The 288,358-nt window shown below is 42.0% G+C and overlaps 5 protein-coding genes and 1 long non-coding RNA gene across 7 annotated transcripts; 3 read left to right on the forward strand and 3 right to left on the reverse strand.

Annotated features, from left to right (window-relative positions):
- Positions 1-21,701: 21,701 nt before the first annotated feature.
- LOC142197487 (uncharacterized) lies at positions 21,702-52,596 on the reverse strand. Its single transcript, XM_075267787.1, has 4 exons — positions 52,469-52,596; positions 42,060-42,536; positions 31,725-32,189; positions 21,702-24,116 (listed from the first exon to the last, which is right to left on the reverse strand). Exons 2-4 carry the CDS (start codon positions 42,513-42,515, stop codon positions 23,574-23,576), a joined length of 1,464 nt encoding a protein of 487 aa, XP_075123888.1. The 5' UTR covers positions 42,516-42,536; positions 52,469-52,596; the 3' UTR covers positions 21,702-23,573.
- Positions 52,597-52,744: 148 nt separating this feature from the next.
- On the forward strand, positions 52,745-148,870 carry NUP133 (nucleoporin 133). Its single transcript, XM_075267767.1, has 26 exons — positions 52,745-53,021; positions 54,698-54,816; positions 59,288-59,391; positions 62,475-62,573; positions 65,000-65,131; positions 72,081-72,251; positions 73,565-73,717; positions 77,499-77,569; positions 84,235-84,382; positions 84,784-84,931; positions 88,143-88,300; positions 89,017-89,108; positions 92,063-92,226; positions 93,740-93,834; positions 95,752-95,976; positions 97,000-97,122; positions 97,338-97,434; positions 97,552-97,794; positions 107,401-107,534; positions 107,845-108,003; positions 109,402-109,537; positions 124,666-124,784; positions 138,465-138,545; positions 143,157-143,221; positions 146,890-146,978; positions 148,467-148,870. Exons 1-26 carry the CDS (start codon positions 52,864-52,866, stop codon positions 148,601-148,603), a joined length of 3,420 nt encoding a protein of 1,139 aa, XP_075123868.1. The 5' UTR covers positions 52,745-52,863; the 3' UTR covers positions 148,604-148,870.
- LOC142197510 (uncharacterized) lies at positions 88,233-149,521 on the reverse strand. 2 transcript variants are annotated; one of them, XR_012715320.1, is made up of 4 exons: positions 149,104-149,521; positions 148,491-148,561; positions 93,209-93,262; positions 88,233-88,289 (listed from the first exon to the last, which is right to left on the reverse strand). It is a non-coding gene; the product is annotated as an uncharacterized LOC142197510 (long non-coding RNA). The 2 variants fall into 2 exon arrangements; XR_012715319.1 differs by lacking the exons at positions 88,233-88,289; positions 93,209-93,262 and adding exons at positions 145,195-145,924; positions 146,253-146,360.
- A 13,790-nt stretch (positions 149,522-163,311) lies between these two features.
- On the forward strand, positions 163,312-167,755 carry LOC142197497 (actin, alpha cardiac muscle 2). The gene is made up of 7 exons (XM_075267798.1): positions 163,312-163,471; positions 164,753-164,893; positions 165,178-165,502; positions 165,993-166,154; positions 166,652-166,843; positions 166,929-167,110; positions 167,353-167,755. Exons 2-7 carry the CDS (start codon positions 164,765-164,767, stop codon positions 167,494-167,496), a joined length of 1,134 nt encoding a protein of 377 aa, XP_075123899.1. The 5' UTR covers positions 163,312-163,471; positions 164,753-164,764; the 3' UTR covers positions 167,497-167,755.
- A 51,802-nt stretch (positions 167,756-219,557) lies between these two features.
- On the forward strand, positions 219,558-237,660 carry CCSAP (centriole, cilia and spindle associated protein). The gene is made up of 3 exons (XM_075267818.1): positions 219,558-219,898; positions 225,114-225,358; positions 237,436-237,660. The coding sequence occupies exons 1-3, from the start codon at positions 219,574-219,576 to the stop codon at positions 237,613-237,615; spliced, it is 750 nt and encodes a 249-aa protein (XP_075123919.1). The 5' UTR covers positions 219,558-219,573; the 3' UTR covers positions 237,616-237,660.
- Positions 237,661-244,905: 7,245 nt separating this feature from the next.
- RAB4A (RAB4A, member RAS oncogene family) lies at positions 244,906-282,869 on the reverse strand. The gene is made up of 8 exons (XM_075267808.1): positions 282,608-282,869; positions 265,235-265,315; positions 260,430-260,544; positions 258,344-258,406; positions 256,729-256,883; positions 253,105-253,200; positions 248,594-248,731; positions 244,906-245,919 (listed from the first exon to the last, which is right to left on the reverse strand). Exons 1-7 carry the CDS (start codon positions 282,636-282,638, stop codon positions 248,616-248,618), a joined length of 657 nt encoding a protein of 218 aa, XP_075123909.1. The 5' UTR covers positions 282,639-282,869; the 3' UTR covers positions 244,906-245,919; positions 248,594-248,615.
- Between the last annotated feature and the right edge of the window lie 5,489 nt (positions 282,870-288,358).

Below are 288,358 nucleotides of genomic sequence, written 5' to 3' on the forward strand. Positions count from 1 at the left end.
TGAAGTCTATTTATAAATAAGGCATTCCCATCACCTCCTGTGATTTATATAAATTTGGTATCCCTGGAGTCATACCAAAACATAGAATACAGGTGATGTCATCTTGGCTGCACAGTGAACGCCATAAAAACAAAGCCCGTACGAAAATCATACAAATGTACTTTTCCTCCAATTCCACACCATTGTGAATTTTTTTCCAGCTCCCCAAACATTGTATAGAATAATAAATGATACCATTATGAAGAACAATTTGTCCCGTGAACATTAAGCCCTCATAAAAAAGTTATTGGGATTTGGATGGTGAGGAGTCAACATCAAGAATCAAAAAATTCCACCAGCAGGAAGGGGTTAAAAGGTACCTGAGTTTAAAGTTGAAATTTGGGCAGCGTCTTGCTGAGAAGTCTGTTCTCCAGCTTTATAAGCCTTCATGCATGATGTTCTATCAGTCTTTCTGCTGAAACACAGTTTATATTTGTCTCTCAGACTGGGTAAGTGTACAGTAAGGAGCAGTCTGCCTCCTTCCCCCATTGCTAATAATGTTCTGCCATTAAAGCTTTCCCTCCGAGCCACAGCCTGTTTTGTCTTAGAGATGTGGATTTTTTTTTGTTTTGCAATCACATTGTACAAGTAGTAGTAGTAGTAATATAGTTACCTGGTCCTAGGTATCACTGAAGATGAACCTTGAAGCCAGCACCAGCACCCCCTCCCCCATCCATAGCACAAGTAACATATTACCTGTGGGGGGGAGACCAAATCACAAGACTGGGGGGTATCAGATCAAGACCTAAGGTCATAACATTGCCAGAACACCCATGTTCATTATCAGTGATCCCCAGGACCAGTAATCCCCAGACAATGTTCAGGCCCCATTTTTCAAAGGTGACATCTTTAAAGGGGCTCTATCAGCAAATTCATGCTGATAGAGCCCCACATATGCGTGCATACCCTTTAAAAAGGCTATTCAGGCACCGTAAATGTTATATTAGACTACCCCCCCAGTTTTAAAATAATACCCTAAAAAAGAATGTTATCTACTTACGCATCGTGCACGATGGGCGGGCATTCAGGGTGCGCTGTCTTCTTCATCCACGCCTCCTCTTCCTGCGATGTCCTCGGGTCCCGTCTTCCTCCGGCGCTCGCGAACTGACATTGATAAAAAAAAAATGGCCTGGGCGCATGCGCAGTAGCCGTAGTAGAAGCCGCATGCTACTGCGCATGTGCCCAGGCCATTTTTTTTTTTTTTATCAATGTCAGTTCGTGAGCGCCGGAGGAGGACGGGACCGAGGACATCGCAGGAAGAGGAGGCGTGGATGAAGAAGACGGCGCACCCTGAATGCCCGCCCAGCGTGCACGATCACACTATTTTTTAGGGTATTGTTTTAAAACTGGGGGGTAGTTTAATATAACATTTACGGTGCCTGAATAGCATATGTGGGGCTCTATCAGCATGATTTTGCTGATAGAGCCCCTTTAACTTCATGTGAGAAACACACATTGTAAATGGAAAATTCACTGCAAATTTCACAAAATTATCAATTTGAAATAGTAAGTTTCAGTTACTAAAATAAACAGGTAGTCCTATTTCACAAATTATTATTATTAACAATTAACATTTACCATATGTCTACATTATGATGGAATCATTTTTTCATTGTTCTTTTCTTTTTCTTGTATATTAATATAGTAGAACATTTTCAATAAAATTTCAAGATTCTGTTTTCAAGGGACCAATTCAGTTGTGTAGTGACTTTGAGAGGCCTCTCATACATCACACTATTTTAAAAAAAAACAAACCAAAAAAAAAAACGGTTCCCCTGAAATTATGGAGAATAAAACCTTTATGTATTCCAAATGAATAAAATCAAACTGAAGGTAAAATTTACAAATGTCTTTTTTTTCCCAAATTTTCTATTTCAAACCAAATATTACACAATATTTATTAAAATTTCGCTGAGGGAGAATAAAAAAATAATAAACTAATAACACCGAAAAAATGTCAAATGTTAAAATTTCCAATTCTTTATTGTGTTATATAGTCTGTCAGGGTCTGGGGCTGCTAGGTGGGGTGGCATAGGCACACAAGTCCATATATTTAGTCCAAAAAAAGGTAGAGTTTTATTTTCACTCCAAAAGAAACAGTGCAGCAACAAAAGAAAACAATACAAAGATAAATACCTGCCAGGCTAGGCTCTAACTCAACATATAAATAGGTTACCTCACCTATAATAGCAGATTCAATAGCCAATTGAATGGTACAAGACACAGCTCCAACAGTGTGACCTTCCTGCTGGCTCTCCAGCCAAGCTCTGCCCAAAGTTTGCTGCTGGAGCTGACCTCTTAAGCCTCATTGATGAGGAGAACTCAGAGCAGCTGGGATGCTGCAGAAACAATCACAGTGTGGACTGGAGGGGGGGTGGGGGTGGAATGACAGGTCCCACTGGCAACCTACCTGCCATTCCTAAAAAATCCAGCTCGATACTGAGCATGTAACAAAATGCTCAGCAGACAAAAGTCTGCTGAGAACAAATCATTCCTGGACTTTCTCTCATCTCGCCCACCTGAGTAGTCTGCGCGAGATGTACACCCCTCCATTATTTTGCCGGTCATCGGCTTACAAGTCCCAGATATGAGATAAAAGATAGATAGCTTCCAATGGTAATTCCCTAATGAAGCGGGTACCAGTGTATGACACTATGGGAGTACTTAGATGGTATAATCAACTAGTGTATCATTAACTCACTAGTCCCTTACATATGATTATTCCGTTTAGACTTCTCCCACAGTCAGTGATCACAATATTTATTACCCTGGTTCTGCAGTTTGTAGAAATATACCGTATGTGGCCCTAATATGTCACTTGACTGGGACTTCAGCCTAAGACTAAAACCCCACGTTGTGGAAACACAGTGGGAAATAACCGCAGTGTTTTATAGTACAAGCAAAGTGAATGAGATTGTGGTTAATCTCATCCACAAATTGCAGGAAAAAAAAGAGCCATGGAAAAATTGCATTTCCAAAAACTAAGCAGGTTAATTTTAGTTGTGACATCACTAGAATTTTTCCTTTATAGCGTAAGAGCAAACAAATGAAAACTCAATGAAAAATGCTGCAGAAAAAAAAGCACTGCTTTTTTCACAGTTTGTTTTACCTGTGATTCGCATAGTGGGGCCTTAGCCTAAAAGTGATAATACTTTGGAAACTAGTCCCCTTAAGGAATTACCGTATGGGTATTTTAGCCATTTTGAATGGACAGGTTTTTCACTGAACTTATTTGAATTGGGTTCTGAGTTTTTTAAAAAAGGACAATTTTCCCAGTTACATGTATTTTTTGATAAATTTTTCCACTTTTTAAGGGAAAAAAGTACACAATTTATCCTGAATACGGCAACACTCCATTTGTGGTCAAATACTGCTGTTTGGGCACATACGAGGGGTCAAAATGGAAGAAGTGTTATTTGTCTTTTAGGCCAAGGCCCCACATCACGGAAATGCATTATGGCACTTTTCACAGAAAGTCTGCAGTTTTCCTCCTATACTTTCTACTTCAATCATAACTATATGGAAACTGCCAGCGTTTCCATAGGTATATTGGACATGCTGTAATTTCCAGAAAACGCAACGGTTTTGGAAATCACAGTATTTCCAATATTCTTCTGCAATGGGATAGGATTGGATTTGATAGACTATAAAACGCCACGGTATTTGCTCCTCATATTTTGGAATGGCTTTCAGGTGCCATTTTGGATTGGCAGAGCCCCAGGCAGTGGTGTAAGTACCGCGGTAGAAGCTGCCACAAGCCTTGGGACATTAAGGTGCTCTTGATGGTTTTTTATGTAATTAGGCCGTGAGCAGGAGTGGGGATTGGTAACTAATGCCCCGGGCCTGAGAACCCCAACAAATACTGCTATTATTATACTCTGAGGTCTTTACAGACCCCCGAGTATAATGATCGGAGGTCCAATGGAGTAGAGACAATACATAAAGCAGTGTTACTCACTCCTCATGGGATCCGCCATGGCTCCCTGCAATCTTCAGGTCTCTTTAGTGACATCCCAAACATCACGTGGCTTAGGCCAGTGTCAATATGTATCGCAACGCCAGCTTGGCCGATGTGACGTCTATACTCAATTTTGAAAACTAAACTTCTTAAGGAATTGATCTATGGGTGTTTTGACCTATTTTAATCCAGAGGTTTTTTACTGAACTTGTGTGAATTGAACCATAAATTTACAGAATGACAGTTTTCCAGTTATGTATAGCCTTCATTCAACTTTTTTCAATTTCTCCTGAGTAAGGCAATACCCCAATAAACCGCTGTTTGGGCACAGGGGAGGGCTCAAAAGGGAAAGACCATGGACTTAACAGCAAGAAAGCATTCCAACAAAGTCATGTATGCAGTGCCCCTGACGTAAAAGTAGAGTGGAGTCCCCCAAGAAGTGACCCCAATTTAAAAACTACACCCCTTAAAGGGGTTGTCCCATCACAAGGATCCTATCTATACTGCTTGTTAATGTGGATGTAAGACTTTTCCTAAATACACTGCTTCAGCAAAACTGCTTTGTCTGTCCACTATCTTACTTTATTCAATTTTTTGTGGACACAGCCCTGACTTAGCTGCTCCTGAGTCAAATGATGTATCTGCTGCTCTGAGGGGGGAGGGAGGAGGGGCTAAGTGCAGGGAGCCAGCCTGTGTATCTAGCTAATCCTGTGTCTACACCATGTGACCTAGGTCCTGCACTCAGATAGAGGAGCTGCTTTCATTTCTTCTGTTCTCCCAGTTATCAGGCTAGCTAATTCAGTTGTGTTCATTATGGCAGAGACAGGCAGTCTCTGTATGTAACACAGAATGGAGTTGCTGCTGCCTGTACTTCATAGTCCAATGTGGGTGGGCGGAGCTACACGTGGATTTGGGGGCGGAGCTAAACGGCAGGTTGCATGTGAAACCCCGCCCACCAAATGATGCAAGAAACCAGGAAGAAAGAAGATTTTACAAGAGTGAAGACTGCTGAGTATGTGAGGTGGGAATACCCCTTTAAGGCGTTCATTTAAGGGGTGTAGTTTTGATCTACAGATGTTCCCAACTTAAACCCCATAAATTGTAAGGCTAGAGCCCCACATTGCGAGTTGCAGCCAAAAAGTGATGTGAGAAAAAACGTGGCAGAAACACATCACGATTTTTTCTACCGCGCTTTTCACAGTCAGTCTGCAGAGTATTACTGCTTTTATTATACTGATATGGAAAACTTCAGCATTTCTGTAGGTATAATTGACATGCTGCAATTTACAAAAATGCAAGTGTATTATAAATCAAAGCATTTTCGCTGCTGATTTTTTTTCTGCAATGTGTGGATGGGATAAGCCAGAATCACATCTACTTTGCAGGTAATAGCCACGTTTAAATTATTGGCGTATATGGGAGATCTCACTTTACCCAGGGCTCCATGGTGCATAAACACTGCAATGAAGCTCTACATGGAGCCCCAGCGTAACCTGGGTTCTCCCATATACAGTCCTATGAAAAAGTTTGGGCACCCCTATTAATCTTAATCATATTTAGTTCTAAATATTTTGGTGTTTGCAACAGCCATTTCAGTTTGATATATCTAATAACTGATGGACACAGTAATATTTCAGGATTGAAATGAGGTTTATTGTACTAACAGAAAATGCGCAATATGCATTAAACCAAAATTTGACCGGTGCAAAAGTATGGTCACCCTTATCATTTTATTGATTTGAATACTCCTAACTACTTTTTACTGACTTACTGAAGCACAAAATTGGTTTTGTAACCTCAGTGAGCTTTGAACTTCATAGCCAGATGTATCCAATCATAAGAAAAGGTATTTAAGGTGGCCAATTGCAAGTTGTTCTACTATTTGAATCTCCTCTGAAGAGTGGCATCATGGGCTACTCAAAACAACTCTCAAATGATCTGAAAACAAAGATTGTTCAACATAGTTGTTCAGCGGAAGGATACAAAAAGCTGTCTCAGAGATTTAACCTGTCAGTTTCCACTGTGAGGAACATAGTAAGGAAATGGAAGACCACAGGGACAGTTCTTGTTAAGCCCAGAAGTGGCAGGCCAAGAAAAATATCAGAAAGGCAGAGAAGAAGAATGGTGAGAACAGTCAAGGACAATCCACAGACCACCTCCAAAGAGCTGCAGCATCATCTTGCTGCAGATGGTGTCACTGTGCATCGGTCAACTATACAGCGCACTTTGCACAAATAGAAGCTGTATGGGAGAGTGATGAGAAAGAAGCCGTTTCTGCACGTACGCCACAAATAGAGTTGCCTGAGGTATGAAAAAGCACATTTGGACAAGGCAGCTTCATTTTGGAAACAAAAATTGAGTTGTTTGGTTATAAAAAAAGGCGTTATGCATGGCGTCCAAAAAGAAACAGCATTCCAAGAAAAACACATGCTACCCACTGTAAAATTTGGTGGAGGTTCCATCATGCTTTGGGGCTGTGTGGCCAATGCCGGCATCGGGAATCTTGTTAAAGTTGAGAGTCGCATGGATTCCACTCAGTATCAGCAGATTCTTGAGAATAATGTTCAAGAATCAGTGACGAAGTTGAAGTTACGCCGGGGATGGATATTTCAGCAAGACAATGATCCAAAACACCGCTCCAAATCCTCAGGCATTCATGCAGAGGAACAATTACAATGTTCTGGAATGGCCATCCCAGTCCCCAGACCTGAATATCATTGAACATCTGTGGGATGATTTGAAGCAGGCTGTCCATGCTCGGCGACCATCTAACTTAACTGAACTTGAATTGTTTGTCCAAAATACCTTTATCCAGGGTCCAGGAACTGATTAAAAGCTACAGGAAGCGACTAGAGGCTGTTATCTTTGCAAAAGGAGGATGTACTAAATATTAATGTCACTTTTCTGTTGAGGTGCCCATACTTTTGCACCGGTCAAATTTTGGTTTAATGCATATTGCGCATTTTCTGTTAGTACAATAAACCTCATTTCAATCCTGAAATATTACTGTGTCCATCAGTTATTAGATATATCAAACTGAAATGGCTGTTGCAAATACCAAAATATTTAGAACTAAAAATGATTAAGATTAATAGGGGTGCCCAAACTTTTTCATAGGACTGTATGCCAATAATTTACATGTGACTATTATCTCCTGCTTGGGCACATGGCTCAGGAAGGAAAATGAACAAGAGATGGGAAGAACCACCACTTGGATTACTGAGGTACAGAATTAGCAGGAACGCTTTCGTGGAGCTGAGTGATATACGCCGAGTCTCTGAGATACTGGTACAGTTGAGAGTTGATACTGCAGGTTGAGCTAAATCAGTTTAGTATATGCAGCTATACACTAGAGATCTTGTCGCGCTCTACCTTACTAAGAATATTATTGGCATTACACGTGCTAATAAACTCCTAGTAAGTTTTCTGCGCTTCTTACAACAGAGATTAGTAATAAGGGCGTGTGTCTAAAAACCTTGACTATACTAAGCCTTTAACTTCAGCACATAAATGCTGTTTCCAAATGGCAGGATATGAATTAAGCCACTTTAATAGATTTCATTTAATGACACCTTTGATGGTGACGGAAGACATTTGCACTTTTATGAATAGTTATGTGCTGTAAGGAGTATCTTTTTAGCTGTTTACAGAAATAGTAACAACTACAGATGAGCGAACAGCGTTCGATCGAATTGGTATTCGATCGAATATCAGGCTGTTCGAGGTATTCGATTCCAATCGAATACCACACGGAAAACACAGTAAAAATTCGTAGCCCCTCCCACCTTCCCTGGCGCTTTTTTTGCACCAATAACTGTGAAGGGGAGGTGGGACAGGAACTAGGACAACGTAGGCATTGAAAAAAATCTGAAAAAAACATTGGCTGCCGAAATCAGGTGACCTCGGATTTATAAGAATAGTCGCCGCTATCTTCGTCTCATTTTGCGGCTTGGAGACATAGGGACAGAGATCTGCTGAGGGCTAGATAGGGATTAGCTTCTGCTAGGCAGGAAAAAACTGAAGAACAACAACAGCTCTTTTCAGAGCTATACTGCAGGAATCGATGTACGCTCAATCCAGATATCCACGGTTTGTACCCCCAAACGCCAAAGTGGGATACACAGCAATTGTCAGGCTATATAGGCTCAACCCAGCTTTCCACGGTGCGTACCCCCAAAACCTAACTGGGAAACACAGCAATTGTCAGGCTATATACGCTCAATCCAGCTATCCACAGTGTGTACCCCCAAAACCTAACTGGGATACACAGCAATTGTCAGGCTATATACGCTCAATCCAGTTTTTAAAGGTGTGTACCCCCCCCCCCCCCCCCAAGCCTAAGTGGAATACACAGCAATTATCAGGCTATATACGCTCAATCCATTTTTTAAAGGTGTGTACCCCCCAAACCTAAGGGGGATACACAGCAATTGGATCTACAAAGACCCTCAAGTATAATGATAGTATTTGTGGGGCCCGCGATGTCACTTACCGATCCCGGCCCAGCCAGGATCGGCAAGTAAATAGGGCCCGTAACGGCCTATTAAAAAACCCCAAAAAACCAAAAAAACGCAGCGGTAGCGGATGTCACCGGGCCCCTAATGGCCCGGGCCCTGTGGCAGCTGCCTCCGCTGCCTCTGCGGTAGTTACGCCCCTGCCAAAGGCATAATGGGAAATGTTCTTTTCATCAGGGTAACTATCTGCAAGCTGGGTTTGGCTCTTACTAAACACAGAGTTTGTATGTTCCCTCCATGTTTGTGAAGATTTTCTTCCAGGTACACCAGTTTCCTCCTACATTCCAAAAATATACTTGGTAAGATCGGGAGCCCAATATAGCGTAAACGCCGCAGCAAAAAAATGCATCCACACATTGCTGAAAAATATCTGCAGCGACATGTTGCAATTTCAAAAACTTCTGTGCTTTTGTAAATGGCAGCATGTCGATTATACCTACAGAAACACTGGCAGTTCCCTATAGGTATAGTAGAAACAGAAAGTCTGCAAAGAGTTCCTCTGCAGACTTTCTGTGATATGCAATGCAGGAAAAAACGCAATGCATTTCCACATCACTTCTTGGCTGCGTGTCACTGCGAGGGACCTTATTCTAAACTGGCTTTGTATAGCATTGACTTGAGCGGGTGTTGAGAATTAGCTTATTTAATCCCAATAAGAAAAATAGCAGTGTTAAAAGTAATTGAAGTTAGACGTAGATTGCAATAAAAAGCAATGAGACTTTTGCATTACACATTGAATACTTTTCCATAAATTGTCCTCTTTGGAGCACATTGTACAAGAAAGCACATTTGTTTTAGTCATACCAAAATTAAAGATAATGATAAAAAAGGAACTAGAAGAATATCCTGCTTTATTACATAGATGATTCAAGCACCTAAAAGTGAGCAGCATCTGTAATTTTCTATAATCTCCGCATTGTTTCAGGAAGCAATATAACAATCTGAACCACGTTTAAATGGCTATTGTCATCTTTTCATTGTGTAATATATATTTTATTGTAAATCTGAAACAATCTCTCATCATTCTTATTTCATATGACTTGTCATTTGGTTCTAGGTGTATGCAATTTACACTGGCTTACATCAGAATAAAGATTTAGCTTAAACATAGTATCATTTTCTGTCAGCAAAGAAAGGTTAGATTTATTTAAAGAGGACCTTTCATCAGATTGGGCACAGGCAGTTCTATATACTGCTAGAAGGCTGACTTTCAGCACACTGTCGGCTTTCCCGATCTGTGCCCCGGGTAAAGCGCTATCGGTCCCGGTACCGTAGCGCTTTACAGTCAGAAGGGCGTTTCTGACACTTAGCCAGGGACGCCCTTCTGCCCAGCAGCGCCTATCGCGCTGTACTGTGTGAGCGGGGAGGAACGCCTCCTCCCTCTGCTCACAGTGCTCATCCATAGACGAGTATTATCAGATAGATGTTCTATCTGCTGGTAACCACATAGTTCTGTCAAACGTAGTTTTAAATTTCATCCATTACTCTGAATAGGAGACCATTTAATACATTGACTTAAAACTCTTACAGATTTCCTTCAACTGGTACAAAGATAAAGTTTGGTGTTACCCCACCCCATCTGAAGTGTTAGGCCGGGGCCTCACGGGCCGGAAACATCGCGGGAAAAATCGCGGTGTTGTACAGTACTTGCAAAGTGGCTGGGATTTATGCAAATCCCATGCCCACTTTGCGGAAAAAATGGGGATACACTGCGATTTCCAAAACCGTTACAGTTTTGAAAATCTCAGCATGTCAATTATATCTACGGGAACGGCAGCGGCTTTCCCATAGATATAATTGTAACAGAAAGTCTGCAGAGGAAAACTCTGTGAACTTTCTGTTCAAAGCGCAGCAGGAAGAACTGCAATGTGTTCACACCACGGTTGTTTCCGCAGCGCTTTAATGTGGTGGTTCCGGCCCGTGGAGCCTTAGCCTTAAACAATGGCCACATATAGTGGACACCAAGTAACCTAGACACCAAGCAACCTAGCAGAGGCATAGCTAAAGACTGAACCCTAGTGCAAAATCTCATCTTGGGCACTTTTGTACAACTAATTTTCATGAGTGTCAGCTCTATCCCATCCAAACATTTTTGCAGCATTTATTATTTCACTTTGCCTCGCTATCTGTGTGCCAGACCGCCATGAAGTCTAGTTCATATGACTGTGAACATAAGCTCCCCATTATTCCCATCCCCTTTTGGTGCCCCCACATATAAATTATATATCATTTTGTGTTGTGGCCTCCTCCCACACAATCATTTTTTGACTATGGGATGTTGACCAATTTTTTTTTTTTTTGTCATTAAAGGGCTAACTTTCTCTTTACTGACAGTGGAAGGTTATACATGATAAATCTTCTTACTCCAGTACAACAGAGAGCAGTAGTTGTAAATTTCTGAATTACAAACTGTCAGCCATCAGAAATGAGATATTAGAAGTCTATCCAGCCCTAGTGTGTTGAGGATGACCTACTGGCCTCTGGGCGCAGCTGCGACCATTGCAACCCCTATATCTATGCCAGTGTGAACATGTGCTTTTACTGCAAATAGGTACATTTTTGCAGAGAAATCTGCAAAGCCGTGCTGTCCGTAACAATTAGTGTTAAAAAATGTTATTAAGGTTTCTTGCCACGTTGTGTCTATATACGCTATCATTCCCTGTTTGCAATTCCCATCCTTGATTGTTGTCACATTTACAAGAAGTCCCTTGCGGCAGCTTACAGAAATCATCTGTGTGCTAAATGTACAAAAGAGTAAACTCTTTCATTGTTTAGCCAAATGGCCTAGATCTTACACATTCTTCTGTCAGACCTTCAAAGTTAAATATGTAAAAGGCTGATGGTAGTGCTAGTGATGGGAACATAATTTCCCAAGCTGAATCTGCCAAAGTCATCCGAGCTAATGTGAATTTTAACTATGTCAAAGCACCACAGTCCATTCAAGACCAAATGTACCAAGGTGAGAGAAGGGTATTTCCTATGCACAGAAAAAAAGGAAATACATTACCAAAGATGGAAAGATCTGGAAAAACATTGTCTTGAGTCTTAAAGAGGTGTTCCAGGCAAAATAAATATTTTTAAAATAGGCTGGGGGAGGTGAAGGAAACTATCATACTCAACTGTCCCCGGTGCTCTGGTGTCCTTTCAGCACGATCTGGTACTTATGCTAGGTTGTCTTCTCAAAGTGAAACTGCCCTTCACTGAGACTGCCAATTGGCCTCAGCGGTCACGTGCAGTGGGAACTTCTGCCAGATAATAACAATGGACTGGCAGGACACACAGGGAGGCACCGGGAATAGGTGAGCATGATTTTTTTTTTTAAACCCTTCTTACCCATTTCAGACTGAAAACATTTGGACAAGGCTCCCACTTCATAGCATCATATCACAGCTGATCCTGTCCCTGCAGCAAGAATAAAAACACAATCTTTGCCTTTTGAAGACGTGAGTAAAAAAACATTATTGGGAAATATCTATTGCCATATTTGTACCCACCATACTAGCAACCCATGCCACAGGGTCACTTGCAATGTGGCTTAACCAACTGGAAAATCACCTCTAAGCAAGCACTTCTAAGAAAGAGATTAACTCCTCTCAATCTGTCTTGAAAAAGCTAACAACTTTCTGGCTGAGGCTTCTCACCGAGAACAGGGGTTCTTTCTAATGCCACTAGAAGATCCATGCGGTACCATTCCTGGAATTAAGATGCTGGTTTCAAAGGTTACCTGTGTTTCATTGTATATGAGGAGAGAAGATTATTTGGTTTGGCCTTAATGGATATCCTAGGCACCAATTCTGAAAAGGGGTTTTCCATCGTAGAAGTTCCTTTCAGCATCAAAGAAGACCTCATCTAAAAAATAAAAGGAAGGAAGAGCAGATAGATTCCAAACTGGAAAGGAAAAGGAAAGAGCTTCCACTTCAATTCTGATCATTCTAGCTGACAGTCTAAACAGTGATGCTAGTCCTACAATAGGAGGCAGACTTACAGTGTGTGACTTCAAGTGGACTATACCAATAAGGCTGAGAAAGATAGATAGTACAACAGCCTTACATCATTCTAATAAAGGGAAGAAACAGTCTAGTCTAGAGAGGGGAGATAGGAGAGTGTAGCTAGTAGGTTAGGCTAACTCAGGTCTATCAGCTACAAGATGAGCTGTATTGCGCTATTCTTTTTTTTTTTTTTTTTGTAGTTTTGTGTGATAAAGACTGCAAAGAGATTTTTTAGATGCACCTCATAGCTACGACTAAGACTTATAAGTGTCAGACCAGGCCTAGCAATACTTTGAAACCTGGACCTCGCAACTTGGGCAATTGTAACTTAGTTGGAGGGAAACAGAATGGAGCACACTTCCAAGTGAGACTGTCAGAACCAGAGTAAAACTGATTTACCTACAGAGAAACATCTTAAAGCTTCTGCTCCATTCCAGTAGCATCCAAAGTTGTTCTTCAAATTTGTGGAAGAGCGTTGTACCAGTCATTTACCTGCTTTAAGGAAAATCACAGTAAACCCAGGATTTCTTTGCACCATATTCAGTTGTTTCATGAGTCTTCCATCCTGCACTACCATCAAGGGCACCACAGGGACGTGCCCCAGGGGAAACTGCTACCACCATCTATACCGCAGCTCCTCCTCCTCCCCACTGCATCAGCCCATAAGGAATGCCAAAGTTTTAGTGGAGCCAACTACAACTACTGTACATGACAACTACTACTCCCATCCTCATTACACTCCTCCACTGGTGTGCTGAAAACTAAGATTTTTTTTCCAGTTTGGGAAAACATCCCCAATTCTCCCTGGATTTTGTCCATCATCCAGTTCAGGTAAAGGCTGGAATTTCTGTTCCCCCCTCTCCAGTCTGAATGCTCTAGAATCAGAAGACTCGCGCCTATAACAGAAATGGCTTCTGAATACGGATTCCTTTCTCTTTGAAGATTTCCAACTTTACTTCCACACTTTTTAATAAAAAAAAAAAAAAAAAAGCCAAATGGATCCTCAAGAGCCATCATAAATGTAAAGGCATTGAACTAGTTCCTAGAATCAGTTCCACCATGAATACTTTTCCAGGTGAACCTTCTTTAATGTTATTGTAACATTTGACCTTCAGGACACCTACTATCACATGCATATAGTGTGACACTTCCAGATTTAGGTGCTTCCTTTTGGACTTTCAACAGCTCCAAGGATAATCATGAAAGATCATGGCAGAGATCTCGGGGACTTCCTCTGTTTGAAAGAACTCCAGGACTCCAATTTGGACAAATTGGGATTTGTATTCCGTTCGGAGGGTCTCCATGTGGACACTCCCTGGATGGAATACAAAAGCATATGTGAACAGGGCATAAGAGAAATTGATTGTATAAACACACTAGAAAAACAGAGACACTGTGGAGCATTTGGAATAACTTTAGGGTTCAGTTAGAATTAGCTTTATATTAGCATTCTAGACTTGGACATTATGGGCGATCTGTAACAAGCTTTCTTGTTCATTTATTCTTGTCATTACTCTTACGTTAGATTCACACCTGCGTTTGGGTTTCCATTCATGGGGTCCGCTTGGGGACACCATGAATGGAAACCTAATATGCTTAAAAAAAGCGGTTACCCATGGAAACCACCACAATTAATGCCAGGTTACCGCCGAAAAAATGCAGAGAGAAAGTCTTGGATTTTTTAAGTAGATTCAGGGGATGGAAACCCTAAATGTAGACTGGGTGTAAGTGTGAACCTAGCCTTACAGAGGCAAGTGTTAATTTGATTTGTAATTATGTCTTTATATTTCTATACCTTCTTTATCCAAAATTCTTTCCACTTCGCCTCCCTTCCTGGCTGATGGGTGCAAATTTGCCTCCAGTATTTGCTGATAACGTGCTGCATTCATCTTTCCTTCAACTTTGATCTACCTCCGTGCTTTACAGTAGGAATGGTGTTCCTTTCATCATAGGCCTTGTTGACACGTCTCTAAATGTAACGTTTATGTTTGTTGCCAAAAAGTTTGTTTTTTGTCTCATCACTCCAAATTACCTTGTTCCAGATGTTTTGGGGCTTGTCTCTGTGCTGTTTGGTGTATTATTGAAGGTGAGCTTCTTTGTGGCATTTGCGCAGTAATGGCTTTCTTCTGGCAACTCGACCATGCAGCCCATTTTTCTTCAAGTGCCTCAGAGTTTTCAGAGTCCTGTATTTCAGCTGATGTTATGTGTGGGTTTTGTCTTTGCATCTCGAATAATTTTCCGGGCAATTGTTGCCGAAACTTTGGTTGGTCTACCTGACCGTGGTTTGGTTTTTACAGAGCCCCTGAGTTTCCATTTGTTAATCACAGTTTGAACAGTGCTGACTGGCATTATCAATTCCTCGGATATCTTTTTGTATCCCTTTCCTGTTTTATAAAGTTCAACTACCTTTTCCCATAGATCCATGGACAACTGTGTCACCTTCTGGTCATGTTATCAGGCCAAAATCACCAGGCATTGTGAACTTAAAAACAAGGTCATTTTGATGTTTTTAGTTGTTATTATGATGAAGTTTGACAGTAAATGGCTTCAACCAACCACTAACCATGAGTGGAGAAAACGTTTTTGTGTTATCATTCATATACTCTAAAAAAAAAGGCAACCCCCTCCCACCAAAAAAAAAAAAAAAATCTGCCGGGGTATGTAAACTTTTTAGCACAACTGTATTTCTCTGTTCTCTGGTAATCTTTTATTTTTTTATTCTTTGATTGTGCTACAATAAATAAACAGGTATACAGCTAGAATAAACAACTATATAAATAATTCATTGCCTAATAGTGTGCTATAAATGTAGCCATATACAATTAGATAAATAGCTGTTCTACAGGCACTGAAAGGAGAAGCGATGACAGTTTAGATGACCATTACTTGCAGAGAGAAGCTGCAGGAAGAGGAACAGCTTCTGTCTGACATATGTCCATAGGGGTATGCTAGCAGCATCCAATGTCTACTGTGGGCACCTTCACCTTCGGGAGACTCAGGGCTGATATCCCCTTCTTTTTGAGACCACACACTTTTGGAGTGAGTCTTGCCCCTATTAATGATGTGAGCACGCAATTTGCTGACCATCTCCCTGTACCCTGTATTGTGATACAAACAACAATTAACAATTAAAATGACGTCACTTACCAAATGACAGTGAGCTTAGTGGATACAGGAACATTTGGGAGTTTTCTGGACATTTCAGGAGAGTTGGCAATGACGCTCAGATATGTGCACTTCAAGGAAATAACATCAGCCAAAAAAAGCTGCTTGTCCTGGAGTTGTCTTGTGGATCTATTACATCAAAAACAGCTCCAAAAACACCTAAATTCTCCCATTTATTTCAATGGAAGTCAGCTACCTTCTTTTTTAGTGCTATTAAAACTAGCTGCAAAAAAAGAGAGGCATCTGGCCTTATATTGAGCTTTACAAACACTTCAAATCCTAAAAAAAAAAAATCAATGGAACATCTCAAAAAACACACCAAAGGGGGGGAAAAAAGCACTGGTATGAACCCACCTATAGGCTGTTGCATATTACATGTCAATTTTGAGGAGAGGAAAACCAAGATAAAGTAGAACGGAGATCCTACAGTCATCGAAGAACAGCTAAAGACAAGGTCTATTAGCAGACAAAACATAGTTGAGGTGACAACCTTGGGGGATCCATTTATTGCACAAAATCTATATCTAAGGAGGAATTATAGTGATAAGTCGCCATCTAGTGGCAAGATTTAGAACTACTAATAATATAGTGATATTATGCTGAAAACTAGCCTTTGCCCGCGACTTCATCTGCGTGTTGTTGGCATCAATGATCCACCTATATTCAGCAAATTGCTGCCGTTGATGGTTTGCCTGCTCTGGCATTTCGGCAGCTCTAAAGCTGTCCTGCTGCTGAACTTGTTCCTCACGCCATGCCTGTGATTGTTCCGGTATCTCAGCAGCTCACTGGGACGCCATATAATGAGCGTGTTGGCGTTGATGATCTGCCTGCTCTGGTGTTTTGGCAGCTGGTCTGCCACTGAACTCGTACCTCGCGCTATGCCCGTGATTGTTCCAGCATCTCAGCAGCTCGCTGGGCAGCCATATAATGAGTGTGTTGTTGTTGTTGATGGTTCGCCTGCTCTGGCGTTTTGGCAGCTATCAAGTTGGCCTACCGCTGAACTTGTTCCTTGCACCGTGCCTGTGATTGTTCTGGCATCTCAGCAGCTCGCTGGGACACATATAATGAGCGTGTTATTGGCGTTGATGATCCTCTCAGGCGTTTCGGCAGCTGTCAAGCTAGATGCCACTGAACTCGTTTCTTGCGCTGTGCCCATGATTGTTCCCACATGTCAGCAGCTCGCTGGGAAGCCATATAATGACCGTGTTGTTTTTGTCAATGATCCGCCTGCTCCGGCATTTCGGCAGCTGTCAAGATGACTGCCACTAAACTTGTTCCTTGCACTGTGCCTGTGATTGTTTCGGGATCTCAGCAGCTCGCTGAGACGCCATATAATAAGAGTGTTGTTGGCGTCGATGATTCCCTCAGCTTCGCTTGAGGAGAACTGTGTAACTTCTGGCTACGTTCATAGCTCTCGTTGTTTTAAAATTTTGCGATAAATTCGATTTTCTTTTTCCCGGCATGTTTAAAATTGGCAAACTGCCAATTTGGATTAAAGGTGTTTTCCATCCAGAGTATCAGCATGTTGCCTGGAGCAGATCAGATAATATGCAATTTTTTTGTAAACAATGGACTCAGAGTTATCTGTGTGTTTACATAGAGATAACAGACCAGGCTTTATCAGCAAACTCCAATTAGCTGATTCTCCTGCTGACAAGAGCAGTTTAATATAGTATATGAACATACATTCATAACAGTTGCAAAGCATGCCATTTACTAGGATAATGGGACAATGGACTGAGGGTTAGCTGTGTGTTTACACAAAGAGATAACAGAGGAGGCTTTATCAGCAACCCGAGATAAGCTGCTATAAGCTTAGTATGTGAACATAAATATATAAAACTTGTGAGGCAATGTCATTTATTGGGATACAAAGTAGCCTATGTGATAATCGAGGTTATAAACTATGTGCCAAATTTCATTCAAATCCAGACAGCCATTTTTGCGTGATTGACTAACAAACATCCAAACTTTCACATTTATAATATTAGTAGGATTATAATATTAGTAGGATAGGATACTAGACAATATATCCCCTCAATAAACAAAAAAAAGAGGGAATAAAAGGAAATTTGGTGGTAAAAACATCATTATATGGACCAATACCATGATAATTTAAGGAGTGTCACTCTATAAGGATCACTAGACAGAGATTTTAAAGGCCTATTGTTTAGATGCCCCTAAAAATCACTCAATTTTGAAAACTGCACCCTACAAATAATTGAAAACATCGTTTGGGAAGTTTAACCCTTTAAGCATTTCATGGGAATTACAACAATATGGAGATGAAATTTAGACATTTAATTTATTTTCAACAATACGTTCATTTTGTCCTAAAATTTACACAAGGGGTTAAAAGAGAAAATGCATCTCACAATTTGTTCCGAGCACGTAAATACATGTGAGTGTAAACTGCTGTTTGGACATAGGGCAGCGTGCCAAAGGAAAGGAGTTGCAACTGGATATTTGATTTTACTGGAATAGTTGAGATATCTTATCTCATTTGAAGAGTCCTTAAAGAGGACCTTTCATCAGATTGGGCACAGGCAGTTCCATATACTGCTGGAAAGCCGACTCACACAGTGTTATAGGCGCTGCTATAGGCACTGCTGTGGAGAAGGACGTTCCTGACTGACTGTCAGAAATGTCCTTCTGACTGTAAAGAGCTATGGTACCGGCACCGATAGCGCTTTACCCGGGGCACAGATCGCTTTCCAGCAGTATATATAACAGTTCTATAACTGCCTGTGCCCAATCTGATGAAAGGTCCTCTTTAAAGTACCAGTACAATAGAAACCCCCCAAATGTTCAAATTTTGGAAACAACACCTCTCAAGGAATTTATCAAGGGGTATAAGTGCACATTTTGACAACACAGCTGTTTTACAGATTTTATTAATATTGGCATGTGAAAATGAAAAAAATACTGAAATGTCACTTTATCCCCAAATTTTTCATTGAAAGTCATCTCAAGATAATTGACATTCACATCTTCATACAGAGGGTCACAATACTTCAAGCCAGAAGAGAGTTCTTTGTCTTCTGGAAGTTTCCAACATACATTGGCTCTTGGCCTTTGCAAGCAGGGCCGCACAGCTGTAATGAGTACATAATGAATACATTATTACACATTTATTCTCTTTGGCCACAATTGTAATTTTCGGCTTTATGTAGATGCAAGCACAGCCTTCTGAGCAGGTAGAGCCTGCTGTGGCCCTTTCTGTGCAGCACATCCAGGAGATCAGCCCAGTCTAGCACACCCAGGTACTTATAAATCTTGACTATCTCAATGCCTGTCCTCTGAGTGTCAACCAGATTCAGAGCACATCTCTGCTTACTAAAGTCCACCACCATCTCCTTGGTCTTCCCAGCATTAATCCTGAGGTGGTTCAAATGGGTTTGTAAAGGTGACAGTCTGTCTGCGGGGAAACCGGTTATTTTATCTGGACACAAAGTCGGACTGACCGCCAGGTTTCGCCAGGGCTGAAGATGGAAACCCGGCGGAATGCACAAACAGGAGAACGAACGCAGGTGTGAACCCGCCCCTTACACTCACTACACAAGTTAGGGCAAGTTCACACAGGGTTTTCTGGTCAGAATTTTGAAAACCTAAAAGATGACCTAAAAGATGGTCAGTTCTTTTTTCCGGGAGCAGTTTCTTCCGGCTCCCAGAAAAAGAAGCAAGATGCTCATTCTTTCTCCTGAAATCACTCCCTCCCGACTAGGCCCATTCATTTGGGCCTAATCCGGAGCAGAGAGCGCGACTGGATGCCGGTGCACTGCATCGGCATTCAGTCGCAGCTACCCGTTTTTTGGTCTAGAACCTGAGGCGGCCTCCTCCTCAGGTGAACCAAAAAACCCCATGTGAACCCCACCTAAAAGAGGTCTTCTTATCTCCGTGTTTCAGCAGCTATGTTTTCACAGGTCTGGCTCTCTGGAAATGCTGTGTAAACAATGGAAGTAATAATTTCACATAGCAGGAAAATAAAGCAGCTTTGCTAAAGCAATATTTTTAGGAAAACTTCAATTTACACAAGCTAGCAGTATAGATAGGATCCTTGAGATGGGAATAACCCTATAATATTTGGAATTGGGAGCATATGGATAGTGCTGCTACACCATTATAAATTTATTTTAGGGACTATATATGGTGCAGCACATACCGTAATTTCTGGATTTAATATTTGTCCTGATTGAGGACAAAGGGACTCCTCACCGTATGGTGTTATGTATTCCTTTTGTTTTTAAGTTACACTTGATAAGCCAATAATGGCATCTTAATAACACAATAAAGCTAAGGCCCCACATAGCAAGACGAGGCAAAAACCACACCAAACAAACAATGCAGAAAAGCCATGGAGCAAATGTATCAGGTTTTGTTCCGCACTGTTTTTCTACCCCTATTATACCTATACGCCAGAATTTCCGTAGGTATAATTGACATGCTGCGATTTTATTACACAAACATTTTTGAAAACGTAGCTTTTCCGCAGAATTTCTTTTTCCTGCAATGTGTGGATGGTTTTAGCCAGAATCACAATCCACTTCACAAGTCCTGTAAAATGCTGAGTTTTGTACCACAACTAAACCACTATATTTTTGGCAACATGGGGCCCAAGGAGAATTATTTGTTTTGCCACTACCTTTCCTCTCCCTTTTGCCTTGAGTTTGCATGTTTCTCTTCGAGTGGTGCACACTTCAGTGGTCATTTTAATATAAATGATTTGGGTATATTGAATTATATAGTGACAGTAGAGTGGCTATGGTTTGCTGCATGCCGTAATCCTTTGTTGTATACTGCTGCTCAAACTGCCACTCCAGCAAGTGCAACACTGCCACTCAATGTGTGCTTTACCTTACAGCCATGAAATGATGGAGGGAGGGAGAGTATAAACAAAGCCTTGCCCTGATGAAGTTGGGGGTGGAAAGTGGTCCAGTGTGGAGGAACTGGAGGAGGCGGATGAGTCCTGACTGGTGTTGAAACCGAGCCTACACCCACAAGGTGATGTCAGTATTAGAAAGCACCTGGCCTTACTGCGTCTCTAAACTGTGGCCGCTGATGCTGAATACATTGGATCCAGTGGGTCATGAAAGCTATGTATTGTGTTGACAGTAGTGTGCACCTTTCCTCACATGGTGATATTAATCAGGGACAGCTTTCCTAGAGAAATAATAGCAGCTAGATAATCACCATTAAGACTGTGTGCATTCAATCAGCTGGCAGCAGAAACTGCACCGCCAGTAACTTGGCCAGGTGAGAGTTCAAGTTGCAGACCAGCTGGATGACTGCACACGGATTGTGATTTACTGGATAAACATTCCTTTATGGATGCTAGACTGACATTGGCGTGGAGAAGAGGCAGATGGAGATGATAATAATAAGACGATGACCATGCCTACAATGCAGTTAATTAGAAGAAGGAATGGAACAGTCTTGTTCACTTGGTACCACCATTTTATTTTGCCAAATGAGCTGGAGATGAAGAAATGTGTGTGAAGAGACCCAGTTCCTACACGTCTGCCTGCACGCCCATGGCTAATTATCTGCTTGCGGATCTTGTACCTTGCCATTGAGTTGTCATTTGGTAATGTACAAAAAAAAAAAAAAAAAAAATCCTATAAGGGAGATGACAGCATGTAGCCAAATCCAGCAGCGGTGGAAACATGTCTGCCAGTGCCATCATCATCCAGGCTTGTCATATACGCTTTCCCAGGCAGGTCTTTTGTATGCTGGGGTTGCATATCAAATGGAATTCTTACTATTGCAGCTAAAATTGACACAGTTGCCAGGCTTATCTGCATTAGAAACATCATCAAATTCAGTAATTTCATAATTTCCCCCACTCTGTTCTGCCTCATGGCATTGGAATTCCTCTATGTGCCTTTAACAGCAAGACTACCAGTATCACAGTCCCTGCCACTACATCAAAAAAAAAAAACAACCCAAAAAAAACGTAGCTGTTCTCATCAAGAAGGAATATCTGTCAGCAAATGCCACTAGAGAATGGGATTATATCAGTGAAGATAAAGGAGAAGACGTGGTTAACAGTACAGAAAGACAGCATGGCAAATTATATGTTACAACAGTAGAAGAGGAGGAAAACACACAGAATCCCAACTCAAGATTTGAGTTTCACTGCATTCAAAATGTTTTTATTCTCAGGAAGTACGATAACACTGCGACCACTGATGGGACAGTCAAGACCAGAAGTAGTGTTGCCATTGCCACCCACTATTAATACTTGTATAAGAGTTTCCTCCTTTTGCCTGTTTTTTTTTCTCCATTCATTTTACTGCATTCTCCTTAACTATAATAGTGATTGGAAAAAAAAAAGATTAACACTGTGTATGCCATTTTCTTACTTTTTTGTAAAACATAAAGAAGGTGAGAAAGAAAACTCATACTCACCTGGCGCTTTGATATCCACAGCCTTTGGTCCGTGCAGCGCACACCATGCCTTTAGTGGCAGAAGTCCTGAGCTGCACGATTGGCCTCCATAGGCACAGGAAAGGTAACAAGGATGTGTGTAAGGCTTGGTTCACACATCAGTATGCCATCCGTCTGTTTGAATTCAGTTTGAGACTAAAAACAGACTGATTCACACACTGATTGTATACTGACACCTTTTTATGCTGATAGCAAATGCTGTCCTTCCCTTAGAGGACAGATAAGGGGATTAAAAGTAGAAAATTGTAAACAGAGTAGAGATAAGGACATTTATTATATGAGATAAGGACATATAATAAATGTCCTTATCGGGGGGGGGGGGGGGGGGGGCACACGGTGGCTCAGTGGTTAGCACTGCAGCCTTGCAGTGCTGGAGTCCTGGTGTTCAAATCCCACCAAGGGCAAAAAACCATCTGCAAGGAGTTTGTATGTTCTCCCCGTGTTTGCATGGATTTCCATCCCATATTCCAAAGACATACTGATAGGGAAAAAATGTACATTGTGAGCTCTATGTGGGGCTCACAATCTACATTTAAAAAAAAAAAATAAATAAATAAATGTCCTTATCTCTACTCTGTTTACAATTTTCTACTTATCTGTCCTCTAGGGGATGGACAGCATTTGCTATCAGCATAAAAAGGTGTCAGTATGGGGGCGTTCACAATACCATCTGTGTCCGACAGGTAGTGTCCGCTCCTAGTGTCCGTTCAAAATCTCTCACGGACATTAGGAGCGGACACTAGCGGACATGTCGGGTTTTTCTGTCCACTTGAAAAGTCGGACATCTTTACATGCGGACAGAGAAGGAAGGGCACGGAGTGCAAAAGAATGCACCCGATGTCCATTTAAATAAATGACAAGTGTCACGGACACAGCTAGTGTCCGCTCCTAATGTCCGTGAGAGATTTTGAAAGGACACTAGGAGCGGACACTACCTGTCGGACACAGACGGTAGTGTGAACGCCCCCTATACAATCAGTATGTGCATCAGTCCGTTTTTTAGTCTCAAACTGAATTCAAATGGCATACTGATGTGTGAACCAAGCATAAGTGGTATACACCACAGCATCAGTAACACGTTTGGTTTTTTTGTTTCACATTTTCCGCCCTCCTTCCTGGGTCTGAAATTCATGGGCAACACCTTTAATGCACAGGTACAAGAATCACAAGTGAAATAAGGCGTTACCACCTGTCTACATCCATTTTTTTTTACCCTAGGATAACTTTGTTCAAAGCAACAGATTTTGTGCAAAACTTCTATAACAATAATTTGGATTATTTCTCTCCGTAAAGAAACTTTATATAAAGCTGTAATAATTATAAAATTTAATATAAAACAGGAAATGCCAATTTTATAATAAAAACAAGTTAAATTATATCCTAAGGAACAACTTTAATTGTAGTGTCCGAATAAAAACACTAAAAAGTGTTGAATGTCATATTGTTACAAAGGTGCACTGGTTATAAATGTTCTTCTTTGTATTGGGAAGGTTCTATACCATGTGAATTAGGCAGTGGAGACATACAAAAAGATTGATTTGCCCTCATCCGTGTAGGACTACAGCTATATTCATGATTAATGGAAACATAATCTTGACGTGGGGAAGTCATTGCCTGAGTATTTTGAATACTATAGTCCACGGAGTTAGAGCAACTTGGTGGTTGACCAGCATAGTGTGGCATCTGAAATAGGGAAATGCTAGATTCTTCTGTGAGTTTTTTCATCATCCCTTTGAACAAAATATCAGTTATGAGAACTTCTGATAAAAGTCTTTGTTTGTCATCCATTTTGCGCAGCTTTGCAGCAACTGTGACACCAAATGCATCAAACTCATCTTCTTTTTGGTTTAAAACAGCTGCAGCTTCAGAAAGCAGTTGTCGGCTTAGATCATCGCTAACAGGCTTTCGTTTTTTCTGGCTTGACATTACAATGGGTGGTTGCTGCTGCTTCTGTTGGTGGTGTTGTACTTCAATGACTTCTTGTGGTGGAGTACGAATGCAAACCTAGAGATTAGGAAAATAAAAATAGTTACAATTGATTGGCAGGGAGTAAGAATAAAAGAGGAAACTTGCCATTATATGGGTTTTCTGGACTGGGGGCAGATTTTGATAGGATAGGTCATTAGTATCAGATTGGTGTAGGTCTGACACGATCAGCTGTTCCAGACAGCCCCCAGACACAGTGAGCAAAACGCACTGCACAATGTATAGCTCTGCTGCTATTCAAGCATTTCATTGACCCGCATATATCGGATTCTGAGGATAGGTCGACAGTATCAAAAATGGTCCCGAGCCTGGAAAACCAGTTTCGTATCAAAGCATACCAAAAGCTTACTGGATAAAATAATCCTAGCTATAAATAGCTATGATCATATTCGCTAATATTATAACTATATAAAAACGCATATCATATTTTAAGTCATATATTTACTTTTACATGCACACATTTTGCTCAAAATCATGCTGTCATTACCCAAATGTAGGATCTTTGCTGCTAATATAACACGCATAATGAGTACAGAAGATATTTTGAGCAGGTCATAAAATTTTACATTAAGTGAATTTTTCTGAAAGACATTCTTATTTTCAATGCTGTATATAACCAAACTGTAAAAATGATTGTTCTATTATTTTGGCTAGTTAGGGAAATAAAACCAAAAAAAAAAAACACAAAACCCAAAAAACCAACAATACAATATCTATCAAAGTTTAGCCCATTTTGACCACCCAATAACTATCTATCAGATAGAGAGAAGTTGTAGGGTGTTAGGACTGGCAATTGTGAAGGCCAGCGCACCATTAGTGAAGTGTTTTTTCCAAAATGGACGATCCGACTTTTCTGATCGAATGTCATTTAGGTATGAACAAACATCCAAATGGAAATGTGGAGTTGCACCAACCTGCTGAAAGAGGTTGTCATACATAGTCTGTTCATTTAACCCCTTCCCACTCAGGACCGTACTATTACATCACAGTGAGCATAAGTTAACGTTCAGTGCCCTGATAGTATGGCACTAATGTTGCGGGCACAGGATCTTTGTCTGCGGCACTTGGCCCAGGACTAGCTGCTGGAGTATCCCCCTGGATGCCATTATCAATAGCGATCACAGGATCCGGGGGCAAGTTCACCCTCGAGGAGTTGCCATGGCAGCCAGAGCAATGTTTTAGTGGTTTAAGTTATGCACTCCTCGATAATGTCGGTATTACCCATTAGTGATGTGCTTGTGGAAATGACAGGTCCCAAATGTTATATCAATCTACAGCACTCTCAATCAATGCGAAAAAAGTGTAAAGTTTATTTAACACATATCCAATAGTTTTCACAAAAACAGTTAGCATAGCAGCATCACAAGTAGTTTGTGGTAGACAAACATGTCCAAACAGACATTTCAGTCCTAAATTGGACCTGTTTCAACAGGACATCCAAGAAAGACAAATGCACCCATATTACTATACCACAATCATATATAAAATCAGAATCATCAATATATACATCATCCATAATTATTTTTATTCATATACAAATCAAACATCAAAAGATATAATAATGGTAATAAAAGTATAGCCCTATTCATTACATAGCTAAATATTTCCTTAGTCATCTAGAATACCAAGATGTTAAATAAAATCCACCTCATTTTAACCCATTAGCTAAATATAACTGGCAGAGGTTCCTATTCCATATCTAGCATAATGATCTTATCTCACCAATATAGGCAATTGCACAAAGGCATTTACCTTATTTCCCACTCAACATATTATTCCTCAAAGCATTCATCCCAATCCCAAAATAAAAACAGGACAAAAAATGCACACAAAAGAATGGTATGATTTGTCACCTACCAGGTCTGCATGATATGATGTAGCCACTGCTGCCAGATATCACAGATGGGCACAGCACATGCTATATAGGTGTGTTAAACAGTCCATTTCTGATGACATCACTCCCACTGAATCAATGGCATGTTCATGTGACCACACCTTGGTCACATGATTAGTCGATAAGAAGCCACCCACAGGGATGGGCTTATGCTAAGACATCATCAGGTAATGACCATGTGATTGAAACGGAGGTCCGATCACATGGTCAGATTATACTAAATGCGCCCACTACTATAGGCTGTGTTACAGTAGCCAGAAATAGCCAGTCCATTTGGGAGTAGCTAATAAGATAGTTACATTTACAAAATAATATAATCACGGTAATGGTCTACACATAAAGAAACATTGGGGGCAACACGGTGGCTCAGTGGTTAGCACTGCAGCGCTGGAGTCCTGGGTTCGAATCCCGTCAGGAACAACATCTGCAAGCAGTTTGTATGTTCTCCCCGTGCTTGCATGGATTTCCTCCCATTCTACTAAGACATACTGAGTCAGGGTTAGGTCTTTACCTTTCTTTGACGAAACATGCATGTCGTGTGACATGCTCATTTTTCTAATTTCATTTTATTATTCTCTATCCGGGGGTTTTCCACTAGGGTGGCCATATATATAGGGATAGGTTCCTGTCAGGTCATGAGTTATTAGGGCCATGGTCCCGAGTTAGGCCCATAGGGTCTGATAGAATCGCATTCTGTCTAGATACTTTGCGGTTTCTGTACCTTCCCTATTTTTCAAGTTGATATGGTTCCCATATATTCTGGTTAAACCCGCACTTGTGGTCTGGTGTGCAACATTACAGGTACCTCCACATTTGCCACATCATCCGATTGGTGAGTTCCTTCGGTTTAATTTTCTGGAGGCCGCCGTGCCTGTGTGGTTTATTGACCCATTTGTATATCTTGCACACTTACCTACATGTGTTATCCTTTCCCTGGGTGTTCTTAGAGTTTTTGATCTTTTAAATAATTAATATTAAAAGCTATGTTTTAGCCTATTTATATATTCTATTCCTCTTGGTGGCCCATGACATACTGATAGAAAAAAAAATGTACGTTGTGATCCCTACATGGGGCTCACAATTTACATTTAAAAAATAAAATAAAGAACTATTAAGAGGAACATTCCATGGGTCACATATTACTCATTTCAATAATGATGAACAGATTAAAACAGTTGTTATTTATCCAAATGTATCCCAACATATGAAAAAAACCTCATGTGACCAAGGTGTGATTACGTGACCATGCCATTGATTCAGTGGGAATGAAGTAATCAGAAATGGATTTTTTTTAACAGACTTATATAGCATGTGCTGCACCGATCTGTGATATCTGCCCGCAATGACTACATCATCTCATACAGACGTGGTAGGTGGCAGAAATCATAATATTCTTTTGTATGCATTTTTTTTTTATCCTGTTTGTTTCTATTTGGGGATTGTGATGAATGCCTTGAGGAATAATATGTGGTGTGGGAAATAAGGTAAATGCCTTTGTGCAGTCACCTATATTGGTGAGAGAAGATCATTATGCTAGATATGGAATAGGAACCTCTGGCCGTTATATGTAGCAAATGGGTTAAAAATGAGGTGAGTTATTTAACGTCTTGGTGTTATCAATAGATGGCTAATGAAATATTTAGCTATATAACGAATAGTGCTATACTTCTATTACCATGTATATTTTCGATATTTAATGCTTCAATTTGATTTCTATATGTATAAAAATGATTATGAATGATGTGTACATTGATGATTCCGATTTTATATTGGATTGTGGTTTGCTAATATGATTGTGTTTGTTTACCTTGGATATCCTGTTGAAAAAAGGTCCAAAGACCGAAATGTCCGTTTGGACATGCTTGTCTACTTCTATTTGTGACGCTTCTATACAAAGTGTTTTTGAGAGAAAGTATTGGATGTGTGTTGAATAAACTTTACACTTTTTTTGCATTCACTGATAGTGCTGTGGATTTATATAACATTTTAGGAGGCCAAGCAACGGCCTCCTGACTGCCTATGCACTTTACACATAGGGAACCTATGTACAATGTGCTGCAGTGTTATGTATTGCAGAACATTGCACTGGGGATCAAAAATCCCAGGTTCAAGAATACAGTAAAAAGTATAATAAAAAATAAAAAAAATTAAGTTTAAAAAAATAAATAAAAAAAGTTCAAGAACCCAACTTTACATTTAAAAAAAAAAAAACACATATCATAAACAAATATAATTAAACAAACATGTTAGGTAACGCTATTTGTTTATAAGTCCCCACTATCCAAAATACAGTTCATTTACCCCATACAGTGATCGTCGTAAAGAAAAAATATATATATATACACCGCAATGCGCAAAATGTATTTTGGTTACCTCGATTTCCACAAAAAATAGCAAAAAAAAAACTGACAGTGAGCTGAATTCAGTGTCATATTTTCAATAGTATGTAGCATGCACAATGTAAGAGGTCATCAAAGGGCCTCAAAGTATGGGAGATACACTAGAGCGAAAAAACACTCGTCAGGCTGTCTAGAATGTCAGACAAATTGTAAATACTTATTACACAGGATTAAACTATAAGATTACTGTTTAGCCCAAAATGCATTTGGCCCAACAAACTACATCAAAGAAAGAAAGAAAGCAAGGGAAACTTTTTTTTTCTACAGAGTCAGTCAGCAGTTCTGACATTTTAAAACCACTGACAAAACTAAACTGCTGATAGAGAAAGCAGTTGATGGGGATGTTCAGGATCTGATAGACTGTATGGACTAGAAGCTCCGTACTGTGTTTGGATCTCCGTACACTGCAGCGGTGGTGCCTGAAACTGCAGCCTAGCTCCCATTCAATTGAAAAGGAGAAGGATTGCTTTCGGCCCTGAACAACCCCTTTAAAAGGGCATTTCTTGCCCCAAATGAACTTTTTATATTGAGGATCTCTGCACAGGATAGATCATCAATATCTTATCTTTGGGAATCCAACACCCAGAACTTGCACAGATCAACTCCAGTGGATGGGGAAAGGAAGAAACCTTCTCCTATTAAAGTAACAGGAATGGTGCTGCAGCTCTGTCCACTGTGAATAAAGGACTCCAGGGAATTGAATTACTTCAATAGGAGCAGCCTGCACATATCATATACTGATGAGCAGATTGGAAAATCCCTTTAATGCATACTTATGATTTTGATACTAGTTGCATAAGTTAGAAATAGAAATTCAATTACTCTATTGCTGCGATTGCAAGGGTTCCGGGTGCATACTCTGCATTGTCCGTGAAACATTTGCAATTGTGGTGTGTGGTAAATTAAAGGGAACCCATCACATGTAAAATGCAGTGCAGTCTGTAAGTTATAGAACAGGATCAGATTGACATCTAGTTTTAGTGTGAACTAAATAACTGTTTCTAACTAAAGAAATAGCAGTAATATAAGAATAAATGACACATTTATAAATCTGCTCCACAAACATGCAGACTAGACTACATTTTCCCTTTAAAATTCCTATTTCTGGCTAATGCATATTCTATGATCATCATTCATATAGATTTTTCACGTTTGGAGTTGTCAAACTGCTGCAATACTCACTTTTTGTTTTCTTTCATTATCTCCCTTATATAAATTTTTACATACAGTTTGCTAAAATATTGTTTTAGTTTTCAATCTATATTATGCCTTACAAAAAAAAAAATAAAGTAAAGGTATAGTGCAATTCCTAAATGGTAATTTTTGCTTATGACATTTAGACACAAATACCCTTGATCACAAAGAAGTTCAGTAATCTAAATAGAAAAATCTTTTAAGTGGGATAACGTATAGAGAAATGTATCTGTATGAGTTTATTTTACCATTATCATCATTGTAGCGTGTTGCGATTCACAAATTAGCATTGAAAAACCTACTATAGGCTGAAGCTCCACATTGTGGAAACACGGCTTTTTTTGTTGCAGATTTTGTCTGTTTTTTTGAGTCAAAGCCAGGAGTGGATTAGGCAGAATGTAGAAGTGTAAGAACTTCCAATATTTTTCCCATTTCCCAAGAGTTTATACCTAGAAGGTGGTATATCAATCTGGAACCTTCGTCTGTCTCACAAGTACAGATTGTTTGCAGTACTGTGTGCCATGCAGATGATATTTTATAAAAGGTGTGTGCAAAACCAAATGTACTCCATTAAAGGGATTGTACCATTAAACTACTTTTTTTTTTTATAATTACCAATTCCTATTTCTGGCTAATGCATATTCTATGATCATCACCCATATAAATATAGATTTTTCATATAGATTAATAAAGGCTATTCGTCTCCAACCTTTAGACGTGGTCTCCGCCGCGCCGTTCCGTAGAAATACCGGTTTTAACCGGTATGCAAATGAGCTCTCCGCAGCAATGAGGGCGGGCCCCAGCGCTGAAAGGCAGATGAGCGCATCCCCATTGCTGCCCGAGAGCTCTTTCCTGCGCCGCCTCCTTATTCTGCAGCAACTCCGCCTCTTCTGGCTTCTCTTGCTCTTGTAGTTCTATACAGGAGCATAGAGAGGCCACCCCAAAATGGCCGCCGGCTGGCTCCTGTGTTGAACTGCAAGAGCAACTACCCAAAAATGGCCGGCGGCCATTTTTGGGTAGCTGCTCTTGCAGTTCAATACAGGAGCCGGCCGGCGGCCATTTTGGGGTAGTCTCTCTTGCAGTTCAATACAGGAGCTGGCCGGCGGCCATTTTGGGGTGGCCTCTCTATGCTCCTGTATCAAACTACAAGAGCAAGAGAAGCCAGAAGAGGCGGAGTTGCTGCAGAAGAAGGAGGCGGCGCAGGAAAGAGCTCTTGGGCAGCAATGGGGACGCGCTCATCAGTTTTCTTAAGGCTATTCCGACGTGTTCATTAGAAAAAAAAGTAGTTTAATGGTAGAATCACTTTTAAGTCAATGGTGCCTGTTGGGATCTGCTGGTATCGGTTTGCAAACAAATCAGAGAAAGCAGTCAATGCTTGGTTATAAACCGAAATGACAGCAACGGTGTAGTAGTTGCCATAGTATATATAAATTAGTGAAAATTTACTAATAATAACATATAACATGTAATAAGTGGAGATTGCTAGACAAGCTTGCTTTTTGTGTTAAAGGGGTTGTCCCATCACAAGGCTCCTCTCTATACTGCTTGTTAATGTGGATGTAAGACTTTTCCTAAATACATTGCTTCAGCAAAACTGCTTTGTTTGTCCACTATCTTACTTTATTCAATTCATTGTTGACACAGCCCTTGACTTATCTGGTCAAAAGTCAAGTGATGTATCTTGCCGCTGGCTTTGCATATGTAACCCTGCCCACCAATGACTCAACAAAGCAGGAAGAAAGAAGATTTTACAGCAGCGAAGACTGGCGAGTATGCGACGTGGGAATACCCCTTTAAAGCAGACACATTGCTGCATCAACTTTTGGTCTGTAGAGATAAGATAAAGCATATGGGATAAACACAAGGCCAATAGTCAACAATAATCTCTTTAAAATGGAAACCGTCATCATTAGACATGTTGGAAGGCGGATAAAAAATGACGGCCAACAACTCTTTCTGGTCTTTTCACTGTAATAATAGACTCCCATGATGCCAGCTCTGATCCAGCCTAAAGAGTGATGGACCATGCATGTAAAAGCTAAACAAATTCAGTTCATCTTGTCTTTGTTCCTCAAAGTACAGTTTGTTCTGGACACAGAATACACTAATGTTCTGTGACAAAATTCAGTAATGTCATACCTGGGCTATGTGTGTGTTTTCCCCAGCACTCTCTAGGCTGTCATCTGTGTTTTCTTCGTCTTGTCGTACATCATATGTCTCTGGATAGTTCGATACAGATTGTGTTTGCTCCTCCTGATCATTTGTAAATTTCAGAAGGTCAAAGTACCACAAGCGTGGTATGTACACGTCATCACCGGATGCACCAGATTTCCTTGAAGACTCCACTTTCTTTAATTCTTTTTTGAACACTGTTCTCAAATTAGCAATCTTATGTTTTACAAGGTCTACAGTCGCTGAGGGACAAACAGTCTTACAAAGATTTACCAGTCTTTCATATGCTTCGGCTTTTTTCTGTCTGTTGGAATAATCAGCGCATTTCACCTTCCACAAGCAAGGAAAAGATCTGTACATTTCAATAAATTCTTTTAAGAAATCAGGGTTCATAAATATTTCTGTAGACATTTTCTTCTTTGCAATAATTACCTATAAAAATACACTATGAATTATAATATTGCCTTCTTTCCAACATTGAAATAACATACTGTATTTTCTGAGATAAGGTAAAAAAGAAGTTTCAGGAGAACGAACAAAAGTGTGATAATTCTAAAGTTAGGTGACAAGTGCAGTTGAGTTATGGGTCTGTACAAGCTCTTATCAAGCTTTCCTATCCTTATGAAAAGATGAGCTTCTATAACACTGAACGGGAAGAGTTATCGTATGGGTGTGATAACACAGAGGACCTTTAACATTTAGCTTTTATTTTAGACTTCTTGAAGGGGTATCATTTACATAAAGCTTACAATTTTAAATTTTTGAAGAAGGGATATGGGGGGAAGGGTTAAAGAAACTGTAATTTTAATATATCATAATATATAATTAATCTGACCTAGAAATTCTTTTTTTTTTTTTAATTTCTGCATCTGTGTAGCAGTATGAAAACTTTTATTTTTGCATTCATGGGTGGTGCTATTGACTAGATTTTAGGGTAAGTTCACACAGCGATTTTTGGTCTGGAACCTGAGGAGAAGGACACCCAGGTTCCGGATCAAAAGCCGGGTACCCGCGACTGAAAGCTGGTGCTCTGCATCAGCATCCGGCTGCGAAATCCACTTTGGATTAGGGAGTGTCTAGTCCAGAGGAGGGAGTGTCTTAAGAATGAGCATCTTGCTTCTCTTTTTCCGGGAGCCATTTCTTGATTTCAATGGGAGCCGTCTTTTTGGTCAGAATTTTGAGGCGGATACGGCCTCAAAATCCTGACCAAAATGTGAACTTACCCTTATCTGTTGAAAAGATGGGGAAAAAAAAAAAAAAGCCAACGATTTTTGCTTCTATTCATTTTCCTTTGTTCACCAAAGAGCATAACATGTTAATTGAATTCTCTTAAATCAGTACAATTATGTCAATAACTAATTGACATACTGTATCTTCTCTGCCGTGGAAACATCTTAACGTGGCCCTGGAGACAGCGCTGCCTCACCAACCACCTATCGGCAGCAGCTCTGTTCCAGCGGCCTCCCACAGATGTCTTTTACTGAGGACCAGTTAAATTACCACTCGAGTCAATACGGTAAATGACTCGACCGTATTGACTCGCTGCAGCGGGCCTCCGCTCCAGTCCCTCCCTCAGCTACATCACACACCGGGTGACGTGGCCACGTTAGCTCAGGCTCGCACCCGGCGTGTATCGATGACGTCTTACTGCGTCTCAGCACAGGCGGCATCATCACGCCCCCTACGCTGAGACACAGGAGCAGCCGCGGGAGGAGATGAGCAGTGGCGGCAGAAGACTAGCAGCGGCGGCAGCGTGAGGTCGGTAAGTATGAGAACTTAAAGAGGACCTTTCACCATGTCCGGGCACAGGCAGTTCTATATACTGCCAGAAAGCTGACAGTGCGCTGAATTCAGCGCACTGTCGGCTTTCCCGATCTGTGCCCGGTGTGAAGAGCTTACGGCCCGGTACCGTAGCTCTTCTATGGTCAGAAGGGTGTTTCTGACCATTAGCCAGAGACGTCCTTCTGCCTCGCAGCGCCAATCGCGCTGTGCTGTGGAGCCGGGAGAAACGCCCCCCCTTCCTCTGCTCACACAGCTCATCCATAGACGAGCATTATCAGGAGCGGGAGGGGGGAGTTCCTCCCCGCTCCACAGTACAGCGCGATTGGCGCCGCGAGGCAGAAGGACGTCTCTGGCTAATGGTCAGAAACGCCCTTCTGACTGTAAAGCGCTATGGTACCGGGACCGATAGCGCTTTACACCGGGCACGGATCGGGAAAGCCGACAGTGCGCTGAATTCAGCGCACTGTCAGCTTTCTGGCAGTATATAGCACTGCCTGTGCCCAGATATGGTGAAAGGTCCTCTTTAATGTTTGTTTTGTAAAAGGCCGCTACCTGCTAAAGTATTCCCAGCAGGTATCGGCCTATTTACCAACCTCCCCGGGCCTGCTCACTGACGACCCCCGCGTCACCTTATACTATAGGCCGCGGAGGCCAGCAGTGAGTAGGCCCGAGACCCAGCCGCGATCCCACTGCCGCTATTATTATGCTCGGGGGGGGGGGGGGGGGGGGGGAGTATAATAATTGGAGTCCCAGGGAAGGTGAGAGAAAATAATAAAACAGTTTTACTCACCTCTCTCCGGGATCCAATGTTAATCCTAGCTGGCTTCAGGCCTATATGGTAATATCCTAGGCGTCACGTGGTCTGGGCCTTAAGGTAGCAGTAGCAGCCTGTAGTCATACAGGCCTAAAGCCTGTGCTAGTAGTAACAGGCTATTACTACTACCACAGGCTTTGGGCCTACATGGTAATATCCCAGACCACGTGACATCTGGGATATTACCATATAGGCCTGAAGCCAGCTAGGATTAACATGACCACAAACAGAATGTCATGCATTTTCCCCCCATGGCTTATATTCGAGTCAATAAGTTTTCCCCATTTTTTGTGGTAAAATTAGGGGGTCGGCTTATATTCGGGTCGACTTATACTCGAATATATATGGTAGCTTTGTATGTTTAGCTAATTTTGTTAACTAAAAATCTGTTTTTAGATACTTGTTTTTGTATTTGTCCATCACCATCTTTAGAGAGTCAACTTTAAAATTTTTACATTGATAGTTAGTTGAGGGGTTATTTTTTGTGGGAGAAATTGTACTTTTAATTAATACCATTTGGCAGTACATACAACTTTTTGTATTGCCTTTAATTGCATTCTTCGTTCGGCAAGCTAAAGAAAGATATTTCTGGCCATTTTTTGATAATGTTCATGGGGTTGGAAAATTGTTTGTATAGCCCTGGTCGTACGAAAAAAACAATACCAAATATGTATTTTCATTTTTTTTAATGCTGGGGAATAATGGAATTTTTGATTTTTATAATATTTTGAACTTTTTTTTAAGTTTAATTTTTATTTTATCCCAGTTGTGAGAACTAGGTTATGCAATCTTATGAACGCGGATATAATAAATAATAATAATGATGATAATATTAATATATTGCAGAGTATTATGGCTGTCTGCATAAGCTGTCAGCCAGGCTATTAGGTCCCTATTCAAGAACTAGGCTGCCATGACACATCTGCACCCCACAAATAACATTGTGGGAGGCAGGCGGATGCAATAACAACAAAAAAAAGCAAAACAAAAAAAAAAAAACACCTCTTAGATGGCACTATTTTGATTGACTGTGGCATCTAAGGCGTTAAACACTTACAATTGGGGTTCTCTCTGACCACTGGTACTGTAGGAGAGTGTCAGCTATGAGTTACACCCATCTTAGTGCTGTATGCGTATGGAAGAACGTGGTAACTACTTTCCATGGGTGTCTGGGTGGGTTAAATATGTGCCATATCCTTATAGGAAGTTATGTTGGAATGCAAAAGATAAATCAACATAACATCCAAAGATTTTTATGGATCCTCAGTACTGATGACAAAAGCCACACATTGTTGGGAACATATACTGAGCTGCTATTTGAATGTCATTTGTAGAAAAAGATAGTGGAAAACATAAAAACTGAGAATCCTTTCCGTACATAATTGACCCAAAACTCCACTGATTTCTCCTTCCCTAACTTGGTAGCTGATGGGGTGGGCCTAAAAGTGTATGGGTCATTACAGCTGTGTGTGTACATGTAGAGCAACACTATATTTGGCCATTATATAAGTTGTACTTTGCATGGTTCAAAATATTAACCTCTGTGGGCTCTAGCTGTAGTTTACAGTGTTCCATGAGTAAAGATTAGCTGTCATACACAATAGCTTGCAAAAGGATTCATACCCTTTGAACTTTTTCACATTTTGTCAGCTTACACTACAAGCTTAAGTGATAGGTCAACACAAAGTATTAGATAATTGTGAAGTGGAAGGAAAATGATACATGGTTATCCATTTTAATCAAAAATCTGCAAAGTGTGACGTGCAAAAGTATTCAGCCCCCCCTATATCCATACATTGTACAGGCATCTTTCGCCGCAGTTACAGCTGCAACTCTTTTGAGGTATGTCTCTACCAGCTTTGCGCATCTAGAGACTGAGATTTTTGCCCATTCTTCTTTGTAAAATAGCTCAAGCTCAGCCAGATTGGATGGAGAGTGTCTGTGAACAGCAATTTTCATGTTTTGCCACGGCAGGGGAATGTTCACACTTGACATGCGGTCTTTGTGGTTGCACACTTGCGTGGATCGTGCAATGAGCTGCATCGCTGATCATTGCTTTAGTGTGTCTTGGCCTCTGGAGGGGTTAAGTGCTGTGTTAGGACTCTATTCAGGTTGTGGGTGGTTCAGAGTTCTGATATCCAATTGGCCTTCTGAATACTCCTGTTTTTGGCTATTTAAACTCCGCTTTGCATGCTGTCAGTTTTAAACTTAAGTTTCCTACGTTAAAGATATGGTCTGTCTGCCTAAAGCTGCTATCTCACCTGTGTCTGAGTCCTGACCTATTCAGACCATTTCTTGCTGCCTATTCATACTATCAGGATATTTGCTAAGTATTGAGCTTATTGATCCAAGCATAGTTGTTTCGGGTGCAGTGAACCCTGGCTTTTTTACTTCTTGGATTTTTTTTGTAGGGTTTTTTTGTGTGTATTACCAAGTTCTGTTTATCCTATCCCTTTGCATAGTTTCAGTTTTCTGTTTCACATTTATTTTCTCCTCTATACTTTGTGTTCCTCATATTCACCGTTAGGGTTTTCAGTTTCCCTTGTAGGCGAGTTATTTCTCCGGCTGTGTTGGCGCCCACTCAGGTTAGTTAGTTGGGCCCACGGCTACTTCTACTGTACAAGGCAGGGATTAGGAGCATCACACACAAGATATTCCAAACATCTCTTACTCTTGATTTTGTTTTTTCTTTTGTGTTTCCTCTTAATTTTTCAGTCAAGTGTATCAGTCAGGGGCCAGTCCATGGTCAGAGATCCCCAGACCATAACACTTCCCTGCCCCTGCTGAAGAAAAGCATTTCCACAGCATGATGTTGCCACCATGTTTCACAGTGGGGGTGGTGTATTCAGGGTGATGAGCAGGGTTACTCTTCCGCCACACATAGCACTTTGCATTTAGGCCAAAAAGTTCAACTTTGGTCTCATCTTACCAGAGCACCTTCTTCCACCTTCCGGTTTGCTGTGTCCCCTATATGGCTTGTGGAAAACTGGAAACAGTACTTCTCATGTCTCTTTCAACTATGGTTTCTTCTTGCCGCTCTTCCATAAGGCCAGATTTGAGGAGTGCATGACTTATAGTTGTCCTGTGGACAGATTTTCCCACCTGAGCTGTGCATTTCTGTAGCTCCTCCAGAGTGACCATGGGCCTCTTGGCTGTTTCCCTGACCAGTGCTCTCCTTACTTGATGTCAATTTAAGTGGACGGCCATGTCTTGGTAAGTTTTCAGTTGTAGAATACTTTTTTCTATTTTTGGATGATGGATTGAACAATGCTACTTGGCATGCTTAAAGGTTGAGATATGTTTTTATAACCTAACCCTGCTTCCTGCTTTAAACTTCTCCACGACTTTATCTCTGACCTGTCTGGTGAGTTCCTTGGTCTTCATAGTTCCATGGTTATCTCTAATAAACCACTGAGGCCTTCACAGAATAGCTGTATTTATACTGAGACTAAATTACACACAGCTGGACATAACTAATTAAGTGACTTCTGAGGGCAATTGATTACACTGTATTTTATTTAGGGGTATCGGAGTACAGGGGGGGCTGAATACTTTTGGATATCACACTACTCAGATGTTTATTTGATTAAAACCATGTATCATTTTCGTTCCACTTCACAATCATGTACTACTTTGGGTTGGTTATCACTTAAAAGGATCCTATCATTGGATACCATTTTCTCGATAACACGTCGAATAGCCTTAAGAAAGGCTATTCGTCTCCTACCTTTAGATGTCTTCTCTGCCCCGCCGTTCGGTACAAATACAGCGTTTCTTCGGTATGTAAATGAGTTCTCTTGGATCACTAGGGGCGGGCACCAGCGCTCAAACAGCACTGGGGCATCCCCAATGCTGCGAAAGAACTCTCCAGTGACGCCTCCATCTTCTTCAGGACCCGCCTTTCTGCACGTCTTCTTCCATCCTGGGTTTTCAATTTTCTAGGCCTCAGGCAGAGCCGACTGCGCATGCCACAAGAAAATGTAAGCGGCCATTTTCTTGTGGCCCGGGCATGCGCAATCGGCTCTGCCCGAGGACTAGAAAATTGAAAACCCATCCACCTGAACGGCGGGGCAAAGAAGACATCTAAAGGTAGGAGACGAATAGCCTTTCTTAAGGCTATTCTGACGTGTTATCAAGAAAAAAAAAAGAATATCCAATAATAGGATCCCTTTAAAATCTCAATAGAATACAGTGGCATGCAAACTTTTGGATGCCCTTGGTCAAAATGACTGATATTGTGAACAGTTAAGCAAGTTGAAAATAAAATGATGTTCAAAAAGTATAACAGTAAAGATAACATTCCCAATGTATTCTTTGAAAAAAAATAAATAAAAATAAAATATTACATTTCCGAAATAAAAAATGAACACGGTCCGATGCAAAACTTTCGGCATCCTGCATGGTTAGTACCTTGCAGGATACCGTATATTAATAAATGTTTTGTCAGTTTGTTGCACATTTACATTAATAGAAATTCAATTTGTGAGAATCTTTACTGTTTTTGACTGAAAATCAGGCTGTGGAAAAATTGAGGATTTAGAATAGGAGTCGGAGTTAGTGCTTTGGTCTACTGACTCCACATCCCTGCTACTAACTACACACAAAGTTAAAAACTTAAAATATATTTACTGTTACTTTACTATAACAATGTATTGCTTGTGCAAAGTATACATTTATGCCATTACTATCCAGAATGTAAGTTTACAGCGGGCCAGTTATACATAAAGTCTTATCTGTTCCATTAAAATGAGTCTACCACTGTCCCCAAGTATATTCAATGGTCACCATTGTGTTAGTGATAACAACATAACTTTGTTATGTATGTCATTTTTGTACATTTGGAGAAACATAATTTTTAAGTCTTATACAAACGAGGCAGTTGATGTATAGGGGTTGGAGCCTTTAGCTCCAAGAGCACTACTCTTGCTGCTCAAGTACAATGGGCCATATCATAGCAGTTTTAAGGATCAATTCATGTGCTGGTGAAAGGAAGAAACGATAGAGGTCTGAGCAGCAAGAGCATTGCTGTCCAGCACTTGGTAGAGCACATAGGAACATGTAATCACATAACTTTGTGGCAGTTCACTAGTTTTGTTTTTTATTCCACAGAAACTGTTTTAGGCCTGGTTCACATCTGCGTTCAGTATTCTGTTCAGGGAATCTGCTTGAGGCCCCACGAACGGAATACCGAAAGCATTAAAAAGCAGTGAGCAATGAAACCACACTCCCCCCTTAGACTATAGTGGGGTCTGTGTGTTTTCCACACGGTGTCTGCACAAGTCATGCGGAACAAAAAGTACTTCAAGCAGTAACTTTTCTCTCTGCATGAATCGTGTGGACACTGCGTGGAAAACAGAGTTAAGAACTGTAATTTCACTGTTCAACAGCTCCTCTGGCATGTACAGTAAGCTCCCTCCTCTGTGAGCTGCACATGCAACGCAGCCATCATCATTACTCTTTGATGCCGGATTTCCTGAGTGTAATTATGATGCATGTGGTACGTACCAACATGTTTCTATGTCCCCTACCTGGATGTCATCTGTTAAGAGGAAAATGTGTACAGCAGAGTTTCAATTAAAATATAGAATTGTCCCATATTGGTAAATGAGATGTGAGAGACGTAGTCCAGGTCAAAGCAGTAAGAGAAAAATTCAGTTACCGTGAATTACCGTATATACTCGAGTATAAGCCAAATTTTTCAGCCCAGTTTTTGGGCTGAAAAAGCCCGCCTCGACTTATACTCGAGTCTATGACCAGCCACAATATCAATGTTTAGAATCTCCCATAAAATAGTGCAAAAAAAAAAAAAAAGTTCTAAATCACTCCTTTCCCTAGAATACATACAAAAGTAGAAAATTACTGTGAAACACAAACACATTAGGTATCCCTGTGTCTGAAAGTGCCCGGGCTACTGAATATAGGGTATCTGCAGTGCTCCTGTTCCATTGGGAAGGGGTTAATAGGAGCACTGCAGATCCCCTATATTCAGCCAGGCTGAATTCCAAGTGGGGGAAAAACCCCAGTCCTCAAGCTCAGGGAAGGGGCAGACAGACAACCAAAACACCCCCTCCCCTTTCCCTTAGCAACTACTGCACCCAAAAACTCCGACCATTTTAATTAACCGGTAGCTGCTGCATTCCCCCCCCTCGGCTTATACTCGAATCAATACGTTTTCCCAGTTTTTAGGGGCCTTGGCTTATATTCGGATCGGCTTATACTCAAGTATATACGGTAAATGGCTTGGTAAATTGTCACTGTTACTGCTTGAACAATTATAGTCCATCAAGATTTTTTGAGTAGAGAATACAGCCAATATGGCTGTACTGTTTGGTTAACACATAACTACCAAACTGGCAATTGCAGTAGTAGTAGATTTACTAACATATATCCATTTTTACGTTTTAGGTTCAAGTATTCCTTTAGAGCTCTCAGACTCCTCTAGGCACAAACACAAATTTTCAATTATTATTTTTTCTTAATTATTTTTTTTTTTGTAATGAGCTTCAAGCACTTTTCCTAGCATTTTCAATTTTTTGGCGACATTTGCTATAAAACTTACAGTACCAACTCTATATAGTTTGTGCAAAATGTTGTAAATGTATGGCATTGTGATGCCGTGTACATAGTGTACTACAACTGACACTCTGCTGCAGCATCTGGAATAGGAAATAACTCTAATCCCAATGATTTAACCTCCAAAAATGCAGTGGTCAATGACAACTAAAGTGTAGGACAGAGTGAAGGCGCTCCTTCTGTCACACTAATGGCACCGCACAAAATGATCATGCTGCGCTACGCAACAATTGCACCCTGGGCCTAATAAACCCTAAACCTACAAATTGTATTAGGCTGGAAGAGCCTATCAGGCTTTCTGTTTTACTCTGACATAGTGTCGTGATTATATTGGTAGAGGTATTAAAGTGTTAGTAAAGAAAAAAAAAAAGAAAAAAATGTTCAGAAACATTTTTTTTTTTTTTAAGTCAAAATACAACTGGCCTCCCCTTTTTCCCACTTCAAAAATGATTTGAAAGACAGAAAAAAAATACAAAGAAAAATGAAAGTACAAAAAATTAAAATACGCATTCGATAACTGTACTGAGAATATAAAAATGTCAGGAAAAATCACTGTATATAGACTTTTCAGTCTAAGGGCCCAAGTATTGGGCTGTGGCAAAAAAACCTAAATCCCTGTAGGAAAAACCACAGCAGCAACACATTGTGGGATTTTCCAGATATGCTTTTTACAGAACGTGAAAGGAAAAGTGTGTAAACTGTCTGCTTCAATTACACCTATATGGAAATCGCCAGCTTTTCTGTAGGTATAATTGACATGGTTCGATTTCCAAAACTGTAATGGTTTTGGAAATCGTAGAGCTTCCACTGCGTGTATGTTTCTGCAATGTGTGGATGGGAGTCGCAAAATCCCATCCACTTTGCAGGGACTGTAAAACGCAGTGTTTTACACCATGTGGGGCCTCAGACCACAAGCCTCTCGCCATGCCATTTTTCAACAAAAAGGCTATAAAAAAATTTAAAATGCTGTAAACAATGCAGCGAAGATATGTAAAGGCAAGTGATACAAAACAGACTGAAACACCGAAAGATATATTTTTTTTTCTTCCACTAATTTTTGTTAAATATGTAGTCCTGCCTCCATGTAACTGAAATTTAATGTAAACAATGAATAAATAAAACCTGAAATTTACCTGGGAGAAGTTTGTACATTCCCCTGCACTTTCTAAGCTGTCATCTGTGTTTTCTTCTTCTTGTTGTACATCGTATACTTCAGGATAGTGATATACAGGTTGTGGTTGCAGTTGAGGCTGAGCCTCTTGATCTATAGTAAATTTCAGAAGATCAAAATACCAGAGCCGCGGTATATACACTTCATCACCAGAGGCTCCAGACTGTATTGAAGACTCCACTTTCTTTAATTCCTTTTTGAACACTGTTCGCAAATTAGCAATCTTATGTTTAACTAGTTCAACAGTTGCTGAAGGACAGACTGACTTACAGAGACTTAGTAGCTTCTCATATGCTTCTGCCTTTTTCTGTCTATTGGAATAATCTGAGGACTTCACTTTCCATAAGCATGGAAGAGAACGGTACATTTCAATGAACTCAATTAGGAAATCTGGGTTCATTAGGCACTCCGTCGACATTTTCTTCTTTGCAATAATCACCTACATTAAAACAAAGAAGAAAAACGTATTTATCAGTTTAAATGAAGATGTAATACTCTGTTCACGTGTGCTGTGGTTTCTGCCATAAACAAAATCCAACACAGTGTGCCATATTTATTGCATGACCAATGAACCACATGTATAACAGAGTGGATTTTTTTGATGCAAAAAAATAACAGTGCAAGAAGTCTCCTAACAATAGCGGGATATTTCATCCCAGCCACCAATTCAAGTTCTTGGCATCTGTTAATAGGATTTTCTCCACCAATTCCAGTACAGTTGGAATTTTCTCACTAGCTCCTACCATTCCCAAGGATGAAAAGCAGTAAATTCCTAATGTGCTATTTAAGCTCTGAAATGTCAGGAGGGCGGTGTCAGACAGGGGGTGTGATTCAGAGCTCTAATCAAAGGCACCCAGTCTCAGAATCACACCCCTTGTCTGCTCCTGCCTGACACCGCCCTCCTGACAGTACTGACACTAAACAGCATATCAGACACTAAAACTAGCAGCAATGATTGCTCGGGAATGGTGAGGACTAGAGAAAAAAAATCAGTGGAGCAGAAGCTATTAAATGATGCAACAATCTAGACTTGTTTGAGGAGGTTGAAAGGTCCTCTTTAAAACCCCACAATTATTCTACATGTCACTGGGGTTTTTTTTTGTAACTCTCTACCAAAGAAAACATAAATAAATAACTAAATAAATAAAGGCATTTACTCAAACCAAACATCAAAGAACTATTCGCTTATCAAAGTCAATAGTTTTTCAAGGTACAACATTCTGTAAAATTAATTCATGATAACTTCATTTTGCATAAACTGTGCTTAACTCTATAACTGCTGGAAGATATTAAGATAACAGGGGGGGGGGGGGCGCTGAGTGCTCGGCAGCAGCTCTGAGCTGTTTATGTCTGAAAAATAACGGAGCTCCTCAGATAGGGGAGGGGGGAGGTGAGAGCTCTTTCTTCAGCTCTTCTACTTATCAGCCGGTTTAACTGAATTTGGCTGAGATAAGGAGTCCGTTACCTCTGTATGTAATGCAAGCTGACTCAAATCCAGCTCTGCTACATCAGCTTCATACTGTAGTAATGCATTTACAACCAATCCCTCATTACTGACTGCAAACATAGCAGAGCAAGTGAAAACCCGCCCACCAATGTGCCGAGAAAACCAGGAAGTGAACAGAGCTCAGAGCCTGCAGGTTGGTGAACAAGGGTTATGGGAATAGCCCTTTAATTCATTGTCTGAAGGATACTATGGCTAGGTTCACATCTGTGCTTGGGGCTCTGTCGTTCAGATGCGTCTGCCCCCACCCACAGATTATAATGGGGGCCTTACATTTTTATACTGAAAACAGCGGCGAGCAAAATCTGCAGTGCAGGACTTTTCTCTCCATTGAGGATTGCCTCGGGCAAAGATAATATCATAATGTGTCCCTAAAACAATATTTTAAGCGAAATGGGGGTCACCCAATGCTATGACGGCAGCCTAAATGAGGTTTAAAGGGAATGTGCTACTAGAAAATGACAAGTTTTACGTTAAACACATTTTTAAAAAAATTTTGCTGAGATTTTTAACAACTTTTCATGTTATCTATTGAAAAATTAAAAAAAAAAAAACCCACACCCAAAATTCTTAAAAAATATATTTAATATAAAAATATGATTTAAGTAAAAGGTTTTTTCTTTTTTTAAACGCTTTCCTTAGAAGCCAAGAATGAGAAGGGGAGACATACTGGTAACCAAGATTTAAAGGGGCTCTATCAGCAAAATTATGCTGTATGAGCCCCACATATGCGTGAATAGCCTTTAAAAATCTTATTTTAAACCCTCCTCCCGTTATATGTAAATCATACCTCCGGAGCGCTACTGAGCAGGCTTTGGCACCATTTTTATCAATGGCAGTTCACGAGCATGCTCAGTTCCCTTAGAAACCTGCGCAGTAGCGCTCTGCAGGGAAGCGCTACTACGCAGGCGCGGGATTTCAAGCAATCCAGCCAGAAGAAAACAAGAATGAAGCCACAGAAGAGACCTGGGACCAGAGGGCGTTGCTGCAAGAAGAAAGAAGAGGTAGGCGTGCCAGAAGATGACGTCGGATTGTGCACGACCGCCCCTGTGCATGCAAAGGTATGATTTACATATATGTTTTTATAGTTTTATTTTAAAACGGGAGCGTGGTTTAAAATAAGATTAGCGGTGCCTAAACAGCATAATTTTGCTGATAGAGCCCCTTTAAAAGGATATCATGCTGACAACTAGAAGTGAGAGAAGAACAATGTTGACCAGGATTTAAAAGGGGAGCCATGCTTGTAAATAGGAATGAGGGTAAAGCCATGCTGGGAACCAAAAATGACGGGGCCCCACCTTGAACTAGATAATATCTAAGGCATTAGCCCCTTAATGCTCTGCGCCTTAAAGGGGTTGTCCCATCACAAGGATCTTATCTACACTGCTTGTTAATGTGGATGTAAGACTTTTCCTAAACTGCTTTGTTTGTCCACTATCTTACTTTTATTCAATTCATTGTTGACACAGCCCTTGACTTATCTGCTCAAAAGTCAAGTGATGTATATGCCTGCTCTCAGGGGGGAGGGAGGAGGGGCTAAGTGCAGGGGAGCGAGCCTGTGTATCTAGCTATTCCTGTGTCTACACCACACGTGACCTAGGTCCTGCACTCAGATGGGGAGAGGAGCTGCTTTCATTTCTGAACGTCTTCTGTTCTCCCAGTTATCACTCTAGCTAATTCAATTGTGCTCATTATGGCAGAGACAGGCAGTCTCTGTATGTAACACAGAATGGAGTTGCTCCTGCCTGTACTTCATAGTCCAATATTGTGCATATAGTGTTTAAGGACCTTTGATGACATCACAGGCCCTTTAGCCGCCCCATAGGATCACGCTATGCGGTGGGCAGAGCTATACGCTAATTTTGGGGCCGAGCTAAACGGCAGGTTGCATGTGAAACCCCGCCCACCAAATGATACAAGAAACCAGGAAGAAAGAAGATTTTACAGCAGTGATGACTGGTGAGTATGCGACGTGGGAATACCCCTTTAATAGTATGTCTTTTGGGATAGGTAAAAGGTGAAAAGACCAAAACACACAAAAAATAAACAAATAATAAAAAGTTTATAAAACCCACCTTTATATTAACCCCTTAGCGACCCATGATGTAGTATTACGTCATGGGCGTACTACGTCATGGGCGCTAGGTACTTAGCGCACCATGAAGTAATACTACGTCATGGTAATTCCGCCCGCTCACTAGCTGAGCGGGCGGAATCGGGTGAGAGCTGTTACCGACAGCTCTCACCCTGTTCCATAACCTCCAGTCGGTGCTTTTACCGATCGGAGGTTCTAACCCTTTGATTGCGATGGTTAAACATGACCAAAGGGTTTTGCGCTTCTCTGACCAAACCCCCCCCCCCCCCCGGCACCCCCAGCGGCGAGATCGGGGGGTGTCGGTATGTCTACTATGAAGCCTGGGATCTGGCTAGTGACCCCAGGCTGCCCTGAGCCCCCCTTACCTCTTTCATCCTTGCCGAGTCTTCTGGAAGTGAGTCTGTGCCGTCTGCACAGCTCACTTCCTGTTATGCCCTGTGAGACACATGCATGCATAATGCAGGATTAGTAATGAAATCATCACTGATCCAAGTGTCCCATAGGGGCATAGTGTTTTAAAAAAATTAAAATTATAAAGCCCCAAAAATTCCCTTCTTTCTATAGAAAATGAATTATAAAAAAACCCCTAAAAATTAATAAAAACAATGCACATTTGGTATCGCTGCATCCGTAACAATCTGTGCAATAAGACAATAATTAATATTTAATGTACAACAATATTTAATGTACACAATGAATGACAGAAAAAAAAATGGAAAAAACCCGCCAGAAGTAGTGATTTTTCGCCATCTCACCTTACAAAATATGCTATAAAAAGTGATCAAAAAGTCATATGTACCCCACAACAGTATTAATAAAAAGCATAAGTTGTCCCACAAAAAATAAGCCGCCAACCAACACTGTCAACCGAAAAATAAAAATGTTACGCCTCTCAGAAAATGGCGATGCAAAAAACATTGATTTATGTCCCCAAATGTGTTTTTGTTCTGCAGAACTAGTAACACATAAAAAAATTATATAAATGAGGTATCGCCGTAATCGTAACGACCCACAGAATAAAGGTCACATGTTATTTATACTGTACGCTGCATGGCGAAAAATTTAAAAGTTAAAACAGAATGCCAGAATTGATTTTTTTTTTTTTTAATCCAGCAAAAAAGAGTTAATAAAATGTATTCAATAAGTTGTAGGCACCCTAAAATGGTGTCATTACAAAATGCATCTTATCCCGCAAACAACAAGCCCTTATATGGCCAGGTCACCAGAAAAATAAAGAAAATATAACATCTAGTAATGCGAGGATAAAAACCAAATTATTAGAATACAATTGGCTGCTGCAGGAAGGGAAAGTATAAGCTGTGCGAGCGGATATTAGCATTAATCATAGGAGCTACTGGGACATAGTAGGGAATTTGGTGTTTGCAATGTTCTCCGCACCACTTATATATTCCCTCTTCACCATCCGCTGTGCAGTCACGTCTGGGATACTAATACTCACTACACCCCCTGATAAATTCTTTGAGGGGTGCAGTTTTCCAAATGGGGTCACTCCTTTGGTGAATCCACTTTTCTGGTACCTTACAGGCTCTACAAACATGACATGGCGTCCAGATACCAAACATCTGAATCTGTACTCAAAAAGCCGCATAGCGCTAATTCCCTTCTGCGCCCTGCTGTGCGCCCAAACTGTAGTTTATGCCACATGTATGACACTGGTGTACCCAGGATAATGTACGTAATGTCATATGTGGGTATAAACTGATATTGGGGCACAGCCAGATACAGAAGGAAAGAAGGGTTATTGGGTTTTTGAATGCCATGACCCTTTTGCAGAGACCCTAAAATTGCCCTTACAAAATGGGGTCACTTCTTGGGGAATTCCAGTTTAATGGCACCTCCAGGGCTCTGTAAAAACAACAAGGCACCCAGAAAGTCCCTCTAAATATGTACCCCAAAAGCTAAGAAGCGCAGTGCACTTTCCTTTCGGAGCCCTGCTGTGTGTCCAAGCAGCAGTTTATACCCACCTCGAGATGGCCCCTTAATAGTTTTAGGCGTGCAAGTCTCTGACAACACAAAGTGGGTGCAATATATTGGGCACCGAAATGGCATATTTCTTTAAAAATTTCAATTTTCAATTTTTGGGAAGCATTTTTAGTCTCAAAATCATAATACCCCTTGATACATTCCTTGACGAATGTAGTTTCTAAAATGGGGTCACTTTTGAGGGGATTCCATTGTATTGATACTTTAGGGGCTCAACAAATGCGACATGGCACCTGAAAACTATTCCAGCAATATCTGCCCTCCAAAAACCAAATAGCGCTCTTTCCATTCTGAGCCCCACCATGTACCCATACAGCTGATTATGGCCGCATATGGGGTATTGCTGTGTTCAGGAGAAATTGTGTAACAATCTGTGGGGGCTTTTAATTCTTTAACTACTTGCAAAAATTTTAAATATGGCGCTAAATGGACGATTTATTGGAAAAAAAGTAATTTTTTTTATTATTACGTCCCAATGTTAATAAAATCTGTGAAACATCTGTGAGGTCAAAATGCTCACTCTACACCTAGATAAATTCTATGAGGGGTGGGGGCCACACGGTGGCTCAGTGGTTAGCACTGCAGCGTTGCAGCGCTGGAGTCCTGGTGTTCAAATCCCGCCCAGGGCAAAAAAAAAAACCAGTTTGTATGTTCTCCCCATGTTTGTATGGATTTCCATCCCATATTCCAAAGACATACTGATAGGGAAAAATGTACATTGTGAGCTCTATGTGGGGCTCACAATCTACATTAGACAAAAAAAAAAAAAAAAATTCTATGAGGGGTGTAGTTTCCAAAATGGGGTCACTTTTAGGCGGTTTCCACGGTATTGGTACTCTAGGGGCTCTGCAAATTCAAAATGGCACCTGAAAACTAATCCAGCAAAATCCAATTTCTCCAAAAGCCAAATAGCACTCTTTCCATTCTGAGCCCCACTATGTTCCCATACAGCAGATTACGGCCACATATGGGGTATTTCCGTGTTCAGGAGAAATTGTTTAACTGTGGGTGACTTTTTCTCCTTTAATCCCTTCTGAAAATGAAAACGTTGGGCATAAAGTGACATTTTAGTCATTTTTCATTTACACACTCCAATGTTAGCAAAATCTGTGAAACGGCTGTAGGGTCAAAATACTCACTATACCCCTTGATCAATTCTGTGAGAGGTGTAGTTTCTAAAATGGGGTCACTTTTGGGGGGGGGGGAGGGTTTCCATTGTTTTGGTATTTTAAGGGCTCTGCAAATGAAACATGGCGCATTAAAACTATTCCAGTAAAATCTGCTGTTCAAACACCCAGTGTCGCTCTTTTCTTCCATGTGCTGCCGTCTGCCCAAAAATCAGTTTACACCCACATGTGGGGTATTTCTGTGAACGGGAGAAATTGCATGATAAACTGTCAGATGCATTTTCTCCTTTAACCCTTTTTGAATGTGTTAATTTTAGGTCTAAATCAGGGGTAGGGAACCTTCGGCTCTCCAGCTGCTGTGAAACTACAACTCCCAGCATGCTCCATTCATTTCCATGGGAGTTCCCAGAACAGCAGAGCCAGTATGCATGCTGGGAGTTGTAGTTTTGCAACAGCTGGAGAGCCGTACGTTCCCTACCCCTGGTCTAAATGAATGTATTAGTGAAAAAAGTTAAATGTCTAAATTTCACCTCCATATTATTTTTATTCGTATGAAATGCTTAAACATCCCAAATGCCGTTTTGAATAATTTTAGGGGTGCAGTTTTGAAAATGGAGTGATTTATGGGGGTTTCTATTATATAGGCCTTTACAATTCCTTTCAGAACTGAAGTGGTCCCTAAAAAAGTAGTTTGGGGAATTTTCTTGGAAATCTGGAAAATCCCTGTTACACTTGTAAGCCTTGTAACGTCTAAAATAAATTAAAAGACAGTCAAAAGATGATGCCAATATAAAGGAGAGATATGGCAGATAATATTTATTCATGTATTTGGGTGGTATGACTATCTGCCTGAAAAGCAGAGAATTTCACATTTTGGAAATTGCAATTTCTCCAAATTTCCTATTTTTTTTTTTTTTTTTATAAATAAATACTAAAATATTGATTAGTGTTTACCACTAACATAAAGTATAATGTGTTACGAGAAAACAATCTCAAAATCACTTGTGTAAGTTAAAGCGTCTCAAAGTTATTGCCATTTAAAGTGACACGTCAGTTTTGAAAAAAAGAGGCCTGGTCCTTAACGTACTTTTGGGCTGTGTCTCTAAGGGGTTAAAAAAAAATATATATAACATAAACAAAAATAAACAAACATGTGAGGTATCCCCAGATGCGTCTAAGTCCCCACTATCCAAAAATAGCGTTATTTATCCTGTATGATGAATGCTGTAAAAAGACTCCGCTTGATATGCAATGGAGGTAGCAGAATCTTTGTTGGTTCAATGAGTGCTAGATGCATAACATTTTTAGTACCTGGATGCAATCAGAGTGGCCTGTCCACAACAACAACAACAAAAAAAAACACAATTGGTTGCTGTCCATCTAGAATCCTTATTTTTAGCACGGAGACAAAATCCTGCAAGTTCTACAAAAAAAAAAAAAAAAAAAAAACGGAAACCAAATGGAAATGGCACAAATTGATACATGCAGATTACTTTTATAACCCATTGAAATCAACGGGTTTTAATCCGGACAGTTCAAAATCAGTTTTTTTAAGATTTCAAAAACTGATTTCAAATGGATTTACCAAACGCAGATGTGAACCAAGACAGAGATTATGCAATTTTAGTAAATGATACAATACCGATGATGCAAACATTTCCCAGTATTGTATTAAAGGCTGTGAGAAAAAACAAAAGCACCTCTGTACCATGCAAATTAGAGCCAATTTAAAAATTTGAGCATTATTTTCAATCTCAGCACCCCAACTGTTTTAATGTCTGAACCAATTTGGCTGTAGACCAATGTACTCAGCCTGGCTGTACTCAGGTTGAAGGTGGAGCAGAAAATCCTGCAGTCTCTACTTCATGAGATATTCTCTTTAGGCAGAGGCCCCATTTTCCAAAAACGCAGCTTTTTTTTGTTGCAGATTTTGCTGTGTTTTATATATGTATGTATATCCTTTATATATAATATAAAGGAATTTCTAGCAAAAAAAAAAAAAAAGTGCATTACAGAGGACCTTTCACCACTTGGGGCACATGTGGTGTAATACATCGCTAGAAAGCCGACAGTACGCTGAACTCAGCGAACTGTCAGCTTTCACGTTCTGTGCCCCGGGTGAAGAGCTATCGGTGCCGGTCAGTCAGGAACGCCCTTCCTCACAGCAGCGCCTATAGCGCTGTACTGCGAGAGCGGTGAGGAACACCTCCCTCTCCTCTATGGACGAGTACTGGGGGAGGCGTTCCTCCCTGCTCTCACAGTACAGTGCTATAGGCGCTGCTGTGAGGAAAGGCGTTCCTGACTGACAGTGAAGAGCTACGGTACCGGCACCAAAAGCTCTTCACCCGGGGCACAGATCGTGAAAGCCGACAGTGCGCTGAATTCACTGTGTGTCCTCGATTTAATTGTTCCACATTACTGGTTTTTCGTTTTTGTCAAAATCCTGGGAATGACTAGTTGCTTTAGGCAACACTAGAATACACACACACACACAAGGCCCAGGAGTTTATGAAGATCCTCTTAAAAGGACTGTGATAAACAAACAGCACATATATAAAATGCAACGTGTTATTCATGTGGTATTTTTTTTTCCGCTGCAGGAGCAAGTTTAGAAATGGCAGATTATCATTGATATAGTTATTATACGTTACATAATATTTTATTGTAACAAATTCTCAGAATTGTAAACAAGGTAACGCTGATATCAAGATGACTTGTACTTCCATCAGACCGGCCAAAGATGGGAGGGTCTTTTCTTATGTGAATGCCAAACTCTTGCCTTCTTCACCCTCCACACTAAACGTCTAGAAGGTTCGGTTTACACAGGACATTTCTAACTATCACGGTTTTTGCTCATTGGTAAACCAAAAACTACCAAACATACCCTCTCCAAAATGGAGGTCTATAAATGCATGTGCACTGTGGCCTGTCATGTTTTACTCCCAGTGCATGCGAGTGTGTCATGCAAAACATTTCAGAAAAAAATAGAACCTGCATGAGCAGAAATAGTGAATAACCTCATAACTGAAGACAGGGAGCGAATATTGCTGAGAAACACAGGTAATACTTGGGTATAATAGAGTTGGACAAAATCAATATAAGGTCACACCGGCTGTAACATGATCTCTGAACCCCACCCCCTCCCTAAAAATGCCAGTGGCAGGGGGTAAGTGGCCATGTAGCAGCTTATGATGGCTCCCATGGCCTCTTAGAAAGACTACAGATGCAGAATCCATTGATCATTGTCTATGATGTAGTGACCATCCTGCCAGGCCCTGGCACCTGCACCAGCTTTTTGCTTATATACAGAGAATCATGGCAATGCTGTAATGCACAGCCCCTGAAGCTCTACCTTTGTGCCTCATGTACAGCACTGGCCTCTACAACTCCCCACACACCACTGCAAGGCAATGGAGAGGACGTAGCTCGGTGTCTATACAACAAGCTGTACCAACATAACCTCACACAAATGCCACCCAAACTTCAGTCACAAGCAAAGTTGCCACTAGTGAGAAGCTTCCCAGCAGCTGCTACCTCGGCTTCCGCCCTCCCTCACCCACGCATATGTCGCTATTATCACGCTATTATTCCCACCAACCCCCATCTTCAAATCTTTTGCTCCATTTTGTTTTCCTTCATACCTCGTACTGGTGATCCTTTTCACAACTAGCCACTCAGCCATGTAACCCCGCCCCCGGCAGTCACGGGTTCTCCAGGTCATGACTGAAGGGGCTGGCTCATGTTCATCTCCAGGAATCGCTTCTTGTACAGTTATGAGGCTGAGCGCCGTTCATTTCCCTCATACACATTGACATAGCAGGAGCACGTAGCACATGATGTAGTGGCGTTGTGTACGTGGGGACGGCGCTTTACAACTCCGAGCCGCTCAGTCAGGACATAACCCCTGGTCTAGCGCGCACATGCACAGCACTCAGTGACCGCCTTCTGGTTACGTCAATGGAAGCGGCCGCTGACGTCATCAGCCTGTTACACGCGCGATATCTTCTCCACACTGTGGCGGGAGCGTTTACAAACCATGTTCCCCTCTCCCAGAGCCCACGCTGTGGCGACAGCCCGGCGACCCCTTGGAGTACGTGTTCCTGCTGGAAGGAAAAGTCTAGGCCCTCCCGGCAGCTCGTCTCCCTCCACAGTGTTTTCACCCTCTGGCCGTAGGGTCACAATCAGTGGCGTTCGGTGAGTGAGACGTCAGGCTGGCACGAGGTGCACCTACCTAATCCACAGGCTGGTCACAGAGCTGGAATCCCCTAGTGATATGCGCTGCTGTGTGTGAAGTATAGGAGGACACAGCTGACTTTTATAGACACTGCAAAGTTAGACTGGACCAGAAATGTCTGAAGCAGTTAGAAAAGCTGGTGCACTTTATATAAGGGCTAGTTCACACGGGGACATGGAGGCTGATTTCGCTTCAAAATCTGCCTCCATAAAATGTAGCCCTATGTGAATCGCTCGCTTTTTTTTTTTTCTGTGAAAAAGAAGCAACATGACCTTTCTTCAGGCGTTTTAACGCCTGAAAAAATGAATTGGAGTCTATGGGGCACTGATTGGTCGCTTATTTTTGCAGTTGCTTTGGCAAAAACAGCGACCGAAACCGCTAGCGTTTTTTTATCATGTACTAATAACTTTAATATTTTTTTGTAGTGCAAAAAAAAAGCTTCAAAAAAGCATCAAAAACAGCGTCCAATGCAAAAAAAAACAGCGTCCAAAAAAAGCGACGCTGAAAAATCAGTGCCAAAATCAGCGAGGCTTTTTTCACACGTGAACTAAGCCTAAGAGGTTGTTGAACAGGATGTGGCTTAATCTGCTGAACTGTGAGCCAGATACTGTAACACAATGTTGTTGGAAACAAAGTCAATCAATAAGTGGTGTAAAAATAGATTAGATGGTTTAAAGAGGCAATTCCATGTCATCGGGCACATGCGGTTTTATACACTGCTAGATAGCTGACCGTGGGCTGAATTCAGCGCTCTGTTGGGTTTGCTGTTATGTGCCCTGGGGCTTCAGATATCAGCGCTGTTACCGATGTCCGGCTGCTGTCAGAAGGGCTTTCCTGACAGTCTAGCTGGGCTATGAGGAATGCCCTCTCCCCACCTGACTGTACTTGTCCTTAGCCCTATCTTGTCAGAGGGGGCATGCCTTACCGCCCAGTCAGGACACTAAGCTGCGACAAACGTTCCCACTTTAGTGGAAGCATGCTACTGTCCAAAATCACAGCATGCTGAAACATTAAGCTTTCACTTCATTGGAATGAAGAGGCCTTGCCCACCCCTATAGCATTACCCCTCCTCCAATAAACGTTACAGTTGGCACAGTTTTGCTTTGCCAAACCTATACTTATCCACCATACCGCTAGAAAGAATAGCTTAATTTGTCACCGAAATCCTTTTCACTTCTCCAGAGTCCATTGACAGCATGCTTTCGACATCTCCATCCAATGGTCCAATGCTTGGTATTTGGCCTTTCTTTGATAGACCCATTCCATGAATCTCCTGATGCAGCTAAATTTATTCACTAGGCTTCTCAGCACCTGACAAGACTGCTCCGTAACTTAGTCTGCTACTTTATGGCTGGATTGGTGTGGCTCATAAACTCTTCCACTTCTTGATATTCACTGATGATCATGATTATCAAGGAAAGAAGACTTTACATGATCTGACTCATGGTAACAGTGGTATTCTATTACAGTACTACTAGATCCAGTCAGCTCTTTAGAACAAGACATTTTTTCACAAGCTTGTATAAAAATAGACTGCAAGGCTAGGTGCTTCATTTTATGTCCATATAATTTAGATATGATGTATCTATTTATCTGTCCATTTATATCAATTGAGATTATAATTTTTCTTTTCCAGTGCCACACCTTCAAGAGTTGTTCTTCACCCATGTGCAGTGGAAACTGTCAACTACAATGTTCAGTTATTTGGTTCTACCCTACCAGTTAAAGTTATGGAAGCCTTGACAAGTTCTCATGGTAATTCATTGCAGTTCTAATTCTTGTTGTTTAGAAACAAGACAAGGGGATTATTTTTTCATCTTTTCATGACGAAGGCCTGCAGTAGCTGAAACCCATAATGTATTTTACACAATGCAATTGATGAAGTGCCCCTTACCCTGGGTTCGCACCAGCGCCTGAACTCCGTTTTCAGGTTTCCGTCTTTTGCATGCAGAAGACGGAAACCTATCATGCCGAGTCCGGCCGGTGAGCGTTTTATGCTCTCCGCGGCTAAACCGTTTTTTTTTAAACCGGACATGGGAGTACTGCATTTCCGACTCTGTGTCCGGTTTTAAAAAAACGGTTTTGCCGCGGAGCGCATAAAACGCTCACCGGCGCACACGGCCGGAGACTTTTCAAGCCCATTCAAATGAATGGGATTGAAACATGCCGGCAGGTTTCCGTCTCCTACCCCTGTTTTGTGCAGGAAACGGAAACCTGCAGAACGGAGTACGGGCGCAGATGTGAACGAGCGCTTACTAAAATAACAATAGGCAAAGTATGTAAATGTGACCGTAGAAGGGATTTTCCGGGTCTTATACTTTCTGGCATCTATCCATAGGATAGGTCACCAAAATAATGTTTGGGGACCAGCACCCAGGATACCCACTGATCAACTTTTTGAAGAGGCCGTGGAATACATGTGGTACAGTCTCTTCCTATGCTTATGACATCACGTTTATCAGTTACATGGCACAGCAGCAGCTCCCATTCAAGTGAATGGTATTGAGCTGCAATGCAAATACAGTCCCTACTATGGTGCTGTTCTTGTTATTCAGCAAAGAGGCCACCCATAAAAATGTCGTGGCATCTTTAACTAGTTGATTTGTGAATCTCCTGTATATCTCAGCCTCATCAGTCCACATATTGATGACCTATCCCATGTTTAGGTCATCAATATATAGGTCCTGAAAAACCTTTTGATGGGTTTGTTTAACATAACAAATATAGTGTCCAGGAGTAGCCTACCAGTTCTGGAGCAATGAACTTTCAAAATGTATAAAGTTGTTTATTTTTTTATTTTTATTTTTTTAAAAAAAACAACAAAACTTTAGTTTGAGGACCTTTCACCACCTCCAACAAGTCCAATTATTTACATCAATTAATAGATTCTGCTCCAGTGATTCTGGCACGGTTGGAGTTTTTTCTCTAGCCCCACCATTCCTGAGCAATCAATTGCTAGTGTTGGTGCCTGATATACTATTTATGCTCTGTACTGTCAGGAGGCCTGTTTCAGGCAGGTTCTGGAAAGAGTTGTAAGTCTAAGTAATCTGGCTCTGGCTGCTTCTAATTGGAGCTTGGAACAATGCCCCCTTCCTGACACTGCCACTCACAGATTTGGATTGACTTTTGGGGCCACACGGTGGCTCAGTGGTTAGCACTGCAGCCTTGTAGCGCTGGAGTCCTGGTGTTCAAATCCTGCCAAGGGCAAAAAACCATCTGCAATGAGTTTGTATGTTCTCCCTGTGTTTGCATGGATTTCCATCCCATATACCAAAGACATACTGATAGGGAAAAATGTACATTGTGAGCTCTATGTGGGGCTCACAATCTACATTTAAGAAAAAAAATAATTTGGATTGTCTTTTGAACACCAGTTCATGTTTGCAGAGCCACTGGGGTGCGAGTAAAGTGGAAAGTCCCTAGGGAGTGACCCTGTTTTTGAAAATTGCACTCCAAGAATTTATCAAGGGGTGTAGTGAGCATTAGTTCCATGCCTTTCTGACGTTATAGAACTTAAATAGCACATCGGGCACCAAAACGACCTGTGCTTCTTGTTCGGGAATTCAGTGGAGCAGTACCTATTAGGAGATGCTAAAAATTTTAATTGGAGATGGTGAAAAGTCCAATTTAAGACGCTACTATGTTCATGATATGCACTGCATATGAACAGTAAACAGCCACACTCCTTAGCCTGCATTTACTGTTCTTCCTATAAATTCAGTGCAATAGCAGTGAATCCATCCAAGGTGTAATGTACACAACTGTACTTTTTAACAGCATTTGCAGCTAAAAATACAAACACATATATATCAATGGACTTGTAGACACAGCCATAGTTGTTGCAGCTGTCTGGGCCAAATCGACGAGCTACAAAATATGGAGCAGGTCCTATATCTGTCTGTATTTGTGGTTCCACAATTAATTTTCAGTGTATAGGTCAGTGAAAACCATGGATGACACGCTGATAGCAGTACGTGTGTCATCATACCATTTTTACTTTAGAAGTCTTATTTCCCTCTTCTTCACTGACACACTGCTGCTAGCGCTAAGCAGCCCCCACTCCATTGTCTCTTTTCAGTGTTGACTACGTAGTGAGCATTTAACAATCTTTTGCACCTACAATAGCTAGGACAATTTTCACAGTTTTGACCTGTACAAATAAAACCTATACTATAAAATAAAATCCTACAGGCCCATATTTTTTTTTTACATGTACCCTATCCATATATTTTGTGACCCTAGACATCTGGCATATTGTCAAAATGCTTCTCAACTCTTTAAGTGTGCTGGCACCTACATGCAATTCTGCAGCAAAGTATAATTTTGAATAAAAAGGAAACAATGCAACAATCAAAATATAGTTGTGGTGTGTGTGTTTTTGTTTTGTTTTTTTGCTGCCTCAGCTCCCACACAAGGAATAAAAAGAGATCAAAAAGTTGTATATATTAGAAAGTGGTATTAGTAAAAACTACAGCTCAAGCACAGCAAGAGCCCCTGTTCAGCTTTGTCAACAAAAAAAAAACTTTAAAAAAAAATAATTATGGATGATGGGAAATGGTACCCTAGACACATTTTTGTTTCCCAAAAAGTAATTTTGTTAGTAAAACTTAAAACCTATATAATATGGTATCCATGAGATTGTCAGTTACTATCAGTCGCTCTCCTAGTATCTGGGGGATGCTGGCATCCTCTGCATTGGTTTAAATGGTGTAACTTCCTGCTGAGCAGCTTCATGTTTACCTCCCACACTAGTTCCCTCTCACTCAGCCTACTCACTCCGTTACACCCTCCTTCCCTGTCTCTCTAGCTAAGTTATCCTGCCCACTACTAGCCCCATCCCCCTAGCTAAGCTATTCCTTCCACTACTAGCTGAGAGGAAGAGGGGAGGACACAGTTCACGGACACAGGAAGGCTGGTAAATATTGATGATGGGAGGGGGGGGGGATATGTGTAATTATAGATTTGATTTTATTTTTTTTGAAGCAAATTAGAAGTTAGGTGGGGGGAAGGCCATTTAGTTAAAGGGTTAAATTTTACTTTAGCCTGGACAACCCTTTTAAGCTGTTCAGAAAGATTGGGTAGCACCAATGGAAGCCAGGAGTTTGCAGAGAACAAGTGCTGTGCAGGAAGTGTGCTTAGCAGTATGTGTAAGCGCTCACCCATACTGCTAACCACGCTTCCTGCCCAGCGCTCGTTCTCTGCAAACTCCCGGCTTCCGGTAGTGCTAAACAGGATTTCAGCGAGGACCAAAAAAGAATGTATTGCAAAATGTATTAATGACACAAATACGGTAGTCAGAAAAGATGAGCTATCAATTTTAAAGCAGAGATGTATAGGGATTTTACTGCTGAGACCCCCGCAAATGAGTTGTTTTTTAGAGCAAGCAACTCTCAGCACTTTTTGTCCCAGGGTCTGCAGTGCTCACTCGTCATACTTTTACTATTGATAGTTATTTTTAGTAATTTATCGGTGCTACAGAATGAGGAGGGGAGGGAAGGATCCTTGAAACTGTGATGGGTGCACAGCTCGTTATCATTACAGTACGGTAATCCGACATCTGCCAAGTAACGAGCTGTGTACTCATCACATGACCATGACTGATTTTTATCCACTAGAAATAACAGAATACACGACTGCAAACAAATGTAGAAAAAAACTTGAGGAATTGACACAAAATATATTGTAAAATTGATAACTTTTTATTATGAAAAATACGAACACTGCTCAGTATTGGTCTGAAAATAGGCAATCCCTTTAAGAACATTATGACCTATTCTTAGGGTAGAACATAAACAGATCAACGTTTGGGGGGGGTTATTCTGTTCTCCATACTATAAACAACATGGAGTCAAAAGCAGTTGACTCTATGCCCTGTGCAGTGGCCGAGCCCTGGTACTGCAACTCATAATTGAAATTGGTCCTGTGTTTGTTTACTATGCGTGCTAGATGCAGCCCTGAATAGCTGATGATCATTGTCGGGGACAGGTAGTGTCCCACCCCCACAATCCGATCTTTAATTTCATGGGCAGTCCATAGAATAAACCATATTAATCCTGGGCAACCCCTTTAATGAATGTACATGTAATACGAGAATTTTCATATCTGTATTCATTTTTTGTGCTATGCTGATGTGCCTGTGTGACTACATTGGTCATACTGCAGTCATTGATTTGTGGATATGTTTTATGTGCATTTCCTGTGAACTTTTTTTTTTTTTTTTTAACAGTTGATACTTCTTTAATGGTGAAAATTCATGAACTTGGATGGGCATGGTTAGTGTGTGACGATCGAATTATAATTTGGAAAATTAGCCAGTCTTCGTCTGCAAAGGTAAGTCATTGTTAGAGACCACGTGGTAAACTACATAACCGAAACCTATGGATGTTTTTTTTCCTATCTACTATTAAGACTGCTGTCTTTGTGTAATTTGTTATTGCTTTAGCAGTATTAGGACTTTTGCCACTAGATTCCACAGTTTAATTTTGGCATACATATAACAGCCTAAAGCTTTTTATCAGTTTGTGAATGCCCTTCTTGTAGATTAGAAATATCTGGAAACCACAACAGTGGCATGCGACAGAACCAGCAAGCGGTAGAGTACAAGCATGGCAAATATAAAATGGAGTGATCAGCAGGATAATCAATATCAAGCTAATGACAGTACCTTGTGGAGCTTCTACTACACTTTCCAATGATGTCTTTATTTTGAATTGCAATTCCATTTTCATGATGATCAGTGTGTTATACTTATCCTATGTCCTACTGCAATCAACTTGCTTCATGCACTACTACTCCCTGCATAACTCACTCTGCTTGGTACTATTGTCTTTATAATTTGTTGGTATGTTGTTAACTTCTCTGTAGTAATTACACTAGCTTTCGTATCTCCAACTGGCCAACATATACCGACCGCCCTCCTTCATCGACCACCTCACCACCTGGCTCACACACTTCCTCTCCACAGACACCCCCACCATCATCATGGGCGATTTCAACATCCCCATTAACACAGACCCCCCCCGCTTCCAGTCTCCTGTCCCTCACCGCCTCCTTTGGTCTCTCCCAATGGTCCTCCTCTGTCACCCACATAAAGGGGGGCACACTAGACCTCATATTTACCGGCCTCTGCTCCATATGCGGCCTCTCTAACTCTCCGTCCACGCTCTCTGACCACAATCTGCTGACATTCTCTACCCTCTCCTCTCCAATAGACCCCCCAACCTCTAAACCAGCACGCCCCCGCAGGAACCTAAACCGTCTTGACATCCGCATGCTCTCAGACTCTCTCCTACCACTCGCTGACATATCCTCACTCCAAGACGCAGATGCCGCTGCTGCCTTCTATAATACCACCATCACCTCAGCCCTTGACTCTGTGGTCCCCTTTGCAACCAATAGAGCCCGACCAATCAATAGGCAACCCTAGAACACCGACCTGACTAAAAAAAACTGAGACATGCCTCGCGGGTTCCAGAACGCCTCTGGAAGAAAAGACACTCCCAGGAAGACTTCCCTAGTTACAAAGAGACAGTTCTTGTATTAAAGAATGCACTCTACTGATATCACACTGATATCTGCACTCTCTCGCAATCCCAAACAACTATTCACCACCGTCAACTCCCCCCTCTGTCCTCCTGTGCTCCCGCCGACATCACTTCTCAGCTAATGACTTCGCCTCTTACTTCAAAACTAAAATCGACATCATCAAAGACAGTCTCACCCTACTCCCCCAACAACCCCTCCACCCAACTACTTGCTGCTCCTCATCCTTGACCTGTTTCTCCACCATCACTGACGAAAAACTCTCCTCCGTAACCTCTAAATTCCACCTCACCTCCTGCGCACTTGACCCGATCCAGTCACATCTCTCTCTGTAGGTGTACCCCAAGGCTCCGTCCTAGGACCCCTCCTGTTCTCCATCTACACCCTTGGCCTGGGCCAACTCATAGAATCTCATGGTTTTCAATACCATTACTATGTCGATGACACCCAAATATACATCTCTGGACCAGACATAACCTCTCTGCTGGCCAGTGTTCCATATTGTTTAACGGCTGTAGCCTCCTTCCTCTCCTCCCGCTTTCTCAAACTCAATATGGAGAAAATGGAGTTCATCATTTTCGCCCCACCTTTATAGCCCCCCCCCCCACTTCACCCATCTGTCAAATTTAATGGAACCACAATTACTCCTGTCCCACGGGCCTGATGCCTTGAGGTAACCCTGGACTCTGACCTATCCTTCAAGCCACACGTTCAAACCCTCAACACTTCCTGCCGCCTCCAACTCAAGAACATTCACCGAATCCGCTCCTTCCTCACCCCTGAAACGACTAAGACACTCGTCCAGGCCCTCATAATCTCCCGCCTAGATTACTGCAACGCCCTTCTCCATGGACTCCCAGCAAACACCCTCGCCCCCCTCCAGTCCACTTTAAACTGCACTGCTCGCTTAATTCACCTCTGCCCCCCGATCTTCCTCGGCTGATCCCCCTCTGCCAGTCCCTCCAATGGCTACCAATAGCCCAGTGAATTGAGTTCAAGCTACTAACACTAACATACAAAGCAATCCACAACCTGTCCCCTTCGTATATCTCTGAACTAATCTTCCGCTACCTGCCTACACGTAATCTCAGATCCTCCAATGACCTCCTACTCCGCTCTACTATCATCCGCTCCTCACACAACTGTCTCCAAGATTTCTCCCGTGCATCCCCCATACTCTGGAACTCCTTACCGAGACACATAAGACTGACCTCCACAATCACAAACTTCAAGAAGGCTCTGAAGACTCACCTGTTCAGGAAGGCCTACAACCACCAATAAAACTATCACCACTCCACCATCTGAACTGTCTCCCCCTCTCCTTCTGTTTCTATCCCTCTTCCCCCATAGATTGTAAACCTTGCGGGCAGGGTCCTCTACCCCACTGTGCCAGTCAGTCATTCTTAGTATTACATCTACCTGTATATTTTGTGTACTGTATGTAAACCCCCAAATGTAAAGCACCATGGAATTAATGGTGCTATATAAATAAACAATAATAATAATAATTTATTAGCTGAAAGGGGTTTTAGGCTAAGGCCCCACATTGCGAGCCACGGCCAACCCATCCAATCAGCATCGCGTTTTATTTCAATAGCCCTTTTCACCCCTTACTTCCACCCATCTGTTTATCTTTATTTTCTTGGGTTGCATCTTCCACTTTGTCACACTTTGCTTGCAGCTAAGGATGATCATCTAAAGTGAAAATTGTAGAAGCAGCCCTACAAGGCATTTGTCATTTGTTTGATATTAAATTTCCTGCTGACAGATTCTCTTTAAATTGTAGGAGGACAAATGCATAACGTTGAATACATGCTTGCTATTTATTTATTTGAAGAATACAAATATTAAATAAAATTATTTATTAACAGTCTATGTCGTGTAAAGAACTCCAGCTCCCTCCTAGTGATTGTCCTTGGTCTGCAGATCTGGTAGACATATCACTGGCTGATGATGCAGCACCTACACAGGTAAGTAATGCTACCAATATTTTTCTGTTCTGTTTCTGTATGTTATACTTATTGGCATTTGTATGTATGCAAATAGCCCATTTAATTTACCACTTGCAAACTCAGAACAAGCAATTAGCAACTGAATTGTCACAGAAGAGAAACTGATGACCCATACATGAGAGAATATGAAAAGCAGTTGTAAACAACTAGCTTCTGCCAGCGACTTCGTCTGCGTGTTGTTGGCTTCGATGATCCGCCTGCTCCGGCATTTCGACTGCTCTAAGAGCTGCTTGACGCCTAGCTTGTTCAATCCTCCTCTTCTCCACTAGAGGAGAAGTGTGTTGACTTTTGAATACCTTCATAGCTCTCGTTTTTTGAGAATTTTGTGACAAATTAGATTTTTGTTTTCCCGGCATGTTTAAAATTCGGAAATTGCCAATTTGGATTAAAGGGGCTTTCCCAGTTCTGTGTCTCAGCACTCTTTCAGCAGTTTCTGCTTTTCATTTCGTTACCCCCCTTCCCTCCTCCCTCTGGCTGAATGGGACACAGAAGATTTATGCAGATCAGATAATATGCAGATGCTAATACAGAATGGACTGACTGTTTACATAGAGAGATAACAGACCAGGCTTTATCAGCAAAGTACAATTAGCTGAATGATTGTCTTGCTGGCAATATTAATATTATATATCCTACTAATATATTAATACTAATATATTAGTAGGATATATAAATTGATAAGTCGTGAAGCCATGTCATTTACCGGGTTAAAAAGTAGCCTATGTGTTAATAGAGGTTACAAACTATCTATCTGCCAAATTTCATCAAAATCTGTTCAGCCATTTTTGCGTGATTAACAAACATCCAAACACACAAATATACACTCACCGGCCACTTTATTAGGTACACCTGTCCAACTGCTCGTTAACACTTAATTTCTAATCAGCCAATCACATGGCGGCAACTCAGTGCATTTAGGCATGTAGACATGGTCAAGACAATCTCCTGCAGTTCAACCCGAGCATCAGTATGGGGAAGAAAGGTGATTTGAGTGCCTTTGAACGTGGCATGGTTGTTGGTGCCAGAAGGGCTGGTCTGAGTATTTCAGAAACTGCTGATCTACTGGGATATTCACGCACAACCATCTCTGGGGTTTACAGAGAATGGTCCGAAAAAGAAAAAACATCCAGTGAGCGGCAGTTCTGTGGGTGGAAATGCGTTGTTGATGCCAGAGGTCAGAGGAGAATGGCCAGACTGGTTCGAACTGATAGAAAGGCAACAGTGACTCAAATAGCCACCCGTTACAACCAAGGTAGCCAGAAGAGCATCTCTGAACGCACAGTACGTCGAACTTTGAGGCAGATGGGCTACAGCAGCAGAAGACCACACCGGGTGCCACGCCTTTCAGCTAAGAACAGGAAACTGAGGCTACAATTTGCACAAGCTCATCGAAATTGGACAATTGAAGATTGGAAAAACGTTGCCTGGTCTGATGAGTCTCGATTTCTGCTGTGAAATTCGGATGGTAGGGTCAGAATTTGGCGTCAACAACATGAAAGCATGGATCCATCCTGCCTTGTATCAACGGTTCAGGCTGGTGGTGGTGGTGTCATGGTGTGGGGAATATTTTCTTGGCACTCTTTGGGCCCCTTGGTACCAATTGAGCATCGTTGCAACGCCAAAGCCTACCTGAATATTGTTGCTGACCATGTCCATCCCTTTATGACCACAATGTACCCAACATCTGATGGCTACTTTCAGCAGGATAATGCGCCATGTCATAAAGCTGGAATCTTCTCAGACTGGTTTCTTGAACATGACAATGAGTTCACTGTACTCCAATGGCCTCCACAGTCACCAGATCTCAATCCAATAGAGCATCTTTGGGATGTGGTGGAACGGGAGATTCGCATCATGGATGTGCAGCCGACAAATCTGCGGCAACTGTGTGATGCCATCATGTCAATATGGACCAAAATCTCTGAGGAATGCTTCCAGCACCTTGTTGAATCTATGCCACGAAGAATTGAGGCAGTTCTGAAGGCAAAAGGGGGTCCAACCCGTTACTAGCATGGTGTACCTAATAAAGTGGCCGGTGAGTGTACAAACTTTCACATTTATAATATTAGTAGGAAGTCTAAGGAAGGGGGGGTGGCAGTGTCTGATGGAGGGGAAAAATCAAATAAACTGTACTTTATATTGGTAATGCCACCCACAACAAGCTCCGATTCCATAAAAACAACTGTTCTGCACTGAGCTGGGCAAGATAATGAAAATAAAGGTTGCTAGTTATGAGGTTCAGTGGAACCATTTTGTTAGCATTCAGACACGCGTAGATACTTTACTGTATTTTTCATAAACTCAATAAATACCTTTTAGTAAATTAAAATTCAACCACTTTTTGTCATGCATGCATATATGTCAAAATCTAATTTGTTGCTTAGTCAGTTGCAGTTATGGTGGCTACACGGGAAGGATCAATCCGTTATTGGCCAAGCCTCACACATGAAGAGTTTTATGTAGAAGCTTATACTGATTTTGGAGATTCTGTTTGCTTATTTGTAACTGCTGTAAAGGTAAGATTCTTTAAAAATATATATATATATATCGGTATATACTGTACATATATTTTCTTGCCAAAAAGCACCTAAAGCTAATTTGACAATGGCAATAAAACTAAAGCTTTATATATATATATATATATATATATATATATATATATATATATATATATAAAAAAAAAAAGGTTTATGTTAATGTTTATTATTGTTGTGCTGTGAGGCCGTGATCCCCCAACCAGTACCTCTGGAATGACGTCTGGTCATGAAAGCCCTTAGTTACGGCAATAAGCATTCTTTACACTATGACACAAATACTGCCCCTATTGAATATGTATTTGAATCTAACAGTGCCAGTTTAGATGGTATAATATAATACCGCTAATATAATTACAGTAAAATATCTGCTAATTTGTGATTTAATCATTTATTTCTCCGAGGCTTTTTCTTTTATGAATGTGACTCGAACCAGTGGTTCTCAACCTGTGGGCGGCGACCCCTTTGGGGGGTTGAACAACCCTTTTACAGGCTTCACCTAAGGCCATCAAAAACACGTTCCAATAGTTTTAGGAACCGAGACACCGCTCCTCTATCCAGGGCTACTATTAGGGGGTGGACAAACTGGGCACACCAATACTGTTTAATCTATGACTGAGCAGGGAGCTAAAAGGTCCCTATTCTGCCATAGAGGACCGCTGTTAGTACACAGGACGTTGCGGCGCAAGTAACAATGACGACACTACATTGCGCCACCTGTGCCACTACTACAGGTAGAGTCTTTGGCTGCTCCGCTTGTCGCAGGAGCACGGTAGGGTGAGTACAAGATTTATTGTTATCTGGTAAGGGAAAGGGATCACCTGCCAACGGGGCAAACTATTGTTTGTAGGGGCTGTAATATTTATAGTTTTGGAACTATTAAATATAAGGAAGCTACTATTTATAATGGAGCAACTATTCTTCATAAGGGGAACGATTATAGAAGAGAAATTATGATATATAAGGGGGGCTATTATAAGGGGGAGACATACATAATGAGAGCTATTATGAGAGGAATTATTACATATAAGGAGCACTAATATATATATATATATATATATATATATATATATATATATATATATATATATATATATATTAGAGAGAGATATAGCTATTATGTGTAAGGGAGGAGCTGTTGTAAATAAGGAGGTGTCTGTTATACATAAATGGGGAACTGTTATTCATAAGGGGGAGAACCACTGCTTTAGACCAACAGTCAAATTTAAATGTAGCTCACAGGTGATAGAAATGAACATGTCTAATGGCCTAACACTTCACAAAGGTAGAGCGTCTGTCTGTTTAATGTTCAGTCATAAAACATTTTTGCTCTGGTTTGCAGCCTTTGTCATCTGAGACAGACTTCGATTTGCAGCAGAAACTTGTTGTGTCTGAAAAATAAAGTTATAGAACTTCTACCATCCTGGAAGTGTGTTCAAGGGTGTATGTGCTCTTGCAGCACAATGCACAGATTTATCATTCCCCTACCCCACCACTTTAGGGGCTTGCAAATTTTTCAACTTCTTTTGTGCAAAAAAACATTTGGAGGTTTTATGCAGATCTCACCCTTTTCTGCAAAGGCTAAACAAGGTTTATTGTAGTTTTCCACTGGTTTTCTGGCAAAAAATGACTGAAATCATAGATTTTAGTCTATGGGCATGGACTGCCGGGAGATGGGCATAATATATGAGGGTACATCCAACAAGAAATTGATTCCAGCCAGGTTACGTGGAAAGATGCAAAAATACTTCTTCTTTATTGTTAAAAAGTTTACAAAATCACAGCAGCATGAAAAACAGGAATGTGGGCGTCAGACTGACGCGTTTCGGATATGTAATCCTTTGTCAAAGTCTGATCACTTACGACTTGAGTCCCCTCTGATATAGTGCTCAACCACACCTCAAATCAATCAACCTGGTATATGCTAACAGGTGATTTACTAACTGCACAATAATACAGAGAGGACTCAAAATATATAAATAGTTAAAAAACACAAAAACAACCAAACATATTTAAAACCAAAAAATAAATATATAGACCACACGATTGTAGAAAAAAGCTATATCTCCATTCACATAATATAGAATATATACGTATGTGTGATCTCATATTACCAGATATAGACAATATTGAAGTTTAAACAAAAAACACAGCAACACATATATACACAATAAATATAAAACAAACTGAGAAAGACTACAAAAAATATACAGACCATCAGGATCACAATACATGCAAAAAAGAATCTCCATTATAAACGAAATGTGTTCCCACGGACCATCCCGGGATGCCCTGAATAAAAATGGAGGCTCCTCCAACTCACACGAATATGAGCATGCGTGAGGATAAATCATGTGATAAGCCTTCTCCTGTTCTATTAGATGGAATATTTCCTTTTAAATATCCGGCTATATTTCCAAAACAGACACATGTAGCACAAGACATTCTTCTTAATATAGAGGAATATGACAGGAACACATGATATCTACGTCCTCACTTCATTGGATGGAGATGTCCAACATTACATGTGATCCGGAATCATTCATTGAATGGAGATGTTCAACATTGTATGTGATCCAGAATCATTCATTGGATGGAGATGTCCAACATTATATGTGATCCGGAATAATTCATTGGATGGAGATGTCCAACATGATATGTAATCCGGAATCACTGTTAAGGTAAGTGCAAAATAAATGTGAGTTTATCACGTGTAATATTGAGAAAATTACACCTTTCAACATGGTATAACTTAAAAATTCTTTTATAATATCACAAACCTATATTGTCAATGCCATCTTGTGTGTGTACACACGGTGCGTGATATTACACACGGTACATGAAGATATTATATAACTATGGTGAAATTGTCCCACAATATAGATTCGTTCAGAGGATTACAATAGATGTTTAATAGATATAAGATATATCATTTCTATTATTCATGCCCAATGGATACCGTGTTCTCAACTTGAGAATCCAATGGACTTCTCTGATTCTTAAAATACGCTCCCAATCACCACCCCTAATTGGGCGCTTCACTTGTTCTATGCCCCAAAATATCAAACTGGACATGTCACTCTTATGTTTTTCTTTAAAGTGTCTCGACACCCCTGTATTTCTAAGGTTATCCGGATTACTTATACTACGTAAGTGTTCAGAAATACGCGTTTTCAAAGGCCTGATGGTACTGCCAATATATTGTACTTTACACTCCTGACATGCAATCATGTATACAACATAACTGCTGTTGCAATCCATATGATCTTTTATTTTATATGAATGATGCATCTCAGCGTCAGAAAACTTTATTTTCGATGTCCACTGGCAAGTGGAACAACGTACATGTCCACATTTGAAAAAACCCACCATATGTAACCAATTTTGGTTACATATGGTGGGTTTTTTCAAATGTGGACATGTACGTTGTTCCACTTGCCAGTGGACATCGAAAATAACAAAGTTTTCTGACGCTGAGATGCATCATTCATATAAAATAAAAGATCATATGGATTGCAACAGCAGTTATGTTGTATACATGATTGCATGTCAGGAGTGTAAAGTACAATATATTGGCAGTACCATCAGGCCTTTGAAAACGCGTATTTCTGAACACTTACGTAGTATAAGTAATCCGGATAACCTTAGAAATACAGGGGTGTCGAGACACTTTAAAGAAAAACATAAGAGTGACATGTCCAGTTTGATATTTTGGGGCATAGAACAAGTGAAGCGCCCAATTAGGGGTGGTGATTGGGAGCGTATTTTAAGAATCAGAGAAGTCCATTGGATTCTCAAGTTGAGAACACGGTATCCATTGGGCATGAATAATAGAAATGATATATCTTATATCTATTAAACATCTATTGTAATCCTCTGAACGAATCTATATTGTGGGACAATTTCACCATAGTTATATAATATCTTCATGTACCGTGTGTAATATCACGCACCGTGTGTACACACACAAGATGGCATTGACAATATAGGTTTGTGATATTATAAAAGAATTTTTAAGTTATACCATGTTGAAAGGTGTAATTTTCTCAATATTACACGTGATAAACTCACATTTATTTTGCACTTACCTTAACAGTGATTCCGGATTACATATCATGTTGGACATCTCCATCCAATGAATTATTCCGGATCACATATAATGTTGGACATCTCCATCCAATGAATGATTCTGGATCACATACAATGTTGAACATCTCCATTCAATGAATGATTCCGGATCACATGTAATGTTGGACATCTCCATCCAATGAAGTGAGGACGTAGATATCATGTGTTCCTGTCATATTCCTCTATATTAAGAAGAATGTCTTGTGCTACATGTGTCTGTTTTGGAAATATAGCCGGATATTTAAAAGGAAATATTCCATCTAATAGAACAGGAGAAGGCTTATCACATGATTTATCCTCACGCATGCTCATATTCGTGTGAGTTGGAGGAGCCTCCATTTTTATTCAGGGCATCCCGGGATGGTCCGTGGGAACACATTTCGTTTATAATGGAGATTCTTTTTTGCATGTATTGTGATCCTGATGGTCTGTATATTTTTTGTAGTCTTTCTCAGTTTGTTTTATATTTATTGTGTATATATGTGTTGCTGTGTTTTTTGTTTAAACTTCAATATTGTCTATATCTGGTAATATGAGATCACACATACGTATATATTCTATATTATGTGAATGGAGATATAGCTTTTTTCTACAATCGTGTGGTCTATATATTTATTTTTTGGTTTTAAATATGTTTGGTTGTTTTTGTGTTTTTTAACTATTTATATATTTTGAGTCCTCTCTGTATTATTGTGCAGTTAGTAAATCACCTGTTAGCATATACCAGGTTGATTGATTTGAGGTGTGGTTGAGCACTATATCAGAGGGGACTCAAGTCGTAAGTGATCAGACTTTGACAAAGGATTACATATCCGAAACGCGTCAGTCTGACGCCCACATTCCTGTTTTTCATGCTGCTGTGATTTTGTAAACTTTTTAACAATAAAGAAGAAGTATTTTTGCATCTTTCCACGTAACCTGGCTGGAATCAATTTCTTGTTGGATGTACTATCGTTTGGCTCCGGACCGAGGGAGCATATTTTTTCCGAGCCGGTCTATAGATCCACGGATCTCAGAGTGGGAAGCGATATATGGGAGAGTGATTTTCACTACAAGTTGGCTGAGTATATTTTCCTTTCCCTTCCTTCCCTTTTTTCTATATAATATATGAGGAGCTGTGTTCCTCATCATAAATAAATTGCATCCTCTAGTGCAGACCTGGGCAAAGCCCGGCCCCCGGGCCATATCCGGCCCTCTGACTGATTCAGTCCGGCCCGCACAGCTTGACTGGGGGGGGGGGGGGGGGTGTCTAGGGGGCGTGTCTTAGTGCCGGCAGGACAGTACAGGAAGATGGAGACAGGTGAGTGTGTGTCATAAGGTACTGGGGAATGTAACATGCAGGGGGGAGTGTGTGTCTGTATGTGTGTTTATATGTGTCTGTCTGTCTATATGTGTTTGTCTGTCTGTATGTGTCTGTGTCTCAGTAACCTAGGGGAAGAGATGGAAGGGGAATGTTATACTAGGGCAGAGATGGCAGATGGAGGGGGGACATGAAACTGGGGGAGTGATGGAGGGGGGACATGAAATGGGGAAAATGAAGGGAGATATGAAACTGAGGGAGACATGGAGGGGTGAACATGAAACTAGGGGTAGATGAAGAGGGCACTTAAACTGGGGGGACATTAAAATGGGGACAACTGGAGGGGGCATTAAACCATGGAGGTAGGTGGAGGGGGACCTGTCTGCCTCTAGTTGCCCCCAGTTTAATGTCATCCTCCAGCTACCCCTACGGTTTAATGTCTGCTTCCAGCTTCCTGATTTTAATGTCCCCCTCTAGTTGCCCCCAGTTTCATGTCCAGCTGTCAATTTATTGCCCCCCTCCAACTACCCCCACTATTTAATGTCCCCCTCCAGCTGCTTCAGTTTCTTGCTCCCTCTAGTCTCCCCCAGTTTAAACTGGGGCACCAGGAGAGGGACTTAATACTGTGGGGCAGTTAGAAGGGAACATTATAATGTAGGGGCATATAATGTACGGGTGACTGTAGGAGGATTATACTTTGTGGGGACACATGGAAAGATGATTGGGAATGGGCAGAGTCAACGTAGAAGTGGGTGGAGCTAAATTTGCCATGGCGCGGCCCTCTAGCATAGTTTCAATTTCTTATGCGGCCCCATGGGAAAATTAATTGCTCACCCCTGCTCTAGTGGCTCATGGGATATTAAGACCAGAGTGGTTTTTGGTAAAGTTAGAGAGCAAACCTACATCTCCACTGAGGTTGCCTTTTTATACCTTGCTTTATAGTCTTCGTGGAATACCTACATAACTGAACAAACTATTTTTTCAGTCTATGTTCTGCTTCTACAGTGAAGGTGCGTCTGTAAGTTTGCCCAGAATTCTGAAATCTATATAAGCCCCTCCCTATTGCAGCCATTCTGGGATTCTGCAGAAACTGCCTTTCTTATGGACGGCATAAAAATGATGGGCCAGCTAATCTAAACTATATAATTCTTAGGTGAAAATACTGTTATGAGCACAGTTCTTTTACACATAAGAATAGGAAATTCATGACTAAAATTGAAAATAATCCACAAGTTTGAAGAAAAATCTTCTCTTATAACTCAGTTTAAAGAGGATTTCCAGCTCTTTTTCATATACTATCCCATCAGAATAGGTCATCAATAGGAAATTAGTGGGGTTTGGCACCCAAGACTCCTATGGGACATTGATTTGAAGACGCCATTGTGCTCACTCAAGTGCCCTGACCTCTTCACTGTTTAAAACGCTTAGCCATGGACAACCCCTTTAATAATAAGTGAATAAATCCTACAAAAATGAAAGCTGTTTTTACATATCTATTTACAGGCTGGCAGTTTTATATTGTCATCTTCAAAGAACCAACATGTTCGGTTAATACCAGATGCCTCTGGAAAAATCTACCAACGATTCTTGCAGCAAGGGCAAGGCATGCTTTCAGGAATTGGCCGTAGAGTTTCCACACTCTTTGGTATTTTATCCCCTTCAGTAGAATCATCAGTAAGTTTTACAGCTTCATCTTTATCTGTTCTTTCATTTTATAAAGCATATGGATAGCAGTTGTCTTAAGCCAGTGTTTTGCCAGGTACTTTGTCGCTGTAGAATACTAGAGAAGACGTATTACATTGTAGATAATGAGAATTTTTTTTTAAATCCGCCCATAAGGCCTCCTGTCAGATAACAAGGTTGTGTTAGAAGCTGACCACTACGAAGCTCATAATGCTATGACATACTTTCTTTATAAATTGAACATCTGGTATAAGTGGTTGTGAAAGGAAAAGGTCTGCATGCTTGTCGCATCAAAAGTGCCAGGATCCTGTGACAATATAGTGTACAAGCAGCATTCTATCTCCAGTCATCAGTCAAAAGTTCAAGCAGTACTTTCGTTTTGATTGTTTGTTTGATTGTTTGATGGACAGGATACTATAACTAACGTACCTAAGTAGATGTAGACATTGTCTTTACCATGAAAGATTACCAAATTGCAAGCTCAGCAGTGAGTTCTCCATCCTGTATCCGATAAAAGGCCTGTGTTCAAGGAAACCTGTTGTGAACAATGGGAGGAATAATCTCACATAACTGGTAAAGGAAGCAGCAATGTATTCAGGAAAACTCTTGTATTTACATAAGACTGCGGTTTAGATCCTTGAGATGGAAATACCCCTTTTAAACAAACCTGTAAAAGTAAGTGCTAAGAATTGTGCTTCTATTTAACTTGTTATAAATAAAAAGCTGTTTGGATCTGATCCATCGGTTCATGTAACACCTTATTTGCTTACTATTTTTGTACACTTAGATTAATGGACAGTTTTAAGGGGTTGTCTGGTTTTTATGAAAAATGAGCCCACAGGCAGGTAACTCTACATTCCTTTGGAATTCCTTACTGCTCTAGAGATGAATCTCTGCTGCTCCTCCATTGGGTGTTGAGGGCTCTTTAGCAGTAATGTCTCTCAGTGGCCATGTGCTGTCCATCACTGACCTGAGCAGCACACCAGTAGAGAACAGCAGAAATAAAAAGTATGAGTGCTCCGCTTCTTACTTTACCGTACCTAGCTGGCAGACTCAATTGTCGTAAAACCAGACAACCTCAAGTTTCCAAATGTCAGAGCCAGAATTGCAGACTACTTTGTTTTACCAATTAGGGATAGCAAGGAATGGTTTGGAGCTGAAAATGATATCAAAATCATAACATTATGTATGAAATTCAAGGTTATGAGTAGCAAAAATCTTTTGAAGCCTATAAATCTCCTGGCTTCCAAGGTGCCATTATAAGCTTTATATATATTTTTTTTTTTTTTTTTTTTTTTTTGCAGCTTCTCGGTGTACTATGGGATAAGGGAGATTGCTTTTACAGTCTTACCAATAACAACATTAATAAATGGGAAATGAATGATGCCTCTGAATTTCATGTTCTAAGTTGGGATGTAAGCCGTGTGCTGAAAGATGATATCTCAGATGCCATATGGGTAAGAATATAGTTTTTTTCCATTAATTGTATATTTACAGGTCAGAGTGTTAAATATATCAGACATGTGAGAGAAATGAGATGTTCCTGTCAATGGTTTCCAGACCTAAAATGTCCATTTAATTTTTGTTACAAGAACAGAAGTAAAAATTGGCCTTAGCCAGTCATTCCGATATTTGACCCTCCATCACCTCCTGAGAGTGGTACTAAAGGATAAAATGCTGTGAGGGTACTATACAGAAAAGGACCTATCCAACCAACTTCTACAGAAGTATCAAATGGATAAAAGGATCCGCGCTTACCAACCGTAGTTCTTGTTGCATTCATTTATTAAAGCCTCACACACAACGTGTTTCGAAACCGGAAGCTGGTTTCTTCTTCAGGTGTACAATGGACAGTATTGCAATACTGTGCAGATCATGGCAGCCCCTTTCTTCTAGTTATTGGTGACTGTCAGAGCACAAGGACTGCCCCTAATGAGTGTTTGACTTGTCAGAAGTTTTCTTACAATAAAATTACTTTCTTTGCCCCAACACTCCTTTAACCACTTCTGAACTGTCCATAGACTATATACATCCAGAAGGTGGTTGTTTAGTTCGGCAAGGACATACCGGTACGTCCAAGCACAACTCAGCAGCTTCATGAAATCGTGCAGCTGCTGAAACGGAGAGACAGCTGTAACTTCAGCTGGAGCTCACAGAGAGAAGGCAGGGAAGGTTTATAATCTCCCCTGCCTTTCTGATTGCTATGTATACAGCACTCAATGAACACTGTGTACAATGCTTTGGGCGCCGCCATGTTACAGCTCCCCTCTGACCTGGCAGACGCGTGATCCACTGGGATCAGCATCTTTGTAAGAGCTGCTGGGTCCTAGAGGACGCAGATCAGCTCGGTTAGTCCTATACTAATGTGCAGGAGGCTGTATTCCGCCTGCAACTGGGGCAAAATGTACAAGGCCCAGTTACAGGGGGAAATCAGCCTCCCCCACAAAAAAATGTGATCAGATGGCCCTAAAGGTCTATTATGATCTTATGGGGACAAAATTTAAAAAAGTTAATAGAAAAGTTAAAAAAATAAATAAATAAAATATGTCAATAAAACGCTTTTAAAGGTTATAGCCCCACCCCCGACGACACCACACAAAATAAAGATTGCCATAACATGAAAGAAAAACTCTTATAAAGTTTTTTTAGTAGTTCTTTGTGTTATTAAATTTAAAAAAAAAAAAGAAGGGAAAAACAGACATGATTTTCGAACAATTTTGTTTATATTTTTCTGGACATAAAATAAATAACACATGCAAAAATAAAAACAACTTAAAAATAAAGCCCTATGTATCACCGAAAAAAGCCCACCGAAATTAGTTGAACACCACATATGGTAAAAATCTTCGAGCCCTCAAAACCGCACATACAAAAAAAACCTAAAATTTGTCTGGTCCTGGACCAGAAATTGGCCCAGTACTGAATACCAGATTAGCTTGATAACTGAAAATTGGTAAAAATTATTAAGATTAAAAAATAAATAATAATTACAGGTCCACACGTAAGTGGTTTAACTATATTAGCAAATATATTTGTTTTTAAAGGGACACTAAACCCTGAAGACATACAAAAACTATATCTTCTTGTCTGTCTGTAGGATTGTTTTCTGCCACCTTCCTATAGCGCCACTGGCTGGAGAAAGGCTAGAAGCATGAGCATGACTTCCCAGGAAGTTTGGGAGGGGCTTAGACATCGTTCATTATAAAACTGTAACAGAGGTCCATTTAAAAATAAGATAAATAATCTCCAGGGCAGGAATTATATCGGGGAAAGGGGAAGATTACAGATTTGTCCTTTTGATCTACTTTGTGCAAATCACCCAGTTTTCTCAGATTCCTGAAAAGTAAAACTGTCTGATTTATTCAGGCAGATATCTCATTCAGCAGCCTTACCTGGTATGCTATCCAGCTTTCCCAGGACAGGACCCGAAAAGCACATCTGATAAGCTGATATAAAAATCTGATATGATATGGCACAATTATGTAGGAAAGAGAGGGATTTATTTAGATAAATGTGATATTCAGTATTCCCTTTCACAGATTCATATTCTATGCTTCCCTGGTTTTTAGAACCTAGAGAGGCAAATCTAACAAGGTTTGGTATGGTTGGCAAGCAGGGTATGCTGTACTATTTAATACATATACATGTAATTTCAGGGCAATAATGAGGTTTGGCATTCAGAATACCTATCCATTGGTTGTTACTTAACTTTCCAAAGCCCCTGAAAAGTATATATGTGTAATATTGAAGGGGAATAGGAAAGGAGGGAATTATCAAAGCTTAATTGCACATATTTGTCATTCAGCAGTTTGGGAAAGTTGTGTGACTATTCCTAGGGAGCTGTACTGGGTTATAATGTTTGTATATGAGTTAGTAAGGTATACCCAGCTAGTGTCACTTTGTGCTAGCACCGTTACCAGCTGGCACTATTGATAGTTCAGCAATTTTTCAAAAAGGCAGTGTTTCCAATCCTAAAGCAATTCAACTTTAAGTGACTCAATGGGCAGAGGACAGAGAGGATAAGCCGTGGGCCTGTACTCTCCGTGCCAATAAAGGTCATTGTAGTTATTAAAAATACCAGAACATGCTAATATACTAATCTTATTTGCTGCATTTAAGGAGTATCGTTCACCACCTATTCCAACTCCAGTGCTTTGCATCTTTCAATAAGCACCACTCCACTGATTCCGGCATAGTTAGAATTCCAGAATCAATGGGGCAACACCTATTGAAGGATGCAATGAGTCCTTTATAATGTCCTTTATAACCAACAGTCAGTAAGTGTTGTTAAACCATAACTAAACTTTTGAACTTTTTGATTTTTTTGGCAGCATTTGTGTCTGGATTGGGAGCAGCTGAATTTAAATATGCCAATCCAGCTGTGTTTTTAACAAATTCCAGTGCTTTTTGTATTATTTCCAAAGAGATCATTGGTTAAAAACACCTCTGTGATTGGCATATATATTTGCAGCTCTAGCTGCTTCCAATCCTGACTGGAATCCTGGAGTCCTATAAAAAAAAATACAAAGCTTCTTCTCTTTTATGTGCCACCAAAACTGAAATTAAAAGGGTTGTCCAAGCGAAAATGGTCAACCCTCTTAACTTTTAAATTAGCCGGGGGCATTGATAAAAAATCATACTACCCTGTCCCAGATTCTCCGTTGTCCACCTGGCGCATTACTGTCCTTCTGCTGAATGGATCTCTTCTGGAGTTCCACTGATTTGGCCATATGACTACTGAGGCCAATCAGCGAATGGCATGCGATGTTACTGCCTGCGACATCAATGGTTTCTTCCTGAGGCCAGTCAGCAGAACTCCTTAAGAGACCCAGGAGAAGTCGCCAGAGCAGAAGAACTGGGCTATCTCTGGCAGATTTAAAAGTTAAAGGGGTTGTCCAATTTCACGTGTCCAATGTGTGATGTTCGTTAAAAAATGAACACTTCCAGTTTTCACTGTCATGTGAATGTAGCTTTACTGTTTAAATTGAAACACCCCCCCCCCCCCTCCTACTCACTCGCACAAACTGCAATAGGAAAAACAAGGCAAAGATTGCAAAATGGACAGAAGTGGATTCCAGCACAGAGGGGAGACAAAATCTGATGATATTAGTTAATAAATATATTACAATGTTTCTTAAGAATGCTGCCCAAAAAAAAAATCTAAAGTTGTTTGGAAAGTTTTTATATGCTGTAAACCGTGCTCAATAAAGACTCTTTAAATCTTATTTATTTTTACAGGGTTCTGATAGTAACTATGAAGAAATAAAAGAAAAAATCAACATTACATATTTGGCTTTAAATCAGAACAGGTGAGGTTAAGTTAACTTTATTTTTTTCCTAATACCTTAACCTTTTGAAGACTTAAAAAAAAAAAAAAAAAACACCTTATGGCCTAAGACCCCATGCAGTGAACCATAAGCAAAAAGCGCTGTGGGAAAAACCACGGAGGAAATGCATTGCGGTTTTTCCCTGAAATGCTTTTCACAGAAAGTCCATAGTTTTCTTATACAGACTTTCTGCTTCAATTATACCTATACAGAAAATGCCAGCATTTCCATTGGTATAGTTGTCATGCTGCGATTTACAAAAAACTTTTTTTGAAATCGCAACATGTCTGATGCGGATATTTTTCTGCAGTGTGTGTATGGAATTATACAGAATGCAGGTACAAAACTGAGATGTTTATATTACATGGGGCCCTTGCCTTAAAGGATTGTCCAGTCTAAAATTTTATTTTTTGTAATGAGGCTTTGAAAGGTGAACCAAGAGAAAAAAAAAAAAAAGAGACCTACTCCGGTGCCTCCCAGCACAGTTTGGTCCTTCAGCTCCGTTGTTGTCTTCCGGTGGAAGTCCTGCCACATGTGATCGCTGAGGCCTATCAGCGGCCTGAAGAAAGGACCCAGGCAAGGAATTCCTTTGCAAGAAGACAACTGAGCCAAAGGATCAGACCACACTGTGAGGACCCTGGAGCACCGGGGACAGGCGACTATGCAATCTTGAGTTTGTTTTTCATGGCACATTATACTTCACGTTAGGGGTGAACTTCGATCAATATTTTTGGCATTTATTTTTTAGGGGGAAAAAAAAAGGAAATTTCTTGAAAATTTTGAAAAATTAACAATTTTTTAAAATGAAAAGATAAAACTGTGAGGGATGAGGTTCTAGCCTGGATAGCTGCAAGCAATTGCTTAGTGACCTGACGTGGCATGAGTAGGGTGAGGTATCAGATCAGTGGCTGGTAGACTGCCTTGCAACTGCTCCCTGGCTAGACCCCTAAGGTGTTCAGAATTCAATCCGTTCTGTTGTCGGTTCATGATGGAAAGGCCACCTCACTTGTGGTACTAAATTGGCGTCTGCCACACAAGTCTCTGAGGTTAGACAGATCTGTGTAGAGGATGCTGCCAGAGGGCGCAATGAGAGTGTTAAATGGCTAATTGTCGCCCACAGTATAGGCCTCCATAGACGTGCACAGCAGTACAACCCCTAGGCGTTATCATAGGGTCAGCACAGAAATTCCTTTCTCTTTGCATTCTGTAGATGTAGTCCCTATAATGCTACAGTAGTTATCACCAGAGGGCTAGCGTAAGCCAATGTCCACAGTGTAAAATAAGTTCAGCCAATAGGTGTCAGAGAGGTCAGCACAGAAACTACCAACGACTGCACGATATCTGAAATGGTCAATGTGTTGCGACCAGATGTTAACAGAGAGCCAGCAGTAGCTAACGTCCACAGTGTAAAGTGGAGAAGCCTGTAGGTGGTGTTGGGGACATTAACCCCTTAGCGACCCTTGACGTAACTGTACGTCATGGGTCGCATGGGGATGTATAGAGCGAGCTCACACGCTGAGCTCGCTCCATACACGGCAGATGCCGGCTGTATAATACAGCCAGGACCTGCCAATAACAGCAGCGGTCGGTGCCCGAGCCGATCGCTGCTGTTAACCCTTTACACACTGCGGTCAAACGCGACCGCAGCGTGTAAACAGCGCAGGCGGCATGGGCGCCGCCATGTTTCCCCGATCGCCGCCCTCCTGAACGTCACATGAGGGCGGTGATCGGTTGCTATGACAGCTGGAAGCCTATTGAAGGCTTCCAGGCTTGTCTCTGCCCGAGATCTATTAGACGATGCCAGAGGCATCGTCTAATAGAAGTGCTGGGATTCTGCTATTCACTGCAGTACTGTAGTATTGCAGTGAATAGTGTGAGCGATCAGACCCCCTAGGTTTCAAGGTACCTAAGGGGTCTGATCATAAATGTAACAGAAGAAAAAAAAAAGTTTTTAAAAGTATTAAAAAAATAAAAAAATATAAAAGTTCAAATCACCCCCCTTTCCCTAGATTAGCTATAAAAGTAATTAAAGAACATTAAACATAAACATATTAGGTATCCCCGCGCTCCAAAATGCCCGAACTATTAGAATATTAAAACATTTATCCCGTACTGCGAACGGCGTAGCGGCAAAAAAAATAAAAACAGCCAAAAAGCGTTTTTTTCAACATTTTGCCTCCTATAAAAAATTTAATAAAAAGTGATCAAACCATCAGATCTTTCCCCAAATGGTATCAATAGAAACGTCATCTTGTCCCGCATAAAAAGACACCACAACCAGCTCCATACATGGAAATATGAAAAAGTTACAGGCGTTAGAACATGATGACACAAAATTTTTTTTCTATTTTGCAAAGTTTATCATTTTTTTAAAAGTATCAAAACATTTCAAATACTATATAAATTTGGTATCACCGCGTTCGTACTGACACGTAGAACACAGGTAACATGTCATTTGTACCAAACAGTGAACGCTGTAAAAATTAAACCCATAAGAAAATGGCGCAAATGCATTTTTTCTCCAATTGCACCTCATTCTGAATTTTTTTCCAGCTTCCCAGTACATTGCACAGCATATTGAATGATGCCATTACAAAGTACAATTTGTCCCGCAAACAATAAGCCATCATGTGACTCTGTGAACTGAAAAATGAAAAAGTTATGGCTCTTGAAATGTGAGGAGGGAAAAACGAAAATGCGAAACCAAAAAATGGCCTGGTCCTTAAGGGGTTAAAGGGTCCTCATAAGAGTATGTTGCAGAGTTCCAAATTAGATAATTAACAGGCCTAGATGGACTGCAGCCATCTTTCTTTTAGCCTGGAGAACTGATTAAAGACACAAGATGGTAGTGTATCAAAAGAGTTCTGACTTTATTATAAGAAAAAGGTAGTTTAAATACATTACAGACAAAGAGCTGGCTTGGCTATTCTAATTAGTATACAACATGATTGGTTATAGAGATATAAGACAAGCCTGGCACATGGCTATTGGCTGAGGCCTGATATGATCTGCATCTCATTATAGCTTTCCACACTGGGATGGACTTTCCCATGAAACAAAGAAGGATTCAAAATACTTATGTGTGAGCTAACATCCCAGACTGTCTATATGTATATATCATGGCAAAAGAGATGACACGTTCCATAGACCCTGTGTCTATACACTCTAAGTGACCTTCATATACCATAAAATATGACAGAGTGCCCAGATATAAGATTAATACTTTTGTTGGTTATGTGTCCATACATCATGTAAAGGAGGTAAGAGATATACAAAGTCAGCTGCATGTTCTCAAAATGAGGCCCTTGAGAGATAAGGATTAGCAACCTATCATTAACGTTCATTATCACATTCCTTAAAGTCTAACAAAGGGCCTCCTTGACTTAAGCAGAAAAAATCAGTTTATATGTGAAAGAGTACAAGATGGCTGCCAAAATACAAAGATGGAGGACTTAACTCTAACAGTGTTATCAGATGGCCAGCTCAAAACTTTCATCCAGTGTGCAATCTCCCAGAGACGATCAATATAGTGCGACCAGAGTAGAGAGGCAGGTGTCAGGAAGATAAATCCCGGAGTGGTATTTGTAAAGCCATGTGGGCAAGATGCCCACCTTGGTTGCATGCACTCAAGGTCCTGGCGGGGGCACAGAAGAACCGGGTGGTCTGAGCAGCCGAAGAACTTTCTTCAGGGAGGTACAGTGACAGGAAAGGTGTCCAGACTCCACCAAGGCACTGAAGGCACAGGATAAATGAAGAATGAGCTCACATGCTTCCGCACAGTACGAGTGTTAGCCACGTTCCCACCCCAATTCCCAAGTATTTAAACTCTTTCACCACCGGCATCCCTTGAGCAGATCCTAACTGCTGCACCCCACCTGATGCATCAGAATCGCTGATTTTGTCCATTTTATAGTGAAACCAGAGAACCACCCTAGGTAGCGTTATTCCGAAAAGCAGTAAATTGGCTGCCTTTAAGGCTACTTTTTCGTCTAGTTACCCATATCTAGTTACCCAATCCTAGTATATCCTCATCCTTTTGAACTAAACAAGCAAGAGGCTGAATCGCCAATGCAAACAGCTGCATTGAGAAAGGGCACTCCTGCCAGTTTCCCCTCACCAGGCTAAACTTCGATAACTCCTCATTTGCCCTTACTCTGACCACTGGGGCCTTATATAGCATTTGCACCGTCTTCAAAGACCAAAGTCCATCCCCTAACTTTTTGTAACACTGACAACAAATATTCCCCACTCAGTACTATCAAATGCTTTGGTGGCATCTGAAGATAAAATGGCAGCATAAAAAACAAGTATCTGATATTTATGGCCATCAACTTAGAAGGTATGAACCCCTGTTGATCACAGGAGTCCTCAGGATAATCGCTTTTTGGATTGTATTCCATCTGGTAGCTCCTGAATAAAGCTCTCCCAGATGTCGAAAAAGTGTTGTCCTGCCCTCCTTACTAATGTATGCACCCACTCAATCTATCTGAAAAAGACTGGTCAACTTCTCTAGAATTCGTTCCACAGTAGAAGGTGGTTGTTGTATCAAGACCTGCAGGATACAGCCACAGCCAGTACACTTATGCACAAAAGGGTCTATCCAGTTGGAGATTCCCCTCTGAGAATTAAAAGGGACAAAGTAGATCCAAGAATTTTAACCATCCCTATGCTGCGGGTGACTGGTATCTGAGTCATTAGAAAAAACTTTTAATATCGCTTTTTTTTTTTTTTCTTTCTCTAAACAAGCTTAAAAATACCAAGACACATTATTTTTACATAAAGGGATTGCATGGTAATAAATTCCTTATGAAAGAAGAAATGTACAAGAAAAGATAAAAAATAGTTTATAGTAAATGAGTTATGCACAGAAAAACACATAATAATAATCGATTTGGGCCTCTGCATACTTTCCCCTCCTTTTCCCATAGGAAATGCAAAATATATATACGGTACTAGGGCAGGTGTAGGCAACCTTTTTTGTACAGCGTGCCAATATATATATATATATATATATATATATATATATATATATATATATATATATAATACACAGTATATATAAATTTAAAGATGAAGTTCTTGGAGTGCCGGGCAATAATTGTAAGGCTGACGACCCCTATACTAAAGTCATATTCCACAAACCGTAACTAAAACGAAGTGCTGCAGTAAGATGCTTCCAGATACTTAGTGTTGACTGCTATATCTCTGGGCGACCTGTACTTTCCCATTAGAAGCAATGAAAGTACATATGCAGATCTCAGTTAGTGGTAAATGTATGTGTCCAGAAGCACTGTGGGGCAGCACCCTTAAGGTGGTGGTATGCTATGTTTCTGGATTCAGTCCTAGGCCACTGATGCTTTCACTTTGATATAAAACTGTGTTCACATATGCGTTTTTGCACGCAAATGTATGCATTTTTATTGGAAAACTGCCTGCGTTTCTTTGTGCAAAAATACACCATCATACAGAATAATGTTCTGTAGCAGCCCATCCACACAATGATATGTCCCATAGAGGCCCACCGACACGGTAAAATGTACCATAGTGGTCCCACCACACGATATAATGTCCCCAAGCGGAAACTAACTTCACCGATCTCTGCAGCACTGAGGCGCATACCGGGAAAGTGTATTGTTAGTATGGAATACTGCACATCTCTGTGGACATGAAATGTCCTCTTTAACATACATTCCCCATTCTAATCTAATGATGTTATTTAATTTAGCTATCAGTTCCTGTTTTTTGGGTGATTGCGCACACATCTATCAAGCCACAATCTGATACCATATTCTCTGCACACCCAGATCATTTCATCTGTACTAGGAGGCCTTACGCTAGGTTCACACCTGCGTTCACCTGTCCGTTCTGAGCTTTCCGTCTTCTTCATGCCAGAAGTCGGAAAGCTCAGACCGGGTCCGGCGGTGAGCGTTTTATGCTCTCCGCCGCGAAACCGGATTTTTTTATCCGGACACAGAGTACTGCATGTCCGACTCTGTGTCCGGATTATAAAACCCGGTTTCGCGGCGGTGAGCATAAAACGCTCACCGCCGCTCACGGCCGGACATCTCTCTCACCCATTCAAATGAATGGGTGAGAGAGAGCCCTGCAGGTTTCCGTCTCCTGCCTCTGTTTTAGGCAGGAAACGGAAACCTGCAGAACGGAGTTCACAACGCTGATGTGAACGAGCCCTTAGTTACATCTAACACCTTCTTAATAAATTGTAGGACCTTTCTCAAAAAATCTCCTACAACAGTGCACTCCCTCATCATATGCATTAAATTGGCATCTTCCATGTGGAGCACCTTGGCCATGTATCTTTATCCAATGCTATACAAAATCTTAGCTCAGGGAGATGGTTTTTGGACAGGATCTTGAGGGAGTGAAGACCAATGCAAATTCTTCTTCAAATTTACACTGTGACCATATCCTCCGTCTCCTAATTTTTGATTCGTTGTTGGAGTGAAGTCCAGTATTGTTGTGAATGTGAGGGAGACTTCTAGCCATAAGAAGTACTGATGTGTTATAAGCACCAATGTGGCATCAATAATTGTAAAGATGATTGTATCAGTATATACATAAAGATCTATCAGAGGTAGAATGTTAGTTTTCTGCCCATTTTAATTATTTCTTTACTTTTTCTAAATCAGCGAAGGTTTAGTCATCTTGGCTGCTGCCTGGCATTCTGGTGATACTCCTTGTATGAGCTATTACACTGTTATAACTGTAAAGGATGAAGGCTACAACTTTTCAGATGAAATTAATGTTGAAGTCACTCAGCTCAATCCTCTGTTTCAGGTGAGTTTCATGAATTACAGGAAAAGGTCTGTAGTGTATTTTAGTGAAATAGGTGAACTTTTTTCTTTTTTTGTCAAACAATGCAAAATCCAATATTCCTCTGTTGATTTTTTATGGATTTGCAAGTGCACCAGGCATGCAGCCTGATTTGACTATGGACAATCATGATACAGACAGAGGCTGAGGTGATATTAGGAGGGAAATCCAGAGGAGACCCAGAGCAGTAATGGCTGTCAGTATGTAAATGTGGCAGATAGGACCCATCCCCAATACACTTGCATTTTGAATTTGTATATTTCTAAAAATCAATGGATGAATATTGGAATTTGATGTGCATGTACATAACCTTTTATGTTGATTTACATTGAGGTTTTGGTTTGTTTGTTTCTTTCCCTCTGCAGTCTGAAGATATGCTGGCTGCTCAACTTGTAATCCCAAACTTTAGTAGCCAAGCCGCTTGCATTTATACCAAGGATATGGTGTTTGCCTGTTCTACAGGTACAAAGAGAGTCACTGTGCCACAGGAGAAAATCTCATTTGAAGCTCAAGGTAGTTTAGCAATTGTTTCCTGCTTTATTAATTTGAAATGTGTTCTGCTTAAAGTGTATGTGTGTGTGTATATACATATATATTTATTTATTTATGTATAAATCTATTTATGTATATATATGTGATATATATATATATATGTATATATATATATGTGATATTTTAACAAAAAAAAACCCAGAAAATAAGTAAACCTTCACTTCAAGCACAAATGAGCAACACAATATACAGCCTTACCTACTTGAGGCACAAATAACAAATTCCTGCTCATCCGAGCAACTAACTGAACATGGGTAATATCCTCACAATTACTACCAGACACACGAAAAACACAAGTACAAATTGGTCTCACTGGACATTGACTCTGGACCTGCATGTGTGCCTCTTGTTGGATTTCTGATGCAGCAAAGGTCTGAATTATGATGGAAAGGCAACACTTGTATTATAAAGCAAATCTCGCAGTATTACACCATTCTTAGTAGGTGATAGGCACAGCTTCCCTCCTTCTCAAACAAGTTTGAATTTAAAATTCTCTCATAAAAGTTAATGGGTTGTTGTACAGTAATTCTGTATTTACCTTCTATTGAGGTTGGTTAAAACCAAAACCAAAAAGTTTATGCTAGGTTCACACTAGCGTTCAGCTTTTTGTTCTTCGGGTCCTCTCGGGGACCTACAGAAGTAGTTCTCAAGCTCTGGTGTGAACCCAGCCTTAGTTTAAACTACATCAGTGCAGCAGTTTAAGTTTCCGTACAGTTTGTAAAATTCATAATGTACAGAAAAGCTTCTGTAGAAAGACTCCTTACATGAATAACTGTTTTTATTTCCATCCAAAACTTGACTTTCCCATGTGTTCCACTATGAAATCCCATGTGTCACTCACCGGTACTTTTTATTCCTATCTCTATATATCACATTAGGGTTATTGTATAGTAACCATATCAATCAGGTTTCACTTTTTTTTTCTACATGTATGAGACTTAGTTTCATCCTTACAATTACCAGAACTTTCTATGTGACACAATCTTATCACAGTTTACTCTTGTGTTTAGACAGACTCCTGTCACACAGTTATAATGTACAAGATGACAGTGCAGCCTCGAGTGTAAAATCTTTTGTTTAGTAAAATATAGAGCGGAACATAACACTGTACCTTGGCTTGCTGAGTCGGTATAGGCTCTAGCTGTGCTGAGGCATTATGAGTTTTATAGCAAAACATAGAGAAAAGAGTGTGGTAAAGACTGGACATGAGTACAATACACATAAAACAGGTGAAATGGAGTGCAGGTGAGTGGTACAGTGATGGGAAGTTGTGTTTCTGGTTGGATGGCCTTCTTTTTTTTTTTTTTTTTTTTTTTTTTTTTTTTGTCTTCTTAAACCCAAAAAACAACATAATAGAACTCTGGAAATCTTAAAGGGACTGTCTGTTCAAATAGCCCATTATTGGACACCCTGTCAGACAACTCTTTATTAATAGAGAGGGAGGGGGGGTCCTATGTTTATAATCTGACTCTTTTTGGCTATTGGGCCCTACAACTAAATTGAACACTTATTACCAGTTTGATAATTAGCCTGATTTCTGGGGTCCTAGCAGGGAACATTTTGTGATCAGTATATTGTGAAGGAACACTTCTATCATGTAGAATATACTTAACTCTGGTGCTATCTGATCTGCTTTGACCAGAAGGGGCTGATAATTTCAGTTTATTTAGGTTTGGCATATGGAATAGTGAATACTCCTACATGGCCTTCCTTTTACTTTTTTTTTTTTTTTGGCGGGGGGGAGGATAGCTGGCTTACATTGGCAAAACACACACAATAAATATAAAACTATGCATACATCTTTATTGCCATAAAGAACAAAAATAATGGACACTGATAAAGACTCCTGATGGGAAATACCTTCCAGAGTACATAGCTATATAAATATATCCAATAAAAGAAAAATCTCTTAACAAATACAATGTTCCTTACATAAATTTAATAAAACGGAATTAAATCTTTTTTTTCTTTTTTTTTTTTTGGGGGGGGGGAGGGGGTTGTTCTATGAGAACAGTTTTCTGCCTCCATTCACTATAATCCCCATTTAAATGTACCCCGGGAACGAATAGAAAATATTTACTGACCACAGGAGAGAAAATGGTGCCATTCAGAAAAAAAAATGGCTGTCCGGTGTGATAGCTATGTCAAGTGATTTCCCTTTTACAATGTTTTATGTTAAAGGTGCTTTCCAGGATTACCTACTAGTGACCTATGCTTAGAATAGGGTGTCAATATCCAGTTGGTGGGAGTCCCAACACCTGGTGCTTCCACAGATTAGCTGCTCACAACAGAGCTTGGGTAAGGGCAGCTTCCGCTTCACAGGCCAGTGGCGTCATATTGATTCATCATATAGCATGACTGCAAGTCACTCATTTTCAAATGAATGGCCCTGAGCTGTATTACCAAACACAACCCCCACACAATGCACTCTGCTTGTATGTGGTGTGGTGGGCAGTGTTTGAGTGGAAGCTTTTTTTTAGCTGATAGTCCAGTGTGTGATCCTACATCAATCAGGTATTGAGACCCTTCCTAAGGATAGATCATCAATGTGTATGTCCTGGATAGCCCCTTTAGCTAAATTATTATTATTATTTTTTTTTTATTCTTTTTTTTTTTTCCTCAAACATGATAATGTTTTTTTTTTAAAAAAAAAACAAAAAAAAAAACATTTTTTAAAAAACAGTTTTCTCAGACTTATATCTTGATGAACCATCCTTGGGATATGTCCTCAACATGTGACTGGTGGGGGTCTGACAACCTGGACCCCCACAGGTTAGCTAGTTGAAGAGGGCACTAAATACCGATGAGCGCTGACTCTTCAATGAATACCAAGCACCGCTCTGTTTGAGACTGATCTGCAGCTATACCAGGTGACTCATGAATGTAACGTCATCGGCACAAGGATGAGGCTGTGGAGTTTTTAAGTTCCAGGACCACTTCATACAGCTCATCAGTGGGGTCCAAGGTGTCAGACCCCCACCCTTCACAAGGATAGTTTTTGTATAAGTCCTGGAAAACCCTTTTAAAAGCAAATCTTCTCTTTTTGTACTAGTTCTAGTCAGTTATATGTATGCTGAAATATGCCGTTATTTTGTATTTGCTGAACAGCATCCCTCAAAACACATTTAAAAATGTTATAGAAATTTTTTTTATCTTCATTATGTCTTGCCAGGGGATCACATTATTGGAGCTGGATCCTGTGCAGATCTGCCAGTCTTTTTTACAAGAAAGAGTGGTCTTCTAGCTGTTGTTCCTCGTGAAGCTTTCTCTGTTTTGCCAGAAGATGTAGAAGATTCTCTGTCCTCTTCATTAGCTGGAGCTAGTAGTCAGGTAAAAAAAAAAAAAAAAAGGGCATATTTAAAGGGATTGTCAAAGAGCACACTTATTTCCTGGACAGGAGAGAAGTATCTAATCACAGGGGGCCCGAACACCAGGTCCCCAGCAATCAGGAAGACGGGATTATGGGGATAACGTCTATCCTTAGGGAGAGACCACCTTCTCAGGTGTGTGGAGACTTATACAGCCATAGTTGCTCCACTGCAAGGGAACATGGGAAGAATATGCAAATCTGTCTCCCAAGATGTAAACAGGGAGACAGTGCCTCTGTTATGCTGGCCTCTAAAGCAAGCACCCTGAACAACATGCCCGACTTCCCAGAAGTCTTCACTGCATGATGTGAAGCTATATATTGCAAAATCAAGAGTTACATACCCATAGTGTCCAACTGCTGGGAAGGTGCCAGTCCCACAACACATTTGGTGCAGCTATTGTCCAGAGGTAGCATTCTGGAAGTATGCAGTTGTGTACAAGCTGTTTGTTTGCTTGTTTGTTATTCTTTTGTTTTTGAATGAACAGATTAAGGGTATGTTCACACGTTGGAAACTAAATTCCGCCATGTGAACTCTAACTCTAACGAACAGTGGAGCTTTTTTCCAGGCGGATTCAGCGTCAAAATCCGCCTACAAAAAAACTCTGTGTGAACATACCCTTATGGATTTCCACCTTTTGCTCATTTATATGTTGTCATTGTTTACTCTATTTTAAAGACTACAGCTATGGAGCCATCAATGAGAGGAGAGACCATACCACATGATGATAAGACCAAACTGTTGAAGTCTGCATTTTTGCAGTTTTGTAGGTAAGAAATGTCTATTTCAACGACAAATTACCAACTAAAATACTTGCCTTCTTCCAACTTGTTCAAAGTTACATCAGAACTGTAAAGTCATCAAAAGTTGCGAACTCCAGCTTCAAAATAAAATTATTATATTATATAGTGATTAGTATTGTACTAGATCCTTAGTGTTTTACATATTTATCATAGGATTCCAATCGCTGTTTGAAAGTAGAGGACCTTACTGCTGCCATTAGTAACTATGCAGGTGTCAGTCTTTGAAAACAATAGGAGTCTGAGTCAGTGGTTTAGCCTACCAACTCCACAGCCCTGGATCTCATCCATGCATTTTACATACTGTTTGAGAAAATTTTTTTCTTTGAGCCAAAGCCTGGAGTAAATCGAGCAGAAAGTCAAAGTATAAGTACTTTATATAAATTTCACATGCCTTTTGCAGCCATTCTTGGCTTTGGCTCAAAAAGCCACAGCAAAATCTTCAACAACAAAAAACAAACAAACTGCATTTCCACAGTTTGGGGGCCTCAGAATGGAAATATAAAGACTTTGCTCCAGAAAGTTGTTAAATTTTGGTTTAATGCATATTGCACATTTTCAGTTAGCATAATAAACCTCACTTCAATCCTGAAATATTACTGTGTCCATCAGTTATTAGATTTATCCAACTGAAATGGCTGTTGCAAACGCCAAAATATTTAGAACTAAAAATTAAGATTAATAGGGGTGCCCAAACTTTTTCATAGGACTGTATCTGTGTGTATATGTAGTGGGAGAATAGGCTCAGTGGTAGCAGCAGCAGACCCAGGCAGTCAGACTCAAAAATTTGGGTTACAACAGGGTTTTACTCTGTATGTATGTTATGAAAAAACCGGCAGAAAATAAATAAGCCTTAACCTCAGGCAAAACAGTATCAAAAACTCATGCACATCTGAGCTACTAACTGAATAGATATATCCTAACTGTACGTGTGGATTGCTTCAGCCACATGGTCAAGATACAGGGTAAAACACAGTGGCAGCAGTTCACGCAGGAGTCTCACCAGTCTTCACAAGTTTTGGACAGAACTCAGCTCCTCCTCTTTCTCCAGGAACTGGTCAAGACAGAGGTCTTGACAACCCATGGCAAAAATTATGGAATCACCAGTCCTTGAGGATGTTCCTTGAGTTGTTTAAGCTTGTAGAGAAAAAAAAAACAGACCACAGCCATGGAAAAAAAAACTAAAGGCATTTCATATGGCAACTTTCTGGCTTTAAGAAACACTAAAAGAAATCATGAAAAATAATTGTGGTAGCCAGTAGCAGTTAGATTTTTAGAACAAGCACAGGGCATAAATTATGGAATCACTCAATTCTGAGGAAAAAAATTATAGAATCATGAAAAACAAGTAAACAAAATAACACTCCAACACATCACTAGTACTTTGTTGCACCACCTCTGGCTTTTATAACTGCAGTCTCTGAGGCATTGACTTCATGAGTGATAAACAGGACTCTTCATCAATCTGGCTCCAGCCTTCTCTCATTGCTGTTGCCAGATCAGCTTTACAGGTTGGAGCCTTGTCATGGACCATTTTCTTTAACTTCCACTACAGATTTTCCATTGCATTGAGATCCGGACTGTTTGCAGGCCATGACATTGACCTTATGTGTCTTTCTTCAAGGAATGTTTTCACAGTTTTTGCTCTATGGCAAGGTGCTTTATCATTTAGAAAAAATATTTCATCATCCCCAAACATCCTTTTGATAGATGGGATGAGAAAAGTGTCCAAAATTTCAATGTAAACCTATGCATTTATTGAAGATTGAATGACAGCCATCTCCCCAGTGCTTTTACCTGACATGCATCCCCATATCATCAATGACTATGTAAATTTGCATGTTTTCTTCAGACAGTCGTCTGCATAAATCTCATTGGACGGCACCAAACAAAAGTTCCAGCATCATCACCTTGCGCAATGTAGATTCGAGATTCATTACTGAATATGACTTTCATCCACAGTCCACGATTTCATAGCCCATTGTAACCTTTTTTTTTCTGTTTAGGTATTAGTGATGGTTTTCTTTTAGCTTTTCTGTATGTAAATCTCATCTTTGAAGAGTCCTGTTTAGCACTCATTAAGTCAATGCTTCAGAGACTGCAAGCAGTTATAAAAGCCAAAGGTGGTGCAACAAAGTCCTAGTGATGTGTTTTGTTTTTTCATGATTCCATCATTTATTCCTCAGAATTGAGTGATGCCATAATTTATCCCCTGTGCTTGTTCTAAAAATCTAACTGTTACTGGCTACCACAAATATTTTTCTTGATTTCTTTTTCATAAAGCCAGAAAGTTGCCATATGAAATACCTTTAGTTTTTTTCCATGGCTGTTATTTTTTTTTTTTTCTACAAGCTTAAACAACTCAAGGAACATCCTCAAGGACTGGTGATTCCATAATTTTTGCCAGGGGTTGAAGGCCTTTAATGAGGCCAAGCTCCCACTTGTGTTTGAAGATTCCTCCCTAGTAGGACAAGAAGTGGTCCTACAGCTGAGGTTTTGTTAGACGTCTGTGTTGTAACCTCACTTACCATGCATAAATGAGGAATCTGGGGGAGATAGAGTGACCCTCCAGAACTTTACCTGTCACGTTCTCACAATATATATACACTATTAGGGCTTTGTGATTATCATCCAAATAAGAATAACAATTAATTGAATATTTTACCTCAATGCATTTTCCCCTTCGGATGTACTTCTTTTTTTTTTTTTTTTTTTTACAAGTCACACCTTGCCACAGAATTTTGGTTTTGGTTATTCACATATCTGCAACCCTGCAATGGCAGTATAAGACAGGATGGCATGGATGCAAAAATAATTGAAATAATCAATATGAGCAAGTTCATATTGATTGATCGGATTTAAATGTAGATTATTTTTTTCAATTAATTGCCCATACCTAAAATAGAGATTTTTTCTTCCCCCAGAAAGGATATAGTTGGGGCACAGTGTATGGTGGACAGCTTGTTCTCAGCTGAATCAGATTTGGAAGATGATAATGAACTAGACCAAGCTGTGACCCAGATAAGCATGGACTTAGTAGATGACTATCCAGCTGCTGACCCTAGATGGGCTGAATCTGTACCAGATGGTAAGAAAAACAGTATATTCACGATCAATAATCTTCTCAGCAATTGATATTAAAGGATTACCACACTCAAACATATGCTTTGCAAAATTATAAACTTTGCAGTTATTTTGTAAAAGGGAACCTGTCAGGTGAATTTGAGAAACTAAAGCTCACACGGGTCCATTATAGATGTGGGCTTTAGTGTCACAAATCTCTCTATTTTTAAAACCATCTGTGCTCGCAATTACAAAATATGAACCTTTATACTTCCCTAGAGATGAGTCAAATTGGTCTCATCTGCCATTTCTAGTGCTCAGTTCTTTACCGGCTTCTCTGCACAAGTGCTGGATGTATGGGGCATGCTTACTGAGGCTGAAGTGTACTCCTTTGACTTCAATGCATCGGTGTAAGGAGTACAGCAGCATGGTGACTATAAAGCGCTTTTATTTTCCTTGTGGGCATGGAAGGCTTTATTACACGGCCTGCCCTGACAGATTACTTTTAATAACCTCTTGTATGTGTCCCAGGAGACTGATCATCTTGAGCACCCTTCAAAAACTGCTAATTCTAGGAGCAGCTTTCCTGCTGGTTAAATAGGATATCACAAGGAAGGAAAATTAAGCATTAGTATTTTACAGCATCACAGCTTTGCTTTGGTGGATGCAATGGTCCTTGGACTATTTAGAAAGAATGGACCCAACACACTAGAATTCACCGCTCATTCCACACAATAGGTGTAGTTGGTTACACTTAATAAATACATTGCATTGAAAAATGGTAGGGGTGGGTTTTCCAAAGAACTGAAAGTCTGTACCAGAGAATGTGGCCTGGGAAGAAGGTAGTCATTCTTCTGGAGTGGTACATGCATTTTTTGTGTTCATACAAAGAACTATACATACAAGAATGGTTAACTTCATTTTTCCAGCCACAATAATGTTTAATTGGAAATAAGGAGCTTTATTTGTGGAACAAATGGCACAAGTGTTTCAGGTTTATAACCTACCCCTCATTCTGATACACCTCCAGTCTGTTTCCATGAATACACATAGAAGAAGCTCTAGAAAGTAAAGAAAGGAATGGATTGGAGATTTTCAATTAAACAGCTTACATTAGCTCACACTGTGAAGTCCCAAAGTGCTTTGTCCATGGGTTTCCAAGATGGAGGCAGCTACCTCCTCTACTGTACCTGCATGAAAAGTACAATACAGGAAACCGCTAGGAGCATTTATGGACATCCTGGTAAACACATCTACAAATTATTGTGATGTAGGTTTTAACAAAGTTACTGCAAAACCTGGCAAAGCGGCTTTAGTTTTCATTTTAGATGCGTGAGTTTTGAAGTATAGCTCTGCTGTTAGTAGTAAAATGAATACTATGTGTTCCAGAACAGTCTAGTGGTGTTTATAATCTCTTTGTAATATCTAAAATAATATCTTTTTATTAATTTGTGTGGTAAACGGGTGAGGATTCACTCATGGGGTAGAAGCTCCATTTTATTATAATGTGTATCTAAAGCTTTATTTATTTTCTACAGAAGCAGCTGGCTTAAGTAATACTTCCCTCATTCTTTTGCATCAGCTGGAAGATAAAATGAAAGCACACTCATTTTTCTTGGATTTTCTTCATCAGGTTTGTGTCTTTCCATGACCATTTGAGTACAATCTACCCGAAAAAGAAAATGACTACTGAGGGTAGGGCTTCTTTATTGAACCCCCATAAAGAGAGGAAACAACCCTAAAGCCCTTTTCATCTAATTTGCATAAGAACAAAACACTGATTTTTATGAAGAGAAGCAGTAATGCAGAATAAGACAGACATACGGTATTTGGAAAGAGTAGAAGCCGCCCTACAAGGCAATGTCATTCCTTTAAACAGCGCAGAATACCTTCACACCAAACAGTTTTTGTTATTTTTTGTCATGTACACTTGAACTGCTGTAAATTATCCATTGCAAATGTTCCCTGCGATCAGGCTGCAAAACCACCTCCCCTTCCATGTTGTGATTGTAAGACTGAGGCACTGGGTGGTTTAGTCAGTGTTCTTCTAGGGGCTTTAAGCATTTAGGGGCTTTAGGAGTTTAGGCTCAGTCACAGTTCGCAACGTATTTGCCAGTCAAAACCTCTAAAGTCAAGCCAGCCAAAGTCCTCTCACCCATATAATGTCTACTAAAGTGTTCCCCGTCATAATAGCCAAAGTTTATTCCTTTAACAATACAGGTCAAATTTGTCAAATTTAGTAGCACCCCACACAGACTGGTGAGCTAGTTGTGCCCAAATGAAAAGCCGCCAAGTGCTTTTAATACTGGAACCTAATTTTACTTTGCTTATTGCTGATAAACAACATCCATAAGAAATGCACACGTAAAAGCTCTCCATAGCCAGTTAGTTCAGTACCCTGGGAACTACCCTCACAAGTTGGTAGACATTACTCCTCTTGCACAGGGTCACACCAAAGAATGTGCCATATAACCCTTTCCATGGTGCAAGAACAAGCCACAAATAAAGTTCATCCTGCACATGTTGCACCAGCAAATGAAAACCACAATATACACACACTTTTTCAATGGTCATATGGCGTACAAAATGCAACTACCAGAAATATAATATAATGATCAAAATTACAGAGAAGATAAATATCAACAACCTATGTTACAGAGAGATTTCCAACCTGTCTTGGGTGGGGACACCATCAGTGTCTACCTACTGTGTAAACCACTTAAAGGATTTGGCCAGTTTTTGACCAATATTGACAAACAAATGTACAATAAAAGATATACAATTGTCCAATAAACTTTCTGTATCAATTCCTCCCAGTTTTCTAGATCTCTGCTTGTTGTCATTCATTCTGTTACTTCTAGAGGATAAAACTCTGACCATGGTCATGTGATTTACGGTCCATGGTCATGTGATGAGCACACAGGTGCCGCTCTTTACAGTCACAGCACAATATGCAGACAGCTGTGCACCTGTGTGCTCATCACATGACCATGGACCGTAAATCACATGACCATGGTCAGCCTTTTATCCATTAGAAGTAACAGAATGAATGACAGCAAGCCGAAATCTAGAAAACCGTGAGGAATTGATACAGAAAGTATATTGGAAAATTGTATATCTTTTTATTGTACATTTAATTGTCAATATTGGTTTGAAAGTGGCCAACCCCTTTAACATTACCAAATTAAGACTCCGTTCACATGTTTTATTACATCCATTTAGCATATCTGTTCAGTGAATGAAAAAATAAGAACTCAAAAACGTACTACACACTGATCTCTAAACGGCTACAGTAAACTGATGTGAATAGGCCATAAGGGTAACTTTCACCTCTTTACACCCCTCCCATAACAGATTGAGAAGGCAAAAGATTATGTTGGTTGAGTTGGTGTCGATAAAGGTTTGTGGTTAGAGACTATTTACTTTTGAATCATTTGTGTTTTTTCCAACTTTTCTTCTCATGACTCTAATCCGTCTGCCTCAAAACAATGAAACCAGTTACTGTTTTCCAACTTAAAAAATGCTGCTGTATTTTTTTATTTTTTTTTAGGTTGGACTATTTGAACGTTTAAGCACTTGTCAAGTAAGAGGATCCACTATGGCAACTCGGCTTTTGCTTTGTGAGCATGCAGAGAAATTATCTGCTGCAATAGTTCTAAAGAACCATCACACTAAGCTTCCAGCACTGGTTAACTCTGCTATACAGCTGGCACTGAACAAGAGGATGTGCCTCGTCCCCCACAATCTTACTGCTGCTGACGTGTACTTTAGAGAGGTATGCTTAACAACGGTCCACATATCATTAACCAGATTTAATATTCAGACACAATTTGATCGACTATACCTTTTAAAAGTGTAATTTTTGTAAGACTTTAGTAAGACTAATTTTCTTGATTTCAAATAGTATAACAATCCAGAAAATACAGCTGTCACTGAACATGGTGCCAATCTGAAAAATAATCTATGTATTTGTTAGTGAAAAGTGTTGGTTTTCTGTGTACTACACTGTCAATGGACATCTTGTGAAATGAACTCAAACGAATTGTGTACTGGAGAGATGAGGAGTATGTCTGGTTACTCATATTAGGGAGTAATAGTTGATTAAGGTTGAAAATAAAAATAAAAACTTTTCAACCTTTAATCCAGTGTTCATACAAAGAAAGGGAAAACCCAATAAGGCTTGATGCTAAATGTGCCATAAGAGCCAGTTCAGATGTTAGAAAATAAAGAGGAATTGAGGCAAACTTGAGTGCTTTCATTAAAGTTAAGGGGAGTGTCAACCATCATTAGTCCCGTCCAGTGCTGCAGTCAAGTTGAAAGTGGAGTGTGCAAACTGTGTCCGTTTACTTTGTGGGACAATGGAAGATTACAGAGGAGGAAACAACTGTTTTTAAAAAAGAATCCCTAAAAAGCAAGACTGGAATTTGTCAAGCCACAAAGCTTCTCTGAGAATCTCCTTTTCATAGATGAGACAAAACTGGAGTTTTTTGGAAAGTCTCACAAGCTCTATGTTCACAGATGCAAAAATGAAGCATACAAAGTAAAACAACATTGTACCTATTGTGAAACATGGAAGAAGCACAAGCCCCCTAAGTTAAGGGTACCATCATTTTTGTCCTGGCAGATTTCATTAGTTAGTTTTTTGGGGGGTTTTGTAACCGGACAGTAATAGGATCTGTCTAGAGTTTTGAAGCTTGGACTGATATATATATTTTTTTTATATTGTGTTTTGCAATAGATCTCATCTTCTGTCTTGCAAGTATTGTATTGCAATTCAAGTATGTCTTTTTCATCTTAGGTATCACAGATGGATGTTATTTTTGAATGCCTTGTCGACAGAGAGGAGACAGATTTACAATCTACAATGATGGATTCTGTTGAATGGGCTAACATAGTTGTTGAAGTGAACACAATATTGAAGGTAAGATTTTGAAGATGTAGTTTATGACCTTGTCTCTTCAAATGCTACCCGGCGAAGTATAGTAAGAGTAGACACGGAATCATAATCTGAAAGATATAGGGTTTTTTGTGTAGATGTTAAATGTATTTAAATATGTATTGTTAGGGCTCCTGAAACTCTTTTGAAGCTCTGTCTTTAGAATCAAAAGTAATTTTTACTGCATTTATACTTTCTAGGACATGTTGCATGCAGCATGTCAGTACAGGCAAAATAAAGCATCTCTCTATAAAAGTGAAAACTCAGAAAAAGAACCAGAATATATACCATGGACAGGTATGTAGACTCATTTACTATAGTTTTGTTTGTGCAAGAACAGCATGTTATTTTTTGGTCTTTCTAAGAATGTATTGATTTAACAGTGTAGTACTCCTTCTCATACTATATCTACAGCTTCTAGTGCTATCCGTGCAGTGATTATGCGGCAGCATAGCATAATTCAGAAGAAGGTCTACCCTCAAGCTGATTCAAGACTACGTAGTGAGCTGATTGAACAGTTGGTGGCGCTCTTAAATTATTTTCTTGATGATTACATCACTCAGTTAAAATCTGTAGATCGACCAACCGATCAAGAAAGATATAGCATTCTGGAAACTGAATATGCACAGAAACGATCCGAACTCTTGTCTCCATTGTGTAAGTAAATATTTATTAACCCCTTATTGACCAACCTGTTTTGGACCTTAAAGGGGCTCTATCACTGGGAAAAGTCATTTTTAACTAATCACATCCTTGCATAGCCTTTAGAAAGTCTATTCCACACCTACCTTTAGTATGTAGATTGTCTCAGTGGTTTCTAAGTAAGTTTGTTTTTATTCATATGCTAATGAGCTTCCAGCCAGCACAGGAAGTTCCCAGCAGCACTCATCTCTTCTATTATTTTCTATGTGTGTGCAAGCAGGAAGTCATCAGCAGCAGCCTGTGAATAGGAAACCATAGCAAAGAGGGTGCACGATGCATCGTGCACCAGTTTAATTAGCATATGAGTAAAAACAGATTTATTCAGAAACCACTGAGGCAATTTACGTACAAAAGGTAGGTGTGGAATAGACTTTCTAAAGCCGATGCAAAGATGTGATTAGTTAAAAATGACTTTTCCCAATGATAGAGCCCCTTTAACCGGTTAAGGACCAGGCCCAAAAGTATGTTAAAGACCAGGCCTTTTTTTTCAAAACTGACATGTGTCACTTTAAATGGCAATAACTTTGAGACGGTTTAACTTACACAAATGATTTTGAGATTGTTTTTTTCGTAACACATTATACTTCATGTTAGTGGTAAATATTAATCAATATTTTTGTATTTATTTATAAAAAAACTAGGAAATTTGATGGAAATTTTGAAAAAATTGCAATTTTCAAAATGTGAAATTCTCTGCTTTTCAGGCAGATAGTCATACCACCCAAATACATGAATAAATATTATCTCCCATATCTCTGCTTTATATCGGCATCATCTTTTGATTGTCTTTTAATTTATTTTGGACGTTACAAGGCTTACAAGTGTAACAGCGATTTTCTAGATTTGCAAGAAAATTCTCCAAACCAATTTTTTAGGGACCGCTTCAGTTCTGTAAGGAATTATAAAGGCCTATATAATAGAAACCCCCATAAATCACCCCATTTTCAAAACTACACCCCTCAAATTATTCAAAACAGCATTTGGGATGTTTGTTAACCCTTTAAGTTTTTCATAAGAATAAACATAATATGGAAGTGAAATTTAGACATTTCATTTTTTTTCATTAATACATTCATTTAGACCTAAAATTAACACATTCACAAAGGGTTAAAGGAGAAAATGCATCTCACATTTTGTTATGCAATTTCTCCCGTACACAGAAATACCCCACATGTGGGCATAAACTGATTTTTGGGTACACAGCAGTGCATGGAAGGGAAGGAGCGACACTGGGTGTGTGAACAGCAGATTTTGCTGGAATAATTTTCAGGCACCATGCCTCATTTGCAGAGACCCTAGAGTACCAAAACAATGGAAACCCTCCAAAAGTGACCCCATTTTAGAATCTACACCCCTCACAGAATTCATCAAGGGGTATAGTCAGCATTTTGACCCTACAGTTATTCCACAGATTTTACTAACATTGGGATGTGTAAATGAAAAATTACTAAAATGTCACTTTATCCCCAAAGTTTTAATTTTCACAAGGGGATAAAGGAGTAAAAGCCCCCCACAGTTTGTTAAAAAATTTCTCCTGAACACGGCAATACCCCATGTGTGGCCATATTCTGCTGTATGGGTACATGGCGGGGCTCAGAATGGAAGGAGCGCTATTTGGCTTTTGGATGGCAGATTTTGCTGGAATAATTTTAGGTGCCATGTCGCATTAGCAGAGCCCCTAGAGAACCAATACAGTGGAAACCCCCTAAAAGTGACCCCATTTTGGAAACTACACCCCCCAAAGAACATATGAAAGGGTATAGTGAGCATTTTGACCCTACAGCTGTTTCACAGATTTTATTAACATTGGGGCATGAAAATGAAAAATTACTTTTTTTCCAATAAACTGTCAATTTAGCCCCAAATTTTTCATTTTCACAAGAGGATAAAGGGGAAAAAGCTCCATAAAGTTCGTTAAACAATTTCTCCTGAACACAGAAATGCCCCATATGTGGCCATAATCTGCTGTATGGGAACATGGTGGGGCTCAGAATGGAAAGAGGGCTATTTTAATTTTGAAGGACAGATTTTGCTGGAATATTTTTCAAGTCCCATGTCGCATTTGCAGAGCCCCTAAAGTATCAATACAGTGGAAACCCCCTATAAGTGACCCCATTTTGGAAACTACACCACTCATAGAATTTATCTAGGGGTAGAGTGAGCATTTTGGCCTCACAGCTGTTTCACAGATTTTATTAACATTGGGGCGTAAAAATGAAAAATTACTTTTTTTTCACAATGTATCGTCCATTTAGCGCCATATTTTTAATTTTGCAAGTAGTTAAAAAATTAAAAGCCCCCCACAGTTTGTTACAAAATTTCTCCTGAACACGGCAATACCCCATATGTGGCCATAATCTGCTGTATGGGTACATGGTGAGGCTCAGAATGGAAAGAGAGGTATTTGGATTTTGGAGGGCAGATGTGGCTGGAATAGTTTTGAGGTGCCATGTCACATTTGCTGAGCCCCTAAAGTACCAATACAATGGAAACCCCTCAAAAGTGACCCCATTTTATAAACTACACCTGTCATGGAATGAATCAAGGGGTATTATCATTTTGTGCCTAAAATGCTTCCAAAAAATGAATGTCCAAAATGAAAATTGAAATTTTGAAAGAAATATGCCATTTCGGTGCCCAATACGTTGCACCCACTTTGTGTTGTCAGAGACCTGCACTCCTAAAACTATTAAGGGGCCATCCCGAGGGGCAAAAATGATATATGTGGGTGTAAACTGCTGCTTGGGCACACAGCAGGGCTCAGAAGGGAAGGAGCACTGCGCTTTTTAGCTTTTGGGGTACAGATTTAGAGGGACTTTCTGGGGGCCATGTTCCTTTTGGAGAGACCTGGAGGTAACTGTAAACCCCATTTTGTAGGGGCAAGTTTAGGGTCTCTGCAAAAGTGTCATGGCATCCAAAAACCAAACCATCTGTGCTCCATAAACCCAATAACCCTTCTGTGTCCGTCTGTGCCCTAATATCAGTTTATACCCACATATGACATTACGTCCGTTATCCCGGGTACACCAGTGTCATACATGTGGCATAAACTGTAGTTTGGGCGCACAGCAGGGCGCAGAAGGGAAGGAGCGCTATTTTGGTTTCTGGAGCACAGTTTGGTTTTTGGACGTCACTTTTGCAAAGCCCCTGAATTGTCAATAAAGTGGAATCCGCAGACATGTCACCCTATTTTGGACACTAGCCCACTGATGGGATTTATCAAGTGGCGTAGCGAGAATTTTTAACCCTTGAGTGTTGCATTTATTTAGTTTCCAGAAATGAAATCGCAACTGATAATGAGAAGTTAAAAATGAAAAATTTCCAGAGATTCGCCATTTCAGTGCCCGATATGTTGTGCCCAACTTATGTCATCAGAGACACTCCAAAAACTGGTAAGCGGGTGGTATCCCGGGCACAACAGCTTTCAGAGCGTTCATCTCTGATACAAGTCAGGCACAATATATTACGCACAGAAATGATGTATTCCTGGAAAAATGGTCATTTTCACCTCTCACAATCAGCTTCGTATTCATTTATGGATAATAAGTTATAGCAAAACTTGGGGGCTAAAAATGCTCTCTGTACCCCTGGATAAATCCTTCAGGGGTGTAGTTTCCAAAATAGGGTCTCATATCAGGGGATTCCACTTTACTGGCGTTTCAGCTGTGCAAAAGTGTCATGGCATCCAAAAACCAAACCGTCTGCGCTCCAAAAACCCAATAACCCTTCTTCCCTTCTGTGTCTGGCTGTGCCCCAATATCAGTTTATACCCACATATGACATTACGTCCGTTATCCCGGGTACACCAGTGTCATACATATGTCATACATGTGGCATAAACTGCAGTTTGGGCGCACAGCAGGGCGCAGAAGGGAAGGAGCGCGATGAGGCTTTTGGAGTACAGATTCAGATGTTTGGTATCTGGACGCCATGTCATGTTTGTAGAGCCTGTAAGGTACCAGAAAAGTGGATTCCCCAAAGGAGTGACCCCATTTTGAAAACTGCACCCCTCAAAGAATTTATCAGGGGGTGTAGTGAGTATTAGTATCCGGACGTGACTGCACGGCGGATGGCGAAGAGGGAATATATAAGCGGTGCGGAGAACATTGCAGACACCAAATTCCCTACTATGTCCCAGTAGCTCCTATGATTGGGGGAGTCACTCTGGGGGTCACTTTGGGGGTCACTTCTGGTGTCTGTTCCCTCATAAGCTGTAAATCTGGGGTGTCCACTGATATTCGCTCACACTGCTTATACATTCCCTTCCTGACGCCGCCAGTTGTATTCTAATAATTTGGCGATTTTGGTTTTTTTTGTCTTCACATTACTAGATGCTATATTTTCTTTATTCTTTTGGTGACGTGGCCATATAAGGGCTTGTTGTTTGCGGGATGTGATGTATTTTGTAATGACACCATTTTTGGGTGCCTACAACATACTGAATACATTTTATTAACTCTTTCTTGCTGGATTTAAAAAAAAAATAAAAAATCAATCCTGGCATTGAGTTGTACCCTTTAAATTTTGCGCCATGCAGCGTACAGTATAAGTAACATGTAGCCTTTATTCTGTGGGTCGGTACGGTTACGGCGATACCTCATTTATAGTATTTTTTTATGCGATACTAATTCTGCAGAACAAAAACACATTTGGGGACATAAATCAGTGATTTTTGCATCGCCATCTTCTGAGAGGCGTAACATTTTTATTTTTCGGTTGACAGTGTTGGTTGAGGACTTATTTTTTGCGGGACAACCTGCGCTTTTTATTGGTACTGTTGTGGGGTGCATATGATTTTTTGATCACTTTTTATAGCATATTTTGTAAGGTGATATGGTGAAAAATCATTACTTCTGGTGGGTTTTTTCCGTTTTTTTTTTCAGCTGTACACCATATACATTAAATATAATTTCAGTTTTATTGTACAGGTTGTTACGGACGCGGCGATACCAAATTTGCATTGTTTTTATTAATTTTTAGTACTTTTTTTATATAATTCATTTTGTATAGAGAAAAAGGGATTTTTGGGCTTTATAACTTTACTTTTTTCATACACTTTATTTTTTTTAACTTTTTTTTTTTTTAACTTTTTCATGTGTCCATTTAGGACACTTCAATCAGTTGATGCTTTCATGAAAGCATCAACTGAATCTGCACAATAGCAGACAGGACACGAGCAGGACACAAGCCTGCTCGTGTCCTGCAAGCTGCAGAGGAAGTGAGCTGCATCGCTCACTTCCTCCATCGGTCGGCAGGATCAACCAGGTATGTGGGGCTCCGGTAGTCTGGGGTCACTGGCCAGACCCCAGACTACCTTCTACTGACATCGGCACCCCCCGATCTCGCCGCGGGGGGTGCCGATCAGCTTCAATCTTCGGCGGATCCCTTTCGATCGCGCCGTGATGTTTCACGGCACGATCGAAAGGGTTAAAACGTTCAGTCGGAACTGAGTCCGACTGAACGTTGTTGAGGGGTGGTTAGGTGTTAGTAACACCTAACCCCTGCCCTCCCCCCGCCCCACCCCCTGCCTAGTGAGTCTCTGAAGACCGGCCGTAAATTTACTATCGGCTGGTCTTAGAGACCAGGACTGCTGGCCGTAAATTTACGGCCAGCGGTCCTTAACCGGTTAATGACCAAGCCAAATTTTGGAAATTTGCCCTGTGTGACTTTATCAGTGAATAATTCTGTAACAGTATATTGCATCCTAGCGATTCTGATATTGTTTTTTCATGACATGTTGTACTTTACTGAGAAGGTAAAATTAGACTGATTTAACTTGTGTAAATTTATTAACCTCTTCCTGCCGATGGCATTTTTTGATTTTCGTTTTTGACTCCCCTCCTTCTAAACCCCATAACTTTTTTTATTTCTCCACTTCCAGAGCCATATGAGGTCTTAATTAGAGTTGAGCGAGTACTGTTTGGATCAGCCGATCCGAACAGCACGCACGCATTGAAATGAATGGAAGCACCTGGTGCTTCCGGTTTGACGGCAGCCGGCCGCTTAACCCCCCGCGTGTCGGCTGCGTGCATTGATTTCAATGCGTGCATGCTGTTCGGATCGGCTAATCCGAACAGTACTCGCTCAACTCTAGTCTTAATCTTTGCGGGACAAATTTTTCTTCATGATGCTACCATTAATTATTCTATATAATGTACTGGGAAGCTGGAAAAAAATTCAGAATAGGGTGGATTTGAAGAAAAAATGCATTTCTGTGACTTTCTTATGGTCTTCGGTTTTACGGCGTTCACTGTGCAGCCAAAATAACATGTCCCCTGTATTCTGTGTTTCGGTACAATTCCGTGGATACCGAATTTATATGGTTTTATTTTACATTTTAACCCCTAAAAAAAAAAATAAATCCAAAACTGTGTTAAAAAAAAATTTTTCTAGCAGTCGCCATATTCTGACAGCTGTAACTTTTTTTATACGTCCGTGTACGGGGACGTATAGGGCGTCTTTTTTTGCGGGGCCGGGTGTACTTTTTAGTTCTATCATTTTTGGGAAATGCTATTGCTTTGATCAATTTTTATCAGAATCAAAACAGTGAAAAAACGGTGGTTTGGCACTTTTGGCTATCTTTCCCGCTACAGCGTTTACCGTACAGGAAAAATATTTTTATAGATTTGTAGAGCGGGCGATTTCGGACACGGGGATACCTAACATTTATGTGTTTCACAGTATTTAACTACTTTATATATGTTCTAGGGAAAGAGGGGTGATTTGAATTTTTAATACTTTTTTTTAAAAAAATGCATTTATTAGACCCCCTAGGGGTTTTGAACACTAATGCAATGCATTACAATGCTAATGCATTGCAAAAAATCATAATTTCTTTTGCAGGCTGCATAGACCAGCCTGCAAAAGAAGGAGACTGCAGACCGGCCAGGGAGCCTTTACAAGGCTCCCGGCTGTCATGGAAACGTGACGTCTGCCCTGGAGCTTGCTCCAGGCGCCGTCGATTAACGGCAAAATGGTGGCGCCCATGCACCGCCGGGAAAATGGCGCCTTTGACCAAGGCGCCCGAGGGGTTAATGCCTCCGATCGGTCCGGGGACCGATCGGAGGCATTAGCGCTGGGTGTCTACTGTGTAAAACAGTAGACACCTGGCGGCTATGGCGGTCGTCCGACTCCCAGGCGGCCACCATAGTTAAACACCCAACATGCGCCGTACTAGTACGGCAGATGTCGGGAAAGGGTTAAAAAAAAAAACAACAACTCGCAAATGCTGAAAATTTTGATAATCTTTAAAAATTTTTCCATTTTCATCTGAGATATCTCACATATACACAATAATACAGGGCATAAAAATTTGTAGTTATATATTTCCAAATGTTCTTTTTGTGTTTCAAGCATATTTGAAATAATTTTAGCATATTTGAGTAATATTTCAGGTATTCTTTGAGGGGTATAGTGAGCATTTTGATCAAATATTGTTTTGCAAGAATTTTTACAAATTAGAAAACAAATTACTTTTTCATTTTCTTCAAATATGTCATTTCAAATGCAGTTTTTTTGCACATAATACATCAAAAAGAAGAAACACGCCCCAAAATATATCATCCCACTTATCCTTAAAAAATGTACACTTTGTGGCCTTAGTCCTATGTACGCACATACAGTAGGGCCCAAGAGGTAGGGAGTGCCGACTGGATTGCAAAACACAAATTTTGCTTGCAGATGAACCGCCGTACCAGGTGCAGCGTAACGGCAAACAATACCAGACATGTAGACATCAGATGTCGAGGGGGGGGGGGGGGAGGGGGTTGGATACTACAAAGAACACAAACAAGAACAAATAGACAGAGAACTCCCGCCAACTGTTGCCTCCCAGGAAGTACGAAAACATGTGGAGGCCAGTCAAGCATAGCATACGTCCAATACTACAGCACTGACCACAATCATGAACCAAAACGCTAATAAAGGGGTGCAAACAAGAACACCATGTAGAAGAGACATTGCAATCAATAAAAAACATGATGAGCACAAAGTAGCCATTATGCTGAGGGAGGGTGGCAGCGGAGAGTCAAGGCGAGCATAATGCACGGGGGAGGGGGGGGGGGTGCAAATCTGGTCGCCAAGTCAAGAAGGCACGTGGAGACGGGAGCAGTCAATGTCCCCTTCAAAATCTGAACAAAGTAACGCCATCATTCCTCTATGAGGGTAGTTTCAGCAGCTGCAGACTCCGGCTGACTCAATAAGGATTTTTTTAGCTTTCAGCGACTTGTGTCGTCCTGAAAGGATGAAGGGAATCCGGAGGGATGGCTGGCAATACGGGAACCTTTATTAACTCATCCTGTACCGGCATCCATGAGGAGATGGGGATCGGGGGAATGTCCAAAACTTCCCATAGGTGGTCTAAGTCCTGCGGCGAGTGAACATTAAAACCCATTGCCATTGTGTAGGATCGAAATCCCGACGGGAAATACCAAGTTATACCTAAGGCCTTTAGCCTTCAGATGATCCAAGAGGGGCTTAAGTACCCAGCATTTTTGGAGAGTGAAAGGTGCCAGGTCTTGATACAGCCTCAGCGTGCACCCCTCATAGGCCAGGTCCGCCTTATCTCTGGCCGCACAGAGAAGATCCATAGCATGTGCGGAGGAAAGGAGGGCACACACCACATCACAAGGCGGGTCCTCGGAGCTGGGTTTCGGGCGAACGGCCCTATGGATCCTCTCCAGAGACATCTTGGAACCTGCATCCTGGCCAAACAGCGAGGCAAAGGCGTCGGCAGAGATGAGGGGCAGCTGCTTCGGCAAGTAGGTCTCCGGCAGGCCTCTAATACGAAGATTGCGGCGACGGGACCGGTTGTCTAAATCCTCCATTGCCAAATAAGTATAATTGAAATGTGCAGCATGGATGTCCAGGCGCTCAGACATGGAGGAGGCTACTTGCAGCACCTCTCCCTGACTGGACTCCAGCGCATCCACTCAGCGGGTAATATTGTTGAATTCTGCAGTTAACTCGCTCAGTACAGGAGCAAGTGCTTGAGAGAGAGCTTGCGAAAGAGTCTTCTTCAAATATCCTTTGGAAATGGGTGCCGAAGAGTTGTCCTGTAGGGAGCTATCCCCGTCAGTCAGGTGTCTCCTCCCTTAGTTGAGCAGCATCTTTGGGCGCCATCTTCCTCGGGGGAGTAGGAGGGCCCAATTCGGGGGGGGGGGCTTCACTGGCTCTGTATGCCCGATCTTGACCCTCGTTCCACGAAAAATGGCTAATTTAAGGCGAATAATCTGGTCCCTATGACGGAGCTCACAAAGCAGGCAGCCATCACACTCCGCCCCCCATACCAACTTACTTTACACATAAAAATGTCAGCTTGTCCACCTACTTGCCTTAAATGTTTCCAGTAGGTAATATCTGGCTTGTACAGGATCCCGTTTGATCTGCTGGAAGCCATATACAAGATGAACGGCCAGATCCTGAACAACTCCTTCAATGTGAAGAAGGATATATGCAAATATATATATATATTTGTGTGCTAATATGCTTATAACACAATTCAAGTGAAAGAAATTTTCAGCTGTATTACATTATATATTGTATTACCCTTTTGTCTTGCAGTGACTCTGGGTCAGTATCAGTGGGCATCTAGTCTTGCTGAGAAATTCTGTGATTTTGATATCTTGGTGCAAATATGTGAAATCACGGACAATCAGAACAGACTTCAGCGATACATGACTCAGTTTGCAGATCAGGTTTGTATGATTTGTGGATTTCTACTTCATTCATGAAGGCCTCCTTTATACATATCCTACACACTTAACCTCTATTATGGCAAATGCCAGCATTTTAAATATGATGCAGACTTGGTGCAACTATGTATTACAAATGCCTGAATTTTGGGCATCTGTACCCATAATGATCAGCTTGCAGTTCTCTTTCTTGTTACTTTAGAAGATTGTTGCTTCCCCAAATGTTTAATTCTGCATATCGGTAGCATATTGGGGCATTGTAAATATAACTTGTTTGTGTTTTATTAAATGTTTTTTATTTTTTAAAATCCAGAATTTTTCAGATTTCTTATTTCGCTGGTATTTGGAAAAAGGAAAACGTGGAAAACTTTTATCACAGCCAGTTTCGCAGCATGGGCAATTGGCTTCTTTCTTGCAAGCACATGAGCATCTTAGCTGGCTACATGAAATCAACAGCCAGGATTTTGAAAAGGTAAATCTGGTGATCTTCCAGACACACTGGCTAAGCTGCTTCATAGGAATTCTATGAAGAGATTCATACTATCCAAAATATGGGCAGCATGACAACAACTCTTCCTCGTTGCAGCCAAAAGTGTTTTAGGCTGGGGGCCCCACATGGCATAAATGCCATGGCAAAAACTTCAGCGTTTTACAGTTCCTTCAAGGTGGATAGAATTCTAGCAAATGCCATCCAAACATTGCAGAAAAATATGTGCAGCAGAAATGCTGCAAGTTTCAAAACCGTGGAGTTTTTGAAAATTTCAGCATGTCATTTATGCCTACGGAAATGCCGGTGGTTTCCCAATAAGTATATTTGAAGCAGAAAGTCTGCAGAAGAACACTCTGCGGACTTTCTGTGAAAGTGCTGTGCGAAAATCATGGACCTTAGGATGTTTTCCCACAGAGTAACGCGCCGCTCATTCTGACACGTAAACATGTCAGAGTGAGCGCTGTAAAACAGAATCCCATTGACTTCAATGTGCAGCGCGCATAAAACAGCACCCATTGAAGTCAATGGGATTCTGTTTTACAGCGCTCACTCTGACATGTTTACGTATCAGAATGAGCGGTGCGTTACTCCGTGGGAACAGAGCCTTAAGGCGAAAAGATTTAGTGAAACCATAGTTTTAGAATGATCTGCAAAGAAGTCTTCTATTTGTAAAAGGAGCGACCTATCAACCAAGCAAAAATGGGCAGGAAGCTGCCTCAGGACACGTCTCCAGAATCCTGACTTTTAAATTGCTGTATGCTTTACTTTGCTTTCTCTTGAACACCATAGCACTTCAGATAAATCCTAGCTGTTTGTTTTGAAGTAACTTATCAAAATCAAGCTGGGAAAAGTGTGAAGTGTTTCGGTGCGGTTCGCTGCCTGCCTTAGCTTGATTGACATGTTTTGCCCTTTCCATTGGGGAGAGACATGTCCATCGAGAAGCAAGAGAGGTATTGATCCTAGTTCATTCTAAAACTATGATTTCACCAAAACACTTAGTTGTATAATGCTGCTGTTTGTAGCAAGGGAGACTGTCCAGTTGTCATGTTGCCGATAATTCAGACTGCATGAATTCTCCTTAAAATATATTTTACTAATATAACTTTCAGTATTGAATGGAAATCCTCTATAATCAGTCTACTTTCCTCTAGTTTGTTTTTATTTCGAATGCGACTAGAGCTGTGGAAACAATGCTATTCCAGAATTGTGTTTCAATGAAGGGCAGATCAAAGGAAATCATGAAGGCATTTAAGTAATGATGCATAGCTGTCGTTCTTATTACTAGTTTAAAGGTTTTCAAACTTTTTTTGTCATTTGATGAAAGCTGTGGTGCGTGACTATTTATTATTTATTAACTCTTATGTATTCCTGCTCACATAGGCACATAGAACACTGCAAACTCTAGCAGATATGGAAACCAGATACTTCTGCAAAAAAAAAACACTGTTGGGCTTGAGTAAATTGGCTGCATTGGCATCTGATTTTCGTGAGGATACACTTCGGGATAAAATTGAAGGTATATCTTTTTAGTTTATTTTTTTTCAATGGTAACCCTTTGCAAAAGAAAAGGCAGTAGAGATGAGCGAGTACTGTTCGGATCAGCCGATCCGAACAACACGCACGCATTGAAATGAATGGACGTAGCCGGGACTCGGGGAGGGGGGGGTTAAGCGACCGGCTGGCGTCAAAGCAGAAGTACCAGGTGCATCCCTTCATTTCAATGCGTGCGTACTGTTTGGATCGGCTGATGACAGTACTCGCTCATCTCTAAAAGGCAGTGTTGATAACCCAAGGACTGTGGGTTGTATGCGACCTGCACTTCCTCTGATTGCCGACCCCACCCTGCCTAGCAGGTACAGCTGATCTCACAAGCAAATGATCAGCTAAGGCTTGGTTCACACATCAGTATATCATCCGTCCCTTTGAATTCAGTTTGACACTTTAAAACAGACTGATGCACATACTGATTGTATACTGACACCTTTTTACGCTGATAGCAAAGGCTGTCTGTTCCCTAGAGGACAGATAAGGGGATTAACCCCTTCCCGACCCATGTGGTACTATTACCACATGGATGTCTAGTGCTTCACGACCGATGTGGTAATAGTACCACATGGATGTAAACAATCCCCGCAGCGCAGTGCGGGCATTCTTGGAGCAGGTGTTAGTTGTATCTGACACCTAACAGCCTGCTCCATCCCCCTCCATCAGACATGAGTGCTGATTTTGGGTTTTAACCCGTTGATTGCGGTGATCAAACATGATCACGGCAAACAACGGGTTGCCCGATCTTGTAGGGATCCCCGGCACCCCCCGCTGCGAGATCGGGGGGTGCTGGTATCCCTACCATGTAGCCAGGGGTCTGATTAGTCACCCCTGGCAGTCCTGAGTCCCACTTACCTTTCTTATCCTGTGCGGGATCTCCTGAAGCTGTGCTGTCCCGTCCGTCTGCACGAGCCGAGCCTCACTTCCTGTTTACAGAGTGATAACGTGCAGGCTCTTACTGCAGCCTGTGACTCACTCTGTAAACAGGATCAGTGATGCAATCTTCACTCATGCAAGTGTCCCATAGGGACACATGAAAAAGTTAAAAAAAAAAAAAAAAAAAGTGGAAAAAAAAAAGTGTTTTGAAACAATTAATAAAGTTATCAAGCCCCAAAAACCCTTTTTTTCTATAGAAAATGAATTATATAAAAAAAAACCTAAAAATTAATAAAAACAATACATATTTGGTATCGCCGTGTCCGTAACAATCTGTACAATAAAACTGAAACAATATTTAATGTACACGGTGAATGACGGAAAAAAAAAAACGGAAAAAACCCGCCGGAAGTAGTGATTTTTCGCCATCTCACCTTACAGAATGTGCTATTAAAAGTGATCAAAAAGTCAAATGCACCTCACAACAGTACCAATAAAAAGCACACATTGTCCCGCAAAAAATAAGCCCCCAACCAACACTGTCAACCAAAAAATAAAAATGTTACGCCTCTCAGAAGATGGCGATGCAAAAAACATTGATTTATGTCTCCAAATGTGTTTTTGTTCTGCAGAATTAGTTACGCATAAAAAAATAATATAAATGAGGTATCGCCGTAACCGTACCGACCCACAGAATAAAGATAATATGTTACTTATACTGTACGCTGCATGGCGAAAAATTTACAAGGTAAAACGCAATACCGGAATTGATTTTTTTTATTTAAATCCAGCAAAAAAAGAGTTAATAAAATGTATTCAGTAAGTTGTAGGCACCCAAAAATGGTGTCATTACAAAATACATCTCATCCCGCAAACAACAAGCCCTTATATGGCTGCGTCACCAGAAAAGTAAAGAAAATATAGCATCTAGTAATGCAAGAATAAAAACCCGCAAAAATCGCCAAATCATTAGAATACAACTGGCGGCGTCAGGAAGGGAATATATAAGCTGTGCGAGCGAATATCAGGGGACACCCCAGATTTAGAGCTTACGAGGGAAAATTTACCAGAAGTGACCCCAAAGTGACCCCCAGAGTGACTCCCCCAATTATAGGAGCTACTGGGACATAGTAGGAAATTCGGTGTTTGCAATGTTCTCCGCACAGCTTATATATTCACTCTTCGCCATCCGCTGTGCAGTCACGTCTGGGATACTAATACTCACTACACCCCCTGATAAATTCTTTGAGGGGTGCAGTTTTCAAACTGGGGTCACACCTTTGGGGAATCCACTTTTCTGGTACCTTACAGGCTCTACAAACATGACATGGCGTCCAGATACCAAACATCTGACTCTGTACTCCAAAAGCCTCATCGCGCTCCTTCCCTTCTGCGCCCTGCTGTGTGCCCAAACTGCATTTTATGCCACATATATGACACATGTATGATACTGGTGTACCCCGGATAATGCACGTAATGTCATATGTGGGTATAAATTGATATTAGGGCACAGCCAGACACAGAAGGGAAGAAGGGTTATTGGGTTTTTGTAGCACAGACTTAGACGGTTTGGGTTTTTTTTTTTTTTTGGATGCCATGACACTTTTGCAGAGACCCTAAAATTGCCCTTACAGAATGGGGTCACTTCTTGGGGAATTCCAGTTCACTGGCACCTCCAGGGCTCTGCAAAAACATCATGGCACCCAGAAAGTCCCTCTAAATCTGTACCCCAAAAGCTAAAAAGCGCAGTGCTCCTTCCCTTCTGAGCCCTGCTATGTGCCCAAGCAGCAGTTTATACCTACATATATAATTTTTTGCCCCTCAGGATGGCCCACTTAATAGTTTTAGGAGTGCAGGTCTCTGACAACACGAAGTGGGTGCAACGTATTGGGCACCGAAATGGCAGATTTCTTAAAAAATTAAAATTTTCATTTTGTACATTAATTTTTGGGAAGCATTTTTAGGCTCAAAATGATAATACCCCTTTATTCATTCCTTGACAGGTGTAGTTTCTAAAATGGGGTCACTTTTGAGGGGTTTCCATTGTATTGGTACTTTAGGGGCTCTGCAAATGCGACATGGCACCAGAAAACTGCCCTCAAAAGCCAAATAGCCCTCTTTCCATTCTGAGCCCCGCCATGTTCCCATACAGCAGATTATGGCCACATATGGGGTATTGCCGTGTTCAGGAGACATTGTGTGACAAACTGGGGGGCTTTTAATTCTCTAACTACTTGTAAAAATTAAAAATATGGCGCTAAATGGACGATTTATTGGAAAAAAGTAATTTTTCATTTTCACATCTCAATGGTAAAAAAAAAATCTGTGAAACACCTGTAGGGTCCAAGTGCTCACTAAACCCCTTGATAAATTCCTTGAGGGGTCTAGTTTTCAAAATGGGGTCATTTGGGGAGGGGGGTTTCCACTGTTCTAGCACTTCAGGGGCTCTCCAAATGCAACATGGTGCCTGAAACAGATTTCAGCTAAATTTGCCCTCTAAAATCCCAATAGCGATCCTTCAGCTCTGGACCTTACAGTGTGCCCATACATCACTTTACATCCACATAAGGGGCATTTCTGTAGTTGGGAGAAAATGCTTGACAATTTTTGGGGTGCATTTTCTCTTTTAACCCCTTGTGGAAATGCAAAATTTGGGGTTAAAGCAACATTTTATAGCAAAAAATGTCACTTTTCCTTTTGTTGGGCCAATTCTGTTACACTCCTGTAGGGTCAAAGTGCTCACTATACCCCTTAGTAAATTCTTTGAGGGGTATAGTTTCCAAAATGGGGTCACATTTGGGGGTTTCCACTGTTTTGGCACCTTGGGAGCTCTGCAAACGGGACATGGTGCCTGAAAAGTATTCTAGCAAAATCTGGCCTACGAAATCCAATTAGCGCTCCATCCGTTGTGAGAGCGATTGTGTGCCCGTACATTAGGGTACCAGCACATACGGGGTATTGTCGTGTTCGGGAGAAATTTTGTAACAAAATGGGGGGTGCAATTTTTCCTTTAACCCCTTGTGAAGATGAAAAATTTGGGGCTACAGTGACATTTTATTATAAAAAAAAGTAATTTTTCATTTTCACATCTCAATGGTAAAAAAATCTGTGAAACACCTGTAGGGTCCAAGGGCTCACTATACCCCTTGATAAATTCCTTGAGGGGTCTAGTTTCCAAAATGGGGTGACATTTTGGGGGTTTCCACTGTTTTGGCACCTTGGGGGCTTTGCAAACGGGACATGGCGCCTGAAAAGTATTGTAGCAAAATCTGGCCTACAAAATCCAATTAGCGCTCCATCCGTTCTGAGAGCGATCGTGTGCCCGTACATTAGGGTACCAGCACATATGGGGTATTATCGTGTTCGGGGGAAATTGTGTAACAAAATGTGGGGTGCAGTTTCTCCTTTAACCCTTAGTAAATGTGTAAATTCTAGGGCTAAATGAATATATTAGTGACAGAAATTGAAAAATGTAAATTTGACCTCCATTTTGTTGTAATTGTTGTGAAATGCTGAAAGGGTTAAGAAACTTTCTAACTGCTGTTTTGGATTCTTTCAAGAGTGCAGTTTTTAGAATGGAGTGATTTTCGGGGGGTTTTATTAGAGAGGCCTTTCAAGTACCCTTCAGAACTGAACTGGTCCCTTGAAAAATGTGTTTTGGAAATTTTCTTGAAAATTTGGAAAATTACTGCTTGACTTGTAAGCCTTATAATATCTGAAAAAAATGAAAGGGTGATTAAAATTTGATTGCTACATAAATCAGAGACATGGTTAATTATGTTTATGAAAAAATTTGGGTAGTATGGATTTCTATTTGAAAGGCTTGCAATTTCAAAGTTTGAAAACTGCATTTTTTTCAAAATTTTCACCAAATTTGCTATTTTTTCATAATGAAAGACAAAACATATTGACAAAAATTTACTACTGACATGAAGTACAATGTGTTACGAAAAAACAATCTCAGAATCACTTGTGTAAGTTAAAGCGTCTCAAAGTTATTGCCATTTAAAGTGACACATGTCAGTTTTGAAAAAAGAGGCCTGGTCCTCAAGTCACTTTTGAGCTGTGTCTCTATAGGGTTAAAAGTAACAATTGTAAACAGAGTAGAGATAAGGACATTTATTATATGACATCATTTGCTATCAGCATAAAAAGGTGTCAGTATACAATCAGTATGTGCATCAGTCTGTTTTAAAGTCTCAAAATGAATTCAAATGGACGGATGGCATACTGATGTGTGAACCAAGCATAAGTTTGCTGAACATCAGTTCTAGCTCCTGCAGAACTAAGGCGGTGCCCCACGTGGCGGAAATATAGCGGAATAAAATTTGTTGTACAATCACAACAATGGGGATGGGAGTCTAGCGAATCGCATCCCCAATTTGCAGAAAAATATGTGCAGCGGACATGCTGCGATATCCAAAATGGTCATGGTTTTGGAAATCACAGCATGTCAATTATACTTATGGAAACTTGGGTCCTTAATAATAATAATAATAATAATAATAATACATTTTACTTATATAGCACCAACAAATTCCGCAAGTATAGACAAAAAGACACATTACAAAGAAATAGTCACGTCACACAATGGGACTGAGGACCCTGCTTGCAAGAGCTTATAAGCACGGGTTGAATGATAGACAGAGATGAGGGAAGAAATGTAGGAAGGTGCAGCATTATGGAGAGCCTTGTAGATGAGCGTGATAAGTTTATATTGCATTCTGTAATGAATAGGCAGCCAATGTAGTGACTGACACAGACCGGAGGCATCGCTGTAGCATCTACACTGATAGATGAGCCTGGCCGCTGCATTCAGAATAGATTGTAGAGGGGGGAGTTTAGTAAGGGGAAAACCGATTAAAAGGAAGTTGCAGTAGTCAAAGCGAGAATGAACCAGAGCAACAAGTGTCTTTAATGTATCTCTGGTAAGAAAAGGGAGTATTCTGGAGATGTTTTTGAGGTCAAGATGACTCTAGCGTGTGTGTGAGTGACTGGATATGGGGGGTGAAGGAAAGGTCTGAGTCAAACACAACCCCGAGGCAGCCTGCTTGCTGCGGCCTGAGACTGCAATGGAAATATCAGGGATAGAGCTATTAGATGGTGGAAACAGTAGTAGTTCAGTCTTTGAGAGATTCAGTTTCAGATAAAGCAAACACATAATATTTGAGACAGCAGAAAGACAGTCATTGGTGTTCTATATTAGTGCAGGGGTAATATCACGAGAAGATGTGTATAATTGTGTATCATCAGCATAGAGCTGATAGCATAAGTAAAATCTGGTGATGGTTAGTCTAATGGGGGCTTTATAGAGAGAGAGAGGAGCAGGGGGTCTAGGAATGAGCCCTGAGAAACCCCCCAACGGCAAGGGGAAGAAACAGCCAGCAAATAATATACTGAATTTCGGTCTGAGAGATAAGAGGAAAACCAGGAGATTGCGGCGTCCTTGAGGCCGACTGAGCGGAGCATAGTGAGGAGGAGTTGATGGTCAACAGTGTCAAATGCTGCTGAGAGATCCAGAAAAATCACCCCCTTTCCCTATATCACATATAAAAATAAAAACTTTTAAAAATGTGTGAACTATTAAAATATAAAGCTATTTATGCCATATGGTAAACACTGTAGCAGGAAAAAAGAAATCAAAATAGCCAAGTGGTAGTTTTTTCATCACTTTAGTAGCTAAATAAACTTGAGTGAAAAGTGATCAAACCATCAGACATTCCCCAGAATAGTATTAGTCAGTGTCTGCTGGAGCTGCAAAAAATGTTTTCTTTGATTTATTGGGCAAAAAGTCTGGCTTCTACAATCAGTCATTTGACTTAAAGTATTTTTCTAGGTATAAACATTGCTAAATAAATAATTTGTGAGTATAAAAACTTTGTACTTTTTAAAACTTTTTACATTTTAAAACCCTTCCCAACATTTGCTGTACTAAGTCAGGTCTTTAAAAATGGCGTATTCTACAGTGAACCTAATGTTCCAAATCACTCTGATCATGGGCATTGCTGCTCAGGATACCTATATCCCAAAGATAGATTTTGGCCTTTGATTGTGCAGGACGTCTCCAATGCGGTGCGATCACGGGAGCTGTTCTGTTTCACTGACCGCCAGGAACCTAATGAAGGTATGTATTATTGTATAATAGCTATTGAGGCTAGCCTATGACCAGCCTCACTAGCTATGTAGCAAATCTCCCATAGGCTTCTATATAGTTGTATGGCGGTCTATTGGATTTGAAATTAAAGGATTGTAGGTTCAAGCCCTCTAGGGAGGGCTAATAAAACAGTTAAAGAAATAATAATGTACAGTTTTTAAAAATATGAAAAACAATGAAAAAAAATTTTCAAATGTATCCCCTTTCCCTAGGTTTGAAATAATAATAATAATAATCAAACAACAAATATAAATGTATGAAACATCCCTGCGTCCTAAGAGGCTTTGTCTACAAACATATAAAAATATTTTTCCCATACGGTGGGAAAAAAAAATCTAAAGAGTCAAAAGGGTTTTTTTCCGTTTCACGTCCTATAAAAACTTAAATAAAAATCAATCAAAACATCAGACATTCTCCAAAATGGTATAACTAAAAGGTACATGTGGCCCCACAAACAATACTGTTTGCATCCCTATACAGCGGCAGATGAAGATGTTATGGGTGTCAGAATATGGCGACGCCAAGAAATAGGTTTTGGATTTATTTTAAGGGGATAAAACCTAAATCCCGGAATCATACTGACCCATAGAATACAGATACGTCATGTTATTTTGCCTGCACGTGAACATCATATAAACAAAGACCATCAGACACGTCACACAAATATAGTTTTGGTCTTTTTTCCAATTCTACTCCATTCTGATTTTTTTTTTTTTTTTTTTTTTTTTTTTTTTTTTACATGCGGGACTTTTTGTCTTTGCAAAAAAAATAAAAACTGTTTCCAGGCGGACACCGCTGCTTTTGCTTTATGACCACATACTGACATCGGCAGTCACATTTAACCCCTTAGCGACCTTTGACGTACTATTACGTCATGGACGCGAGGTACTTCGCGCACCATGAAGTAATAATACGTCATGGTTATAAACAGCCTCCGTGTCTCAAGACACGGAAACTGTAAGAAGGTTGCTGCTGTCCATGACAGCAGACAACTTTCTTTACATGAATCGGGAGATTTAACCCCCTCCCTGCCACGTGGATCGCTGCAATTGGACGATTGCTTCGCAATGTCCAATTGCAGCTTGCCGGCACAGATCCAATGATCTGTGCCGACAGATCGGTACAAAAGTGACAGTGATTGGAGCTACACCTTGCACCAATCCCTGTCGAGTGTTTGGGGGGCGTACAGTGGTGCGACCCCCTCCAGATGTTTTAATTGGTCAATCTGCCAGCATCATGGCAGATTGACCAATCAATGGCGTGCAGGGCAGTGTAAACTTCGGGCACTGCTCTGCTTACATCACTCCCTCTGGGAATTACGAGCAGAGCAGAACCCGTGCTGCCCTGTGAGCGCTGTGCGTGAGATTGCTGCGTTACCGCTGCGTCATACCTCGATCAGACATCAATTCTGCCAGACGTCCTAGGTCCTCTCCCAGCCAGCCCTCTACTGCCCATCTCTCCCCTCTGCCGTCTCCCGCCCCCCCTCCCATCTCCTCTCCACCCTTTCCTGACCGAGGCATCTGAGACTGTCTGGCTCCTCCAGCTTCTGGGTCCTAAACTCTGCATTCTGTGCAGAAAAGAGACTCACCTCCCTCCCCTTTTTGAGAAAGCCCTTTTTGGCATTTCTCCAAATTTTTTTTTTTTTGTTAGGTTTTTTTGCATTTTTGCATTTGTTTTTCCTTTTCTTTTTTTTTTGTTTGTGCACAAGCTTTTTTTTTTTTGTAAAACTCGCCACCGCAAATTGACCAGTAATAAAATATACGTTACTGGTCACATTTGTGATTTTTGGCTCAGTTTTTTTTTCTAGTAGGTAGAAAAGAGAATTTTGTTTGTGCACAAGCTTTTTTTTTTTTTAAAACTCGCCACCGCAAATTGACCAGTAATAAAATATACGTTACTGGTCACATTTGTGATTTTGGGGGCAGTTTTTTTTTCTAGTAGGTAGAAAAGAGAATTTTGTGTGTGCACAAGCTTTTTTTTTTGTAAAACTCGCCACCGCAAATTGACCAGTAATAAAATATACGTTATTGGTCACATTTGTGATTTTTGGCTCAGTTTTTTTTTCAATCTATATATAGCTCCATTTTTGATAGAAGGGAAGGTTTTTTTTGTTTTTTTTTTTTACATAAAATACACGTGTTAAAGCACAACACACACCCCACACTGAAAAAGTTTCAAAGAAATAAAGTTTCAAGAAATAAAGTTTCAAGAAATAAAGTTTTATATACTCAAGTAAAACACCACACACACACAAAAATGTCCCAATCATCCCAAAGAAGGTTTTCAGTAGAAGAGGCGTACGCCATACTGGCCTCTGACACTGATACCGCCAGCGAGGGAGAAGAGGAAAATGCCCCATTCCTTTATTTTTCCTCTTCTTCCTCCTCCTCCTCCTCCTCCTCCAGTGATGAGCAACCCCAAAGGAGGCGCCCCAGAACAATTGCTGAGTTAGTTGCCCCACCTGTAGAGCCCATGTGGACCCCACCCCCAGAAAATTATGAGCCTCAGCTTCCTGACTTTGTTGCCCGGTCAGGAATACAAATTGAGACTGAGGGCTTCAGAGAAAATGACTTTTTCAAAATCTTTTTCTCTGATGAGTTTGTAGATCTTATGGTGGCCCAAACGAATTTGTACGCTGAACAATTTTTGGAACAAAATGCCACCTCTTCCTATGCCAGGCCACAGAACTGGACCCCAGTAAATGCAGCAGAAATGAAGATTTTCTGGGGTCTTATTCTGCATATGGGCATAGTGAAAAAACCTAAAATTCGTCAGTATTGGAGTACAGACGTCTTGCACAACACTCCAATCTATCAAATGGCTATGTCCAGGAAGCGGTTTGAAAGTACCCTAAAGTTCATTCATTATAATGATAATTCCCAGTGCCCGCCCCAAGATGCCCCAAATTTTGACCGCTTATACAAAGTTAGGCCAGTCATTGACCACTTTAGTTCCAAATTTGCAGAGTCCTACATCCCTGATCAGAACATTGCAATTGATGAGTCTCTGATCATTTTCAAAGGGAGGCTAAAATTCTGCCAATACTTGCCCAGTAAGCGGGCACGGTATGGCATTAAAATGTATAAGCTAGTGAGAGCAGTTCAGGATACACTTATAAATTTAGGGTGTATGAAGGAAGGGACACAAGGATTGAGCCCCCAGACTGCCCCCCAATCCTAGGAGTTAGTGGGAAAATTGTGTGGGATTTGATGCACCCACTGCTGGACAAGGGTTATCACCTCTATGTGGATAACTTTTACACCAGCATCCCACTCTTTAGGTCCCTGAGTTCTAGAGGAACTGCAGCTTGTGGGACTGTGCGCAGAAATCAAAGAGGCCTCCCTAGGGCACATATTGAGCAGCGCCTCAGAAAGGGTGAGAGTAGTGCCGTCTGCAATGAGAATATGCTGCTGGTCAAGTATAGGGACAAGAGGGATGTCCTTGTACTGACCACAGCTAATGGCAGCGGCAGCACCTCTGTCCCTCTGCGTGGCACCAGTACCACTGTCTCCAAGCCAGACTGCATCCTGGCATACAATAGGTACATGGGAGGGGTTGATCTATCTGATCAAGTCCTAAAGCCCTACAGTGCCATGTGAAAAACAAGAGTGTGGTACAAAAAACTGGCCGTGCACATGGTTCAGATGGCATTGTATAACTCTTACGTGCTATCACGATGTGCAGGCCACACAGGAACTTTCCTTGAGTTTCAGGAGGCAATTATCAAGTCCCTGATATTTGGGGACCTAGAAGTGCCAGGCCCCAGTACTTCTGAAACTCATGGTTCCCGTATTGTACCAGGGCAACATTTTCCCGGTGAAGTCCCCCAAACTGCTAAAAAAGGGAAAACTCAGAAAAGATGCAGAGTGTGTTACAAAAGAGGAATAAGGAGAGACACCACTTATCAGTGTGACACCTGCCCTGATAAACCTGGCCTGTGCATGAAGGAGTGCTTTAGATTGTACCACACTTCCATGGAATATTAATTTTAGAATTTATTTTCCATGGAATATCGCCTCCTTATACCATCACGTACTCTGCACACAATTACTTTCATCCGGTTATGCAGTAATTTCTGGATAATAAATTATTGCCATACAAGCTGCATCCAAATGTTTGCTATACTTCTTGGTAAATTTTTTAAGAGGTGTAATTTAACACTAACGTCACTGAAGTCAAGGGGTCTAGTTTCCAAAATGGGGTCACATTTTGGGGGTTTCCACTGTTTTGGCACTTCAAGGCCTCTACAAATGTGACATGGTAACTAAAACCAATTTCAGCCAAATCTACCCTCCAACTATTGTTCTATCCCACTGTGTGACCATACATCACTTTACGTCCACATGTGGGGCATTTCTGTAGTTGGGAGAAAATGCTTGACAATTTGTGGGGTGCATTTTCTCTTTTAACCCCTTGTGGAAATGCATAATTTGGGGTTAAAGCTACATTTTATAGCAAAAAAATGTCACTTTTCCTTTTGTTGGGCCAATTCTGTTACACTCCTGTAGGGTCAAAGTGCTCACTATACCCCTTGATAAATTCCTTGAGGGGTCTAGTTTCCAAAATGGGGTCACATTTTGGGGGTTTCCACTGTTTTGGCACCTTGGGGGCTCTGCAAAAGGAACATGGTGCCTGCAATCTATTTTAGCAAAATCTGGCCTACAAAATCCAATTAGCGCTCCATCCGTTCTGAGAGCGACCGTGTGCCCGTACATTAGGGTACCAGCACATATGGGGTATTGCCGTGTTCGGGAGAAATTGCGTAACAAAATGTGGGGTGCAATTTCTCCTTTAACCCCTTGTGAAGATGAAACATTTGGGGCTACAGTGACATTTTATTATAAAAAAAAGTAATTTTTCATTTTCACTTCTCAATGGTAAAAAAATCTGTGAAGCACCTGTAGGGTTCAAGTGCTCACTATACCCCTTGATAAATTCCTTGAGGGGTCTAGTTTCCAAAATGGGGTCATTTTGGGGGGGTTTCTACTGTTCTGGCACTTCAGGGGCTCTCCAAATGCAACATGGTGCCTTGTACAAACTCAAGCTAAATTTGCCCTCCAAAATCCCAATAGCACTCCTTCCGCTCTGGACCTTACAGCGTGCCCATAGATCACTTTACATCCACATGTGGGGCATTCCTGTTTTTGGGAGAAAATGCTTGACAACTTGTGGGGTGCATTTTCTCTTTTAACCCCTTGTGGAAATGCATAATTTGGGGTTAAAGCTACATTTTATAGCAAAAAATATGTCACTTTTTTCCTTTTGTTGGGCCAATTCTGTTACACTCCTGTAGGGTCAAAGTGCTCACTATACCCCTTGATAAATTCCTTGAGGGGTCTAGTTTCCAAAATGGGGTCACATTTTGGGGGTTTCCACTGTTTTGGCACCTTGGGGGCTCTGCAAAAGGAACATGGTGCCTGCAATCTATTTTAGCAAAATCTGGCCTACAAAATCCAATTAGCGCTCCATCCGTTCTGAGAGCGACCGTGTGCCCGTACATTAGGGTACCAGCACATATGGGGTATTGCCGTGTTCGGGAGAAATTGCGTAACAAAATGTGGGGTGCAATTTCTCCTTTAACCCTTAGTAAATGTGTAAATTCTAGGGCTAAATGAATATATTAGTGATAGAAATTGAAAAATGTAAATTTGACCTCCATTTTGTTTTAATTGCTGTGAAATGCTGAAAGGGTTAAGAAACTTTCTAACTGCTGTTTTGGATTCTTTCAGGAGTGCAGTTTTGAGAATGGGGTGACTTATGGGGGTTTTTACAAGAGAGGCCTCTCAAGTTCCCTTCAAAACTGAACTGGTCCCTTGAAAAATGTGTTTTGGAAATTTTCTTGAAAATTTGGAAAATCACTGCTTGACTTGTAAGCCTTATAATATCTGAAAAAAATGAAAGGGTGATTAAAATTTGACTTCTACATAAATCAGAGACATGGTTAATTATATTTATCAAAAAATTTGGGTAGTATGGCTTTCCATTTGAAAGGCTTGCAATTTCAAAGTTTGAAAACTGCACTTTTTTCCAAATTTTCATCAAATTTCCTATTTTTTCATAATCAAAGGCAAAAAATATCGACAAAAATTTTCTACTGACATGAAGTACAATATGTCACAAAAAAACAATCTCAGAATCACTTGTGTAAGTTAAAGCGTCTCAAAGCTATTGCCATTTAAAGTGACACATGTCAGTTTTGAAAAAAGAGGCCTGGTCCTTAAGTCACTTTTGGGCTGTGTCTCTAAGGGGTTAAAGACCTATTCAAATGAATGGATTTTGAAGCTGACTGTCGGCAAGCCATCCCCTGTCCAGTTTCCCTGAGGTTTACGACAGAAACCCCAGGGCAGACAGTGGTGGTAGTGTGAACCCAGCATAAGACTTTAATTACTCTGCTAAATTTTGAGTTGCTTATTTTCAATATTTTTAACTTACAGTTGTCTTCAAACTTAAAGGGGTTGTCCCATCACAAGGATCCTATCTATACTGCTTGTTAATGTGAATGTAAGACTTTTCCTAAATACATTGCTTCAGCAAAATTGCTTTGTTTGGCCACTGCTCCTGAGTCAAGTGATGTGTCTGCCTGCTCTCAGGGGGAGGGAGGAGGGGCTAAGTGCACGGGAGTGAGCCTGGTGGGAGGGGAGGTAGTTTACCCTTTGGGGGGAAGGGGCCGCCAATGCATGGTTAGATGCCGGCACAAGTGAAGTCAGCAACATCTCTATGCTTCTGCCCTGCATGAAGCCAGCAGCGGCAGAAGCGATGCTGTTATTCCGCTCCGGGGTCACATATACAAAGCCAAGCGCGCGAGATGCCGCTGGCCCTGCGTGCACGCTCATACACCAGTCTAGCCTTCACAATGCGAATACAGACCCGACACCCTGTCAGGTCTGTATTTGCTCTGTCAAGGCTAGACTGGTATATGAGCGCGCACGCAGGGCCGGCGGCATCTCGCCGCTTGGCTTTGCATATGTGACCCCGCCCACCAATGACGAGACAAAGCCGGAAGACAGAAGAATTCACAGAAACGAAGACTGGTAAGTATGCGACGTGGGAATACCCCTTTAACCCCTTTGCCAATATCCACTGTAATAGGAAGGAGAATGTTGCCACTTTAATTATCGATCCCGAACTGAAGTCCACGATCAGTCTTCTCTGGTCACAGGCATTTAAAGTCAGTGTGCCCCATGCCACCCCCACCCGAACCCCCATGTCCCTCTGATTGCAGTCCCCCACCCCTCCAGTACAGTACATCTGAGAGCCTTCTGAAGACTCTCTGGCCTGTCATAGGCATATATCTATTGAGGCTTGCCTGTCACAAAATCCATGCTGTGAATTTCCCATAGACTGCATAAGCGTTGTATTGATTTATTTATTTTAAGTAGATTGTGAGCCCCACATAGAACTCACAATGTACAATTTTATTTTTATTTTTTACCCTATCAGTAGGTCTTTGGAGCATGGGAGGAAATCCACGGGGAGAACATACAAACTCCTTGCAGATGTTTTTTGTTTTGTTTTTTTGCCTTTGGCAGGATTCGAACCAAGGACTTCAGGGCTGCAAGACTGCAGTGCTAACCACTGAGCCACCGTGTGGCCCAAGAGTTGTGTTGATGTCTTAGACGCATCTATATTTGGAAGTATCAAAAAATCATTAGTGTCAGAATATTGCAAAAAAAATTTTTGCTGGTTTTCAAAGTTTTTGATTTAAAAAACTATTATCACTGTGATCTTACCTAACTGTAAACACAAAACACAGAAGATGGTTCACATGCAGTTTTTCTCTAATACCACCCCATTTTGAATTATTTTTTTGATTCCCAGTACATGATATGGAATATTAAATGGTACCATTACAAAGTACAATTAAATTAAAAAAATATATATATGTATATGACTTTTGGAAGGCAGCTAGTAAAAAAACAAAAATAAAAAAAATGTCTGAGACAGGATAGAGTTAAATATGGTTATGTTCATGGGAAATCAAGAAACTTTTCCTCTTGTCTATGTTATTAGTTTGCATTATTATGCATCTTATTTGTTATAAATAAATAACAGATTTTTCTTTTCTGTAGAAATTTCAAATCAAGAACGTTTTCTTCTTTACCAAGAGACACTGCCTAAGCAGATTTTGGAGAACAAAAGATGGGAATTGAATGTAATGCCTCTATTATCACCATTAACCTTAATCAAGGTAAGATTTAACTCCACTAGTGTCTTCCGTTATTATTAACATTGATTATAACTAGAGATGAGTGAGTACTGTTCGGATCAGCCGATCCGAACAGCACGCTCGCATAGAAATGAATGGACGTAGCCGGCACGCGGGGGGTTAAGCGGCCGGCCGCCGTCAAAGCGGAAGTACCAGGTGCATCCATTCATTTCTATGGAGCGTGCTGTTCGGATCGGCTGATCCGAACAGTACTCGATCATCTCTAATTATAACAAGTTAAACCCTAGTCACATAATAGGGGATATTTTACTTATGACCGCTGCTTCAGTTCAAATAGGAGATGCCAAACTACCCAGTTGTTGTGATCGTCAGGGGTCTGAGTGTTGTTTCCCCTATGCTCTGGACAAGTGTAAATGTATTTTATCTAGAATACTCTTTTTTTTTTTTTTTTTTTTTTTTTAGGCTGGGGACAGTATTCTGGTTAATCCCATCCACACATTGCAGAAAAAAATCTGTTGCAGTTTTGTAAATCTCTGCATGTCAATGATAACTACACTATTATAAATATAGTGAAAATGGCACTCTGATCTAGTCCCTATCTGAGCACCTCAGGACTACTGTGTTCCAATGTATAAACAGAGAAAAAAAGAGAAAAAGCATAGCACAAGAGAGTATAAAGCATTAATTACACATATTTAACTCTCATAAATAGGCCCAATTGAAAAAAGCATATTTCAACCAGAAACACTATAGAAACAAAAAAAAGAGGGAACCAACTGTCCCACAAAGGTTGAAATATTCAGCATACACATTAGTATAAAATAGTTTTTTTTATTCATGAAAATTCATTTCTAAAAATACATAAATACACAAGATGTATATTATTAACACACAGACACAAATATATTCAGCGCAAACTGGGGCAGCCAACACAAGCGGGTGAAACTACTGGCAAATCCTACCAGGCACCAAACCATATAGGTAACAGCACTAGAATCTCAACATGTATACAGTTATATACATACATATACATAGACCCCTTTTCCCTCTCCTTGAATCATAGAGTCATGCAAGCACATAGTGTGCGATTTCAAGAGGATAAGGGGAAAATGTCACAAAGGGATATAGGTGAAGACAGTGCCGAGCAATTTCATAAACTGGTGGGCGTGTAGTAACAAGTACAAACGAGCATATCGCCCAGCAGTAAAAAGTGCCTAGGGATGGGAAATACATCTCTTACCCATGGCTGACATAGAGTCCAGAGACCCGCTAGTGAGGCTGTAACCAACCCGACGCGCGTTTCGGCACGAATCACCGGCCTTCTTCAACCGCTTGTGTTGGCTGCCCCAGTTTGCGCTGAATATATTTGTGTCTGTGTGTTAATAATATACATCTTGTGTATTTATGTATTTTTAGAAATGAATTTTCATGAATAAAAGATACTATTTTATACTAATGTGTATGCTGAATATTTCAACCTTTGTGGGACAGTTGGTTCCCTCTTTTTGTGTTCCAATGTATAAAGAAAACTCTGACAGTCCCTTTATAGTTTGTGTGAAAGTACTCCATTGTTTGTAATCCAGAAACAAAAACGTTTTGTTCTTGTATCAGACCTTCGTCAGTTTATCAGATGCAGTTAGGAATAAGGAGCAGAATGACGCTGGGTTCACACCAGCGTTCGGTCTCCGTTCCCAGGTTTCCGTCTTCTGCAGACAGAAGACTGAAACCCGTCAGACCATGTCCGGCCGTGAGCGCCAGTGAGCGTTTTGGGCTCTCCGCGATGAAAACGTTTTTTTTAAACCGTACACAAAATCCTGCATGTCCGACTTTGTGTCCGGTTAAAAAAAAAAAAAAAAAAACTGTTTCACCGCGGAGAACTCAAAGCGCTCACGGCCGGAGACTTTTCAAACCCATTTATTTGAATCGGCTTGAAAAATGCCTGCAGGTTTCCGTCTCCTGTCCAGTTTCGGGCAGGAAACGGAAACGTGCATAACGGAGACCCGGGGCGCAGATGTGACTTATACTGCTCCTTATTCCTGGCTGCATTCGATAAAGGTCTGATACAAGAGTGAAACGTTTTTGTTTCTGGATGTAAAATAAACATATTGAAGTGCTTTCACACAAACTATAAAGAGAGTGCAAGAAAACAAAAAAAAAAAAAAGAATTAAAATATAAAGAGTACTGAAGTTTGACCGCCTACGCCGGAAGACAACGCGTGAAGAGGACGTTCCTGAAGAAGATGGAGGCGTCGCTGGAGAGTTCTCTCGCAGCATTGGGGCCACCCCCAGTGCTGTTTAAGCGCTTGGGGCTGCCCCCAGTTCTTCGAGAGAACTCATTTGCAGACCGACGAAAACCGGGATTTCTACGGAACGGCGGCGCGGAGAAGACATCTAAAGGTAGGAGAAGAATAGCCTTTCTTAAGGCTATTCCTACGTGTCAACAAAAAAAAAAAGAGATTTTATTGGTAGAATCCCTTTAAAATGTAACTAAACTTTTGGTCAATTTTTGATTTTTCTGGCAGTATTTGTGTCAACACATTTTGTAATAGACTTGGATGCTTTCTGTGAAATCCCCCATCTTTCCACTCTTTCTCTTGATTCCATATGGAGAGCTGTTTTTGCCTCTCACTGAATGCTACTGTGTACAGGCTGTGTAATGTAGAGAAAATGAGGGTCGGCCATTTCAAACAGTTGGACATCTCTGACGTTATAAAACGTACAAGGGGGCGTGGCCTGGCCATGGAGGAGTGAGGACGTGTGACCGCTCTGCTCCGTCCCTGGCCTCCGACAGAACGCCGAATATCTGCCGACCGGCTCTCCTGTCACTCACCTGAAGATGGGGAAGAACCGCAAGTCTTCCCAGCGCTCCTCTTCTACCCCTCCGGGGGCCTCCGGGATTGCTTCTCTGGCCCGCTTCTCCAGGACGCCGCGGAGTGACGGCTCTGCTGCCGGTCCCAAGATGGCACCCGCGGCTGAAGCTGCCCCACGCGGCCGGGCGGCCGTCTCCCCTTCGCAGTTCCGGGTGGCTTCCGACACTGCGTGCGAGCGGTGCCCCGTCCTCCTGCACCGCTCTGACTGAGGGGAACCTGCGGCTGCCTTCTTCCTCACCTGGTGTGCCGGACCGCATCCCCGCCGGAGACCTGCAGCCACCGCCACGTGCTTCCTGCAGCCCAGTTCCCCTGCACGCCTCACAGGACTCGCCTGAGCAGGTAGGCCGCAACTCCCTCGTGCCTGCTGACGGCGCCTGGCCATCCCTGCCACCTTCTCCTGCGGCCCCCCTATTGTCCCCCTCTCTGGGGCCCATGTCTGTGTCTCCTGTTGGTCTGACCTGGGGGGAGGGCAGGCCCTCGTGGTCTCCTGCTGGGTCCTCTCCTCCCTGGTTGGCCCCGTCCTCCTCCCCGTGTCCTGGTAGGGGGGCCCAGGCCCCAGGTTCTGTTTCCCCTGGTCCTCTTGTGACTGACTGTGGCCCTCCTGGCTCTCGTGGACTGTCGCCCCCCCTTGGTGCTCCTGGGGGAACTGACTCCCCTCCTGCTACCTCCTCACCACCCCTCCTGGCCAGTTCTTTTGATGCAGCTACTCTGTCGGATTCTACTGGATTGCGAAATGTTTCTGACTCTGCTGGGGTTGGCGAGCCCGCTACTTCTGCCTCTGATACTCTTTCCGAACTCCGTCGCCTCAGTGCCCACTTGGCGGCGGTTCCCACTAAGTCTGACATGGAGGCATATGTGGCTCGGTTGGAGCAGTCCTACAAATCGGAACTTTCTGCTGTCCGCTCATCTGTTCAACAGTTGGAGACCAGAGTGGATTCCTTGGAGACGGCCTCCTCCTCACATAACTCCCAGCTTTCTGTCCACGAGGCGACCATTGCTTCTCATACTCAACAGCTGCGGTTCTTGTCTGATGCACTGGATGATCTGGAGAATCGCAATCGGCGTAATAACATTAGAGTGCGTGGGCTTCCTGAATCTGTCGGTCCGCAGCAACTGGACTCTACCCTGCGTTCTATCTTTAATTCTGTTTTGGGGGTCCCCCTGGATTCGCCTATTGAACTTGACCGGGCGCATCGCTCTTTGGGCGTCCGCCCGCCTGACGACGCTAGACCCCGGGATGTTATCTGTAGGGTCCACAGGTACCAGTTGAAGGAGGCGATTATGCGCAAAATACGTGAGGCTCCAAAGGTTGTGTTTCAGGACTCTGAGCTCCAGCTGCTCCCGGATTTGTCCCGCCTCACCCTCGCTAAGCGGAGGGCGCTGAAGCCTCTGTTGGATGTCCTTACCCAGCATCAAGTGCCCTATACATGGGGTTTTCCTTTCCGCCTTCAGGTCCGTCATGGCGGTCGTGTTGTCTCCATGTCCCATCCGGATGAACTCTTCCATTTTGCCTCTTCCTTGGGCCTCCCTTCCGTCCCGGCCCTCTCGTGGCCCCCGTTTCCTGGTGATCTCCTGTCGGCTCCTCTTCTCCGCCCCCAGCGGCGTCCTAGGAGGCGTCGTAAGACCCGTTCTTCCGAGGAGGCAGACCCATCCCAGGATGCTCCTAGTGCTTCTACATGAGAACTTTGTTTCTAGCTAGTGGGCCTGTTTCTGCTGTTTGGACCCCTTTTTTTTTGGGACGTTGGGACTCGCGGGAGGGACTGGGGTATACTGTGCTTATTTTTCTGTGCAGCATTCTAGTGTTCCTCCTGGGTTGGTTCCGTTGTATCTCCCATACTCTTCAGTTGATTTGTTTTTCTTGTTCTGCTTTGTTGGTCGGCATTTTATTTTATTTTGTGTCAGATGTTATTTTTTCTATTTCGGTGTTTTTGCCTGGGGGCCCGGGGGGGGGGAGGGGGTGTCTGCTTCCCCTTTTTTTTTTTTTGGAAAAGCCCGCTTCCCACCGGGGTCTCCACGCTTTGTTAGCGTGGTTTTTGGCAACTTTCTTTCTTTGCCTTCTCCCCACCCTCTCTGTGTGGAGTTCTTTACTCCACCCCACTTAGTTGGTTTCTGTTTTGTTGGTTTTCTTTTTCTTTGTGTGTTTTTTTTCGTCACTATTTTTCCCTTTTCTCCCCTCTCTTCTTTGTGCCTCTGTTGGTCGTTATTTGTTTGTCCTTTCTGTGAGTCCGTCCCTCCACCTTACTTAGCTGGTCTTTGTTTTTCTTGTTTTCCTTTCTTTTGTGTCTCTCTTCAGTTTGTTTTTCTTCTCCTTTCTCTTCTCTTGTTTGTCCCCCTTGATTGTTCTCTGTTTGTCTCCCGGTTGTCTCGTCCCTTTCTTCTCTCTTTTCTTTTCTTTTGGCCATGTCCTCTGTTAACTTTTGCACCCTCAATGTTAGGGGCCTGAATGTCCCTCAAAAGCGTAACCAGATTTTGTATCGGTTGCATAAACAGCGCTCGCATGTCCTTATTTTACAGGAAACCCATTTTAAGAAGGACCACGTCCCGGATATTCGCAGCCGTCACTTCCCTAAGTGGTTCCACAGCGTCAACCCAGCTGCTAAGTCCAAGGGAGTCTCGATTGCTATCCATCGTTCCTTGCAGCATGAGGTTCTGGACACCTGTATCGACCCCGAGGGTAGGTTCCTCTTCTTGAAATTGCGCACGGGAGGTACGGTTCTCACCGTGGCCGGTTGCTACCTCCCGAACCAGGGTCAGTTGGCATACTGTAGGTCCCTTATCCGCAGATTGGCAGACTTCAGTGAGGGGGTTGTGGTTTTGGGTGGTGATTTTAACTTCGTTCTGGATCCTCATGTTGACTCCTCCCCCCCGCGTCCCTTCCACGCTCCCTCGCAATTGCGCCGCTTGTTGTCGGCCCTTCATAATTCACAATTGGTTGATGTCTGGCATATTCTACACCCTCAGGGTCGGGATTATACTTATTTCTCCCCGGCTCATAACTCGCATAGTCGCATTGACTTTTTCTTGATCAGCCACCATGCCCTGTCTTGGTCCCCGGTAGTCCGTATCGACTCGGCTCTTTGGTCGGACCATGCCCCTGTCCATTTGTCCTTGGACATTCCTGGTTTGTCGCGTCGCCCTTTTAACTGGCGCTTGATCGAGGGCCTATTGAAAGACTTCTCCTGTAAGGAGGCTGTCGGGGAGACCATCCGGAATTTTTGGCTTGATCATACTCTTGATCCTACTTCCCTCCCTATGCAATGGGAGGCTCTGAAATGCGTGGTGAGGGGGGTTCTTATCCAGCATGGCGCTCGTCTTAAGAGGGAGCGTGCCATTGGGGTTACTGCCCTTTTGGACCGGATCCACGACCTGGAGCTGTCCCATAAACAGACTGGCTCCCGCTCAACCTTCACAGAACTTATTAATGCTAGGGAGGAACTTCGCACCCTCTTGGACGGGAAATATCTGCGCTTCAGGGACCGCGTTAAAAAACATTATTATGAGTTTGCTGATAAATGTGGCCGTTCGTTGGCTCGTCGTCTCCATCCGCGAGACTCCCCTGCGTATGTTCCGCGTCTGCGTACTGGGTCGGGTGTTCTTGTTCATAATCCCACTGACATTGCCGCGGAGTTCCGCTCGTTTTATTCAAACTTGTACGATATTCGCGGTCATTACGCGGATTTGGATCCATCGGTGCTCAGAGACTAGATCCGTCAGTATGTCTCGGACACTGCTCTTCCCTCCCTTTCTTGTTCTGATGCGGAAGCCCTTGAGACGCCATTCTCGTTAGAGGAAGTCGCCGCGGTAATTCAGTCTACACCTGCGGGTAAAGCGCCGGGACCAGATGGGTTCTCCGCTCGTTTTTATAAGTGTTTCAGCTCTCTCCTTTCCCCGGATCTGGCGCGGGTGTTCAATAGTGTGGGGGGATTCGTCTCCGTTCGCTGCGCAATCTTTGTCTGCTCTGATCACTGTGATTCCTAAGCCTGGTAAGGATCCTGTGTGTCCGGGGAGTTACCGGCCTATTTCCTTAATTAATATTGATGTGAAATTGTATGCGAAATTGTTGGCGAATCGCCTTTCTCCCTTCATGCCCGCTTTGGTTCATAGTGATCAGGTCGGCTTTATCCCGGGTCGGGAAGCGCGTGATAATGTTTGCAAAACTGTCCTTGCCATCTCTGTAGCCCGCTCCTCTAAGGTTCCTCTTTGTTTGCTTTCGATTGATGCCGAAAAGGCGTTCGATCGCATCCATTGGGGATTTCTTCGGGAGACCCTCGCACAGATCGGTATTGGCTCAGGATTTTTGGGCAAGATCTTGGCTCTCTATGGGAACGCGTCGGCGCGGGTTCGGGCGAACGGAGTGATTTCGGATTCCTTCCCGGTCCGTAACGGGACCCGCCAAGGTTGCCCCCTCTCGCCGTTGCTCTTTGCTTTGGTGATGGAGCATCTGGCGGTGGCGCTGCGCCGTTGCCCCGATGTCCACAGTATACAGTTAGGATCCCGTATGGTTAAAGCGGCGCTGTATGCAGACGACCTGCTGCTGTATGTCTCCGAACCGCGGGTATCGTTTCCGGCTGTCTTACGCGAATTTTCCCGTTTTGGTGCCCTTAGTAATTTTAAGGTCAATTTGTCTAAGAGTGAGGCCCTTAATGTCTCGCTTCCCCCTTCCGAGGCTGATTTCTTGGCGCGATCTTTCCCTTTTAGGTGGCAACCTTCCTCCTTCAAATACTTGGGGATCCACATTTCCCCTGATCCTGCCTTCCTGTTCCAACTTAATTATCTTCCACTTTTGGATACCATTGCTACTGATCTACGTTCTTATGGTGTTCGTCTCCCCTCTTGGTTTGGCCGAATTCATGCCCTTAAGATGGATGTCCTCCCCCGGTTCCTGTATTTGTTCCAGGCCCTTCCCATCCCTCTTCCACGCGCTTTTTTAGCTCGGGTACAGTCCTTGTTTGGGAGGTTTGTGTGGGGCTCCTCTCGGAGTAGACTTGGGTTCAGTACTCTTGTCCGGCGTAAGTATAGGGGAGGCGTTGGCCTTCCGGATGTGCGCCTTTACTATCGCGCCTCGGTTCTGCTTCGTCTGTTTGATTGGCAATTCCGTCGCCATGATAAGCAGTGGGTTTCCATCGAATTCGATCTTATATCGTCCTCACTATCCTCTTGGCCATGGATTCCACCGCACTTTCGCCCCAAGTCCCCTGGCCTTTACGTTCTCCCTTCGCATTTCCTGAAAGTGTGGGATCTGGTTTGTTCTTCTGGCCGCTTGGCCCGTGTCCCGGGCCCTTTGACTCCCCTCTTCGACAACCCTATGTTCCCCCCTGGCTGTTCTGTTGATCGGTTCCTCTGTTGGGACAGAGCGGATTGTACTCGTCTTCAGGAGGTGGCGGGTGATTCTCCGCTTCTTCCTTTTGCCCAGCTCTGTAGCTCTCACCCTGACCTGCGCCTCTCGTGGTTGGAGTACGCCCAACTTCAGTCCTTTCTGAAGCAGTTCTCGCTCACCTCTTGCCTCTCTTCTCCATCCTTAGCTTTAGAATCCTATTTTGGGCGACGGACTCCCCCTCCTCGTGCTCTTTCGCTATTGTACGATGTTCTCCTTTCAGATGTCACGGCGGAACTCCCCCCCTACGTCGCCGCCTGGGCTGCCGACCTTCCTGTGAGTCTGTCATCTGCGGATTGGGACAGGTCCTTCTTGCTTTCTCATAAGATGGCCCTCCCGTGTAGCGCTCAGGAGAGGAATTATAAGATTCTGTCCCGGTGGTATAGGTGTCCAGTGCTTCTTCATAGGATTTTTCCTTCTGTTTCGGACTTATGTTGGCGCTGTGGCTCTGCTAGGGGCACTATGTTGCACATTTGGTGGGATTGTGACGTTCTGCGCCCCTTCTGGGACGCGGTGTTTTCTTTGTATTCCAGGGTCAGTGGGCGCTCGGTGGCTGCTTCTCCTCAGCTGGCACTCCTGTCAGTCATCCCTGGCAGGCTGTCGGAGATTAAGAAGGACCTCCTGGGGCACTTTCTCACGGCCGCCAGGACTGTTATTCCAAGACACTGGCGCAGCTCTACCCCTCCCTCCCTGCTTGAGTTCCTCCAGGAGTTCCTTCTTATTCAGCGGATGGAGACCTTGGTGGCGGAAGACTCTCCCGCTTATTCCAAGTTTGAACTTCGATGGCGTCCCTGGGTTATGTTCCAGGAATCGTCTGCCTTCTCTACTGCCTTCGCATGAGTGTATCATGGCCGTCTGTTGTTTTAGTCTCCCCCTTTTTTCCTTGTTTCTTGCGTCTTCTTTGTGGTTTCTTCGTCCTTGTCTTGTGTTTGTTTGATGGTTTCGTGTCCACTTCTTATTCCCTTTTCTTCTTCCTGTTGGGCTGTATTTGGTTTATGTGGAGGGGGGTCTTTTTGGCTTCCCAGCCTGCTGACTTATATGCTCCTTCATTGTTGCTCGACTTATTTCTTTTTGTTCGTTTTGTATTTTATTGAAAAATCTTTAGTAAAACCCGTTTAAGCATAAAACGTACAAACTTGCTTTGGTATTATCTCAGAAGGTCATCCACCAAACAAAGGAATATATATTCACAGAATTATGGTGTCTAGTGACAAAAAAGATATAAAACTTAGCTTTTAATAAGTCTAAAATACATATATTGTGTGTATAGACGTCTAAGAATCAACAGATATATGTGGGAGATCGTGTTGTATCTGTGAGTGTGGCAATGAATGGCTACAGGTGCGTATTCTTAATTAATATTGCTTGAGAGAAGGGGGTGTAAATGTCTATCTCTTCTCTTCACATTATTTTGATACAAAACTACCACTGGTCCCTCGTAAGCAAAAAATCCCTTCTCGCCCTAGTATTTATATTGGGGAAAGAGAATGTCTCCTGCATCTAGTGGCAGAACTGTCTGAATACACTCATATTTTGTCAATGTTCATGCTATTGTCTACTGGGCTAATTCACACAGCACAGGTTGCACTAAAAACCACAAGAGTTTTAGTTTCCATCTGGGATTAATAGATTGTCTGTGTAATGCAGCTATATATTACATAGCCACGCTATCTTCTAAAAACAAGGATAGCCTACAGTACACACACATCTAGAAATGTCATTAGAGATATGCCAGCGGGTACATAAATGGAATATTCCGCTGATGGCATATATCGCTGGAGTATATTAACTGACGATATATTCTTGCTCCTATACTAGCTCTATGCTGGCGGATAAATGAATAGAATGTTCCGCTATTGGCATATACCGCTGGAATATGTTAACTGACAGTCTGTTCTGGCTCCTATACTGGCTCAACGTGTTTCCCCTGAATTGACAGGTTCCGCAGGAGTCTTAATAGGCCTAAAAACCACAGCTGTAAGTCCCTAACTATGATATCAGAAGACCAAAGTAAAAAAACTGCATGTCGGGTTTTTCTGTCCCCTTGAGAAGTCGGACATCTTCACTTGCGGACAGGGAAGGACGGGCACGGAGTGCAAAAGAACGCACCCGATGCCCATTGAAATGAATGACAGGTGTCACGGACACAGCTAGTGTCCGCTCCTAATGTCCGTGACAGATTTTGAGCGGACACTAGGAGCGGACACTACATGTCTGACACCGACGGTAGTGTGAACGCTCCCATAACTGCAATTTCCAGCCGGCTCTGATGGTGAATCGCCCGTACTTGTCAATACTTTGTATCAAAGTAGTGTGAAGAGAGAGGAGATAGAAATATACACCCCTTCTCTCACGCGATCTCAATTAAGAATACGCACCTGTAGCCATTCATTGCCACACTCAGATACAACACGGTCTCCCTCATATATCTGTTGATTCTTAGACGTCTATACACACGATATATGTATTTTAGACTTATTTATTAAAAGCTAGATTTTATATCTTTTTGTCACTAGACTCCATATTCCTGTGAATATATAAACTTGCTTTGGTGTCACATGAAAGAGGAGATTCTCTTCTTCCTCAAGACACTAAGGATGCAGTGCTATCTATATTATTTCCAGAGATATCATTGGTTGAAAACAGTCAGGATTGGGATTTTTATATCCTATATTATACAGCTACAATAGATATCCTAATCTCAACTGTATGTTCAACCAGTAATATCTCTGGAAATAATATGCAATAATGCAACCTTAGTGTCATATGAAAGCATAAAATCTCCTCTTTCATTTGGCACCAAAAGCAAGTTTGTACATTTTAGAATATCCAAGATATAACTGAAGTGTTCCTTTCCTCATTTTCTCTACATGCTACACAGCCCGTACTCCCATACACAGTAACATTCAATGAGAGACAGAAACAGATCTCCATACAGAAGCAAGCGGAGAGAGTTTTAAAAAAAAAAAATAAATGCAGAATTTCACAGAAAGGATCTAAAATTTGTTAACCCCTTCCCGACATGCGCCGTAATAGTACGGCGCATGTCGGGTCTGTAACTATGGCGACCGCCCGGGAGCCGGGCGGCCGCCATAGCCGCCGGGTGTCTACTGCTTTAAGCAGTAGACAACCGGCTCTAATGCCTCCGATCGGTCCCCGGACCGATCGGAGGCATTAACCCCTCCGGCGCCGTGGTCAAAGGCCATCGCGGTCAAAGCCCGGGATCGCCGGCTCCTGGAGGCAGATGGGCTACAGCAGCAGAAGACCACACCGGGTGCCACTCCTTTCAGCTAAGAACAGGAAACTGAGGCTACAATTTGCACAAGCTCATCGAAATTGGACAATTGAAGATTGGAAAAACGTTGCCTGGTCTGATGAGTCTCGATTTCTGCTGCGACATTCGGATGGTAGGGTCAGAATTTGGCGTCAACAACATGAAAGCATGGATCCATCCTGCCTTGTATCAACGGTTCAGGCTGGTGGTGGTGGTGTCATGGTGTGGGGAATATTTTCTTGGCACTCTTTGGGCCCCTTGGTACCAATTGAGCATCGTTGCAACGCCAAAGCCTACCTGAGTATTGTTGCTGACCATGTCCATCCCTTTATGACCACAATGTACCCAACATCTGATGGCTACTTTCAGCAGGATAATGCGCCATGTCATAAAGCTGGAATCATCTCAGACTGGTTTCTTGAACATGACAATGAGTTCACTGTACTCCAATGGCCTCCAAAGTCACCAGATCTCAATCCAATAGAGCATCTTTGGGATGTGGTGGAACGGGAGATTCGCATCATGGATGTGCAGCCGACAAATCTGCGGCAACTGTGTGATGCCATCATGTCAATATGGACCAAAATCTCTGAGGAATGCTTCCAGCACCTTGTTGAATCTATGCCACGAAGAATTGAGGCAGTTCTGAAGGCAAAAGGGGGTCCAACCCGTTACTAGCATGGTGTACCTAATAAAGTGGCTGGTGAGTGTACATGTTAGGTATCCCCGCGTCCGAAATCGCCCGCTCTATAAATCTATAAAAATATTTTTCCTGTTCGGTAAACGCCGTAGCGGGAAAAATAGTCGAAAGTGCCAAACCGCCGTTTTTTCACTGTTTTGATTCTGATAAAAATTTGAATAAAAAGTGATCAAAGCAATAACATTTCCCGAAAATGGTAGAACTAAAAAGTACACCCGGCTCCGCAAAAAAAAAAACGCCCTATGCATCCCCGTACACTTACGTATAAAAAAAGTTACGGCCGTCGGAATATGGCGACTTTTAGAAAAAAAAAATTTTAACACAGTTTTGGAATTTTTTTTAGGGGTCAAAATGTAAATAAAACCATATAAATTTGGTATCCCTGGAACCATACCAAAACACAGAATATAGGGGACATGTCATTTTGGCTGCACAGTGAACGCCGTAAAACCAAAGCCCGTGAGAAAGTCGCAGAAATGCATTTTTTCTTCAAATCCACCCCATTCTGAATTTTTTTCCTGCTTCCCAGTACATTATATAGAATAATTAATGGTAGCATCATGAAGAAAAAATTGTCCCGCAAAAATTAAGACCTCATATGGCTCTGGGAGCGGAGAAATAAAAAAGTTATGGGGTTTAGAAGGAGGGGAGTCAAAAACGAAAATCAAAAAATGCCATCGGCGGGAAGGGGTTAAAGGGATCCTCACTAGATTCTCACTAGCACGTAGGAATAGCCTTAAGAAAGGCTATTCTTCTATCTTTCAATGTCTTCTCCACGCCGCCGTTCGCATTGAAATCACGTTTTTTTTGTCAGTATGCAAATGAGTTCTCTCACAGCACTGGGGGCGTCCCCAGTGCTCAAACAGCACTGTGGCCCGTCCCCAGTGCTGTCAGAGAACTCATTTGCATACTGACAAAACTAGGATTTCTACGGAATGGCGGCGCGGAGAATACATCGAAAGGTAGGAGAAGAATAGCCTTTCTTAAGGCTATTCCTACATGTTGGTGAGAAAAAAAAGAGTTTGAATGATAGGATCCCTTTAATAAAGTATATTACAAAATTTATTAATGAGACAAACACTGCCAGAATTCAAATATTGTCCAAAATCTGAGTTACGCTTTAAAATCGTACTTTAATTTATAGAAATTTTAATTTTGAGGGTTATAAAAAGTTGTATATTTCAAATGGGACTTTAATAGGAGAAGAAACTAACCTTGGTAGCCACAAATCATAGAAGCAGTGCAGAGATGATCATCTTTTTATGGACTTACATAAGCTACTGCTGGCTTTGGTTTCAAAAAATATTCTGAACAGAAAAACAGCACAGTGTACACTTAGTTTTATGTGGATTAAGAGTATGAGATGCATACTTCAGTAAAAATATAATTGCATTACAAACAAAAGGCCAGTTCATAGTATCAGTTACAAGGATTGCAGGCTAAAAATAATATTGTACTTCATGTTTCTGCTTTCATGTCACAGCTATACATAAGTGAGGATAACAGAAGGGCAAATGAATATGATTTCAAGAAAGCGCTTGATCTACTAGAGTATATCAATGAGGTATGATGACCCTTTTTTATTGTTATAAACATGGTTGTTGTCCACTTAATCAACTAAATATTAGATTATATCAATTCTTTGTGCTGATATTGACTGAATGGTTTGTTTGCCTGAATCATCTATTATGATGCCTGTAATTTCTGAAAGATGCTAAAATCCAGTGATTTCCTCCAAAAAACACAGTGAAGTGAGGATGTTACAATTTTAGTTCAAAAAGTTAGCAGAGGCATGCTGCAGACTGTTTGCAATGGAGATGGTAGAATTTGCTGCAAAATCCATGTATTACAATGCTATTTTACAGACTTTTCATGTGACCACTCCAGGGACACTTTCTGATAATCTGACGACATTCCCTTTCACCACTTCCGAAACGTAACGTCGCCATCACTGTTCCCCCTCCCCTATCTCCTGCAATACTTACCAAGCCTTCCTGTGTCCAGGGAACGGGTCCTCCCCCATTTACAGTCTTGGGTAGTGGGCGGAATAGCCTAGCCAGGGAGAGTGGGAGGGGCTATTAATGGGTGGGATCACTAGGCTAAAGAGAGACACGGTGGTAGGGGCTAGTAATTGGTGGGATCGCTAGTCAGTGAGGGTGGGAGGGGTTAGGTGGTTAGTGACACCGAGGATTTTGTAATGGAGTGGGGGCTGAGTGAGAGGGAGTCAGTGCAGCAGCTACACAGGAAGCTGCATTGCAGGAAGCTAACTGCATGTAAACAAACACAGAGGATACAGAAGCAACCAGAGACCCCCAGAAATCACTCCAAACACTGCCAAAGATAGATGGGTGTATTTATAAACCCATCACTAGCACTAACAAATCTTTCTGAAAAACATATTTTCTGCCCAGAAAACCCCTTTAAAATCTAGGCACAGTTCAGCCTTCATTACATAAATATCTACTTTCAATATGTTTAGATTCCCAGGGATAGGTGTGTCAAAGATAGATTAGTCTGACTAGCCCTTCACCGAAACCCATCTAAACATTCTACTAAGTAATGTAATGTCACTACTCCATAGAACTAATATCTATAATCTATGGGGTATCATCTCCTCTTCTCTGTCATTAGTGAGGGCTTCTCAGGAAACACAGTAAAAACTGGAGTTATACCTTTGAATCCTCTTGTATAATGAAGGCATTTGGGTCCATTTAACAATTTGTCCAGAGCCTTCCTGGCGTGTATGTTAGGGTTGTAGGTGGCACTCAGTGTGAAAAGAGTCTTAATTGAAAGAAGTTGCCAGGTTTTTTAGCAATCACAGTTTTATATTAGGGAGGTAAAACTGTATAATTTGCAAAAAAAAGTTATATTGGGTGCTCTGCAGGGCCAGATTAAGGTTACTGGAGGCTTTTAGCTTATTGTTAAAGGGTTTTGTCCACGGCAGACATTTATCCTACTAATATTATAAATGTGAAAGTTTGGATGTCTCTTGCTTAATTACGCAAAAACTGCTAAACGGATTTGGATGAAATTTGGCACATAGTTTGTAGCCTCGATTAACACACAAGCTACTTTTTATCCCGGTAAATGACATGGCTTTGCGACTGTTATGAATTTATGTTCATATACTACGGTATATTAAACTGCTCTTGCCAGCAGTAGCATCATCTAATTGAGGTTTGCTGTTAAAGCCTGGTCTGTTTATCCCTCTATGTAAATATGCAGATAACACGGAGTCCATTGAGTACAAACATTTGCATATTATGTGATCTTCTCCAGTGCTGAGACACTGACATGGGAACTCCTGTAATCCAAATTGACAGTTTGACAATTTTAAACATGCCGTGAAAAAAAAAAAAATCTAAATTGTCGAAAAGTTCTAAAACAACGAGAGCTATGAAGGTAGCCAGAAGTCAACAGAGTTCTCCTCAAGCGGAGCCAACAATACACTCATTTTATGGCGTCCCAGCCAGCTGCTGAGATGCCGAAACAATCAAGGGCATGTCAGGATGGCGCAAGGAACAAGTTCAGCAGTAGAACAGCTTGAGAGCTGCTGAAACACTGGAGCAGGCGGATGATCAACACCAGCAATTTGCTGAATATAGGCGGATCATCGATGCCAACAACACTCAGACGAAGTTTCAGGCAGAGGCTAGTATGCCATAAATGTCCAATAGATGTTGGACCCACTTGTGGGACCTGCAAGTTTCTCTAGTATATCTTTTCCCAGACCCCATCCTGTTTCACCTGGTTTCTGCTGACGGCCAAATCCAGGTGCTGGCAGTGGTTGGGTTTACAGAAACCGCTCAGTAACCTAGATTTGGCTGGCAACAGAACTTAGTAAAGCAGTACAAGTCTACGGGAGTCCATTTCAGAAACAGCTAGCTAAGAGGTGGAGCCCACATCTACTGTCTATTTATGGCATATCCATTTATGCTGCATAGTGAAATAGACAGATACAGGTAGTCCTCGGGTTACGATCTTTCGTGGTTACGACTAGACATGAGCCAAAAAGTAAAGCTCTCTCGTAACAGAAAGCTGCAAGGACTCCCGATGAGCAAGGACGAGCCTGTGGCAAATCAACGCTGGTTCAGCAGCAGGGTCGCCCTTGCTCATTGGAAGAGAGATGGCAGCTTGCTGTTACAAGGGAGCTTACTTTTTCTCATAGGAATGAATTGACCAGCGTTGATTGGCCAGTGTACAGCATACGGCCAATCAATGCTGGTTCTGCCGGAGGCTCGTCTGTGAGGAGGAGGAGTCTAAGATCGGACCACAGCAGTCTCCATTGTGGTCCGATTTTAGACTCCGCCTCCTGGCCAGCTTTGATTGGCTGAATGCTGTACACTGGCCAATGCATTTCTATGAGAAAAAGTAAGTTCCCGCAAGCTGCCAGCTCTCCCTGCACAGTACGTGATTTAGTGTGCAGCGGCTCGGAACTGAGGAAGACTGTACTGTACGGTATATGGTACAGTCTTCCTCGGTTCCTGTGATCCGAGGAATGGATCACATTGATCCATTCCATTTATTGTATGTTTCCGACTTACGGTGAAATTCGGTTTACAACGCCGCGTAAGAATGGATCAACGTCGTAAGTCTAGGACTACCTGTACTAGGTAGAGAAGTACAGTTGATAAATAGGATAGCGAGACTGAAATATCACTATCACTAGGTTCACACCTGCGTTCAGGGTCTCCGTTCTGTGGAGACAGACCGGGTCCGGCCATGAGTGGTGGTGAGCGTTTAATGCTCTCCGCCGCGAAACCGTTTTTTTTTAAAATCCGGACACAGAGTACTACATGTCCGACTCTGTGTCCGGATTATAAAACCCAGTTTCGCGGCGAAGAGCATAAAACACTCACGGCCGGACATCTTTCTCACCCATTCAAATGAATGGGTGAGAGACTCCTGCAGGTTTCCGTCTCCTGCTCTGTTTTATGCAGGAAACGGAAACCTGGAGTACGGAGAGGAGAACGCAGATGTGAGCGAGCCCTATGAGATCTGCTATACAGCAGATAGGTGACAGAAAGATAGGTATAAAGATGGGCAGATGGATAAATAAATAGACAGGGGAGATATAGGGAGGTACGATAAGATAAGGAGATAAGAGCTAGATAGACATATTGGATTGGAGATAGAAATGAAAGTGTCATTGCACTTTTAAAGGGGTTTAACAGGCAAATCTTTTTGTAGAAAGGTCTGTTAGAGCTAGTAAAGGGTTAATAAATACACCCATATACCTTTAGCAGTGTTTGGAGTGATTTCTGGGTGTCTCTGGTTGCTACTGCATCCTCTGCCTTTGTTGTAACTTCCTGCTGTGCAGCTTCTACACTAGTTTCCTCTCTCAGCCCCCTCCCTCAGTCCGTTACATTCCCCCTCCCTGTCTCAATAACTAAACTATCACACACACCACTTGCCCCTCCCCCTTTCTCAGGCTCACTAGCTAAGTTACCCCGCCCATATAGTTGTTTTTTTGTTTTTTTTTTAATTGAAGTAACTTAGAAGTTAGGCGGTAGTTAGGGGGGGTTAGTTTAGGGGTTAATTCTTAGTTTATCCTGGACAAACCCTTTAAATCTATACTGTTGGGACTTGAAGAATGATGAGTTGCTGGGTTTCCTCTGTGAAGGACCTCCCATTTACAGCCGGTGAGCAGGGTACAGGTTTGTACAGATAGTAATAGGAACTTTTTCGCCTGCTTCGTCCTCTGCTCTCCTTGTCTCATTGATCCAAACATGGGGCATTTCTCTGCTGTGCCACCACCAGGATGAAAGCCGTTAACTTTGGGAGCCCTTTTCTCATAGTTTGAGCTCCTCACACATAAGCAGGGGAAACCCTTTTCCCATCATGCTGTTTTAACAATCTGTTAGAAGCCCCTGCTCCTTGTGTGGTGTTGGAGCCCCCTGCTGCGCCCCCCTTCCTCCTTAATCTGGCACTGTTCCCCACACAACCATTAAAATAAAAGTGTTTTCAGCAGGGAGTCATTTGAAACCTGTGTGCTATGCCATGTTGTGAGATTTTATATTTTATTGCTTGCATAATGATGGTGAAATGTGTGAACATAGCTAGACTGTACCTATGGCTTAGTATATTGCTCAGCAATACATTTGTTACAACTCGTCACTTTATGCCACAAATGCGACTATTTTGAGATGAAAATAAACAGTTTTTTTTTCTTAAGGATGAAGAGGTAGATATTGAAGCTTTAAAGCTGGATATTCTTTGCAGAGCATTAAAGCGAGACATGTGAGTATCAAATAACTCCTTTTTTATCACAGCCATGGAGAGCTGTCAGTAAGGACACACAAACTATTCTTGTTCTATCCTTGGCTAGATATTTTAATGAATCCTGCCAGGGTGCTCGCTCCTTCATGGGTCCTTCTGCTACAGTTATGTGCCGGACATGCAAAAGGCTGACTCCAGAGCCTCAACGGAACGTGACACTCTATTCTTTGAATATGGACATAGCAGTCTTTGAAGTATGACTCTCATTAGAAAGATGCATTCATGTAGTGAAGGGAATTCTCTTACAGGTGGCTGTATTGTTCTCTACACCCAGCCGACACATGGAAGTGTGATAGCGGATTCATCCAAGCATAGAAAGAGCTGACAATTAAGTGACTCCTTCTACTGATTATTTTCACACAAAAGTGTATATCAATCTGCTCAGCTCCTTCTGCTCTATAACTTGCCGCCTGCAGATTCCACTGCATTTTCATGTTGATGGGTTCTCTTTGTCAGCACAGAACCTTTGACTTCATTGTATATAATAAAAATAGTTTATTTTGCAGTACTAGTGAAAATATGCCATATGTAGCCCTCCATTTTTATCAAACCTTCTACAAAAACATTAGTTATCTGTTAAGCACTTCTGCCCATATTTTGATCTTTGAAAATCCATATATGCATAAGTGAGCACTAACCATGCTAAGTTAGGCAAAGAGGCAAAGGAACACAAAAGAAGAATATTTTATTGTATAATGACCAAAAATCTTTGACTATTTTATCAAGCAAGGCAAAACTTGTGAAAAGGAAGATTACATAATTGTTAACCCCTTCCTGACACAGGAATTTTTCGGGGGATTTTTTCTGACACCCCGCCTTCCAAACCACATAGTGTTTGTTTATATATATATATATATATATATATATATATATATATATATATATATATAATTTCTGTTCACCAAGTCATATCAGGGCTTAATGTTTGCAGGACTAAGTGTACTTCATAACTGTGCCATTTGGTATTCCATAGGATGTACTGTGCAAAATTCAGAACAGGGTGGTATTGTAGTAAAAACACATTTTTGTGCCTTTCTTATGGGTTTTGTTTCTACAGCATTCACTTTGCAGTCGAAATGTCATGTTACCTGTATTCTATGGGTCAGTACAATTTGGGGGATACCAAATTTGCATTTTCTTGTGAGGCCAGATGTACTTATTATTTATACTAATTTGGACAATGTCTTTATTGCTTTGATTTCTATCCAAAGCGTTCACTGTATTGGAATAATGTTTTTATAAGTTTGTAGGTTGGGCATTTTCAGACACAGGGATACTTAATGTGTTTGCAGTTCACTTTATTTATTTTTTAACTTTTGGATTTGTTTTAGGAAAATGGAAGTGGTATATATATATTTTTTTTAAATTATTTATTTTTTGAACTTTAAATTTGAACTCCAAAATTACATCAGCCCTTAAATCTCATTTTAGGATTGGTGAGCCATGGTGTCTCGGTCATGTTTGACCAAGGTATTACGGACGTTAACAGCCACGAACAGTGTGGTCACTAATTACAGGCATTAGTGCTGAGTCTCTGTTGTATACTAGAGCGGAGAACCATCGGCCATGGCAGCTGCCATATTTGTATATCCCACATCCGCAATATTATTATGGTGGATGTCAGAAAAGGGTTAACAGCATTATAATAGCCTTACATTGAACTGTATCATAGACTTGGCAATAATATCTAGTCATCTTTTATACTGCTTTGTCATGCTTTCAAGGTACATGCTTAATATATAATGCTCACTGCATTCTGGTTGCACAAACAGTTTAGAAAGAAAATATTGTCACTCCAATATGGTGTAATCTCACTTGTGCAACGCTCCTCGTGCCTTGTACCTGTCCGCCGAGAGAACTTTTTTTTTTTTTTTTTATTGCACGGACACAATGTTGGACATGCATGACTTTGTGTCCATGCAAAAAAAAAAAAAAAAAAAAGTTTCACAGTGGAGATGCTGCATACAGACTCCGGTGATTTGCTTTAAAAACCCATTGAAGTGAATGGGTTTTTAAACTGACCGCCGGCAAGCTGTCCCCAAGTAGTTTTTCCAGGGATTTAGGCGAAATAACAGCGGACAGGTACAAGGCGCAAGTGTGAACACCGCATTATAAGTGAGCCTGATGTATTCTATCAACAGTAAGCTATATATAATGATAGGAAGGGAAAAAGACGACCTGAAGGAAGGTACTGTGACACATGAGGTTGTGCAAATAAAACTTCTTGGTAATTCAGTTTTTATAAAAGGTTATGTAGTATTAAAAAAAGCAGGCATCCCACATACATGGTCACTATGGGAATTTGTGATCAGAGTGTCCCCCAAGAGGGACTGACATTCTGTGGTGGTGGCAGTTGGTGCACTGGGGGTGGGACTTCAGCTCTCTGTGAGCACTGCCCAGACCCTTACCAACCTCCTGCCTGTTACCACTTTGCAGTGAGACTAGATCATCAGAGTGCTGTAATGCCAAAAGTGTGCTCCTAGGGCTAGAGGACCAACCCCACCAACTACCTCATTTTCATATACCTTTCAAAATCGTTTATTTCCTAATCTGCAAAAGTGAAATTTATAACAGAGATGTGTTTCTTATCTCTGTAATGTGCTCTGTAACACAGTGGTGGTAATATGCTTGGGGAGGAGGTAGATTCCACGTAACAGGGATGACCTGCCAACAATAAAAATTGAGACCAATTGATATAATACTAGTAATACTCACATTACTATTCCTCTGTTACTCCTTTTCTTATGCATGCAATTCCGCCACCTAGCTCAATATGCTGGTGTGATATGTAACCTCAGCAGCCACTCTTGCCACAGTGGTTATCTGAGTGCCACTGAGGTTATAACAGTGGTCAGTGATTGATGACGATAGTGTCTGTGTTGGTACATCATCACTGGAGATTATAATACATAACCACAGACATAGTCCTAGATAAATGGGATAACGGTAGTGAGTATAAAATTGTATTACTTTGAAAATATAAAATTCTTACAATGGTGTAAATTTTTTGGTGGCTGGAAAACCTCTTTAGGCTAGGTTCACATCTGCGTTCAGGTTTCAGACTATAATGGGGTCCACCAGGTTTCCGTTTGGTTTCTGCCTGAAAATGGCGAAAAATGCGAAGAGACAGATTTAAAGAGGAAACTTCTCAGCATATATACTCAGTGTAAAACCCCCTTTCTTACCATACAGTGGCGAATATTAATAGTCGTGTCCGCTCTTGTGGGGGGTGTTTACCAGTATGCAGTAGTTTCTACCTACCAACAGAGGACAACTAGCTAAAATATTTTTACAGGATCGTGCGCATTTCTGGCCCTGGGGGATGCCCCACAATTTGACAACATATCCTCTGGTAAGATCCTGTTCTCCAGCAGATAAGTTGATTGATGCAAGTCTTACTCCTTGAGCACACTGTCATCACTTTACAGTGGAGAATCTGTATTGTGTCATGATAATAAGTCTGTACATTGTAGTAAATAAAAGTAGGTATGACCCACTGTTTACTGCTAAAGCATTTCAACCCTTAAAACAATGAACCGCTAGATAAAGTTATAAACTGGAAATTGTATAAACATAGCAATTAGTATTTATTCCAAATGACTCTATTAATATACTGTACATGTTTCCAGGTGGTCTGCTTTAGATGGGAAGGATGACCCAATAGATGCAGCTAAAGACTCAATTTTCATTAAAGTCCTTCAAAAGTTACAAAATGAAGGTATGTACTTTTATATATGTATGTGAGAAAATCAACATCGGATTATGTCATGGAATTGTTAATTCTGATATAAAAACGAATTATTCAGAAATAAATTGTCAGACTTACCTTGTGTGTGGAAAGATAATGCATGCCTTTATTTCCAAGATGTGCTCTAGTCATTCACACAAAAATAGCCGATCACTGTGGGGTTTTTATTTTAAATAATGGGTTAGAAGATCCCATTATGCCTGCAAGATCTCACAGTTCTGTACACCACAGTGGGTTATGGGTAAATGCCAGGGACATGATAGCATTCTATTAAATCACAAGTTGGGATTGTGCAAGGAGTTTGCATAAAGTGCATGCATTATGGAACTTTTTTTTTTTTTTTTTTTTTACATTTTTCATTAGTTATTTGCTAAATTGTAGTGATTTTATTACATATAAGTTGTATTAATAATTTCTAGTTAGGACTGGAAATCCACAAGTAAAAAGTAACAATTGATGTTCAATAAAGATGAATTATGTTAAAAACCTACAAATATCTGGAAGAAAAGAAAAGGAGAACACAGCAAAAGAAAGTACATGTGAATGTTATCACAAATATCCGAGTGCTGCCCATGAATATAATAATAAGACATGAGAACTCATTTTATCATATATAGTACAAGTATAAATATCAGTAGTCAAACTAGCACGTAGCTATAGAACTGTGACACAGTAAAAGGCAGACACATTATACCAACCACAATACCACACGGGCAGAATGTAAATTCTGTATTGGAATCCATTAAATAATCTATAGCTTCAACCCCGATAAAGTAACAGGAAACCCACAAATAAAGAACATAATAATAAAAAGTAGTATGCTAACATGTTGTGATGAGTAGTAGCCACCTTATTCATTTTCTGTGTTCCCCTTCTTTTTACATCCAGATATTTGTATGTTTTTAACATAGTTCTTTATTGAACATCCTTACTTTTTACTTGTGGATTTCCTGTTACCGTATTGGAGTTGTAACTATAGATTATTTACAGGATTCCAATATGTTAGCCATCACATTTCAATACAGAATGATTATTATGGCCACAATTTTGTAGGTTGAATAAGATGCTAATGCGACAATTGCAGGAGAATAAACACAATTACATTTCATCAGCAGCTACTAAATTTAAATGTGTGAAATGGCGCGACAACTGTGACAGTATGAGCTGCGTAGCATCCGAATGTATTAGTAGATTTTAGATGTTCTATAGTGTAATAAACCTTTAAGCTGAGGCCCCACATTGTGGAAATGCAGCTTTTTTTTCCTTCGCTGCGGTTTTGGGAGCCAAAACCAGGAATGGATAGAGCGTATAAAAGCTTACTATACATTTCCCATTCATTTTCAAGCCATTCTTGACCTTGGCTCAAAAGAGCGCAGTAAAATCTTCAACAAAAAAAAGCTGCGTTTCCACAACGTGTTCCATCATTCTGTGTAACTTACCGCTGCTGTGTTTCCACAGGTAAAGACCTGAAGAATTACTTACCAGATGTCAATGTGCTGCTTCAGTCCGATGAACTAGAAAGCTTGAAGAGAGATCGGTGTTTTGAGTTTGTCCTGAAAGCAAACTATGAATATTATTTAAAAAAACTTGAGTAACTGATTTATAGATTCAGCAATTTTGTACAATAATTTTTTCTGTGTTTAACAAAAATTTGTCCTCCATAACATTGTTTTGTCTTTTTATAAACTATAATTGTAAGACATTAAACAGGCCGACATTAGTTTTTTATTGAATGATGGGAATAGTGGGGAGACGTCGTGGGGTTGTCTGTTTCATCATGTTTTCTGGACTCGGATTACATTCTTCCTGAAGTGCTTTGTAAACTGGAGATTCCTCCACAGATCATCAATCTGATCTGTATTTCTCCTAGGATACAGAGGAATTTATTTGGTGATGGTCTTGCTGTCAATTATTTTCTATTATACAAAGCCTTCACATACGAGTCCTAGTATTTAACATGCATATATATCCGTAGAGTGTAATTTATTCAGTTTAAGTCAGAACATACAAGCACAAGCAACAGAGATTAGGTAAGGATTAGTCGGGGATTTATAAAACATTGGGTGGGACATTAAACAGAAGTTAAAACACTTGCCTTTTTAATGCAGAAAGAGAAGAAGTGATGTCCGCTTTGACAGTGCTTGCTTCCATTGATACTTCTTCCCTTAGATATGGGCTTGCTTGCATTTTTTTTTTTCCTTTTGCTCTGGCCAAGTGCCTGATAAAACAACTTGATCCAACAGCTGAGAAGGTCACAAGTTAAATTAGTTGACTTGAATCCAGTTTGCAGTTTAAAAAGTCCAAATATTCCTTGCATACCCTCCGCCCCTTTAGTTCTTCACTCAGATATCTCTCTGGGCTGAACATGTTTGGAAGAATACATGTATCGAACTTATTAAGGGAACACAGACTGCAGCCTCCAGGCAGAGCAGTACTGAATTAAACTTGGGCTTCTTCTGTAATGCAGCTGTCATACTAGCAAATGTTCCTCAACAGGTTTCTACCATAAAGACACACAACTAAACTAGAAATGTATTATGTCTGGTATACAGTTGTGTGCTATATGCCACATCATGTATGAACAGAATTCCTTTCCTTTCATACTCTCATGTATCTCAATAGAAAACTTGGGCTGTAATGTTGATGAAGGAACATACAATGGTCACTTTACAAATCTCTGGTGGCATCAATGTACCATATGAAGATGGCAGAAAAGTATATTGGAAAATGTGGCATACTTTAAGTAATATATTGAAAGTATGGGCTAAAAATATTAAATACTGTATTTTTCGGACTATAAGACGCACTTTTTTTACCCAAAATTTTTGGGGAAAAGAAGGATGCGTCTTATAGTCTGAAGGTGGCGCCTGGCATCCGCTGTAATAGAGAGGCGGAAGCCGGCAAGTGATAGACGCCATTACAGGTGCCGGGGCCTGAGACATCGCTGCGCTCCTCTGCCCTGCATGAAGCCAGCAGCGGGAGGAGTGATGCTATTCCGCTCCTCCGTCCCCCCGCCGCTGGCTTCATGCAGGGCAGAGGATCGTAGCGGTGTCTCAGGCCCCGGCGTCTATCCCTCCCCGGCATCCGCCTCTCTAGTACAGCGGATGCCGGGTCAGTATCCGTGGCCCCTTCTCCCCCGGGGCCAGTCCCCACCGGCCCCGTACCTGTAAAGTTGCAGGCCGGCTCCTGCGCGGCGATATCGCAGGAGCCGACCTGTTCGGGTGACAGCCGGGAGCCTAATGAGGCTCCCCGGCCTGTCACGGCTATATTAGTATTGCGGCTGGTCTCTATGACCAGCCGTAATACTAATAGACAGAATGTCCCATAGACGGCAATACACTTGTATTGCCGTCTATGGGACTTGCGATCAAGTGACCGCAGGTTCAAGCCCCCGGGGGGGAATAAAATAGTAAAAAAAAAAAAAAAAAGCTTTAAAAATATGAAATAAATAAAAGTTCTAAATCGCCTCCTGTTTTTTTTTTTTTCAATACAAGGTGATCTAAGCAATAGATATCACCCAAAATGGTATAACTAAAAATTACAGCTGGCCCCGCAAAAAAAACACTCTATGCGTCCCCGTACAGCTGCAGGGTCACCTGTCAATGTGGCCTTGCAGCTGTTGCAAAACTACAACTCCCATATATTAAATATTTTACCAGTTTTTGCTTCAAAATTTTTTTTCCCTATTTTCCTCCTCTAAAACCTAGGTGCGTCTTATAGTCCAGTGCGTCTTATAGTCCGAAAAATACGGTAATCGAAAAGTGATAGGTTACATCATGATATGGATCTTACAAGATGTTAATATAATTACTTCACATTGTTACTATATATAATTTTCTTGTATAAAAGAGGAATTCCAGACATTCGCATTAAAATAAGTTTCTCTTAGTTGGCGATGGAATCGCCAATAACATACATTACTGCATTTTAGTTTTATCAGCATTTTGGAGGTTTTGATGGTACCACAAATACTGGTATTGTATTGTGGGTTCTTGTGATCGGAGATTTGATCGAACATAAACAGTGTTGCTCACCTCTCCTGGGAACCGGTGCGACTCTCCCCTGTGTTTGGGCATTTGTAGTCTTATTACTTGTTCAGGCCAGTCTCGCAACGTCTGTGATGTCATTTAAGTAGCCCGAGAACAGCAGGGAGTCCCGTTGAAACGCGACGTGTTTTTGTTTTTTTACACGTGTAAAAAAAAGTCATTGAAGTCTTTGTAGAATGGGAGGAAATCCACGCAAACACGGGGAGAACATACAAACTCGTTCCAGAAGTATTTCCTGGTGGGATTTGACTCCAGCGCTGCAACGCTGCAGCCTCCGTGTTTTGACTGAGCCACCATGTTTTGTTATGTAGATTTTGAGCCCCATATAGGGATCACAATGTACATTTTTTTTTCCCTCTCAGTATGCCTTTGTAGAATGGGAGGAAATCCACACAAACACAGGGAGAACATACAAACTCCTTTCAGATGTCGTTCCTGGCGGGATTCGAATCCAGGACTCCAGTGCTGCAAGCCACAGTGTTGCCCCAAAGACCACCAGTATTGTCCACATTAAAGGATAACTGTCATCAGTGTGTTCTCCCCTACTTGCATATATTGACTGATTAATAAGTCTCTTTCTGTTTTATATAAGAAGAGACCTGTAAAGCAGAGCAGGGAGAAGCTGCAGAGCTGCCACCTACCAAACTTTTCTTCACATGGTCAACTGGTTTTCTCTGAAAACACTGCAAACATTTCAGAATAACGCACAGTTAGGGAGCCTTCACACGGAGTATGTACGAGTATTACATTGAAAGCAATAGGGGAAAAAAAAAAAAAAGCTTCCCATCGATTTCAATGGGTAGCGCTCATATGCCGGCACCCATTCAAGTCAAGGGGAGCTGGTTTTTACATGCTCATTCTGAACGAGTTTTACGTTCAGAATGAGCAGAGTGTAACTCCGTGTGAAGGCTCACTTGGGGTCCATTCACACGGAGTAAACGGGCGCTCATTTTGGCAAAATGCACGTGTAAAAAAATGCACATGTAAAAATAAGACTCCCATTGACTTCAATGACATTTTCTTTTACACGTGTAAAAAAAAAAAAAAAAAACGTCAAAATACATGTGTAAAATCTCATTGAAGTCAATAGGAGGCTTATTTTTACACGTGTGTTTTGCCAATATGAGTGCGCGTTTACTCCGTGTGAATGGACCCATGTATTGCCTTCAAGTAGCATTTTTAGACTATGTTCAGTTTTTTGGTCAGGAAACTGACTCAAATTCCTCCTCCTAAAAACGCCTCACCATAGGACTGTATGGTGAGGTGTTTTTTGGAGGAGGAATTTGTCAGTTTCCTGAACAAAAGACTCAGCCCATCTCTGCAAGCCAAGACCAGCCCCAGACGCCTTCACAGAAAGTGTATCACAAATAAACGCACTGAAGCGGAAGCCTACACCAGAACCACACACTACTGCGAGGAGCAAAGATTAAAGAATGGTCAGCAATCACAGGGCAGCAGCTAAGGTGGGCAACGACGAACCAAATCACGAGACGAAGACAGATCCGGAAAAAAAAGCCAATAGTCGAAACTTATTGGGAATGCCAGAACCAAATAAGTAATCAAGTAATTTAGCCAGAGGTCAGTATAGATGTAAACAATGCAAGGACAGCAATCAAACTGGAGTACTACAAGTTTTACCAGCAATCCTAGTTTAGCAAGGAGGAGTTATAAGGACCTACTCAGGCACTGATTGAAAAGGCCTAAAGGTCAGGAGAGGAAGTTTCCCAATGTTGTCACAGCAACCTTAAAGATGCAATACCAACCCCTAACAGGAAGCTTCCCCAGGTTGACAGCAACATTCCTGACACTGCCCTTGATTAGGGTAACCGAATGCCTTTTTTCCGACCCTATCCCCCATTACAAAAGTTACATAGTTCTGGGACGACAACTGTAAATTAAAAATAATGTAACTAAAACTAGTAACTGGCTTAGAAGCCATTGAAATGTCAACAGAAATTAAAAAAATAAAAATTACAAATAAGAAGGTAACTAATACAGACAAGACATGACCTCCCTTAGAAGGTGATTTCCATCTTCTAGCTGCTATTTATTTTATTTGTTGGGATCGAAGGACATTGGACAGAAGCTTCTTCATGGTCCTTTACAATATAATCAGACTGGGGAGTAGTTTCAGTAAATCACTCCCCATGAGGTGAAGCTGTCCTCCACACCCTCCCATCCCCACTGACTAGTTAGGGTAAATTTGCATATGCCAATTTAATCCTATAACTTGACTATACTCCTTGAATTGTAGTGACTTGGTCTTTGTGATGATCAATCCTGCCAGTCACACCGAGGTCTCAGCTCCCATTTGGTGTCTTATGCTACAGTATTAATAGCAGTAATTGCGACCCGCTACTCCTATGGGGTGAAGCCATTACACAAAGGTCATGTACATACATAAACACATTCCCGATTTACAACCATAGAAGAATGTAAGGACCCTGCTAGTAGTTTGGGTTTTTTTTATTTTAAACATATGTAAAAAAATATTGTTATTTGATCTTTAATCAAAACTGTATATAGATTTAATGTAATATGAATTCATTAAGGGTTCATGAAAGAATTCCTTTCTTGAATGTAATTGTAACTGGAATACTGGAGATAGGCTGTGTAAAAGGACACATTTTACTGTACAATTTTGATTCAACAAAAATGTAACATATATGAGTTCACGGGGCTTTTGCATTTGGCAAGGGAAAAAAAAAACACCCCAAATTATACCACATAGGTATAACTTTTCAGTTTTTGGTCTTGGACACAGTACAGATTAATCTTAAATGTTTGAAGCAGCGTTGTGATTGAGATTGATTGATGCAGCTGCTGTAGTAGCCTGTGCAGATGGCTGCTCTAATGGTGTGAAACACAAAGTGACAAAGTCTCCTCTCTCTATCAATTAAATCAAAGTTTCCTTCCTAACACAGACATTATACTTCCTTTTTTAATTCTTTATATATTTTTCAATAATAAAAGTGAATAAAAAAAGGAAAAACATGATGACAAAAGGACTAAGGAATAGACATTCATTTACATGGCTTACTTGTATAGTCTCAACGTATTCTGCAGCGATTTACAAACATTGTTGTTGACTTTCCCCATAGGGCTTACAATCTACATTCTATGAGTACATAGAATGTAGTTGGTGATGGTGTGGAAATTGGACAATGTGCCGTTCATGGAAATTGCAGCCAAGGGCATGAGTACAACTCAGGATCCATCCCTGTCAGTGGCGTAACTAGGAATGGCGCCCCCCCCCTCCAAACACCCCGACTGACCGTTCTTTTCCCCCCGCGTTCCTTCAGACACTATTATGCCCCATAGTGACCCCCTGTACACAGTATTATGCCCCATAGTGACCCCTGTACTCAGTATTATGCCCCATAGTGGCCCCTGTACACAGTATTATGCCCCATAGTGGCCCCTGTACACAGTATTATGCCCCATAGTGGCCCCTGTACACAGTATTATGCCCAATAGTGGCTCCTGTATACAGTATTAAACCCTATAGTGGCTCCTGTATACAGAATTATACCCTATAGTGGCCCCTGTAGCACAGTGTTATATACTGTAACAACCCCTTCATCCCTATGCAGCTGCCAGCACAGTACTGTGTGCTGACAGCCTGCCCTGCACACATGGGTTAAACCAGACCTGGGCAATGTGCGGCCCACGGGCCACATCCGGCCCTCTGACTGCTTCTATCCGGCCCGCATAGCTAGTGGTAGGTTTTTGAAGGACCTGTGATGATGTCATCACAGCCTATCACCAGGATAGGCTATGACTCATTAGTGGGCAGAGACACACGGGACTGTGTGCTTTCTGCAAGCTGCCGGCAATGGAGGCTGCTGGATGATAGAGAGAAGAGACAGCATGTGTGAGCAAGAGGGGGGAACTAGGGGCAGATGTAAGGGGGCAGTTAAACTGAATGCACATGGAGGGGGTCATTAAACTAGGGGTCAGATGGAGGAGGATATTAAACCGTGTGGGGTAGCTGGAGGGGGACATGTCTGCCTCTAGTTGCCACCAGTTTAATGTCCTTCTCCAGCTGCCCCAGTTTAATGACCCCTCTAATTTCTGCTGGTTTATAGTGGGGCACCAGGAGAGGGACTTAATACTGTGGGACATTTGGAGGAAAATGTTATAATGTGGGGGTGTATAATGTTAGGGTGACTGCAGGAGGATTTTACTTTGGGGGCACATGGAAAAATTATTGAGAATGGGCGGAGTCAGCAGAGAAGTGGGTGGAGCTAAATTTGCCACGACGTGCATGGCCCTCTAGAACAGTTACAATTTCTCATGTGGCCCTATGGGAAAATTAATTGCCCACCCCTGAGTTAAACTCACCCCAGTCTGCGCTCACTCTCCATAAGTGCTCAGCGCTGCTCACTCCATCCCCCAGCTCTATCTTCTTCCTGCAGGAAGTCTCCGCCCCTCCCCCACTGTCAGGACGCCCGCTGAGACTCTCCACCGCCCCGAACCCGACATCTCAGGTCGCCTCGGGCCTCAAAAAGTAAAATTTATTGTTTATTTATTTTTTTGGCATATTAACTAGTGAGGGGGCCCGGGCCCCCTAAGGTGTCGGGCCATGTGGCAGCTGCTACCACTGCTACCGTGGTAGTTACGCCACTGATCCCTGTATATCTTTGCCCAGACTGATACAGCTGAAAGTTCAAAAGATGAACCCCCAACTCCCCTGTGAAATGCCTTATTAGCAACTATGGACATGAATAATGTGGGGGGGTGAATGTGTCCACCATTTGGTTCATCAGGATGATAGCTCTGGTAGTGTTGGAGGTTGTGAAATGTCCTCTTTAACCCCTTTCATTTAAATATGGCAGCTGCTCAGCTCCTGTATTATACAGCAAAGACCTGGTGATAATGCCCATGATCAGGGGTTAAATGAGAAAATGCATCTCAGATTTTTATGCAATAAATACCCCACATGTGGGTATAAACTGATATTTGAGCACATGGCAGCACGTAGAAGGGAAGGAACAACATTTTTGAAAAGCAGATTTTCCTGACTAGTTTTCAGTTGCCATGTCTCATTTGCAGAGCCCATAGAGTACCAATACAATGGAGACCCTCCAAAAGTTACACCATTTTGTAAAGTTTTCATTTTCACAAGGGGTTATAGAGGTTGTCTTTGCAAAAAAAAAAAATATATATATCATACTCACCGGTCTTCGGTGCTCTGGTATTCTCTCACACGGTTTGGTCTTGCTGCTCCAGTGTCTTGTAGAAGTGAAACTCCTTGCTGGCTGTGACGTCTTGGATTCCTTTCCTTTCACTTAGGTGGACACATGCGACATGAACGTCCACCATAAGACAACAATGGACTGGCAGGACTGGATCGTGCTGGAAGGTATCAGAACATCGGGGAAATATACTGCAATGCACAAATTTGTGTATTTTGGTCACCTTGCTTTACCCAAAAATTGCAATAAAAAGTGATAAAAAAATGATACATACTGAAAATTGGCACCAACATAAACTACAACTTGCCCTGCAAATAAAGAGCCCTTTCATATCTCCGAAGACTAAACAGTAAAATAGTTGTAGTTATTAGAGTATTGGCGGCCCCCAGAAAATTGTTCATTTTTAAAAAAATTATGTTTTATTAGTAAAAGTGGTAAAACATTATAAAACCATTATAGATATGGCATCATCATAATCGTAATGACCTGCTGGACAAAGTTGCCATGTCATTTATAATACAGAGTGAACACCAAAGGAACAAAGTGCAAATAATGACATTATTGTGAGCTTTTCACTTGGATATATATTGATAAAAATTAATCAAAACACTATATGTACTCAAGATGGTGCTAAATAAAAGAACAACATCTCGTATAGCATAAACCTCAAATAGCTATATCAACCAAAAAATAACCAAGTTCTGAATTATGAAGAAGGAAAACATGAAATAAGTCCAAACTACCCTACATCCTTACGGGGATAAAGAGTATGTACTTTTTCCTCACAACTATACATCTGATTGGGTTTGCAGAAATCAATGTACATGTTGCAGTAAAAAAACAAAAAACATTTGCATGCAAAGTAATCAATTTAAGTTGCGTAAAACCAATGGATCCACTGAGGTCAGATCATTTTAGTGCACATTCTTTAAAAAACACAACTATATAACTGTATGTCTCAGCAACTAATCTGAATAAATAAAATCCAGAAAGTTAAAATATATGAAGACTGCATGAAGTCATGGGCCTGAACTGCGTTGATTTGGGGTCTTGAGTTCAAGGAAATTTGGCTTCTTCCCTCCTGCAGTATATTCCTATCAACAGAATACTGAGACTGAAATACCAATAGAGTTTTCTCTGACCATAGTAAGTATGAAATATTTTAGGGATGCAAGAAGAAAAAAAAGTTTTTTAGTATATCTATAAATAAGTAGATTAAACGCCATGAGGCTGATGGGTTCGGTCCAATTTGAACTGGCAACTAGCCCCAGTTTGCAGATTTATCATACTCTATATTTAACATTCATGCTTTCCTTTCAGAACTGTGCTTTATAGTAAGATGAAGTCAAGGAAAAGTAGAACTCGATCTCCTCTATCAGTGATCCCTGGAATTAGCCTAACGATACACAGAACTGCTTTATCTGTTCTCCTGCTTTGTCTGACATTTTTTTTAGTTTAAAGAATAAATGTTTCTTGATTGTAAATACCTTCCTATATATTTCCTGTATATTACAAATGTAATCTTTTTCATCTAAAAACAACAAAACAGAACAAATCATAAAGAGTATTGCAGGTATAAATTAGCAACTATCTTGTAAAATAGTACTGGAAGTTTACTCTACAGTGTGTTCACACTGATGTCATTCTCCAACTTTTACAAGAGCCCTGTCATGTATGACTGATCATTTGTCTCATTATAGATCAGTCAAGTGCTAGAAAGGAGATGATGAGAGAGTATGTTTTACTGGAAAAGACTACTGAGTCCTAGTACTCAGACATGTATGTGAAACCAATTCTTTTTTTTACATCGCCAATCTTGCTCTAAGGGAGCCTTCACACGGAGTTACTCTCCGCTCATTCTGAACGTAAAACTCGTTCAGAATGAGCACGTAAAAAACGGATCCCATTGATTTCTATGGGTGCCGGCATATGCGCGTATCACATTGAAAGCAATAGGTAAAAAAGCCTCCTATTGATTTCAATGGGTAGCGCATGTATGTCGGCACCCATAGAAATCAATGGGATCTGGTTTTTATGCGCTCATTCTGAACGAGTTTTACGTTCAGAATGAGTGGAGCGTAATTCCATGTGAAGGCTCCCTAATGCTGCATTAATGCCAAACATCAAAAAATATATATAGCATTTTAGTGGCATTTATTCTCATAAGCAAAAGCTTGGAGTAACTAAATTAACTTCCAACATTCAACATCACATACCTGCACTCTTAAAGGGGTATTCCCATCTCAAGGATCCTATTTGTTCTGCTATTTTATGTAAAGAGTTTTCTTAAATACATTGTCTACACATCGTTTCCTTGGTCCCCACAGGTCTGACGATGACTCACTGCTCTCTGGGTGGGCTGAGTTCTCTTGCTGTTAGTTGCAGCTCTGTCGTTAGGACAATCAGTTCACCTAATTGTAGTTTGCTGATAAGAACTCAGACATTGCCATCTCTCTATGTAAACACAAAAATAACACTGAGTTTACTGCAAATCCATCCATCTGCAGCCTGTAAGTTTTTTTCCCTCTCCATACCTGTGTAATGTAATATACATTCACTGTGCATATTTGATCTGCATTTATATTAGATTTCTAGTAATCATAATAAATTAGCTCTCATGGTAAAGGTAATCTCTATATCTAGTGAGGTCCTACATAGTCAACATGATAAATAATCTGAAGAAAGGAAGAAAAGAATTCAGCACTTCGGGGTCCAGAGTGGGTTAAGTTAAAACTTCATGTTTATTAGAGGGAGATATACTCCAAATAAAATAAATGACGGATCCAAGTGCAGCAGTTGGTGGCGCTAGTCTACGCGTTTCAGGGATTTTTTTGCTTCCTTTCTTCATATTGTTTGTCTCAGCCAGTGGAGACTATCCATGCAACTCTTTCCAGGATCCCACTCCTGCACCATGTGAGTGACCCTGCTATTTAATCAATTTCTCTTGAAATATACACTATTATGTGAATATAAGGTTGTTTGCATACTCCTTTTTTCTATATGATAAATAATCTCTCATGGTAAAGGCAAGGTCTAGATTTAGTGAGATACTTCAGTGTCCTGTTCATCAAACAGTCAAAGCCTCCCAACCAGCTTGTGGAAGAATACAGGAAATAAGAAGGAAAGGCAGAAGGCAAACTGCTGAGAGAGGGAGATGGGAAAATCCCTTTAAAGGGGCTCTATCAGCAAAATTATGCTGTATGAGCCCCACATATGCCTCAAAAGGCTAGTCAGGCACTGCTAATCTTATCCCCCCCCCCCCCTTTTAAAATAATAGCCTAAAGACGAATATGCAAATTATACTTACCGTGCACGGTGGGTGGTCGTGCACTGTCCAACGTAATCTTGCTATCATGCTTTCTTCTTCTTTCTTCTTCCAGCGACGCCTTCCTGTCCTGGCTCTTCCCCGTCTTGATCTTCTGTTCTTCCGGCGGGTTTGTTTCAAATCCCGCGCGTGCGCAGTAGTGCTCCCTCCGCTACTGTGCACGCTCCGGGGCCATTTTTGTGGTAGTTCTAAGTTCCCCTTAGAACTACGCATGCGCAGTACGCTCGCAAACCTCTTCATTCTGGAAGAACAGAAGATCAAGGCGTGGAAGGACAGAAGGGCGTCACTGGAAGAAGAAAGAAGAGGAAGGCGTGACAGCAAGATGACGTCGGACAGTGCATGACTGCCCACCGTGCATGGGTATCATTTGCATATTTGTTTTTAGGGTATTATTTTAAAAGGGCGGGTTAAAATAAGATTAGCGGTGCCTGAATAGCCTTTTTAAAAGCTATTCAGGCATATGTGGGGCTCATACAGCATAATTTTGCTGATAGAGCCCCATTAAAAGTACCTTATAGATTTATCTAAATGCACACTGCTAGCATGTTCAGAAAATAAAAGACTATTTTCTTAAATTAAGTAGTTGAAAATACAGTATATATTCTCATCCTCATACAGTATATATCCTCATTCTCATCCTCATACAGTATATATCCTCATTCTCATCCTAATACAGTATATATCCTTATCCTCAGAAAAAAAATGGTATCATCATTGTAAATAACATTTCCTTTATTATATACTATAATAATATTATGTAAAAGGTGCAAGAGTGGCAAAAGAGATAAAGTAGTGAAAAGTTATCAAGATACTATCTCAGTTAATATGGTTTACTCATCATCATATAAATGTCAATCATGCAGGAAAAGTATACAACTCTGCTCACTAGTCTGGGAATGTCTGGATTCTCTACTGTAAATCCGTAAGCTATTGAGACCACAGACATGCCATTGCACCTCTCCCCCTTAATGTGTTCACAAAAAATAACTACAAAAAAAATAAGGGAAAGGCAGAAGCTGCAAAGTGTAAAATATAGTGTTACTTACTGATGTGAATCATTGCAGTGGTGCACATAACTCACGTTCTATGGCTTGTGTGACCTTTTAGCCTCCTAGATGATCAAATGAAAATGGCAGGCTATTAGCCAAGGTTTACACTAGTGCTCTTCACCAATGGTTCTTTATAGACTAGAAGCATACATTGGCATTGACTCCTACTAATATATATATATATATATATATATATATATATATATATATATATATATATATATATATATGGGCTCCTCACTACTAGAGATGAGCGAGTAGTATTCGATCGAATACCTTGATGCGCTTAACCCCTTGGTGTTCAGTCGCTTACACGCATTCCTATGGCGGCGAGGTATTCGATCGAATACTACTTGCTCATCTCTACTCATTACCTATAGTTTCATATACAGTAATAAAATAATTTCAAAAGGACGCTATTTTGCAATCCTAGATCAAGGTGCTCAGTCCCTACCTGAACCAACCTTGTCTTGGAGTAAGATACAGCCTTTTACCTACTTTTACCTGGCCAATCCCACAGCAAAACATCCAACATCCGTATCACTACATTAGGAGCAAATATATAAAATCAGTACGTCCAGAGTTTTTTTTCCAGTCCTGCCCCCACTAGTGTAAACAGGACTATGTGCTGCCAACAAATACAAACTGCATGTGGATGAACATTATAAGAGTAAAGGAACATTAGTTGTCAGCCAATGCCTGTACGTTGGTCCATGTAAAAGGATCATAAAGGGGGTTTCTGAGACCTACCTATTGATATGGGACCCCCAGCTGTTTGAACAGGCAGCAGTGCTTACCAGCTCTGTAGTCACTTCCCTGTGTCAATGATGTGATGTTCCTTGGGTATATGGTACAGCAGCAGCTCAGTCCCATTCAAGTGATACTAAATACAGTCCCTATCCAATGTTTGAAGTATGTATCAATACTTGATATTGAGGGACAAAGCTGCAGTGCTTACCCAAATGGTGTGGCCTTTTCAACAAGCTGATCTGTAGGGATCCAAAGTGTCAAATTCTCACCGATTACATATTGATGACCTGTCCTAAACATAGGTCATCAGTATATATGAATCATGAAAAAACAATTTTACTAACCAAAAATTCAAATAATAGGAGTGAGGGCCCTGTTCCCAACAGTGTTTATCTATGAGGAAATAGGGATGACAAAATAGATGCAAAGTGTTTGAATGGAAAACCACTGAATAAAACTGTGGATATAAGTGCACGTTAGTTTAACAGGGGTGTAACTTGAGGGGGTGCAGAGGGTACAGTCGCATCGGCGCCCATAAGCACTGATATCAGTATTGCGATGGTCGCTTCCATCTGGCCCATAAGACAATGAGACTCACAGATTACTCTAACCACACTAAGGTTATAACCTTCACTATTAAGAATTCACTGTAGGGATGAGGTAGGAGACCCCAGACAAAAGATTGCACCGGGGTCCACAAGACTTTAGTTAACCCATCGCAATTTAAAATGTGACCAACCCCAACAGCATTTGCCAAGACAATTGAGTTTAAGGAATAGGGTCATAAACACACCTGAGGAGAACTGGAGGGGCACGGATTTACTATTGAAACTCCCAAATTTTGGTGCAGTTTCCATTTATTAACTATTTTACATATTTTTTACACCGTGCACTACAGGTTGGTGGGGCTTGTTGGGAAGATGTGACATTGTGCTACAGTGCACAAAAACTATGGCACATTATTTTGGGGGAAGAAACTGAGCAAATTAAATTGGCCTAGTCCATGGTTACACACAGACAGTATTGGTAATTCTGTCCATAGTTTAACCGCTGTACAATCCTGATCTGTCAGATGAAATCAATAATCAGGAACCCAAAACTAATCTTGAGAGGTTCGCCCATCTCTAATAGTGATCCATAAATTGCCTACGTAAAAATGACAATTATTTATTAGCTGGGATCTAGAATTGTTATGTAAATCAGAATGTATTTAGCTGTGCGCTTTTATAAAGGCCACACCCCTTGAAAAGGCCACTCCCACTTTTGCCGCAATCTGTCAAGGGCTTTCCTAGATTGACAGAGATCTCTGCAGAGGCTGTGCAGTCTCTTTCTGGTAATACAATGTACGCCATGACAGACACCTGACAGAACCCTTTATAGACAATGGGGTCTGCCATTATTGTCATTGTTTAGTTCCTATAAGAGAACAGAAGATAGTATATACAGCATAGGTGTGAACCCGGCCATTGCCTCCTCCAAATTCTAAAAAGGTGAATCTTTTAGCTTTAACCCAAGGCTTGTCACCAACTATTTCTGTCATAGACATTGGTGATGTCAGTTATGTTCTCCCCTTCGTCCTGTATACAATGGGGTGCACTCAGGTAACTTCCCCCCGCCTGTGTGCTGCCAGTGACTAACACTTTACAGGCCACCTACACAGTTGTCCCCCCTAAATCTTTGTCTCGGCCCCACTCCCTGATGTGCTGCTGAAGGGGGATTATCAGGTCATGCTTTACATGCCATGTGTCCGCCTCTTCCTCTGCTCTCGCAGCCGTGTTGCTGGCAGCAGGACTGGGCACTACACTGTTCCCAAGTGAATCCTTTTACGGCTCCAGCCTCCTTTTACCTGGTGCCCGGCCAGACTGGCCATGTATGGGCACCCTGCGGCCAGTCTGGAAGCCCAAGGGGGGCAAGGTCGTTGCCCAGAAGCCTAATATGGCTAGACAGAAGGGGAGAGATCACGGAGTGGAAGAGTGGGCTGAGAAGGGTGCATGGGTTATATATAAATACGCTTTAGACGGGACTGCAGCCTGAGCGAGCTGGAGAGCTAGCCATAGCATCCCCCTGCACTGCCTGAGAAAGACCGGAGCCCAAGGTGAGATGGACGGTGCGACTGATCCGCGGAGGGGCGGGGGTGGTCGTGTGACCTGCTGAGGGAACTGCAAGAGTCACTAGTCACAAGAGGGATGATTCTAGCCATGGGATAAGAAGGGAGTGCAGACACATAGACATACACTACAATGGCTACAGCAGCCATAACAGATAGATAGTCCAAGCAGCAGGTTTATCAGCCCTACTGAGTGCTCAGCAACTGGGAAACCTGACTGGAATCGCTGCCTAGTATATAGTATAGAATAGTATATCGGGCTGGAAGACAGGGGGCGCCATCCTGGGGAGAATTTACACAAACTTGTTTGGAGAATTTTTTTCAACTTTGAAATGGGGCTTGCGGAAAACCGCACACATGTATCAGAAACAGCCCAATTCGGGTTCACAGAAATCTGGTGCATGTGACCCTTCCTATATCACTTTACTGTAAGTTTAGTTACATGAGCTTTGACGTGTCATTTCCAACTGCAACAGGTGAAATTCCGATTAGTCTGCGCGGACACAAGTTGTCTTTTACTGTCTAGGAATTCTAAGCTGAAGGAACTCGATATATCAACTCTGATGGATTGCGCCTAACCCAGACTAGAATTACCTTCAGTTTGTTTTAGTGGGGGGTTTTTTGTCGCATTATTCTGAGTGGGGGAATTTGGGCGGAATATTTACCGGTAAATCATAAAACAGACTAAAAAAGAAATAGAAGCTCCACTTAGCATTATATTACTAGCACCCTAATGGTTATATTTTTAAATACTTTTAACATACTCAAAGCATATACAAGTAACATACAACAGAAGTAACTAAAATGAATATTCACACATCCTTCAATGTTATACACAACCGTGTAATGGAAGTGTGTTCATGAGCAGCTTTAGAACTGCTTGATGTAGCATTTGCTTGCACTGTGTATACCAGATTTGCTATCATTTCAGAAAACTAGCTTTTGGGTAGAATATGGAGACAATATATGAAGAGACTATTCTACATATGATGGCCTTTAAAAAGAATATCTACAGTTTTTACTAAATCACATAATATATATATATATATATATATATATATATATATATATATATATATATATTTATGTATAGTGGTGAGGGGTGTAAGGGATTTTTACTGATGCCAGGAAAGAGTAGCGATGATAGTTTGAAATATTATTAATATATGTATGTATCATGAGCTTTTATAGTGCAGCGTATAGTTTAGCATATATGACATCACGAGCAACCTTTCATATTGAAGTTGTGTTTTTTATGTACTCTTTAAGAAAGCTACCATCATGTGTGACGATGAAGAGACTACCGCACTTGTGTGCGACAACGGCTCCGGGCTTGTGAAAGCTGGATTCGCTGGAGACGATGCCCCAAGAGCAGTATTTCCATCTATTGTTGGTCGTCCCCGCCACCAGGTATGCATAAAAATGCTTGAAAGGAAAAATATTTTAATATAATAGTCTAATATATTATTTACTAAATTCTATATATATAGTACTATTACTATATTATAATATTCATAATAATATTTTTATTAGTAGTAATGACAAGCACAACTCACTTTTGAGAAGAAAATAAATATTGTTTTTAATATTACTAGTTATAGCAGTTGCTTGTCATAGAGTTCTGTGCAGACTGCACTTTACTTACACTTTTTAAATAAGCTATATTTAATGATTTTTGCATTTGTACCTTTCAGGGTGTCATGGTTGGTATGGGTCAAAAAGATTCCTATGTAGGTGATGAGGCCCAGAGCAAGAGAGGTATCCTGACCCTGAAATACCCTATTGAACATGGTATCATTACTAACTGGGATGATATGGAGAAGATCTGGCATCACACCTTCTACAATGAGTTGCGTGTAGCCCCAGAGGAGCATCCCACCCTGCTCACTGAGGCTCCATTGAACCCCAAAGCCAACCGTGAGAAGATGACCCAAATCATGTTTGAGACCTTCAACGTCCCAGCTATGTATGTTGCAATCCAGGCAGTGCTGTCCCTGTATGCCTCTGGCCGTACCACTGGTAAGAGTCTTTGTACACCCACTAAGACATTTAATTGATGAGATAATGAATAGTAATAAACCTATTGCAATTTTTGCAAAGGAAAAACAACATACAGGAAAATAAACATAAAATAAACATAAAATAAACATAAAATAAAATAAACATAATAAAATAAACATAAAGGAAAAACAACATACATATTGTTAAATTTATGTTAGTTATGAAATATGTAGTGTTTGGCCTTAATGCCCTTATTTTACTTTTCCAGCATGTCTTAATTGGATAGGGGTTCAGAGTTGCATTAGAATCATGTATCTAGTTTTTCACCCACTGTAGTTTTAAATTTATCAAAAAATTATTCAATAGAATGTGAGAACAGACTAGCACACTGTTTGGAAAGTGTGCCAGTATTACTCCAACCCACTCTTAAAAATTTACATTACTTTTTACATTGTGAGACTTTAGACTGCATTATGAGCTACAGTATTTGAATGATATTTCTTTGCAGGTATTGTGCTGGACTCTGGTGATGGTGTAACCCACAACGTCCCAATTTATGAAGGTTATGCCTTGCCACATGCAATCATGCGTCTTGACTTGGCTGGTCGTGACCTGACTGACTACCTTATGAAGATCTTGACAGAGCGTGGCTACTCTTTTGTCACCACTGGTAAGCAATAGTTGGAAATCTTCTCAGATAGATAGATAGATAGATAGATAGATAGATAGATAGATAGATAGATAGATAGATAGATAGATAGATAGATAGATAGATAGATAGATAGATAGATAGATAGATAGATAGATAGATAGATAGATAGATAGATAGATAGATAGATAGATAGATAGATAGATTTTTCTTAGAATTTTACTTCTAATTATACTTTAATTCAATTCAGTATAGAAATAAATGTAATACTAATACAAAGTACAAACTTGCTGAAAATCCCATTTCTTCTTTTTATTTTGCTCATCAAGAAAATCCTGTTTTGATAAGTCATGTAATCTGCACAGGAGATTCTATTAGTTCTATTGTAGGACTTTCTTCAGGAGGCATTACTGAATATTGTACCTGTATTGCAATGTACTGTGTAATATGCCTCTAGATGTTGAATTGTTCATGCTATTTTCCTACTAGTTTACTAACTTCAAAATTACCCATAACAGCTGAACGTGAAATTGTCCGTGACATCAAGGAAAAGTTGTGCTATGTAGCTCTTGACTTTGAAAATGAGATGGCCACTGCTGCCTCATCCTCATCCCTGGAGAAGAGCTATGAATTGCCTGATGGGCAGGTCATCACCATTGGCAATGAACGTTTCCGTTGCCCAGAGACTCTCTTCCAGCCATCCTTTATTGGTGTGTACTCTTTTTATTTTTGCATGGTTTTCCATACAGCAACTAGTGTCTGATATGGCTAACTTTTACATTATGAACATTCTAGGTATGGAGTCTGCTGGTATTCATGAGACAACTTATAACAGCATCATGAAGTGTGATATTGACATCAGGAAGGACTTGTATGCCAACAATGTCATGTCTGGTGGTACTACCATGTACCCAGGTATTGCTGACCGTATGCAGAAAGAAATCACTGCTCTTGCTCCCAGCACAATGAAAATCAAGGTAATATTGATATTCATAACTGCTAAATGTAACATCCATTACATATCTAATATTATATTATTTATTTTAAAACATTAGATAAATAACCCACATCTCTTTCCTGACTGATATCCCTATTATATACCTGTACAGTGTGTACTTTTCCCTTGTTATTAATAGAATTAATAATTTAAAGGAATAAATGAATACAGTAAATGTGTGGATACATCTCTTAAGTTATAATGTCCTTTTATCTCTTATAGATCATTGCCCCACCTGAGCGTAAGTACTCTGTCTGGATCGGTGGCTCCATCTTGGCTTCTCTGTCCACCTTCCAACAGATGTGGATCACAAAACAGGAATATGATGAAGCTGGTCCATCCATTGTCCACCGCAAATGCTTTTAAACATGTTCACTTGATCCTTGTTATAATCCTCTGTCTCAGGTTGACAATGTTCTTTGCTATGGGCTGCACAAAATCTTCCAACAGCAATTTTACTTTACAAATGACAATTTGTCATTCTTTCCTCATACTTATTGTGACTCAAAAATCTGTAAAGTGTACATAAATTGTAATTTATTTTAAGATGTTTTGTAACTTCAAAAACATTGAACTAACGGAAGCAAAGAGAAATGTCAAGGAACAATAAATGAGTCATGTCCCACATGAGTTTTTCGGGTTTTTTCTTATCTAATATTCATGTTGTTTGATCGATAAATAATATTGGGTTTCACATTTTGTAAGCATTGGCATACAAACAGTCATGAGAAAATAAAAAGTACACTATCTTGACTACACTATCTATGGTTTTACATATGTGGGTATAAAAAAACAAAACCTAAAATTGGGTAAATACAGCCTCAGACGAACAATGACACACTTCACTGACATCCAGAATGGCACAATATATCTAATATAAAACAATTAATTTTAACAATATACACTAAAACCCCAGGTGTATACAAAAAGATAAAATAACACCCCAGAAAAAAACCGAGAGATACAAAACAGAAGTCACTAGACTCAGCTAATCACCATCAAAAAACTGGGAAAAATAAGAAAGATATTGAAAACAGTGTGAAGGAAATAAACAGTGGAACAAAGAGGAGGATTATATTCCTTTAACTCCTCTGTTACAGAATGCCACAATCCTAACATGTAACTGTTCACACTATAACCGCATGTGTGGCACTACAAGTGTCAAAGTGGAGACAGGTAACTCTTCACACTATAACCACATGTGTGAGTATAGGAAATAAACAGTGGAACAAAGAGGAGGATAATATTCCTTTGACTCCTCTGTTACAGAATGCCTGAATCCTAACAGGTAACTGTTCACACTAAAACCCCATGTGTGGCACTACAAGTGCCAAAGTGGAGACACTATAACTACAAGTATATTCAGGGATACATAAAGGGTGTGGTCCTCCGTGAGTACTAGCAGGCTAGATATAAATCCCACAGGAGCCAGTGCACACTTGGCCACCTAGCGGCATGGTTTGAGAACAAAACTAATAATATGCCAAAAATCCTGCTATCCAGACCTAACAAGGGGGCAATGATCCACCTTCCTTGTTCCACACTAGAGGGGGGTCCTATCGCTCTACGCATTTCCTCCATTATTATTAGGAGAGAATAATGACACACAACAGATTCCAGATTACTTTTTATTATTTATTTAACAGCAGTGAAACCAAAATGGAAGATCCTTGAGTGAAAAACAATGTACACCCCATGAATCAATAGTAGAATCACCTTTAGCAACAATAACTTTTGGTTTGGTTTTATCAGTCTCTCAAATTGACCTGGAGAAATTTTGGCCCACTTGGAGGTGCTGTTAATTGCAAGGGGGTGTGGCTTCTTATGTAATGGGCGTGATTGACAGAATTGAGGTGGAAGGGGCGTGGCCTAATAGCTGAATGGTCATATAATGCAGTTTGGGGATGGTGGAGCTGCTGCTGAGCAGGCTCCTGACCCTCCCTACATTGAGGAGACTTCTCTACAGTTTAGAAGAGCAGGAGCAGCTACAGTCACAGCTGCCACCAGCAAGAGGAAGACCCCAAGAAGGAGGGCAAGATGAAGGTCCTCCTTCGCCTTCCTTGGTATTCTAGGGGATGTAAGTGACTGTGTGCCAACCCTTTATTATTTTTTTATTGATTACTTGGCTCGCTCTGTTTTATTGTAGGAAAGAATTAGGAAAGCCTTGGCGATATGTAAGAGTAAAGAATGTGCCATATGTAAAGCCAGGCTTTCTTCTTCCAATGAGAAAAAGCTCTGCCCAACATGGATTGATAGAACTATTTCTGAGGAGTCCCTATCATTCTTACAGGGTCACTGTAAGCTTGCTCACTGTCAGCTCGCTCCCTTACAATGACCAACTCTACCCGAAGAGCTATATGGCTTAAGAGTTGGACAGGTGATGTAGGACTAAGACCCGGCTGTGTAATTTGCGCTGTGACAGTGAATATTTGTTTGGACCAGCTGTGGATGACATCTTGGCTAAGGCAGCAGATAAAAAGAGACGCTCTCCTGTGCCTTCCTCTTGTCGTACTAGGAGTTCCTTTCGTCTCTTTGGAGCATACAGTAGGCAGAAATTTATCAACCTCAAAGATAACAGCTGGACTGAAACCAATAAGAAACAAAAGGGGTTCTTATTTAGCAACTTACCCTGTAATAAAGATCCAAGACCCAATAGGCAATGACTCCAGGCCCCGGGTAGGCAGGAGACTAAGAATATTCCTTTCTGCCTGGAAGAATATTTCATTAAGCCCTTGCATCCTGAATATGGTGGGAGTAGGCCTGAAGTTGGAGTTCTCTTCTCCTGCGCCTTCAAGTTTTCAAATTACCAGAACTCAGATTTCCCTAACCTCTCAATCGGCTCTGGAATTGGAATTAAAGAGCCTGATCTTAGAAGGGATACTGATTCCAGTTCCCCAGGAAGAGTAGAGTTTTAGGGTAGAGTAGGGTTTTATTCCCATGTGTTCTTGGTAAGGAAACCCGATGCCTTCTTCAGAATCATAATAAATCTAAGGAGGTTAAATCAGTTTCTGTCTTACAAGACTGATGAAAACAGTGCACTCAGCAGTGAGACTGTTAACCCCCAATTGCTGGATGATGGTAGTAGACCTGAAAGACGATTATTACTATGTTCCAATTTTTCCAAGTCAATAGAGGTTCTTTCGAGTGGCAGTAGAGTTGGGGGCACTGTTCAGCATTACCAGTATCAGGCCCTACCCTTTGGAATCTCCATGGCCCCGAAAGTCTTTACCAAAATAATGGCAGAAATGAGGGGCACATGTAAGAGAGAAAGATATTCTGTTTATTCCTTATCTAGATGACTCATTTTGGCAAGATCCAGGATAGAATGTTTAGGGTCAGTGTAGTACTGAACATTCTGGAAGAATTAGGTTGGATGTTGAATCTAGAGAAATCAAGTTTAGCTCCCTCCCAAAAGAAAAAGTTTCTAGATTCCAGGGTTCAGAGATGTTTTCTCCCTCCAGAGAAAATAGAAGGGGTTGTCTGTCCCTAGAAAAAACCCTGATCCAGTCCACCAGTGTCACTGCAAGAAAAGCTATGTTCGTCCTGGGGACTCACAGCCTGTATTCCAGCAGTACCTTGGATTCAGAGCCACTGGTGGGACCTACAATGGGAAATCCTGGCAGCCTGGCATCACTTCAGATCAGAAGGAACTAGTAGCGGTTCTAGAGACCTTGAAAGCCGTAGGTCAGAATTGCCTTGTCAGGATCATGTCCAACAATATGACCACAAGGTCCCTTCCCTTATGAAAATAATGGCCTGGATTCTACATCTGTCAGAGCCTTGGATCTCTCCTTGTCTGCTCTGCACATTCAAGAGGTAAGACAATTTTAGAGCAGATTTCATGAGCCGTCACAATCTGAATCAGAGCGAGTAGGAACCAGTACATCTTTTTAGAGATCACCAAAGATTGGGGGGTCCCAGAAATAGATCTCTTTGTCAGTGGTCAAACAAGAAAGTGGAGAGATTTTTTTTCTTTACATCCAGAGGAATTCCCCATTGGGGTGGAGGTTCTGTCCCACAAGTGGTATTTCAATCTAGCTTACACTTTTTCTCCCTTATTTCCTTCTTTCTTAGTTCACCAGTTCTGAGGAAGATTATGGAAGATAAAGAGAAGGTCATTCTATTTGCCCATTTTTGGCTAAGGAGAGCCTGGTTTGCCTGGCTGAGGATCCTGTCAATTTCAGAACCTTGGATTCTCCCAGTCAGCCAGGACCTTTAATGTCAGGGCCCCATTCTCCACCTGGAGACCAGCCACTTACATTTGACGACCTAGAATTTGAGCAAAGATTACTAGCCTCCAAAGACTTTTCTCAAAATCTCATTATCACTCTATCACTTCTAAAAAGCTGAAAATCGGTCACTACTTAGAAATCACATTAGATCGTAAACTCCGTGTGAAGGTTCCCTAAGAGTCCAGGTTTTGGCCCTTAGTGCTCTGCAAAACATTAAATTAGCTGATGATCCCTGTGTGATTAGTTCATCAAGGCGGCCTCTAGAAGTAGGCCTGTTGTTATGTCCAGAGTTCCTCCCTGGGACTTGAACCTATTTCTATCTGCTTTAACTAAACCTCCCTTTGAACCATTGGATTCTATCCCTATTAAAAATTTATCCCTGAAAGTGATTTTTTTTTTTTTTTGTGGCCCTTAAATCATGTCATCTGGGAGAATTACAGGCTCTATTAGTTAATCCACCCTTTAGGCTGGGTTCAGATGGGGTTTTTTGGTCTGGAATTTGATGCGGAGGCCGCCTCAGGTTCTAGACCAAAAAAACACCTCCCATTGAAATCAATAGGATCCGGTCATTTCCTTTTTTCCACGAGCGGTAAAAAAGGAAAATGAAGGTAAAAAGGAAGGGACATGCTCTTTCTTCAGTCAGATTTGCCTCGCCACACCTCCCTCCTGCCTAGGCCCATTCTTTTGGGCCTAATCCGGAGTGGAATGCCGCAACTGGATGCCGGTGCACTGCATCGGCATCCAGTTGCGGCTAGCTGTTTTTTTTGGATCGGAATCTGAGGCAGCCTCTGCGTCAAATTCCAGTCCAAAAAATCCTGTGTGAACCCGGCCTTACTGTCATTACAGATGACAGGATAATAATTACCCAGTCTCAGCTTTTTTGCCTAAAATAGCCTCAAAATTTCATAGATCTCAGGAGATAGTTCCCTCCTCTTCTTCTGTGCTAACCCGAGCAATGCTTAAGAGCAGAAATACCACTGTTTGGATGTAAGACATTGCCTAATCCAGTATTTGTCCTCTACTTCCTTCTGGAGGAAATCTACTTCCCTTTTTGTTCTCTTTTCAGGTTCCCAACAAAGGGAAGGCAGCCTCTAAATGTAATATGGCTAGGCGGGTTAGACTAGCAATTTCCCTGCCTACAGTTCTTTGGGCCTTCCCCCCATCCCGCCCAGTAGGGCTCAAGGCACATTCTACTAGGGCGATTGCTACCTCTTGGTATGAGAGAACTAATGTTTCCAAAGAATCTATCTGCAAAGTCACAATTTGGTCTTCACCTTCTACTTTTTTTTCACAATTATAGGCTGAAAAACCGGAGTTAGACTTACCGGTAACTTTGTTTCCATGTAGTCCACCATGTCGGCTACACAAGGAGGTTGACCTCTGACACTCTGTAGGGACAGGAACTGAGAACTCGTTAAATACACCACTCCCACCACCATTCACCAGTGTTTACCAAATTACAAAGGAACGGTGCAAAAATATAAACTACAGTATGCTGTCTTACATAAACATATTTAACTAGGGAGGGTCATCTAGTCATGGTGGACTACATGGAAACCAAGTTACCGATAAGTCTAACTCCGGTTTTCCATCACGTCCACCATCACGGCTACACAAGGAGATACACCAGAATACAAACTCTAGGGTGGGATTACCGCCGAAAGGACCTTATGTCCAAAAGCTAAAACACTTACCGAACCCAAATCTAACCTGTAGCGTTTAGCAAAGGTCTGCGAACTAGCCCAAGTGACAGCCTCTGGGAAGCTTCCCATCTCTCAGCCCAAGAGGAGGAAGCTGCACTAATTGAGTGAGCTTTGATGTTCCCTGGCTCTGGTAGATTCCTTAAAAGGAAAGCCTGCGGGATTGTCACCTTAATCCACCTTGCGATGTTAGTTTTGGAAGCATTACCTTATTTTCTGCCCCAAAATTTTAATTAATAAATTGACGTCCTTCCTCCAGGAGGAGGTAGTTTTCAAGTAGGCGACCACTGCCCTTCTGACGTCCATAGCCTGCCACTCCCTCTCTTTTGGAGAGGAGGGATTTTAGCGAAAGGAGGGAGAACTATAACCTGCTCTCAGAGGAACTCTGACACAGCTTTGATTCTAAGGTAAGGTTCCCTAATAGAGGGGCCTGAATCTCCCCTAAGTGCCCAGCAGTGGAGAAAGCGATCCAAAAAAGCTACCTCTTCAATGTTCTTTTTGAACTGATAACCCTTTGCTCAGAATCCAGGAAGCATAGAATGAGAACCTTCTCTCCCTAGAAAAGATCTGGACACTGTCCCAGCTGCGAAATAGGCAGAATGTATATATACCTTTATCAGAACAGGCAAAATGTGTAATGCCACTGTACTATCAGAACAGGTAGACTGAATAATAACATATACCATTATTAGAACAGGTAGACTGTATAATAACATACCCCTTCATCAGAACAGGTGGAATGTGTAATAACCTACACTGTTATCAGAACAGGCGGGTCTATTATAAACTGCAAATGACTGTGGCCGTTGCACTGTTGTCAGAAAAGGGTTTTATTTTTCAACCACTAGATATCTGGCCTGATATAAGTATAACAGAATATTATGTCTGTAAGATCTCATTCCGAAATGGCACACCTTATATACCACCTTAAGTATATATTGTTCCAAATGGAGCCATATCTATCGACCAGCAATGGTGTTATGCATGTTATCAGTATATATAATCATCACTATATGTACATCCATAAGTAATGGCATTATCCGTATATATCATAAAGCAATGGTATTATCAGTATATATCATAAAGCAATGGTATTATCAGTATATACCATTAACAATGTTGTTCTGCCTGCTATATATCTCTTAGTCTATATCATTCATCACTGACATAATGCATCCATTATATATCATTCACCCATGGCATTATGCATGCTATATACATATATCTATATCCATCACTATACACCATTCAATAAAGACATTATGCATGCTATACCTATACGTATATACCATTCAGTATTGGCGCAATGCATTCCCCATATACCATTCAACAATGATGTTATGCATGCTATATACATCTATCTACAGGTATATCCAACATTATATACCATTCCATAATGGCGTTATGCATGCTATATCATTATATACAATTCAACCATGGTGTTAAGCATGCTATACCTCTATGCGCATATACCATTCAGTACAGGCACAATGCATCCATTATATACCATTCAACAATGGTGTCAGGGGCATAACTACCGTGGTAGCAGTGGTAGCAGCTGCCACAGGGCCCGGGACATTAGGGGCCTGGCGACAGTCGCTACCGCTGCGTTTTTTTGGATTTTTTTAATAGGCCGTTATTGGCTGGAGTTACTCCCGCCGGTAAAGGGCCCTATATACTTACCAGGATCGGTAAGTGGCAGCGCAGGCCCCACAAGCACTATTATACTCGGGGGTGTTTTCAGACCCCCGAGTATAACGATTGGAGGCCTGGGAGAGGTAAGATAACATAAAAAACTGTATTTCTTACCTCTCCAGGCTTCGGGCAGGCTTCGGCTTAATTGCATGACGTCATATGAACCGCGATGCAGGGCCCCGATCACATGACGTCCTGGAAGATGGCCGACAGCGACGGAGAATGCAGGGGAATCGGGAGATAGGTAAGTAACAGTAGTTTATGTTTGTATCCTTCTGGGTCTCCGATTATTATACTCTGGGGTCTGAAAAGACCCCAGAGTATAATAATTGTTCATGTGTGTCCACAATGGGACATAATACTGTGTACTGGGGCCAGTATGGGGACATAATACTGTGTACTGGGGCCAGTATGGGTATATAATACTGTGTACTGGGGCCACTATGGGGACATAATCCTGTGTACTGGGGCCACTATGGGGACAGAATCCTGTGTACTGGGGCCACTATGGGATCATAATCCTGTGTACTGGGGCCACTATGGGGACATAATACTGTGTGCAGGGGCCAATATGGGGTATTATAGTGTGCGCAGAAATGCGCGGGGGGGGGGGGGGTGAGGGGGGGGCAACAGGGGTCAGTTGGTCTAGGTCTTCAGCGTCGGTCGCGCACGGGGGGGGGGGGGGGGCATGTCAAAAGTTCGCCACAGGGCCCCGCCATTCGTAGTTACGCCACTGAATGGTATATACCGGTACAAATATATATATTCATCATTATATATCATTCAATAATGGCGTTATGCATGCTATATCATTATATACCATTCAAGGATAGTATTGAGCATGCTATATCTTTTTGCATATATATTATTCAATACTGGTGTATTGCATCCATTATATACCATTCAACCATGGTGTTATGCATGCTATATACATACCTATTTATAGCCAACATTATATGCCATTCAACAATGGTGTTATTCATGCTATATACACCTATATATTCATTATTATCTACCATTCAATAATGGCGATATGCATGCTATATCATTATATACCATTCAACAATGGTATTATGCATGCTATATACCCATACACACATACACTCACCGGCCACTTTATTAGGTACACCATGCTAGTAACGGGTTGGACCCCCTTTTGCCTTCAGAACTGCCTCAATTCTTCGTGGCATAGATTCAACAAGGTGCTGGAAGCATTCCTCAGAGATTTTGGTCCGTATTGACATGATGGCATCACACAGTTGCCGCAGATTTGTCGGCTGCACATCCATGATGCGAATCTCCCGTTCCACCACATCCCAAAGATGCTCTATTGGATTGAGATCTGGTGACTGTGGAGGCCATTGGAGTACAGTGAACTCATTGTCATGTTCAAGAAACCAGTCTGAGATGATTCCAGCTTTATGACATGGCGCATTATCCTGCTGAAAGTAGCCATCAGATGTTGGGTACATTGTGGTCATAAAGGGATGGACATGGTCAGCAACAATACTCAGGTAGGCTTTGACGTTGCAACGATGCTCAATTGGTACCAAGGGGCCCAAAGAGTGCCAAGAAAATATTCCCCACACCATGACACCACCACCACCAGCCTGAACCGTTGATACAAGGCAGGATGGATCCATGCTTTCATGTTGTTGACGCCAAATTCTGACCCTACCATCCGAATGTCGCAGCAGAAATCGAGACTCATCAGACCAGGCAACGTTTTTCCAATCTTCAATTGTCCAATTTCGATGAGCTTGTGCAAATTGTAGCCTCAGTTTCCTGTTCTTAGCTGAAAGGCGTGGCACCCGGTGTGGTCTTCTGCTGCTGTAGCCCATCTGCCTCAAAGTTGGACGTACTGTGCGTTCAGAGATGCTCTTCTGGCTACCTTGGTTGTAACGGGTGGCTATTTGAGTCACTGTTGCCTTTCTATCAGCTCGAACCAGTCTGGCCATTCTCCTCTGACCTCTGGCATCAACAACGCATTTCTGCCCACAGAACTGCCGCTCACTGGATGTTTTTTCTTTTTCGGACCATTCTCTGTAAACCCTAGAGATGGTTGTGCGTCAAAGTCCCAGTAGATCAGCAGTTTCTGAAATACTCAGACCAGCCCTTCTGGCACCAACAACCATGCCACGTTCAAAGGCACTCAAATCACCTTTCTTCCCCATACTGATGCTCGGTTTGAACTGCAGGAGATTGTCTTGACCATGTCTACATGCCTAAATGCACTGAGTTGCCGCCATGTGATTGGCTGATTAGAAATTAAGTGTTAACGAGCAGTTGGACAGGTGTACCTAATAAAGTGGCCGGTGAGTGTATATATATATATATATACACATATATACATATATTCATCACTATATACCATTCAACAATGGAGTTATGTATGCCTCATAAGTTCATCCGTATATACTGTTCCGTAATGGTGATAGACCTGCTATACCTATCTCCACCATGGTGATCAGTACTCTATCAGTATATACTCTTCAGCAAAGAGGTTTATATATATATCAGTAAATGCCTTTCAGCCATGCAACTATACAGGTCAGTAAATACCTTTCGTCAATGAAGCCATAAAGGCCAGTAAATACCTTTCGGCCATGCAGCCATAAAGGCCAGTAAATACATTTCGGCCATGAAGCCATACAGGTCAGTAAATGCCTTTCAGCCATGCAGCTATACAGGTCAGTAAATGCCTTTCAGCCATACAGGTCAGTAAATACCAGTCGGCCATGCAGCTATAAAGGCCAGTGAATACCTTTCGGCCATGAAGCCATACAGGTCAGTAAGTGCCTTTCAGCCATGAAGCCATACAGGTCAGTAAGTGCCTTTCGACCATGAAGCCATACAGGTCAGTAAATCATGAAGCTTATATTCATCCAGTTAATTATTTGCCTTTGTTCACACAGTGTTCATATGCCAAAGAGCATATAACAAATACAGCAAGGGTCTCTCTGCCTTTAACATAGCAGAGCAGCCGGTTTTGATCAGGCCTCAGCCCTAACCCTACTCACCGCGCCCTTTTAGGATGTGGCAGGTGGTGATCAGACCAGGCCAAACTTTACTGAAGCCCCACCAGCCAATGTTGCACAGGCACATGTGAAAACTGTTTTGTAAGAATCCCAGATAGTGAGGCTTCAACTGAGGTAAACATTTCGCCTTGGGCGTTTCCCCCAGCAGCATCTGCGGGATAATCAGCAAACTGAACTGCAACCAGGTAGCTTTACTCCATCTAGTAGCAACTGTTATACACAGGCTTCCTGGGAATTTGCCAGCCCGCTCTCAATAGAACTTTACCATGTATGCTTTCCCTGGCTGAGCTTTGTCTTTAGCACAGGGAAAGCTTCATATAAGCTAAAAAGTCCTGACTCTTCTAAGGCTTTTCCTCCTGTCATCTAGACAGGGCATGAGGCTAGAACTGGCGGACTGGACTTCTTTTTTAATGAAAAAGCGAAAGTACTCCAAAGTCGGCTTTCCCTCCTTAACCCTCCGTCAGGGGCAATATGTTTCATAACGAGTTTAGGGGCATTGTGCCTGTCAGGCACAGGCTAGTAAATTGGTAATATTTTGTAATGTTTTCCTTTTTGTAAAATTTCAATGCTCTAAAAGTGATCAGTTACCTTAATAGGAATGTAATAAATGAGAATACACAATCAGGTGGGAAAAAAAATGTTCACTAACCAGAAAAGTAATGTTTCAAAGTGCACACATTTTGATACTTTCAATGAAACTAAGTGAGCTGCGCCTGTCAGATCAGTTGCCCCTGGCGGAGGGTTAAGGGCCTTCTCCATACTTCCTGAGCATAGGGCATTTTAGAATAGGAATCAGCCAACTCTTTCCTACAAAGTGGACATTTCCTGGGACTCTTTGATACACCATTGCTCCTATGGAAACCTTCCTTCTCTACTTCAAATTGGAGAAAGGAAGCCCAAATTACACTCTGCCCCATTAAAAGAAAAAAATAACTCAGGTACAGAGCAACTGTTCCAAGTACTCACAACACCAAAGGAACTGGAAGCAGCCAGGGGATCTGTGATCAATAGCTGTGCCTCAGGGAGCAACATGCTGGAGCATACAGTGATACACCACATACCTTGCAGGAATGCCATCTTGTTCACTCACCACCCAGCATTCATACAATGACATCACCTTGTGTAGACCAAAACTCCTGGAAACCAGTGATCCTGCAGCCTCAGCCTCCCAGGTAACTGGGAATACAGATGCACGCCACTGCGCCCAGCCTCATGTGCACCACATCCTGGAACGCCAGTACGATAGGTTGGCCGTTCCTTCCCTGTGTGCTGGCCAGAGCCGGCATCCACTCTACCCCCTGCATTAGCCCTTACGGACCGCTGGAAGGGGGGAGTTTTCCACTTGGGGGCAGGCCGGAGCGATACCCCCGTGTCCTTTGACTACGACCGAGGGCAGGACGGTGGTAATTCTTTACTTATCCCCCAGACGGAGGAGAGCCTCTCATCCTGACTCTGTGTAGGGACAGGAAACACTGGTAAATGGTGGTGGGAGGGGTGTATTTAACGAGTCTCTCAGTTCCTGTCCCTACAGAGGGTCAGAGGTCAACCTCCTTGTGTAGCCGTCATGGTGGACGTAATGGAAATTGGGCCTTCTACTCAGTGGCGTAACTAGGAATGGCTGGTACCCATGGTGAAAAATTGAGATGGCATACCACTGATCCGACCAACCACCCCCACACAAACCACATTTCTGCACACACCATCATGTGTCATAGTACCTCCTGCACACACTATTATGCCCCATAGTGTCCCCTGCACACACTATTATGCTCCATAGTGTCCCCTGCACACACTATTATGCTCCATAGTGTCCCCTGCACACACTATTATGCCCCATAGTGTCCCCTGCACACACTATTATGTCCGATAGTGGCCCCTGCACACAGTGTTATGCCCAATAGTGACACTGCACACAGTATTGTGCTCCATTGTGGACCACCCATAAACATTTATTATACTCTGGTGTCTTTTCAGACCCCAGAGTATAATAATTGGAGACCCAGGGGATGATATAAACATAAAAAAACACTGTTACTTACCTCTCCTAGGCTCTGATTCACTCCCCGCAGATTTTGGCCATCTTCATTGTTGGTACAGACTTCTCATGAGCCAGGCCTGCATCACGATGCATAATGACACAAGCCCGGCCCATGTGATGTCTAGAACGTCACCATATAGGCCTACGGACTGACGGAGCGCAGAAGAGGCAAGTAACTGTGTTTTTTATGTTCCCTTAGCTCATTCTACTCGGGGGTCTGGAAAGACCACAGATTATAATGATAGCATTGTTTGGTTCACGAGCCTGCGGCCTTACTGTTCCCCACTCCTGTTCACAGAAGGGGAATTGCAGGCAGCTGTGAGCAGCAGCGGAGATCTGTAAGGGCCCGTGACCTGCTACCCCGGTCGGAACGAGTTTACGTTCAGAATGACCGGAGCGTAAACTCCGTGTGAAGGCTCCCTAACTGACATGCTGCAATTTATAAAAACTCAACAGTTTTTGAAATTGCAGCATTTTTGCTGCAGATATTCTTCTGCAATGTGTGAATGGAATTTGATTTTTGTTTCTTTGTCTTGTCTCATCCGTTCTAACGTGCCTTTTTGTATGACCTTGTCTTGCAGGCCTGATTTCTCTGGTCCTGCCTTGTTCTGGTTTTGCTTTCTGTTTTGCTTCTTTGTACTTTGTTTGTTTATAAATAAACAATTTATTTTTAAAAAAAATGACTGTGGTGGGAAAGGCTTAACAGATTCTGTCATCAGGAAACTCAATAGTAAACCAACCACAATGCTTAGTAGGTGACATTCAACTGAGCACCATCATACCTTTAGCCCAACGCTTAATTTCCTTGAAAAAGTTGTTGCATTTCAGTGAGGAATGGAAACCCGCGACTCATTTGATATTGATATAAATGGCTCGCGTATAATCATACACTAGAGAAAGCTTGTTTTATATTCTTCTAATAAGTTTAATGTTGTTATATTAAACAATGATATCATGTTTTCTTTTCCCTGTTTATTTCATGTGAAGAATTGATTTATCTGTAATGTATCTGTATGGAGTATGTCAATGTTAAGAGGAATTGCTAAGAAACTCATCACCGTGAGCTTGGCATATGAATCATGTTGCTCTGTCCAAAACCTTGTCTATTTTTAAATAAATACCTTACTATATTTGCCTTTCCTGATAACCACACTGAGTAATGGATATCTTTCTAAATGGCATCTTTATTTGAGCAAAACACCCAGAGACTAAGGGCCCACATTGCTGAAATGCAGTGTTTTTGGCTACTTTGGTAACACAGCAGAAAAAATACTGCATTTGACGGTGGAAACAAAGTCAATGAGATATTGGTTAAACCTATGCACACATGCATGCATTTTTGAAACACGCAGTATGTTAGTTAGTATTAGCTGTGGAATTGTGAGTGCTTTCCCTATACATTTAATAGGAGTAGGAAAAAACCTGAGAAAAATGTAGCAAAAACTCAATGAAAACACTGTGGAAAATAACACAATGCGTTTATGCTGTGCTTTTTTCTGAAGCGATTTTAATCTTAATTTCATTACATGGGGCCTTAGTCTGAAAGTATTATTCATCTGGTCTGGGCATGAAATAATATTTTTATAAGAGGGCGTTCACACTACTCTCACTGTCCGACAGGTAGTGTCCGCTGCTAATGTCCGTTTAAAATTTTTCATTCATTTAAATGGAGATAGGGTGCGTTGTTTTATACTCCGTGCCTGTCCTTAAGTGTCCGTTCCTAAAGATGTCCGACTTTTCAAGCGGACAGAAAAAACACGATATGTAGGTTTTTTCTGTCCGCTTGAAAAGTCGGACATCTTTAGGAACGGACACTTAAGGACAGGCACGGAATGTAAAACAACGCACCCGATCTCCATTTAAGTGAATGAAAAATGTCATGGAGACAGCTAGTGTCCGCTGCTAATGTCCGTGCAAGATTTTGAACGGACATTAGCAGCGGGCACTACCTGTCGGACACTGACGGTAATGTGAACGCCCCCTAACAGATTATAAAATTCAATGTACATTATTGTGTACTTCCTTGAAGAGGACCTTTCATCACGTCTACGATCTCCAACTCTCTTCCTCCTTCAATAGGTGCTGCTACATTAACAGTAAAAAAATATGCAACTCTATTCTCCAGGATGTAATTAGGAGAACAGTGCCTCTGTATGCTTCCCTCTAGAGGACAGCCCCCTTAACATCATGCATGACTCAGTTAATAAGCCTACTAATCATGATGCGAAGTTTATTGCCAAATTAGTATTTCTATTCCAAAAGGAACAGATTCCCAGCTATGGACAGCACTGTTTCGGGCTTTTGGACCACCTCAGCATAGCGTAGGGATACTGATTTGGCAGAGTGAGAGACTATAGACCAGGGTCAGAGGATAATCATACACATTAGGGAGAGTGTGTGCCTACAGTGTGTGCACTGTTCTCCTAATTACATCCTGGAGAATATATTTGCATATTTTTTTACCCAGAATCCCTAGCGGAGCAGGAATAACTTGTAAGTCTCCGTACGCCTTTGTAGGCACACACTCTCCCTAATGTGTATGATTATCCCCTGACATTAACAGTAGGAATTTTTCTCTAGCCCCCACCATTCCCTCTGCTGTCAGCTGGGTGGTCCCTGTCTTTCTGTATCAGCCCAGGAACTCGCTTCTGACAGTAGAGAGCAGACGAGAAGAAGAAAATCTACCTCCTACTAGGGGAAGAAGAGTCCACTATGGAGATCGCTGCCCAATATGTGTCAACCAGCCACCAAATGAGGATGAGACCCCAAGGACTATTATACCCCAAATCAAATATGCCCGCCCATACCCACCACATATTCATTGTCCACCATCTAAAATGACGAGACCCCAAGGACTATTGTACCCCAAATCGTATCCACCCACTCCACGCCATTCGGATACTTACTGTGCGTTCACTGCAAAAAGTCATGCTCTGCTTGTGAGTGACCTCAACAGCCACAGGAAAGGTCCCAGTCACGCAGAAAAAGACCTCTGAGATTTGCCTAATTCCTGAATAATCCCTTTAAATAAAAAAGCCATACAAGAAGAATTATAATGAAACACAGATACGCCTACAGTAATTACACACCAGCCCACCTGTTGTTTTTGTTCTTTTTGTCACTTTTTTGTAATGCATGAAATTTTATATTTTTTGAATTAAAAGTTATATTTTACATTCCTCGGAGAGCTGCCAGTTTTTCCCTTTTTCCTCTTTGACACTTTGCTACTCTCCTAAGTCCGGAGTATCCGTGCAACCCGAAGGATTCACTACTGGGAACACGCAATATAAGGAGGTAAGCCCCAATCAATTCTTTTTCTTTATAAATTCTGTGTATATGTTACTGGCAATGTATGAAACCCGGCATTCTATAGAATGCCTAAAACTAGACAGAAATGTATGAAATGATTCATCATGACACACATTGCCTAGGCATTCTATACAATGCCAAATGAGAAAGCGGCAAAGTAAATAATAGGTGACATTCTCGCTTCGGCAAGGCACTAGCAGCAGCAGCATCTCCAATCGTGTGCACTTCGAGCATGAAATAGGTGACATTCTCACTTCGCTTCGGCCGGCTCGGCAAGGCACTAGCAGCAGCAGCATTTCCGATCACACGCTCTTCTAGCATGAACCCGCTGTTCGCGATACAACGGTCTCTGCCGTTGCCTCAGGCTTACAATTAGTTCAGCATCTCCGATCGTGCGCTTCGCTCTAGCATGAACCCAACGGTCTCTGCAGTTGCCTCAAGCTTTTAAATTCGAGTTAGTTCATTTTGTTCGTGAATGAATGTCCATGAAAATGTGGGAGGAGGAGGAGGAGCAAGCTGGAGTGTTGGAGAAGGACATGAAACAACGATTCAACGAGGAACTGTCCAAAATTCAAGGGAACGCTACCAAAAACAGTATTTGCTTAAGCCAAACTACTTACCAGAAGTTAATCAATGATGTCCAACGACGAAAATGACTACTAAGAAGGAACCCAGGGACTATTGGTTGCTGAATCGCTATGATGTGATGATTGTAGGAAACAAAAGTAAACTCATTTATCCTGTTAAAGAAGGCGTCAGTACTATCCAGTGTGACGTCACGGACTCCAAATTATTTCTACACCTACTTCATGAAACTCATTTTGGCTTTTTCATACTTTGCATAAATAGCATTTATCATTCTATAGAATGTCTAGGCAAAGTACCTAACAATTCTCCCATTTCTTACATTGCCTCAAAACGCCGGACATTCTATAGAATGCCTACTTTTCATACATTGCCAGTAACATATACACTCACTGGCCACTTTATTAGGTACACCATGCTAGTAACGGGTTGGACCCTCTTTTGCCTTCAGAACTGCCTCAATTCTTCGTGGCATAGATTCAACAAGGTGCTGGAAGCATTCCTCAGAGATTTTGGTCCATATTGACATGATGGCATCACACAGTTGCCGCAGATTTGTCGGCTGCACATCCATGATGCGAATCTCCCGTTCCACCACATCCCAAAGATGCTCTATTGGATTGAGATCTGGTGACTGTGGAGGCCATTGGAGTACAGTGAACTCATTGTCATGTTCAAGAAACCAGTCTGAGATGATTCCAGCTTTATGACATGGCGCATTATCCTGCTGAAAGTAGCCATCAGATGTTGGGTACATTGTGGTCATAAAGGGATGGACATGGTCAGCAACAATACTCGGGTAGGCTTTGGCGTTGCAACGATGCTCAATTGGTACCAAGGGGCCCAAAGAGTGCCAAGAAAATATTCCCCACACCATGACACCACCACCACCAGCCTGAACCGTTGATACAAGGCAGGATGGATCCATGCTTTCATGTTGTTGACGCCAAATTCTGACCCTACCATCCGAATGTCGCAGCAGAAATCGAGACTCATCAGACCAGGCAACATTTTTCCAATCTTCAATTGTCCAATTTCGATGAGCTTGTGCAAATTGTAGCCTCAGTTTCCTGTTCTTAGCTGAAAGGAGTGGCACCCGGTGTGGTCTTCTGCTGCTGTAGCCCATCTGCCTCAAAGTTCGACGTACTGTGCGTTCAGAGATGCTCTTCTGGCTACCTTGGTTGTAACGGGTGGCTATTTGAGTCACTGTTGCCTTTCTATCAGCTCGAACCAGTCTGGCCATTCTCCTCTGACCTCTGGCATCAACAACGCATTTCCGCCCACAGAACTGCCGCTCACTGCATGTTTTTTCTTTTTCGGACCATTCTCTGTAAACCCTAGAGATGGTTGTGTGTGAAAATCCCAGTAGATCAGCAGTTTCTGAAATACTCAGACCAGCCCTTCTGGCACCAACAACCATGCCACGTTCAAAGGCACTCAAATCACCTTTCTTCCCCATACTGATGCTCGGTTTGAACTACAGGAGATTTTCTTGACCATGTCTACATGCCTAAATGCACTGAGTTGCCGCCATGTGATTGGCTGATTAGAAATTAAGTGTTAACAAGCAGTTGGACAGGTGTACCTAATAAAGTGGCCGGTGAGTGTACATGTCTATTGATTAGTTTTTTGATATACCAATACTGTGGGAATTACACCAACAATGTTCTGTGGAATGTGGAATGTGATGGTGGACAAGGCTGCAGCACATGTCTCCCTGAGTGGTGTTAGCTGTGGCAACATGTGTGGCAGTGCGACAGGGACTAATATGATGTACCAGGCCACAGAACATGTCTGTCTAAGTGGTGGCAGTGGTGCAAGCACAAGGCATTTGTGGTAACGTGTGGCGCAGCAGGGCATAACATAATATAATATAACAGGCTGCAATACATGTCTGCCTGAGTGCTGGCAGCTGTGGCAACAAGTGTGGCAGGGACTACTATAATGGACCAGGCTGCAGGACTTGCCTGGATGAATGGTGGTAGCGGTGACAGTAGACAGTTGTGGCAATATGTGGGCATGATGACCAGGCCGCAGCACATGTGAGGTGGTGATCACTCTAAACTTTTACCAAATTTCTCTAAATGTGGGCACTGTTGCACTTTGTGGTATCAATGATGAACTCACCTACACTGGTCTCTAGGTTGATTCATTATTTTATTGTTACAGTTTGGTGTTTTTTTTGCCTCACTTCAATCATTTCCCATCCAGCATTTATTCCACACCTCACCCACTTATACATTGCTGTTTCCCATTCAATTCACTCATTTGATTCACACTTCATACCTCATACATTCTCTTTTACATTATTAGTTACACTTCTTATTTCATACATAACCATTACATATTATTTTATTTTTATTACAATTTTGTTTTCTTCTCTCTGGCACTTCATTTGTTTTTGCACTCGTATGTATTTTTTCACTTCATACACCTAGTTAGTTGTGCCCCTTTTGTCTTTTTTTCATTAAGTGTATACTTTTCATTTAGATATCTTTTGATGGGTTTAACTTGCTGTAGTGCAATATACTTGCTTACTTTATACTAGCTACCAGAGAGTCTTTTATCTTCGTAACACTCTGATGTCTCCAAGGCCTGGTTCACATCTGTGTTTGGTACTCCATTTGGGGAGTCTGCTTGGGGACTTCCCTGAACAGAATACCAAACGCATTGACAAGCGGTGAACTTACAAAAGCACACGGACCCATAGACTATAATGGGGTACGTGTGTTTTCCACGCAATGTCTGTGGGTTTCCTTAGGTAACGGCTTTTTTTTATCCGAACGCAGATGTGAATAGGGCCTAAGGTAGGATAATATGGTACACACTTGTAACTATTAACTCACAGACTTGTGAAGTCTTTACTATCAGGCTGCATCCATCAAAAGTATCAAAAAGAATTCCTCAACAAATGACAAAAGTTTTCCATGCTTTCTATGCTGACGTTGAGATTTACCACAATTTAACTACTGAATGTGTCAAACTGCTATATCTATAGCACATAATAAGCAAGGAATGTACCATCTGAAGGTTAAATGCATCATTTCATTAACCACACTAATGCGCTTGTGTGGCTGACGCTCCATTTACTTCTATGGGGCTTGCCATAAATGCAATCTCCAGGAGCCCCATAGAAGTGAATGGAGCGTCAACAACATAAGTGCACTAGTTCTCCATTCACAAGGAAGATTCAGGGGGACTTTCTGTCCCCCCTTCTCCTGATTACTGGAGTCTCAATGGTCGGACTTACTGCCATCTGACACTTATCCCATGTAAACCATAACCTTAGGAGCATTCAGGGCATAAACATTCACTAATTAGGGCGCATTCACACTGAGTAAACGCCGTGTATTTTTGCAAAATACACGTGTAAAAATACACGTGTAAAAATAAGACTCCCATTGACTTCAATGACATTTTACAGGCGTATTTTACAGGCGTATTTTTACAAGCGTTTTTTTACAGGCGTATTTTTACACGTGTAAAAAAATATCATTGAAGTCAATGGGATAGCAAAATTTACAAGTATAATTTTACTCTACAAAATAAGCTAGCGTTTACTCAGTGTGAACTTACCCTTATGTGTCGCTTGATGGCAGCATTAAAAATAAGGAACCTCTTCGATATTTGGTCCTTGCTGCCCGTACTTGCATTCTGCATTACTAGAATCCCTCTGGATTTTAAAGGTTAATGAAATCATGCTCATGGAAAAACTCCCTTCCTGCATGACACGATTGAAGTCTTCAATAAAATCTGGTTTTATTGGTTGGAATTCCAACACTCTGGTGAATATCAAACACTTCTGGGCTCTGGGCCTTCCTCTTAGACCTGAGCGTTATAACCTGTTCAGGTTTTCCGTCGTCGGCCATAGTGTTATTGCCATTGTTATGCTAAGCTCTGTCCTTATGTGGTTGATTGTTGGTCCTTTTGATAGGGACTTGACATGGCCGGTTGCCCGAGCCTTCATTGGGGCCCTTGTACAGTTTGTTTTCTGCTCACTCCCTTTAACTATCTCCCCCTTTCCCACCCTTCTCCCTTTCGCTCCTCTGCCTTTCTTCCCTTTCTTTTGTTCGCCTTTTCTTTCACTCTTCATCCTTTTTTTTCTTCTTCTTCTTTCTCTGTAGCCATGTCGGCTGAATCTTTCTGGGGGTCTCCCCTGGTGGCTCCGGCCTGCTTTGTTTTGTTTGTATGTTTGCATCCTTTTGTATTGTATTATTGGTCTGTTTCAGACCTTGTTGCATTATTATAAAACTGCAATAAAAACTTGAATTGAAAAAAAAAAAAGAATAAGGAACTTTCCTGCTGGGTTCATGTACAACATGAAATTGTTAAGGACAACATAATCCAAAGAAGAATGGAATAAAACAGCCGCTCCTCTCTTCTTTTGTAGAAAACAATCATTAAAGTGCTGATTCCGTGAGTGGAGTGTTTATCTTTCAACCAATGCATTTCCTGGAGGAAAACTATTTTGGGAACTCAAACTGGTTAAGCAACATCTTCTTTTATTTGACTGAACTATACCATCCATCTACATTCCAGGAACACCATATTTTCGGAAGTAATCTGTATTCGTTGCATGTGTCATTAACTTATTCTGCATTTGCTAAGACCAACCAAATAATCCAGGTACCCTGCCTTGGTCCTGTCCCATTGAGAAGGAAAAAACCTCAATAAAGTTAGGAAAAGGACCCCGTGCACATACCCTCTCCCTGTCCTACATTAGCCAAAAAGGCTATATAAAATAGCTTCCAGAACATACTTAATATGAAAAGAAAATTATCAGAAAACAATCTGGTGATCTTCAAGTGGGATTGATAAGAGATGCTGGTGCAGGATCTGTGATTCGAGGCTCGAGATTGACAATTTAGTCCTGAAGAGCCTTGATAATGGTGATCAAGTCATCTAATAGGGCGTCATGACTGCAATGGGAGTCTTCCAAATCAGGGAGCTGTTGCTCTACTTGTAGTAGTCTTCTGTCATAATCTGCAGTAGCCTGTAGAGTAGGGGTTTCTGGGGCAGGAGAGTTCTCTGCTGTGGATGTTTGTTTGGTTTTTTTGCCCCCCCCTTGATTTTGGCTGACATACTCATCTTATCTATATATAGCTCCATAGCACATTTTGCAGTATAACCCTTTCCCAACATCTGCCATAATAGTATGGTGGATGTCGGATATTTAAATATGTTGGCCGTTCAGGAGCTAAGCTGTATTATAAAGCAGACACTCAGCACTAATGTTCCCGATCAGTGCACTGATCACGGGCATTAACCCCCCGACACCTCAGTCAAAACTGATTGAGGTGCCATTCTATTTGGGGCACCTGGGTGCCACCATTTTGCTGGAGATCATCGGCACCCAGAGCGAGATCGGGAACAAGGCTCCCAGGCTTGTCTGCCATCCATTTGTAATCATTTGGAATAGAAATAATGTCATTTTGAAATGCATTGCTATTCATTAGCATTGCAATGCATTACATTAGTGATCAGATTCCCTAGGGTTCAAAACCCAACGGAGTGTAATAAATACAGTAAAAAATATATATAAAAAATAAAAACTATTAAAAATTCAAATCACACATATAAAAGTACTTAAATACTGAGAAACACATGCACATTAAGTATCCATGTGTCCGAAAACACTCGATCAAAAAAACCTATACAAATATTTTTCCCGTACAGTGAACAGGAAAAAAAAATTAACACACCGAACAATTTTTTCACTGTTTTGCCTCTAATAAAAACTTGAATAAAAAGTGATCAAAGCAATATACATTCCCCAAAATGGTACAACTAAAAAGTACACCTGGCCCTGCATAAAAACACAGCCTATGCAACCCTATACACAGAAATATAAAAAGGTTATTGGAGTCAGAATATGGCAATTTAAAGAAAACATATTTTTTTGCAAAGTTTTAGATCTTTGTTAAGGGGTATCCCCGGAATCATACTGAAACATAGAATACAGGTGACTTATCATTTTGGCTGCAGATAGAATGCTGTAAAAACGAAGCCCGTGAGAAAGTTGCACTTTTCTCCAATTCCCCCCCCCCCCCCCTTCAGATTTTTTTTCCAGCTTCCGAGTACATTATACAGAATAATAAATGGTACCATTATGAAGAACAATCTGTCCCGCAAACATTACGCCCTAATATGGCTCTATGAACAGAAAAAGATATGGGGTTTGGAAGGTTGTGAGAGAAAAACAAAAATCGAAAAATGTCACTAGTGGGAAGGGGAATGAAATTAATCTTGCTAAGCCTCCTTGTAGACAGAAAGTCACCAGAAGTTAGAACATCCTACTAATATTATAAATGTGAAAGTATGGATGTTTATGTGTTAGTCAATCACACAAAAAGGGGTAAATGGATTTGAATGAAATTTGGCACATAGATAGTTTGTAACCTCGATTAACACATAGGCTTCACGACTGTTATGAATTTATGTTCACATACTATATTACACTGCTCCTGCAGCTACTTATCTAAGGTCCCAGGTCTGTTATCTCTCTGTGTAAACACACGCTAACCCTCAGTGTATTGTGTATATGCATTTGCATATTATCTGATCAGCTCCAGGCAACAGGCTGACACACTGACACGGGAAAACACCTTTAATCCAAATTGGCATTTTTGTACTTTTAAACATGCCAGGAAAAAGAAAATCTAATTTGTTGTAAAATTGTAAAACAAAGAAAGCTATGAAGGTAGCCAGAAGTCAACAGAGTTCTCAAGCGGAGCTGACGGGGATCATAGGCGCCAACAGCCAACAACACGTTCATTATATGGTGTCCCAGCGAGCTGCTGAGATGCCGGAACAATCACGGGCATAGCGTGAGGAATGAGTTCAGTGGCAGGCCAGCTTAACAGCTGCCGAAACACCGGAGCAGGCGGATCATCGATGCCAACAACACCCTCATTATATGATGTCCTAGCGAGCTGCTGAGATGCCGGAACAATCACAGGCACGGTGTGAGGAACAAGTTCAGCAGCAGGACAGCTTAAAAGCTGTCGAAACGCCGGAGCAGGCAAACCATTGACGGCAGCAATTTGCTGAATAAAGGCGGGTCATCGACGGCAACAATACGCAGACAAAGTTGCGGACAGAGACAAACACACAAACCACATACAAAATACACGAGTGCAAAACTGGGCAATTCTTATAGGGCCACAACACAAACAAAAAATTAAATATACCCGTGTGAAGCCTGGTCCTCCTGCTAGTAACTCATATTTCAGCTGGTAGAATGGACAGTATCTATAAAAGTGGTATTACAGCACCATCTTGTGGCCACATACAAAAAAGACAGTTATATTGTAAAGATATAAGTACTGACTGTACTTCATCATTTTTGCAGTGCATGCATGTAAATCCTACTACCTGCTGAGTACATAGAGTAATAGCATATCTCCCAACTTTGAAAGGGCAGAAAGAGGGACAAACTATACTTCTAAAACGACTCCGCCCATTCCGATCCATTTTTCTTTGTGCTCCCCACACAATAACCCTAATATTAAGATAAGATAATCCTTTAATAGTCCCACATTGGGGAAATTTCAGCATGTTACAGCAGCATAGTAATACAGGTACAGGATAATACACAGTAATATATTACAGACGTAGACACACATAAGCTGAGAAGAGAAGATATACTAGGAGTCCATAGCAGCTAAGGAAAAAACGGAAGAGAAAGAGGAAGACCTCATGGTCGTCGTCATAATCATTAGTTCTCTATGCGGAGTTATCTATGCTTGGTCTAATGTAGATTATTCAGCCTGGTCGCGGTTGAAAGGAAGGACCTGCGATAGCGCTTCTTCTCACACTTGGGGTGGAGCAGACGGTCACTTACAGTGCTGCCAAGTCCCATCAGGGTCCCATACATGGGGTGGGATTTGTTCTCCCGCATGGAGGTCACCACGAACAGTATCCTTCTGTCACCCACCACCTGTACTGGGTCCAGGGGGCTCCCCAGGACAGAGCTGGCCCTTCTGATCAGCCTGTCAAGTCTATTTCTGTCCCTGGTTGATATACTGTTCCCCCAGCAGGCCACACCGAAAAAGAAGTCTGAGGCAACCACAGACTTGAAGAAGACCTTAAGAAGTGTCCCCTGGACTCCGAAGACCCTCAGCCTCTTGAGCAGGTAGATTCTGCTGTGGCCCTTTCTGTGCAGCGCCTCCAGGTGATCAGCCCAGTCTAGTTTATTGTTGAGGATCACGCCCAGGTACCTATAGGTCCTGACTATTTCAATACATGTTCCTTGGATCTCCACCGGGGTCGGAGCACCTCTCCGTTTACTAAAGTCCACCACCATCTCCTTGGTCTTCCCAGCATTAATCCTGAGCTGGCACCATTCAACAAAATCCCGGTTTAAGTCTCTGTATTCCCTATCGTCGCCACCAGTGATAAGGCCTACTATTGCAGAGTCATTGGACTACTTCTGTAAGTAATAGCTGGATGAGTTGTGCCTAAAGTCAGCAGTGTACAGTGTGAAGAGAAATGGGGCAAGAACTGTACCTTGTGGTGCCCCTGTACTACAGATCACAGTGTCAGACACACAGTCCTGGGCTCTCACATACTGAGGGCGGTTTGTCAGGTAGTCTAGGATCCAGTTGGACAGGTGGTGGTCCACACCACCAAGGTTCAGCTTTTCCCTCAGTAGCCCTGGCTGAACGGTGTTTGATGTATTGATGTATTCTCACAGTGTTCCCGGGTTTCTCTAGGTGAGAGAGAGCTCTATGAAGAAGGTGGATGATGGCGTAATCTACCCCAATGCCCGGCCGGTAGGCAAACTGGAGGGGGTCCAGAGCGGAGCTCACTAGGGGGCGTAAGTGTGCCAGGACCAATCTCTCTAGGACCTTCATCAGGTGGGATGTCAGTGGTACAGGTCGGTAGTCATTGTAGCCTGTCGGGTTGGGTTTCTTTGGGACTGGTACCACGCAAGATGTTTTCCACAGTCGAGGTACCACTCCCAGCTTTAGACTCATATTGTACATGTGAGTAATAATGCCACCTAACTGGTCACTGCACATTTTAAGAACTCTTGCGCTTATACCATGAGGTCTTCCGGCCTTGTCTGCTTTAATCTTCTTCATTTCCCGACACACCAGAGACTCCTGCAGGATCAGATAGTCAGATTGCAGTTGACCGCAGGTCGGTGGGGATTGGGAGAGGAGGGTTGACTGACATGCTGGTGGAGAGAGCATTGACTTGAAGTCGAATCTATTGAAGAATAGATTAAGCTCATTAAGCCACTTCCTGTCCCCTCCTGATGCCTCCTAGCTGTTTGCTTGTGCCCAGATATCACCTTAAGGCTATCCCACGCCTCCGAGATTCTACCCTCCCCCATCTGTAGTTCTATCTTCCGCCTGTAGTTGGCTTTCCCTTCTCTGATCAATTGTCTTAGCTGTTTCTGCACCTCCCCCAGGCTATTTTTGTCCCCAAACCTAAAAAATTCTCTTTTTTTCCTTCAGAAGAATTTTTAATTTCAGAGTTGATCCATGGTTTGTTATTGGAGAAACACCTCACCTTTCTAGTTGGTACCGTGCTGTCCACGCAAAAATTAATGTAGTCTGTAATGCAGTGTGTGAGTCCCTCAATGTCCTCTGGCAATGAGTCTTGAAACACTTCCCATAATGTTATATTAAAACAGTCCCTTAGAGACTCGACACTTCCCTCTGACCAAATTTTCACTGTACGGGTAACCACTGGTTCTCTGCGCACCAGTGGGGTGTATGTGGGTCGCAGATGTACCAGGTTGTGATCTGATCTGCCTAGGGGCGGTAGGGCAGATGAGTTATATGCATCCCTTGCATTGGCAAAGAGCAAATCCAGTGTTTTGTTGTCTCTTGTATGGCAGGTTACATACTGTGTGAAGCCTGGTAGAGTGGATGCTGGAGAGACATTGTTGCAATCTCCCGACACTAGGAGCAGGGCATGGGGGTGAGATGATTGCAGCTCGCTCTCAGCAGCATGGAGGACTTCACAGGCAGCATCAGTTTTTGCAGAGGGGGGGACATAGGCAGCTAGTACGATAACATGTGATAGTTCCCTTGGCAGGTAATAAGGTCTCATGCTCACAGCTAGCAGTTCAATGTCTTTTCCACACAATTGTTTCTTAACTACAATATGTCCTGGATTACACCATCTCTCATTCACAAACATTGCAAGCCCTCCTCCTCTTTGCTTACCGCTCTCCAGCGTCCTGTCCGCACGAAGAAGTTTGAAGCCCTCCACGGAGGCAAGTGTGTCAGTAAGTGATTTCAGTAAGCCAAGTCTCTGTAAACAGCATCATACTGCACTCACAAAACTCCTGTTGATGTCTGGTCAGTGCTGTCAGTTCATCCATCTTATTCACAATTGATCTCACATTCCCCATAATGATGGACGGAATCACGTGCTTTTTGCGTTTTTTCCTTCACGTTTCAGTATGCCGGCTCGTTTTCCGCGTTTTCTAAGTTTTTCAAGTTTTCTTATTAGTTCGTGGGGGATGGTGAGAGCATGCTTGCCCTGTAGCATGCTTCTAAGGTGTAATAGTGTCTCATTACTGTACACAAGTCTTCCTTGTATGTGTGGAGGCACAAAAAGGCTCAAAAAGGATTTCTTTAAAAGTATTTCTGCATCAAATTCCAGCCCACGGTAAGTTCTTATACTAATGTTCCTTATAGTAATAGAAAAGAAGTGAAGAAAAAGGACAGGATAGAGAAAGATCAGTTTAGTTTGTAGCAGCTGTAACACAGGCAGCCACACAAGGCGGCGCCTCCACATTATTTTCTCCTCAAATTGACCCCACAGTACAAAGTCTCTCTCCTGGTGCATCCACAGTTTAATGTCTCCCTTCAGCTGCTCCAGTTTAATGTCACCCTCCAGCTGCTCCATAGTTTAATGGAGAGGAACATTTAACTGGGTCAGCTGTAGAGGGACATTATACTGTAGGGGTAGCTGGTGGGTGACATTAAACTGGGGCTCCTAGAGGACACATTAAACCATGGGGATAACTGGAGGGGGACATTAACCTTGGGGGATAACTGGAGGGGGACATTAAACTGTGGGGGCAGCTAGAGGGGGAAATAAATGTCCTCCTCTAGTTGCCCCCATTTTAATGTTCTCCTCCAGCTATCCCCCGAGGTTAATGTCCCCCTCCAATTGCCCCCTGTTTAATGCCCCCTCCATCTAGCCACCATTTAATGACCCCTCCATCTGCCCCCAGTTTAATGTTCTTCATCTGCCCCCACAGTTTAATGCCCCCTCTGTCTCCAAAGGTTTAATGTTCCCCTCATATCCCTCCCTCAGTTTAATGTCCTCCTCATATGCCCCCCCAGGTTATTGTTCCCCTCCATCTACCCCCACAGTTTAATGCCCCCTTTATCTGTCCCTAAAGTTTAATGTCCTCTTCTATCTGCCCCCAAAGTTTAATATCCCTCTCATATGCCCCACAGTTTAATATTGCTCGTTATCTGTCAATATTTAACATACAAAAGATTGATACTCACCTCTTCTTGCTCCCCTGCTGCTCTGTCTCAGGTCTCTTGTCCCGCAGTGTGGAAGGAGATGCAGGAACAATGTGAGTGATGTCATCACATCGCTCCTGCTTCACCACTGTATTCAACTCATCTGTGTCCTCTCCAGGACATACCTCCCACCGACCGGGACCCCAAGACATGACCCGGAAATGTCCCGCAGAATCTGGAACGGTTGGGGGTATGTAGAAGTTCCAGTTTGATATTATATGTTGGCAGAAAGTATAACATACACAGAATGTCCCCAGCACTGGTATTGCAGCCACTTGTGGTGGTGATGTTATAAAAGCAGGAAGCAGGTGTATTTGAGTGAAGAGAGTACAGTCTAGGAGAAGGAACAATATTGTCTACAACAGCAAAGGAGAGGTCTTCAAGCTATGGAATAGCGCACTCCCATGCTCAAGGCAGGCGGAGTCAGGATCCAAATTGGCACCTGAGGCAATGTGTGTCGGACCCGGTGTAGAACCAGTCATGGCAGCCAGGGAAGGATAATACCAGGAATTCATGGACCTTTGGCCACCAACCAGATCGTTGCAAATCACAGATTTTGGTGCTGCATTGAAAAGAAAAATTATATATTTTCCATCAAACAACTCCTTAAACCCTATCCTTCCATGACATAATAGTACATCATGGAAGGATAACTCAGGAGACAGCATATGCAGGTGAACAAATGATGGAACCTCACAGAATATGATGCAGTAACAATAATGGGAATTCCATTGTAGATGGTGGTAATGAGACAAGTAACAGTTCTAACAGCAAGGGATGACCAGTATAACGATAACAATTCCAGTGCTTAGGCTCACCACTCCAGTATAGCTATACTCATGCCTCTGCCAATATGTATAGGGGGATGAAATAAGTAAGTTCCAAGGATCAGTCTAGCTTAGAGGATGTTAGGCTCTCGTCAGTCTGAGCCTAGCCTCTCTGCTGCCTGAGGTAACTTATAGAAGGGAAACCCCCCACATCCCCCCAAAAAATACCCAATCCAGTGATCTATAAACTGAGAGGGGGAGGCTAGGGTGCCCTAGCCTCTCCTCCTTTCAATGAAAATGGGCAATATGCGGTCTAGGAAAGCACTGGGGAAGGGGTCCCCTGATGCCTCAGGCACCTAAGGTGCCTGTTTCCAGGGCATCTTCTGATGATGAGGCCGACTCTGACTCCTCAGCCAACTCCCCTCTTGTTGCGGCTCTGACACCTCCGCCACCAGAACTCCTGGCACCTACACATAAGCAGCAGCAGGCTTCACTCCACTGGGTCTTGGAGGCTCTGACACCCCAGAATTCTCCATGCTCTGGGGTAAGTGCTCTGGGCCACATTTATTCAGCTCCCTCCTCAGCTGAGCACAGGAAAACAGTGGCCATCTTAGCTACAAGGCCAGAATAGTGACTACACCTGTAATGGCAATAGTTCCGATGTGGGCTCCCACCTCTCCCCTTGTCTCCCGTCTAGCTCAGGAGAGCCAAGACAAGCCTGGGGGTTATGAGATTCCGCATAAATAGAGACCGACATGTAGGGTTTTTCTGTCCGCTTGAAAAGTCGGACATCTTTACAAATGGACAGTTAAGGACAGGCACAGAGTGCAAAAGAACGCACCCGATCGCAATTTAAATGAATGAAAAATGTCACGGACACAGCTAGTGTCTGCTGCTAATGTCCGTGCGAGATTTTGAACGGACACTAGCAGCGGACACTACCTGTCGGACAATGACGGTAGTGTGAATGCTCCCTAAGCCTGTTGTCTACTAATTCAGCAGAGTTTTCAGCTCGTCTGTTCCCAAGGAAGTTCTGCACTACTGGCACAAATGTATCCCAAGCTGCAGGTTCCAGAGGGTTGAGTTTTGTTCTGAATGTGTCATCATGCATTAGTTTGTTCATTTCAAGGCTAATAAAAATTCTGTCCTTTATTTTAACCTCAGTTTTCACAAGGAACACATATGCTTTGTGTACCCTAACTGTAAGCCAAGCAGCACAAACTTTCCATTTATGTTCTGAGTATCTGATAATTTAAAATCAGTCTCCATTTATCAAGAACATGTGTACCATCTAACTCCATCATAAGACCATTTACATCAGTACAGAAACAGACATCGCTTTTCATTGCATAGTATGCAGCTAACTTGGTGTGTCGATGACCAAAGTGTGAAGTTTTGATGCCGGACAGGTCTGGGTATGTCCATTGGAATATTTCCAATATATAATGAATTACTATTATAACTGAATAAGCTTTGCTTGTATAACTTAAAAACTAGACGTGTGAGGGAAATTCCGAGTTCATATTTGGAATCGGGGTGTGCATTTTAGCATGAATCACATGTTTTTCTCTCAGTAGCAAAATCATTGTTGGTGTTATTGTTCGTGGATGAGGTACCCCAAAATTTTGATATTTGCTTAATCCCAAATTTTTGCCATGTTTGCAATGAACACTGTTATGGCCATGTTGGGGCATGCTGATGTGTGGAATGGCCTCTATGGGACATAATACTGTGTGCAGGAGCCACTATGAGACATAATACTGTGTGCAGAGGCCACTATGAGACATGTGTGGAGGGGCCACTATGGAACATTATACCTTGTGGAGGCCACTTTGGGACATTAGACTGTGTGTAAAGGGGCATTATACTGTATAGAGGCCAGGAAAAGGGGTGCTATGCCATGAAGGGGGGGGGGAGAAAGTCAAAAGTTTGCTATCGGGCCCAGTCTTTGCTAGTTACGCAACATCGCCTTGCAGCGCTAGAGTCCTAGGTTCGAATCCAGCCAAGAACATCTGCAAAAGGTTTGTATGTTTTCCCTGTGTTTGCATGGGAGACATACTGATAGGGAAATTAGATTTTGAGCCCTATATATGTTGGAATATGTTGGCTCTATATAAGTAATCAAATTACAATGACAAAAACCCCCCATAAAATGCTGCATCTTTCAAGTTCATAAGAAAACCTTTCTGAAGTTGCTGCCACTAGGTGTCTCCCTTCTAGCTAATTTGCTTTTCACTCCCTATTACTAGGAAAGTTCCTTCCATAGTTCTCTTTAAAAATTAAGACGAGTTCACAGTGTGTGGAGGGAGGAGTGGCTGTTTTCTTTCAACAGTAAATTGAGGGGGGAAGAGCTGTTTTTCCTCACAGCCTATACATGACTGCAAAAACTTTCTTTGTACATGCAATAAGAGGATTCTGCAGCATCTTACAGCATACAATGTATGAAAAGTTTACTATGTACTTGTATGTACTCAGAGGCGTATTACCGGGGTAGCAGCGGTAGCAGCTGCCACAGGGCCTGGGACATTAGGGCCCCGGCGACAGCCGCTACTGTTGCGTTTTTTTTTTTCTTAATAGGCAGTTACTGGGTAACAAGCCCTATCTACTTACCAATCCTGGCAGGGGCCAGGATAGGTAAGTTACGCCGCGGGCCCCACAAACACTATTATCATACTCGGGGGTCTTTTCAGACCCCCGAGTATAATGATCGGAGGCCTAGGAGAGGTAAGAGAACATAAAAAACACTGTTACTTACCTCTCCGGGCTTTAGACTGGCTTCGGGCCTACTTTTTTGACGTCCCTGATGTCACATGAATGGGGCCTGCGTCCTGGGTCATGTGACGTCCTGGATGTCATTAAAGAAGGCCGACACCACCGAGGAGTGCAACGGAGCAGGGGATAGATAAGTAACAGTGTTTTTTATGTTGGTATCCTTCCTTGGTCTCCGATTATTATACTCTGAGGTATTCATGGGTATTCATAATGGAGCATAATACTGTGTGCAGGGGCCACTATGGGGCATAATACTGTGTGCAGGGGCCACTATGGGGCGTAATACTGTGTGCAGGGGCCATTATGAGGCGTAATAGTATGTGCAGGGACCACTATCCTCTATGGGGCATAATAGTATGTGCATTGGACACTATGAGGCATAATAGTATGTGCAGGGGCCACTATGGGGCGTAATACTGTGTGCAGGAGCCACTATGGGGGATAACAGATTGCACAGGAATGCGGGGGAGGGGGGTCTTCGGCATCGGCTGGTGGGGGGCCCCGCAATTCCTAGTTACGCCACTGTATGTACCGTATTTTTCGGACTATAAGACGCACTAAGGTTTTAGAGGAGGAAAATAGGGAAAAAAAAATTTTTAAGGAAAAAAAATTGGTGAAATATTTAATAACCTAATAATATAATATTTCACCAATGTAAATAGAACCGGGGGCTTTCGGACACAGGGATACCAAATGTGTATGTGTTTCACAGTAATGTTTTTGTTTTATATGTATTCTAGGGATATGGGGGTGATTTGAACATATATCTCTATCTATCTATCTATCTATCTATCTATCTATCTATCTATCTATCTATCTATCTATCCGTCTATCTGTCTGTCTGTCTTTCTATCTATCTATATCTAATCTATCTCATCCATGGATGGAAAGAGACACCCTGCAGTGAAGCTATGCAAGAAGGGAAAAAGGGGCGGGCCAGACGGGTGAAGGAGGTGTGGTTTTCTAAGCAAACTTGAAAACACGCCTCTTTCACCTGTCTGGCTCGTCCCTCCTTCACTGCCTCTCACATCTTGCTCCGGCAATGAAGCCACACAGGCAGGGAAGTAGGGGCGGGCCAGACGGGTGAAGGAGGCGTGGTTTCAAGCTTGCCGAGAAAACCACGCCTCCTCCTCCCGTTTGGCCCGCCCCTCCTTCCCTGTCTGTGTGGCTTCATTGCCAGAGCCAGATCTGAGAGGCAGTGAAGGAGGGGCGGGCCAGACGGGAGAAGGAGGCGTGGTTTTCTCGGCAAGCTTGAAACCACGCTTCCTTCACCTGTCTGGCCCGCCCTTACTTCCCTGCCTCTCATATCTCACTCCTGCAAACACGCGACACAGACAGGGAAGGAGGGGCAGAGCAGGCAAGCACAGCACCGCTCTCCTTTTGATTCACACAGACGGGACACAGACGCTGCACTCGCTGCATTCGGACTATAAGACGAACACACACATTTTCCTCCCATATTGGGAGGAAAAAAAGTGCGTCTTATAGTCCAAAAAATACGGTACTTCTGGCTGCTTTGCTAATCATAGACAGTAAGCAGCTTTCCTTGTTTTGCTCAGATTTCTCTCTTCCTGTGTCAAGGATCTTTTTAGCTACTTCATCTCCTATATTTGCAATCCGCTGTCGATGGATTTCCTATATTATGGTCATCTTTTCTCTTCTCAGCGATCTGTTTGTTATTTTACAGTTACTACTGGAAAAAGTACAAGTAGAAAACTACAGGTAGTACCAATTGTAGCAATAATGGATGGGGGAGGGGGCTTACAGCTCCTTATGGCACATGCCCCCTGCCTCAAGAAAAAAAGTAAAATGTGCTGTAGCCATAATGGCCTATTGGCACCCTTTAACAAGCAACAATGCCTGGAATGTGAGCAACAACACGAAGCAGGATCTGTCATCATACGATATATGGTGGTCCCAGGTTCGAAATTGTAATCAAATGAAAAAAATAATATTAAATCTGAAAAGTTGCCATGTAAAAGTATTCAACCTCCTTAATGTAGCGTTGATACTTGCATTGCTGTGATTCCACCTAAATCCCTGGAAAAACCTGCATAGGGATGGCAAACCCATTCATTTCAATGGGTTTTTAAAGCAAACTGCCGATGTCCGTATACAGCCTCTCTGCTGTGAAACCGTTTTTTTGCACAGACACACAGTCCGACATGCAGGACTTTGTGTCCATGCAAAACCCCCCCAAAAAACCCCAGTTTCATGGTGCAAGTGTGAACGCCGCATTACTCTGATATCCCTAACTAAAATCTAATGCGCACAATTGCCTTCAGAACTCACTTAATTAGTTAATAAAGTCCAGCTGTGTGTAATGTAGTCTCAGTATAAATACACCTGCTCTGCTTCAATAGTTTGTTAGAGAACACTAGTGAACAAACAGCATCATGAAGACCAAGGAACTCACCAGACAGGTCAGAGAGAAAGTTGTGGAGAAGTTAAAGGAGGGCTAGATTATAACTGTCATTAGTTGGATACACTTTTTCTGTTGACAAACTCCCTGTAAACATTACTGTAGGATATGTGGAGGCCATTTAACTATATGTGGGCCACTGTAGAGGTCCATAATACTGTAGAGGTCAATTATACTATATGTGGAGGGGACATTATTTGGTAGCACTGTGGGAATTATATTACAGGTTGGGGCCATTCTACTGAATGTGAAGGCCATTATAATACATGTGGCACTGACTGGGCCATTATACTACATTATACTACATGTGAAGGCACTGAGCGGGACATGCTACTGCATGTGAGGGCCAGTATAATACATGTGGGGGCACTGAGGAGATCATTATACTACATGTGGGAGCACTGAGGTTGCCACTACATAATTACTGACAAAGGCTCCAGGCCTTATTTTGGTAACACTCATATGTGATCACTATTTTGGGAGTACTTTGTTGGGATGTTTCCTCACTTGGGGGTACTCATACCTCCCAACTTTTGAGAAACAGAAAGGGGGACAAAATGTGCGGTGTGCGCAGCGCGCTGCGGCAAATTTGGCCCCGCCCACTTTTGTTGACTCCGCCCATTCTCATTCATTTTTCATGTGCTCCCACACAGCATAATTCTCCTACCGTCACCCGTAAATTATGTCCCTCCTCAATCTCTCCACCAGTTTCATATACACCCTTCATCTGCCCCTAGTTTCATGTCCCCCCTCCATCTCTGTCCCCAGTTTCATGCCGTTCTCCCCCCTTCATCTGCCCACAGTTTAATGTCCCCCGTCTCTGCCCGTGTCATGCCGTTCTTCCCCCCTTCATCTGCCCCAGTGTCATGCCGTTCTCCCCCCTCTTCATTTGCCCCAGTGTCATGCCGTTCTCCCCCCCTTCATCTGCCCCAGTGTCATGCCGTTCATCCCCCCTTCATCTGCCCCAGTGTCATGCCGTTCTCCCCCTCTTCATCTGCCCCAGTGTCATGCCGTTCTCCCCCACTTCATCCGCTCCAGTGTCATGCTGTTCCACCCCCTTCTTCTGCCCCCAGTTTCATGGGCCCTCTACATTATGTTCCCCCTTAATGTTTAACACAAACACTTACACTCACCTTCCATCGCTCCCCCGCCGCTCTCTCACTCATACACATAGTTGTAGGCACGATGTGACGTCATCACATCACGGCTACAAATGCCAGAGCGCAGCGTTAAAGCAGGAGTTGAGCTGTGACAACTCCTGCATTAAACGCCTATGTATTCTGCTCATCGGGACATACCTCCCACCGACCGGGACCGCGGGACAGGACACTGAAATCGTAAGTGTCCCGCGGAAATCGGGACGGTTGGGAGGTATGGGTACTTCACTTGAGAAAGTTGAGAAACGATAAGTTATGGCATCAAAATTCCTTGCAAGCATTGACATATTGAAAACTAAAAATGTGTCAATTTGTAACAAGCTCACTGCAACTGTTAGGCTACAGGCAGACGAATGTGTGCATCATAGGGAAAACGACAGGGACAATGCCCTCCACGAGCCCATTCATTTCCTGCAGTGAGCCCAGTAAGCAAAACAGGCAGGAATAAGACCTGTCCAGAGTTTTGCCTCAGACTCACGGACCTCTGATAAAATACGGGTGTGTATATTTATTTTTTATGTTTTTTTCCTACTTGGCCATAGAAAATAATGGTTTCAGTGTGCTAGCTGATAAAACATGGGCTACCATAATGGCAAAACAGGTTTCTCTGCATGGAGCCAGTTTTGCTATGGGGTCTTATGTATACCTCACAACAGTCCCGGATTCAGTGGAACAGTCCCAGATTTTGGGTCCTGTTCCATTGTCTTGGTCGGCAGGAGGTATGTCCTGGATTCAACTCATCTACGTCCCGAGAATACAAGTGATTTGAGCACATTGGTGAAGCAGGAGCCGTCCGCAGAGAGCTCCTGCTTTACCACTGTACCCCTGCGTGCTCCGGTCCCAGGTGCTGTAGTCGCAATGTGATGAAGTCACTCACATCATGCCTGAAGCTTCCTGAAGCCTCCAGGAGCAGAGACTGCAGGGAGAACAGCAGGGGAGCAAGGAGAGGTGAGTATCAGTGGTTTTATGTTAAACTTTGGGGGCAAATGGAGGGGAAACATTAAACTGCGGGCAGATGAATGGGGACATTAAACTGGGGGCAGATGAAGGGGGAATATTAAACTGCGGGCAGATGAATGGGGACATTAAACTGGGGGCAGATGAATGGGGACATTAAACTGGGGGCAGATGAAGGGGAAACAATAAACTGTGGGGGCATATAATGTTTGGGTGACTGTAGCAGCATTATACTGTGTGGGGGTACAAAGAAAAATGGATGACAGTGGGCGGTCAACGTAGAAGTGGGTGAAGCTAGATTTGCACAGTGTCCCTCAGTCTGTCCTTTGCTAGCTGGGAGCTGTGTGTATGATACCTGCCTTTGGGCATTTATTACATAACACGAGAATCTGGTAGAAGTGACCTGTGTCTCGCATATAGCGGCATACATGGCGTGCTCATGTCCCGCTTGCCCTCACCACCACATGCCTGGCAGCGGACTACACACATAGCAGCGCTGTATTACTCGTGCCCCTTATCCAGAGCAGGAAGAGGCGGCGCTGATATTTAACCACATAATCGCCAAGTGTTTTTCTCACACACAAGCGGAACCTGAGATGTGTAGAAGCCGCTCGCTGTCCTAGCCAGCTGTGAGTATCGTGCCCACTTAGGTGATGGCGCGCAGGGACAGGGCGAGGTAATGACACGCTGCCACTCTGACTGACATCACTGGGAGTAGCGGCTGAGGGGTTACAGCGGGGATCACACAGGTGGCCGTCACTGGCCATGGCACTGGAGGAAGCCTCTGCTGCTTGTGAGTCGGGTCACTCCAGGCTGCTGCCCGCTATAGTGCCAGGTATAATACCAAGAGGGTGCTAAGAATAGCCATTGCTTCTGTGTGCAGCGAGTAGTGAGCGCTCTTCTCGGACCATCTGTCACCATGTTGTGTTCTGTAAAATGGAGGTTGTGGAGATAATCTAGTTGATGTGCTCGGAGGCTCTATGTGGCATTATAGATGTCTACACTGGGCAGGATCTCTTGCCCTTTGCATCACCTTTTTTTTCTATGTGGGTGGCACATCGGCATGGTTCATGTCTGCAGACCTTCTGTGCTATTATCTTTACCTTATAAATCCACAAGATTTTTTCATTATTCAGTATTCTTTGTGGATTTTTTTTGTGATTTTTTTCCCACAAAACTTTTTCATCTGGTGATTTCTGAGGATCTGAAATAGCCTTAAAGATGTTATCTACCTTCGTAGTCTTGATCTTTAGGATAGGCCATCACTAATAAATCTGCAGGGGTCAAACCATCCTCATATCAGCTGTTCTAGGACAGTGTGGCTCCAGGTAATGTATCCATTCTGTACCTAAAGCTACCGCTACGCATTGTATGGCATGTGAGCAGAGCATTACATTACATTACCGGGAGACACACTGTTCTGGAACCGCTGATCTGCAGGGGTCCTGCAGATCTAAGTATAGGTAATCAATATTACAGAGGCAGGTAACCTCTTTAACCCCTTCCCTCTCTGTGCTGTACTATTACATCACGCTAAGCATACTATAACGCTCAGTAGGATAGTAGTATGGCACACAGTGGAAAGAGGTTAAAGAGGGTTATCTACCTCTGTTAATGCTCAGTGCCGTAATAGTATGGCGCTGTAATGCCACGGGACCAGACCAGGACATTAGTTGGATTTGGAAAATACCCCAGCGGATTAATCCTTTTGATGCCATGATTAATAGCAATCACAGCATCCAGGGGCAAGATCAACCCTTGGAACTTGCAATATTATCATGGGTGGTCCAAGGGACAGTCTTGCCCCCGAAACTCCTGGATGCGATAATCTAGGAATTAAAGGGGTTGTCCCTTCACAAGGATCCTATCTATACTGCTAGTTTATGTGGATTTAAGACTTTTCCTAAATGCATTGCGTTATCAAAACTGCTTTGTTTGGCCGTTATCTTAACCCCTTGACGTAACTGTACGTCATGGGTCGCATGGGGATGTATGGAGCGAGCTCACACGCTGAGCTCGCTCCATACACGGCAGATGCCGGCTGTATCATACAGCCAGGACCTGCCAATAACAGCAGCGGTCGGTGCCCGAGCCGATCGCTGCTGTTAACCCTTTACACACTGCGGTTAAACGCGACCGCAGCGTGTAAACAGCGCAGGCGGCATGGGCGCCGCCATGTTTCCCCGATCGCCGCCCTCCTGAACGTCACATGAGGGCGGTGATCGGTTGCTATGACAGCCGGAAGCCTATTGAAGGCTTCCAGGCTTGTCTCTGCACTAGATCTATTAGACGATGCCAGAGGCATCGTCTAGTAGAAGTGCTGCGATTTTCCTATTCACTACAATACTGTAGTATTGCAGTGAATAGTATGAGCGATCAGACCCCCTAGGTTTCAAGGTACCTAAGGGGTCTGATCATAAATGTAACAGAAGAAAAAAAAAGTTTTTAAAAGTATTAAAAAAATAAAAAAAATATAAAAGTTCAAATCACCCCCCTTTCCCTAGATTAGCTATAAAAGTAATTAAAGAACATTAAACATAAACATATTAGGTATCCCCGCGCTCCAAAATGCCCGAACTATTAGAATATTAAAACATTTATCCCGTACTGCGAACAACGTAGCGGCAAAAAAAATAAAAACAGCCAAAAAGCGTTTTTTTCAACACTTTGCCTCTTATAAAAAATTGAATAAAAAGTGATCAAACCATCAGATCTTTCCCCAAATGGTATCAATAGAAACGTCATCTTGTCCCGCATAAAAAGACACCACAACCAGCTCCATACATGGAAATATGAAAAAGTTACAGGTGTTAGAACATGATGACACAAATTTTTTTTTCTATTTTGCAAAGTTTATCATTTTTTTAAAAGTATCAAAACATTTCAAATACTATATAAATTTGGTATCACCGCGTTCGTACTGACACGTAGAACACAGGTAACATGTCATTTGTACCAAACAGTGAACGCTGTAAAAATTAAACCCATAAGAAAATGGCGCAAATGCATTTTTTCTCCAATTGCACCTCATTCTGAATTTTTTTCCAGCTTCCCAGTACGTTGCACAGCATATTGAATGGTGCCATTACAAAGTACAATTTTTCCCGCAAACAATAAGCCATCATGTGACTCTGTGAACTGAAAAATGAAAAAGTTATGGCTCTTGAAATGTGAGGAGGGAAAAACGAAAATGCGAAACCAAAAAATGGCCTGGTCCTTAAGGGGTTAATTTATTCACTTCATTGTTTACACTCTGTTTCTATGGCCTTGGGATTATCTGCTCAAATGTCAAGTGATGTAGCTGCCTGCTCTCAGAGTGGGGAAGGGAGGGGCTGGGAGCAGCTCTGAGCTATTTGAGAAGCTCTGCTACTTAAAGAGGACCTTTCACCATATCTGGGCACAGGCAGTTCTATATACTGCCAGAAAGCTGACAGTGCGCTGAATTCAGCTTTCCTGGCTTTCCCGATCCGTGCCCGGTGTAAAGCGCTATCGGTCTTGGTACCGTAGCGCTTTACAGTCAGAAGGGCGTTTCTGACCATTAGCCAGAGACGTCCTTCTGCCTCGCGGCGCCAATCGCGCTGTGCTGTGGAGCCGGGAGGAACGCCCCCTCCCTCTCCTGATAATGCTAGTCTACGGACAAGCTGTGTGAGCAGAGGGAGGGGGCGTTCCTCCCGGCTCCACAGTACAGCGTGATTGGTGCCGTGAGGCAGAAGGACGTCTCTGGCTAACAGTCAGAAACGCCCTTCTGACCATAGAAGAGCTACGGTACCGGGCCGTAAGCTCTTCACACCGGGCACAGATCGGGAAAGCCGACAGTGCGCTGAATTCAGCGCACTGTCAGCTTTCTGGCAGTATATAGAACTGCCTGTCCCCGGATATGGTGAAAGGTCCTCTTTAAATGACACAGATAGGGGAGGTGAGAGCTCTGGGATTTCTGAGCTCTTATCAGTCGGTTTAATTGGATTTGGCTGATAAGGGCTGAGATAGGGAGTCCATTACTTCTGTATGTAATGCAAACTGACTCAAATCCAGCTCTGCTACATCAGCTGTACACTGTGGTCATTCATTTACAACCAATCCCATGCAAGTGAAACCCCGCCCACCTATGTGCCGAGAAAAGCAGGAAGTGAAGAGAGCACAACAGCCTGCAGGTTGGTGAACAAGCGTCATGGGAATACCCCTTTAATGTGCGATGTTCTGCAGTACTATTTTGCAGTAGATTGCACTGGGGGATCTGAAATCCCAACTTCAAGTTCTCTTGTGGGACATGGTAAAGTAAAAAAAATCCAAAGAAAACACAGAGTTTAAAATTCACAATAATAAACAAACAAGTAAGTTTAAAAAACCAACCTTTATAAAAAAACAATCTAAACATAGGAGTCTTCATTTGCATATAAGTAGTCCAATATAGCATTATTTTTCTGAAATGGTGAACAGCGGGAAAAAAAAAAAAAAGCAGCACTTTTCTCTCCACATGTTTCATACGGAAACCACACCGACCCCATTATAATCTATGGGGTCTGTGTAGTGTCTTAGCTAACCATTTTTTAATGCATATAGGTTTCCGTTCTGGTGGGTCCCAAGTGGACTCCCCGAACGGAATACTGAATGCAAGTGAACCGGGCCTTATGTACCTTTTTGGGAAAGTCCAAAAATGTAATAACTTTTTAAATTTTTTGGTGTGGTGAAATTGCAAAAAAACTGCGATTCTGCTATCAATTTTTTTCACCAGTGCAGCAGTCCCCGGAGGGAGTAAAATATGTTTAACCCTTTTCCCTGACATCTTCCGTGCTAGTACGGCGGATGCTGGGTGTCTAAAGATTGCGACTGCCATAGCCATGGGGTGTCTGCTGTTTTATACAGCAGACACTAGGTGGTAATGCCCATGATCAGTGCTCGCACTGATTTTGGGCATTAAGCCCTCTGGCGCCTCAGTCAAAGCTGGGCTAAACGTGGAGAGGTAAGTAACAGTGTTTTTTATGTTCCCTTACATCTCCCGGGCCTTCGATCATTATTCTCGGGGGGGGGGGGGGGGGGTCGGGTCTGAAAAGACTCCCGTGTATAATAATAGTGTTTGTGAGGCATGTGGCATCACTTACCGATCCTGGCCCCTGCCAGGATTGGTAAGTAAATAGGGCCCGTGACCGGCTGGAGTAACTCCAGCTGGTATCGGTCTATTAGGAAAAAAAAATGCAGCGGTAGCAGCTGTGGCCAGGCCCCTAATGTCCCAGGCCCTGTGGCAGCTGCTACCGCTGCTACCTCAGTAGTTATGCCCCTGTCTACGCCGGAGACCAGAAGAGGTAAATAATGTGACTTTTTGTTTGATCACCTCTCCTGGGCCACTGGTTATTATAGTCTGGGGTCTAATGTTTCATCAGAGTTTATTGAAGCAAAGTTTTAAAGAGGACCTTTCATGACTTTGGGCACAGGCAGTTCTATATACTACTGGAAATCTGACAGTGCACTCAATTCAGTGCACTGTCTGCTTTCCCGATCTGTGCCCCAGCTAAAGAGCTTTCGATACCGTAGCTCTTTACAGTCAGAAGGGCGTTCCTGACAGTCAGTCAGGTACATCCTTCTTCAAAGCAGCGCCTATAGTGCTGTACAGTGTGAGCAGGGAGGAACGCCTCCCTCCCCTCCTGATAATACTCGTCTGTGGACAAACACTGTGAGCAGAGGGAGGGGGCGTTCCTCCCCGCTCACTCTGTACAGCGCGATAGGTGCTGCTGGGCAGAAGGGCGTCCCTGGCTGACTGTCAGGAACCCCCTTCTGACTGTAAAGAGCTACGGTACCGAAAGCTCTTTACCCGGGCACAGATCGGGAAAGCTGACAGTGCGCTGAATTCAGTGCACTGTCTGCTCTTCAGCAGTATATAGAACTGCCTGTGCCCCAAACCATCAAAGGTCCTATTTAAAAACAATAACATTCTAGATAAGTATAAAGGTGAAACAGGAAAAAGAAAAGATGTAGAGATCAATACAGAACTATGAATAATATAAGCAGTCGAACAAAAATACAGGTAGAACCTTGCAATTATTGAAATAACTGACGTGAACAAAATCGTGTTCGTTATCATGGTTGTTGTTTGGGTCTAGAGATGAGCGAACACTATTCGAAACAGCTGTTTCCAATAGCATGCTCTCATAGAAATGAATGGAAGCGGCCGGCACGTAGACTTTGCCGACCGCTTAACCCCCGCATGTCAGCTACGTCCATTCATTTCTATGGGAGCGTGCTATTTGGAACGGCTGTTTCGAATAGTGTTCGCTCATCTCTATTCGGGTCCAGTTATTTTTATCCCAGCCCTAGCTCTTAGTATGTGACGACAGAAAAATACAAAAATAGTTTGGTGAAGGAGCAAAATGGACCAGTCATTAAGGAGTTAAGGCATTTTCCAGAACCTGATGAGACCATGTAACCAAGGCACTAATTAACCGACAAATCTTTTGCACAGCTGCAAAAATAGTCTGCAGCACATCTCTGTAAGTCTGGGTTCACACCTGTGCTTGAACTCTGTTCAGGGTTTCCCCACTTACGAACCCACTTAAAGCCGGGGCCCCACGGGACGGAAATTCCACAATTTGCCCGTGGCAAAAAATCCGCAGGAAAAATTGCGGCGTTTTACAGTACAGGCAAAGTACATGAGATTCAAACGAATCCCGTGCCCACTTTGTGGTAAAAACCGCCATGCGGACATGCCACAATTTCCAAAACCAGTGTGGTTTCTGCGAACTTTCTGTTTAACCGGTTAAGGACCGCCGTACGTAAATTTACGGCCTGCGGTCCAGGTACCTAAAGACCGGACTATTGTCAAAATACGTCCTGTCTTTAGGTACCTTCTTGGCGGGGGGAGGGGTGCGGGGAGGACGGGGGTTAGGTGTTACTAACACCTAACCCCTTCCTCAATAACGTCCAGTCGGAACTGAGTCCGACTGGACGTTTTAACCCTTTCGATCGCGCCGTGAAACATCACGGCGCGATCGAAAGGCATCCGCCAGCAATTGAATCAGATCGGCACCCCCCGCGGCGAGATCGGAGGGTGCCGATAGCAGTAAAAGGTAGTCTGGGGTCTGGCCAGTGACCCCAGACTGCCCGGAGCCCCCACATACCTGGTGATCCTGCCAGGACCTTCTGATGTCAGGCTGTGCGTCTACACAGCCCGACATCCTGCTACGGAATGCCATGTGGGACACCTGCAGGCTGTGTCTCACATGGCATTCTATATCAGCACAGTATTGCTGATTGAAGTGTCCTAAATGGACACATGAAAAAGTAAAAAAAAAAAAATAAAAAAAATAAAATGAAGTGTATGAAAAAAATTAATAAAGTAATAAAGCCCAAAAATCCCTTTTTCTCTATAGAAAATGAATTATATAAAAAAAGAACTAAAAAGTAATAAAAACAATGCATATTTGGTATTGTCGCGTCCGTAACAATCTATACAATAAAACTGAAATAATATTTAATGTACACGGCGAACGCCGGAAAAAAAACCCGGAAAAAACTCGCCGGAAGTAATGATTTTTCGCCGTCTCACCTTACAAAATATACTATAAAAAGTGATCAAAAAGTCATATGCATCCGATAACAGTACCAATAAAAAGCGCAGGTTGTCCCGCAAAAAATAAGCCCTCAACCAACACTGTCAACCGAAAAATAAAAATGTTACGCCTCTCAGAAGATGCTATGCAAAAAACATTGATTTATGTCCCCAAATGTGTTTTTCCTCTGCAGAACTAGTAACACATAAAAAAATAACATAAATGAGGTATCGCCGTAACCGTACCGACCCACAGAATAAAGGACACATGTTACTTATACTGTACGCTGCATGGCGCAAAATTAAAAAAGTAAAACTCAATGCCAGGATTGATTTTTTTTTTTTAAATCCAGCAAAAAAGGGTTAATAAAATGTATTCAATAAGATGTAGACACCCAAAAACGGTGTCATTACAAAATGCATCTCATCCCGCAAATAACAAGTCCTTATATGGCCGCGTCACCAGAAAAAAAAAGAAAATATAGCATCTAATAATGTGAAGACAAAAGTCCGCAAAAATCGCCAAATTATTAGAACACAACTGGCTGCGGCAGGAAGGGAATATATAAGCTGTGCGAGCGGATATCAGGGGACACCCCATATTTACAGCTTATGAGGGAACGGACACCAGAAGTGACCCCTAAAGTGACCCCCAGAGTGACTCCCCCAATCATAGGAGCTACTGGGACATAGTACAGAATTTGGTGTCCCCAATGTCCTCCGCACCGCTTATATATTCCCTTATATATTCGCCATCCGCTGTGCAGTCACATCTGGCATACTAATCCTCACTACACCCCCTGATACATTCTTTGAGGGGTGCAGTTTTCAAAATGGGGAAAACTCCTTTGGGGAATCCACTTTTCTGGTACTTTACAGGCTCTACAAACATGACATGGCGTCCAGATACCAAACATCTGAATCTGTACTCCAAAAGCCGCATCGCGCTCCTTCCCTTCTGCGCCCTGCTGTGCGCCCAAACTGCAGTTTATGCCACATGTATGCCACTGGTGTACCCGGGATAACGTACGTAATGTCATATGTGGGTATAAACTGATATTGGGGCACAGCCGGACACAGAAGGGAAGAAGGGTTATTGGGTTTTTGGAGCGCAGACGGTTTGGATTTTGGATGCCATGACACTTTTGCAGAGCTGAAACGCCAGTAACGTGGAATCCCCTGATATGAGATGTTATTTTGGAAACTACACCCCTGAAGGATTTATCCAGGGGTACAGAGAGCATTTTTAACCCCCAAGTGTTGCTATAACTTATTATCCATAAATGAATACGAAGCTGATTGTGAAAGGTGAAAATGACCATTTTTCCAGGAATACGTCCTTTCAGTGCGTAATATGTTATGCCCGACTTGTATCAGAGATGAACGCTCTGAAAGCTGTTGTGCCCAGGATACCCGCTTAACAGTTTTTGGAGTGTCTCTGCTGACATAAGTCGGGCACAACATGTTGCACACTGAAATGGCAAATCAGTAAAATTTTCATTTTTAACTTCTCTATCAGTTGCGATTTCATTTCTGGAAACTAAATAAATGCAACACTCAAGGGTTAAAAAAATCTCGCTACACCACTTGATAAATCCCATCAGTGGGCTAGTGTCCAAGATGGGGTGACATGTCTGCAGATTCCACTTTATTGGCAATTCAGGGGCTTTGCAAAAGTGGCATGGTGTGCTCCAAAAACCAATATAGCGCTCCTTTCCTTCTGTCCCCGGCTGTGCCCAAACAGCCATTTATACCCACATATGGCATTAAGTCCGTTATCCGGGGTACACCAGTGTCATACATGTGGGCATACACTGCTATTTGGGTACCCAGCAGGGCGCAGATGTGAAGGAGCAATATGTGCTTTTGGAGTGCAGATTTAGATTCTTCGTTTTTGGACACCATGTCACATTTGCAGAGACCCTAAAATTGCCCCTACAAAATGGGGTCACTTCTTGGTGAATTCCAGTTTACTGGCACCTCCAGGGCTCTGCAAAAACAACATGGTGCCCAGAGGGTCCCTCTAAATCTCTACCCCAAAAGCTAAAACGCACATTGGTCCTTCCCTTCTGAGCCCTGCTGTGTGCCCAAGCAGCAGTTTACACCCACATATATAATTTTTTGCCCCTCGGGATGGCCCCTTAATAGTTTTAGGAGTGTAGGTCTCTGACAACACAAAGTGGGTGCAACGTATTGGGCACCGAAATGGCATATTTTTTAAAATTTCAATTTTCATTTTGTACATTAATTTTTGGGAAGCATTTTAGGCTCAAAATGATAATACCCCTTGATACATTCCTTGACAGGTGTAGTTTCTAAAATGGGGTCACTTTTGAGGGGTTTCCACTGTATTGGTACTTTAGGGGCTCAGCAAATGCGACATGGCACCTGAAAACTATTCCAGCAACATCTGCCCTCCAAAATCCAAATAGCGCTCTTTCCATTCTGAGCCCCAACATGTACCCATACAGCAGATTATGGCCACATATGGGGTATTGCCGTGTTCAGAAGAAATTGTGTAACAAACTTTGGGGGGATTTTAATTCTTAAACTATTTGCAAAATTAAAAATATGGTGCTAAATGGACGATTCATTGGGAAAAAAAGTAATATTTCATTTTCACGTCCCAATGTTAATAAAATCTGTGAAACACCTGTGAGGCCAAAATACTCACTCTACCCCTAGATAAATTCTATGAGGGGTGTAGTTTCCAAAATGGGGTCACTTTTAGGGGTTTCCACTGTATTGATACTTTAGGGGCTCTGCAAATGCGACATGGGATCTGAAAAATATTCCAGCAAAATCTGCCCTTCAAAAGCCAAATAGCCCTCTTTCCATTCTGAGCCCCGCCATGTTCCCATACAGCAGATTATGGCCACATATGGGGCATTTCTGTGTTCAGGAGAAATTGTGTAACGAACTTTAGGGAGCTTTTTCTCCTTTATCCTCTTGTGAAAATTAAAAATTTGGGGCTAAATTGACAGTTTGTTGGAAAAAAAATAATTTTTCATTTTCAAGGCCCAATGTTAATAAAATCTGTGAAACAGCTGTAGGGTCAAAATGCTCACTCTACCCTTTGATATGTTCTGTGGGGGGTGTAGTTTCCAAAATGGGATCACTTTTAGGGGGTTTCCACTGTATTGGTACTCTAGGGGCTCTGCAAATGAGACATGGCACCTAAAATTATTCCAGTAAAATCTGCCATCCAAAAGCCAAATAGCGCTCCTTCCATTCCAAGCCCCGCCATGTTCCCATACAGCATACTATGGCCACATATGGGGTATTGCCGTGTTCAGGAGAAATTGTTTAACAAACTGTGGGGGGCTTTTACTCCTTTAACCCCTTGTGAAAATGAAAACTTTGGAGATAAAGTGACATTTTAGTAATTTTTCATTTACACATCCCAATGTTAGTAAAATCTGTGAAACAACTGTAGGGTCTAAATGCTGACTATACCCCTTGATGAATTCTGTGAGGGGTGTGCATTCTAAAATGGGGTCACTTTTGGAGGGTTTCCATTGTTTTGGTACTCTAGGGTCTCTGCAAATAAGGCATGGCGCCTGAAAATTATTCCAGCAAAATCTGCTGTTCAAACACCCAGTGTCGCTCCTTCCCTTCCATGCACTGTCGTGTGCCAAAAGTCAGTTTATACCCACATGTGGGGTATTTCTGTGCACGGGAGAAATTGCACAATAAACTATCAGATGCATTTTCTCCTTTAACCCTTTGTGAATGTGTTAATTTTAGGTCTAAATGAATGTATTAGTGAAAAAAAATGAAATGTCTAAATTTCACTGCCATATTATTTTTATTCTTATGAAATGCTTAAAGGGTTAACAAACATCCCAAATGCTGTTTTGAATAATTTGAGGGGTGCAGTTTTGAAAATGGGGTAATTTATGGGGGTTTCTATTATACAGGCCTTTATAATTACTTTCAGAACTGAAGTGGTCCCTAAAAAATTGGTTTGGAGAATTTTCTTGTAAAGCTGGAAAATCGCTGTTACACTTTTAAGCCTTGTGACGTCCAAAATAAATTAAAAGACAATCAAAAGATGATGCCAATATAAAGCAGAGATATGGGAGATAATATTTATTCATGTATTTGGATGGTATGACTATCTGCTTGAAAAGTAGAGAATTTCACATTTTGAAAATTGCAATTTTTTTCAAATTTCCATCAAATTTCCTAGTTTTTTTTATAAATAAATGCAAAAATATTGATTAGTGTTTACCACTAACATGAAGTATAATGTGTTACGAAAAAAACAATCTCAAAATCATTTTTGTAAGTTAAAGCGTCTCAAAGTTATTGCCATTTAAAGTGACACATGTCAGTTTTGAAAAAAGAGGCCTGGTCTTTAACATACTTTTGGGCCTGGTCCTTAACCGGTTAAAGAGCCACGGTTTTTCCTGCAGCACTTTATTGCTGCAGGACGTCCCGTTGAGCCTTACCCTAAAAAATGTGGAGAGAAAAGTCCTGCAAGCAGCTTTTCTTTTCTCATTTTTTACCCTTTTTGGGGCAGAAACCCTGCAGACTCCATTATAGTCTTTGGGGTCCACTTGGGGACCCCCCGAATGGAAATCTAATCCGCTTAAAAAAGCGGTTATCCCCGGACTTCATAGACTATAATGGAGTCTGCCAGGTTACTGCCCGGTTTCCGCCCAAAAAGGACGAAAAATGCGGAGAGAAAAGCGCTGGTGTGAACCCAGCCTGAACCTAACATAAACTGTATGGGGACAATGTATGCTAATGCGTTGTAAAATTCTTATACTGCCTGTAATACAAAAGATGCTAGCCTGCCTACAATAGGCTCCTGGCTGTCATGTTATTGGATCACTGCGCCCATGCGCTACTGGGAAGTTGGTGCGTCAGTCATGTTTGACCAAGACTGGGAGGATTAATCTTTTCCTTGCCAAGGATGTAGCTCTACGTCCTCCTAGGGTGGCACTTCTCTAGCCGAGGACGTAGCTACTACGTCCTTCTAATGCTGATACCTCTGAACTCGTTTGAGTTATGAAGATAATTTTAGATTCATTTTGAAGATGAGAATCTCATCTTTAAAATGATACTAAGGACTTCATGTTAACCGGAGGGGGTAAAATATGTTTAACCCTTTCCCAACATCCGCCGTACTAGTATTGCTGTATTGGGTGTCTAAAGATTGTGACCGCCATAGCCACGGGGTGTCTGCCGTTTTATACAGCAGACACCCGGTGGTAATGCACATGATGAGTGCCCGCACTGATTGTGGGCATTAACCCCTCTGACGCCTCAGTCAAAGCTGAGCTGAACGTGGAGAGGAAAGTAAGAGGTTTTTTTTATGTACCCTTACTTCTCCTGGGCCTCAAATCATTATACTCGGGGGTCTTTTCAGACCCCCGAGTATAATAATAGTGTTTGTGGGGCATGTGACGTCACTTACCGATCCCAGCCCCTGAGTAACTCCACCCAGTAACGGCCTATTAAGATCATTGTCCAGGTCACAGTGCCAAAAAAAAAGTTGCACCAAACACATACACAAAGTCGTGAATAAAGTTTACATTTCACCCAATCCCTGTCCTGTCCATACTTAGCTTTCTGCAGTAAAATACGCCTCTAGCGATATCCGTTACACGCTAAAATAATAGTAATAACAATTATCACTAGAGATGAACATATGGATTGCTAAAATTTTTATAGGGGGATAAAAAATAATATTTTTATGTAAAGTCCTATTTAATTTGCATGCGCAAAATGGGTGGTGCATTTCTGCGATTTTGGCGTTTCTTTATCTGGTATGGATGAACTCATCACATTGGAGTTTTTTGGAAAGTACATTTTGTTTGCAGAAAGGGATTGCTTGAAACGCACTTTCGTGGCAAATTTGAATTGTTGTGCAGTTTTTGCTTGTAATTAGACATGAGCGAGTATTATTCGAAACGGCCATAGGAATGAATGGAAGCGGCCTTTAAAAAGGCTATTCAGGCACCGTTAATGGTATTTTAAAAGTTCCCCCCCCCCTTTAAACTAATACCCTAAAAAACAATATGCAAATCATACTTACCGTGCACGGTGGGCGGTTCGTGCACTGGTGGACGTCATCTTCAGTCCCGCCTTCCTCTGGTGTCTTCTTCCAGCGACGTCCTCCTGGACTCTTCGTTTCTTCCAGCGGGTTTTGTTTAAATCCCACGCGTGCGCAGTAGCGCTCCCTCTGGCGTAATTTTTGTCAATGGAAATTCGCGACCATACTGCTTGCTCATTTCCCCTTAGAACTACGACAAAAATGTTGCTGGAACGTGCGCAGTAGCGCTTTGGAGGGAGCGCTACTGTGCACGCACGGGATTTAAACACAACCTGCCGGAAGAAAATAAGATAAAGGCGTGGAAGAAAAAGCCCAGGAGGACGTCGCTGGAAGAAGACACCAGAGGAAGGCGGGACTAAAGATGACGTCCACGAGTGCACGAACCGCCCACTGTGCACGGGTAAGTATGATTTGAATATTAGTTTTTAGGGTATTAGTTTAAAACGGGGGGGTCTTAAAATACCATTAGCAGTGCCTGAATAGCCTTTATAAAGGCTATTCAGGCATATGTGGGGCTCATAGGGCATAATTTTGATGATAGAGACCCTTTAATAACACCAAAATCTTGCTTGTCTTCTGTATCGTTTTCTTTTAGAGTCCAAGCTCTCGTTCTAGGTGATGTTTGTGGTATATATAAACTGTCTACACCAGGCATGTCAAACTCAGGGTACCCCGAGGGCCACATGAGTAACAAGAGGTTGTTGCGAGGGCCGCACACAGCAGCTAATGTCACACACGTATTTTAACAGCAGTCATGAAAACAAGATATGAAGTAGTAATATGTTACAGCAAGATATATTTAACAAAAATACAGCAATTAAAAACTAAACATTTATTTGCTATCATTTTTTTCAATCTTTTTTAGATAAGTGGTGATCAGTCAGCCTTGTTCTCTGAGAAGATTTTGTTAGTTTCATAAAAGAAAATTATCTGTTTACATATACACCCTTCATCTGCCCCCAGATTCATGTCCCCCCATATCTGCCCCCAGATTCATGTCACCTCCATCTCTGCCCCCAGACTCATGTCCCTCCCATCTCTGCCCCCCAGATCATATCCCCCTCATCTCTGCCCCCCAGATCATATCCCCTCATCTCTGCCCCCCAGATTCATATCCCCCCATCTCTGCCCCCCAGATTCATATCCCCCCATCTCTGCCCCCAGATTCATATCCCCCCATCTCTGCCCCCAGATTCATGTCCCCACATCTCTGCCCCGTGTCATGCCGTCCTCTCCATCTCTGCCCCCAGATTCATGTCCCCACATCTCTGCCCCCAGTGTCATGTCCCCCCATCTCTGCCCCCAGATTCATGTCCCCACATCTCTGCCCCCAGTGCCGTCCTCTCCATCTCTGCCCCCAGTGTCATGCCGCCCCCTCCTTCATCTGCCCTCAGTTTCATGTTCCACCTCTATGCGTACACAAATTACTTACCTTCTCCGACGACTCCGAGTCCTCGTTCCCCCGCCGTACTCTCTCTCCGAGGGCTAGTTCACACGTGAACTGCCCGCGTGGGTTTTGACACCGAGAGAGACGCGCCTCTCTCTGGTCAAAACCCGCCTGCCACGACCATCGCGGTCGCGGCTTTCCCCTCCGCTGTCGGCTCAAATGAATGAGCCGACATAGGAGGGTGCTCAACCCGCGCGGCTTCCGCCTGAAGATTTAAGACGCGATGTGACGTCACGTCTACATAGCAGCGAGTAGCCGCGAGAGTATTGCACCTCTGCGGCCCGCACAAAAGTCTCAAACTTTGTCTCCTAGAGACAAAGTTTGAGACTTTTGTGCGGGCCGCAGATATGCCTGTAAAGGGCCGCATGCGGCCCGCATGTTTGACATGCCTGGTCTACACCTTGATCTATTATTTTATAACTGTTTTGTGTGTGAATGTATGATTTTGTGTCCGTACAAAAAAAACGGTTTCCAGGCGGAGAGGCTGCATACGGACACCGGCGGTTACCTTTAAAAACCCATTCAAATCAATGGGTTTTAAAGCTGACCGCCGGCAAGCCGTCCCTTTGTCCAGTTTCCTGGGGTTCTTGACAGAAACCCCATGGCGTACAGCGGCGGTAGTGTGAACGCCCCCTTAGGGAATCTTAGGCCCCCCCTCCTCCTGATCACTTGGTGATCCCAGCAATCAGTTACTTTTCTTTGTCCCCAAATTGAATTTTCCTACTGACGACTTATTCTGATTGTATGTGACTTGTAGACATCCTAATCCCACACAGATCTTGTCTAGCAGCCCCCATGAGCAGTGGACAGAACTGCTGCTCAGACCCATGGGAGCGGTGCTGCACCCACGTTAGTCAGTGTCCGACCACAACAGGTCACGTACTGTGAATAGCTCATGTGAAGACGGACAACCCCTTTAATTAGAAGCTGATTATTAGCTATAGTATCCTGCAGAATCCGGCCGTGTGAATAATGCCATAGATCCATGGACCAGCAGTTGGCGGCTCTTTGCTGTGTGTGAGCAGTGGGATGAGGGCGGAGCCGGTGACTTTGGCTGTACATGGCGGGTGTCTCCAGGTGACGAATGCCTTTTGTGGCCACAATAATAAGACGCCACGCTGTGAGTTGTTCAGCCGACGGCGTGTAAATAACGAGTGAGACTAACGGCCACTTTGTGTGTCCTTTGTAGGTCCCGGCGGTGTCTCCGCAGAGCGGGAAGATGCATTGTAAAACCCTACGAAGCGAATACATGAAGCGCTTCAAAGACCCTCACTGGGAGGCTTATAGGAACTGCTATGAGGAGATGCTGAAGTACCGTCTGGGCAGGAGGCTGCTGGAGCACGCACACAATCCCTGGCTGTGGGATGGCTGGGAAGGAAGCTCCGGCTCCAGTAGTGGCCACTCCACACCACCTCCTAAGCAGTGTGAGCCACTGACTACAGCGCCCCAGAAGCCGGCACCCGCCGAAGAGGACACGGATGGCCCCGCCAAGCAGGCTGCCCCCATTGCAAGACAGAGCAGTGACAGTGATCCACACAGGCAAGGTACTCTGCTGCCACCATATGCTAATGGCATTAACCCTCTCCAGTCCCTGCCAGACTTTCACTTTGGTTCTTTGACTTCTTGTCTTCCACAAGCTGTTACTGTTCTATTTTTCAGCTCACAGAGCCGTATGAGTTTCTCTTTCTTTTTTTGGTGGGACAGATTGTACTTCATAATGGTACAATTTAATATTCCATGCAATGTACTGGGGGAAAAAAGTTTATATAAATATTAAAGGGATCCTATCATTTAGAAGGTATTTTTTCACTCTAACACATCGGAATAGCCTTAAGAAAGGCTATTCGTCTCCTACCTTTAGATGTCTTCTCTGGGCCGCCGTTCATTTTTACCAGTATGCAAATGAGTTCTCTTGCAGCACTGGGGGTGGGCCCCAGCGCTCAAACAGCACTGGGGGCGGGCCCCAGCGCTCAAACAGCACTGGGGGCATCCCCAATGCTGCCAGAGAACTCTCTCCAGCGCCGCTTCCATCTTCGTCAGGAGCATCCTCTTGTGTCTTCTCCTGGCGTAGGTGGTGAAACTTGTTGGCCTGGGCAGAGGCGACTGCACATGCTCGCGGCCACAAGAAAAATGGACGCTTACACAGTAAGTAAGCGTCCATTTTCTTGTGGACTGTTTTATACAGTAGGCAACCAGCGGTAATGTCGATGCCTGCACCAATCGGGGACATTAACCTTTATGGCGCCTCAGTCAAAGCTGACCAAGGTGCCATTTTCTCGGCAGTGTGTGGGCGCCGCCATTTTTCTTGTGATCGCTGGCACCCAGAGTAAGCTCCGGGGCCGGCGTCACGTTGGCATGACAGCCAGGAGCCTTGTGAAGGCTCCCTGGCCAGTCTGCAGTGCTTTTCTTTTGCAGGCTGCTCTATGCAGCTGCTGCCTTCATGCAGGGCAGGAGCGTAGCGATGTGCTGGCCTCTAACCCTCCCCGGCATCCGCCTTTCTATTACAGTGGATGCCGGGTCTGTATTGGTGGCCCCTTCCCCCCCAAGGTGTATAATATCCCCCCCCCCCCGGGCCAGTCCCCACCGACCGCATACCTGTACAGTTGCAGGCCGGCTCCTGCACGGCGATATCGCATGAGCCGACCTGTTCCGGTGACAGCCGGGAGCCTACTGAAGGCTCCCAGGCCTGTCACGGCTATATTAGTATTGCGGCTGGGTCTATGACCAGCCGTAATAGTAATATACAGAAAGTCCCATAGATAGCAATACAGTTGTATTGACGTCTATGGGAACTGCAATCAGATGACCAGGGCTGTGGAGTCGGTAAGCCACAGTTGCGACTCCGACTCTTGGATTTTATCAGACTCCGACTCCTTCATAAATGGCCAATTCGTAACAATAAATTTACTGTTGTAAACTATTAACATCGTGCTTATTCAGTTTCTCACCATCTTATAAGTAATCAGACCACTTAGAGCAAAAACTATATTTATTAGAATACAATTAGAATATAGCAAATAACTTTTTATGAACTTTTCTAAACTCTTGTAAGTAAATATGCAATAAACACTGTTATGCAGGTAATAAGAAGACATCTATAAATTTGTCCTCAGAAAAAGTATTGCCTCTGTCAGATCCTCCTTCATGGATGCCCTTAAATCTGATCTAATTATTTTGAGAGCAGAGAACAACCTCTCTACACTAACTTGGGTTGGTGGCAAAGCAGTAACCACTCGGGCAACATCTCGGACAATGTCAGGATACAGAGGAATCGCTTGTTGCACTGTTATTTTTGATGAATGGTCAAATTTCTCCATTTCTTTTAGTGCACACGAAAAATTCTGCTGAAATGTACTGGCTGTGTTCTTTGATGTGGATGACTCTTCTTCTATGCGGGAACGCTTTGCACGGTCCTTGTGATCCAAATATTTTTCGAAATTAAATTCTTCTTCAGTTGATGATGAGGGTGAAGATGTGGCAGGACGACCAAATTCTTCTTGTTCCTCCTGACTGTTCTGCAACCCTTTCATCCTTACTGCTATTTCAAGCAGAGCTTCTTTATCTTTAGTTAGCTGTTGATCATCTAGAAGAATCCGATGCATTGGGTCTACATAAACAGCTGCCAAAAGGACGTTATTTTGTAATAGGAGCTTCTCTCTCCGTTTCATTGATGTAGCAATGCCACTTGCAATTAACCCTCCTCTTTAGGACAGGCGAAACATCAGGTTCTTCCACTCCTTTTTTCCTAAAAACAATTGTACAAAATTATTGCCAGGTCGTACAACTGATATAGTGGTCAGTAATACTGTTATTATTCCTCATGTACTCACCGTTAACTGATGCAAAGCTGTTGAAAGTATAATACTTCTTACAATCTTCCTCTTCTGAGTAGCAGGCAGCTGTGAGATGCTTGGAAGACGCACACCTAGTAAACATCTAGTCTAGAGGAGGAGCTTTACTACTAAGAATTTGCAACACATTATCACTTTCAGTTTCATTTCATACATTGTAAGTAGGGGGGTTGGGGCAGCATGAGGTTAACCAAGTATAAGAATACATAAGGGCAGTGTAGAACAGTGACACACAAGAAGTAAGAAATGTCTCTATCTCCAGCAGAACTGCTTATCACTGTTGTTCATAGTTTGATAGAACATATATATTTGAGTAACATTTATAAAATTCATATGAAAATTCAATTATTTCTACCGACTCCGACTCCAACCAAAACTAACTCCGACAAAGCAGTTTTGCTGAAGCAATGTATTTAGGAAAAGTCTTACATCCACATTAACAAGCAGTATAGATAGGATCCTTGTGATGGGACAACCCCTTTAAAACGTTTTTTCAGCAGGTATTAGCAGGACTGAGTTGTATAGATGTGAATAAAGCTCTGTTGAGAGAGAATTGCTGTAATCTTCTTCAGGATGTCTGTTTAACTGATTCTTATTTATTCCTCTTCCTCCTCCCCCTCCATAGAATAGTAAGAACTTTAGCCGTCTTCATTAAAGACCGATTTTCTTTCACTGAACTGAGCAGTTTGCCAGGCAGGAGAGGAGCTGATATCAGCAGATTGGAGCATTTTCCTCAGATCATACAGGGAACTTTATAATAAATCTTTACCTGTTTATTTACAAAAAAATATTTTAACCCCTTCCCGACATGCGCCGTAATAGTACGGCGCGTGTCGGATCTGTAACTATGGCGACCGCCCGGGAGCCGGGCGGCCGTCATAGCCGCCGGGTGTCTACTGCTTTAAGCAGTAGACAACCGGCTCTAATGCCTCCGATCGGTCCCCGGACCGATTGGAGGCATTAACCCCTCCGGCGCTGCTGTCAAAGGCGCCGGAGGCGCCATCTTCCCGGCGGCGCATGGGCGCCGCCATTTTGGCAAGGATCGCCGGCTCCTGGAGCATGCTCCAGGGCCGACCCCCCGTTGCCATGACAGCCGGGAGCCTTGTTAAGGGCTCCCAGCCAGTCTGCAAATTCTCTCTTTTGCAGGCTGGTGTATACAGCCTGCAAAAGAGATGATGATTTTTTGCAATGCATTGCAATGCATTAGCATTGTAATGCATTGCATTAGTGATCAGACCCCCTGGGGTTCAACACCCCTAGGGGGTCTAATAAATGCAAAAAAAAAAAGTAAAAAAAAATATAAAAAAATATAAAAAGTATTAAAAGTTCAAATCACCCCCCTTTCCCTAGAACACATATAAAAGTAGTTAAAAACTGTGAAACATATACATGTTAGGTATCCCCGCGTCCGAAATCGCCCGCTCTACAAATCTATAAAAATATTTTTCCTGTTCGGTAAACGCCGTAGCAGGAAAAATAGTCAAAAGTGCCAAACCGCCGTTTTTTCACTGTTTTAATTCTGATAAAAATTTGAATAAAAAGTGATCAAAGCAATAACATTTCCCGAAAATGGTAGAACTAAAAAGTACACCCGGCCCCGCAAAAAAAGACGCCCTATGCATCCCCGTACACCTATGTATAAAAAAGTTACGGCCGTCGGAATATGGCGACTTTTAGAAAAAAAATTTTTTAACACCGTTTTGGAATTTTTTTTAGGGGTCAAAATGTAAATAAAACCATATAAATTTGGTATCCCTGGAACCGTACTGAAACACAGAATACAGGGGACATGTCATTTTGGCTGCACAGTGAACGCCGTAAAACCAAAGCCCGTAAGAAAGTCGCAGAAATGCATTTTTTCTTCAAATCCACCCCATTCTGAATTTTTTTTCCTGCTTCCCAGTACATTATATAGAATAATTAATGGTGGCATCATGAAGAAAAAATTGTCCCGCAAAAATTAAGACCTCATATGGCTCTGGGAGCGGAGAAATAAAAAAGTTATGGGGTTTAGAAGGAGGGGAGTCAAAAACGAAAAACGAAAATCAAAAAATGCCATCGGCGGGAAGGGGTTAAACAACATTTATTCTTTAAGTTCAACTCCCCTTCACCTCATAGGGAGCAAGCTGCAGTAACACTTTATTTCATGCATTTTACTGATGTAACAATAACTGCACATATACTTTGAGCAGATGCTCTACTACACCTTGGTTTCTGTGTGGTTAGGGCTACACAGAAGTTTGGCGTTGTGGCTTTAAATGGATTATGATAGGTTTAAATTGCCTTAAAAAACAATAATAGTGCTGTATAGAGACTTTTAATAGGAACATATTTATGCGGCAACTGATCAATGAAGCAATATAAAAGTAATCATCCTTTATGAATATGCAAATCAGCCTAGAAGTGCATTGTGGGTAGAAATGCTAAAGGAAAGACTTTAGGCAGCAATTTTAGAAGACATTCACACTTGTGACTGTCTGTAGGCAAATCAGGCTGCATCCCCAATGCATTTAAGGTTGATTTGCATGTCCATAAAAGGAAAATTATCTTTATACTTCTTCACCTGTTAGAGGACCCTACATGGCATTGGTTTGGAAAGCCTGACATACTCCCTTTAAGATTGCAATGCAGGGCTTCTAAAATTTCCACTAATGCCACTGAATCTGGTCATGCATTGATCCAGCAGATTTGGGTTGATGTTGCCTGTTTTGGTAACTTGTGGGTTGTAACAAGCTCAGAGAGCTTTGTAGCTCTTGCGTTTGCCATGTACCTGTTCATGGCCATTCCAAAAAAAGTGATTTACCGTTTCTTGAGTGCTGAAAATGATCCAATATGATAGTTTTGTATACTTTATATATTATGGCCATGAAACTCTTTTGCTGATTTGATATTCTTTGGATTGCAACAGAGAAAAAACAAGATGAGGAAATCCAAACCGAAGCAAATGAAAAATCTGCCGATCGCTCAAACCTGCTTCATAGCCACAGTGCATTATCCAAACAGGAAGCTCGAAAGATAGATGCAAGTCCACAGAAGATGAGCTTAACAAAAGAAATCCGGCACCCATTTGCTCTGTATGCTTCTGGTGAGAGAAAAAAAGACACAGGGAGCCAGAAAACCCACAACGTGTGCGCTCCGGCACAGGAAAATGAGGTAGAATTTTTTTTTTTTTGCTTGGTAGTTTGGAGAAAGTATACATGTGAGCTGTACGTCTGATGAACAGCATTCTGTCTGTTACTACATTTATATATTGAATTGATACTCAAGCATAATTTATATTTGGAGCATAATTTACTCGCTGTTTTTACTATGTCTCCCCCCACCATTTAAAGGGAGTCTGTCATTAACAAAAAAACCCGTTTTTAACTAAAGACATATAGGAATAGCCTTTATAAAGTCTATTCTACTCATACCTTTCTCTCTATTCATCTTGCCGCTGTTTGTACGAAAAAACGTTTCTTTTCATAAGCAAATTATGCTCAGGGAGCACGGGGGCAATCCCCCTGTGCTCCAAGCACACCAGCATCATCCCCTGCTCACCGCCACCTAGTGCACCCCAGTCACTGCCCTTTTCATCCTCTGGCCTTCCTTTCTTGCGTAGGCATCCAACACTGTTCTCTTCATGATGGAAATTCCACACATACGCAGTCGGCTCTGCCACTTCGGGTTCGGGCAGAGCCGACTGCGTATGCTCCGTCGGCTATTTTTCTGTGGCTTCTTACGCTTGTGTATCTGTATGTAACAGCAGAAACAACTTGTTGGTTTCTCCCCCATGCTTTTGCGTTACTCCCCCCCCCCCCCTTCCGTACACATGTTTCAGAAACATACAAAAAGAAATCCTGCAGAATAAAACAGTGGTTACAACATTCTTATGTTTATTTTTATTGTTTATTACTAGATTAAGTTCTCCTTTAAAGGTGTTATTTGGTTTCTAACATTGATGGCCTATCATTAGATACGCGAGTATCACATTGAAAGCAATAGGGAAAAAAGCCTCCCATTGATTTCAATGGGTAGCGCACGTATGGCGGCACCCATAGAAATCAATGGGATCTGGTTTTTACGCGCTCATTCTGAACAAATTTTACGTTCAGAATGAGCGGGGCGTAACTCCATGTGCAGGCTCCCTAAGGTGGTTTTTCCACATAATCTGGCCCTAAGTGCAGGACTCTTTACATTGGTTCTCCCTCTGTAAACTTTCCTTTGCAGCAAATTGCATTTATAAATGTTTGAAATCCCAAAACGTTGTATGCAAATTAGCCCATTTAATCGCTGTGGGTGGGGAGCAGTTTCAGTCTTTTCACACTCACATCTCCCTCCCAGACATTACAAGGGAGATGCCAGTAATTCCCAGGAGATATAACTAGCAAGAAAATTGTATGACTGAAACTGCTTCCTGCCCACCGTGACTTGTATATGACTTTTTATGCTTTCAAACTTTTATAATGTCACTTGGCTGCAGTAGAAAATTTACAAAGGGGAACCAATGGAAAGGGAATTATTTTCTTGTGCACATGATGGGTCAGTTTATGGTGGAAAAATCACTGACAGGTTCCCTTTTAAAGGGGTTTTCCCATGAAAGCAATTATCCCTTATGGATAGGATTTGGGATAACTTGCAGATCGTTGGGGTCTGACTGCAGAACGTGCTCTGCTCCAGTTTGACTACAAGCCTCCCGTTCTCCTGATCGCTTGTGGCCTGAGAGATCTTACCCCCTACCGATCTGCAAGCTATTCCCTAGCCTATCCTATTCTGCAATAATGTTTGATTAGAGGACCTGCTTAACAGATGCAACACCCCCCCCCCCCCCCAAAAAAAAAAAAAAAAAACAACAGATGGCCATCTGTTCACATAGAGAACAATGTAGAAAAAAAAACTCCATTTGTTTGTCTCATGGATGCAAAAGTATGCTACATTTTTGTGTTGTCCAAAAAAATGACACAAACAATTTTTTTTTGTTTTTTACAGTGATCTTAATGTAAACAGATACTCATTTCTTGACATCACTTTTTTGATATGATAAACTGTTCTGCTAAGGGGGCATTCACACTTGTGCTGCTGTCCACCCATCATGATTCTGCCAAAAATGCAGGAAAAGCTGCTTGGTGATGGCTTGCCGGAGGTCAGTTTAAAAACCCATTAATTTTAATGGGTTTTTAAAGCAAACCGCCGGTGTCCGTATGCAGCCTCTCCGCCTTGAAACCACTTTTTTTGCACAGACACAAAGTCGGACATGCAGGATTTTGTGTCTGTGCAAAAAAAGCATTGAATGCCCCCTAAGTGGATATAAAAAAGAAACCGGATGTGAATATACCATAACAAAATATTATTCTACTGGCATTACTATTCCCCTTGTGAGAGGGTTGAGTCCCTATACGGACAGACAGTGTCAGTGTGTCACACCCTCAATTATCAATTTAGTCATAAATTTTCAGGAGGAATAATAACAGAGGGTCATGTGACCGGCTCCATCCATCACTGCACACTGAAAGGAGAACTATTGCATGCTGATTGTAGTGTGTATTGGAATTCAGTGAAGATTTCTGATGGACAGTCTCTCCACCAGTAGCCATTATGGAATAGGATCACAGTACAATCAGAAGAGTAATAAGCTAGTAATAAGAGGACGGCACCTATGGATAGGCCATCAATATATGATTAGAGGATTTCCGACAACTAGGACCCTCACCGATTAGCTCTTTGAAGAGATGACATCATCTGGGTTACCACTGCAGCTACTTCACTGAATACCAAGCACAATGCTCTGCATTACATATAGGCTGTCTTTGGTATTACAGCTTAGCTCCGTTCACTAAAATGTGACCGATGATTCAAACAACTGATCTGTGGGAATATCTGGTGTTGGACGCCACTCTTCAGATATTGATGACTTATCCTAAGGATATGCCAGCTGTATTTCTGTGCCAGAAAACTCTCTTCAAAAATGGACTTTTAACTAATAAGAATTCCAGTGATGAGACACAAAGTGATAAGACTCAAATTCCCTATCCGCAACGTGGGGACTTAAGCCTAAAGAGGTTTTCCACCCTGAAATTGATCTGTGAGGGTCCAACATCCGGATTCCACACAGACCAGTTGTTCTGGAAGCCTCTAGGTACTGGAAGCTTTTGCAGTACATGGAGAGTATGTGCAGGATGCTCCTATTCAAGTACAAGGAGCGACACTGCAGTTCCCCGGATCCACCGCTATACAGTAGATGGGGTTGCAGCTGAAGATGGGTCATCAGTATGAAAGATTCATTTGCAACTGGAAAACCCCTTTAAATGTTGCAGCATGTATTCTTTATGGGGGATATCTGTGTGAATGGTGTCTTCCAGTCTTTCCAGCAGTTGAAGGATAAGTATGGTCTTCCTAACACGTTTCACCTGCCTTGCCTCCAGCTCCGCCATGCCATACAGTCTCAGTTTCCTGGGACTAAATTTTGTGAGAATCCCTTTACACTCCCACGCTACTTGTTGGAGCCCCCGGGGGGTGGGGCCATTTCCATTATATATAGGGATCTTTTGTCCACAAGCTTTAAGAGGTCTCCCATTCCACCTAGGTCTCGCTGGAAGAGGGATGTGGGACGTTTAACGAGGATTAGGACTTATCGGTTGAGACTCCAAAGCTCGCATCTCCTAACCTGGGGGACCGGATGTCTTAGATATATATTCTGCACCGTGCTTATATGAGCACTGCTCAGGTCAACAGGTTCCGGTCTGGTTTTCGGGACCTTTGCCTCAAATGCGAGGAGTCCCCAGGTACATTCTATCATCTTCTTTGGTCCTGCCCTATGGTACGGGGTTTCTGGAGCAGGTCAGAAAATTCTTGCATGCCAGATAACCCTAAACTATGCCCCCCTATATGGATCCAGAGCGTTTCTGTTCTACCGCAGAGAGAATGTTTCTTAATGAATCCCTGCATTGTGCTCGTAAGACTGTGGCCTGCCGTTGGATGTCCTCCTGCCCTCCAGTACTGCATGACTGGATCAGATCTGTGAATGTCTCTTTGCCGCTTAAAAACTGGATATTTAACCTTTTCGCTGCCAAGGGTCTCTGGTAATTTTGCACCTCCAGTAGCCAGAGCAATTTTCACAGTTTTGAGATGAACAAATCAAAGCTAAATTGCAGCACTAAAAAATCCAACCCCCCCCATACCTATATATTTTCTTAAAGTAGACACCCGCAGCATTGTCAGAATGCCACTTGGTACTGTATACGAACAGGCACCTTCATGCAATTTTGATTTAAAGTGAATGTTTTATGAAAAAATGCAAATAAATGTATATTAGTTGTTAAAAGTGGAAACCAAACAAAAAATTAAATGCACCAAACCTCCTAAAAATAAGAATTCAACATGTGCAGAGTTCATACAACATGTGCAGAGTTCATACAACCCCTAAACCCTATATATTTTTTGAAAGTAGACAACCTGAAGATTACAATTATCTTAATGGGTCATCGATAGCCACATCCACCTTCATGCAACTTTGCGACCAACACAAATAATTTTTTGAAAAAATACGCTAAAACACATATTTGCACCTAAAACTCATGTTCAATCTCACATTCATATACAAAATACTTTTAAAATAATAGCTTATGGTGTATACAATGTGTAAATATACTATATGTACCGCAAACATCAACTACAAGAGCTCAGACTCCCTAAAACACGAATACAGAAGACAAGCAGGATTTTGCTGTTGTTCACTAATATGTTAAAAAACTATACTGCACCTACCAAACTGTGACTGTGATACCAAAATCTAACTTTTTTCAGAGTACACAGCATACCGTATATAAAAACACAATTTAATAGTTTATATATACAACCACCTTCATTCAACTTTGCGGCAAACAGAGATTGCTAGCAAAAATTGCACAAAAATTCAAATTTGCCACTAAAGTGCGGCTCAAGCAATCCCTTTCTGCAAACATAATGTACTGTACATAAAACTGCAATATGTGAGGAGTTCATAAATACCACACATGTATATATTTACAGGGGTGGGTGTTAAAGAATCGCCAAAATCGCAAAAATGCGCCATCCCATTTTGCGCATGCAAATTAAATAGGACTTTACATAAAAATGTTATTTTCCATCCCCCTATAAAATTTTTAGCAATCTATACGTTCATTTCTAGTGATAATTGTTATTACTATTATTTTAGTGTGTAACGGATATCACTAGAGACGTATTTTACTGTAGAAAGCTCCGGTATAGACAGGACAGGGATTGAGTGAAATGTAAACTTTATTTGCGACTTTATGTATATGTTGTGTAAGTGTTTGGTGCGACTTTTTTTTTTTGGTGTTGCGACCTGGACAATGGTAAATGCCTGGGTCACAGCGCCAATAAACTTCCTGGTTATGTTCAGGAGGTATAACATAAGAATACCCCACTAGTAAAGCTCGGGGGGGAATTACATTATACCTGTATGTAACAATCAGAGACAAATGTATAGTATACGCTCTGATTGGCAGGAGAAGGGTTAATAGGGACAATAGAGTCCCTGCCACCCCCCTCCTGCTGTCACATACAAGTTATGCAGAGAGAGAAAGATCGTTTCTGCGTGTCTCTCTCTCTCTGCTGGGCTGCTCCGTGTCCCTCTCCCTTTCCTGTTAAAGTTTGCAAATTGCTTGCTTAGACAGGAGGGGGGGGACACTTTGGAGCTCTATATCTTTGGACTGCATCAACATATCTTGATGCTTTCAATTGCATTTTAAAGAGGAGAATCTCATCTTTTAAATACCAGGAACTTGATGATTAGACTTACAATTTTGGAGCGATTCACTGTTGAAACGCTGTCGGGAATTGAGATCTGCAGTTGGATCTCAATGACAAATAGTGTTTTCAACAGTGAATGGCTCCAAGACTGTAAGTAAAATCATCAAGTCCTTGGTATCATTTTAAAGATGAGATTCTCTTCTTTAAAATGCATTTTAAAGCATCAAGATATGTTGATGCAGTCCAGAGATATTGGCATTAGTAGGGAGGACGTAGTAACTACGTCCTTGGCTACTGAACTGCCACCTTGGGAGCACGTATAGCTACGTGCCTGGCAGTGAAAGGGTTAAGCATAGGGATAAGGAGTCTAAGTTCCACAGTGTCTGGGATAAATGGATAGCTTCCCCCCATATCCTGTCTCAGCCTAGCACGGACTATGACTGAATACTTTGTGCTTATCCCACGGTCCTGTTTGGATGGGTATGAGTGTATGCGCATGTTGGTGTGGAGTTCCTGGGGGGGGTGGGGTAGTCCTGTGGGGGGGAAGGGGTGCCGCAACAGTTGTTTATGGTTTACTGTGTACTATTTTCCTTTTCATGAGGAATTCTTACATGATCTTTATTTAGAACTAGTAGAATACCTGTGGCTTCACTCGCGTAAAATGTTAAATTGTTGGTTATGCTGGCTAAAGTAAAATTTTCAGTGTCACACTGTAATTGACATTTTCAGAGCTACAGTAAATCTTTTTTTCTACTTAACCACTTCAGTACCGGGCCAATTTGTGGTCCAGGACCAGATACATTTTAGGTTTATTATGTATGTGCGGTTTTGAGGTCTGTAAAATTTTTCTCGTATGTCTTAGTCAACTAATTTTTGAGTCTTTTTTTCGGGACACATAGGGCTTTATTTTTATGTTATTTTTATTTTCAAATGTGTTTTAATTTTTTTTATATCCAGGAAAATATAAACAAAATAGGAGGGAAATTGTGTCTGGTTTTCAATTTATAATTTTTTTTTTAATTTAATAACACAAAGTGTCACTGAAAAACTTTATAATATAGTTTTTCCTCTCTGTTACGGTAATTTTTATTTTGTACGGTGTCATCAGGGGTGGGGCTATAACCTTTAACCCCTTCCCGACATGCGCCATAATAGTACGGCGCGTGTCGGGTCTGTAACTATGGCGACCGCCCGGGAGCCGGGCGGCCGTCATAGCCGCCGGGTGTCTACTGCTTTAAGCAGTAGACAACCGGCTCTAATGCCTCCGATCGGTCCCCGGACCGATCGGAGGCATTAACCCCTCCGGCGCTGCTGTCAAAGGCGCCGGAGGCGCCATCTTCCCGGCGGCGCATGGGCGCCGCCATTTTGGCAGGGATCGCCGGCTCCTGGAGCATGCTCCAGGGCCGACCCCCCGTTGCCATGACAGCCGGGAGCCTTGTTAAGGGCTCCCAGCCAGTCTGCAAATTCTCTCTTTTGCAGGCTGGTGTATACAGCCTGCAAAAGAGATGATGATTTTTTGCAATGCATTGAAATGCATTAGCATTGTAATGCATTGCATTAGTGATCAGACCCCCTGGGGTTCAACACCCCTAGGGGGTCTAATAAATGCAAAAAAAAATAAAAAAAAAAAGTAAAAAAAAATATAAAAAGTATTAAAAGTTCAAATCACCCCCCTTTCCCTAGAACAAATATAAAAGTAGTTAAAAACTGTGAAACATATACATGTTAGGTATCCCCGCGTCCGAAATCGCCCACTCTACAAATCTATAAAAATATTTTTCCTGTTCGGTAAACGCCGTAGCAGGAAAAATAGTCAAAAGTGCCAAACCGCCGTTTTTTCACTGTTTTAATTCTGATAAAAATTTGAATAAAAAGTGATCAAAGCAATAACATTTCCCGAAAATGGTAGAACTAAAAAGTACACCCGGCCCCGCAAAAAAAGACGCCCTATGCATCCCCGTACACCTATGTATAAAAAAGTTACGGCCGTTGGAATATGGCGACTTTTAGAAAAAACATTTTTTAACACCGTTTTGGAATTTTTTTTAGGGGTCAAAATGTAAATAAAACCATATAAATCTGGTATCCCTGGAACCGTACCGAAACACAGAATACAGGGGACATGTCATTTTGGCTGCACAGTGAACGCCGTAAAACCAAAGCCCGTAAGAAAGTCGCAGAAATGCATTTTTTCTTCAAATCCACCCCATTCTGAATTTTTTTCCTGCTTCCCAGTACATTATATAGAATAATTAATGGTGGCATCATGAAGAAAAAATTGTCCCGCAAAAATTAAGACCTCATATGACTCTGGGAGCGGAGAAATAAAAAAGTTATGGGGTTTAGAAGGAGGGGAGTCAAAAACGAAAAACGAAAATCAAAAAATGCCATCGGCGGGAAGGGGTTAATAACGGCGTTTTATTAGCGTATTATTTATTTATTTTTTATTTTATTTACTTTTTAAAAAAACTTTTTTATTATAATTTTTTTTTTTTTTTTTTTTTTCCAGATTGTGTCCCCATAAGGTGATAAGAGACCTTTGGGACATCTGATCACTTTTTTTTGTACTTGAGGCTGATTTCTCCTATAACTAGGGCTGGTACATTTAACCTCAGTTACAGGAGAAATACAGACTCCTGCACACTGTATACAGAGCTGATCTGGGGTCCTGTAGGACCCAGCAGCTCTGGCAGGACACTGCTCCCGGCAGATCACGTGTCTGCCGGGTCAGAGGGCAGCTGAATTATGGCAGCGTCCATAGCCGTGTATACAGCACTCATTGAGCGCTGTATACACAGCGATCGAGATAGCAGAGGAGGTAATAAATCTTCCCTGCTATCTCTCTCGGAGCTCCGGCTGAAGTTACAGCCGGCTCCTAGTGAAAGCAGCTACACGATCTCCGTGCAGCTGCTGTGTTCTGATGGACGTACAGGTACGTCCTGTCAGAACTAGGCAACCACTTCCCGGACGTATATAGTCTATGGGCGGTCCGGAAGTGGTTAAACATACCTCCCAACTTTTGAAGAACAGAAAGAGGGATAAAATATATGGCTATGTGCGCAATGGCAAACTTAGGTCCACCCACTTTTATGTTGGCCCCACCCTTTATCATTCATTTTTCATGTGCCCCCACACAGTATAATTCTCCTACAGTCAACCGTAAATTATATGCCCCCCCTCCATCTCTCACCCAGTTTCATGCCCCCCTCCATCTCTTCCCATAGTTTTATTTCCCTCCATCCATCTCTGCCCACAGTTTCATGTCCCCCCCTCCATCTCTGCCCACAGTTTCATGTCTCCCCATCTCTGCCCCAGTTTCATGCCCCCCCTCCATCTCTGCCCTAGTATCATGCCCCCCTCCATCTCTACCCCAGTTTCATGTCTCCCCTATATCTCTGCCCCCAGTTCCATGTCCCCTCCTCCTTCATTTGCTCCTAGTTTCATGGGCCCCCTTCATTATATTCTCCCTCAATGTTTAACACAAAGCAACACTGATACTCACCTTTCCCTTGCTATCCGCAGTCTCACTTACAGAGTTGTAGGCGTGATGTGAGTGACTTTATCACATCACGCCTACACATCCAGGAGCCAGATCGCAGTGTTAAAGGAGCTGAGCTGTGATAGCTCCTGCTTTACTCACCTATATATTCAACTCCGGACGCAGATGAGATAAAACCGGGACTGTGGGACAGGACCCCGAATCCGGGAATGTCCTGCAGAATCCAGGACTGTTGGGAGGTATGCTTAAAATTTTTATTATTTTGGCATTTTACTAATTTTGGTTGCATCAAGGGAAGCTATCGCCCAATCCTCAGAAGAGACCGAGCCAATCTGGGTCACCACCTGGACGCTTCGCAAATTGTCAGACATGGACTTACCTGGCATAAAACCTGCCTGATCCGGATGGACCAAATCTAGGATCACCGAGTTAAGTCAACATTTTAGTCAGTAATTTATAGTCAACATTCAACAAACTTATAGGCCTGGCATTTTACTAATTTAAACAATTTTTTTTTCATTTCAACATTTTTATTGATTTTACATATTCAATATATATTATGTAGTATAAATTATTAGTTATTTTTAAGCTATTTTTGATCAAAAATAAAAATTTATGCACCTTACACAAACATCTAAAATATTTACACCCAATTAACAACATAATGCACTCCCCCCCCCCCCTCCAGTGTAATCTATAAGTTGTTCACAGACAAAAAAGTAAAATTGGTTTACAGTTAAATAATAGAGATGAGTGAATAGTATTCGACGAATAGTTTTGAATATCTCACTCCTATAGTAATGCATGTAAGCGGCCGAACACTAAGGGGTTAAGCACCGCCCGCTAACACGCATTACTATGGAGCAAGGTATTCGAATCTACTATTCGAATCAACACTATTAAATAACTATTCTAATGCTTCAGTGATGAAAGCTCCCTGTATAGTAAGCAATAATGACAATCTAAGGGTGAATTCACACTGAGTAAACGCTAGCTTATTCTGAACATAAAACACGTTCAGAATAAGCGGCGTCTAAAGCAGCTCCATTCATTTCTATGGGAGCGGGGATACGAGCGCTCCCCATAGAAATGAATGGGCTGCTTCTTTCACTCCGTGCAGTCCCATTGAAGTGAATGGGGAGTGCCGGCGTATACGGCTAGCTCTGCTCATGCCGGAGCGTACACGCCGGCACTCCCCATTCACTTCAATGGGACTGCACGGAGTGAAAGAAGCAGCCCATTCATTTCTATGGGGAGCGCTCGTATCCCCGCTCCCATAGAAATGAATGGAGCTGCTTTAGACGCCGCTTATTCTGAACGTGTTTTACGTTCAGAATAAGCTAGCGTTTACTCAGTGTGAAAGCACCCTTACTATCAGGCTGTTTTCGCCTGATCAATATTGCTGCTCATGGCTGCTTGCACACTACAGTAACACTACAGTCTCCGGGCCGTGGTTTCTACATCTCCATAGACTTCTATGGAGCCTGCAAAATTAACAGCTTTGTGCACAAAGTCTATGGAACTGCTAAATCCATGGTCCGGAGCTCCATGATAAACACTATAGTGTGCAAGCAACCAGTAATGATACCAGACGTGTTTTTTCAGTGCGTGTGTACGCGTGTGATCCGTGTATATGTATGCGTGTGTGTGCTCACATACATGTGATCCATGTGTCTGTATGCATGTGTGCATGCACGTGTGTAGTCCGTGTATATGTATGTATGCATGTGTGTGTGAGCACGTGCATGTATTTGTGTGTGAACGCGTGTGATCCATGTGTATGTATGCGTGTGTACATGTACATGTGTGGTACGTGTTAGTGCACATGTGATCCATGTGTTTGTGCATGTGCAGTGCTAGTGTCCATACGTGCGGTAGTTGTGTGTGAGTACGCATGTGCTTTGTTCGTCCGTGTGCATAAGTGTGCATTCATCTGAGTGTGTTTGCATGCGTTTGTGGTACGTGCGTGTGATATTTATGTGGTGGTGGTGTGGTATTTGCGGGGTGGTGGTTGTGTGTGTGTGTCTAGAGTGGTCTGGTGTTTGTGTGGTGTGTTGTGGTATTTGTGTGGTGTCGTGCTTGTGGGTTGGTGCATGTGTGCTGTTTGTGTAATGTTTATATGGTGTTTGTGTGAGGTGGTGCGGCCCCTTTAGCAGCGACTCTTTGATGCCATCGCTATAATCTGTCCCTGTCACTCACAACAGTTTCTTTCCCCTCCCCTCTTTTCGCCCCAATCTCATGACAGGGGGATGCTAGAGAGATGTAACGTGCGCAGTATTCTGCTCCTGTGGGTGGAGAGGGGGCGTGCCAAATTTCACCCCAAATCGGGCGAGAACAGTGGATCTGTATAGAGCGGACTACTACAGATTTTTAGTGATAGATAGATAGATAGAGATATTTGGGCATTGCCTGGGCTGGTTTTGTCCATTACTTGTTACTTTCTCTTGTTTGTTTTTCTCTCTGTGTAGCCAGTTGGACTTTAAGCCCAGACTATTCTTTCTGGACATTTGACACCAGTCTCTCCTGGGGTCTGGCTTTTGTATCAGTTTCCAATCTGTGTTGTATTGGGCAGACCTCGTCTATTTGGGGCCCTGCAAAGTCACCTATTTTTTGATGTCTTACACCCTTTCTTTGGTCCTTTAATAACATTTTCTTGATTTACAAAATGTTGCAGCATGTGTACTGCTGAGCACTGCACTCTGAGTCCTATACAGATTGAATTAATGGAGCAGCCTACATGTGCAAATGTCTCTACATTCATTGAGGGAAATCCTTTCCATGATTATTGGTGGTCCCTGCTGTGGCCTGTTAATCAGCTGATCGTTGGTGCTGCCAGGAGTCAGACCCCCACCAATCTGTTATTGATACTCTAACCTAAGTATAGTTAGTTCACCAGTATAAAAGTCCCAGAAAACCCCTTAATAGGAGAGTTCTTATGGGATATAAGCATGTTCTTATCATAATTACAACTTTGAGAACTTCATCATTCTTTCTTTTTAAGATCCATGAATCTGCACTGAGAGCAAAGAACAGACGGCAGAAAGAGAAGAGGAAGCAAATGCTGCACAAACAGAGAGCCCGCTCTGCAGATGCTGAAAGGATCTTAAGAAGAAAACCTTCCCCAGTAGATAATCCCTGGATGACTGAGTACATGAGATGCTATTCAGCCAGAGCTCGCTAATGGTCCAATTGTCTCCACATTGGCTGATTCCTCAGCTAGCCTTGCACCCCCGATCATACAGCTTCACTTCAATTCTTTATAAATATTTTAAGAAAGTGTCTGACAGCAAGCACTGTCTGTTTCTAAGTCACAGCAATACTAAGCAAAACTAAAGCAGACTTTTTCTAAAGGTTTTTATACAATACATTCCAGGGGTACCCCAGTGGTTAAGACTCCTCATATTTGACAAGTATATATTTTCCTTATGTTTTTTATTTTATAACAGTGGTGTTTTATGTCAACTCTACGTCAAGTCAGATACAATTCCTTGCTGGAGACCCAAAAGTTCTTCAAATTATGTATCTATTGTGAAGATTAAGCAGGGTAATACAATTGGGAAGATGACAGCTGGAATGGTAGGACTGAGCTATTAGAAATATAGTGTGTAGTCTGGTATTTAAATCTTGTGCATTATAAAGAATTTAAAAAAAAAAAAGACCTTCACTACAGATTTTGGCGCAGTGAAGTCGGTAGGTCAAACCACCAACTTCAACTCCTGCTGTCTGAGACAAAAGCATTAAAAATCCTCTAACTCACAAAAAAGTTAGTTATTGAAATCTTATGATCATAAATATGTAATAAACTTTCCAGCTAATTATATAATATTAATAATTGTATAATATAATTTTAAGGGAGAGTGTTACCAGGACGTAGCGTATTAAACCAGCAGCAGACTTAGATAGTTCAAACACTTTTTTTTTTTCCATGACAATTTGTTCCTCTGTTGCTGAGAGATTCCTTTATTTCAGAATATACAAATGAGCTGTATGGAGCACCAAGGGCGGCTCAATTGCTACAAACTGCTACACCCCAACCCTGCGCAGGAACACCCTCCTTTCTCCCGCATTTCTTTGGCTAACAGGACCAGGGAGCTAAGTTTAAATCTCACCAGGCCCAGACACTCAAAGAGAAGGAGGGTTTATTACACCAGTGTGGGCCGTAGCAGTTAGGAATTGTCCACTGTACGACAGATTGTTCATTTGTATATAGTGAAATAAATGAATATCTCAGCAATACAGGCACAAATTTTCACGAGGATATGGTGATAGGTTCCCTTTAAAATACTTTCCAATTCCACTTAAAACAAGTCCCAACTCCAACTCCATAGCCCTGACCATCAATAGCAGTTTATAGTAAACAGAATATAAAAGCTTGTAACTATTTACTATGTATAATACTGCAGAGACCTGGCAGCGATGGCGCCCTTTTATCTCCTGAGCAGCCACTTTATGTAAATACTTGGCATCTGCCTTATTTTGACAATTTAGGCCACGCCCCTTTTAAACCACACCCTTTTACGTATGACTAAGTGTAGTCTCACATCCAAATCAAAACTACTATTCCATCTCTTCACACCCCAGAACATAATAAGCAGAGGCCCGGGGGAGGTGTTACTCACTTCCTCTGGGCTTCAGTGCCACTCCCTGCTGTCTTCAGTTCTTCTGACTGATGTGACACATAAACAGAAGCATTGCGGTGCAGCGTAACCCATGTGTGTGGTTCCTGAAGACAGTAGGGAGTGACGCCGGAGTTCACGAGTAACAATTACCTACCCTGAATGTCAGCTCATTATACTCTGGGGTCTGAAGAGACCCCGAATATGATGACAGCAGTTTCAGTTCGAACGTGCAAATTTTGTAATAATCAATGTGAACAAATTCACATTGTTCAGTTATTTATTTTTTTGATTGATTAATCACCAAGCCCAGATAGATAGATAGATAGATAGTGATATATATGTGTGTCTATATCTGGCTTCAGGCAGAGTTTAAACTGGAGAAATTACACTACTGTCCCAAAGGAAAAAAACTTCGTAATATTTCATATTACCTAACACGTCCATGTGGTTGTGAATGTAAATATTCGTTTTATGGCAAAATAATTTTTATACCCCAATCTTTTTTTAAGGACAGAAAAATGTAAGGTTTCCTCCTTTGTAGATTGTTAAAATATCTGATTTATATTCACATATGTATAATTTATATGAATCTTACTGTATATATTTGACAAATGCTTATTGGGTTGTCATTCAATGTTAATGGCCATTAGTGCTCATCTCTCAGTATTTCATATGTGGCGGAAACTGAAGGTGGCCGTACACATCAGATCAACTTCAGCCAACCATGCAGATTTTGTATGACCATCTATTGTGTATTGGGTGCCTCCTAGCCCCACATTCAGACAGATTCTAGTGGAAACAATGATCAAGCAATTGGATTTCAACATGTACAGTCCTTTGCTTCTTAAGGGAGACAAGTCACCATGAAAGTGATTCCCCCCCCCCTCTCTATATTGCAAACACGTACAACTCTAAGCTTACCATGTATGTATATGGGGAGGGGGCAACAGGAAGTTAGCCGTTTGGCTGAGTGCCCGTCTAAGATACCTGAGTTGGTTGATAAGATGTGCAAGAAGACAACCCAAACACATTTATTTGTTGGTAATTTCTTACTTCATCTTTCAATCTGGTGCTTAAATTCTAATGTACAGTGTATACCACAATATGTGTATATAAGATGTTCATACAATAATGTATAAATATAGACTTTCTCCACTTGGATGACTTTGAAGAAGGTCCATCACATTTTTCTTGCAATGAAAATGAATGTACACAGTAATATTTATGTGGCTGAATCAGAATACTGATAAATTAACGAATGGACCTTATAGTTGGATGATCGACGCTAGTATTATGGAATTCCCTTGGGATTCTCAGTTGGGGTTTAGAAGATCTCATGTACACAAATATATTATGGCTTCATTTTATACAGGGCTGTAATAGGTTAACTTTAGAGGTCCACAAAGTCTTTACTTATACCTCCATGTTCTCTGTCTGATTCAATGGGATTTTAACAGGGACAAGAATTGTGACATGCTCTGAATGAAGCCTGTATTTTCACAAAAAACATGATGGTAAAAAAAAATATATATATTTTTTTTCAAAGTTTTTTCAAAGTTTTAGAGATGAGCGAATAGTATTCGATGAATAGTTTTGAATACCTCCGCTCCCATAGGAATGCATGTAAGTGGCCAGACACCAAGTTGTGAAGCGCTGGCTGCTAACACGCATTGCTATTGGAGCGAAGTATTCGAATCTACTATTCGCTCAATACTACTAAGTTTTACTTTATTTTTTTTTTCTTGCATCAATGAACCCCAATCTCCAGAACATACCTATCTCACATTGACATTGTAATGATTGCTTGGTTTTTCTCTCACTGATTTGTGAACATTTAGCGGCGTTATATTATTTTAAGCTATTTTTCAGTTTACAGTCTCTGTGATTTGGTGCCCACTGTTTTTGCCAGATGTGAAATTTGTTGTAAAAGTAGATTGTGAATAGATTTTTTTTTCCCTCCACACGTTTTTAAAATTGTAAATGTGTTTTCTATTTTAACTTATTATAAACAGAATATGTTTGCCAAATAAATCTGAAACAGTTGAAGATTGCAGTGTCATTCTATTGCTGTGTATGGCAGAATGTTTTCATGTCTATGCTCAGGTGTTAAATTACTTGTCATATAAACTATTGGGAGTACACCTGCTAGGCTGAGCACATACCATGCAAACACGCTGCAAATTTTTTTAGGAAAATTCAGACACTTTTTTTTTTCTGTAAGCTGCAGCAGCAAAAAGACAGCTGTAATCACTGTAAGTCACCCACAGACTTCTACCTATGCTTTTTTAGAAGTTGAAAGCCGCACGTGAAAAAACAACACATGCAGATGAGATTTGCTTAAATCTCTTCTATAATCTTGTAGATTACAATGTACAATGTATGTTAGCAACCAGTGACTTTGTGGCAATTAATCCGCTACAATCAATTTGTAGGAAACCGCACCACCTAAATTGCTTCTAAATAAATGCTAAAATAATGTTTGAAATGTTCCATGTACAGTATACAATCCACTTTGTATTTCAGGACAATGTTAGTGCCCTTTGGGAGCAAAGCTGGTGTGCACTACACATTTTTTTATATACTATATGATAATGATTGTTTCTTTCCTCTTCTTAGATGGAGACAGAAGTTTCTCCAAAAAGGAAAAGTTCCTCCTTACGGGAAATGTGCTAAGAGCTGGTATGAACTACCAAGTATATGCAGTAGAGAGTATGTCTAGATTACCATAGTAGGTTCCACAGGCTGTTGCAGGTATACCGCTATGGCGACCAGGAATAGCGGTGTGACCCAGCGCTCGCATTTCCTAGCGGTCACAACGCTATTCCTGGATGCTATAGTGATATACCCGCAACAGCCGCCTGTGGAACCTATTTTCCGGCTGATCTAGCCATACGTTCTACTGCATAGAACCACGTTTTCCTAGCTGATTCAACCACCTCCTGGCACATCTACTATATCAATGGCAGAATCTGATGAAGGCCATCTGTGGCCAAAATGTCACTCTACCGATTACTAAATATCGGTGAATAAAACCATATCTTCCCTACAAGATATTTTGTCTTCTCATTGCTCGAAATTACAGGTTGGGATCCTACGTCACAAGAGACAAGCGAGTACCTTCTTCACTTTTATACTGAACTTTGTAAACAGGGGTGTAACTTGAGGGGGTGCAGTTGCAGCAGAGCCCAGGAACCTTAGGGGGCCAATAAGCACTGGCATCAGTACTGAGATTGCAGCTTCCATCTGGCCCATAAGCAAGGAAATCCACAGATTACCCTAACCCAGTGGTTCTTAACCTTGTTTGAGGTACCGAAACCACCAGTTTCAGATGCACATTTACCAAACCCTTCTTTAGTGATTAATCAAATATGATTTTTTTTTTTTCCAAATTCAAGACATAGGTGTATGGTTTTTTTACTGGTACACAAAATGAACCGTGCATAGGGCCTAGGGTTCGATCGAATCCTGGTTAAGAACCACTGTCCTAACCACACTAAGGTTGATTAAACTGAGGGATTAGGGAGGAGACCACGGACAAAAGATTGCACAGGGGCCCGCAAGACTTCAGTTACGCCACTGCTTGGGAAAAAGCCCAACAAAGGGAATCCAAGATAGAACAAGTTCAGGTATTTTGTAATTCAGACACATACAGTATGTCTGAAAATCAATTGTTCATAAGCCAGAACATAACCTTTAAGAATTGTATTAATTTAGTTTTTTGTATTTGGCACAGAGACCTTAGGTCTGCTGTTAGGCTTTGACATCTACAATAGGCACACTACTAGTGATAATCTTGTTTACTCACATCTGTGGGTTTTGCACAATTAAAATCCACTATAGTACCAGGCAAATGGATGAGATTCACAAAAGGAAAAAAAAACCACATTGGCTGCACAGAAATTGCTGTATAGTACGAACTTTTCATTCAACAGCTTTGTCAATTACTGATTTTTACTGCAGGTTTCATTACTTCACGTATACCAGGAGTGAAATCCAGGGTGAGTCAGCAAAACAAAATTTGTGGTGGATTTTTACAGAACATGGACATTTAGTCTATGGCTAGATTCACAAGACCGAGTTTCGTGCATGAAACGTGGCCCATGTGTTCACTGATCTACTGTCCTGAATTTCATGCCATGAAAGGGACTCCATGAATCATTTATCTATGCTGCTAGAAGTTCTCAAAGTTTCACAAAGATCGTCTTTGTATATCAACATATTTCAAACCCATAGTAATGAGAGGCATTAAATTATATAGGGGACAGCAATTTCTAAAATCCTAGATAAAGCAGCTGTGACAGTACGGCCACACATGCATTCTTCTTTGGTTTATGCAAAGTCTACACACTTTAACTAAGGGTCGGTTTACACTAGCATTTGGGGATTCCATTCCGATTGAAATAGGCAGAGATGTGGTTCGCCTGGTATCAGGTGGAAATTGGGCAGACCACATTATAGTCTATGGGGTACACGGGATTCCGATGGTAGCTTTTTAAGTGGATAGGGTTTCTGTTTTTTTGGGTTCCCAAGAAGAACACGAACAGAAACCCAAACACTGGTGTGAATCTAGAGTGCAGATCTGCTGTATGTTACATGATCCAAACAGACCATGACTTCTTGACTTTATTTTTTTTAAAATATGTGCTACTGTTTTTTAAGAGGAATAAGAAGAGTTTGCAGCATGCCAACAAAATAAAGTCAAATGTTTATTCACCAAACATGCATTTGCTGACAGATTTCCACATCTCTTTTCCATGTCAAAGGCCAGGTCACAAAGCTTGTGCTAGTGTTGTGATCTGAGGGATTTTGAAGTTTCACTTTTTTGAGGGTTCCTCAAGAGTTTATTCAGCCTCACACATGAACCTCTATGGAGGAAGGAGATCTCCTGCCTACAGGTTAATAGCCCATTTTGTGCTCTCACAGAAACATATACACTGTTACACTTTGCTAGGTAGTAGATAGTAGTGTTAAAGAAGCAAGGAATAGCAGAGTGCAACAATAGCAATTATTTGAGTGTTTTTTCTATCCCCTCCTCCCCTCTTCATAGCCTAATATGGAGAAAGTACCAGCCTTAAAGGTGGAACAGAAAACACTTTTTTTTAATAAGATATATTACAAACTATCATATTTTAACTTGTACTATTTATTTATGAAAATTTGCTTACAACTGGAGGTACACTTTAAAGGGGCTCTATCAGCAAAATCATGCTGATAGAGCCCCACATATGTGTGAATTGCCTTTGAAAAGGCTATTCAGACACCATAAATGTTATATTAAACTACCCCCCCCCCCCCCCCCCCCCCCATCCACGCCTCCTCTTCCTCCGATGTCCTCAGGTACCGTCTTCCTCCGGCGCTCGCGAACTGACATTGATAAAAAAAAAAAATGGCCTGGGCGCATGCGCAGTAGCATGCGGCTTCTACTACGGCTACTGCGCATGTGCCCAGGCCATTTTTTTAAATCAATGTCAGTTCGCGAGCACCGGCTGAAGACGGGACCCGAGGACATCGGAGGAAGAAGAGGCGGGGAGGAAGAAGAAGACACACCCTGAATGCCCGCCCAGTGTGCACGATGCGTAAGTAGATCATTCTTTTTTAGGTTTTGCTGATAGAGCCCCTTTAAGGTAAGTTCACATGTTTAGTGCATTCATTCTTCTGTTCATTCACATACACAGAAGGCCGAGGTAAACACTATAAATGAACTTATTTAATGGAAGCTTCTATTAGAGCTTCAGACAGAGGTGTGAACGTTGCCTAAGTTTCACAGAACACAATAAAAGTCCATGTATTTCTATAGATGTGTGCTGCCTAATAACTAACCAAGCAATGTTTTATCACTTAAGCGCCAAAGATTGACAGGGGATATTAATGTTTATTTATACATGCAGCTGAAAGCAGATGTGTCCTTCATATTACAGTAATGATTTATTTCTAGCATTGACAAACAAGTGTTAACAGTAGGTCATGATACAAGTAGCACAAATAAATCCTATTCTAATGAATAAGCAAGCAAAATCACAAATGATCTGGAATCTGTAACAAGGCAGATATCTGTCAGGTCTGAACATACTGCAGCTTTTGTAACCCGCTTTGCTGTTAGGTTTACATTTGCAGAACTCTCAGCACTTCCTAAATATATGATGAAAATGCTAATCCCAGATTAATACTGCGGAGCAGGAGGTTCTCATGAAAAGGATTGGATTTTTTTGCCATAAACTGAGGTGACTCCTAAATTCACATGACTGGCCCTTATGCATAGGTTTCTTCACTGTTTAGACTTCTGCAATGTAAGAGGCTCAGACTGTAACTGGCAGAAAGTAAAATGTAGCCTAGACAGTGTGAACGCAAACCAGGATTAGAATAGTCTTTCCTATTATACTTTGCAGATGATTTCTTATGCATATACATCACTACAGTTGCCCACATGTGTTGGAAGGGGTGTCCTTCATATGGTTATGAAAGCAAAGCAAAAGTACAATGATGGAAGATAATCTGGGGTTCCATCTCATATGGCAAAAATGCAATTGAGACATTCTGTTTTTTATATTGTACACAGTCAAAGGAAAAAAAGATTTTCAGGCCATGCTATAAAAGAATTTGTAAGGGTAATAACGCCTATGACAAGTTAGTTGCAGACAGAACAATATGCAATACAAAAATGTATAGATACAGCACATGGAGCAGTATTATCCAGTAAATGATTTCAAAGATTGGAGTTTTTGCCGTCAGCTGTACATTATTGTTTTCCACACCACTTTGCTAATCTTGTGCTGTTCCTCAACAAGTCCTCTCTCGTTCTGCAGAACAAGTAGTATGGGGAACTGCAGAAAATATCTTTAACTTAAGTCCTAGATTCATATATACACCTAAAGACAAGACAAAAATATGAGAAACTTAGAAGATTACACTAACAACATTAATAAAATCTGGAAAAAAAAAAACAAAATTGGAAAAACAAGGGCTGTATTTATATTAGTAAATGTAGAATGATGTTCTGCAGACAACGGATATGACATCCATAAGACTTTTGTAACACGGTTGTATTAAATGCAGCATAATGCAGCCACAAATCCCATTCCAATCATAGGTCTAATAACCTGAACTAGCATCATAGACCCTGCACTATAATACATCTATCTGAATAAGCCCTTAAAGAGGGCGTTTCATGTCCTGAAAGATGTGCAGTATTACATACCACTAGAAGCTGACAGTACCCTGAATTCAGTGCACTATCAGCTTTCCCAAAATGTAAACCGATGGTGGAGATATTGGTTCTGTCAGTTTTGGCACAGATATCTCTCCAATGTCAGAAGGCCGGGCTTAAAGGGGCTCTATCAGCAAAATCATGCTGATAGAGCCCCACATATGCGTGAATAGCCTTTAAAAAGGCTATTCAGGCACCGTAAATGTTATATTAATCTACCCCCCAGTTTTAAAATAATACCCTAAAAAAGAATGTGATCTACTTACGCATCGTGCACGGTGGGCAGGCATTCAGGGTGTGTCTTCTTCTTCATCCACGCCTCCTCTTCCTCCGATGTCCTCGGGTCCCGTCCTCCTCCGGCGCTCGCGAACTGACATTGATTTTAAAAAAATGGCCTGGGCGCATGCGCAGTAGCATGCGGCTTCTGCGCATGCGCCCAGGCGTGGATGAAGAAGACGGGGCACCCTGAATGCCCGCCCACCGTGCACGATGCGTAAGTAGATCACATTCTTTTTTAGGGTATTATTTTAAAACGGGGGGGGGGGGGGGGGGGTAGTTTAATATAACTTTAGCGGTGCCTGAATAGCCTTTTTAAAGGCTATTCACACATATGTGGGGCTCTAGCAGCATGATTTTGCTGATAGAGCCCCTTTAATGCTCAGCGTTCCTAACAGCCCAACAATGACGCTAGGTTGTAAGGCCCGCATTTCTGACAATGGAGAGATATTAGTGCCAAAACTAATGGCATCAATTCCTCCATCAAGAGGGCGCATACCGGGAAGGCTGACAATACGCTGACTTCAGCACACGGTCGGCTTTCTAACGGTATATAATACTGCATATCTCTGAGGACAGGTACAAAATGCTACATGACATACATCATTTGATTGAAGCCATGACCCTGACCAATCTCTTTATTTCTCATTTAAATCCATCCATTTAAAAGAAGCTCCTCAGTATGATATATTTAAATTCTTTGTTATTCCTTATGTGTAGGGTTAACAAAATTAAAAGTTGCCACCAACTTTTACATTTAAACTTCACGGAGTCTTTAGAATGGATGGACTGATGTATTTAAAAACAAACAAACAAACTAATAGATTAGGGGCAAAGCATTTAGCAGCATTCTGTACTGGGTAACAGGTCTTCATTCAGTCACTCTAACCCAACAAAGTAGTATCTCCCTCTACCAGACCTTATTCACACAACCGCATACAGTGACCTATTGATACATCATTAATAGCCAGGTGTTCCCTTTAAAACACCCCCACAAGTTAGTAGTGCCTTCTTGTGGTCTCTGCAAGTTCACAGTGCTTCTCTTGTGCCCCCAGCAAGGCAGCAATGCTCCCCTTGTCACCCAACGAGGCAATAATGCTACCTCGTGTCCTCCACAGATCGTTCCCTCCTGCACATAGCTAATAATCCCACACACACACACAACATTACCACTGTCTGCTGTATTGAATTGTATAACTACTTATTACCCTACACAACACTGACAACACGCAAAAGCATGTCTCCTCATTGAAGAATAGAATACACACACTGCCACATGCAGTGTATGGAGGAAGACAGTGGTAGTGTGGTGAGCGTAAGGGCCTGATTCCAAGTATGACGGCTGCAACCCTCTATAGCTTTGCCAATGATGCCAAGTACATCACCCACTTCTTCTCATCTACTTGATTCCTCACCCTAGAGATAAGCATAACAGTACCAAAATGTAGCACAGGAAGATCCATGATTGTCGAGCTGCCAATTTAAATAGGGCCCTTCACCCCCTCCAGCAGGTCCAGCTCTTCACATCAATTAATAACTGCTGCTCCATGGATTCTCATTCTGATGGAATTTTTTTTAATCTAGCCCCCACAGTTACTGACAGATCATTGCTATTAATTTTGGTTCCTGAAATGCTATCTATACTGTCAGGATGGCGGTGTCAGGCAGGAGTAGACAAGGGGTGTGATTCTGATCTCTGACACTTCTGATATTACAGAGCTGAAATAGCACATCAGGCACCAAAACTACCTGCACTTGTTGCTCTGGAAAGGTGGAGGCTTGAGAGCAAATTCCATCTGCGCTGGAATAAGTGGCGCCTTATTAACCGATGCTAAGAACTTGACTTTGTGGAGGGGGTGAAAGTTTTTATGTATACAGTTCTGTTCAGCTGTTTGTCCATGTAGCTAACCATTATCCTATATCAAATTTACATTGTTCTGTCTCATCATTACATATTGAAATAATTGTAACAATCTATGCAGACATTTCTGCTGGTCTCTGTCACTTTAAAATATGGTTTGAAAAACAAGAATTTTATTTATCCACTTGGTACATTTTACCTTGAGTCTTTAAGAACAGATTCTAGCAGCCACATTCCTGAGCACTTTGGGCCTGTGCACGGCGTGGTGATCTCAGCTGTCGCAAAGCAGCGTCCCCGTATTGAATACCTGACCCCATTCTTTCTGGATCAAGTTCACCTGATAACAAAATATCACAATAAGAAATGAAAATTTGATAAGCTGGATACAAATGCAACAATTACCTCTCTAGAATAATAGGGAGAACAACCATAGGCCGTTTCTGTTTGGTTTTCCTCTTCTTGTTTTTAATCAGTTAGGGTACATTCACATAATGCTTTTTACATTTGCTTGACAAATGCAAAAAAAACAGATGCAAAAAGACAGCCTTGGGAGCCTTCACACGGAGTAAACGCACGTGTATTTTTGCAAAATACACGTGTAAAAATAAGACTCCCATTGACTTCAATGACATTTTACAGGCGTATTTTTACACGTGTAAAACATATTATTGAAGTCAATGGGAGTCTTATTTTTACACGTGTGAAGGCTCCCTGAAGGGTGCATTCACACTTCGGATACACTGACTGATTCTGAACGTTAAAACACATTCAGAATCAGCGGCTTATAAAGCAGATCCCATTCATTTCAATGGGAGCCGGCATACGAGCGCTCCCCATTGAAATGAAAGGGCTGTTTTTTTCTCTATGGGCCCCTTCACACGGCGTAAGCGCTCGGCTCATTCTGAGCCGTACACGCGAGCGCTTCACACTTCCCATTCACTTCAATGGGAGCGCTCATAGAGAAAAAAGCAGCCCATTCATTTCAATGGGGAGCGCTCGTATGCCGGCTCCCATTGAAATGAATGGGAACTGCTTTATACGCGCTGATTCTGAATGTGTTTTACGTTCAGAATCAGTCAGCGTATCCGTAGTGTGAATGCACCCATACACAGTGAAAGAGATTAGTTTTTTTTTTTTTTTAATTACACAGCTTTTATGTCCAACGAGAAAAAGTCAAATACCGTTCTTTTGTGTCTGTCCCCCCCAAAAAAAGAAAAAAAAACAAAAACCATCTGTTTTCATCCTCATATGAGGTCTGTCACCTGGCACTGGTACAGTATGTGCATCAACGTTTGTTAATTTATTTTTGGGTTGGTGGAAAGACAATTCTGTATGTACTGAAGATTTAACCCCTTCCTGCCGATAGCACTTTTTGATTTTCGTTTTTCATTTTTGACTCCCCTCCTTTTAAACCCCATAACTTTTTATTTCTCCGCTCCCAGAGCCATATGAGGTCTTAATCTTTGCGGGACAAGTTGTTCTTCATGATGCCACCATTAATTATTCTGTATAATGTACTGGGAAGCTGGAAAAAAAATTCAGAATGGGGTGGATTTGAAGAAAAAATGCATTTCTGCGACTTTCTTATGGCCTTCGGTTTTACGGCGTTCACTGTGCAGCCAAAATTACATGTTCCCTGTATTCTGTGATTCGGTATGATTCCTGTGTGCTGAGGCTGGAACAGTCCCATAAAGCTAAACTTCTGCAGTTTCTTTCCAGAAGCGCCTGGAGCCCCATGTGGCGACAGTTGAGGCCTCATCCACAGCTACCTCTGCTCAACTCTCCTTGCAGGACTCTATTCTGCAGTCACACTCCCATCAGCTCCAGCGTTTAGCGTTGGAAATCCAGAGTTTTGTTTCTCAGCAGACAACTATGTTTGCTGAGCATTATTTAAGTGCTTTGCATTGGGCTGAATTTTTAGGGAATGGCAGGTAGGCTGGCAGTGAGACTTGCCATTCCCATCCCCTCCAATCCACACCTTGTGGACACTCCTGCGGGAACCCAGCTGTCTCAAGTTAGTCCTCGTTAGCGAGGCATAATTAAGAAGTCTGCTCTCCTAGCAGACTATGGCAAAACTTGGCTGGAAAGCCACAACAAGGGAGGTTGCTACTGCTGGAGCCAATCTTGACTGCCTGAACTTCTGTCTATTCTAGGTGTGGTAACCAATTTCTGCTTAGTTAGAGCCCAGACAGGTAGGTGTTTATGAGTCTGTGTCAATGCCAACCACCCAGCACCCCCAGATCCTGAATAAATATATATATATATATATATATATATATATAAATATACATACATACATATATACATACACAGTACAGACTAAAACTTTAGACACACTTTCTCATTCAAAGAGTTTTCTGTATGTTCATGGCTATGAAAATTGTAGATTCACACTGAAGGCATCAAAACTATAAAATAACACATGTGGAATTATATGCTTAATAAAAAAGTGTGAAACAACTGAAAGTATGTCTTATATTCTAGGTTCTTCAAAGTAGCCACCTTTTGCTTTGATTACTGCTTTGCACACTCTTGGCATTCTCTTGATGAGCTTCAAGAGGTAGTCACCGGAAATGATCTTCCAACAGTCTTGAAGGAGTTCCCAGAGATGCTTAGCCCTTGTTGGCCCTTTTGCCTTCACTCTGTGGCCCAGCTCATCCCAAACCATCTCGATTGGGTTCAGGTCTGGTGACTGTGGAGGCCAGGTCATTTGGCGTAGCACCCATCACTCTCCTTCTTGGAACCAAGGATCTAAAATTTGGACTTGTCCATTCCTTGTGTTCTTTAGTCCAAACAAGTCTCTTCTGCTTGTTGCCTGTCCTTAGCAGTGGTTTTCTAGCAGCTATTTTACCATGAAGGCCTGCTTTACAAAGTCTCCTCTTAACAGTTGTTGTAGAGATGTGTCTGCTGCTAGAGCTCTGTGTAGCATTAACCTGGTCTCTAATCTGAGCTGCTGTCAACCTGCAGTTTCTGAGGCTGGTGACTCGGATGAAGTTATCCTCAGCAGCAGAGGTGACTCTTGGTCTTCCTTTCCTGGGGCGGTCCTCATGTGAGCCAGTTTCTTTGTAGCACTTGATGGTTTTTGCAACTGCACTTGGGGACATTTTCAAAGTTTTCCCAATTTTTCGGACTGACTGACCTTCATTTCTTAAAGTAATGATGGCCACTCGATTTTCTTTACTTAGCTGTTTTTTTTCTTGCCGTAATACAAATTCTAATAGTCTATTCAGTAGTACTATCAACTGTGTATCCACCTTCTACACAACACAACTGATGGTCCCAACCCAATTTATAAGGCAAGAAATCCCACTTATTAAACCTGACTAGGCACACCTGTGAAGTGAAAACCATTTCCGTTGACTACCTCTTGAAGCTCATCAAGAGAATGCCCGGGCGCATGCGCAGTAGCCGTAGTAGACGCCGCGTGCTACTGCGCATGCGCCCGGGCTCTTTTTTTTTTATCAGTGTCCGCGAGCAAGCGCCGGAGGAGGACGGGACCCGAAGACGTCAGATGAAGAAGAGGCGGGGAAGAAGAAGACGGCGCACCCTGAACGCCCGCCCAGGGTGCACGTTCCGTAAGTAGAGAACATTCTTTTTTAAGTTATTATTTTAAAACGGGGGGGGGGGGGGGGGGGGGGGTAGTTTAATTTAACTTTTACGGTGCCTGAACAGCCTTTTTAAAGGCTATGCACGCATATGTGGGGCTCTATCAGCATGATTTTGCTGATAGAGTCCCTTTAAGTATATACCGTATTTTTCGGACTATAAGACGAATGTGGACCCGGCAATAGAACGGCGGATGCCGGGAAGGGAGTTTTAGATGCTGGCACAGGTGCCAGGGCCTGCAGCGACAGGAGCGTGGCAATGCTGCAGGCCCCGAGACCTGTGCCGGTGTCTAAAAACCCCTTCCCGGCATCCGCCGTTCTATTGCCGGGATACCGGGTCTATAAGAATAATGGCGGCTGCTCTGCTCTTCTAAATCACCTCCTTTTCCCTAGAATACATATAAAAGTAGAAAATTACTGTGAAACACATACACATTAGGAATCCCTGTGTCCGAAAATGCCCGATCTACTGATATTTTTCAAACCGCCGTGGTTTTTTTTTTTCACCGTTTTGCCTCTGATTTAAATAAAAGGTGATCTAAGCAATAGACATTCCCCGTCTTATAGTCCAGTGCGTCTTATAGTCCGAAAAATACGGTAACTCCACATGTGTTAATTCATAGTTTTGATGCCTTCAGTGCGAATCTACAATTTTCATACAGAAAACTCTTTGAATGAGAAGGTGTGTCCAAACTTTGTGGTCTGTACTATATATATATATATATATATATATATATATATATATATACATACACACATATATATACAGACAGAGAGAGAGAGATAAAATCCCCATAATCTCACTGAGCAGTAGAATAAAGGTATCATGTTATTTATGCAGTACAATATATGGCACACAATTTAAAATTAAAAGAACAAAGATGGAACTGGTGTTTTTTTTTCCCAAAATGATGGTATTGCAAAATAGGACTTCTCACAAAAACACAGAAGCACCCACACAAATGCATAAACAGAAAATTTTAAAAGCGTTACAGCTTTCAAAATGCAACAAAAAATAAAAAAAATCATCCCAACTGGTCTAAGGAAACTTAATGTTCAAATCATCTAATCCTACAGGAGAAGGTTCCCATTCTATATATATTACCTGATTCAATCTTGTTTAGTATTTTCCTTGCACACTGCACAAATGCTTCCTCCACATTTTCTCCTGTAAGCGCACTTGTTTCCAAAAACATCAGTTCTGGGGGGAAAAAAAAATGTGTGAAATATATCTGTATATATTGCGAGATATTTATTTACACACCAGTATTGATTTCCTAGGTGCTAGAGTGAAGATGCTCCGAATTCACAAGAGGCATATGACTCATAAAGGGAGTGTGTCACCAGAACCCGACATATCAACCCAGATAGATTGTTTAGGATCACTTTAATCAGCGGTTTCTCCTTTTGAATTGGTGCCTCCATTGCCAAGATATCACCGTGTTTGCCAAAGTGCTTAAAAGGGTTACCTCTTTGGATGAATGGTGAGACCCCATTTGCTCCAAAGAGATTATTTACTTATCGACAAAAAAGACAAGGATTCACACACAAGTGAAAAACACAGATTCAGATTCCCCTAATCTATCTGTGGGGCTGCTTTGGGAAGAGGGACTAGGGGGGACAGTGCGGTGCCCAGGGCTTTGGGGCAGGGGGGGGAAGTGGATTAGGAGTTTGGAGGCCCAACCAGGGTGGGGGGGAACACGCAAGACCACTTTCTGTGGGCCAGGGGTACTACAGTGCCGCGAGGGATGGGTCCCACGGGGGAGGAGTTCACGGTGTGCCATGTGACAGTACTCGGCGCAGAAGAGGGGTTTGGGCGTCAGCGAGGGTCCACTGGCGCCGCCGCATCATTCCCAACAACGACCCATGGACAAAGTCGCGGGTAAATGCTAGTATTCCATAATATCAAGTTCTTAAGATTACTTGGGAAAATTGTGAAAAATTATACTTGCCCATAAAGTTGTAATTCTATCTGCAGTCAATACTAGTTGATGATAAGTAGAGATGAGCGAGTACTGTTGGGATCAGCCGATCCGAACAGCACTCACGCATTGAAATGAATGGACGTAGCCGGCACGCGGGGGGTTAAGCGGCCGGCCGGCGTCAAAGCGGAAGTACCAGGTGCTTCCATTCATTTCAATGCGGATCGGCTGATCCGAACAGTACTCGCTCATCTCTAATGATAAGGAATTACAGCAGTATGCATGTAAGGGCTCATTCACATCAGCGTTGTGAACTCCGTAGTTCAGGTTTCCGTTTCCTGCCTAAAACAGAAGCAGGAGACAGAAACCTGCAGGGCTCTCTCTCACCCATTCATTTGAATGGGTGAAAGAGATGTCCGGCCGTGAGCGGCGGTGAGCGTTTTAGGCTCTCCGCTGCGAAACCGGGTTTTATAATCCGGACACAGAGTCGGACATGCAGAAGACGGAAAGCTCAGAACGGACAGATGAACGCAGGTGTGAACCTAGCGTAAGGAGTATGTATGCATATCCACATAGATGCACCTATGTGAAAGAAAGTATTCCCCACATATATGGTGCCACCCTTCCACTCATTTTCTTCTATGATTGAGTGGGTTCCAGAGGTGGGACTTGCATCTATTTTTGCTATCACATCCCGTGGATATGCCAGAAATAAATTAAGGGAGTCTGTCAGCAGTAAATTTGTTAGAATACTAATCTCGGTACCTCATAGAGGTGTTTCTACAGTTTCTAAACATACCAGTTATTCAGCTTCAGCTTACAGCTTCATATTCATGTAAATAAATATTGATATTCATATACAAACAAAGGGAAAGTGCTATGCTGCATATTTGACGCTATTTGGTTTATAATAAAACAACTTGTGTACATGTCTTAAGCACCTTTAGTAATTATTCGATACACTTTATTATGACAAGAAAATGTGGCTCAGAGGAAAGAGGGTGCAGCAAAAATATTAGTGTAAAATAAACAAATGGGTGATGTACAGTTAGACTAGACAGTCTAAAGATGCAACATATTTATCAGACACACGATAAACCAGGCGCAGTTTAATGCTGAGATGTAGATCTCAGATGTAGCAGAGCTGAGTATATGGTAAAACAGGGGCGAAGCAGAAGAGTAGATAGACAAGTCAATACAGTAATGCAGATGTAGCAGAATCCAGTATACGGCACAACAGAGAGGAAACAGAAGAGTAGATACTATCTACTCTTTTGTTTCCTCCCTGCTATGCCGTAGGAATGAATGAACATAGCCGGCGCGCAGGGGGTTAAGCAGCCAGACGCCGGCACAGGCTGCATGCCAGCTGCATCCATTCATTCCTATGGGAGTGTGGTATTCGAAACAGCAGTTTCGAATAGTACTCGCTCATCTCTGGTAGCTAAGATTGTTAGCTTTTCCCACAATGCTTGGCCAGTAGCAAAGCATTGTGGGAAATAACCTCCGACAAAGTTCCAAAGAAATTCAAGCTGTTCTGCAGGCTCAGGGTGCATCAGGAAATGGAAATATATAGGAAGCTTCTGACACTACCATCTTCTGCTCCATCCACTCCTGGCTTTGGCTTAAAACAATGCAGCAAAATCTGCAATAAGAAAAACTGCGTTTCCACAATGTGGAAGGCAAACCTTTGAAAATCAACCTGAAAGCATTATTCCACCTCCACCCAATTTATAGGTGGTACAATGCAGTCAGGCAGGTAATGTTTCTCTTCACTCAGACTGCCAGGTAGGGAAGCATGAAGTGGTACTCCATGGAACACATCACCACTGCTCCAGAGTCCAGGGGCAACATGCTTTCCACCGCTCTGCTTTGCCATTGTGCTTTGTGAAATAAATTGCAGCAAACTCTGCAACAACAAAAGTTGCGTTTCTGCAATGTTTAGCCTTAGCCTAAGGATAGGTCATCAGTTATTTAGCATAGAAATCCTTCTTGACGAAGAGAAGTAACATTTTCTATTTTTATTTTTAAACTTTCTGGGTAAACATGTATTGAGATATTCAGGACCTATAAGTATCTGGGCGTGATCCTCAACAATAAACTAGACTGGGCTGCACAGAAAGGGCGACAGCAGACTCTACCTGCTCGGGAGGCTGAGGGTCTTCGGAGTCCAGGGGCCACTTCTTAGGGCCTTCTTCAACTCTGTGGTTGCCTCAGCCATCTTTTTCGGTGTGGCTGAGGCAACCGAAATAGACTTGACAGGCTGATCAGAAGGGCCCTCCCATGTATGGGATCCTGATGGGACTTGGCAGCACTGTAAGTGACCGTCTGCTTCACCCCAAGTGTGAGAAGGAGCGCTATCGCAGGTCCTTCCTTCCTTCCAACCGCAACCAGGCTGTATAATCTTCATCAGACCAAGCAAAGATCACTCCGCGCAGAGAAATAATGATTATGACGATGACCATGAGGTCTTCCTCTTTCTCTTCCGTTTTTCCTTAGCTGCTATGGACTCCTAGTATATCTTCTCTTCTCAGCATATGCGTTCCTACGTCTGTAATATATTACTGTGACTATCCTGTATCTGTATTACTATGCTGCTGTAACATGCTGAAATTCCAATGTGGGACTATTAAAGGATTATCTTATCTTATCTTAAAAACTTGTGAACAGATAGGCAAATGACAACTAATATATCATTTCAGCTTCTTCTGACAGGAATTTGCAACCATAAACCCAGATTGTTTGCTCAAGGCTTGCAGCAATTTTCTTCTCTTCCTTCACAAGTACTAAAAGAATACACCATTACTCACCATTTTCTTGTGCAAATCGAGAAGCTTCTAAAAATGTTACTTCACGGTCAGCATCTAAGTCTTTCTTGTTCCCACAAAGGATTATTACAATATTTTGACTAGCCAACATTCGAGCATCTGTTAGCCAATTGGTGAGGGCATTGTAAGTTTCTCGACTGTATACAGAAAAATAAAAATCATTTTTTACAGCTGAAATGAAATTAAATGTTAAATATCAAATATACATAGATATGACCTATTCAACAGTATGGTACAAATGTTTGAACCTCGAAAAGCTGAATTAATGTGTATAATCTTTTCTCTAAACTCTCGAAGATGAACTCACTGACCTTTCCATATTCAAGGCATATCCAGCTATTCTAAATAATTTACTAAGTCATAATCATCTGAAAATTATGTTGAAGATGCTTACTTCTTATCATAAACATGCCTGCTACATTGTGTGATCTGCCCAATAGCAAGGCCATCACCTAACATTAAAGATTTCCCCTCAGTTTAAGGCTGGTTACATGACCACAGTGTTTTTGCGGTCCGCAATTTGCTGATCAGCAACTCTAAATTTCATTTCCAAAAGTCATTCCGCAGACGTCCGTGTCCATCGGCACACGCCCATAGAGATATGGGACAGTCTGTGCCATGCCGTGATGTCCGTGACTTTGCAGACCTGCGGTATTTAGTGCGGACCACAGTCACAGCACAACACACCACGGATAAAATATCCAGTAGTGTAAGAGGCCACACTGAATACAATGTGTCCGCAAATGGTCAATGTTAAATATTATATTTACAATATTCTCTGGCAGACATGGGGTTAACACTCTACTGACATCATATCTGTTGTATTTTGGGTGCATGGGTGCGGTTAGAGTGCACCATAGTAGAAATCTCCTTACATAGCTGTAACATGGAAGGTAACACCCACTCTCATGAACATAAATGAGTGACAGACACACACGTCGGGGTCGTCGTCGTCATCCATGAGGGGAATCCATGGGGAATCTATGGCAGGTCTGTCTGCCATCCCTCTGTCATCCTGGACAAGATGTCGTGAATATCCCAGATGACCAGACCAGATGATCAAGTATGAACCAAGCTGTAACTACAAGATATCCAGATGATTTAACTTCTCTGAAGATGTAAGCTATTGACAATTGACTGATATTTGTGTTATTTTGGACATTTCCCCTGTTCCTGTGTTTTCCTTCAAGATATTAATAAACCTCTACACTGATTTATAACAAGCTGACTTCTTCCTATCGTGGATAAGGCCTACAACACGTGACACAAGTCTATCCCACAATTTCAAGGCCAGGTACGGATATTTAACAGTGGACACAAGTCTCACCGGCAAATACAAGATATTTAACAATTATTTTTTCACCTTCCCCAGTTGTCCAGGTATTAAAAAAATGCCTAGACAACCTCTTTAAATAGCACATAAGGCAACAAAATTAACTACACTTGTTGCTCAGGAACAGTGGGGCTAGAAAGAAAATTCCAACTGTGCTGGAATCAATGGAGTGGTGACTATTAACACATGATAAGAACTTGACTTGGTGGAGGTGGTGAAATGTCCTCTTTATGAAGTGCAAAAGAAAAAAAAAATTTACATTACCTTGTGATGTCATAAACAAGTAACGCACCAGCAGCTCCTCTGTAATAGCTCCGTGTCACAGACCTATTAAACAGATAGGTTTTTATGTTAGTAGCAGGTTATTTATGCCAGTTTATTCAAATGCAAGTTATATTCTGTATTACTGCAGTGGACATGTTTAGTGTAGGACAGGAACAGCATATAAAGCCGTTAAGTAGATAAATCACGTTACCTCTACCATCTATCATCACATATCATATGTACATTGCGTGGTCCTGGTCCACCTGGATCACCAGGTCATTGTTTATACAGGACATATTGTACAAAGACAGCCAGAAGCCTTTAGTTGCATATCAAGGCTGCCATAAACTGATTAAAAATGAAAATGGTTTTCCAAAGAAAATAACCATATTTAAATTAGTAGACAAATGAAAAGATAAACATTTTTGAATAGAAATGATTAAACATTTGGCAGAATTTTAAAGATTCCCTCTAATAATTTTAGCAGTGACAGCCTTTTGTCTTGAGGGGTTGCTAATAGATAAAGTTTCTATGGTCTGACACACAGAAACCAGCAATGATTTACTTTTTGTGGCCGGGTTATCGGGCAGGAACAGTACTAAGCCTAAGAAAATCCCCAAATTATATCAATTTTCCTCTAAATTTCAAGCACCTACGAGAGCTGGCTTCACAAGTGTTCGATGTTTAACCCCTTCCCGACAACTGCCGTACTAGTACGATGGATACCGGGATTTTAAAGACGGTGGCCATTCAGGAGTCGGGTGACCGCCATAGCTGCCAAGTCTTTGATGTTTTACACAGCAGAGACCCAGCGTTAATGCCTGCAATCGGTGCCCACACTGATTGCAGGCATTAACCCCTCTGGGGCCTCAGTCAAAGCTGACTGAGGTGCCATTTTACCGTTCGCCAGCACCTGGAGCAAGCTAAGGCCAGTATCTCATTGCTATGACAACCAGAAGTCTCGTAAAGGCTCCCAAGCCTGTCTTTCATTAACTTCTACTGCAGGCTACTCTATGTAGCCTGCCATAGAAGAGTCAATTATTTGCAATGCATTGCATTAGGGGTTCAAGTTCCCTAGGAGGTCTAATAAAGGAAAAAAAATATAAAAAAAAATTAAAAATATTAAAAGTTCAAATCACCACCCTTTCCCTAGAATACATATAAAAGTACTCAAAGGGATCCTATCATTCAGATGGCATTTTTGTGCCTAACACGTCGGAATAGCTTTAAAAAAGGCTATTCATCTTCTACCTTTAGATGTCTTCTCCATGCCGCCGTTCCGTAGAAATACCGGTTTTCGCCGATATGCAAATGAGTTCTCTCACAGCACTGGGGGCGTCCCCAATGCTGCAAGAGAACTCTCCAGTGCCGCCTCCATCTTCTTCAGGAACGTCGTCTTCCTGTGTCTTCTTCCGGCGGAGGCAGTGAAACTTGTAAGCCTCGGGCAGAGCTGACTGCACATGCCCAAAGGCCACAAGGAAATGGCTGCTTACTTACTGTGTAGGCTTAGCCTGAGGCCTAAAAGTTTCACCATCTCCACCGGAAGAAGACATGCCCCTTTCACTTCGCCACGCCCCGCCACGCCCCCTCCGCTCCACTCCCTCCTCCCGGGGGGGTGGGGGGCTTTCTGTAGTTCGCTTCGGGCGGCGAAAGGGGTAGGTTCACCCCTGCAGAGAGTACATGGCAGCTAACCTCCACTCACCATTTCAGAGAGGAACATAAACTAGAGATGTAGCAAAACTGCTAACAACTACAGAATATAAGTAATAGTGTTACTCCTCGTGTACATATGACAGTTTAGAGTAAGTTCACACCTGCAGCGGCGTCTCCAACGGAAACTGCCAGAAATCGGTGGAAAGCAAAGTCCTACATGAAGGACTTTTCTCTCCTCCGATTTCAGCATAAAAACGGCAGACAACCGATGAACACCCGGTGTCCACTGTTTTGGCGGTCGGGCTCTCCGCTGTTTGGGTCCACTGCAGGACCTAAATGATGAAGAGTGCAGCGTAATGTGAACCTAGTCCTATCCTGAAAAATTTAGTGAAACAAGTATGGCTTAAATTAAGAGTTATACAAATATTCATACCTAAATCTCTCTTGTCCTGCTGTATCCCAGATCTGTAGCTTTACATATTTACCACCGACATTTATGATCTTCGAGCCAAATTCTACTCCTATTGTGTGATTGCAATCCTCTTTAACTAGAAAGAAAACAGAACATTTACATATGTAGATTACAGCCCATGCACCAAATTACCAAAAGTCAAAAATGCAATGTCTACCTTGATCTTCTTCATACAAAACTAATAACAACAATCTTATATATGAAGAATTGCATTTCATAGGTATCATAGATCTACAGAGCACATATTGTAGTTGCCAAACACATTTTGTGGTGATTTGTAAGGCAAAATATGAATTGATGGATTTTCATTTATTGTGGTTATGAATGACTTTGGTTTTTTTAACTTTATTGTGAGCAAACTATAACTTGGGCAGTAATGTGTTAATCTGCTAGCTGCATGTTGTTACAATATTATGAGTGTTATCAAGAAGGCATTCTGAAATCTGGGCCTGGCAACCTGCATTCCCATACTCAACCCCAATACCAACAATGCTGAGATGCTGTATTATATGTATCGAAAACAAGAATGCAATGACTTTGAAATCTAGTATGACCATATCTTATTCATAATGAACATAGAACACTTATCAGAAGTTGAAAAACATTTTTCTATTTCATTTGAAAATAAATAAATGCAATTAGAAATTGGCGATAGCAACATATGTTAAGAAATTTGTGAAATGAGCCATGTGTCTACCATGTGTCTACCATTGTGTAGCATCCACTCTTCTTTTTACAACAGTTTGTAAATGTCCAGACTTCTAAAAATTACTTAGGTGTACACCAGCAATCCTATAATCATTGTGGGGAAGGAAGCTCGGTAGCAGCAAAGGTACCAATCCAAACCGTCAAAGACAGGGACTTCTCACATCATGTATCAAAAGAAATGGGAGACAACGAGAAGAAAAATAAATGTTGGCCCATTCAAAGTCCAGACCTAAATCCCATTGAGCATCTGTGGCAAGACATGAAAATTGCTGTTCACAGACTCTCTCCATCCAATCTGGCTGAGCTTGAGCTATTTTACAAAGAAGAATGGGCAAAAATCTCAGTCTCTAGATGCAGAAAGCTGGTAGAGACATACCCCAAAAGACCTGCAGCTGGAATTGGAGTGAAAGGTGGTTATACACAGTATTGATATAAGGGGGATGAATACTTTTGCATGTCACACTTTTCAGATTTTTATTTGATTAAAATTTGGATAACCATGTATCATTTTCTTTCCACTTCACAATTATCTACTACTATAGGGATATACCTATATATGTCATCAGTTCTTCAGAATTGATTTATGGATAATTAAAGTTCTGAAATCTCTACAGATCTGTATTTTTCTGGTTTGAATAATTTCCGCCATTCCAGTTTAATTATTTCTATTCACATACCTCAATTTCTACCCAAATAATGTGACCAAATGTGAAAAATTAAAAGGGGGTATGAATTAGAGATGAGCGAACGGCATTCGATCGAATATCAGCCCTTTCGAGGTATTCGATTACAATCGAATATCACGAGGCAAAAGCACTAAAAATTTGTATCCCCTGCCACCTTCCCTGGTGCTTTTTTTGCACCAATAACTGTGCAGGGGAGGTGGGACAGGAACTACGACAATGGAGGCATCGAAAAAAATCGGAAAAAGTAATTGGCTGGCTAAATAAGGTGCCTCCAGTTTATACGAATAGTGGATTTAATATCCGGGTCATATGAGACTGTGAACTATGTGACTGTGAGACAGGGATAGATGTACAGGCAGGGTTAGCTAGGGATTACCTTTATTTAGGTGGGAATGTTATTCACACAGCTCTTTGGGGCTCTATCTCATTGGGATCCCTGTCAGCTTGCGATATGAAAGAGTACAGCATTCGGCCAATCAATGCTGGTTCTGCCGGAGGAGGCGGAGTCTAAAATCGGTCCACAGCAGACTCCATTCTGGTCCGATCTCAGATGTAGCAGTGTTGATTTGGTTTAAGTTTTATTTATCCCCACAATCTGGTCTTTCAGCCTCTCACTTAAACCAAATCAATTCTCTCTAGGCTGCGCTGATGAAGTCCAAAAAGACAGAAACGGTGTCGTCCGTAGCTGAGAAATTGATTTGGTTATAACCTCAAATCATGCAGTAAAGGCTTCTGGGAAGTCGGGCATGTTGTTCAGGGTGCTTGCTATAGAGGGCAGCATAACAGAGGCACTGTCTCCCTGTTTACATCTTGGGAGACAGATTTGCATATATATTTCCCATGTAGATTTAGATAGGTGAGGGATTTTTATATATAATGGGATTTTATTAAAAGTTTTTCAAATAGAACAAAAGAAAAAACAAAAAAGGGAAGGAGAACAAGAACAATGCTCAAAAACAGATGGTGCAATGGCATGCAGCCCACGCCTGTAAACAAGAGGACAAAGCTACAACCTTGCCTAGCACAATAAAACGTAGCATAGTGATAAGGGAAAGGGGAGTCCAGAAGTATAGGTTCAAAGAAAAAACAACATCAAAAGAGATGTAGGGGGATGAACAAACAGACAGGCAAACCACACAGGGGAACTGCAATCAGGAAAACACTTGTGGGGAAAGAAGGGGGAGGGGTGACAGAGGGAGGGTAAAATGGTGAGCAACCTCCTCCAAGGAGAGGGGGAAGAGGGGTGGTTATGGTGGTATTATATTTGCATGTTAATTCAGGAGAAGAAGGAAGAGAATTCGGTCGATTCCTGGAACACCTCCAAAAGGGCCACCATAGAGCTTCAAATTTGGAAGAATCAGGATCAGAATCCTCCGCCACTAGAGCCTCCATTACGTGAGGAATCTTTAGTTAAAACTTCACAATACCTACCGGCACAGACAACACATAACCTCCTAGTCGGAGATCACCTATGGAACAAAGCTGGTGCATTATCATACAGGCCCAAAGCCTTATGGTAGCAGCCTGTTGCCGTACAAGCCCAAAGCCTGTGCTAGCAGTAACAGGCTATTACTACTACCACAGGCTTTGGGCCTATATGGTAATATCCCAGACCACGTGACAACTGGGATTTTACCATATAGGCCTGAAGCCGGCTAGGATTAACATCGGATCCCGGAGAGGTGAGTAAAACTGTTTATTATTTTCTCTCACCTCCCCTGGGGCTCCGATTATTATACTCGGGGGTCTGAAAAGACCCCCGAGTATAATAATAGCGGCAGTGGGATCGCGGCTGGGGCTCGGGCCTACTCACTGCCGGCCTCCGCGGCCTATAGTATGACGCGGGGGTCGGCAGTGAGCAGGTCCGGGGACAAACAAACATTAAGTTCTCATACTTACCGACCTTGCGCTGCTGCTCCCGCTGCCGCCGCTACTCATCTTCTCCCGCGGCTGCTCCTGCGTCTCAGTGTAATGGGCGTGATAACGCCGCCTGTGCTGAGACGCAGTAAGACATCATCCGGCATGTGTTGTAGTCGGGGGAGGGGGCCAGGACTGGAGCGGAGGCCCACTGCAGCGAGTCAATACGGTCGAGTTAAAGGGGCTCCATCACTGGGAAAAGTCATTTTTAACTAATCACATCCTTGCATAGGCTTTAGAAAGGCTATTCCACACCTACCTTTAGTATGTAGCTTACCTCAGTGGTTTCTGAATAACTCCTTTTTTTATTCATATGCTAATGAGCTTCCAGCCAGCTCAGGAAGTTCCCAGCAGCCTCCTCTCTTCTATTATCTCCTATGTGTGTGAGGCAAACAGGAAGCTGAGTCATCATCATCAGCAGCAGCCTCCCATAGGAAACAACAGGAGAGGAGTGCAAGATGTATCGTGCAACAGTCTAATTAGCATATGAATAAAAACTGACTTATTCAGAAACCACTGAGGAAATCTAAATACTAAAGGTAAGTGTGGAATAGACTTTCTAAAGGCAATGCACAGATGTGATTAGTTAAAAATGACTTTTCCTAGTGATAGAGCCCCTTTAATTACCGTATTGACTCGAATGGTAATTTCACTGGTCCGCAGTTAAAGGCATCTGTGGGAGGCCGCTTGAACAGCGCTGCTGCCGATAGGTGGTCGGTGAGGCAGCACTGTCTCCAGGGCCGCCTTAAGATGTTTCCAAGGCAGAGAAGATGCTCTGGAAACATCCTGGAGGCAGCGCTGCCTCACCACTCACCTATCGCTGCTCCAGCGGCCTCCCACAGATGTCTTTCACTGCGGACCAGTCATGTGACATTTTCAATTACCGTATTGACATAAGTATAAGCCGAGGCACACTTTTTCAGCACAAAAACTGTGCTGAAAAACTCGGCTTATACTCGAGTACATACGGTATATAAATTTCATATCCGTGAAATCATACCAACCCATAGAATACAGGTGACGTCATTTTTGCAGCACAGTGAACAAGTGATGTGGTTATCCGGTAAGACCTACACTGTTTTTACTGAAGTTATAACATATAGGCACTACTGGATCCATGAATGTATGATTGTAAGTTAGGCTAGGTTCACACTTGTCCCAGGCTCTCCGTGAGTAACCGTTTACCTGTGGATCCCAAAAACGATAAAGGGGTTCCGCCAGGTGACCATATTTATACGGAAAAAAACATTTATACAGAAAAACACAATTTTCTCCACCAATTTTCCACGGAATCTGTGGCAGTCTCACATAAAGCACAAATCCACATATATTACACACATCACTGACAAGTAAAGAAAAAAATAAACCAGGCTACAGTAACATGATGCTACATACACATGCAAGCTAGATATACATCTATAGGGAAAACAAGTACAGACTTGTTTATGGACTTACATTTCTTCTCAATAAACTGGTGTAGCAGGCAGGATTTTCCAGTTCCAGCATTTCCAATAACCAGGAATTTGAAAAGAAAATCTAAAATGAAATAAGATTGAACATTTTTATAAAATTACTTCTAAGAGACCAATAACAGCAAGTACATGTGACAGGTTACACCAAGCCATTGTTGAGCATATATCACTAAACGGATTCTGTAGCCACAAAAATGCTGTCCAATCTACCAGCATGATATAAAGTAGGACAAGATGAGAAAACATATACACTGAGTGGCCAAAAGTCATGGGAAGGTATCGGATGCGGGTCGCCTCTCTGCGAGCCCTGATAACTGCAGCAACACGACGAGGCATGGACTACACAAGGTGTTGGAAGAGTTCTGGAGGGATACTGATCCACGCAGTCTGCACTGCAGCCCACAATTGGTCCTGTACACTGGTATCCACAGTATCCAATAAATGCTCTATGGGGTTGAGGTCGGGCGAGCGGGCAGGGAAATAGAGGGTCGAGAGGTTACTGATGTTTTCATTAAGTCAGACCCGTGCCATCAACGAGCGATGACATGTTACATTGTCCTGTTGGTGCAGAGCATCCACATAAGGGAACTCCAACACTAGAAAGGGGTGCAGATGGTCTGCACATGGTTGCACATATCGAACACCGGTCATTGATCCCTGCACCCGGACAATGGGGCCCAATTGCGACCATGTGAACATGTCCCAGACCATGATAGAGCCACCTCTCGCCTGGACACGTCCCTGTTGGCATGCAGGATCCATGGCTTCATGGGGGCATACACCACACGCTCACACGCCCATTGGCTCTGTACAACTGGAACCGTGATTCATCAGACTATGCCACATGCCGCCACTGTTCCATGGCCCTATGACAATGGTCGTGGGCCCATGTCTATCTTCGAGCTCTGTGTTGCGGCATCAGCAAAGGGACACGGGTCGGGCATCAACTGTTGAAGCCTATGCGGTGCAGTTCTCGGTGTACAGTCCTGGTGGAATTGGGGACCTGGCAACCTGCATTCAAATCGGCGGCAATTTGACCCACGTCACCTCTGCGGAGGTGACGTGACGTCCATTCATTGAAAACTCGTGGTCGCCCAATGCGCCGGTTTACGTGGCTGCCAATGTTGTCTCTACGATATTGCAGGTCCACCTAAGACCCTGTTGACATCTGAAACCCAAATTCCCAGGTAATCTCGAAAATGCTATGCCCCATGCATCTTGCACCTATCATCATCCCACGTTCAAAGTTACTTAACTCACAACAGGCTGCCATATTCTCGAGACACCTGTCTACATCAGACTACTCAGCTATCCTGACGACACTAGCGCCATAGGCAGCATTGTGTCAAACTGTTTGAGTCATATCCAACATGCCTTCCCGTGACTTTTGGCCACTGGGCGTATAATCTTGTGCACAACATTCAAGTATAACTTGTAGCTTATTGACTGAAATCTCTATTCATTCTAGACTTAGTGCTCATTCACACTGGGGGCAGTGGGGCGGATTTTGGCACCGGCTCCCCGCGTCACTCTCGGGTCTAAACCCGCCTGCCACGACCGTCGCGGCTTCCCCTTCCGGAGTTGGCTCAAATGAATGGGCCGACTCTGGAGGTTGCTGCCACCAGGCGGAAGCTGCGGCTCGGCGAGCCACGGAATCGCCTGAAGAAAGGGCAGCTCGCTTCTTTTTTCTGCTAGTGGCAACATGCCACTAGCGGAAAAAAGAACACTAGTGGTCTTTATAGACCACCATTGTATGGAGGTGGATTTTGAGGCAAAATCCGCTGTCAAAATCTGCCTCCTTATCCCTGTGTGAACTAGCCCCTAGGAGTCTAATGGGCAGTCCTGCACAGTTATGTACTGTTTGCCCTGAATGATTATGCATACAGGAATATGAACAGCAGATGGCAACTTTCCAAGGCAGATTTTACTGCCAGTTAGGGTCTTGGGAACTGGAGGCTCAGATTAAAGGGATTGTCATAAGAGCATGACATAACTGTAACCCCTTCCTGATATTTGACGTACACGGAATGCAAAATCACTCCTTTTAGAAAAGGCCATAGTTTATGCCTCCACTTCAGGGCATAGACTGTAAGAGACTAGCAAAACATGATAGATGTCAGATCAGATACTAATGACCTGTTCTGTGCATTTTGAACAACCCCTTAGGTGGGAGAAATTTAAAGGGAGTCTATCACCTCCTCCCTAGCCTATTCAACTGCTACCACTGCATTACAGAGCACAGTATAGTGATAAACTATAGCAGAGGGTCAATTCCCATTGCAAGGGGCTACCCCCATGGCACCATCTACTTATTAGTATAAGAATTCAATGTTGTTTCCTCAAATCTAAAATTGGAACATATATAACAAAAGTATGTTGCTTATCACTGTAATGAGCTCTTTAACACAGTGTTGACAGTTAAGGGGGGGTTCACACTTGTGACCGATGTCCGGTGTGTCCTGGGTGTCCGCTGGGTTTCTGTCCTCAGCCTTGGTGAAACTGGACAGGGGATGGAAACCTGGCGGTCAGCTTTTAATCCTTCTCACTTGAATGGGTTTGTAAAGGTAACCACTGATGTCCGCCTGTGGCCTCTCCGCAGGGAACCCGTTTTTATTTGTAGCTGGACACAAAGTGCTGCATGTCCAACTTTGTGTCCGCCTTAAAAAAAACGGTTTCCCCGCAGACAGGCTGCAAGCGGACACCTTTACAAAAGTTTAAAGTTTAAAAGTTGACTGCCGGGTTTCTGTCCCCTGTCCAGTTTCACCAGGGCTGAGGACAGAAACTCGGCGCAATGCACACACCGGACACGTGGCGCAAGTGTGAACGAAGCATAAGTATGCTTGGGAAAGTGATAAACTTCCTGTAAATCTTCTTTAAGGAAATAAATAAAATACAAATACCTTAAATTAAACCCATGTGCCTTAAAGGTATGGTTAAAAGGACAATAAACAATTAAAAGGGCATTTCAAAATATATACTATATATATACACAGTCCTATGAAAAAGTTTGGGCACCCCTATTAATCTTAATCATTTTTAGTTCTAAATATTTTGGTGTTTGCAACAGCCATTTCAGTTTGATATATCTAATAACTGATGGACACAGTAATATTTCAGGATTGAAATGAGGTTTATTGTACTAACAGAAAATGCGCAATATGCATTAAACCAAAATTTGACCGGTGCAAAAATATGGGCACCTCAACAGAAAAGTGACATTAATATTTAGTACATCCTCCTTTTGCAAAGATAACAGCCTCTAGTCGCTTCCTGTAGCTTTTAATCAGTTCCTGGATCCTGGATGAAGGTATTTTGGACCATTTCTTTCTACAAAACAATTCAAGTTCAGTTAAGTTTGATGGTCGCCGAACATGGACAGCCCGCTCTCAAATGATCTGAAAACAAAGATTGTTCAACATAGTTGTTCAGGGGAAGGATACAAAACGTTGTCTCAGAGATTTAACCTGTCAGTTTCCACTGTGAGGAACATAGTAAGGAAATGGAAGACCACAGGGACAGTTCTTGTTAAGCCCAGAAGTGGCAGGCCAAGAAAAATATCAGAAAGGCAGAGAAGAAGAATGGTGAGAACAGTCAAGGACAATCCACAGACCACCTCCAAAGAGCTTCAGCATCATCTTGCTGCAGATGGTGTCACTGTGCATCGGTCAACTATACAGTGCACTTTGCACAAATAGAAGCTGTATGGGAGAGTGATGAGAAAGAAGCCGTTTCTGCACGTACGCCACAAATAGAGTTGCCTGAGGTATGAAAAAGCACATTTGGACAAGGCAGCTTCATTTTGGAAACAAAAATTGAGTTGTTTGGTTATAAAAAAAAAGGCGTTATGCATGGCGTCCAAAAAGAAACAGCATTCCAAGAAAAACACATGCTACCCACTGTAAAATTTGGTGGAGGTTCCATCATGCTTTGGGGCTGTGTGGCCAATGCCGTCATCGGGAATCTTGTTAAAGTTGAGAGTCGCATGGATTCCACTCAGTATCAGCAGATTCTTGAGAATAATGTTCAAGAATCAGTGATGAAGTTGAAGTTACGCCGGGGATGGATATTTCAGCAAGACAATGATCCAAAACACCACTCCAAATCCTCAGGCATTCATGCAGAGGAACAATTACAATGTTCTGGAATGGCCATCCCAGTCCCCAGACCTGAATATCATTGAACATCTGTGGGATGATTTGAAGCGGGCTGTCCATGCTCGGCGACCATCTAACTTAACTGAACTTGAATTGTTTGTCCAAAATACCTTTATCCAGGATCCAGGAACTGATTAAAAGCTACAGGAAGCGACTAGAGGCTGTTATCTTTGCAAAAGGAGGATCTACTAAATATTAATGTCACTTTTCTGTTGAGGTGCCCATACTTTTGCACCGGTCAAATTTTGGTTTAATGCATATTGCACATTTTCTGTTAGTACAATAAACCTCATTTCAATCCTGAAATATTACTGTGTCCATCAGTTATTAGATATATCAAACTGAAATGGCTGTTGCAAATACCAAAATATTTACAACTAAAAATGATTAAGATTAATAGGGGTGCCCAAACTTTTTCATAGGACTGTATATATATAGTATATATTTTGAAATGCCCTTTTTATTTTATATATATATATATATATATATATATATATATATATAACCTAAAGGGTCAGCTGTAGCCTTTGAAAGTAAATGATCGAAAAATATGGTCCAGAAAAGCAAAAGAATGAATCAAACAGTTTAAAAATAACAATGCAAAAAACAGTCAAAATAGCTAGATCCCCTAAATAATGGTTAAAGAGACTTTGTCACAGAGAGTACCTAACACAGGTGGTAGCAGTGCTGGTAGCACTTCAAAGCACTTTTTCAATTTTGCATTTTAATTTTTACCTGCCTTTCAAAACACATAACTTTTTTATTTTTCAATTCACAGTCGAATGGTGGCTTATTTTTTGTGGGACAAGTTCTTCCTAATGGTACCATTTAACGGGGCTCTATCATTGGGAAAAGTCATTATTAACTAATCACATCCTTGCATTGCCTTTAGAAAGTCTTCTCCACACCTACCTTTAGTATGTAAATTGCCTCAGCGGTTTGTGAATAAGTCTGTTTTTATTCATATGTTAATTAGACTGCATCGTGCACCCTCTTTGCTATTGTTTCCTATGGGTGTATACAGCACAGGCTGCTGGTGCTGATGACTCAGCTTCCTGTTTGCACACACACATAGGAGATAAAAGCAGGGACAAGTGCTGCTGGGAATTTCCTGTGCTGGCTGGAAGCTTATTAGCATATGGATAAAAACAGACTTATTCAAAAACCACTGAAGCAATTTCCATACTAAAGGTAGGTGTGGAATCGCATTTCTTTTCTTTTGAACTGTCATTTTTATTGAAATTTTCAAATAAACAATAAACAAACAAACCAGGATAAAGATTACTGCCAGAGCCGGAAACGACAGGTAAAACACATATTAGAACAACAAAAACAAAGTTGCAATACAAAGCTGCAATAAAAACCGATACAAAAAGGAAAAATTGATAAGAGACAAAGTCAGGGAGACACAAGGAGGGAGGAGGGAAGGAGGAAGGAAGGGAATCGGAGACCACAGGTAGCACAATACGAGTCCCAGGGTGCCCAAACCGCTCAAAACTTCTCAACTGTATTGCTTAGAGAAGCTGTGAGGTATTCCAAGCATCTAACATCTTTAATGGAGACTAAAAGGAAGGGAATCGGAGGTGGCTGGGTAGACTTCCAATGGCGGGCTATAAGGGATTTAACTGCAGTACAGATATACAAAAATAAGATATAGAGGACGTTTGCTCAGGGAGTGAGGAGGGAGATTGAGGAGGTATACCATAGGATAGAAAAGAATTATAAGGGAGAAAACATCAGTCATCATAGTCTGGACCTCCAACCAAAATGGGCGAATCAGGGAGCAATCCCAGAAAATGTGGAAAAACAGTCCCGGGGGCAGACAAACACCTCCAGCAGGTAGGGGAAATGCTGGGATTTAAGGTATGGAGGAGGGCCGGAGTATGATACCAGTGAAGCTGAATTTTAAATTGGGTCTCACAATAGGAAATACAGGTGCAAGATTTATTGGCACGCGACATGATGATCTGGCACTAAGGTAGAGAAATCTGCCTTCCTAGATCAGAGGATCAATGAGTCATATATCTGTGGATCAGGGGAGACCGTCCCTCCGGAGAGGATAACAGCTGGTAGTCTGAAATCAGACCTTTAGTAGAGGTGCCCGCACGGCACAGCCTCTCAAAATGGGTGGGGACGGAGACCCGCAGGCCCCCAAACATAGTACATAGAAAATGTGCAATCTGTTGATAGTGGAACCACTCTGAACCAGGCATGCCCAGGGAAGAGATGAAATAATCAAAGGGTCTGAATTCCAAGGAAAAGGGGTCGATGAGGTCCACTACATGGAACAGAGACCACCCCAAGAGTGAACCATGCGAGAGCCCAGCCCCGGGAGGAGTGGGTCGTACAGGAAAGACACCATGGAGGAGCAAGGCGAAGCAAGTGGGAACAACTTGCTACACGTAGCCCAAATGGATCTAGTAAATTGGATGGGACCTAAGAGGGGGACCATGGAAAGGCATTAGGGTGGGTAATAGTGTCAGGGAAAAGTTTCCTTACGTTTAAGTTAGTCTCTCAGACAAGAATGGTTTTGTTTTGTTTATCCTGTGGCTTTGCAAAAGCAGTGTATGCATTACATGTGAATAAAGCCTGAACCTGTGTGCAATCCAGTGTCTGTGTCCCTGTTTCCTGCACTGCTACAAGAATCTACCTGAGCAATTCCCCACAATATATATATGTGTAAAAAAGTTTATATATATCTCCTGGTCAACCTCTTTAATGTTCCATGCAATGTTCTTGAGAAACAAGAAAATGATAAATAGTATTACGCCAATTTCAGCTTCTGGCAGCGTTTAATAAAGCTATACTAATGACATGCATGGAACCCTTGAGTAGGCTCCTGTCACCTTAGCATAATCTAGAAGTGATGATTCTATTCAAAATGACAGTGCCCATATGCCAGCTGCTTTAGATTATTCCGTTGAAAATTACTGAGTTTATCTAAAGGCGTAAAGGGGCTCTATCAGCAAAATTATGCTAATAGAGCCCCACATATGCCTGAATAGCCTTCGGGCAGGCGTGCCCGAAGCTGACATCACATCGTGCATCCCCGCCCATGGTGCACATTCGGTAAGATTTGCATATATGTTTTAATGCTTTTATTTAAAAACAGGACCGAGATTTAATATAACATTTACGGTGCCTGAGTAGCCTTTTTAAAGGCTATTCACGCATATGTGGGGCTCTATTAGCATAATTTTGCTGATAGAGCCACTTTAAAGAGGATCTGTCACAAAGTACAAAAGACCTGATGTAATGCTCCGCACCAATTTTGTGTTTTTATTTTTAAAATCTTCACGCCCATTCAAAAGAATTTAATTTCATCAAATTTGACCAATGTACCTCAAGTACATATGGTAGTCACATTATTATCACCCCCTCCTTCTTTTTATATCAGCAGCATGCAGTCTAAGAAGAAAGTGCTAGCTTGGTGGGTACACAAGTTGTGTAATAGCTTGTCTGAATATGTATTACTTGTTATCATAGCTATAAGCAATGGTTTATTAGTGTTGCAAAAAGGGATCATTGTTGGCTTTTGGGCCAACATATGCTGCTGCGTTGAAAATATATTGTTACTGGACAAAGGACTTCATTAGGAATAATCAACATGAAAATTATGGAGAATCACATGCCACTGTTGTTAGAGTTGAATTATCCAGTTGCTTAATATTTGATTGTACTTTAATGAGGCCTCCATACCCTGATCGCTCAAATATTAACTTTTGGCTTGTTACTGGAAATACACATGTCTTCAAATTTTGGCTCGTTATGTTACCTGTTGGAATGGCTTTAGGCTCGGGAACATTCACCCTTTCGATTATTTCACTGGTTTTGATCTGCCTTGTGTTTTTATCGTGGGTTCTAGTTAGAGTTCAGTGTGTGTAGTGTTTACTTCTTATAGCATTTCCTTTGGTGATATGGTCCATTCACACGGAGGAAAATGTCGCTTTATTTGGCGCTGAATTTTCCACTCTGAAAAAAGCCTCCAATTGATTTCAATGGGTTCCGTTACCTTTTTTTCCACTCGCTGAATTTTCCACGCTGAAAAAAAAAGCCTCTTATTGTTTCAATGGGTTCCGCTAGCTTTTTTTTCCATTCACGGAATTTTCTGCTAGCAGAAAATTCCGCAAGTGGAAAAAAAAAAGCTAGCGGAACCCATTGAAATGAATGGACGGCTTTTTTTTCGGCGCAGAAAATTCTGCGCCAAATAAAGCACCATCTTCCTTCGTGTGAATGGACCCATAATTTGGGCCCCAAATTCAGTACAAGTCCATCTGATTTTGCAGTTGATGCTGGTGAAGAGGTTTAATTGCCTGTTGCCTATATCTCTCAGTGCTATGTGAGATTTAAACAGCTTGTTCTACTGCTCTCTGTTTTCAAACAGTTTCTTCAATGTCTGAAATTTTCTCCAGATACACTATCAACCCTTAAGTATTATCATGGTGTCTATCATACACCACTACCATACACATATCATTATGACAGACGCCATGATAGTACAGTACTTAAGGGTTAATAGTACCAAATTAGCCAAAGAAAAGCTAGTTTCCTCTCCTGAAGGAGATGGCCCTAGCATACCCAATTCTCCTCCATTCAGACAGGATCTTTTTCATCATGGATCACTTTCTCATCAAAACATATGGTATCTTCAACTTTCTTTCTGGATCATGAAGGTCTCTGTGACAGTGTGACTGCTGAAGTGGCATATTTATGTCACAAGAAGTACTAAAAAGTATGTATTTCACCCTGGGAGGGCAATGTGGAAAAGAATAGTGAAGAGTTTTTCAAGGTGTCAACCCTTTCCATAGTGATCCCTGTATCAGGAAAAAAGGCTGTGTGCCATGGTTTGTGGGAGCCAGAACCACGTGAACCTCTGTGTTTGTGGAGATGCTGGGTAGTAGGCCCAGGATTTAATAAATAGAACATGTGATTCTGGATCAAAATGTAATGCACTATAAGTAAAATTGTTGCTGTTTTCTATCTGAAAAACCTCTCAAGTTACTGCCACTATTTGTTTATATTCTAGCTACCATATATGCTCAAGTATAAGCCGAATTTTTCAGCACAGTTTTTGTGCTGAAAAAGCCCCCCTCAGCTTATACTCGAGTCAAGAAAATTTTTTAAAAAAAATTGTTTTTTTGGGGGAGTATCTCCCATAAAATAGTGTATGAAATCTCCCATAAAATTACTGTGAAACACATACACATTAGGTATCCCTGTGTTTTGAAAGTGCCCGGTCTACTGAATATAGGAGATCTGCAGTGCTCCTGTTCCGTCGGCAGGGGTTAATAGGAGCACTGCAGATCCCCTATATTCAGCCAGACTGAATTCCAAGTGGGGGAAAAAAAACCCAGTCCTCAAGCTCAGGGAAGGGGCAGACAGACAACCAAAACACCCCCTCCCCTTCCCCATCATCCAGCAACTACTGCACCCAAAAACTCTGACCAATGTAATTTTTGAAATTTTCCAGTAGCTGCTGCATTTCCCTCCCTCGGCTTATACTCGAGTCAATAAGTTTTCCCAGTTTTTTGTGGTAAAATTAGAGGCCTCGGCTTATATTCGGGTCGGCTTATACTCGAGTATATACGGTAATTTGTAGTTTACTCCATGTTACTAGAAAAGTCCTGACCATTGATACCATTTAAAGCAAAATGGCTTGTTTTCCTTCCCCTTCCGGTTCAGATATCTACTGCCAGGTAAAGTGTTACTATTAACCACTTCCTGATTCCGCTACCGTTGTTGTCAGCAGATTGGGTGAGATCCATTCTTAGATTTACACACTCACGCTCTTTGATTTCCAATGGTTAAAGGTGTCACTTTAAATGTTAAAGGCCTGGGCTCCAATACTAAGTGACGCCTAGTGCTTGGCATGGAACATTTCATTTTGCTCAACACCATTTCCCTGCTGCTTACTCTGCTTTCCACGACTGCCGTAAAGCGGAAGTGGCTATAGTACTCTCTCGTACGTTCCCAATCTCGGAAACCAGTTCTCTTTTAGATCCCCAGGTCCGTTATGTTATATTGGAAAGCCACCTACATGGACAGCACATACAAGTGCATCTCAATAAATTAGAATATCAAGAAGTTATTTTTTTTAGTAATTCAATTGAAAAAGTGAAAAACAAATATATTGAGTCATTACAACAGGGTGAACTTTTTCCAGTGTTTCTGTTAATGTTGGTGATTATGTCTTACAGCCAAGGAAAACTCAAAAGTCATTATCTCAGAAAATTAGATTATATAAGACCAACTGTAAAAAAAATTATTTAACACAGAAATGTTGGACAAATGAAAAGTATGTCCATTAAATGCCCTCAATACTTGGCTGGGCTCCTTTTGCATGAATGACTGTATCAATGCAGCAATGTAGCATGGAGCCGATAAGCCTGTGGAACTTCGGAGGTGTTATGGAAGCCCAGGTTGTATGATAACAGCCTACAGCTCGTCTTACATTCTCTAAGGAGTTAAGATCAGGCGAGTTTGCTGGCCAGTCAAGCACAGTAATAATGGGGTTATTAAACCAGGTCTTGGTACTTTTGGCAGTGCGGACAGGTGCCAAGTCCTGTTGGAAAATGAAAATCCCATCTCCAAAAAGCTTGTCGGCAGAGGGAAGTATGAAGTGCTCTAGAATTCCCTGGTAGATGGCTGCGCTGACTTTGGTCTTGATAAACCACAATGGACAGATGACATGGCTCTCCAAACCATCACTGATTGTGGAAACTTCACACTAGACCTCAAGCAGTTTGGATTGTGTGACCTCTCCACTCTTCCTCCAGACTCTGGGACCTTGATTTCCAAATGAAATGTAAAATTTACTTTCATCTGAAAACACCTTTGACCACCGAGCAACAGTCCTTAACCTTTTGCTGATATTCTAATTTATTGAGATGCACTAGTAGTCTTGTGTAATGTTTATGGTCCAAACACCTCTCAGATTTCATTTCTATTAGAGGTGCTGTGCACACTTATTCTAATGCAATCTGGTTAATACGGGGAGGGGCGACGTTGATATGGTGGTAGGTCTATGCAGAACTCTCAATCTAGACTTCCACCAACTGATTAGATGCCATATACTATTTGATGTATAGAGAGTTAGAAACTATACAGATTAATCCTATACGTTTTTCTCTCACTCCCATTATACAACCAAGTGCTTCTATGGCAATACCCCAGCCCTCCACCTCTTGCTGTACCAGAGATCAAGCTCATGTACTGGTCCCATCACATCCAGGTAGGGGTGTCTTTATCCTCCAACCCCCCCCCCCCCCCCCTGTTTTATCACTGGTTGATTAGTATGTGATGGTAACATGCTGAAAGGTGTTGCCCCACAAAATAAATAGAAAAGGATCTTTTGTGTGCTCCATATTCAAAATGGCCACAGCCAGGCTGAATGTTGGTGGGGCTAGTGATTGTCCTATTCACGTGAATGAAAGCAGCGGAAATAGCCAAACTACAGTACTTGACTATCTCCAGCGATCCCATTCAAGGGAATGTGAGCACCAATCATCACCAGTCCCACTCGCATTTAGACTGGTTGCAGTCAGTTTAAATGTGCAGCAGGTGAGAGGTCCTTGTCAGTTTACTTTGTGGAACAAACCCTTTAATAAAAGTGAGTTACATCTTTCCTCCAGTGTAATAATTTGAGAAACACTGGCTTAAGAATGTGGGAGTGGGCCCTTTAACCAGTCTCTGTTACTTTCCCTACAGATATCAAGTGTTCTCTGTCCACAGCAGATGTTAGGGTAAGTTCACACGGAGTAAAATGGAGTGTAATTTGGAGCGTTTACGGAGCGTTTACGGAGCGTTTACGGAGCGTTTACGTAAACGCTCCGTATACGCTCCGTAAACGCTCCAAATTACACTCCATTTTACTCCGTGTGAATGCACCCTTACAGTGGACTAATGGACATAGAATTACTGGTGAAAACCCAATTCCATTTTCTCTACTTCTTTTTGTTTCTGCATAACACATTGATATATGCAAACAGGGTTACTGGTAATTACTATATAAACTTGAAGTTCTTCCAATAAATACAATAAGATTGCTTACTTCACCCAAGTCTTACATACACGGCAATGTATGTATGTACATTAGAAATGAGCGAGTAATATTCGAGCAAATACCTCCCCGCCAGAGGTATCCGTGTAAGCGGCCGAACACCAAGGGGTTAAGTGCATTGAATAATAAAAGGGGAAATTTTATTGTCACTTTGACATAAATGTCACTGATTATTTTTACTTCTCTTTTGATGTTAGCTAGCAGAATGGCTCTCCTGTGGGGCGCTTGCAGGAGCCAATCCATTATAATGGCACTCTGACATCTTTTCAGAGCTCCCAGACCTTTCACAGAAACATAACCATGCCAGGCTTCTCTAAATACATAAGGATTTAACCATAGACTGCAATACAATGATATTGTAGTTTATGGCACAAGCGATCTAAAGATAGCAGGTTATGACCCATGTGGGGGTATGGGTATGAAAAAAATGTCTCGTTTTTATTAAAGTTTTTTTTTTTTTTTTAAATAATAATAAAAAAAAAAAACATATAGAAAAAACTAATTCATCTATTTTCCTAGATTACATAGAACTATAAACAATCACAAATGGCTGTAACTCAGTTTTTTTTTGTTTTTTTTTTTAACTGCTTCACCTCCCCCACCCCCAAATGGAATAAAAAGTGATCAAAATATCATACATTCCCCAAAATGGCATCCATAAAAACTACATAGTGTCTGAAAGAAAAAAAAAATCCCTTCCATATCTCCACATACTAAAATATATAAAAGTTGTAAATGGATTTACAAAAGGGCAGCTGAAATTTTATTTTCCAAAATTTTCAATTTTTGTAACGGTATTAAAGCAGAAAAAGACTATTCGGTATCACTAGTCGCTATAACACAGCTACTATGTAACTTTTAATGCATGGTGAACATTGTAAAAATGAAGCCTGTAAGAAAATGGCACAATTGTGTTTTTTTTCCCAATTCTACCCTATTCTGAAATTTTTCCAGCTTTCCAGTACATAGTACAGAATATTAAACAATGCCATTCTAAAGTACAATTTGACATGCAATGAATAAGATCTCATGTCAATGGAGAAAATTATAATTGTATAAAGATATAATTAAAATGAAGTTATATCTTTTGATAGGTTAGTACTAAATAACCAAAACAGCAACAAGTGCAGTTAGTTTTGGTGTCTGATGTGCTATTTAAGCTCTGTAATGTCAGAAGGGCAGTGTCAGGCAGGGGGGGTGTGATTCAGATCAGAGGCAGCCAGTGTCAGTACTCAGAATCACACCCACTGTCTGCTCCAGTCTGACACCGCCCTCCTGACAGTATCAACCCTAAATAGCATATCAGGCACCAAAACTAACGGCAATTATTGCTTGGGAACGATGGGGACTAGAGAAAAAAACACTGTGACTGAGAAATAATGTAAAAAAACTGGACTTGTTGGAGATGGCAAAAGGTCCTCTTTAAAGACTGTATTAGTCTGATTTCAGGCACCAGGAGTGTCCATCCATGGAAAACATGTTGATCGTCACTCGTTTGCATCAGCCTAATTTCACCAGCCAATATAAACAAAATGGATGGAGGAACAATCTCTGCTGCAATCGTTCCACTCTCCCATTTGGCTGCATGAATTGTCAGCACTCATCTCATTACACAGGCCGATGTGCTGCCAATAACCTACATCCTTTATCTTTTATGCAGAATAAAGTCAGCCAACAAGCTTGCTAGTCAGCAGACCGGTAGCACTCATAGGCTCCATTCTGATCACACTTTTCACATCCATTTAGCAGATCCATATGACGGTTGCAAAAAGAAGGCTAGCATCCGTTTCACACTAACAGAATTGTCATACATCTGTCAAAAATTACATTGATTTCAATTGGATTTTATCTGTTGTCAGCGCCGCACCTCCCATGAGGCAACCTGAAGCGACCACTTTAGGCGGCGCTATGCCAGGGCCCCGGGGAGGGCGGCATTTTTGCTTACCTAAGCCAGTCCAGGACAAGCTGATCTGGACTGGCTTAGCATCACAGAGCGGTGGATTGGGGGGGCCCTGTGGACGCAACGCTGCTCCACCGGCCTCCCCTCATGCTCAGGCAGAGAGCAGGTCCTCTCCGTGCCAACGCCGCTCCGCCACGCCCCCTCCTCCGGGGGTGGGTGGGTGTGGGGAGTTGCGGCTTTCTGTCGTCCGCCTCAGGCGTCGAAAAAGGCAGGTTCACCCCGGTCTGTTTTTCATTAGTGCCCAATAATGCCCGTTTACACCAAATCCATCACATCCGTTTTTTTCACAGACATAAAAAGCCAGGATGCATGTGTCGGTCAAAATAATGGACTTATGATGGACAGCAAGCGTCCATTATTTTTTTTAATATTAATGTCTTCGGCTAACAGACAATAACGGAAGGGTGTCCATTATACTGTACATTATTGTCTGATTTTGTTCTGTGCATGCTCAGAAAGCAGAAACAAAAAAAAATGCAAAAAAAACGGACAGTATAAAAATGGACACATTAACATCAGTGTCCATTACAATAGAAGACTTTTTTTTTTCCAACAGACACTATCAGAACAGACAGTGCCGCTTTAACCATAGGTGAAACTGTGCATATGCACCGGGCACTATGGTTGGAGGGGCCCCCTTCAGCCATCCCAGATCGAGCTAGACAGTCTCATATTTTGGGTGATGTCCTACTATTCCAGGCAGCAGGCAGTGATTTCACCACTATTCGCTCCATTATTCAGCAAGTATTCGGTGAGTATTTGTAACACTGGTGGTTGAGGAGTGGCTGGAGAAACTGAGTTATGGGGGGGGGGAGGCACTGTGGGGCCCACTTTTGAAAAGTTTGCACAGGGTCCCCAATGCATTAAAACAGTCCTGAAAAAGGACATCCAACGGCAGTGGCGTAACTAGGAATGGCAGGGACCCAAAGCAAACATTTGACATGGAGCCCCCTGACCAAACCCTCACCCCCTGACATAAACCACATTCCTGCACACACCATTATGCCCCATAGTGACCCCTACATACATACTATTATTCCCCATAGCGGCCCCTGCACACAGTGTTATGCCCCATAGCGGCCCCTGCACGCACTGTTATGCCCCATAGCGGCCCCTGCACGCACTGTTGTGCCCCATAGCGGCCCCTGCACGCACTGTTGTGCCCCATAGCGGCCCCTGCACACATACTATTATGCCCCATAGCGGCCCCTGCACACATACTATTATGCCCCATAGCGGCCCCTGCACACATACTATTATGCCCCATAGCGGCCCCTGCACACATACTATTATGCCCCATAGCGGCCCCTGCACACATACTATTATGCCCCATAGCGGCCCCTGCACACATACTATTATGCCCCATAGCGGCCCCTGCACACATACTATTATGCCCCATAGCGGCCCCTGCACACATACTATTATGCCCCATAGCGGCCCCTGCACACATACTATTATGCCCCATAGTGGCCCCTGCACACATACTATTATGCCCCATAGTGGCCCCTGCACACATACTATTATGCCCCATAGTGGCCCCTGCACACATACTATTATGCCCCATAGTGGCCCCTGCACACATACTATTATGCCCCATAGTGGCCCCTGCACACATACTATTATGCCCCATAGTGGCCCCTGCACACATATTATTATGCCCCATAGTGGCCCCTGCACACATACTATTATGCCCCATAGTGGCCCCTGCACACATACTATTATGCCCCATAGTGGCCCCTGCACACATACTATTATGCCCCATAGTGGCCCCTGCACACATACTATTATGCCCCATAGTGGACCACCCAATAACAATTATTATACTCTGGGGTCTTTTCAGACCCCAGAGTATAATGATCGGAGACCCAGGGTCTCAAACATAAAAAAAACCCAATGCTACTTACCTCCCCCTGGCTCCAGCGCACTTCTCACAGATCTCTTCAATGTTGGACCAGATGCCACCAGACCCAGGCCAGTGTTGTCACACATAATGACACTGGCATGGGTCACGTGACATCACCAAACAGTTCTGAAGCCTGTCGGAGTGCAGGAGAGGTAAGTGACTGTGGTTTTTTTTAATGTTCCCTCATCTCCCCTGACCCAACAATCATTATATTCCTGGGTCTGAAAAGAGGGTTTGTGGGCCCACAGCCTCAATTATCGATCCCCACTCCTGCTCACATCCACCTCCGCAGAAGGGGATGTACAGGCGGCGTGGAGCAGGAGCGAGGATCGGTAAATAAATAGGGCCCGTTTCCTGCTGAAGTAACGGCCTATTAAAAAAATTAAATAAAACAAATCAGGGGCCTGCTGGGCCCCCTAATGACATGGGCCTTGAGGCAGCAGCTAATGCTGCTACCCTGGTAGTTACCTCCCTGTCCAACAGTAGTGTGAACACCCCCTAACATTGATGTTCATGTAAATGGATGGCCGCACGTTTGCATACCGTCGCTGTCCACCCTGGCGTTTCCGTCCTAAACCTCGGGGAAAACAGACAGGGGGTGGCTTGCCGGCGGTTAGCTTTAAAACCCATTCATTTGAATAGGTTTTTAAAGGTGTCAGTACGCGGCCTCTCCACCCGGAAACAAAGCTGACCGCCAGCAAGTCGTCCCCTGTCCAGTTTTCCCGAGGTTTAGGATGGAAAACCCAGGACGGCCAGCGGCGGTAGTGTGAACGTTCCCTTAGACAGAGAAATGATAATACCCTTAAATAAGGATTTAGGGAGGCGCTACTACAAGCTATGCTCCACAATTAGAACTATACAGGCAGTACTGTCACAGGAATACATGTAACTGAGAGGATTTCCATGTGATACTATCAGTAAAGGCTCCATGGTTTCTAGGCTGCAGTCAGTCATCTGCCCGACATAAACACAGACATAACCTAGCACGTCGCCCTAAAGGGACATTGCTATCTGTAGGCTAGTAACACTCCAAATGGCAACAAATACCTCACACCCACTCCCCACATTCCCTGCTAGAAGTTCATACATGTCCTCCACACGTCTAATGCACTACAAAGCGTCTGCCCAGTCCGCGCGTACAGAAAGTTACACACTATGCTGAGGAAATCCAGCTCTGTCCATCTGCAGCAGCGGCGGCCGCACACTACGCCTAGCACTCCGCAGCGGTCACCGGCGCTATGGATTGTACGCACGCCAGAGCCCAGGCCCCGCCTCCATACCGTACGTTTCTGACATCGCCGTCTGCGACATCTTGGAATGAGCTGTCAGCTTCTTTGATGGCTGCTCGATGCGGTGCCAGCAATAGCAGTGGCTGACCGGCCGGGCCCGGAAATGTCAGGGGAGATCAGTGGGTCATGGACCTGCGCCGCTCCCCACACACAAGTCCTCGCATTATTCCACCTCCTTCCCGGCTGACAGCACCGCGCAAGCGCATAGGTTTGCCACTCTCACGTCCGGCCCTGAGCCTCAGAGACGCACCAAAACAATGCGCACGTGTTACGGCTGGGCGTCACGTGTTTTTTGCGTAACGGACGCGATAGGTAGCAATACGGCTGTGATTGGAATTGTGACTTGGTTACCTCGGGTTGTCTTTGCGCTGCCTCATATCTAGACAATTCATTAGTTGTTACACAAGTCTTAAAGGGCTTTACCAGTCCAGGTGTGCAAAATAATGAAGGGCAGGGAAAGAGTTAAAATAAACACCACACGCTCAGGCCTGGTTCACATCTGCTTTCAGCATTCAGTTCAGGGAGTCCGCTTGGGGACCCCCCACCCCAAAACGGAATACCTAACACATTAAAAAGTGGTGAGCAATGAACGAACACGGACCCCATAGACTATAATGGGGAACGTGTGTTTCTGCAGTGTCCTCACAAATCATGCGGAGAGAAAAGTAGTTCTTTAAGTACTTTATTCTCTGCATGACTCGTGTGGACGCCATGCAGAAAACATATGGACCCCATTATAGTCTATGGGGTGCGTGTGCTTTCATTGCTTACCTCTTTTTAATGTGTTAGGTATTCCGTTCGGGGGAGGACCCCAAGCGGACCCCCAAACGGAATACCCAACACAGATGTGAACCAGGCCTCACCTTTCCTGAGCCCTGCGAGGGATAGACACCCGGTAACTGGAAAGTGCTGCTCGCTGTAATATTTACATACGGTGCGCCCCTCTGCCCACTAACTATACAGACTAATGGCGAGTGTACATGATGAAGCACCATTCCTTTGAAGTCTATGGGGCAGCACTGCTGTATCTACAGAGTTGAATGCCCTCCCCACTGAGGATATTGGCCCCCTCTCATGTCCTCACTCAGAATATTAGCCCCGTCACTGTTTCATGCAGTATAATGGCCTCTTTCACTGTTCCCACACAAAATAATGTGCCCCATACAGTATTATGGCCCCCATCAGTGTCCCCCACACAACGTAATGGCCCTCATCAGTGTCCCAGTGGCCTTAACCTAAAGTTAAACATTAGTTATTATTTTATGAAACTGTCTAAAAGAAATAATTGTATTACTTGGTCATAACAACCATACACAGTGTAGATTTAATTTCTTATAGTGCTTTTGAAGATTAAAAGTTGTACTGTGATTGGTTGATATGGGCAGCTAAGGCAATTTTTAGTCTTTTAGTCCGTTTCATATATCTGTGCAATAGAGTAGCACATTTCTGAGACCCGCATACCTCCCAAACGTCCCAGATACAGCGGGACAGTCCCAGATTCCGAGTCCTGTCCCCCAGTCCCGGTCAGCGGGAGGTATGTCCCGGATTCAACTCATCCGGAGGACTCAGATGAGTTGACTTTAATAATGAATGAAGCAGGAGCTGTCCGCCGATAGCGCCTGCTTCACCGCTGTGCTCCATGTGCTCTCCAGACCCGAGAGCTGTAGGCACGGTGTGATGATTTCACTCACATGGCGCCTACAGCTCCAAGAACACTCCAGGAGGAGACTGCAAACAGAGCGGCAAGGGAATGAGGAGATGTGACTATCAGTGTTTTTTATGGTAAACTTTTGGTGCAAATTGAGGGTGAACATAAAACTAAGGGCAAATGAAGGGAGCACATTAAACTGGAAGCTGATGAAGGGGGGCATGAAACTGGGGACAGATGTAGTTTGGCATAAAACTGGTGGCAGTGATGGAGGAGGGTCATTAAGCTGGGGCAGATAAAGGGGGGTATGAAATTGGGGACAGATGGAGGGGAAGGGAACATTAAACTGGAGGCAGATGAAGGGGGTATTAAACTGGTGGTAAATGAATGGGGTAGGGACATTAAACAGGGGGAGATTATGAGGGATAGTAAACTGAGGACAGCTGGAGGGGGACATTGAAAAATGGGGGTCACTGGATGGAGACATTAAGCTGGGGGCAATTGGAAAGAGACATTAAACTGGGGACAATATGTCCACCTCTAGTTGCTCCCAGTTTAATGTCCCCCTCCAACTACTCCCACTGTTTAATGTTCCCCTCCAGCTGTCCCAGTTCAATGCCCCCCCATTTGCCCCCAGTTTAAACTGGGGCACAAGGAGAAGGACTTCATACTTTGGGGAAATTGGAGGGGAACATTATAATGGGGGCCATTGTAATGGGGGCCATTATAATTGGGTCCAATAACAATAGCGTTGATAGAAGTATATATTCATAGAAAAATTTTAGGTAGCTTTTAGGACAGGGTCTTGTATATAGGCAACTTTTTGTCATTATTTTCTCTCTCTCTTTTTGGTCAATACTTTTTTACATATTGTTATGGGACTTTTTGTGGTACGAAGTATATGTTTCAACAAGTGAATTATATTTTCCCAGCAACTTCAGTCTATTTATCCCTTTATTCCTGAGGGCCTTTTGTATTCTGTCCATCATTGTTCTATATCTGTAATGGTATTGAATATATTGTGTTCCTGTTCTACCCCGTTGTATTTTATTTGCAGCTATGCTAAGTTTAATAGCTTCCCTTTTTTGTCTTTTTTTCATTATATGTTTTCCCGATTATTTAATAAATTATGTTTTATCCTATTAGGGGGCATTCACACTACCGTAGTGTCCGCTCAAAATCTGTCACGGACATTAGGAGCGGACACTAGCTGTGTCCGTGACACCTGTCATTTATTTAAATGGGCATCGGGTGCGTTCTTTTGCACTCCGTGCCCTTCCTTCCCTGTCCGCAAGTGATGTCCGACTTCTCAAGCGGACAGAAAAACCCGACATGTAGGGTTCTTCTGTCCGCTTGAGAAGTCGGACATCTTCACTTGCGGACAGGGAAGGAAGGGCACGGAGTGCAAAAGAACGCACCCGATATCCATTTAAATAAATGACAGGTGTCACGGACACAGCTAGTGTCCGCTCCTAATGTCCGTGCCAGATTTTGAGCAGACACTACCTGTTGGACACCGACGGTAGTGTGAACGCCCCCTTAGGTTGTGTGGATTTCATTGTTTGGTTGATCATCTCATAATCATGGACTGATTTTATCCACTGGGAATAATCAGAATGAATGACAGTAAGCAGAAATCTAAAAAACTGTGAGGAAATGATTCAGAAAGTATATTGGAAAATTTATTTAACTTTGCATTACACAAATAATAATATTTATTTGCAGAAATTGGACAACCCCTTTAAGTATTATTTGGCTACAAACAGAAAAATATTTATGTTCATCGGAACATCCCATTAACATTTCACCCCATAATAACCCCATGTGAGTTGTTGGCACCATGTAACCAGATTAATACTTGTTCACAAGTATGTATTACTGACTAAAAATGCAAGTTGTTGAAAGTTATATGCCAATCCACTCTTTGATTTCTTTCCAGGAGACCTCATGTACTAGTTCCTGAAGCTTGACCAGCAGAAGAAAAACAAGAAACAGTTAAATTAGAAATTTGAACACTTGTACAGCCATATGCCATAACATTTACTTTAGCGTTGGGGTCTAAGAACCCCACCAGTCAGATCATGAGCAATTTTCTGGCAGCGGTAGTTCCGGTGTTCAGTTCATATATGCAACTCGGCCTTGTTTGTGCCAGGTGACTTCTGCAACCAGTTCCTCACAAATGTGACATTACTGCAATTGTCCTATCCAGTGGCACAGCATCTGCCACTACTACTCTTTATCAACTCCTCACAACCTGATTTCCTCATTTGGGTCCTCAGTAAGGTGACTCCCGACAACTGAAGCGGTAGGTGGAGACTTTAATTTGTCTTTTTCGGACAAGATGGATTACCAGTCCCTGTGAGGAGCCCCCTCAAGTCCCACCCAAAGGCACTTGGCAACCAGCTATAGGCGTATCATCAGGAGATATTCCATGTAGGATGTTTGGTAAATTAATAATCCCACAGACAGATCTTCCCTCCCTATTGGATACACACCTGAATAGACTACCTTTTTGTGTCTTCTCTGGGGGACCTCCATGGGCATTATTACATGCTCAGCCCATGCCCCTGTGACGAGTGCATTGAAAGCCCGTGATACTTTCACCAGAGCCCGTCACTGGCAGCTGAATGAAGGGTCTCTCTGGAGGAGGCAGATGCATGAATGACTTCACTTCCACCTTAAAACCTTTTTTGAGCTTAATGAGGGATCAGTTTAATCAGAAGCAAGACTTTGGGAGGTTCATAAAGCCGTAATGTGGGGACAGTGCATAGCTTTAGTGTCTCAGTTCAAATGTCATGCAAATTCCTGTCTGGTGGCTCTTTGCTCTCAGTTACAGTGTGCTGAGTGGCATATACAGGGTGTCCCAAAAAAATGTATACACATTTTAGAAGCTGATAACTCAATTATTTATTCTTTCTTTACAGACTGAACCCATTAAACCGAGTGATGGCATGCAGACTTGACTTTGAAGAAAGGAAATTTATTCTAAAATGCTACTGGAAGTATGAAAACGCAGTAGAAGTGCAAAGACAATTTAGGAGGGAGTTTAACAACATTTTTTTGGGACACCCTGTATTTATACAGCCAATAAATAGATTTAAGGGCCAGAATCAGGGGCATCTTACTCCGAAGAATGGATAAATTATTGCTGTATACTAAACAACATTATGAATGGGCTAATAGATAAGATAATCCTTTAATAGTCCCACCTTGGGGAAATTTCAGCGTGTTACAGCAGCATAGTAATACAGATACAGGATAATACAGAGTAATATGTTACAGACGTAGACACAGATAAGCTGAGAAGAGAAGATATACTAGGAGTCCATGGCAGCTAAGGAAAAACAGAAGAGAAAGAGGAAGACCTCATGGTCATCCTCATAATCATTAGTTCTCTGTGCGGAGAGCTCTTCGTTTGGTCTGATGTAGATTATACAGCCTGGTCGCGGTTGGAAGGAAGGACCTGCGATAGCGCTCCTTCTCACACTTGGGGTGAAGCAGACGGTCGCTTACAGTGCTGCCAAGTCCCATCAGGGTCCCATACATGGGGTGGGATTTGTTCCCCCGCATGGAGGTCACCACAGACAGTATCCTTCTGTCACCCACCACCTGTACTGGGTCCAAGGGGCTCCCCAGGACAGAGCTGGCCCTCCTGATCAGCCTGTCAAGTCTATTTCTGTCCCTGGTTGATATACTGCTTCCCCAGCAGGCCACACCGAAAAAGATGGCTGAGGCAACCACAGAGTTGAAGAAGGCCCTAAGAAGTGTCCCCTGGACTCCGAAGGCCCTCAGCCTCCTGAGCAGGTAGAGTCTGCTGTGGCCCTTTCTGTGCAGCACCTCCAGGTGATCAGCCCAGTCTAGTTTATTATTGAGGAGCACGCCCAGGTACTTATAGGTCCTGACTATCTCAATACATGTTCCTTGGATCTCCACCGGGGTCGGAGCACCTCTCCGTTTACTAAAGTCCACCACCATCTCCTTGGTCTTCCCAGCATTAATAAACCCCATACATGCTTTGTCAAGCTTAGAGACCAGGTGGTTAGGGGTACAGCATATGCCCTCCAGTGCACTGATGGTACGGTCATTTATGACCC

This window comes from Leptodactylus fuscus, chromosome 3 (genome assembly GCF_031893055.1).
Source record: "Leptodactylus fuscus isolate aLepFus1 chromosome 3, aLepFus1.hap2, whole genome shotgun sequence".
NCBI lineage: Eukaryota > Metazoa > Chordata > Amphibia > Anura > Leptodactylidae > Leptodactylus > Leptodactylus fuscus.

Bases quoted from the DNA above. Each gene is read 5' to 3' on its own strand.
- CCSAP (XM_075267818.1), top strand. From the start codon at position 219,574: ATGCATTGTAAAACCCTACGAAGCGAATACATGAAGCGCTTCAAAGAC. The intron at 219,899-225,113 runs GTACTCTGCTGC...GGATTGCAACAG, and splicing joins CAGTGATCCACACAGGCAAG to AGAAAAAACAAGATGAGGAA. The intron at 225,359-237,435 runs GTAGAATTTTTT...TTTCTTTTTAAG, and splicing joins CTCCGGCACAGGAAAATGAG to ATCCATGAATCTGCACTGAG.
- LOC142197497 (XM_075267798.1), top strand. From the start codon at position 164,765: ATGTGTGACGATGAAGAGACTACCGCACTTGTGTGCGACAACGGCTCC. The intron at 165,503-165,992 runs GTAAGAGTCTTT...ATTTCTTTGCAG, and splicing joins TGCCTCTGGCCGTACCACTG to GTATTGTGCTGGACTCTGGT. The intron at 166,155-166,651 runs GTAAGCAATAGT...TACCCATAACAG, and splicing joins CTACTCTTTTGTCACCACTG to CTGAACGTGAAATTGTCCGT.
- NUP133 (XM_075267767.1), top strand. From the start codon at position 52,864: ATGTTCCCCTCTCCCAGAGCCCACGCTGTGGCGACAGCCCGGCGACCC. The intron at 84,383-84,783 runs GTGAGTTTCATG...TTCCCTCTGCAG, and splicing joins AGCTCAATCCTCTGTTTCAG to TCTGAAGATATGCTGGCTGC. The intron at 146,979-148,466 runs GTATGTACTTTT...GTGTTTCCACAG, and splicing joins TCAAAAGTTACAAAATGAAG to GTAAAGACCTGAAGAATTAC.
- RAB4A (XM_075267808.1), bottom strand. From the start codon at position 282,638: ATGTCGCAGACGGCGATGTCAGAAACGTACG. The intron at 256,884-258,343 runs GTAATGTAAATT...TTCTGTATACAG, and splicing joins CTTGTTTATGACATCACAAG to TCGAGAAACTTACAATGCCC. The intron at 253,201-256,728 runs GTGAGTAATGGT...TTTTCCCCCCAG, and splicing joins TCGATTTGCACAAGAAAATG to AACTGATGTTTTTGGAAACA.
- LOC142197487 (XM_075267787.1), bottom strand. From the start codon at position 42,515: ATGTCGACGGAGTGCCTAATGAACCCAGATTTCCTAATTGAGTTCATT. The intron at 32,190-42,059 runs GTAAATTTCAGG...GTATTTTTATAG, and splicing joins AATGTACAAACTTCTCCCAG to GTAATTATTGCAAAGAAGAA. The intron at 24,117-31,724 runs GTATGACATTAC...CCTAATCTCTAG, and splicing joins AAAACACACACATAGCCCAG to GTTTGCATTCGTACTCCACC.